The sequence below is a fragment of the Carettochelys insculpta genome, chromosome 4 (genome assembly GCF_033958435.1).
Source record: "Carettochelys insculpta isolate YL-2023 chromosome 4, ASM3395843v1, whole genome shotgun sequence".
Lineage (NCBI taxonomy): Eukaryota > Metazoa > Chordata > Testudines > Carettochelyidae > Carettochelys > Carettochelys insculpta.
The window spans coordinates 97,584,717-97,873,074 of NC_134140.1; the positions used below are offsets into that span (position 1 = coordinate 97,584,717).

At 42.2% G+C, this 288,358-nt stretch overlaps 3 protein-coding genes and 1 long non-coding RNA gene across 8 annotated transcripts; 1 reads left to right on the forward strand and 3 right to left on the reverse strand.

Annotated features, from left to right (window-relative positions):
* Positions 1-2,097: 2,097 nt before the first annotated feature.
* HSPA4L (heat shock protein family A (Hsp70) member 4 like) lies at positions 2,098-80,109 on the reverse strand. 2 transcript variants are annotated; one of them, XM_074993327.1, is made up of 19 exons: positions 79,934-80,109; positions 68,236-68,293; positions 66,255-66,395; positions 63,061-63,183; positions 57,602-57,701; positions 51,275-51,408; positions 49,620-49,864; positions 49,463-49,539; positions 39,940-40,091; positions 39,279-39,385; positions 38,690-38,823; positions 28,845-29,047; positions 23,161-23,262; positions 21,485-21,625; positions 10,008-10,133; positions 8,483-8,590; positions 6,992-7,111; positions 6,377-6,538; positions 2,098-3,893 (listed from the first exon to the last, which is right to left on the reverse strand). In XM_074993327.1, exons 1-19 carry the CDS (start codon positions 80,038-80,040, stop codon positions 3,699-3,701), a joined length of 2,535 nt encoding a protein of 844 aa, XP_074849428.1. In that variant the 5' UTR covers positions 80,041-80,109; the 3' UTR covers positions 2,098-3,698. The 2 variants fall into 2 exon arrangements, with proteins under 2 accessions (XP_074849428.1, XP_074849429.1); XM_074993328.1 differs by lacking the exon at positions 79,934-80,109 and adding an exon at positions 79,814-79,819.
* LOC142012674 (uncharacterized) lies at positions 46,543-49,446 on the forward strand. Its single transcript, XR_012645420.1, has 3 exons — positions 46,543-46,826; positions 47,412-47,564; positions 48,721-49,446. It is a non-coding gene; the product is annotated as an uncharacterized LOC142012674 (long non-coding RNA).
* A 10,583-nt stretch (positions 80,110-90,692) lies between the features above and the next one.
* Positions 90,693-103,319, reverse strand: SLC25A31 (solute carrier family 25 member 31). The gene is made up of 6 exons (XM_074991943.1): positions 103,103-103,319; positions 100,003-100,130; positions 98,513-98,630; positions 95,551-95,705; positions 95,158-95,283; positions 90,693-91,022 (listed from the first exon to the last, which is right to left on the reverse strand). Exons 1-6 carry the CDS (start codon positions 103,317-103,319, stop codon positions 90,822-90,824), a joined length of 945 nt encoding a protein of 314 aa, XP_074848044.1. The 3' UTR covers positions 90,693-90,821.
* Positions 103,320-108,069: 4,750 nt separating this feature from the next.
* On the reverse strand, positions 108,070-180,574 carry INTU (inturned planar cell polarity protein). 4 transcript variants are annotated; one of them, XM_074993332.1, is made up of 16 exons: positions 180,451-180,574; positions 177,554-178,137; positions 165,607-165,692; positions 152,548-152,751; positions 147,440-147,558; positions 141,398-141,487; positions 138,948-139,025; positions 137,395-137,584; positions 133,031-133,084; positions 130,848-130,910; positions 129,391-129,612; positions 128,391-128,876; positions 127,326-127,423; positions 116,801-116,990; positions 111,846-112,003; positions 108,070-109,000 (listed from the first exon to the last, which is right to left on the reverse strand). In XM_074993332.1, exons 1-16 carry the CDS (start codon positions 180,552-180,554, stop codon positions 108,889-108,891), a joined length of 2,838 nt encoding a protein of 945 aa, XP_074849433.1. In that variant the 5' UTR covers positions 180,555-180,574; the 3' UTR covers positions 108,070-108,888. The 4 variants fall into 4 exon arrangements, with proteins under 4 accessions (XP_074849433.1, XP_074849432.1, XP_074849435.1 ...); XM_074993331.1 differs by having other exon boundaries at positions 147,437-147,558; XM_074993333.1 differs by lacking the exon at positions 108,070-109,000 and adding an exon at positions 110,439-110,599 and having other exon boundaries at positions 147,437-147,558.
* Between the last annotated feature and the right edge of the window lie 107,784 nt (positions 180,575-288,358).

The window sequence follows — 288,358 nt, forward strand, 5'->3', positions numbered from 1 at the left end:
TTTTCATGACTCTATAATAAACTGTCAGCCAAAGCTCTGATTTGTTTGATCAAACTAGTAAAGAATCAAATTCTATTAACCAATATGTTTAAAGTTTTTCCACTAAGTTACTATCAAACCTTAATCAAGATCATTCTTGGAAGTGATTCTCCGTCCATTTAAAAAAAATACTTTCCTCACCCATGAAACTTGGGCTTCCACTGGATCTAGAAAGTCCGTGCCCTTTTTAAAGGTACTCTTGCACCTTCGTTTCCCTTGCAGGAAAAACAAACAAGCCAAAAAAAAAAAAAACCCAAACTGATGTGGTCTTTCAGCAACAGATCAGATGTGTGGATTACTATAAAAATATCAAGGTTAGCATTTGTAACATTCTAGCTATCTTCTGTTTTCATTGAATAAACACAAACTAAGGGTAGGAGAATCCAAATGCTTTACTACTGGTATTCTAAGGCATGTAGTATTATGTACCCATTATGTGCTTCACGCTAATCACACTAAGATGAGAGCTTTGTTCTTCTCAAGACTGGCAAGTGTGCCAATATATCAGTATAAAAGCTATTCTGAATAATAGCCTCATTACAAAACAGTTTGTGGAATTTCAGATGCTGTTCAAAATTTATGCTAGTGTAAGACTGCCTGTTAGTATGTGAAACAAGGATAGCTTAATATCCGAAATGCACTTTTGAATGTTTCAAAATTGGAGACAGCAAGTTTTAACCCGATTGCCCAGTAAAAGTAACTCCTGGTAACCCAACTACTACTCATTGAATAAATCTAGGAATTGAACTGGTGTTAAATAATCTGTCCAAGAACATCCTAAATTTTTTTTTTTTTTTTTTTGCAGACTGTTACCATTATCAACTTAAAGATTGAGAGAGAGCACAAGTTAGTAGGAGAAAGTGTTTGGAATACTCTACAAAGTTTTGCAATACACAGGAACTTTGAAAGTTTAAGATCATATTTGCACAACCCTTCAAGTATTTTCCTTATATTCATACTTAATATATTAAGATCATCCTTCTTTCACACTTTCATGTTTAAAAGCAGTTAACAGTCAATATGAAAACTACAAATATTTCAAAAATTTTATGGCATCTTTTTAGAAAAAGGCCTTTGTTCTTAAGGCCTCTCCTAAACAGGTATTTTTCCCTTGATGAACTGTTACCTTCCAGCTTATTTTCTTATATTCAGAAGATAATCTATTATGGCAGCTTGTTACGCATTATTGGCTTTTGGGGTGACATCTGGGTATACGTTTTGTTTAAACCTACTCGGCAACAGTTTGGAATACTAGTCAGTATTGCTGAAGAAAAACCCGCCAGATACTAGTGGACTGTAATACTGGACTATACAGTCATTTAATTTAGGAAAAGGAAATACTGTATATATAGGGGAAATGTTAACACCAGCAAGAGTTAAATACATTTTTCCACACTATTTCATAATGACCACAAATTTAAATAGGGTCAATTTTTCATTTCTGGGAATAAAACTTACAATCAAGATTTTAGTGTATATAGTCTTCAACACAAAAGTGGTAAAGTTTACTCCCTTTTCTCAAAATGATGGAAAGTTTCATGTTACATTTTTGAGCATGATTCAGGTTCCCAGACTGCTTCTGAACACATTTTAGTGCAGGAAACCTACCGGTATCTAAGAACAAAAAGATAACTTACTAGCTTCAGATTTTTGTGTTACGTCACTATTGCTGTTGCTGCTGTGATTTATTTACCAGTACATCTTTATATAATTGATCATTCTCGTTTTTCGAGTAAAGACAATATTGTGTCTTCTGTTCTGTAGTTTGTCAAGACCACTTCAACCCTCCAATTCAATTTATATTGATAGTTACTCTGGAAGAACTACAGGACAGTCTGGGATAGAGTTTCTACCTTGTATGGGTCTGTTAGTGATGGAATGTAAGCACTTGCACTAAAAGAGGAACTGAATGCATAATTGCCTATTCAATCTATGGCAGTAACAAGCTCAAGTAAAACAGAATAAAGACACCAAACAATCTTACTTTTGGAGCATGAGATGAACAACGGGGAGAAGGTGGCAAAATGGCTGAATGCACTCTTTGGAGCCAAGTCTGATCACAAGCTGGTAATGTTTTATGGTCTCATCTCAGTTCCCAGTAGGAATGCTATTTAAAAAATGTATTCTAGAAAGTAGTACAATACCTCCACTTCCCTGAGTGTGGACACTATATAACACCATCATGCACAATAGTGCCCATAATAATCTAATAGTGCCAGAATTTACCTTAAGTTTATGGGAATGGTTCACCAAAGGTTAATTCAAAACCTATAATTTGTTTCAAATTAAACTGTTTCCTAGATTTACAAAAGTGAAAGATTAGAGTTTTCCCATTAGCTGGCTAACTTTATAAAGCATCTGAAAGCAACAATCATCCGACTGTCCTTTACACAGCTTCCTCATTATATTTTGATAGTGATGCCATATAATTCCCTCCTCTTAAAATTATCAGATAAGGCTGCTTTTTATGTTATGCTTTTTATTATGTTAAATCTGCATAACTTGATGTCAAATTTGTCATATATCTGTATCTATCAAGATAGATATAATATGAGAAATAAACCTTGGTTTATTTCATAACACTGCTTGGATTTGGCAGGAAGTTTTCCTGTGCATAATTTGTGTACACATTGTCTCTTAACATGTTAAAATCCCTAATCATAAGGATCATTTGCCAATTAGTGTACATAATCCTTCTTTCATTATTAGCAAAGGACTTACACCCACACCTTAGAATTAAATCCTAAAATCCAGTTTTTGAAGTGGTTTTTTAAAAACTATTTCTCCTGTAACATGTACAAGATGTTTTGTTTGGGAGAACACGTATGGGTTAACTGATCAGAAATTAGCCAATAAAACAAGAAGTAACAAGTGCATAAAAATAATCAAATGTCTTTTGAAAGTGATAGTCCTTGTATACTATAGTAACTCTAATATCACTCTACTGTAAGCACAGGTACATTAGGTAAGTGTGTGCAAAGAGGTCAAGAGTTAGTTATTCTCAACAAATGACAAAGCCAATTTACCAGTAGTTTATAATTATGTTAATTCATGGTATGATTCTTAAAGTAAGAAAATTCTTTTCTAAACTTGTATGTTTTATATGAAAAAAATATAAAGAATGGACAATTTTCATCAAACAAGATGGACTAATATACCAGCTAACCTCTACTTTAATATTTAAATAACAGTACAATAACTAGAAAATAGGTCAGTGCTTCAAGTGGCCATATTTACAACACCACTTCAATTCCAATATTTTTCCAAAATAAAGATGCAATTAAATCTACACTTCAGCATCAGTAGTGCAATACAGTGTCCTCTTCTGAGTAAAGGAACTGAGGTTTATCAACAATGAAAGCTTTAAAGAAGGTAGATTGTTGCCATTTATATATCAATTCTGTATGTTTGATATAAAATATACTGGGAAAGCGTAAACTGACTTTAACAATCTATGTTCATCTAAAGCTCCACATAAGCAGCATGAATGGAAATGAACATTGGAGGGCACTCAATATAAAACACGTTGAAAACTACTGCAAAGAACAAAAGAGAAAATTGGCTAAGAATAATAGAACAGCTGAAGTGGTGCCAGACATAAAAGAAGAATGGACCCTGTAGTTACTTGCACCGTTTTAATTAAGTGAAAGATGGGAAACTTAGTCCACTTCCATTTCTCCAGATGGTTTGGTCTGCTGAGAATTGTCCTTTGCTGGATCTGGGTTTGTTTCAGCACCACTCTGTCCATTCACTGGTCCATTGTGCTTGCCATTGGCTTTTGTCTGAACTTCACTTGAGGGCTCCATCCTTGGTTTAGGCTTATAAATCACAGGGTTACAGAAACTATCCAGTTCCTAATATATTAGGATTGGAAACAAAAGAAGTGTGTTCTTTTAGGTGGTAAAAAAAAAAAAAAAGCATTTAAAAACTTGTTCTAAGGAAGACACGTGAGGAATTTATCTGGAACAACAACATTGAGACTCCAATTTCAAATTTTCCACAGAATTCAGGTTGCAGATTCTGATTTTAGTATAGTGTAAGAAGTCTGCATGATAGGTGTTTTCTGCCTAATTCTAGTTAGCTGAATCATAGAAGAGTAAGACTGGAAGGGACCTCGAGAGGCCATCGAGTCCAGCCCCCTGCCCTCATGGCAGGGCCTAGCATTTTCTAGACCATCCCTGAAAGCCATCTATCTAACCTCTTCTTAAATAGCTCCAGTGATGGAGATTCTACCACCTCCCTTGGCAATTTGTTCCAGTGTTTGATCACCCTGACAGTTAGGAACTTTTTCCTAATGTCCAACCTGAACCTCCCCTGCTGCAATTTCAGTCCATTGCCTCTTGTTCTATCCTCAGAGGCAAGGAAGAACAAGTTCCCTCCCTCTGCCTTATGACACCCTTTTAAATACTTGAAAACTGCTATCATATTCCCCCTCAATCTTCTCTTTTCCAAACTAAACAAACCCAATTCTTTCAGCCTCTCTTCATAGGTCATGTTCTCTAGATCTTTGATCATTCTCGTTGCTCTCCTCTGGACCCTCGCCAATTTCTCCACATCCTTCCTGAACTGTGGTGCCCAGAACTGGACACAATACTCCAGCTGAGGCCTAACCAGCGCAGAGTAGAGCGGGAGAATGACTTCTCGTGTCTTGTTCACGATACACCTGTTAATGCATCCTAGAATCATGTTTGCCTTTTTCGCAACAGCATCACACTGCTGACTCATATTTAGCTTGTGGTCCACTATAACCCCCAGATCCCTTTCCGCTGTACTCATTCCTAGGCAGTCCTTTCCCATTCTGTATGTGTGACACTGATTGTTTCTTCGTAAGTGGAGCACTTTGCATTTGTCCTTATTAAACTTCATCCTGTTTACCTCAGACCATTCCTCCAGTTTATCCAGATCCTTTTGAATTATGACCCTGTCCTCCAAAGAAGTTGCAACCCCTCCCACCTTGGTATCATCTGCAAACTTAGTGTACTTTCTATGTCAATATCTAAATCGTTAATGAAGATATTGAACAGAACCGGTCCTAAAACAGACCCCTGCGGAACCCCACTAGTTATACTTTTCCAGCCGGATTGAAAACCATTAATAACTACTCTCTGGGTATGGTTATCCAGCCAGTTGTTCACCCACCTTATAGTAGCCCCATCTAAGTTGTATTTGCATAACTTATCGATAAGTATATTATGTGAGACCGTGTCAAATGCTTTACTGAAGTCTAGGTATACCACATCCACCGCTTCTCCCTTATCCACAAGGCTCGTTATTCTATCAAAGAAAGCTAATAGATTGGTTTGACATGATCTGTTTTTAAACAAAGCCATGCTGGCTGTTCCCTAGCACCTTACCACCTTCCAAATGCTTGCAGATGATTTCTTTAATTACCTGCTCCATTATCTTTCCTGGCACAGTAGTTAAGCTGACTGGCCTGTAGTTTCCCGGGTTATTCCTGTTTCCCTTTTTATAAATGGGTACTATATCTGCCCTTTTCCAGTCTTCTGGAATCTCTCCCGTCTCCCACGATTTACCAAAAATGATTGCTAAAGGCTCAGATACCTCTTCTATCAGCTCCTTGAGGATTCTAGGATGCATTTCATCAGGCCCTGGTGATTTGCAGACATCTAATTTTTTTAAGTAAATTTTAATTTGTTCTTTTCTTATTTCAACTTCTAAGCCTACCCCTTTTCACTAGCATTCTCTAGCTTTGATATTTCCAACTGAGTTTTAATTTTCTATAAAGCTGGATATATAGTAAATAATACCAATCACTTAAGCAAACAGGATCATTGAGAAATATTTAATTCCCCATCACTAAGAATAAGAATGATTAAGACACTTGGGCTACTTCTATAATACAGTGATCTGTCAGATCACATCCAGACTGTGAAGTGGATAGCTCTTTCAATCTGCTCTGTCAACAGAGAGTGGGTCAGGACCTCCCAGCTGCACTTTTGACAAAACAGCCAACCAGAAGCACAACTGACAGGGCTGCCCAGTGTCCCAAAAGCCCTGTCTGTCAGAGGTACTATGCCTTGAGGGGAGCCAGGGTACAGCTGTCGACAAAAGTGCTGCATTCTGGTGATTTACTGTGAACAGAACTCCTTGGGAATCTGGACACTCCCAGGGTTTTGTCGGCAAAACTGGGTGTTTTGTTGGTAAAACCCTCTAGTGTAGACGCAGCCTTAATAAAAAGGTGCCACTCCACTCACTCATGTCTGTGGTGAAAAATCCATGCAGACTTACTATTCTAGGTCAAGACAGGGAGAAAGCTGATTTGCTGTAGTACAGGAACATCCTAATTTCTGTCGTAGGTACAGAAATGCTCCTTTACCTTAGATTTTGCTAGTATTTCTGCCACTTTCACAACTGGATCCTGAGTCAGACTTAGTTTATTCTGGGCATTCATTTTGGCATTCAACCAATTCATGGCTTCACTGATACATTTTTCAACTTTTTCCATTTCAGCAGGATCCAGATGATCATATTTTTCATCCTAAGAAGAAAAGCATTTTGTTTTCAAACACAATGAATTTATGAGGTTCACTCTGATAAAACAAGTCTGTAGTATCTAAAAAGGATTGCACTGCAGCAAGTTCTGTGATAAATCCACGTATCAACTGAAGTTTACAGGGAAGAACAGGTTTGGATCTAAAAAATCCTTACAGGGGGGTTTCATCTTCCTTCACGTTTAAGTGCTTCAAAGTGTCACACTTATAACTGACAAAACTCTCATTACAGACAACAGCATGTCAGCAGGAGGGCTTCTGCCATTGACACTGCAGCTGCCTTTCAGGCGGTGGACTTCCTTGGCCCAGTGGAGATGCCACTCTTGGCATAGGTGGTGTCTTCAGTGAAGCACTGTGCAAATGCACCTTGGGGTTTTCTTTCTTAAGTTTATTAACTAACCTAGATAACCCTCCATTCCCATCTGCATTAAAATGTTTACCTTATTTTTGAATGCTTCTACTGCTTTCATTAGAAGTTGGACCTTCTTTCCCAGGTCATTTAATGCTTTTGGTCTTTCTTCATGTTCTATGTACCTTTCCTGAATAGGCTGACCAATTTTCTGTAAGTATAAAACAAAACACCATGACTCATTGTATAACTACCTCCATAATAAAACTAAATGAAATTCTGATGGTTCCAAAACTGCACTCCTCTGCAAACACATTTAGCTAACTCAGTGACTGAATATGACAGAAAAGTCAATATAGCTTGTCCCTAGTGCACAATATTCAACCACACAGATAACCTCTCAGAACACATTTTGGAATCAGAATATTGTGAGACCATTAAATAATACACAAGAGAAACAGCTAAGAAATAAATAGGACTTGAAAACCATAAAAGTTGCCCAGGGTAATATACTGACTTACTTTTTCAAATACTTTTGAAGTCTATTAGATTTCAAGTTAATATCCCTGCAAGAAACTTTTGGCTTGTGTCAGCTCATACTTTGACTGCAATCGTTCAGCTGATATTAAGCCAAATATCTCCAAGAAACAAGCATTTCCCTCTTGACACCTCTCCCATTTGCCAAAAAGTGCTTAATTTCTTGCAGGACAATCAGTCTGAATCTCATCTATCTAGCTCCCCCAAGTTGGCTTATTTCAAATCAGCAAAAGCTCAGTGCACCAGCCATGTTTTTTCAGAACTCACCAGCTCCTCGTAAGATTTTTGTAAAATTGTTTTGTCATTCTAGGATTTTTGTTTAGATTTGTTTTCGGGGGGGGGGGGGGGGGGAGGGGGAGAAAATGGGAGGAAAGAGACTAAACAGATACCAGAGCTAAAATCAGCTTCACTATGCTATTTAAGAATTAAGCATGTTTAAACGTAAAGGTTAAAACTGCCCAAGATTTTAATTATCAAAGGTAGACAATGCCCATGGTATTATTAGGGCTTATTACTGAGGCACCCATCTCACTGTCAAAGATTTCAGTTACGAAGACAATAAAAAAAACTTGGAAGTCTGACATCTTGTCACATAGAAAGTGTTTTTAACAAGACTTAAAAATTTGGATTTAACATTTACCCAGCAGTTTCTGGAAATAAGAGCTATAGAAAAACCTAGTGCCATGTGGTCAGATGGCATGCATTGGTGTCATTCAAAAGGTGGCAAAAATAAACAAACTAACAAGTCAAAGTGTAAAGCAATCTTCAAATACAGCCACAATATTAGGCAAATGTGAAATGAAACTTGTTATTCTATTAGATGCACAGAACTGTGTAAGACATTTTCAGATACAAATGTGGGTGTTTAGGATTTCATTATCTGCTCGCTGATATCAGCGTTTGTGAACATTCTTGAAGGGCTTTAATGGACAAACATACTCAAACACAGAGATCACAGTATGCTGCATCATCATCAGTGGAGCTTTTTTTTTTTTTTTTTTTAAATAAACATGTTCTGTAAAAAGCAAAAAAAAAAAAAGCTTACTTTTAATTCCTGAAGTTTATCCACATATACTTGCTTGGGCTGGTCCTCCCCATCTTCATAAAGCCAGTTTTCTGTATCTTCCAACATTAAAGTCAATTTACTTGACTCCTAAAAGAGCAAATAAAGGTTTTTATTGTAAACAAGGTCATCCAGAAGAGCTCTAAGATTAAATGGTAGCAGGACAAATATGGGAATGTCCTAATTCAAATATCTACTGAATATGAAAAAGAATTCCGGATTCACTTGCCAGTTCATGGTTAGCTGGAAAACCAAGAGTCGGAAATCGAAGACTAATGAAGGATTTCAAGTCTAGGCTATACATAGTGGTGCAGTCAGAGTACTGCATCTCTGCTAATTAGCTACGTAATTTACTGTAAACAAGATTTTGCATATTCCCTTTTGAAATCTCGTACAAAATTGTGGATTTCTCTAATGGTGATTTCTATTCACAAAGTACCCTAAGCTTCTGATTGTCTTATTTTGGTAGCATATTTGTACACAAGAAGATTATGCGGCACTGGTTACAGTTTAAGCAGCAGGACTTCAATAAATTAAATGTAACGTCAGCTTCAAGTGTAACTTACGTAATGTGGTTTTGCCAATTACAGCCACTCTTATTTATACATAAAAGCGAGTATTGATAACATTTGGTTCAGTATTTCCACCAAACACTGCAGATGGTTCTTATGGCTTTGGTAGAAAACTGGGGTCTCATTTGCCCTTTGAGGAGTAATTTTAAGGTCTTTGCATCACATTTATTTTTGGTTTAGTACAAATTCATCAGTTATGCTCGCAAATAAACCACTGGAGCAAGCTCTGGTATCAATATTTTCAATAAGTTTAGTATTGCTGTTAGCCAAAGTGGCTGCCTGCTGTAGCTGACTTCTACCTAGTAGCTACTAGACACAGGGACACCACAATAGGGACAATCAAGGAATACTTGACATTGCCTCTGAACACGTGGTAAGACACAGAAGAGCTTAAAGTGGTCTTCTGTATGGCACTTATGTTTGGGTTTGCAAGACACAGCAACCAACAGCAGCTTTTTCAAAATGAAATACACCTTTGTAGGCTAAGGAGAAAGCAAGATTAAAGATATCAAGAGTGCCAAGCTTTATTTGTGCCACTTCTCATTTTATTCCTCACATTTGCTTACTCCTTTTGAGACTGAATACTAAACAGATCTCTCATTCTTTCCTGGATTTTCGTGGAAATAAGCGACACTTGAGCTTCACTATAGCTGGACCCCAGGATGATATACCACCATACGTGACAAATCTTTACTATCTAGAGAATTCTGTTTCTCATAAAGAATTAGGGCCAATAAATCTTTCATTTTTAAAGTGGAACAAAACTTGAATGGAGTTGGATAGTTAATGTTTTAAGGCTAATGCACTTCTCCAAGGAATTGGAACCCTTCTTCCCACCCCCAAAAAGCAGTACTTAATTAATGTAGCTCCTGCCCGCCCAAACTCAAAATTAAGTTCAATATCAGAACAGTTAAAATTTTAATCTGGCTTCTTACGTCCTCAGTGACGAATTTTTCAAAGACACCACACAACTTGTCTCTGAAATCATACACATATTCTTCAACAGCATTCTTAGAATCATTTCTCTCTTTCTCTAGTTTGTCTTGCATCATCATTTTCCCCTATGCAAGGGTAGAAAAAAAGTTCAAAATCAGTTAAGTGTAACACAGAAAAACATCAAAGGTGCCATATTAAAAATTTAAGTCTATCTGTGCAGATTTTCAGGTTTTTAAACTAGTGACTTCTGTTACAATTCAAGTCCTAGTCAGAGCTTTGTTAGTACCAGCACAGGAATAAAAATTCTGAAATGCAACAAGTTTTATGCCACTTTGCTATTTGATCACCCATAGAGAGCAATTACCAAAATGATCATCTGAAACAGCTAATACACTTGTTAATAATGATCTAAACTGGGGATGACCAGAATTTCAGTAATACACTCCCTATAAGCATGAGGGCTTTGACTATTTGAGGTAGCACTGGTTTAAGCAACTAGGCTTTTTGAAGCACTTTAGACTGAGTTGTGCTGTAGAGTTTGCTACAGATAAATAATCTCTGCTCTTTTTTTGTGACCAAGTTATAGCTGTGAGATGATTTTTGCTCCTTCCAACAAAGGAGTATGGAGGTTAATAGTTTTCTATTCGTGCAAATGCCATCATCTGGGCTCTGCTTCCTCTCTTCCTCTACTTACAAGCTTCCAAACTTCTCAATTGTATTTTCTACTTGAAGTTAACAGCCTAAAGGAACTTGTATCTTTACTGGAAGGCAAGAACTTTGTGCTATCGGCAGATCAGAGAAGAGGAATTCTCATTGGGGAACTGAATGGCATCACCAGAGCTGGCCCTGCAAGGACCCGCTAGTGGGGAAGGCAGCGACACACAGAGTAGGGCCAGCCCATGGATGCATGAGCCCTGAAAGCAAGCTTTGTTTCTAGAGGTGAAGAAGTTACTCACTTTCTGCAGTAATGATGGTTCTTTGACGTGTCTCCCCTTCAGTGCTCCACTCTGGGTGTCGGTGCGTCCTCATGCTAGTGCTCAGAGATTCTTCTATAGCTGTGCATGTGCAGTGCCGCCTCCTCCTCATGCTATCTGGCGCATGCACAGTGCAGAACCCTTCTGTCCTTCTCTACTGCACAAATAGAGTGGAACACTTCCAAAGCAGGGGGAGGAGGAAGGGCAGTGAAGCACCCATGGGGACACATCCTGAAGAACCATTGTTACTGCAGAAAGTAACTTCCTCTTCTTCGAGTAGTGTCCCCATGGGTGGTCCACTCTAGGTGGCTATAAAGCAGTAGTCGCAGAATGGAAGCAGGTTTGGAACTCAGGAACTACCACAGTAGATAACATTGCATGCCCACCTGGCTGGTGAAAGAAATGGAAGATGTGAGAGCATAGTGTTCTAGCACAGTGCAAACATATTGCTAGAAGACCACATCACTGCCTTGCATATATGTCTGGAAGGTGTACGTTCTTGAGAAAGGCGGTCTTGGAGGACACAGCCTGGGTTGAATGGGCAGTGACAGCACTCAGGAGCTCCCGTCAATGAAGTGCATAAAGAGAAGTTACTCACTTGTGTAGTAACGATGGTTCTTCAAGATGTGTCCCCATGGAAGCTCCACAGTAGGCGTCGGGCTCGCCCTGGTGCTGCAGATTAGGGATTTCCAAGCTGTATCTTGTCAAATCAGGCATGTGTAGAAACGGGCTGGCCCTTCACGCACTTTTGGTCATGTGCGCAATCTGGTCCATGCCAGTTCCCCGAAATGAGCGCCCCGGGTGCCTCTGAAAAACAAAGCAGAACTCCGAAGCAGGGAGGAATGGGTGGGGAGCGGAGCACCCAGGAGGACACATCTTGGAGAACCATCGTTACTGCATAAGTGAGTAACTTCTTTCTTTGAGTGGTCCCCATGGGCGCTTCACAGTAGATGACTACCTAGCAGTGACCCAAAAAAAATGCAGGTGGGCACCAGATTATGTACGGCTTGCTTCTGAGAGGACTGCTGTTGGTAGGTGTGCATCCTCCTCCAGTAGCCGATGAAGCGCGTAGTGATTGACGAACGTGTCACAGGATGACCACGTTGCTGCTCTGCAGGTGTCCTTCAAGGGGACTCCTCTGAAGAAGGCTGTTGTAGCCGCCATTGCTCTAGTGGAGTGAGCCTTGGGTGGAATTGGTAAAGACGTCTTACGTAACGAGTAGCACATCTTTATTCAGGATGTGAAAACATTTGAAATTCTTTGCGAGGATAATCCTTCTCCTTTTGATCTGTGTGCAAGTGACACCAGCAGTCTATCAGTCTTTTGGAAGGGTTTGGTTCTGTCTATATAGGCCAGTGCCCTTCTCACATCATGTGAATGAAGCCATACCCCCCTATTTGAGGTATCCTGTGGCACCTTATAGACTAACAGAAAAGTTTAGAGCATGAGCTTTCGTGAGTTAACTCACTTCTTCAGAAAGCTCATGCTCTAAACTTTTCTGTTAGTCTATAAGGTGCCACAGGACCCTTCGTTGCTGCTACAGATCCAGACTAACATGGCTACCCCTCTGATATTTGAGGTATGTAGCTTAGGATACAAGGATGGTAGAATTATCAGCTCATTAATATGGAACTCCAAGGAGATCTTTGGGAAGAATGCGGGATGTAAATGTAGTATTATTGCATCTTTGGAGAAAGTTGTATAGGGCAGGGTTGCCATTACCGCAGCCAGCTCGCTTACTCTACGGGCAGATGTGATAGCGAGAAGAAGTGTTTTTACGGTAAGTAGGCAAAGCAAAACAGTGCCTAGGGGTTCGAAGGGTGGCCTAGACAGCGTGTCCAGAACCAGATCTAAGCTCCATGAGGGTGCTATTGGCTTGCGAGGAAGGTATAAATTCGTGAGGCTCTTCAGGAACCGTGCCGTAATAGGATGGGCAAAGACAGCTGATCCGTCTACTGTGTGCCGGAAGGCCAATATAGCTGCCAGGTGGACCTTTAGTGACAGCAGGGAGAGCTCCCCTTGTTTTAGATCCTGTAGATAATCCAACATCATGGGAACCGGGACCTCTAGAGGGTTCAACTGCTTGGATAAGCACCAGGAAATAAGGCATTTCCACTTGTACACGAGTCTTCTGGGTGGACCACCGGTCGGCTGCATTCTAGGAACTCTAACCCCTTCTGAGCATAAAGGCTCTACAGTGCTGCGCCAAGGATTAGCCATGCCTTGAGGTGTAATGTGTGAAGTTGAGGGTGCCTCAGGGCTCCCCAGTTCTGTGTAAGAAGGTCAAGAACAAAAGGGAGGGGGAGTGGTTGGCAGCATGACATACGTTGTAGCAGGGGAAACCAGTGTTGACGGTCCCATGCTGTGGCTGTAAGTATCAAGCGTGCCCTCTCCATCCTTGCCTTTTCCAGGACCTTGTGGATGAGTACTGGAGGAGGGAATACATAAAGGGGCCTTTCCATGACAGAAGGAAAGCATCCCCCAACGAGCCCGGACCGATGCCCACTCTGGAACAAAACTGAGGACATTTCTTGTTGCTGGAGGTTGCAAACAGGTCTATTTGAGGAAACCCCTATGTGTTGAAGATACATCAAAGCACATCAGGACGGATCTCCCATTCGTGATCAAGAGCAAAGTGCCTGCTCAGCCAGTCGACCTGCATGTTGCTGGTGCCTGGTAAGTATGAGGCTCTCAGGATTATGTCGTTTGCAATTCACCAGTTCCACAGGTGGACAGCCTCCGCACACAATGCGCAAGATCTGGCTCTGCCCTGTCGATTGACAGAATGCATCATGGAAATGTTGTCAGTATTGACACCGACTACTTTGTGTCATAGGTATTATAGGAAGTACTTGCATGCATTGAACACTACCCTTAGTTCCAGCATATTTATGTGCATTGCCTTCTCTCTGCTGGACCATCTCCCTTGCACTGATCTGTTTACCATATATGCTCCCCGTCCTATGTGGGAAGCATCTGTTGTAAGAAAAAACGTGGTTTGCAGTTGGTGAAAAGGGACCCCGCTAGCAGATTCTTGGGGTCCGCCCACCATCTCAGCGACTTTTGCACCACTGTTGTGGGTGACACATTCTGTGAGTGGTATGTTTCGTTGGTACAGACATGGTCACTAGGTACACACACAGTTGCCAGTGCTGGAGGCAACGAAAGTGCAGCCTGGCATTCTGTACCACAGATGTGGTGGTAGCCAGTGTCCCAGAAGCTGCAGGCAAGTTAATACTTGTACTGTGGGGCTGCCTACCAGCACCTGAATCAGAGACTGGACAGCATGAAAAATGTACAGTAGGTAGATACACTCTCGCCGTGATGGAATATAATATATCATAGCTCCTATGAACTATGTCCAGCACAGGTTCCATCGTCGACTTCTGGAAGTTGATAATGAGGCCCAAAGAGTGGAACGTCTTTACGGTAATATCTATCATGAGTAAGACATCTACTCATGAGGCGCCTTTTAAAGAGGCAGTTGTTTATGTATGGGAAGATGAAGACATCTTGATGATGCAGGTAAGCTGACATTACTGAGAGTGTCTTTGTAAAGACTCTAGGCACTGAAAACAGGCCGAAGGGCAGAACTTTGTACTGGAAATGTTCTGTGCCCATGGTGAAATGGAGAAAATGCCTGTGTGCAGGATCAATGATTATGTGGAAGTATGCATGTTGTAAGTCAAGGGCTGCAAACCAATCCCCATCGTCCAGTGCTCTGACTATAGAAGTAACCATCTTGAAACGCTGCTTACGGAGGTAATGATTGAGAGCCCATAAGTATAGTATAGGTCTCCAGCCCAGTCTTCTTTTCCGTGAGGAAGTAATGTGAATAGAAATCCTTCCCCTGGAACTCGTCCGGGACTCTCTCCACCGCTCCTATGGAGATAAGCTGATCGACCTCTTGTTTTAACAAGGTCTTGTGAGAGGGGTCCCTGAGGAGGGACTGAGTAGGGGGTTTTGCTAGTGGAACTGTGCAGAATGGGATAGTGTATCCCACAGCAATAATTTCCGGTACCCATTTGTCTGTGGTGATGTTTTCCCACTGCTGGTAGAATGGTCTGAGGCGATGTGAAACGGGATGAGGCGACTGTTGGCACTGAGTGATGGGTGTGGTGTCACAGTCCTTGATGTAGCAGTCAAACCTGCTGCCTGTGGTGCAGGGTTACAGCCTTGCTGGGTATATTGCCTAAACGGTCTGATGTTGTTGGTGCACCGGGTCATAACCCCACTGGCACTGTAGGCACCGAGGTTGGAAGGCGCAGCATTGCTGGTACAGGTAATACCTCTTACTCCTGTAAGGAGGGGTTTACATACCCAGTGTTCTTAACATGGTTCTCAAGTCCTTGCTGGAGTGGAGGACTGCGTCTGTGGTTTCAGCGAACAGTTTTAATCCATCAAAAGGAAGGTCCTCAACTTCTGTTTGTAATTCCTTAGGGATGCCAGATGTCTGCAGCCAGGATACTCGTCGCATCACCACTGCAGTGGCAGTGGAACGTGCTGCTGTGTCCACCATGTCCAGTGCGATTTGGACTCCTGTATGTGAGGCCGTGTACCCTTCCTGGACTATAGCCTTTAGCACTGGCTTATTGTCTGGGAGGTAATTATACAAAACTGATATCACTCATGGGTGACGTCTACACTAGCCAAAAACTTCGAAATAGCCATTTCGAAGTTTACTAATAAAGTGCTGAAATACATATTCAGCACCTCATTAGCATGCGGGTGACCACGGCACTTGGAAATTGACGCGGCTCGCCACCGTGCGGCTCGTCCAGATGGGGCTCCTTTTCGAAAGGACCCCAGCTACTTTGAAGTCCCCTTATTCCTATGAGCAGATGGGAATAAGGGGACTTCGAAGTAGCCGAGGTCCTTTTGAAAAGGAGCCCCATCTGGATGAGCCACGCAGTGGCGAACCACATCAATTTCGAAGTGCCACAGCCACCTGCATGCTAATGAGGCGCTGAATATGTATTTCAGCACTTCATTAGTAAACTTCAAAATGGCCATTTGCATGGCAATTTTGAAGTTTTTCGCTAGTGTAGACATGGCCATGAACTATCAAAATTATGGTTAGAGGGGTGTGCGGCATATACTTAGCCATACGTAGCAGTAAGGTGGAGGATGAGTATACCTTCTGCCCAAATAGATCTAGTCTCTTTGCAGCCTTATCTGACACTGTAGATTTGTACTGTGGTGCCTTTGACCTCTGCTGGGAGGATTCCACGACAAGGGAATTTGGTTGGGGGTGGTTAAATAGAAACGCCATTCCTTTTGACGGCACAAAGTACTTTTTGTACACCCTCTTACTGGTTAGCAGAATAGAAGCTGGAGTTTGCCAGATGTTTCCAGCAGCCTCTGTGATGACCTCATCCAATGGGATGGCTATCTTTGATGACGTAGGAGGTCTCAGATTTTTGAGGAGTTTGTGCTGCCTCTCTTGTACCTCTGCCACCTGTATATCCTGAGACTGGGCAACCCTTCTGAACAGTATCTGAATCTGTCTATGGTCATCCAGGGGATACGTCTCCTGGGATGACCGCCTCATCCAGAGAGAACGAAGAGACATCCGTCTGATATGCCTCTGTCTGTTCCCGTGATACTTCCTGTGTTAGCTCCCGTAGGTGTTCCAATGGGGAATCAACAGCTGGTTCTGGATCCTCTCTTGGAGGGGACAGATAATGCCTCCTTGGAAGAGGAGATGAGGACTGTCTATATGAGGGGCATGGATGCAGGGATCTATCCCTGGACCGTGAGTAACTTCAGTGCAGGTGGTAGTCCTCCCGATAGAGGTGTACGTAGTGGCAGGGACATGAGCCTGGTGATGAGGATCTGGAATGTGAGTGTTGCCTGTAACTATGATGGTGGAAGAATTGAGACTATCTAGATGATATAGACGGGGGTGGGGATACCCTGTAGGGCTATCCTTGTAGTTGACACAATTGTCAAATGTCAGGTGAAGGGTGCCTGAGCCAGGAAGAGGAGGGCTGCAGAAATGGAGACAGTGGCCTAAGGAAAGGCAATGGTGGCGTCAAGGGTCTTTCTGGCATGTATGATTCTGGAGGAGAGCTCAGAAACAGAGGGAATGGTATAATGAAAAGGTCCGGGGAGGGGCTTCAGTGCTGTGTCTTAGAACGTGCTTTCCCAGGTGCCAATACGGATGGTGCCATGCCCGGTGGCAAAGTTTTCGGCATGGGTATTGGTGCCGCCAGTTCCACACTCGGTGCCGTGGCCTGTGCTTCCGCCCAACCAGAGGTCTTTGGCACTGCAAGTCCCTGTTCCGGGGCCACTGGTTCCGATGCTCTCGGTGCCAGGGTTATTTGTCTGGTGCTGTAGTCTCCGGCACCTGCCACTTAGACACCTGCAGGATCTTCAGTGCCACGTCTTTGGAAGTCTGAGACCCTGGCAATATCTTTTGTTCCCTGGGCCTAGCATCTCGTTTAGATATAGATGTGTCCCGGCTCTGTGTCTCACTCATCCTGCTCATGGATAGTACAGGCAAGGATCAAGTAGGAGATGTTTTCTTTCTCTTATGATCCATGGAGGTCAGAGAAGTCACCTTTTGCTTTTGAGGAGCTGCCTGGCCTTCCGAGGAGTCAGCTCAGTTGTTTCAGGCTGAAGAGAGTCTTTTCAAATAAAATCATTTTCACACTCATTTCTCTGTCCTTCCTCGCTCTAGCAGTGAGTTCAGAGCAATGAGGACACTCTTGAGGCACATGGGCCTCGCCCAAACAGCGAATACACTTGTTGTGGCGGTCAGAGGCTGACATAGCCTCGCTGCATGACTCTCACTTCTCAAAGCCTGCCAGAGACTTTTTTCCCCCCTCTCTTGAATAACTCAAGGTAGCTTAACTTTAATTAGGGTACTTAACAGGTACTAAGAACAACAAAACAGTCTGTAGATAAGTGTTAACAGGGCTATGCTAAAGACAAGAAAACTTATCTAATCATTTTAGCTTCCCCCCTTCTTACTACTTCTCTTTTTAAGTAAAAACTATATACAGTAAAAGATTTTAAGGAACAGTTAGTAAAAACTAGCAACTAGTAAAACAAATAAAGGGTTTTATCTTTTCAGACGTTGGAGCTGAAGCAAAGTCTGCAGCCGCTGGTAGTTGAAAGGAACTGGCACGGACCGGATCGCGCACATGACCAAAAACATGCAAAGGGACAACGTGTTTCTACGCATGCGTGAGCCAATGAGATACAGCTTGGAAATCTCCAATCTGCAGCACCGGGGTGAGCACCGGAGCAGCCACAGGGACCGCTTGAAGAAGAACGTGTTAATACAGGTGGAGAGCCACTTAGACTGTTGTTGGGACAAGACGGGTAGGCCTTTGGACCATTTTGCGGAGGACAGGAAAAGCCTTAGGGACTTATGCCAAAGTTTCGTGCAGTTGATGTAAAAGGCCAATGCTCGACGGACATCCAGGGTGTGCCACGCCACATACCCATATTTTTCCCGAAGCCGCATTCTGATTGTGTAAGTGAATGGGTTCGTTAATGTGAAATGGAGAGAGAACCTTCAAAATTAACTCGGGATGAGGGCAAAGGGTGTCCCTATTCTTCGTAAACACAGCCTAGGGAGATTCAGCCATGAGGGTGTCAAGATTCCCAACTCTTCTGGCTGATGTGATGGCAGCTAGGAACGAGACCTTCATCAACAGATGAAATCAGGAACACGTCGATAGGGGTTCAAATGGCAGTTTGACGAGGCCCTTGAGTATGTGGTTAAGGTCACAGATTGTGTGTCCTCCGGTCCCTGACAGGGAGGTGTTTTACAAACCCATCAAAACATTTGGGTGATGGGATCTCCTTCCTTGCCCATCCTATCATCTGCCTCGTGGAAAGCTGCCCAATCCACGGCATGCACCCAGATAGTGCTGAGGGCCAAGCCTGACTCATGCAGATGCAGCAGGTAGTTAAGGAAAACAGGAAGAATCATGGTACAAAGCAGCATAGGATAGTTGGCACCCAACCAGAGAGAGAGAGAGACCGCTTCCACTTGTAGAGGGAGAACTTGTCCACGGACTCCCGTCTGCTGTTAACCAGGAACCTTTTTACCCTTCCAGAGCATGCAATTTCAGCACTCTGGAACCATGAAGGAGCCACGCATGTAGACATAACTTGAGCATATCAGTGTGAAGAGTGCAGCCAAAGTCCTGAGGCAGAATGTCACAATGAGGAAAGGAATAAGGAGCCACTGCTGACATCCAATACAGGTAAGGATACCAAGTTTGTCTTGGTCATGCTAGGGCTATCAAGATGAGATAGGCCCAGTCCAGTCTGACCTTCATCATAAGTTTTTGAATCAAGTGGAGGAAATACGTAGAGATGTCCCACTTGGTGAAGAAGGCATCCCTGAGGAAACATCTCCCCAGACTGGCTCTGGAGCAATACTGGTGACACTTCCTGTTGACTCAGGTAGCAAACAGATCTATGCATGGCTGGCCCCGAAGTTGAAATGTTGAGGGCTGCCACATTGATCTCCCACTTGTGTTGGTCGCTGAACAGACAGAGCATCTGCCCTGACACTGAGCACCTGGGGGAGATATGTGGCAGTAGAAGTGACATGATGCCAGAAGCATCAAGTCCACATATTTATGGTCCCTCATTTCTAGGACAGGACCAAACCCTGCTCTGAGAGTTGATATAGTACATGCAGGTGGTGTTGTCCATAAGGATGGATGACCAACCTGTTTGCCAGGTGCCTTTGGAAGTGCTCTCAACCACAGCAGCCCACCTGGAGTACCAAAAGGTTGATGTGGAGTGCCTGTTCGGTGAAAGACCACTTGCCCTGAACCATACGAGAGCCCAGATGGGCCCCCCATCCCATACGGGAGGCATTCATAGTAAGGGTGACCAACAGAAGCAGCTGGTAGAATGGCACCCTAATGAGAATGTTGCCTGGACATGTCCATCACTGGAGAAAGGCAAGAACACATCATGGGATGGCCAGTTTTAGATAGTGGGTCCCTGCCCAGAGAACAGCATGTGGCCAGCCACGACTGAAGACCGAGCATGCAAAATCTGGCCAGTTTGACCATGTACGTGGTCTCAGCCATATGCCCCAGCATCTTGAGGCAGACAGGCACCATGACAATAGAGACTGACGTACCACCAGAATGAGATTGTGCAGGGCCTGAAACTTTTGCAGAAGCAGATGGTGTTTATGTGAACCCTGATGAAGTCTAAGGATTACATGGGCTGAAGCATGGACTTCTCATAGTTTATGTGGAAGCCAAGGCTCAACAATAGGTCTATGGCGACTCACACCATGTGACAGGCCTCGCTGAACAACAGTCCTTTTATGAAGCATTGGTGATGTTGATCGTGCAGGGAAAACCATGGTAGATTTTCCCACTGGCATGGCCATGCAGCTGGTGCTGAAGGACAGGAGCGTGCCAGAGATAGGTCCAACAATGTGGGAGGGGCATCAAGCTAGGCAGAGGGGTGTGCTAAATCAATATCTTCGGCGTTCCATGCCAAAGTCTTTGGAGATGGCTGCTCTGGGGCCAGGGATTGGAGGGACTTTCCATAAACGTACGTTCTAGGCCTGTTGGCTCGGTCCCTCCTGGCCCTCACCATAAAGCTGGAGCAGTGGGTGCAGGCTTGCATCTGGTGGCCCTCACCCAAACACCTAATACAGGAAGCATGGCCGTCACAGACCAGCATGGCTTCTTTGCACGTGGCACATTGCTTAAAGCCCAGGAAGCCCAACATGGTGATGACAGCAGAAAAATCCTATACTAAAACTTTTGTTTTTGTAAAGCTGTCTAACGCTAACAGGAAAGACAACTTGGATGGGCTACAAAAAGACTAACTACCAACAAACAATTCTTTTGCAGAGAAGAGGATGAAGCTCTGTCTATGGCCAAGGACAGCAGAGAAAGAACTGATGGTGCACCACATGTGCACCAGATAGCATGAGGAGGCGATACTGCGCATCACAGCAAACCACAGCTATAAATGGATCTCCAAGCATCAGTGCGAGGATGCACCAACACCCAAAGTGGAGCACCCCTGGGGACGCTACTCGAAGAACAAAATATGCTCCATTTCTAGACTACTTTTTACCCCCAGCTCCAAGACAAATAGGATAGCTGGAGATAGAACCTCTCTTAAAACACAGACTGAAAAAAGTTGCATCCTGGTCAATTCTATTTTTGCTCCAAGGAGAGCTAGCCCTTCTCAGCCAGCTTTCTCTAACATACTATAAAAGTATTTCTTCCTGGAATTTCTTAGATTCATTGCAAGCCCCACACAAAAAGACTTGTACTGAAGTTAGTGGTTATGGTGGTTTAGCCTGAATTACACCGACTTTTAGAGACACAAAACAAGAAAAAAAAAACTGGTATGACCAATAATAGTGATATTAGTGGAATTTAAAGTGAAGATGGTAGTTTAAACTCAAATGAACTCTGCAACAAGTAAGTGTACACAACCAACTGTTTCTTGGACAAGAATAATTCTTTGCATTCTTTATGGAACTATGCACTTACCTCATTTTCTATGTAGCTATTGATAAGATCCTGCCCCAGTTGTTTATACAGGTTAGCCTGGATAGGTAGTTCAATACTTTTGATCTTTGCTTTAGCTTTCACAGGCTGAGACAGATGATCTGGCTTGTCTCCTGACGCAGTCTATGGAAAAATTATATTCTGAGTATTACCTGACAATAACATGTATCAGAGGGGTAGCCATGTTAGTCTGTATCCACAAAAACAATGAGAAGTCCTATGGAACAGGGTCTTTGCCCACAAAAGCTTATGCTCCAAAAAGCTGTTTGTCTGCAAGGTGCCACAGGATGTCTCGTTTGCGTGTGTAACATTTCTCTTGTAGTCCAAGGCTATGCGATTAAAAAGGAAGCATAACAAACAGCCAAAGAGAACTACAAAAATTTACATTGCTGCACTATCCCAGAGACACTACTATCTTAAGACATTTACTTACCTCTGCAACTTGTGTTCTTTGAGAGGTGTTGTTCATATCCATTCACATGTAGGTGTGTGTGAGAGCTCAGTTGCCATAAACTTTTTCCCCTAGTCAGTAGTTGACAGGGTTTTTTTGGGCTGAAGACATGCCTCCATCAATAGCACTTTGAGGTGTTCAGCCCGTCCTTTGAGGTCCTTGGCTTGGAGGTTTTATAGAATGGGCACTGGTCCCGCTGGTGACTCTCACCCAGACACTTTAAGCAGGCTGAATGAGGATCACTTTTCAGCATGCGCTTACCACAGTCACCATAGACTTTGAAGCCTAGGGACCTTGGCATGCCCCAGCACCAAGGCCTTGAGGAGAGGGAACCACCTCCATACTCAGGGCCCAATGATCAACACTAATAACAACCGAACCATTAACTATTTAAACTATTAACACCTAACAGAACTATTTACAGCTACCAGCTAAAAAGATTGCTCCCGTGAGTGTTGGGGAGTTCCAACAACTAACACAGCAAGAAGGAACTGAGAAGGGGACAGGATAGGCAGTGCCTATATTGGCGCCACTCCATGGGGCACCACACTGAACAGATGGCTACCGGTTAGGGGAAAAAAATTCCAGCAACTGAGCATACCCACACACACACAAATACCTACACTGGAATGCACATGGACAATCACTTGAACTGTGTATCACGTTTATCTTCCATATCTAACTCTTTCTGAAAGGCAGCAGGAGTGTGAGACTCTAGTAAATTTAAAAATAAGACATTACAAAATTATTGAAGCACTAGCAACTCCTTATATTGAATGTGATTAAGATGAGAAATCACTACATTAAACCCTAGCCAAAAAGAAAATCAGTTCAAGTGCTCTTTTAGTTGCAACAAAATCACTGGTGCTTGCACTTCCATTATCTCAGAAAATTTCGTCTTATGTCATAACATCACTATGAATCCCATTATTTCTTTTATGTCAACTTTAAGAAAATATTCTATTAAGTCATACGAACATCACAAAAGAAAAACACTGGAAATCATCCTTTTAATTGTACCACTGCACTACTATTAATTGTAGTTTTGATACTCCTCGAATAATCCCCCGTACTTCAGTTATGAGCTGCACATTGGGGGACGGACGGACACATGCACACAATACCAAGCAAAAAAATGAACATATGAGGGGAAAAAAAAATGAGGGCAAATAGATAACAGTTTCCCTTATCAATATTTGATATAAACCTTTGTTTCAGTTCCTAGTTGTTCACTTTCTTCATCTGCTTGGGTTGGCTGTTCTACCTGACTTTTGTTATTGCCTTCCTCTTGGTCAACCTGCATTTTATCCTAGGAAGAGAAAGAAATATATGTAAAATCCACCCTTGCTCAAAGATGTTCTTTTGATCTGAGTCAGCCACAAGTCAGCATTATAAAGCACAGTTAAATCTTAATTTAAACTAAGAACAAAATCCTCGTCTGTATTCTAATGAAAGTCACATGTCTGATGCAGTGTTAATCTATGTACTTAATTCATAAAAAGACAGACTTTTACAGTTTAAAAAATCAGAAGTGGTCCCTTTGAATTTGTCTCTTGACAAAGTTACATGAAGCTGACAATACTTACACATTTAATTGACCATAAATTGTGGGCAAGGAATAGAAAAGACATTTTAAGATCACAACACTGACATGGGTAGGAGAGGAAAAGACTTTCTATGGAACAGTCAGAACTTCAGATATATTGCATCATCACAAATGCACACTTTGTGATAGCCAATCTGAAAAAAATTTCATTGGCTTAATTTTTACTTACATATATAGTCACAGTAGGACAATGAAACTACTATCCAGCCTTAGCCTGTTTCTACCCATGCCACTTTTCCCAAAAACTGGCATGCTAATAACGGCCTGAAAAATGCTAATGAGGCACGGATGTATACTTTCAGCACCTCAGGAGCATACAGATAAATTTTCATTTTCATTTAATCTATCATTAGCATAAATTTTCAGGAAGAAAGGGCTTCTGGAAGGGGGATTTCCTTCCGGGAGATCCCCCAGGTGCTGCACCTCTACACACTGTTCTGGAGTCCGGAAGAGCTTCTTCCGGACTCCAAATCACAAAATGTTAGGACTGTGAGGAACCTTGAGAGGTCATTAAGTCCAGCCCCCTGCCCTCATGGCAGGACCAAGTACTGTCTACACCACCCCGATAGACATTTATCTAACCTGTTCTTAACTATCTCCAGAGATGGAAATTCCACAGCAAATGAGAGTCAGAGTGATGCTGTTGCAACAAAAAACAACCATGATTCTGGGATGCATTAACACGTGTGTTGCAAACAAGACACAAGAAGTCATTCTTCTGCTCTACTCTGCACTGGTTAGGCCTCAGCTGGAGTAGTGTGTCCAGTTCTGGGCACCACATTTCAAGGAAGACGTGGAGAAATTGGAAAGGGTCCAGAAAAGAGCAACAAGAATGATCAAAGGTCCAGAGAACATGGACCTGTGGAAGAACGGCTGAAAGAACTGGGCTTGTTTAGTTTGGAAAAAAGATTATGGGAGGACCTGAAAAACGCTATCATATATCTCAAAGGGTGTCTTGAGGGGAAAAAAAAACTTGTTCTTCTTGGTCTGAGGATAGAGCAAGAAGCAGTGGGCTTAAACTGCAGCAAGGGCGGTTTAGATCATGTGCCCATATGCTAATGAGGCATCGGAAATTTACATCCACACCTCATTAGCATTTTTGGGCTGGCTGTTAGCATACCACTGTCGGAAAGAGTGGCGTGTCTAAGTATTACTGCAATACTTATTGGGCACACTACTGTCATTCTGTATACAGAATCTGTTGCTCCAGCGAAGGGGAAGATGCCAAGAGCTTCTGACACTGGTCATTCTTGGGCAGGTACCAAGTCAGCACCTATTCAAAAACCAGTTTTGTGAAAAGACAGGGTACATCATCCCAGTTTAGGTTTCATTTTTTCCTGAAAGACTAAAAGGAGGGTAACTACACATAATGCCCCGCTTAGAAAGATTTAACTGGGAGCTCAACTACCTAATTCCTATACAGTGGAAACTGACACTTCTCAGATGCATGAAAAAAGCAAAAGCAGAGCAGGCCCAAAAAATTAGCACTTTTTTCTCCGTAAAAGTCAAAGTACAGCGCATGTAGCATACTGGAACTATTTTTAGACAACACTAAGTAGTTGCTGGTGTTTCTTCTGGATTTAAACAGAAAACAGCGATTCCCCGCCCCTTTTCCCCCTCTAAGTAACAGCCCTAAGATTAGTTCACCCATTCCTGACTTCTAGTTTCAAGTTTTAATGATGACATCAGTATCACTGTGAACAGTTACTGAACATATTAAGTCAATTCAACTAACAGCTGAACTATTTAGGAACAAAGATTTTGTCATGTAAACATCTTAAATAATAACAACAGCATTCTCCATTTTAACACAGCAGAAATCTCTCCTATTAAATTGTTACATAGGCTCAACTATATCAATATCAATTAAAACAAGGGCAATAATGTTCAGAGTTCAAACTGAAGCTTGGAGTCTCGAGTATGTTAAAACCTCAAAACAGCGTAAGAGACAAGTCCGCATGATTTAAAAACATGGACTTTGATTTATGATTCTAATGTATTACATATATTGAAGACTTATTTCAGTTATTATTAGGAAAGCAACAGTCCTGCAAAGCAAAGCCATACAGCATCGATATCAAAAAATGACATGCTGTTTCTCGAATTCAAAACATGTATTTACTTGGTAGTCACATTTACTCAGCTTGCTTACAGTGAATCCTTAAAATGTTGAGTAGTAAGTTCAGTATCATTAGATTGCTAAATTTTCCTTCTGTACTCAAAGGAAAATTACCATTTGTCATAATAGGAATAGAAGTGATTTAGAAAGAGTCAAGTTTCTGGATTTGTCACAGAAAACAGGAGTGCAAAGTCAATTACTTTTAAATTTCTCCTTTATAACTGACAGCAACACAAAAATGCACATGAACATTTATTTCCTTATAAATTATTTTGCTAGTCTTTCAAGTGCTACTTGACTGCTTTTTGTTTTGATTTATTTCCTTGTATGTCAATAAAATTTGCTGTGAAACTGTAGGCATCAGCATGTATGCCGCACCCACTGCTAGCATGACATAATTTAGTTTGCTGAACTATTGTTTAATAAGGTACTTCACAGTATAAGTCTACTTCTGCCAAGTTCTTAGACTTGCCTTTTCAGAAAGGACACCAAGTTTTCAACTTACTGTTCTTACTGTTCACACAGACTACCACAGGCAACAGATGGAAAATGTTCTCTACATTTAAAGAGAAATAGTTAAGCATACTAGATATATGAATCACAAACCTTATTGTCAGAGTCAAAGGTATCATCCTCAATTATGAAAGAGGATTGCTGACCAGAGTGAAAACAGAAGACAGGTTAGGAAGAACAGAAAAAAGGAAAAAGCCTAGGGATTAAAGTGGTTACTTTTGTACTGAGCACACTATTATTAGTCTGAATATTTTCCATTTATAGTACACTGCATAGAAATTTTAGCCAGGTCTTTTTCCATTACTTTTTATTTTTATTGATTAATGTGTGTCTTCAGAGGTACTTTTTGAACTCGAGAAGTTTAAAATATCTAACCCATTCAAGTTATCAGAGCACAAAATGTCCTTATGCTCATGTAATGCTAACTGCTCTACCACTTGTTCTACTCTTCAGAAAAAACACTGAATTCACCAAGAAAAACTGGAAAAATATTACTGTGGGAGGAAATGTACATGTTTGGAAGAGAATGCTTCTTCTAAGCAAGTGTGAGTCCCTGTCTTGAAGAGCTTACAACCGAAAGCAGGCGAGTTTAAGTGTAAGAGAACGAGAAAAATGAAATTAGCACAGATCTCCTAGAAAACAAAAAATTAGTTTCAAGAATGGATTTAAAGGACTGGCTAGGCAAGGTACTTCACTTACACAGGCTATTTCAATTGGAGCAGCAATGTTTTGGAAATAGTGGGGAAGATGACAAATACCGAGAAAAGAAGTTTAAGTAATGTCCAAGGGGAAATGAACCAAAGAGACCAGATCGAGAGCAGAACAAGCCCAGTTACAGAAGCCAAAGGATAAATTTCAAAATGAGCACCAGCAAAAGCAGCACACAGCTTGTGCCAAGTACAAAGAAGTCAGACTTTATTACCCAAGTGTTCACTTTTCACCTCAAGCAGTTTCTCAACTGCACTGGAAGTCAAGGCAGTGAGAATACAGTATGCTCACGTGTCTTCCGTATTAATTAGTGGTAAGACATGAGTGGATGATGAATTTAAGTTAGGACATAAGGGCATGTCTGAAGGCAGAGGGCAAGGAGCACTGCTGAAGGGAATGATCAAAGATGCGTAAAAGGGGCACTTCATTCAGAAACAAAGACAGGAACAGAGAAAGGAGGATTGACTGACTGGGTCAATATGGTAAGAGACATCTGCAGTCACTAAGAGTTGGAGGTATCACAGTCACAGAACACAGGAACTGTTTATCAAGACCTCAGGCAGAACTGAAGAAATATCTAGAATGGGCAGCGGAAAAAAACAACGTGTAATTGAATAGCAGGAAGTTGATTCATTATTTTCACGTGAAGTATAAATATAAAAGTAGTGAACACAAAGTGAGAGCCAGGATAGCCTAAGATGAGAATAAAAAAAAGTGTGGGTGGACTTGAAGTGTCAGTGGAGTTGATGACAGATGCTAGAGACTGGCAAAGCAGCAAGTGTTGGAAGGAAGAACAGATGTTACAGGTTAAGGTTAGAGGTAGCAAAAATTAAATGAGCAACAGCACGAAGGAGGAGTGAGAGCTCTTCCTGTTGCCAGAAGGCTGCATGCTACTCTGACATTCTTTAGGGTCTCCCGTGGAATTAGGGCCTACTCTGAGCCAAGCACATCACAAAATAAAGGCAAAAATGAACTTAGCGCAGACAGTAAACTTGTCTGGTTCATGCGGCTCTCTCCAAAAGAGCACAGCAAGAACAGGAAAGTAAGCTTGCCAATTGCTTTACCGACAGCTTCATGTCTACAGTTGCGCACTACAGACTAACGTACAACTGTCTTTCTCCCCAAAAGAGCAATCTGGCGCCCCCCATGACTTGCAAGCTTCCAAAGTTAGGACATGCTGGGGTAATGGAACTGAAATGAAGATATGAATTTATGCCCAAGTTTTATGGGGATTATGTCACTGACCAGAGTATCATCCAGTTGACAATCTGTGATTTAAGTATGGCATCACGTTAAAATACTGTAACATTTCTCCCTCCTCTTTCAGTCATGCAAGCAAGTATGCACTTAAAGCTTTTCAGCATTAAACTATATAAAATGAAAAAATGCAAACAAATGAAAGCAAGTTGACTTGCACTGAAGCAATGTAGCAATTTTTCATAGGATGCACAGAACATGGAACTGTTTTCATTGGTAGGCTTCCTTCGACGAATTTATTTTATGAAGCGTTTTATACAAAAACCCTCAAAAAAAAAAAAGCCACAAACCCACACACGCTTATTTACCTGGAGATTAGATACACATCTTTCCTTCAAAAGCAACATTGTTGCCCTTCAATGCAATTATTAAAAAATGCAGAAAACTGTTAGAGAAACTGAGGAAACTTAACACTTTCCTGTGGGTATCTATGTGAATATTATTTGCATGCATCTTTTAGACACTCTAAGATCCTTGGAGTGAAAGCTATCTGTGTCTTATGTAGCCCTGAACATAATCATGAGCATGACTATAAGTTCAAAGATGCATACAAATAAGATTAAATGATAATGCAGGCCAGTTTTGTAACAAATAGTAATGGAAGTGGGAAATAAGTCACTCAAAAACAGATTAGAATTAACCTTTGATTTTGTTCCTTTGTTGCCATTACAAGAGAAATTTTACTTACCAGCTCATCATCTTTGCCTTGATTCTTACATGATGATTCTGCATCCATAGGTACATCATTGTGATCTCCTTCCACATTTTGCTTTTCTATTACTGATGCATTAGCCACACTGAAGATTCCATGACCATTAACACGTACTTTAACCTTCACTTTGGAATTGTCACCATCATACTGGGGACCAACATTCTGAATAGTGAAACGTCCTAAACAAACAAGCAGCATATGAGGTTTTCCAGAATGTCTAGAATGTCAATCATTCCTCAAAAATACTCCAATTTTAATCTTGGTTCAGCCACTGACTGCAACACCATGGAAAGTCACTTCAAAAATCTGCCTCAACTACAACTGTAAAATAGAGAGAGGTTTTGCAAAAGTTTGTACAGAGAGAATAAAACACAGAAACACCTTTCATTAAATAGCCCAAACTGGCAGAACTCGGCTCATCAGTAAATGGGGATTTTATTGATAAAACACTGCTATCCTGGAAGACTATACTTTGTACTTCATTCTGTTAGCCCTTCCTTCAGGCTTTTCTTCAGCTTGTCATCTCCAAAACAGTAGTACGACTTAACTACTGACAATTTTACAATTCCATTCCTCTTTCAAGAAATCACTCTGCTTGCATGTCTTTCTGCAAATTATTCATTCAGCTTTCATTGCAATCATTCTGCTTTTACATGAATCTTAGATCAGACTACAGTACTGCACTTTGAGAGCACAAAATAGGCCACAATTGAAGCTTCAGCTAGTACAAAATCTGGTTCAGTTACAGGTATGTTTCCCAGGGGCACAACGCCTTCTATTCACCTGTACAGGCTGCCGACTAGCTTAAAGGTGCAAGTTGAAGCATTTGAGAGCCCTTATTTGTTTGGATTTTGCCTTCCTCAAAACCTAAGCCCAATGTAAGTTCTCAGAACTGACCCTGTAAATCGAGAAAGGTTTGGAATACTACTTGGCTCTACTAACAAGGTACTATCTTGTTAAGTAGCCTTATCCAAAAGGAAAAAGTGTCAGATCCACAAGAGCACACACTAAGTTTTTGAAGATGTTGAATCCAAAATGATCTTGCAAGGTTTCCAGTATTACCTCACAGTGTCCAGAAAAGCACATTGTGGGAACAAGGGAGTACAAATACTCTACAACCAACACTACTGTGAGAAAGTCCCATCATCAGAGCTGCACTGCTAGCACATCCTCAGCATGAATGTGCAAAATCCATTCTGAAGGACTAAAGTTTTTTACATATGTCAAACACAACAGTTTGACAGTCCACAACTGGATTTAAGTGGTATGGTGGATAAACAAGAATAGCTCCAAGTATCAATATGTAATCTAACTTAAGATGTTGTTAGCATCACAGTGACTTGGTGGAATAAGCCTCATAACTAGATTATTGGTATAAAGAGGTCTAGTTTGTTCAGGAAAAAGAAACAAGTTGAAAACGGAGGTGGTGTTACACCATGTTCCAAGAACATACAGACTTGCTCAGTGGTCCAGAAGAAAGCGTCAGACCATTTGAGTGTCTTTGGGTAAAGAAAAGCAATGTTAAATAGAAGACTTCATGGTATGGCACCTACAGTGAACCACCAAATCATAAAAAGTTAGAGTAAGAGATGTTTTCAGGGATAGGAATAGCTTAGTGGTTTAAACACCAGCCTGCTAAACCCAGTGTTGCGAGTTCAATCCTTGAGGGGGCCATTTAGGGATCTAGGGCCAATATATTTAAAAAAAAAAAAAAGTAGGGGGATGGTGCCTGGTCCTGCCAAAAGGGCAGCGACTAGACTCACCCTCCCAAGGCCCCTTCCAGCTCAATGAGATGAGTATCGCCTTTTTTTTTATTATTATTATTTAGAACAAATAGTCAAAATACAAAGGTCTGTTTAGTAACAGACAGACAGACCAATAAAACAGCAAAAGACAAAATTTACAGTAAGTTCATGGAGTGACAAACTTTCTGTTCCAAAAAGTGAGGGAAGTAACCAACTGGAGAAACATCTGAGACAATTTCTAAAAATGAAAATAAATCAAACTCAGAAAATTATAGACCAAACAAACAATCGAACTTCAAAACATGTAAAGATACCAGGAGTTATTAATCAACTTTTAAGCGATTGTTATGCATGAATGTCATCAAGAATAACCTGCATGGGTTTGTCAAGAAACTTGATGCCTAACCAAAGAGAAGTTACTCACCATAGTAACGGCGGTTCTTCGAGATGTGTCCCCATGGGTGCTCCACAATAGGTGTCAGGCTCGCCCAGCACCGCAGATCAGAATTCTTCCAGCAGTTTCTCCTGGATCATGCATGCGCCGGCGCACGCCGCTCCCCTGCGCGCCCCCGGCCACGTGCGCGATCCGGTCCCCGCCAGTTCCTTGACCAACCGCCTCGAATGCTCCTGAAAGACGCTAGACAGAGATCTGAAGCAGGGAGGATGGGTGGGTGGTGGAGCACCCACAGGGACACATCTCGAAGAACCACCGTTACTACTGTGAGTAACTTTTCTTTCTTCATTGAGTGTCCCCGTGGGTGCTCCACAATAGGTGGCTACCCAGCAGTAACCCAAGAAAGGAGGTGGGTAATCGGTTTATGTGGAGCTTGCCCCCACAAGGACTGCTGTCGACAGACGGGTATCTTTTTGGAATACCCGACGTAGGGCATAATGCTTGGCGAAGGTGTCGTAGGATGGACCAGGTTGCCGCTCTACAGATGTCTTTCAAGGCGATGTCCTTGAAGAAGGCTGTTGATGCCGCCACCGCCCTGGTGGCGTGAGCCCTAGGCAGGGCCAGCAAAGGAGTCTTTCGAAGCTCGTAGCACATTTTTATACAGGACACAATGTGCTTTGAAATTCTCTGTGAAGAGAGGCCTTCCCCTTTTGACCTGGGAGCGAGAGACACTAGAAGCCTGTCCATTTTCCGGAAGGATTTAGTTCTGTCTATGTAGAAGGCCAAAGTCCTCCTCACGGCCAGGAGCTGTAGGCGTGCCTCTTTGCTGGACCTGTGAGGCTTCGCTTCGGGTAAAACGAGGGTAAAACTATTGGTTCGTTAAGATGGAACCCTGAAGAAACTTTTGGAACAAAGGCTGGGTGCAGCCGTAAGGTTACCGCCTCCTTTGAGAATACTGTGCAGTGCAGCGTTGCCATAACTGCTGTGAGCTCACTGACCCTGCGAGCTGACGTAATTGCAAGGAGGAAGGTTGTTTTTATCCTAAGGAGATGTAGGGGAACTGTGGCTAATGGTTCAAAAGGTGGACCCGTTAGCGTGCTGAGCACCAAGTCCAAGTTCCACGATGGTGGAAGCGGTTTCCGAGGGGGGTACAGGTTTACCAACCCCTTCAAGAACCTGGTAACTATAGGATGGGCGAATACCGTGGGCCCCTCCTCTGTATGCCGAAAGGCTGATATAGCGGCGAGGTGGACTTTTAGCAAGGATAAGGAAAGCCCGCCCCTCTTGAGGTCCAATAAGTATTCTAGTATTATCGGTATAGGAACATCAAGGGGAGCTAACTGCTTGGCAGAACACCAGGCTGTGAATCGAATCCATTTCTGCTTGTAAGTCTTCCCGGTGGATGTCCTTAGGCTACTTCCAGGACTTGTTGTACTCCCTCCATACATGTGCCTTCTAAGGAGCTGAGCCATGGATTAGCCATGCTTGTAGGCGCAGGCCCTGAGGGTGCGGGTGCACTATGGACCCCTGAGCCTGCGTGAGTACGTCTGGAGCCACCAGTAGAGGGAGCAGTGGGCGGTCCGACATGCGCAGAAGCAAGGGAAACCATTGCTGCCGATCCCACGTTGGGACTACTAGTATCATGCGAGCTCTCTCCCTTCTGGCTTTCTGCAAGGCCTTGTGGATAAGCGCTGTGGGGGGGAACGCGTAAAGTAGGGGGTCCTTCCATGAAATCATGAATGCGTCCCCCAGGCACCCCCACCCCACTCCTGCCCTGGAGCAGCACTGGGGACACTTCTTGTTGTGCTGGGTGGCAAACAGATTGATCTGGGGAAACCCACATGTATGGGAGATCGGTCGTAGCAGATCGGAGCAGATCTGCCACTCGTGCATGAGTGCAAAGCGCCTGCTCAGCTGATCTGCTTTCGCGTTGTGAGCGCCCAGCAAGTACGAGGCTTTCAACGTTATGTTGTTGGCGATGCACCAGTTCCACAGTCGGACTGCTTCCACACATAGGGCACGGGATCGGGCTCCTCCTTGTCAATTTATGTAAAACATAGGAGGTATTGTCTGTATTGATCCCGACTACTTTGCCATATATGCGGTCTCGAAAATGTTTGCAGGTGTTGAACACTGCTCTGAGCTCCAGTATGTTTATGTGCAGTGTCTGTTCCGCAGGGGACCATAGCCCTTGCGTCACCTTGTCGCCGATGTGCGCTCCCCATCCTATGTGGGAGGTGTCGGTAGTAAGAAAAATAGAAATTTGTGGTTGGTGAAAAGGTACCCCTGCTAGCAGGTTCTTGGGGTTTACCCACCACTGCAGGGATTTGCACACCTCTGTCGTGGGCGATACCACCCTGCGGACAGTGTGGGATGCCGGTTTGTGGACGCTCGCCAGCCAATGCTGCAGGCTTCGCATGTGCAATCTGGCATTTTGTACCACAAACGTCGCTGCCGCCATGTGGCCCAGCAGCTGTAAGCACGTTAAGACCGGCACCGTGGGGCTCTATGTGATGACTTGCACCAGCGAACTGATGGCGCGGAAGCGGGCGTCGGGTAGGTACACCCTTGCTGTGATAGAGTTTATGCGTGCCTCTATGAACTCTGTCTTGTGTGGGGTCGGTCTTTGACTTCGCGAGGTTGATGACTAGGCCCAGCGAAGAAAACGTGTCCACTGTGACGCGGATCATGCGTAGGACCTCTGCCTTCGAGGCCCCTTTCAGTAGGTAGTCGTCCAGGTATGGGAATATAAACACCCCGTCTGTGCGGGTAGGCTAACGCCACTGCCAGGGTTTTGGTAAAGACTCTGGGGGCCGAGGAGAGGCCGAACAGAAGAACCCTGTACTGGAAGTGTTCCTTGCCGACCATGAAGCGGAGGAAGCGCCTGTATGCTGGGTGGATCGTTATATGAAAGTAAGCATCTTGTAGTCGAGGGCTGCGAACCAATCTCCATCGTCCAGTGCCGTGAGTATGGAGGCGACTGTGATCATCTGAAAACGTTGCTTGTGCAAGCAGCGGTTGAGGCCCCGAAGATCTAAGATGGGCCTCCAGCCTCCTGTTTTCTTCTCTGTGAGGAAGTAGCATGAATAAAAACCTTTCCCCTGGAATTGTTCCGGCACTCTTTCCACCGCCCCTATGAACATAAGGTGGTCCACCTCCTGCTTGAGCCTCGCCTCGTGGGTCATGTCCTGGAGGTGAGGCCTGGAAGGAGGCTTCGTCGGTGGGAGCGACTGGAAGGGGATCGCGTAACCCGTGGCTATGATCTCCAGCACCCATTTGTCTGTGGTGATCTTTTGCCATTGGGAGTGAAACGGTCTGAGGCGATGATGGAACATGAGATGAGAGTGGCATTGTGCGATGGCAGCCCTCGACATGCCCGTCAAACTTGTTGCCTTTGGGCCTGTCCCGACGGTGTACGGCTTTGTTGAGAACGTCATCTGGGAGTTCTGTACTGTTGCTGTTGTTGATGTCGCCCTTGGTCGTAGCCCTGTTGATACTGTGCACGCTGTGGTTGGTACAGGTAATATTTTTTCTTCCTATATGGAGGAGTATAAATACCCAGGGTTCTAAGTGTAGCTCTCGAGTCCTTAGAGTGGAGGACTGAGTCGGTTGAGTCTGCAAACAACTTGTGTGTGTCAAAGGGAAGATCGACGGTCTTCGCCTGTAGGTCCCTTGGGATACCCGATGTCCGGAGCCAAGATTCTCTACACATGACTACTGCTGTAGCCGTTGAGCGCGCCGCCGTATCTGCCACATCCAGGGCGATCTGGACTCCCGTTCTCGAAGCTGCGTAGCCCTCTTTCACAATTGCCTTTAACACCGGCTTCTTATCTTCCGGAAGTGAATCCATGAGAGAAGTAAGCCTGGAGTAATTATCAAAATTATGGTTCGCTAGGTGTGCTGCATAATTTGCCACTCTCAGTAGCAGGGTAGAAGAGGAATATACCTTCCTGCCAAACAGCTCTACCTTCTTGGCGTCTTTGTCTGATACCCCCGATTTGTACTGAGAAGTCTTTGACCTCTGCTGGGACGACTCGACCACCGAAGACTTTGGTTGTGGGTGACTGAAGAGGAACTCCATGCCCTTTGCCGAGACGAAGTACTTCTTATCCGCTCTCTTGTTCATAGGCGGAGCGGTGGCCAGAGTCTGCCATATGGTGGTGGCTGACTCCATAATGGCTTCGTCCAGTGGGATGGCAATTTTGGATGAAGCCGGGGGTCTCAAATTTTTCACGAGTTTGTGATGTTTCTCCTGCACTTCTGCCGTTTGAATGCCTTGCGTGAAAGGCACCCTTTTAAACAGCTCCTGGAACTGTTTGAGGTCATCCGGGGGAGCGACATCCCCGGGGACCATGGCCTCATCTGGGGAGGATGAGGAGGAACCACTCGCATAAACCTCCCTCGAACTCTCAGGTTCCTGCGGCTGATGATACACCTGCTCGCTGGAGGATTGCGAAGGAAAGTCTCGGGGTTCTAAAATTAACTCCCCTTGAGATAACCGTGTTTCCATCCCCAATCGAGAGTGTCCACGGGGTATTGGACGGCCGGGGGGAACTTGCCCCTGGGCATAGGCCTGGGGTGTCTGTGTCCAGCATGATAAGAACGACCGTGGCAGCACAGGCACGGGTCCGGGGATGGAGACCTGGACCACTGTTGGGGTGTGTACCCCCGATGTCTGGGAGAGCAAGACCTCCGCGATGACACAGATAGTGGTGAAACCGGTTTGTGGCAGTACTCTAGAGGATCCAATCCCAGAAAGGGTGAAGGTGACCCAAGCCATGGCGACGCTGGTTGGAGGAACAGAGGAGGAGGTTCTGGACAGGCCGGTGGAGGCCCAGGCCTTCTGGGTGGTGTGTGTAGCACAGGGGGAGGGCTTGTTGTCAGTAGCAGCGCAGCCCTGTCTGGAGAACAGCTGCGGTGCCGGGTTTTTGTTCTTGCCTTTCCCCTCCCCTGCGGGGCTGGCACCGCCCCCTCCCGCACCGGAGATCTCAGCCCCGCTGTCGGCGCCGCACTCGGCCCGCTCAGCTGCGGTGCCGCGCAGGTAACGTCCTCCGGTGCCTGCAGGCTCCATGCCTGTTGGCCCTGCACCGTTGGTGCCGCGGGGGTCGGTGCCGCCGGTTCCGGCGCTAGCCTGGCTGACGCTCTAGGCGCCGTGCGTGCTGGCTGTTTTGTAACCGGAGGCTCAGCCTCTGCCACGTGCGCTGCCGCTTGCCCGAGTATGCGGCTGGGGGCTGTGTGCTCCGCCCGTCCCGCTCGCTGAAACCGCCGGCAAGGATCGAGCTGGGGAGAGCTTCCTCCGTTTCTGCACCGAGGGGGTCAAAGAAGCTGCCTTCCTCTTGGAAGGAACCCAGAGGGCCCTTCTGGTTGAGGCCTCTCCAGCAAGTCCGGCTGGAGGGCCTTGTCAAACAAGAGCATTTTAAGATGCATTTCTCTGTCTTTCCTGGCCCTGGCTATGAGCTTAGCACAGTGGGAACACTTCTGGGTAACATGTGATTCCCCCAGGCATCGGATACATTCACTGTGCCCATCGGAGGCCGGCATGGCTTCACGGCAAGACTCACACGTTTTAAAGCCTGAAGAGGCCATCGCGGTGAGTCTTTTACTGTTAATAGGGTACTTAGCACTTAATCTGTGCCTGTTTACCCGAATCGTGGACACTGGCCTGCAGGGCAGCGGGCGGCCTACTGGCCTTACGTCCACTCTTCTTCTCCGCTCCTCTCTCTCTTTTTATTATATATATACTTTTTTTTTTTTTGATATTCTCTTTGTCCTCTTTTTTTTTCCCCCCCCCCGGAAAAAAAACAACAATTTACACGTAGAAACACTATCTAATCTGACTCTGGCCGTAGCCTGAGCGGATTCCGTCTGCAGCTGATGGCGGTTGAGAAGGAACTGGCGGGGACTGATTTGTGCACGTGGCCGGGGGGCGCGCAGGGGAGGGGCGCGCGCCGGCGCATGCGCAATCCAGGAGAAACTGCTGGAAGAATTCCGATCTGCGGCGCCGGGCGAGCCCGACACCTATTGTGGAGCACCCACGGGGACACTCGATGAAGAACCTCACTTTCTTCTGTGACAGTATTACTGGCTTAGTGGTTGTGGAGAAGCATTAGCAGGGATATATATTCATTTCAGTAAGGCTTGACGGCCCCACAGGACACTCCAACTAAGAAAATACTGTGCGCACAAATATAAAGTGGGGGCAAAACTTACTGAAAGTCTGTACTCATTTGTTCACATTCAGACTGGGACAATATACCTCGTGGGGTCTTGCAGGAGGTCACTCCTGATTCTGACACCATTCAATATGTTCATTAATTACTTCAGTAAAACTGTACAGGCTGAATGGCTCTTATCCCATATTTTCTGATCCAACAATATCTGTAGTCTCAGCCAGACTGGCAAGCAGCCCAAAAGGCTACGAGTGGAGCTGCCACTGGCCCTGGGCAGGGAGCCCCTGCGGCTGGCCCTGGGCAGGGGCACTGCAGGCCATGGACAGGGAGCCCTGGTGGCCAGGAGCGCAGAGTTGCTGTCAGCCCCAAGCAGGAACACAATGCGCACTGGGGGAGGTGGTAGTAACAATGTGGGGAGATAAATGCCTCCCACTTCACCCAACCACCTCCTGCCCGTTCCTCTTGTCAAGAACACCCCACCCTGCTCCTACATCCCCTTCCTGCCAAGACCCTCTTTCCCCCACCATGCTCCTGCACAGACCCCCACGCTCAGCCTGTTCCTGTACCCTCACTCCCACCCAGACACCTCACCTATAGCTTGCTCCTGACCCCCACCCCCCCAACCCCTGCTGCACCTTACCTCCCACCCAAACCCCAGCTCATTCCTGCACCCTCCCTCCCAGCCAGACCCCAACCACCACCACCCCATCTTACTCCTGCACCCTCCCTTCTGGCCAGAACCCACACTCCCACCTCATCCCAGGGGGGACGGAAAAAAAACTGACAGGTTCTGCACAGCTCCATGACAGGAGCTCTGGCCCCAGCCCCACAGCGGGGGCCTGTGCAGCACGGGCTGCTGTGATAGAGCTCCAGCCCCAGCCCAGTGCCATGGTGGAGGGTCTAGGGGTGGGGGGCCTCCTGCACCAGCCCTGTGCTAACAAGGCGGCCTTCACAGCAGGAGCCCTAGCCCTGTCCAACCCCCTCCTGTACTGCATGGGTGGAAGAGGGGCGGCGTGGAGCTCCATCCATGGGCCATCTAAAATTGGCTTGCGTACCATCAGTGGCACATGTGCTGGGAGTTGCCAACCCCGATCTAGGTTTTAGCAAGTGACAAACTGAATCTGAATCAACAAAATGATGCAATTGCAAAAAAAGACTAATATTCTGAAGCATATTAACCAAAATGCTGTATTGAAGATATGAGAGGAAACTTCTCATCCTACTAACTATAAGGGTAGTTAACTTCCGGAACAGGCTTCCATGACAGGCATGGAATCCTGATTGCTGACCATTTAAATTCAGAGTTGGCAAATATCTATTATCTCAGATAATCTAGGTTTACTTGGTCCTTTCACAGACACTTTGGAGTTGACATTCAGGCCCCTTCTAGCTTTTCATTTCTGTGATTTTTATGCCAAGAAATTTGGCTCAATTTACATGAACCATCTGAAATGAACGAACTGGTTTAAAGATGCATATAAAAATGTTAAATATTTGATGATCTGTTCTCACCTATTCTGGGTTCAGGATAAGGTATTTCATTTGGGTGGGTATAATATGCTTCCAGATCAAAAGGTTCCTTCTTGTGGAAAGTAATAACCTTTGAAAATGGAGCAGCATGGTTCTTACTGAAGACTTCACACTCCCTGGAAAAAAAATTCAAGTAAATACAAGCAACATTTTATAGAATTGATCAAGTTATATTAGACCCTATTATGTTAGCTGTGAACTTCCATGCAAACTTAGTAACCAAGTGAAACAAGTATTTGGTTTAGCTCTGGAAAACCATTCTGAATTCCAACTTAACTGAATTTTGAAGGCAGAATGAGAGCTACAAGCTCAATCACCAACTTTACACTATGTTTTACAAAAAGCCTAATAAGGTATACAAAGTTAATTGTGACTAGGTTATGATAAACAAAATCAGAACTATGTTACATTTGATGACTGGTAGCAAAACAACAAGACTTCAACTTCCAGAAGCAAAATAATTACAATACTGTATGAGATATAAACTAGATGAGATATTTTATGGTGTTCCCAGGTTTGATGTTCCCACACCATAAAGTCTTTTTACACATTTTACTTTCAAAAAACTCACCCTGTTCCTTCCTCACAAGAGGACTTCCATCTTAAAGTTATTGAATAGGGAACAACATCGGTGATGGAAAATTCACGCACCTTAAATGCTGGGGAAAGAATTGCACCCTGGGAAAAAAGAGACCAAATTTTGACTATAGTTCAGCGAAGGAACATGTTTACTTGAATTTAGCATAGTCACTGTTCTATAAATCTAGTACACTGGCTGTAATTCTCTCACTGTAAAATATGTTTAAATTAACTACACAAAATAATAATGGGACAATTTTAAGGCACTTTCATTGAGAATGTAACTAAACTGATGGAGAGGTTCACAGACAAAAGTAAAAGGCAAAAATACCCTAATTTTGCAGATGAAGGAAGTGACTTACCCTACTTAATGCAAACCCTTGGTAGGACTAGGGAGAAAACCCAGACACTGACTTTCAGTCCTGTACTTTAACCACAACACCATCCTTCCCATCATTACTCCCATAATTGTTACCAAATGTGATTACAATACCATACAATAGTAAACACAACTGTGCAAGAACAAATGGTATGAAGACCTGATAATAGGGATGTTTTGTTTAAGCTGCAATATTCTTTGACTTTTGATTAGTGAACAATTTCACACAACGTACGCTGTAAAATGATAAAAGCTAGAATTTTAGTAACCATACCTGTAATGCGCAACCTCTTGCAACAGCTTCATCAGCATTCAGGGTAGTGCTTATATCTTTACAGAAGAACTTAGATATTTGTTCCTTCACTGCTGGGATTCTAGTGGCTCCACCCACAATTTCTATGCTGCTTATGTCTTCACGCTGCAGCTCTACCAAAGAAACCAGTTCAGGCTATAAGTTAAGTTTTTCATTTCTAGTTACCCAAAACTGATTTCTTAGGGTTGGGGGTAGTTTTCATGTAATCTTGCATTCTCGCTCTTGACTGAAAAGCTCAAAGAATTCTTATAATATAACTAAATACCCCAACACTACAAGAACTAGTGAAAACAGGTCAATGGCTAGTGTTGTGCAATACGAATTTTTATGATAAATTGCAATGACCTATACTGATAAACATATAGCTGCTTCTCTGATCTATGTGAGTTTCAGACAGTGCAAAAGCCAAGAGTTCAAAAGTTACTCATCTTAGTAACTGTGGTTCAGGTGGCTATCCACATGGATTCCACTTCTATTGTGTACGAGTCTTCACACACAGGAAAATCAGATTTTGATCAGCTGTGTCCATTGGGGCTGTGCCTGTGGGTGGCTACCCTCTCACCTGCTTCCCTCTCCTCCCCAGAGGGCAAAGAAAATGGGGGACCTAACTGTCTGTCATTCTCTCATTAATACAGAAATCAGAAGATTCCACAGCAATAGGGAAATAGGAGGGCCATTGATTCCACGAGCACAGCATCTTCAAGAACCATAGTTATTCAAGCAGTGCTGTATTACCTTAAAGACTAATTTATTGGGTAATGAGCTTCTGTGATTAAGACCACATCATCAGAAATGCGAATTCATCAGTCCTGCAAATGTCTTAGATGCTTAAGCTTTAGTTAAGTGAGCCTTCACTTCAGGCAGCGGGTCAGCCTGACCAAGCTTGTAAAAACCTCTGGATGCAGATGGTGATCCAATCAGAGATCCTTTGCTAAGACAGTGGAAAGCTTTCACCCTGTCTGCTGTCATTAACAATGAGCTGGTTCAATTTGCAGAAAAGCTTAGTGTGCTCTAAGGAAAATACTAAAGCACTTGCTAGACATCAAGGGTATGCAGCAATTTCTTCTCCTTGATCAAATGTAGCTTGGTGCAAAATATTGAAAATATCCTGGTGGAAATGAAAGTGAGATCCACCTTAGGCAGGAAAGCAGAATGAGGTTGAAGCTGGACCATGTCCTTGTAGAAAACAGTGTATGTCAGCTCCAGTGTGAAGGCTTTTATCTCAGATACTCTCCTTGTCAAAGTAATGGCTAAAAGGAAACAACTTTCCATCGCAGACGGAACAAAAAGCAATAGGCTTAAAAAGGTGGGATCACAACCTTAGAGAAGTCTAGGATAAGGTCCCACGGGGAAACCAGGTCCTAAACCAGTGGGAAGAACGCTTCAAGGCCTACTAGGAACTGGACAGACATATTGGAGACCACCGATTTAAACTGGACACACGGATGGAAAGGCAATATAGCTGCCAAACACACTGATGGAAGAAAGCATGAGCTTTTGGTGATTTAGGTGGAGCAGCTAATGCAGTCAATCCTGGAGAGAACTGATCAGCAAGAGGCTACGTTCTGATGCCCAGCATGGGAACTGCTGCCACTATGCCAGGTATAGTGGAGGGCTTTCAGATTTCTGAGAGAATGTGTTTTGCCTGACTAGAGCAGGCTGCAGTAAGATGAGGGCCTGAAACATAAGCCTATCTGCACAGGCCTGGCATAAGGCCTAAATGATAATAATCAAGACTTTAAAAAGCAATACTGAGCCATGAGCATGAGGCAGGCCCTTGCTCACTGACCTTGGATGTAAGAGGGCTGGTAAAACACTAATTGATAATAGGCTCAGGTACAGAACAGTAGTTGGAACGAGGTACCAGTTGTCACATGGTAATTGGTACTAGTTATAAGTTGAAAGCACTTTCAAAAGAACAACTCATTAAAAAGGACCTTGATAGCCAGACTCCCCACAGATACCGACCCAGTTACAGGAAAAAGGTCTAAAATGACAGTATGATGAATAGAGACGGATGGTATCTAAGTGATGTCAGAGGGTGGCACCCTGATAAGTCAGAAGTGATGTGTAACTTGTTTGTACCTGTATATAAGGTGGCAGGGCACTATCTTTAGCTGACCTAGGGAGCAGTAGGGTTGGAGAAATAGCCCAATGATTGGTCAGTCCACTGCAGGGAGTAAATGTATGTACTAGTCTGCCAGAGTGTGTCTACTGACAACTATAACTCATAATAATCCTGACCTGGTGCTTCAATCCTAATCTGATTCTATGGTCTTTGGGGGCTCTCTTGAAGTCTATTTTAACTACCTGTGCAAGCCAACACAGCACACAAGATTTAGCATACATACATTCATGCAGTCAAAAGATTTATCACTGACAGATTAGACCTGTCGGGACAGCACAACAGTAAAACCTGACCGATGACACAGGCTTGTTCCTCTGAATTGAAAAGAGAAGGTATGAGTGCAAGAGTGGACCCAGGCAGTGACCATGGAGCAGCCATGGGCTAAGCAAGGCCATAGTGTGTAATAATGACTCGCCCTCCTCTCATTTGATAGGGCACTGATGATCAACAAAAATCGCTGAGTACATTAGATCTCCTGCATGGGCTTGGAGAAAGGCACTGGAGATAGCAGAACTTCTGACACTTCCTGCTCCATCTGGTGATGGCCAGGTCCACTTGGGGAATCTTCCACTTCTGAAGGGAACCTCGATAACCTCAGAGTCCAGCAACTACTTGTGATGAAATAAAAAGGACTTGTTGAAGCCATCTTCCAGCATATTCTGGATGCCGGGGGATGCAAAGATTCCATCCTGCCCTGGATGCAAAAGTCTGACAAGCAGACTCCTCCCTGACAGAAAGCCAATGGGTGCATTCTGCCTATTTTGGTCATATCAGTGTTGACACCAAAGCTCACTTAGGGATCAGCATAATGGTGCTAAGGAGGACTGAGGATGGAGGGGAGCCAACAAAGAGAAGTTACTCACCTGTGTAGTAACAATGGTTCTTCAAGATGTCCCCCCATGGGTGCTCCACAGTAGGTGTTGGGCTCGCCCTGGCGCCGCAGATTGGAAATTTCCAGCAGTCTGTCGGGTTGCGCATGCGCCGATGCGTGTCGGTCCTTCGCACACTTTCAGTCACGTGCATGATCCGCTCCCCGCCAGTTCCTTGACCAACTGCCCCGGATGCTTCTGAAAACACGAAACAGAGCTCCAAAGTGGGGAGGAACAGGTGGGTAGTGGAGCACCCGCAGGGACACATCTCGAAGAACCATCGTTACTACACAGGTGAGTAACTTCTTTCTTCGAGTGGTCCCCATGGGTGCTCCACAGTAGGTGACTACCCAGCAGTGACCCCAAAAAAAGGAGGTGGGTACCCGATTTATGTGCAGCTTGCCCTTGAAAGGACTGCTGTCAACAGGCGTGTATCCTCAAACACCCGGTACATGGCATAATGCTTGGCAAAGGTGTCGTAAGATGACCAAGTCACCGCTCTGCAGATGTCTCTTAGCGCGATTCCCTTGAAGGAGGCTGTTGATGCCGCCATCACTCTGGTGGAGTGAGCCCTGGGCAGAACTAGCAGAGGGGTCTTAGGAAGCTCATAAAGCAGTCTTATGCAGGATACGATGTGATTTGAAATCCTTTGCGAGGATAGGCCTTCCCCTTTCGACCTGGGTGTGAGGGACACCAGGAGTCTGTCCATGTAAAAGGCCAACGCCCGCCTCACATCTAGTAGGTGCAGCCGCGCCTCCTTGCTGGGGTTGAGAGACTTAGGATAAAATGAGGACAATACTACTGGTTTGTTAATGTGGAACTCTGAGGAAACCTTTGGAACGAAGGCTGGGTGTAATCGTAAGATCACCGCTTCCTTTGAGAATACTGTGCAGGGCAGCATTGCCATTATTGCTGCAAGTTCGCTCATCCCACGGGCTGATGTAATCGCGAGAAGGAAGGCTGTCTTCATGGTAAGTAACCGGAGGGATACCCGTGACCAGTGGTTCAAAGGGTGGTCCCGACAGCATGTGGAGGACCAAGTCCAAGCTCCATGACGGTGGTAGCAGTTTCCGAGGAGGGTACAGGTTTGCCAGCCCCTTTAGGAACCAAGTGACAATAGGATGGGTGAATATGGTTGGCCCTTCCTGTTTGTGTGGAAACACTGATATAGCTGCGAGATGGACCTTTAGTGAGGATAGGAAGAGCCCGTCTCGTTTTAGCTGCAGCAGGTATTCTAGAATTACAGTTATAGAGACGTCCAAAGGAGCCAACTGCTTAGAAGAGCACCAGGAGATAAATCGTTTCCACTTCTGCGCGTAAGTCCTTCTAGTGAAATTCCTTCGACTCAACTCCAAAACTTGTTTCACTCCCTCCGAACATGTGCTCTCTAAGGCGCCAAGCCATGGATGAGCCACGCCTGTAGGTGGAGTCCTTGAGGATGTGGGTGCACTTTGGACCCCTGAGCCTGCGTGAGAAGGCCCAGCACTACCAGAAGGAGGAGTGGCGGGCGGCATGACATGCGCAGAAGCAGAGGGAACCACTGCTGTCAGTCCCAGGTTGGGACTATGAGTATCATATGTGCTCTCTCCCTTTCGGCTTTCTCTAAAACCTTGTGGGTGAGTGTTGTGGGAGGGAACGCGTAGAACAGAGGGCCTTTCCATGGCACCATGAAGGCGTCCCCCAAGGATCCCTGTCCTATGCCTGCTCTAGAGCAGTACTGAGGGCTTTCTTCTTGTTGTTGTTGTTGTTGTTGTTGTTGTGAGTGGCAAACAAATCGATTTGGGGAAACCCCCATTTGTGAAACGCTTGTCGGAGGAGATCGGAACGGATCTGCCACTCATGCGTGAGCGCAAAGCGTCTGCTGAGTTGGTCTGCCTTCACGTTGTGGACACCCGGTAAGTATGAGGCTTTTAGGGTTATATTGTTGACAATGCACCAGTTCCACAACCGGACCGCCTCAGCGCAGAGCGTGCGAGATCTGGTCCCTCCTTGTCGGTCGATATAAAACATGATGGAGGTGTTGTCAGTATTTACCCCGATTACTTTGCCGTGCAGGTATTTTCAAAAACGTCTGCACGCATTGAATACTGCTCTGAGCTCTAGTATGTTTACATGCAGTGTCTTTTCCATGGGGGACCATAGCCCTTGGAGTTACTTTGTTGCTGATGTGCACTCCCCATCCTATGTGGGATGCGTCTGTCGTAAGAAAAATCGTAATTTGTGGTTGGCAGAAGGGCACCCCTACTAGCAAGTTCTTGGGATCTGCCCACCATGCCAGTGACCTTTGTACCCCCGTTGTGGGCGATACTGCCCTGTGGATGGTATGGACTATTGGTTTGTAGACGCTTGCCAACCAATGCTGCAGGCCTCGCATATGCAGCCTGGCATTCTGTACCACAAATGTGGTGGTCACCATGTGTCCCAACAGCTGTAGACATGTTAGGATTGGCACTGTGGGGCTGTATGTCATTATTTGTACCAGGGATTTGATACCGTGGAAACGGGCATCGGACAGGTACACTCTTGATGTAATAGGAGTCTATGCGTGCCCCTATAAACTCTATTTTGCGTGGGCTCGGTCTTTGATTTTGAAAGGTTGATAACTAGGCCCAACAGGGCGAATGTGTTTGTAATGATGTGTATCATGCGTAGGACCTCTGCCTTCGAAGCCCCTTTCAGTAGGCAGTCGTCTAGGTATGGAAAAATGAAGACAACCTGCCTGTGTAGGTAAGCTGATACTACCGCCAGCGTTTTGGTAAAAACTCTGGGAGCCGAAGAGAGACTGAACGGAAGAACTCTGTATTGGAAATGCTCCCTGCCTACTGTGAATTGGAGAAAACGTCTGTGTGCCGGGTGAATTGTTATATGAAAATACACATCCTGTAAGTCGAGGGCTGCAAACCAGTCTCCATCATCCAATGCCATGATTATGGAGGCAATTGTAGCCATCCTGAAATGTTGTTTGCGCAAATGCCAGTTGAGGGCCCGTAAATCCAGGATTGGCCTCCAGCCTCCTGTCTTTGCTGTTAGGAAGTATCGTGAGTAGAAGCCTTTTCCTTGGAATTGTTCCGGTACTCTCTCCGCCGCCCCTATAAACATGAGATGGTCTACCTCCTGTTTTAACCTTGTCTCTTGAGGGGGTCCTTGAAAAAGGACCTGGTGGGAGGTTTCGGTGGGGGTAGTGATCGGAAGGGGATCGTGTATCCCGCGGCTATAATCTCCAGTACCCATTTGTCTGTGGTGATGTTTCGCCATTGAGAATAGAACGGTTTGAGCCAATGGTGAAACGTGCTGAGATTGGCATTGAGAGATGGTCTTGATCTTGCAGTCCTCGACATACCCGTCAAACTTGCTGTCTCAGGGCTTGCCCCGAGGGTGCACAACCCTGCTGGGGGCAACGTCTGGGGGCATTATACTGCTGCTGCTGTTGGTGGCGCCCCAGTCATAACCCTGTTGATATTGTGTGCGCTGTGGTTGATAAGCGTAATGCCTTTGCTGTGGGTAAAACTTCCTCCTCCTGTACGGGGGGTGGGGGGGGCAGGGGGTATATATACCCAGGGTCCTAAGTGTGGCTCTCGAGTCCTTGCTGGGAGTATAGGACCAAGTTGGTTGAATCTGCAAATAACCTTTGTCTATCCATTGGAAGACCTACGATTTTTGTTTGCAGATCTCTGGGAATACTGGACGTCTGGAGCCACAATTCCCTACGCATTACCACTGCTGTGGAACGTGCTCCCGTGTCCGCCACATCCAGGGCAATCTGAACTCCTGCTTGTGAGGCCGCGTAGCCCTCCTGGACAATCGCTTTCAGAACCGGTTTCTTGTCCTCTGGAAGGAAATCCATGAGGGAGGTAAGTCTGGAATTGTCGAAGTTGTGGTTTGACAAGTGTGCGCCATAATTTGCCATTCACAGTAGTAAGGTAGAGGAGGAACAGACCTTCCTGCTGAATAGGTCTAATTTCCTCGCATCTTTATCTGACCCTCCTGACTTATACTGGGGTGTCTTGGCTCTATGCTGTGATGATTCAACCACCAGGGAATTCGGCTGGGGATGGCTAAACAGGAACTCCATGCCTTTAACTGGAACAAAGTATTTCTTATCTGCCCTCTTATTCGTGGATGGGATGGAGACCGGAGTCTGCCATGTGTTGGTGGCGGATTCCATAATCGCTTCATCTAGTGGGATGGCGATCTTGGATGAAGCCAAGGGTCTCAAATTTTTCAGGAGTTTATGATGTTTTTCCTGCACCTCTGCTATTTGAATGTCCTGTGTTTGTGCTACCCTCTTGAACAGTTCTTCGAATTGCTTAAGGTCATCCAGGGGAGAGATATCTCCGGGGACAACCGCTTCATCTGGGGAGGATGAGGAGGCATTGCGATGATATACCTCTAATTCCTCAGGTTCCTGACTCTGTTCATATACTTGCTCTTTCAAGGGTTCAGGAGGGGGGTCCAGGGCCTTTGGACCAATTTCCGGCTGGGAAAGCTGTGATCTTCCCACAGAGTGACACTGTGTGACGGGGGTGTTGGCAAGGTGTGGATGGGGATCTACCCCCGGATCTGGACCCGTTGTGCCGATGTTCAGTATGGTAAGGATGGCCATAACAACAGGGGCAAGGGCCCGGGGATGGAGATGTGGACCATGACCGGAACGTGTACATATGGTGCCTAGAAGGGCGTGACCTCTGAGATGACACTGACAATGGCGGAGATGCTCTGTGATAGTATTCATAGGGATCCCTGCTGGAGGTTGGTGAAAGTTGTCTGAGCCAGGGGGATGGTGGTCTGAAGCAGGCTGCTGGAGTTGCTGCCTGGTGTATCTCCGGGGGGGCGGGGCGCTAGGCTATAACAGCAATGCAATGACATCCGGAGATGGGCTGCGGTGCCGGGTTTTGGCCTTTGCTTTTCCCCATTCCTGAATAGCAGGTGCCGGGGACCTCAGCACTGTAGTCGGTGCCGGGCTCGGTGCCGCGCGGGTAGTTTCCTCCAGCACCGTTGGGCCCCGTGCCGCGTACCCTCATTCCGGTGCCATCGGTGCCGCGGGAGCCGGTGCCACCAATTCCGGCGCTTGCAGGGCCCTTGGTGCCGACTGCTTAACGGTTGGAGGCCCTTGCGCAGCTGCATGCGCTGTGGTCTTCCCGCTATGAGTGGCCAACGGGTCAGGGCCCTGTGCTCCACTCGCAGATGTCACCTGCAGGGATCAAGCTGGGGAGACCTGCTTCTTCTTTTGCACAGAGGTGGTCAGGGAAGTCACCTTCCTCTTGTGCGACCCTGAGGGCCCCTCTTTGTGGGGCTTCTCTGATGGTCCAGGTTGGAGGGCCTTATCAAACAGAATCATCTTCAGCCTCATTTCCCTGTCCTTTTGGGCTCTAGCTGTAAGCTTAGAGCAATGAGGACACTTTTGTGGAACGTGGGTCTCCCCAAGGCAACAAATATACTTGCTATGCCCATCTGAGGCAGGCATGGGCTCACGGCATGACTCACATTTCTTAAACCCCGGAGAAGACATTGCCCGGGCGTTTAAGTTGTTGAATGTTAATAGAGCACTTAACAGCTAATCAGTCCTGGAACAGATAACATTCATGGCCTTAAGATAGCAGACCGCCTGAGGCGGCTGCCTCTGTTTTTTTTTTTTTTAAACTACACACATCTCTAACACAAACAAATTCAACAGTAATAACTAAACTATCCACTAATAACAGTAATAACTAATTAACAGTAAGAAAACAGTTTTATCCTTCTCAGGCATTGGAGCCAGAGCGGATTCCGTCTGCAGCCGTTGGCGGTTGAGAGCGAACTGGCGGGGACCGGATCGCACGCGTGACCAAAAGCGCGCGAAGGACCGATGCACATCGGTGCATGCGCGACCCGATGGAGACTGCTGAAAATGTCCGATCTGCGGCGCCAGGGCGAGCCTGACACCTACTGTGGAGCACCCACGGGGACCCTCGAAGAAGAATGTCCCTTATAGCACAACCCATGCATGTCTCTCTGGAGGAGGCTTGAGCCAGTCCCTTCTGGATACCACGGAGGGAAAACTTCAAGCATTGTTGTGTCTGGGAACTGTACCCATTGAATGGATGCGAGTAAGCACTTGAAGAACTGACTCATTTTATTGGGGAAGGTGAACTAGGCTGGCACTCTCTGAGGTCCCATCCATGAGTGCCTGTTCTAGCTTAGTAGGCTGTGTCGTCCGTGCCCCCGCCCCGCCCCCGTTTGGTTCTGAGGAGACTTTCAAACTCTTCAGGAGCACAGACTATCTAAAACTCTCCCTCTCTCTCCCCTGCTGCATCTTTGAGAAGGACATGTCCATTAAAGCACCTATAAGTGATATACCTCAGACAAAAAAGTACATAAAATGGCCAACATTGATCAGAATAGCTACATGCTTAGCTTTACAGCTTAAGTTCTTCATATACTAAAATAACTGGCAACTTTTCTTTTGAGCTTGATAACAAAAGACTATCCTGAATTAACATCTACTTACTAGCTTGATCCATTACTGTTCTTAAAGGAGGTTCCACTTTAGCTAGGAGAGGAGCACACAACTGCTCGAACTGTGCTCTGCAGAAAGAGAAATAAATGTGTTATATGCAGAACTAAAACCACCACATTTTGGTTGGCGTAAACGTAATTTGCCATACCTGTTCATCTTACTGGAGACATCAAGGTCTTCCATGAAGCACTCAATGCTGAGGGGGAGATCAGAAGCATTTGCACTCATAAGTTTCTTCAGTTTTTCACATTCCTGATACAAGCGCAGCAGTGCCCGAGCATTCTCTTTCACATTCAACTTATATTTTGTCCTGAATTCTCCACAGAAATAATCTACTAAGGCCTCGTCAAAGTTTCTGCCACCCAAGAAAGGGTCAAAAGCAGTAGCCAAGACCTGCATAAAAGTGAAATGTGACATGTATACGCTGATCCTTTAAGTCCTGCCAAATCAGCATGTTCCACAACTTTCCCCTCCACTCCAGGAACCTTACATGCACACAGAACTGAGCACTTCTGGACATACAGCAGGAAGAACTGGGATCTTCATCTTACCATTTGGCATAGGAAGGCTGCAGGCATGTGTCATTCCACTGAGAAAGTAAAATATGCTACTACTCAGTCTTGCTTTAGTGTTCCACTGGGTATGCATATCCCTTCTAAAAAGATGTTTCAGAACATGGCATGCCTAGGACATTTATCTTAAAAGAAATAAAAGGGCACTAATTTTTAAAAAAAAGAAAACTTTTGCTGCTGTTGTATTCTATTACTAGAAACAAACACGGTCTAGGGCAGGGTTGAGCAACCAAAAGAGTCCTTTTTCCAAATTTGGTAAAAAACTCAGTAATTCAAGAGCTGCAATGCATGTGAATATGAAATGGTCCTTAATAAAAAAGGTCAAACCATACTTTTTGTAACTCCTGTTTTACAAACAGCACACACATATCCTACAACACTGCGCATATTAAAAGGCAGAGTTATTCAATGTTTTGGGATCACATATCATTTGCTATAATTGTTGAGCTTTAAGATATTCATTGAAATATCTAAAATAATCTGCAGATGGTTTTTACACTTTGCAATTATAACACTGGGAGCCACACAGAAGTTCTTAAGAGCTGCATGTAGCTCTGGAGCTGCAGGTTGCAGACCCCTGGCTAGGGTGAAAAAGAATTAAGCCATTATTGTGCCAGTCTTGAAAGGAGGAAAATCTCAAATACAAGATTAAAATTGTTCACTTAAGCAAATATGAGATATCCTCAAGTTACAGTTTGAAGCAGTAACACTTGGGGGGAGAGGAGGATAGAGGGAAAAAACACCTATGACTCAGAAACCTGCTGGGGGGCTGGACTGTACGTTCACCGTGCCGGGGGTGGGAACAAAGTCTCACTTCAGGCCAAGTCAGGCAAGCAAGTTAGGGTCTGGATGCAGCCCAAAGGTAATAGGCACCCCCCATCTCTTCTATAAAATCTATTTATATCTTTGTTATAAAAAGACAGTATAGCACCCCCACCACACTCTTCATTTCTAACTCCTAATCAGAGGTTCCTTGGTTGTGTGGGTAAACCTTTTCCTGCTACAATGAACTGCTGAAGGAAAGTAACAAAGAACAGTATTCTGAGAGGGGGAAAAGGCTTAGTTACAACTGTTTTATACACATTTACTACAAATACGTTTGGCAAAATCAGGCACAACATTCAGCCACTCAAATGAACTCCACCAAACAATTTCCGGGGCACTTTCCCAGTTAAGCAAGGCTAATTGTTATCAGTCCGTGGTGCAACAATATAGTAAAAATAAAACTTACCTTCAGTTTTCCTTTGTTAAAAGCACAAACTGAAACTTGGAATGCAGAATGTCCCATATCTACAAAGACTATATTTCTTGGTTTCTCCTCCAAAGCTGGTAGATCTTGCTTATAAATGCCATAAGCTAGTGCAACTGTAAAAACAAAGTCAGATGTCTCAAGCAACTTTCAATAATTCAATGCTTTTTTATTTAAAAAAAGTCTAAATTTAAGACTTAAAAACTGGGCCTATTTACAAAAATTCCCAGTAACCTGAGCTAATAGTGGTAGTGTATTAAACTTTCCACATTAGAACAAAATCATTCATTGTGAAAAGCAATGAAAATAAGAAGTTAATCAGGTGAAATAGTTATTTCAAGATGTGTCACTGTGGATGCTCCATTTCAGGTGTTCATGTGCCCCCACACTGCTTCTAACAATTTCAACAATGGTAATCTAAGTCACATATAACCCAGCCCCATCTCTTGGAGCCACTTGCACTTTGTCTGGCATGCGTGGCCTGACTCCTTAGCTCCTTATTTACTGTAGATTCCACAGAGCAAACTCCCAAGTGGAAGGGAAGAGGTTGGGTAGTGCAATGGCCAGAGGGATGCACATCTTGAAGAAACTCAGTTACTCCATCAACTATGTAACCTTTTCTTCTTGACATGATGTCCCTTTGGGTGTTCCATTCCAGGTGACTATTGTGGAAGCCATCTTGTATAGAAGCCATTTCATGTCCCTTACTTCTGCACGCACACAAGAGCCTGTCCTTTCCTTGACCTATTTGGGAATGGCTGGAGGGCGGGGCGGGGGGGGGAGATGAGCTCTATTGTGTGTTAGTGAACTGTTTGGAGTTGGGAATCCAGCTCCCTTGTACCTGTTTTTCCTTGCTGATAACAGTTTCTTTTGAAAAAGTGATTTACAATTCTCTAATTGCCTCTGACACTGGGCTTGTTTGTGTAAAGGGTATAAAATACCAGAGTTAGCTGCATTAAGCAACCTTGCCGGACCTGGTTTTACTCATGTCCAGTTTGGCTCATCTGTTGCCTTACTGAATTCAATAAAGCTGAATGTTAGCCACCTAAACTCAGAAGTCTTGTGCTTCAATGCTATAGACCAGTGCCCCCCTAGGGACACAAGAAGCTTCACAGTTGTCTGAATGTTTTAAGATACCCTGCTAACAATGCTATCAGAGCCTCAGGTCTCGTCAACTGCATAATGCTTTCTGAACGTACATTCAGAGGCCCAGGTGGCTGCTCTGCATGTGTCTATCAGTGATACGTTCAAAGACTAGTGAAGTTGCCATAGATCTGGTAGAATAAGTTCTGATCCCTGCTGGGTTTTCTAAATTTTATTTGGCAGCTGAGACGTATGCATCCCAAGATCCAGTTTGAGAAGGAACCGAGGGAGCTAGATTGTTTGCACTGGATTCAGCAGCATCAACAGCATCACAAAACAAGGACGATGCATGCCCAACCCAGACAGGCACTGCTGTTGACATTCTCTGCTTAGTCTCATAGGGACACACTGACTCCTGAAGGGGAAAACCGACAGGGACATCACCTAAGACTATGTCTACACTATGAAATAAAATTGAATTTAAAGGAGTTAGCTCAAAATTAAAAACTTCACTGTCTTCACTGTGACTACAATTAGCTTGATTTATGAGCCCTAATACCGATAACATGTAGATATTACAGGATGGGTATACCGTCAATTTTGAACTTAAAATTTTGAATAAAGACTGGTGTGGAATCGCCCTGTCCTTAATTTGAATTTATTAGTCTCCAGAAGTGTCCCATATGCATCCCACAAAGCTACACGTTGGCCCTCCATGTATGGCCACTTCTTTCTATGCTGCTCTCCATCCATGTGCACAGAAAGGTCACAAAAAGCTTGCAAAGTTTTGACTGAACTAGAATTTGAATTCAGCAGTGCCCATGCCTGTAAATATAGAGGGCACCCACAAGGAAAAAATCCTGTGTCCATCGCATCGTACCCCATCAGTAGCCATTGCATTGTATCGGTAGCAATCGCATCTGTACCCATCTACTGCAATCATGAGCACTCAAGGCAGGGATCTGCCTAGTACTTCTCAGGCTCACAAGAAAGCCCCTGCATGGGCCCCTCAGGAGATTCAGGATCTTACTGCCATTTGAGAAGACCAATCAGTGGCAAAGAGACCTTGGGTCGCCAAGAGAAATGCAGCAACCTATGATCAGATGTCATGCAAGATGACTGTCCAAGGTTACTCCCAGGATTCTATGCAATGCCAGGTGAAGGTGAAAACTCCAGCAGGCCTATCAAAAAGTCTGGGAAGCCAACCAGCAGCCAGGGGCAGCTCCAGAGACCTGTCACTATTATGAACAGCTGCACATGTTTATGGGCAGCAACCCCACCACAGAATCCTGTCTTAATTATGACACCTGTGGAGCCCCTGGTATGGAAGTCGGGGTGAGCTGAGAGGAGCTGGGTACCCCGGAGGCAGAGGACAATGAGCAGAGGACCACGGAAGTTGTTCCCGACAGCCTGGAACTCTTCACCATAGCCCTGGAACAGGTCCCCACCATGCTAGTCCCCGAGTCCCCTGGACCAAGCTGTTTGGCTGAATATTTATTCTGCATACTAGAAGCAGACTGTGGGTGGGTACAGGTCTAGAGCTGGGTATGAATACAGGTTTGCTATGGTTCTGTGCCCTTCAGAACAGCATGATAATGTTCCTTTTTGGAGATCTCCTCCAAGGCCTCATCCACACACTTGTATTTTTTTCCATAAGGTTCTTGGGCAGGCTGGACTTCTTGCAGCTTCCACGGTAGCACACCTTGCCATGCCAGGCAACCAGATAGCAATCTGGTATCATGGTGCCACACTGCATTTTGGCAAATTTTCCAGGCTCATGGTCAAACAGCATGAACAGGTGTTTTGTATCTGTTAGTTTTAGGAGGGTGATATCTTATTGGACAATTCACAGAAGCACAGGAATTTGCATTGGATTTTTTTTAAACCATGCTTCCCGCCCTTTTACATTTCCCTGCAGCAGGTGGCAGGTGTTCTGCTCCCCAACCCCAATGCAGTTTGTAGGCTCTGTGGGGCTTCTCAGCTCTCATATTCCTTTCCACTTGTATAGAAGGTTGAGTAAACCCCACCTGTGGCCTCCACTTTGGAATTCCAGATGGATGGGAAAATCTCCCACCTGGATTCACAAATGTTGTGCAAAATAGTGCCTGCTGTAATCACTGTGGGGACATTAGTTTCAGAAAGGTCCAGAAAGATCAATAAGTACCTGAACATTGCTTTTAAATGACCAAAGGTGCATTTAACCACCATTCTGTACCTGCTGAGTCTGTGACTGAAGTTTTCCTTGTTGGGGTCCCGGACTTCTGTGCAAGGGAGCACAGGGTAAGCAGGGTCACCCAATACAACAAACAGGCATCTCCACATTGCCAATCGATCTTTTTTCCCCCAATCAGGGGAAAAAAGTCCCATCCAGGAGCTTTCTGTACAGCCCAGAATTTGTGAAGATGTGCGCGTCACTGAGTTTCCCTGACCATCCAACATTCATGTCGATGAAAAACAAAAAAAAACTACCAAACCCTGCAACACTATAGAGAATTAACACTTTTGGTTTATATATTCAGAGGCCAGGTGGGCTGGGGCCATAATGGGGATGTGCATGCCATTTATTGCCCCAGCACAGCAAACTCCTGGGCAGCAAAGCCATCCACTATAGCCTCTCTCCCCCCCAGGGTCATGATTGTCCTGATGAAACATCGACAGATTGCACTAGCCACATGCATCACCACAGACCCCGCTGTAGATCTGCCCACCCCAAATTGATTTGCCACTGACCGGTAACTGTCAGGCATTGCAAACTTCCAATGTGTGATTGCCACTTGCTTATGAGCTGCTAAAGCTTGCCTCATTCTTGTGTTGCTGTGCTTCAGGGTGGGGAGCCAGCACACCAAAGTTCCATAGAAATGGACTTACACATGCAAAAGCTTTGTACCCACTGCTGGTCATCCCAGGACTACAAAACAATGTGGTCTCACCAGTCCAAAACCACCACTCCACTGTCACCAATGTTTCCAGGGCAGCGAGCAGTTGAGAGTTCTTGGACCGCAGTTGTGAGATTTGCTCTTCAAAACCATTGTCGTTGTCATAATGATGATCATTGTGATGCTGAACCATCACTGAGCTTTGTAATTGAAGGAAAAATTGCATGGTAGTGTGCTTGCTGAAATAATGTGCTACAAGTTGAAGCATTAGGGATCCATGCTTGTGTTGGCAGAGAAAATGACAGCAGAAATGGCACCATTTCCAGTTAGTTGTCGCATGGCTACTGGGAATTCTGGGACAGTACTTTGCATTCTGGGACTCAAACATGAAACACTCAAGCAACCCACAATCCACTGCTCATGCTGTCGAACTTGCATAGGGCAATGGGGACATGGAAACTTACACAGAAAAAAATGGTGGCTAAATTTGAAGAAGCTTTGTGGACACAGAGTGCTTAAGAACAGGGTTAAAAAATTAAATTTGTTAAAAATCAAAATTTCTCATTGTGTAAATGCAGACTGATGAAAACCAAGCAACAGAGTGGTCCCCAAACTGTGGGTGCACCTCCCTAGCAGAGAGCTGACAAATGTTTAGGAAGGTGCAGTGGGGTCTGGGTCATTCTTCACAAGGAGGCAGGGAAAGAATACCACTTAGGCTTGTTCTTGTTTCCGGCTCTGCTCCAGACCCATTCCCAACTCCCAGCACTTCTCAGAACAATTTAAATCAGTGGGTTTTTTTTCCAACCTTGGTTCCACACAATTTAAATCTACTTTTAGTCTCATACAATGTAAGCATCTCACCACAAACCACCCTACTTTTCACAAATGAGAATTTTATCTATCTTCTACTGTAATCAACCAGGGCTCTCAGATTGTCCAAAGAGTTTGTAATACAGCAATGGACACTGGAAATGAGCAAATAACTCACTCACACAAATGGTGTTTGTGCCAATGCTGCAATTATGTAACCAGAAAAAATTAGAGCATTTAGCCTGAGATGGGCTAGATAAGAAGCAGAGAATGAAATGAACCAAAATTTGAAGTGGAGGAAAAACCAAAACAAAATGTGATCTGGATGGAGACTTTATAATCACTATGAATTAAGCATTGTGTCAGATTGACAAGATGTCTTGGTTGTGCTGTAGACATCCACATATCATTGACCCTATTAAGCAAAAACTGATCCAGTTGCCAGGAGAGGCAAGTACTTCAAAACCACAGGAATAAATTTTGCAGTGACCCTGGCTTTGGAGGGTTGAGGTAGATGCTACATCATTGTCAATAATAAAAAGATCTGAATACAGGTTGAACCTCTTTAACGCAGAACTCATCTCTTTTCACCCCCTTCCTCCCAAAAAAAAAAAAAAAACCAACCAACCACTGAAGGGGCTAAAGTGAAAACAGTTTCCCAGAATTCTTTTTTAACTAAATAAGGGAAAGTAATCTGGCACAATGAAATTTTAACAGTAGCAGTCCATTAAAGTCACGGGGAGTCAGAACTTCTGTACGCAGCATTTCAATAGTTTACACTAGTCTTGTTTTCAAATATGAATAAAAAATATGACTCCCTATTGAAATATGTATCTAAGCCATACTTCAATAGGACTTAACCAAAAGCAGATAGTATGAAACATAGTATAGTCATATTCTTGCATACATGCTAGTACTCTTGGCTGGACTTGGGAATTGCAGGAAGTTACAGAAATGGATTTGATTGTAAGTATCTGCAGTAATAATCTTTCACTTGAAGTCCAATTTCACTAAACATTTGCCTGCAGAACTGAGGTCCCAAAGAATAGAAATTATGGCTTCTACACACAGTTTCTGTGTTTTAACTTGCAGGAACTATTTGCTTTCAAATTAAACCATTGCTCAGTTTAAACATTGCCTTGTGGCAAAATAGTAAGCTGACTGATACATGTGTGAGAGCAGCTCTTTTTTGTAGCAACCCATCTCTCTGAAACCAAATACCACCAAGAGCTATGTAGTCTGAAACCACAGACCAAGCATGCTGTAATTCAGTGCTTGGAAGGTACCAGTCTTGGTTTTATTACATTGAAAACAAAAAAACAAAAACAAAAACACACACACCTCTGACTTTCTGAAAATTTTCAGTAGAGAACACCATTCCAAGTGTTATTTTAACCAGACATTCTAATAACAGACAGCTGAATTATCAATATTTGTTACTTTAGCTACTCCTATCATATAAAGTTATTTAGAATCCAATATTCTAAGTTTAAGAGTTAGACTGTTAAAATCTGGTTCTTCTACAAAGTATCAACTTTACCTGCTGTAGTTTCATTCATCAGCCTCAGACAGTTTAAACCTGCAACCTGCGCAGATGCCATTACAGACCTTCTTTCAGCATCAGTGAAGAAACTAGGGACCTATTTTCAAACAAAGATTTTACAACATTATACAAATCTCATGACACCCAAAATTCTATGCTTAAGCTTAAAAAAAACAAAAAAATTCGACAAAATTGACCAATACTGACGTTTAAACTGCCAATTATGTTAAACAGATGGATTAAAAACATCTTTTAAAAAGCTATTTTATTACAACTTCCAATTGCCCAAACTGGTATTAAGATTAACACACATCCTGCATTACCAAGATTTGCGGTGTCCAGTATAGTCTCCTCTTGTCACATGCGGTGAATAGGAGTTCACGTTGTGGTGAATGGGGCTCTTAGAGTGAGGCGCCAGGCAGGACCCTGAGCCCCTGCTACAGAGCCCCCACTGGAGCACAGTGCTGGAGCCCAAGACCCTGCCAGACTGCAGTGCCAGGGTGGGACCCCCTCTGGAGCATGGGGCCAGAACCTGAGCCCTTGCAATGGGGCCCCACTGGAGAACCAGGCCAGGGGCAGAGCTCCCTAACAGTGGGGGACCCACTAGTAATGGGGGGATGCAGAGCAGAGGCACCTAGGCAGGCACTCCACCTAAGAAAAAAGATGCTGACACTTCAGTTAGGGGGTGCTGGACATGAGTGGGGTGGGGGGAGAAGGATATGTAGCACATAGGGAAAGACACCCTCAAGTGTGCCAATCTTTGAACTCCTATTGGATACCAATGATCAAGATATACAGAATACAGGAAACACCAGCTGTAAGATCTGTGTTTCTAGATAAACCATATTTAACACCAGATGGCATACAATAAGAAACAAAGGTTTTAGAGCTTAGTAATGTAGCCTATAAGGTTATGTTAGCCCATACTTTATATCTTATTCTTGTCCCCTAAGCCTTTGTCATATGCTACTCTTTGCCATTTCATTTTAACTTTCACTGTTTTATTCCATTTTAGCAGTAATGCAAAAGGCCTACCAGGATCATACTAGCTGGGTAGGTGTGGGCACCTGCAAATTTCCAGACAAATACAGATAAGGGGGAAGTGCATTTGTGTTCCCAGACTTTAGAGTTTAGCTAGTAGATGACTTTTTATTCTGTGTGGTGTCTGAAGGGGCGCCAAGATGTTATGGCCCCATCGGATCAACCTTACTGTTTATTGTAAAGGGAAGGCCAAGGTCACAAAGGGATGTTAGGTGTTCTTTTGGTATCTTACCGCAAACACCCATTTTTGAAGGTTGTTAATGAGGCACCATGCTCTTATGTATATTCAAATGGCAGTGTTAATTCCATTCCCCAATCACGTGGGTGTACCTAAGGTGCAGAAGTCTAGTTTGGGCTGAAGTAACGTAAGGAGAGACAGATGGTATCCCATGACCAGCAGTGGGTCTGCTGCTGATGGTGGTCTATGCTGTTCTTCTAAGACATCTGTAACTTCTAATAGTACTCTAGTCTCTCTCTCTAAATTGTTAGTTTCCTCTGCTATAACACTAGCTCACCAATTGCCACCATCAGAGTGACACCGATGCACAGTGGCATGGTAGAGGAAAAGGACAGAGCAACGCAATGGGCAATAGAGGAGCAAGAGAATGGAATGGGCATCAGATGCAGAATAAAGGCCATTTTACAGAGGGCGCAGGAGATGCTCTGAGAGCGGAAGTCGGGAGGAAACTCAGTATGACCTGGGACCCAAAGTAGAGATGGGATGGGAATCCCACAAGTAAGTTATTGCAGAGGGCTGCCCATTTAGGGGCAAGAGGAACTGACCAATGCAACTCCTGTAAATCCCATAACAGACTCCAAACCATCAGTACCACACCGATAGGGGTGCCCACTTCCCCAGACTCTCCCTGAAGTTGTGGCTAAAGCGCAGTATAACATATGGTGGCATCCCTCTGTAGGGGCAATAATGGAGAACAAACATACCCCACTGTGCCAACTGAAAATGGAGCAGCAGTTTGTGTGCTGGGAGAGCAATGGCTTTCCAGGAATGCTGTAGCAACAGGAAATTCAGCACAGCTAGTATAATATACAGAGAAGAAAACTAAAGCACAGATCACAAGACCAATCCTGACCCAGGTAGGGAATCAGGAATCATGGATCAACTACTGCATTCAGGAACAGGACCAAACTGCTAGTGCGAGTAAGGAGGGTGGAATATTGGGAATGCCTTACATTAGTCAGGTGAGAGTAATAGCAGATTTAGTCAACAGGATGCTATGGGGAAATAGTGAAGAGCCAGCAGGAACATAGAGCCCTGCACTAATGCCATACATAGATGTGTGGTTGTAGAGGCTCCAGAAGGAGGGCAAGCAGAAAAAAAGGGACCCATGGGTAGAAAACTTTCCTGAGGTATGGGCGAAAAATAAATTGGAAGGTGGGAAAATTGATGCTCAGGTTTTAATTTGAGGGTATGACCCTCCTCCACATCAATACAAATATCCCCAGGAAGCAGAGGAAGGACTAGAACCTACCCCGGAAAGTTTGTTATTGTACAAATGGCCAGCACTAATAATGCCCCAATTTGGTCTGGACTGAAAGAGGATGGGAAAACCAGGCGAATGAGTGTGAATTTTAGAGCAATAGGTGCAATAAACGTTGCCACTGTTCCAGTAGCTAAGTACCAAAAAGTAGTTGCTGCAGTAAGAGCAGGAGCACAGTGGTTCTTAGTAACAGATTTAGCAAATGCCTTCTTTGCCATTTCCTTGCATCCTGAGGCTTGATACAAATTTGGGTTCTCTTGGGGGGGAACAGCAGTTCCGTTTAACAGTCCTGCAGCGTTTTCCTAATGCCCCTGCAACGTGTTATTCTCATGTGGCTAAAGTGAGGAAGAAATTGACACATACAGTGAATTTCCTATGCTGCTGATATACTGGTGCATGGAGACAGTAAGGAAGAAGTTGTTAGGATGTCATCCAGGACACTGATTCAAGTTTAGCTGAGCGAAGGCACAGCTGGGACTGCAAAACAAAGTACTGAGGGCTCATATGGGAAAAGAGGGATGAGCCCCAGAGGCACAATGAGTCAGACTGACTGGAAAAATTCCCACCCCTGCTGATGTGGCATCGTTAAGAGCCCTCTTGGGGACCCTGAATTTCTTGAGAGATTTTACTGAAATGTATTCTGACAAGAGTCACCCACTGTATTTTCTCCTAAAGAAAGGGCAGCAATGGGAATGGGGGACCTGATCAAACAAAGGTCTTACAGAGCCTGAAACAGGATCCAGCCCAGGCCCCAGCCTTAGCATTTCTAAATCTGGGAGAGCCATTTAACCTGCAGTTGGCTAGCACTGACCTAGCACTGGGAACAGTGCTGCTACAGAAGCAAAGCACAGAGAAACTAAGGATTATAGCCTATGGGTCCAAAACATTGAGTTACACTGAACAGAATCACACAAGCTGTGATAATCAGTGCTTGACCTTAGTGTTAGACTTGCAGCATTAGGAGTACATCATTGAAGGGTCCAGAATCATGGTACAGACCACATATTCCCCACTGAAATACATCTCATGAGTGGTACAAGAAGGGCAGGCATTTAATGCCAGGTTGGCACAATGGACTCTGGCTCTTGTAAATCAAGGAGTTAACTGTAGAGAAGGGAAAGGTTCTCCCCTGCGCCATATGGCCTTGTAGTGCAAGGGCAGGAACATCCCCTGCCAGAGTACAAGGAGGTGAACTGGACAGTAAAATGAGGACTTAGGTTACAAAAAGCTGGCAAGAAACTACTGAACAACTGAGGTTGTGGAATCCCTGTTCTATGATTATTGTCTTCACTTTTCTACATGATATCTGTCTGGTTTGTACTTGTTCGGGTCTTCTGTATAATTACTTTTGCTAAGTGTAACTCAATTAAGGTGGTGGGATGCAATTGGATAGATAGTTCTGTTACAACAGGCTATGATTGGTTAGTAAAATTATACTAAAATAATTGGTCAAGGTACAGCTAAGCAGGACTCAAGTTTCACTACTTAAACTGGAGTCCAAGAAGGAAAACAGGGTGAAGAAGAAAGGAAAAAGAAGGAAAAACCTGGGAGAACTCACTCCCCAGACCAGAACTGCCAGACCCTGAAGAGAAGCAACAAGCATCCCAACAGACTGATTTTGTCTGTCTGCCTTATCAAGATTGGTGAGCATAATATGAGTGCTTATCGTGTATTCTCCTTTTCTGGTAACTGTTAGTAGAGAATAAGAATATTACTGTGTAAGGCTTTTTCAGTGACACAAACTCTGCATACCTGCAGGGAATGCTGCTCTGAGCCCTTGGAATTGGTTATGGGTGGGGATTTAAATTAGCAGGGTCATGCCTTGAGCCCTCGGGATTGGGTAAAGGTGTGTGTATATCCCTGAAGAGTGCAAGGGCTAAAGAAATGCGTGGGTAACGAGAAGAGAGTGAGAGTATGGTGTTGTTATAAGGTATAACTAATCGTATACTGCATTTTTGTAACTAAACAAGATGAATTAATCTGCATGTAATCACCACCTCAGATATTTAATTGTTAAACCCATTAGATACAATGAATTCTGTGCTGCCATTGCCTTGTTTGCAGTGTTCACGCAATTCCTGCAAGTCCTGTGATCTACCTCCTGATAAGAGTTGATACGGCTCCTCAGGGCTGTGGTCCAAGTTGGAGGGTGAATCTAGAGATTTAGGTCAGATTGGTGAGCTGTTACCTACCCAAATTCCCAACTCCTGGTCAACAGTAACTGAACTAAGTTTTTGGTCACAGATGTTTATAAACAATAAAATTTCAGCTCATTTTCTGAAAAAAGCCAAATCATTTCTAACCCAAAAAGCATAAACCATCTAGATGTTGAAAAAAATTCAAGAGTGTCTTATTATGGCACACTACTGTTCAAACTTAAAGTGTGTTGGGGGAAGGGCTGCTGTAGCGTGTACCAGAATGAAGCTAAGACTTAAAAAACAGCCACTGGCATCCAAAATGTGCTATGAAAATATGGTTCTAGAAGCAAAAACATCTGAACAATTTTGTAGACACATGCAAGTTAAAGTTTAGTCCTCACATTTCCAGAAATCTTCCTGTAGGGCACTCCATCCCACAGTTTCAGCACCTTTGGTCTATACTTCTTGTACAGTGGCTTTAAGACCTAGCTACAGGAAGGGAGAAAATTCTAGAGCATGTCAGGAAGTCTCCCGCTGTACCAAAGCCTGTTTTCATTGGAGGAATACTACAAAGTCATCAAGTATATTTTGGTTCTTAACCCACCTTCTCCACAAGATCAGTCTACAACATTTTCTGGTGAATGGGTATCAGATATTAAAGATATATTGTGCTTTTCAGCGGTGATTTCTGGCAGCACATCAATTAACACACTATTATAAAGGTACTCGTTATGTAAAGTTACCTATTAGCAGAACTCTGGTAAATATTACAACTTACAGAAATAACACAGTCTGCCACTGGTTTTTTTAGTGCACTCTCTGAAGTCTCTTTAAGCTTGGCCAACAGCATTCCTGTAACCTGTTCAATTGTAAATGGTCTCTCTTCATCTAGGTAGCGCACCTGAAACACAAGATCAGACAATTGCAAAAAAGTAGTATTTCACAGTACAAATCAATGTCTTTATCGATGGTTTCAGCCCAGCATTTCCTAGATCTTTAAGTCTTAAGTGCAGACACTTTGTAGGTGTCATTTCATGATAACAAGATAAGCAGCTGATTACTTTAAACAAAAGGTTTTCTAAATCTTCTCAACTTTCAAACAAGAGCAGAAAACTTAGGTGCAAACAAATGACATACCTCACATCAGAAAAATAATGTCCTCCCTGAGATAAATCCTAGAAGAGAAACTGAAACTGATCTTTTTATCTAATTCAGATCTCAAGCCCTTTTGGGTAGTGCTACAGCTTTCTCTAAGTTATCACTATACCAGACAGCACTTACATCAACTGATATTATAACTACACGTTGCTTACTCCACTCAAAAGGATTTGAATTGTCTGGGCATTTGTGCAGAAATCCTTCACTTACATGTATTAACTTGGGAGACAAAGTGCTGAAGTGTCTGTTAAAGCAGCTCACACATGAATATAACCAGTTAATACAGTAAACTTTTTCATACCTGGCACCTCCAGGACCAGGTGGTCACTGAATATTCACATATTGAGATACTTAGCATAAACTCTAAAAGATATCAAGAAACAAAAATGCATGCAGAGTACTTTATTTACCAATAAAGTAGTAGTGTACACTATTAACTTATAGGCCACAGTTACGCCACAGAACTCTGTCAACAGAAGTCACTGTTGGAATAGATTTCCAGACAAAACTTGTGTCAGAGTGCAGCCACACACAAAAGTTAGATCAGAAGATGCCCTGGCTGTTGAGAGAAGCGCACCCCTCCCCCCCCGCTTTCCCAGAGTCCACACTGCTTTTTTGTCGACAGAATGTGTCAACATCAGTGTAATGCTTCATGGCTAAGAGACAAAACACTGTCAGTGAAAGTGTGCGCACGTTCCACCAGTTTTGAAGACAAAACCAGGGTTTTGTTAGCAAAACAAGCTAGTGTAACCGTAGCCATGCTGTATATGCTATGTTTATTTTGTATTTACTTTTAACTATACTGTATTTACAGAAAACATAACTGATATTTACGTACATTTAAGCTGCCAGTTATCTGACAGTTCCAAATAATAGAATGCTGGATATGAAAGAGTTAACTGTAATGCCATGCAACTCAAAACTGCACCACTTAACACCAATAACTAAAGTAGTTTTATCAAAGGATGGGGTTTCATAAAGGCTAAAGAGAAATGACTGAGATATGATGTGTATATATGCACAGGTTGATATAGGGAAAGCTAATCTGGTGTTACTACTATTCAAAATTCTGTATGACATTCAGACTTGTCTATACAGTTTGTTAATGCTTCAAAGGAGCAGTGTGTCCTAGATCTTTCAACACAATGTAGTTGGGGCAATACAGCAGACTAAAGCACCATACATTTAAACCTCCTACTTGCCACACACTGTGTGGACATGCACAATTTTGAATAAAATACTTTTATCCTGCTGAACTTCTGCATTCACAGTTTAAACCATGAAGCAAGTTTTCCCTCAAACTTGACTTCTGTAAATCCACGTTAAAGGTCATGTCCTGTATTTTTACTGCATTTGAAGGTAAAAAACTAAATTTGTGTTACAGTGAGTATAACACACAAAAGACATCAACAGAATCAATGAACGGTCAATGTCATCCGGGGTGGGTTTTTTTGTTTTTGTTTTTGTTTTTTTTTTTTTTTAAAAACAGAGGAAGAAGTAGTGTATGAAGTCAGTCCGGGAAAAGAATGCTTTTCATTTTCCTCCAGGAACCTTAAGGGTAGAACTCTGCAAACCCACAAATGTGGATGCAGGTTACTGCAGGATCATTTTTGCAGATACAGATACCAATTTTGCATCCTCGCAGGGCTCTACTTATGCATTTCATTCGCTCATTTTCCTAGTAAGTAGCCATCTGTGTGGAAGGCCTGAAATACTCCAGCATTTCTAACTGCTTCTGCTTCATTAAGTTAACAGAATTTTCTTGATCAAATCAGAGAAAGCCAGAATTGAGACCACATAAAGAAAGAAACTGACGATGTCAAATCTCTCCGCCTACATAGAAGCTCTGAATATCCAGAGATCCATTATGCACCTGCATAAACTCAACAGTTCAACGCTAATGCCAAACTATGGCCATACACTACAGGCACAAAGTATACAGATATGAACAAATCACTTGTACACTCTCGTCTACAATGGCTTATGTCCCTGTATAGTAAGCTCTCCAGGAAACAAAGATCTCAATTAATTACCAGAGAGCTCCTCTGCCAGAAAGCATATTTTAGTCCTGTGGCTATGCTGCTTAGACAGAAATGCATTTTGGATATCAGTGATGCCATTTTGGTCTTCAGTAATCTATGACATTGCACATGCCAACTCTTACACCAACTCAGAGGTAGACCTTATTCCCTCATATGTTATACTGAAAGCTAATATACCAGAATGTCTGTGTTGCCCCAATAAAGTATGAAGAAAAAGCACCCAAAGCTTTTAACGTTGTTCAACACTGGAAATATCTTGATAATTTGTCCGTGCACTGCAGCAAGAATGCCAAGTACATAAGGCTCACTTCAGCTCTTATTGTTGACTGATGCTCACTCAAGAAAATAGAGAGCAAGTATCTCATGTTAGTAGGATTACAAAATAATTTTATATCTCCATCTTTTTCAGTTCAATTTTCCTTAGAGGTTGCCAGGTTAATGTTCTTTGAAAGTCACCATTTAGCATTTGCTACTCATCTTGCCTCATGAGAATTTTGATTTTGTCACCAATCAAGCAGAATGAAAAGACTTCTTGCCCTCTGTTTTAAAGGAGATTTTCTGGAAAACAACTTCCTTTTCTTCCCTCAGTTTTGGATGTATATACTTATATCCAGTGCCTTCATTATAGAATTTAAGAAAAAAATTAAGATAGAATACTCACTGAAGCACTTTCAGTTGACAGGACAGTATAACCAGGCAGAAACTCTATTTGCTTGTCAAAATGATGCAGATTGCGACAGCTGCAGGTACACATACAAACTGCTAAACTCACCTTTAGTCCTACACTCCCATTAGGCACCTTTTGAAGCTCATATGGAAGTTTAGCCTTTTCAGCTTGTATGTAAGGATCATCAAATACTCTTCCATGCATTTTTTTGAAGCCATGTAACGTATTCTTTACATTTGTAACAATCTGTGGAAGATAAATGCATTGCTATAAGAGGCATACCAGAAAACTGGGGCTTCTGTTTATCGCAGCATGTGTTTAAGTTCTACGTAGGAACATGTGGCCTATTATGTACATGAACTTCCAGAACTTGAGCTATGTACCTTTATCCTCACTTCCTACTGAATACAACTCTTAAGCACATCACTTCGTTTTATTTATAAGACCCGTTAGTACATTCAACCCTACTTTCATTTCTATGTCAGTATCCATTTCATTATTTTTTTCCCCTTTTTATCTTGAGGGGCTTCCTGTTATACCCAATTTGGACAGTGAATTATGTAATAGTGTAATGACTGAACATACAAGTATCTTAACAAGATATTAACACTAATTAAATATCTAGTAATTTAAATGGCTTAAAGCACCCTAATTTTTAATTCAGAAACCGATTCAAGATGAGCCCTCTTACTCTCTCCATATTTGAGACTAATTATTTAAAACTGACTTTTTGACACATCATATATTGGAATAACTTGCTCATTTTTAATGAGCACAGGATTTTAAAGTCAATTACAAACGTACTCCATCTTTGAAAGTGTACCTGGTATTCACCAGCCTGAGAATTAAACTTATCCGTTGGAAGCTAACATAAAGGCTTCCATCTACAGCAATGCCAAGTAGCTGTGTTCTGATGAGCTGTGTGTGACTGCCAAAAAATGAGGGGCCACCTGCCTCTGTGACATACCTAAATACTCCACTCTTTTCACTAATAGGTAGTTATGTTTCAGACAGTATTATACCTTTCTTTTTACTCCACAAATAACTGACAAAAGGTGAACATTCATTTAAAGAGCAAGGGTATCCTGTTACTTCCACTCCCTAGGTTTTGCTCCAAAACACATCTCTTCTGTTCAATTCTCATTTTAAGGTATTTCCCCCAAGAGATTATCTTCAGTCCCAAATTTTCCTCCTGTTTTTAGGCGATGAGCCAGCCGCGGGGGATATGAACCGGAGCCAGACGCAAGAGGTGGTGTGGTGAGTCAGGCCGCCGGGGGGGGGGGGGGGGGGGGGGGGGGGGGAGGGATTGGGCCAAAGCTGTGCCCAAAGGGTGTGAACTGGCACAGGGAAGGGGGTCATGAGTCACCCATGCGTGGGGGGTGATGAGCTGGGCCGCAGGGAATTTGAACCGGGCCGGGGGAGCAGGATTTTGAGTTTCACTTAACTTGCATTAATACGGATTAAGCGCAACTCAAAATTTTACATTGAGGGTTTACTATACTCACTCACTTCCCTCGGCTCCCCACAAGCAAAGTTCCTTATTCTTTACTTGCGAATAGATCATTTCCTACATGATTCCCATCTTTTCTCTAAATGAAAGCATATCAAGAAATAGTGACAGACATAGCTATGTTAGCCTGTATACTATCAAAACAAAAAAGCAGTCACTGTAGCACTTGAAAGACTAAAATTTATTAAATTTAAATTTAATAAACATAAAATTCAATGTTAAATAACACACTTTAAAATACTTCCTGTGTCTGTTTCTTGATACAAAACAAAAAAGCAGTCATTGTAGCACTTGAAAGACTAACATTTATTAAATTATTTATTAAATTTAAGTGTGTTATTTAACATTTAATTTTACGTTTATTAAATTTAAATTTAATAAATTTTAATTAGTTTTAACAGAAAAGAGTTCAGCCTAATGACTTCATCATAACTAGTAACAGCAGCAAGGACATTTTAAGCATATATTTCAAGTTAAAACATGAAATATAGGATTTCTTCACCCTTGCACTGCAACAGATGAGTAATTTCAAGTGTGTGTCAATTCCTATTAAGTAATATGTTTAGATATATTTACCTGACTTTTTGCAGCATTTCCGATGGCCCGGGTTTTGGATCCTAGAGATATACAAGCTCTAAATAAATGACATAAAAGACAAATATTCAGTTTTGAGAGAAAACAATGTCACAGAAAAAAAAATTGGCTTTTCCTGAGAGTAAAACCACAAAACTACTTCAAAAAGTACTTTTTAGGAGACCATCAACTGCTCCTTATTACTTTTGGAACTTTTAAAAAAGTTAATTATTTCCTTTCCCTAATGGTAGGTTTAGAGCAATTACATATTGTGCTAGCTTGGTAACGAAAGGTTCCAAGAAGCATAATATCAAAACCTACAGCATAACTGGCAAAGGTGTTTTCAAATTTATAAAAGCCTCGACGTTTAACAACATCCTCTCTTTCATTTAATAGGAATAACAACAAAATGCTGTTAATGAAGTTCCTCATACTACGGCAGGGGTCTGCAACCTCCAGCACAGGTGCCAAGAGTGGCATGTGAGCTGCTTTTCAGTGGCACACTGCAGAAGCTCAGCACCGCCCCACCCCACCTCCCCCACGTAGCAGGTGAAGCAGAGATTGAGCCAGGCAAATCCCACTGTGAACTGGCCAGTGGCGGGGGCAAGCAACTGAGCTGTGTGCCTGTGCTACTGCCCCTCCTCCTGCCTTGCTCCCTCCCTGGGGGGCAATCTGGCTATCTGGCCCCCCACCAGTCCCCCCCCCGGGTCAGGGAATGCAATACAAATCTGGTTAAGTCTCTACACAGGGCACAGAAGGACCGTGGTGGAGGAGCATGTGCAGTATCACTGGGACTCAGACCTTACGCAGAGGTCAAAAGGTCTGAAAGGCTGCCAACCCTTGTACTACAGTAAAGCAAACCCCAGGCCTCTCTACCAACTAATATCAAAAGAACACTTGGAATTATGTCATAAAGACATCCATGTCACAGAACATATGGGGACTCCTTATGCAGTGATCCACATGAAATTATGATCACGCACACACTGCTTCACTAATGTGCTGGCAGATGTTGCCCCAATACCTAAGAAGTTTATGCACCAGTAATAAAAACTGATTATCTGTTCACCACATCTTTTAATGTGCATTTTCTAATACCTGGTTCCTACAGCGCTTGTCATAGATCTCAAAGTGCTTTGCACATCAGATCTCCATTTTGCAGGGGGGAAACTGAGGCAATTTGCCCAAGGTCACCCAACAGACCAGTAACAGTACTAAAGCATCACTGAAGTTTGTAAGAATTAATAGAGGACAATTTTCTAACCAAGGAAATGCCTTGCTGGACCTTGTTCTTACAAAGAGGAACTGATCATAAAATTAAAGTGAATAGTAGCTTAGGTACAAAAGATAATGACTTCTTCATGTACATACTGCGCAAGCAGTATGAAATCCAGACCAATAATAGGTCTATACATCTGGCATAGTAATAGGGATACATTTCCCAAAGTTGAAAATGAGAATCTAACTAAGGAAGAATTTAATCAAAAAATTTAAGTAAGTGGAAATCACTAAACACTCCTTCCAGAAGTTCAAAAAAGCCACAAATCCAAATGAAAAAGGCAGCGGTAAAAAAAAATATTTAGAGGAAAAATGAAGGCACAGCTACACATATATACACAAATCTAACCACAAGTGGCTGAAACCGAATTTAAATCACAAGTTAGGAACTGCACAAAACTGACATGGGAAGCAAAGATACACAAAAAAGCATATGGTCAGCAAAATTAAGGGCAATAAGTAATTTTTAAAATATATAAGAATCAAAAAGCCTTCTGGAAATGGTACCAACCCATTACTAGATAGAAGTGGTAGAGTTTCTAATAATTCCCTGGACTGGTGGACCTCACAGGAGATGGTGTCTGGGAGTTCTGTTCTCCAGGCTGCTGCCAATCCTCCAGCTCGTGACCGATTTGTTGGATACCTGGTGGGGTGCCCATCTTGCAAGGTACTTGGTCAAAGGATGATCTCTTGCTGCACATCAATGGCAGGGAGCTGAGGGCAGTCAGCCTTGCCTGCATGGCTTTTCTTCCCCATCTTTGAGGCAGATCAGTCATGATCCTATCCAATAATATGTCAACAATCTCCTACATCAGGCAGGTTGGAGCCCATTCCCACCACCTGTGCCAGGAGACCATTCGCCTGTGAGACGTCTGCATCAGGGCAGAAATTCACCCGATTGCTTCCTACCACCTCAGTGCCCAGAATGTGCTGGGCAACCACTTGAGCAGGTGTTTCTCAGTCCACATGTGGACCCTCAAGGGGGATGTGGCCTTGTACGTCTTCCACAGGTGGGGGATTTCCCCTTCTTGACCTGTCCGCCACGTGCCAGAATGGGAAGTGCATAAGGTTTTGCTCCCTCATTGGCATAAGCAGGGACTCTATACGGAGCATGCTGCTTATTTCCCTGGCCAGGGGGCCTGCTGTACACGTTTCTGTCCTTCCAGATGGTGTGCTGGGTACTCCTGAAGGTGCAGGAGTTCAGGGCATTGCTTGATTCTCAGACCCATGTGACCCAGGCAGCACTGGTTCTCCATTCTCCTGAGCCCATCACATGACAGACCAGTAATGCTCCTCTAGTCCTTGACCAGATTACTTGGTGCTTCACCAGGTTCCACCATCCGGGCCTGTAGTCCTTGCACTTAACAGTGCCCATGGTTGACAGAAGACCATCTTCAGTGCACCAGTTTCATAATAGCAGAATCAATCTCAGTGGTGCAGGTCATCACCGAGAAGCAGCCCTCCTTCCCCCCCGCCCAGTTCAACACTTCACTCACCTCCACCCTTATTTAGGACTTGGAGCACAGCTTATTTGCTCCTCAGTTCTATGTCCTGTGTTACACGAGTCGGAATAGATCAGGGTGTGCAAAGATCGGGGGCAGGCCCCCGCAGGGAGAGGTGTGAAATTTCATAAAGGGGGAAAGCTGCTGGGTCTCAGGCTCATCCACCTCATTAAAAATGTTGAAAAGTTACTGTTACGTATGTAACAGAGAGGAAGCCGTGCTAGTCTATACACGAACAAAAAGCAGTCAAGTAGCACTTTAAAGACTAGCAAAATAGTTTATTAGGTGAGCTTTCATGGGACAGACCCACTTCTTCACACCACAGCCAGACCAGAACAGACTCAATATTTAAGGCACAGAGAACCAAAAACAGTAAGCAAGGAGGACAAATCAGAAAAAGGTAATCAAGGTGAGCAAATCAGAGAGTGGAGGGGTGGGGGGGGGGGGGAAGGTCAAGAATTAGATGGGGCTCTCAATCTAATTCTTGACCTTCCCCCCCACCCCGACCCCTCCACTCTCTGATTTGCTCACCTTGATTACCTTTTTCTGATTTGTCCTCCTTGCTTACTGTTTTTGGTTCTCTGTGCCTTAAATATTGAGTCTGTTCTGGTCTGGCTGTGGTGTGAAGAAGTGGGTCTGTCCCACGAAAGCTCACCTAATAAACTATTTTGCTAGTCTTTAAAGTGCTACTTGAATGCCTTTTGTTTTGTTATGTATGTGTCTTCACATTTATATACCAATTAAACTGCCAGTTTAGATTACATTGGACAAATTGGGAGGTGGAGGGGGGAGAGCTGTTAACTGCAGGGATGAAAAGTGGGGCCCAACATAAAAAGTTTGCTTACCCATGGCCTAGCTGACCACAGTGGTCCTTTCTAACTTTGAAATCTATGAACACCTAAATTTCAGAGGCCTCATCTAATCCTTTTACATGCATGTGTCAATTTTATAGTCTCCCTCAAGACACCACTATTCGCTCACAAAGTGAAGAAATGTTATTTGGTGACTAAATCTAGCATTTGCTCTGACAGAAGACTATATTAAAGTATGCAACACATAAGCCCAGACAAAAAACCTAGATTATGGCATTCGGCACTACTTTTGATAATTTATAAAATCAGCAGTAATTGGATCTTTCAGAAAAAGTACTCAAAATACTTCCTTCATGAAAGCTGATTTTAGACTGTTCAATAGTTGTCATTAGGATACATGTCTGACATTTATATAGTATGACAAACCTATCTAAATACAAGCATTACTGTAGATGACCATACTGATATGCTATAAATTTTAGAAAAAACTTTTTTCTACACTGGTTAGACCATTAATTAATAGTCCTCTATATGTAACTCGAAAAGGAGCATTCAATGGCTATAATGACAGCCACAACTCTCTTCTCAGTGCTGAGCAAGATCTTCACTAAGATCATTATTCAGCAGATCTCAGACACTGTTGACAAATCATTGTAGAAAGAACAAGCTGGCTTCCACAAAGGAAGGGAGCATGCAGATCAATTTTTGTACCACATTACATCATTGGGCAATGCACTGAATGGCAGAGGCAGTTATTCATCAATTTTATTGATTTGAAAAAGCTTTCCACAGCATTTATGTGGATAGTCAGGTGTAGCCTGAGAGCAGTACAGCTCATCGAGAGTTTTATAACAATTTCATGTATAAGGTGGGAAACAATAACCTGTGCTTCAAAGTTAAGATTGGAATAAGGCAGGGATGCATCACATATCCAATGCTCTTTAACTTACAGACTGCATTATGCCGTGTACGAAAGAAGATGAGCCAAGAGGTATCAGATGGATAGTCTTCTCCATGCTAAAGGATCTTGATCACCTTGGGCTGTTCTCCCATACACAATGTTACATGCGAGAGAAGACAAACTGACCCTGCATCTTCAGAAAGGGGGCAGACTAATAGTTAGCAGGGGAAATCAGAAGTCGTTACCCTAAACACTGAAGCATCAGCTAAGATCAATGGCCATGACTTACCACAAGGAGCTTTACACATTTTCATGAGAGTGAATGCTGTATGAAAGTCACAGTACAGCATCCACACTAAACTGAAGTTTTACCAGAGCTGTGTTTATCAACATTATTGTATGGATCAGAATGCGAGCGGATGACAGTACAACCCTGATAAATTGCTGACTTATCACATCAGAAGCCTTCAGAGGATCCTCAATATTTTTTGGCCAGGAATAATTTCAAATCAAGACCTGCTTGCACGGTGCAAGCAAGATGATTTGGCTACCATCATTATGAAGAGACACTGAAAATGGATTGTGCATGTGCTCAGGAAAGATGGAAGCTCCATCAAAAAGACTGCTGTGCACCAATCCCTGAAGGAAAGTGGAAACTAGGACGACCCAAGACAACATGTTGCCGAACTGCTGAAGCAGAAATGAGGAGCATGAATCACACTTGGGGCACTTCTGTCTGTTACTGGCCGTCCTCTCAGAAGCGGAGGACCTTGGTTGCTGCCCCACACGCTAGTAGGCAGAAAGGGCAATGAATCAATATGGAACCTGAAGGCAAGGCATGATCGGTCCATGCTGTCTGAAGGAGTCCGATCATGGCAACTTCTCCCTCAAATTATTTGGACTAGCATAATGTTGGCTTTCACAGGTGTGGGCAGTGAGGAGAAATGAGGTCACAAAGTAAACAAAACTTGTTCCTTTTGGCTGTGAATTAGAGGCTGTCCAGAGAAACAGCAGCACATCTGAAATGAAAAGGGATTAATGCAGAGGGAAGCGAGAAAGAGAACGCTTCCACCTCCTCCATGCTGTTTATTAGTATCGTTTTAAAGCAACCAAGGGAGTTGCAACAGCAGTAATTTCCACAGGAAATGCATTTATCTGTATACTTTATCTATACCTTGCCAGAATTTTTCACGTATCGATGGTTAGTTGCTGATCTTAGATTTCAAGCTTTACCACATAAGCATTTGGTCAAAGATGCCTTCTTACCACATCAGACTTTTAGCTTTAAAGGATCGTGCAAAATTAACTTTCACTGTGCAAGTTCATTAAGGAGTTCATAATAGTTAATATTAAGGTTACTGGTTCTCAACATAAGAGGGAATATAAATATATGTTTGGGTGGAAATCAATATGGTTTTATCTGAGAAACTAAGAATGGAAGTGTACATGCAAAACTTTGACACTTTGTAGATGGAGCTATCTGACAGATCCAGATCCTGGGGACTGACAGCAAGCAATATAGGATAGAAAGTGACAAAAATCAGAGGGATAAATACCACCAACTTCCCTCACATTTTCCTTACATGAGTGCTGTTCATGGATCCTGCCCAGGCACTATGTATTGTAAGTGGAAAATCTGAAGCTCCCCTTCCAGGAGCCAGTGGATGTTCCATGCTGTTATGCAGCCTTTTCAAATGACTGTTACCTCCACAATTCTAACCCCATCAGTTCTCAGATCCCCTCCACCATAAAACACGCCAGCACTTCTTTCCAATATTGCTCATAGTTTCCTTGCCAAAACAGCTAAGTGAAATGGCCTCCTGACCAGCAACAACAGAATTAGCTGTAGACTCATCCCTTGCTATATGAGCACAATTGGCTCCCAAATTAGTGCTCGTAGGCAAGACTCGTAAGAGGGACACTAAATTACCATTAAATACACATTAAAGTCTGATTGGTTCCTAGTGCTCCTCACTCTGCGAAGGAGTGGCAGCATGTGGTGCTACTTTTGAAAGTTGAGTGAATCTTGGGTTGGGGGGGGTTAAAGGCTGGGGGTAGTTTGGGGCTATGAGCTGGAGAGAGGGTTAAAACCTGGCCACGGCTCCAGTGGAGGAGGGGGTGGCTCGTTCCTCCAGGCTGCACTTTGGAGGGTGGCAGGCCAGGAGTTCGGGGACCAGGCCAGGTGTTGACAGCGGACCAGAGGGTGCGAAGGGAGCTGCCGCCTAGGGGAGGGTTGGGAGCAAGCCGGGGGGGCGGCGCTTGGGGAACAGGCTGGTCCAGGGCATGCTCTGGGCTGGGGGAGTGTTGCGAACAGGCCAGGCCGGCTGAGCTGCAAGCCTGGGGAAAGGCATTGGGAGCAGGCTGAGCCAGGCCAGAGGGTGCAGGGGGAGCAGGCTGGGCCAGGTGGGCTGAGCTCCAAGCCAGGGGTAAGGGTATTGAGAGTGGGCTGAGCTGGGCCAGAAGGTGCAGGGGGTGGGGAGCTGTGAGCTGGTGGGGGAGCACTGGGAGTGGGCCAAGCTGGGCCAGAGAGTGGGGGGGCACTGGGAGAGGGCCAAGCCAGGCTGGAAGGTGCAGGGGAAGCTGCAAGGGGGGGGGGGGGGAGGAAGAGAATGGGAGGAAGCATTAGGAGCAGATAGAGCCAGGCCAGAGAGAGCTGCAAGACAGAGGGGAGAGTGTTGACAGTGGACTGAGCTGGGCCAGAGGGTGCGGGGAGAGCTGCGAAGCATGCCTAGAGGCACCAGAGCACGTCTTTGGGCACCCCGCTGCACGGCTGGAGCCGCTTTGCAGTATGCAGCCGCCCTTCCATGTGGCAGGAGCCGCTTTGATGTGCGGAATTGGAGGTACCAGCGCCTTCTTTGGGGCTGCACCAGTAGCAAGTCCTTAACTTGCTGGGGGAGGGGGTTACAGGACCAGGCCAGGTGGTGGGGTGGGCTGCAGGCCAGTGGTGGGGTTCAGGCTGTGACTGGCTGGGGCCGTAGAGCTGGCAGGTGGGGGTAAGGCTCGTATTAGTGGCAGGAGTTCACTCATCTAGTGAGCAAAGGTAAGTATGTGTCTCTCATTTAAGTGAGTACTCATAAGTGAAGTATCGGAGGGGTAGCCGTGTTAGTCTGGATCTGTAACAGCAACAAAGGGTCCTGTGGCACCTTATAGACTAACAGAAAAGTTTTGAGCATGAGCTTTTTTGAGCATGAGCTTTCGTGAGCACAGACTCACTTCATCTGATGAAGTGAGTCTGTGCTCACGAAAGCTCATGCTCAAAACTTTTCTTTTCGTCTATAAGGTGCCACAGGACCCTTCGTTGCTGTTACATAAGTAAAGTACCCGTTCAACAAGGAATGAGTATTAATTTTATCAATTTCATATTCTATTTGTCAGGAAAGCCATAAGCAGCAGCACACACCAGCACTCTTGAGCAGTGTAACAAACCCATAACATCGTTTGTAAGGATATATTTATAATTGAGAGCTACAGACTTATAATTAAAGTCAGATTGGAAGAAGGTCTCAAGCAGGGTTCTACACGCATCTGCTCTGGGCTCAGTGTTTAACATCTCTATTAATGACTAGAATGGATGTATTTAGAGTACACTGAACAGATCCGCACATAAAACAAAACATGGGGGTGGGGGGCTGGGATACTCCTGAAGGAGAGAAATAAAATTCAGAGAGATTTTGAAAACTTGGAGAACAGGGTTACAGACAACCACACAAAATTCCAAACAGACAAACTTAAGGTGCTATTCTTAGCGAAGAAAAGCCCAAAAAGCACAAATACGGTTTGGGGGGGGGAAAACTGGTGTGGCAGCAGCACTGCTGAGAAGAATCTGGGCATTGTGGTGGATCATAACCTCATTGAATTAATAATGTAATGATGTTGAAAAACCCACAAATACAATTTAGGCTGCATTAACAGAGGCACAGCATGTAAATCATGGGAATGAATAGTACTACTCAGTACTGGTTAGGCCTCAGCTAGAGTATTTATGTCCAATTTTGGTCACCAATGCATAGAACACAGAGAAACCATACTGGAATTCTGAACTGCTGCTCAGTGCAAAACTTGCATATTATTTCTGAACAAAGCTGCTCGCCACTACTCTCTCTCAGCAATCACTGGAAAATGAGTGGGACATCTTCATGTCACCCTCCTATTTTTGAGTCCATTGATGGCTGCCCAACCCAATTCTGGAGCTGCAGGTCTTACCACAAAAGGGCTCAGTCAGGGGGTTGCTCCAACCCCACTGGGATGCTACAGGTGGGGGCGATCCATTATGTCTGGAATAGCCCCTGTCTGTGAGCCACAGACCAGAGCTGCTCCAGTCCAGCTGTAGCAGCCCTGCCTGTAGTATGCCTAGGGACCAGGCTGCTCTGGCAGCACCCTGGGCAGCAACGCTCCAGCTGGACCAGAGTAGCCTAGGTCCCCAGCAAACCGTAGCCTCTCTTAATTGATTAAATGGGATTTTACATTCCTAGCACTGAGTTATCAAGTTATGGCCTTGCTCAGACTGGGACACAGAAAGGTACACCTACTTTAATAAGGCCTCTGTGAGCTCCAGGAATCTCTACAAATATCTATGTTTTGCTTAGATCAGATGTTAAAGTAGGAATGGGGAACCCCTGGCTGTAGTTCAGTTAGGGCCTGTGTCTGGCCCAATGCTTGGGGCTCCCCTTCCTAGCATCCAGTTTGTTTCTCAGCAGACTAAAAATTGCATGTGCAAAGAGACACGGGCTAGATAGGACTGCTGTTCTGTGTTTGTGGTGGTGGAAATGGGCCAAACCAGGCAGAGGAGTAAGATGCTATGTCCAGTCTAATTGTATACACTAAAATGATGGAGGCATAGTAAAAAGGAAAGGTGAGTTGATTGGAAAGTACGAGATGTTATTCAGGACATAGACAGGTTCCTAACTTGCAAGGATTCTCAACCCTAGTTAGAAAAGTAGATGCCTAACTTCTGAAGATGCTGCTGCCATGGCATAAGCATTTCAAAATCATTCCTCAGTTATGCCAATTAAAGTAAGTTTCAGGGCTAGAGTGAAACCATTATTAGCAGTACAAGTTCACTGATGATATTATGAAGTCACTCCTGAAGGAGTCGAAGTCATTAGCCAGGCACCTTGAAACATTTGTTAAGCCTTTTTTTTTTTTTTTTTTTTTTTTTTTACAGCAGTTGCTTCCTCTAAAGGCACAGATAATATATTCATCATTTGATATCATCCACTCAATGCTAGGAGCTGAAAAAGCAGGGAAAAAATACATTTCTATTTCAATCTACCAGTTTAAAAAAAAAAAAAAGACACCACACAACAGGAATAAGAAAGATGCCCACTAGTTGTGGAAACCAAATATTTAGTGTTGTGATGACCTGTGTGTCAGCTACGAAAATCTGAAAAATAAAAAAAAAGTCTAACGACAGGCACCACTTAGCAATTTACCAAAAAAAATTCAAACAATGTATACCCTTGCAGATGTTGCAAAATATTGTATTGAGTTTTAAGTTAACATGCTTCAGTGCCCAGATTTGAAACATTAAGAACTATGTGAAGTGGTATTTGTGAAAAAAATTAATTTAAATCAATGATTTTCTCTTGGTGACATAAATTGTGATTTAAATAAATACATCCTAAACCTAAGCAAAATGAGGGGCAGTTTAATGATTTTCACAAAACCTGTTGAGCCCAAGTATCAATACATACACTGCTTCCTCTAGTTAGGTCACCTTTCTTGTCTCAGCTTGATAAACAAAAAGATGTTAGGCTCCCCTTTTGATACACTGAAGGTTAACAATACACTGAAATACCTGAAGGGCATATACAAAGCATACATCCAAAACACACTTGTTAAGAAAAAGTGGTATTTTAAAATAGATCTGAACTGAATGTGATATTTGGGAATTCTTTTTGAGGGTAATCTCAAGATAGAATTGTGTATTAAGAATGGTCTTTTGCACAAGTTTCAAAACATGTTTCAAAATTTTGGTGCTCAAAAACAACCCCCCCCCCCAAAACTAGTTCCTTACTGACTTTTTTTTTTTAAACTTAACACTATTTTTTTAAATCAACTAATACACCGTTATATGCTTCACACTGAAAGTCTCAGACACATTTATCAATGTGTTTCACTATTCAAAAATCAAAATGCCAAATAAACTAAAAGGCTTTTTGTGCTTAAATGGATATTAGACACAATAAAATACATTTAACTCCAAGGGATGGAATAGTAAAATACTGTACAGTATTAACTACAGACTTCTCTGGGAGAAGCAATAGTTACTTTAGTTATCATTTATAAGTCTTCTCAAACCTTTTAATGAATGGAGCATACATTACTCAAGAACTCTAATTTGAGTCTTTTACGTGAATTTCTTATTTCTAGTAAAGTATTACACACAGCTGAAGCTCAGTTCGTGTCCTAGTTGTATCCCATAGAAACAGAATGCAAATCTCCACCTACTCTTGCACCTCCTGTGGTCATGAACACAGTTCACCCTCCTCCCTCCCCGCCTTGCTAGAAAACTCGATGTTCACAGACCGGAAAGGAAGCGGCGGAACAAGTAGTGCGGGGGTGGGGGGACGGACGACTCCTCACACCAGCCTTTTATCCTCCTTCAGACAATGTCATCTTTCGTCTCCTGCAGTCCCGCATAACCACTCCAACATTTATCCTTAGAGGACTAGTCTCCGAGTACTACAGACCACTGTAAGGCGAACTGTGCACAAACCCATCTGTTTCAACGGGATCTTCACTAACCGATCCCGAAGTATCAGAGGACAGAGAAATCCCGCTGGACCTCAGAAAAGGCCTCCCTCCGCAGCCTGTAAAACGGGTACCTGTCACCTCCGGGCACCGGAGAGAACCAAGTAACAACCCTCCACAGATCCCCACCCACCCACAAGCCTGCCCCAGAGGCGAGAGCAGGGGAGAGAGTATGAGCAGGAGGCCGGGAAAATGAAATAAGAGAGATGAATGAGTAGAACCTAATCCTGCCACTAATACCGGACAGCTCCGGCTCAGACACTCTCCGGCAGCTGCCACTACCCGCCTCCAGGAACGTGGTGGGAGGGGGAGCAATACCCGGGGACGCTACCCACGGGGTGCAGCGAAAGGGGGGGGGGAGGGGCGGGAGGTCCCGGTACTCCAGGGGTGCAGCGGGCGGAGGGGTCCGGTACTCACGGGGCGCAGCGGGCGGAGGGGGGGGGGCCGGTACTCACGGGGTGCAGCGGTCGCTGTACTCATTGGCGATGGTCTCGATGCCGCCGCTCCGCGCTACCGCGACGTAACAGTTGAGAAAGCCCAAGTCGATGCCGACCACGGACATGACTGCGCCCGGTGCCTTCCGCTCGCTGTGCTCCCGGCTGCCCACACCGGCTCCTAGTCCCTGGCTGCCGCGCTCCCCACTGCAGAGCACCAGCCACCAACCGGCAGTTACTCCCCTACGCGCAAGCGCGCTGCGCCTTCTAGCGGGGAGTGCGCGAGCCCCCGGCGACCCTTCGGCAGTTTCCGGAAGGACTCGGGCTAAGACGGCGCCGGCCGATAGGAGTTCGAGAAAGATCTGGAAAGGGGAAAGGGGACCGTTTGTCTACGGCGACATCTACTGGCGATGACTACGTACTGCTGCTGCTCGCCCACCGCCCCCCTGCTTAAAGGGCCAGCAACCAAAATCCAGGGCAGTTCTGGCAGCGGTGCTGGGGGTGTGGAGGAGCTCGTGCTAATGGGCAGGGGGGAGGGTTGGGGTGCAGGAGTCAAGGCAGGGTGGGAAAGGTGTGAGTCCAGTCAGTGCTGCCCATTGGACAGTGACCCAAGGCTAGCTGGGGTACAGGGGCTGCACTGTGTTCCCCTTAATTCTTTCCATCTGCAGGCAGAATAAATGTTATTATGTGCACCATGGCCTGTGTGCATGTGCACTGCCAGTAAGAACGGCCATAGTGAGTCAGACCATAGGTGCATCAAGCTCAGTATCCTGTCTGCCGACAATGGCCAATGCTGGGTGCCCCAGAGAGGATGAACAGAACAGATGCTCATCAAGTGATCCATTCCGTGTTGCCCATTTCCAGCAGCTTGGAAACACAGGCTAGGGATACCCTCCATGCCCATCCTGGCTAATAGCCACTGATGGACCTATCCTCCGTGAATTTATCTAGTTCTTTTTTGACCTTTACTATAGTCTTGAAATGAGGGAGCTGTGCCCATAGCCCTGCATGGGGGTGCACAGGGGCCAAACACACACATCCCCAGGATCACCGCCCTCTCCCACACTCATCATCAGCACCACCCTGTGCCACTTCCAATGCGTGCAGGGGTCTGTCCCATAGCAGCACAATGTGAGAGCAACATGAGCTTCCTAGCTGGTGTTACTCTGGGGCTGCACCAGTTCCAGGGAGGTCCAAGGGGGGAAATGGGGACTGCCCAGCTCACACTAGAAGCAGTGCTTGAGGGCAAAGCAGGAGCTGGGGGAGGATGCGGTAAGGGTGGGAGCAGAGGGGCATGGGCAGGGAAGGAATGGGACGTGAGAGGTGCACGGCAGGGGCACTTGGCTGGTGCTCCACCCACCCTGAGCAATCAGCTAGTTAACTGGGTGGCACCTGAATCTCTCGTGGGTGGCCATTCAAGACTTCAGCTCACAGGAAATGCTGCTGGCTACCCAGTACCCAGGCTGGGCAGACCAGGGCCGTGCTTGCAAGCAGACAGTTTCTTAACAGTGCGCGTGTTAGGGCTCACTGGCTTACTTTTCACGTTCAGCTGGTGTCACAGCTAGGGCTCCCTTGCAGAAGTTACAGATTCCATGAGTCTCAGTGACCTTTGTAACTTATGCAGTAGCCAGTGTGACTGGCCTCAAGTAGCCAGCCTTCAGTGTTACCGCAGGGTGTGCTGCACCCACCCCATGTCCCATCCCACCCCATCTTAGTGCCAGTTGGAACACACCACCCAAGACTATGGTGGTGATTAAAAGAACCTGCGACTCCAGCCACCTCAGCTGCTGCTACAGCAGTGGCAGCTGCTGGGAGCCATGAGCCATTCTGAATTGCTGTGTCCCAGGGCAGCTATCACTTTTGGCCCACTCCTCATGAACAGGCATATACAGCAGCTCTGCAGCCAGCTGCTGCTCCAGCCGCCTCAGATCCTCCAACTCCCAGCAGCATCCCCACCAGGTTACAACCACAAACAACAGGATCCCTGGCTCATTCCCACAGTAGAGGTCTTCCCAAGATTTAGAGTATTTGTAAGTCATGGTCAGGAACCCTGAATTTTTATTGCTTCTGACCTTTCCATTACTTTTAATAAAAGCACTTGTGACTATTTTACAACCAAGTCATAGCATAAAGTACTGTGGTGGCAGTTGCCAGCTGCTGACACTTTATTGGTAAGTGATGCTATATGGTGTATGTATTAAAGCCCCAGTCAGATTATGAGAGATGCTCAGATCCCTTTGCTTTGTAAGTACACTATTAGCCCCATGTTTGCTGAAGAGAAACTGAAAATATGACATCCCAAATCTCATACTCCAGGCAGGAAATGTTAAAAACCCAACATTTATCTCTTTTTAAAAATTTCAGGATTATCTTTTTAGTTGATTCATGATTTTTGGAACACTTGGGGCTGGCAAGTGGAACACTCCAAGGATCAGTTCCAGGGGCCAGTACTCTTAAACATCTTTATTAATGACCTAGATGAGGGGATGGATTGCACCCTCGCACATTTGCAGATGACACTAAACTAGGGGGTCAGGTAGATTCATTGGAGGGTAGGGATCGGGTCCAGAGTGACCTCGACAAATTGAAGGATTGAGTCAAAAGAAATTTGATGAGGTTCAACAAGGAAAAGTGCGGAGTCCTGCACTTGAGATGGAAGAATCCCAAGCATTGTTACAGGCTGGGGACCGACTGTCTACGTAGCAGTGCAGCAGACAAGGACCTGGAGATTATAGTGCATTGTAGCCAAAAAAAGCTAATAGCATATTGGTGTACATTAGGAGAAGCATTTCCAGCAGATCTAGAGAAGTTAGTATTCCCCTCTACTTGGCACTAGTCATGCCACATCTGGAATATTGTGTCCAGTTCTGGGCCCTCCAGTATAGAAAGGTTGTGGACGCATTGGAGTGGATTCAGAGGAGGGCAACAAAAAGGACTGAGGGGCTAGAACACCTGACCTATGAGGAGATGCTGAGAGATTTGGGCATATTTAGCTTGCAGAAGAGAAGACTGAGGGGCGATTTGATAACAGCCTTCACCTTTCTGAATGGGAGCTCTAAAGAGGATGGAGAGAGACTCTTCTCAGTGGTGACAGATGGCAGAACAAGGAGCAGTGGCCTGAAGTTACAGAGGAAGAGGTGTAAGTTGGACATTAGGAAAAACTATTTCACAAGGAGGGCCATGAAACACTGATATGCATTACCAAGACGGTGGAATTTCCATCCCTAGAGGTTTTTAAGTCCCATCTTGACATGGTCCTGGCTGGGATGATTTAGTTGGGGTTGATCCTGTGTTAGGCAAGGGGCTGAACTCAATGACTTCCTGAGGTCCCTTCCAGCCCTGGGATTCTCTGATTCTATGATGTTTTAATTGTTTAACATTATAATTGCATATACATTCTAGTGTAGGTTATTCTGTTATTATGTCTACTTTTATGGTCACAATCCTCCACCTGACTGTGTAGGAGCAGGGAAGAGGGATGTTAATCTGCCAAGTTGCAGAATTTATGTTAATATGTATGCTAGAATGCAAAACAGATGTAAATGTAAGTATAAACTGTTGTTAATAAAATACTTATTACACCATAATATAATTTAATTATAACAATCCAGTGTAATTGTGATTTTCTGTGTCGTAATTATGTTTAAAATGTAGGTTCACACTATATAGGGACCTTTCATCTAAAGTTCTCTAAGTATCCATTGTCTGTTCAGATTCACATCTTTGCAATAGGTAAGTATGTAGTCTCTACTTTACCAGTGAGACACAGGGAAGTTATGTGCTCAAACCTGTAAGGTACTAAGTACTGCTGTAAAATTTAGACCTTTCTCATCTCCAACCAATGAGACTTTAGAAATCTTAGCCCATTTCACCATAGGGTGTTTCAGGCTACAGCTCCAACTGAGAAAAGCACTGAAGCATGTCTGTAAATGCTTTGCTGAATCTGAGTCTAATTCCTATTCACCTTACTCACAGAAGTGACTCACTTCAGTTCATGTTTGTGAGAGAAAAGCAGAGAAGCAGAATTTAGCTTTTACAGAGAGGTATAAAAATAAAACAATGTGAGTGCCATCCAGTCAGCAACTGGAACCAATTTAAATTATATAAGCAATGGTTCATACACTGTATAGACTACCATTTCAGACAGCACCATAAAGAAGCCCATCATATATAAGTGTATAAGCATCATCACTGTATAGATATATATGTCCACTAATGTGCCTAGTGCTGTCTGCAGGAATCCTCATCCTCTAAAGAGGAGTGTGTTTCCATAAATATTTGGTTGTCTGTTTTGTTGAGAGTTCAAACAATTCACTTTGTAGTCATGATGGTTTTGTAATGTTGACATCTGTGCCGCTACATTCATATCACATTTGAATATTAAATTTACTTGGCCATTAAATTTGGTCATAAAAAAACTCATTCTGGTCACTGTGCCTGAAAATTATGGAAAACTATTTGCAGTCTGGCTGCATATCATTGCCAAAACTGTTCCCTCTTCCTTTTGTTATTTGAATTCCAGCCAATCAGAGCACTTGGGGGACTTAGGGGCATTACTGCCTGAAAAGTAATGCCACTGGGTAGCTGGGGTATGAATACCCAAAGACTTAAGGGTGGCCTGGGTATCTTTAAGACTGTGAAGATATTGATCTGTCTGCTCAGAAAAGAGGGAAGGGTCCTCAAAGGGGAGGTCCTGAATGGTGGTCTGCAGGTGATCCTGAATGTTGGTCCCTGAGGAGGACCATTGCAACCAGGAGCTGCATCGTGTAACCAACCCCATGACCATGGTACGTGCCACTGCATCTGCTGCATCAAGGGCAGCCTGAAGCATAGCCTTAGCGATAGCCCTGCTTTGCTCCGAGAGGGCTCTAAACTTGGGCTTTGAGTCCCTGGGGAGTAGCTCAGAGAACTTATCCATGGAGGCGCAGGTGTTATAGGCACAGAGTGACAGCAGAACCTGGTGGTTCACAATGTGAAATTGCAGATCTCCAAAAGCAAGTGCCTTTCTGCCTAACAGGTCCATTTTCTTAGGGTCCCTATTCTTAGGGGCACACCCAGTTGCCTCTGCTTCTCATTGTGGCTCACTACCTCGATGACCAGGGACCCTGGAGACGAGGGGGAAAAGAAATACTCATTCCCCCTCCTAGGGCACAAAGTGCTGATGCTCAACCCTCTTGTCCATTAGCGGGATAGAGGCCAGGGTTCACCTAAGGGACTTAGAGATTTTGGCCACCATCTCATTAATGGGGAGGGCCACTCTAGTAGGAGCATCTGACTGGAGGATGACAACAGTTGGGTCAGAGTCCTCAGACACCCTCTCGACCTGGAACCCCCAACTCTGGGCCAGGCAATGGAGAAGGTCCTGGTGTGCCCTCGAGTCCATAGAGGGCATGGGTGGAAGGGTGTCACCCAGGGCCTCATCAGGGTAGGAGGACAAGGACCTCTTCAGCCCCATTTCTATGAGGGCCTCAGCCAGTGAAAGGACCTGCAAGGTTGTCAGAGAAGAACCTGCAGGTGGATGGACCACCTGACTCTCAGTCTCCGAGGGATGTGGGGAGAGTTGGCCTGAGGAAAGCGAGTGCCTCAACATGGGTGAACAGGTTAGAGGGGTTACCAATGGGCTGGGGTGGAGGCTGCAGTTCTAGGTATCTGATTTATCAGTTTTTATTTAATTGTTTTTGGACGTTTGTGTTATATAACTGTCGGTCTGTACTGGAAATGCTATATCTCCAGATCTCAAAAAGTGGGTCTGCCCCACAAAAGCTCATCACCTAATAAATTATTTTGTTAGTCTTTAAAGTGCTACACGACTGCTGGTTTGTTTTGTTAGAATATAGAAAAACACGGCTATGTCTCTGTTACTAATGGTACTTAACAACCACTTACTTAAAAACTGACAACCATAACTATTGAAACTGGAACCAAGAACCAAAACAAAAAGCAGTCAAGTAGCACTTTAAAGACTAGCAAAATAATTTATTAGGTGAGCTTTCGTGGGACAGACCCACTTCTTCAGACCATAGCCAGACCAGAACAGACTCAATATTTAAGGCACAGAGAACTAAAAACAGTAATCAAGGAGGACAAATCAGAAAAAAATGATCAAGGTGAGCAAATCAGAGAGTGGAGGAGTTGGGGTGGGGGGGGAAGTTAAGAATTAGATTCAGCCATGTATGCTGATGAACCCCTATAGTGACTCAGAAAATTCCCATCCCGGTTCAAATCGTGTTAATGTGCCAAATTTGAATATAAAAGACAGCTTGGCTGTTTCCCTTTAAATAATGGTGCGAAAATTTTTTTGTCAGTAACACGCATACTCTTAAGTCATTAACAGAATGGTCCACTCCGTTAAACTGGTGACTAACCGGTTTGTGGATCTGGAGTGTTTTGATGTCTGTTTTGTGCCCATTAACCCTTTGTCTAAGGGAGTTAGAAGTCTGTCCAATATACAAAGCATCTGGGCATTGTTGGCACATGATGGCATACATGGGCTATGTCTACACTAGCCCCAAACTTCGAAATGGCCATGTAAATGGCCATTTTGAAGTTACTAATGAAGCGCTGAAATACATATTCAGCGCCTCATTAGCATGTGGGTGGCTGCAGCACTTCGAAATCGACGCTGCTCACCGCCACACGACTCGTCCAGACGGGGCTCCTTTTCGAAAGGACCCCGCCTACTTCGAAGTCCCCTTATTCCTGTGAGCATATAGGAATAAGGGGACTTTGAAGTAGGTGGGGTCCTTTAGAAAAGGAGCCCCATCGGGATGAGCTGCGCGGTGGCGAGCCGCGTCAATTTCGAAGTGGCACAGCCGCCTGCATGCTAATGAGGTGCTGAATATGTATTTCAGCGCTTCATTAGTAAACTTCGAAATGGCCATTTACATGGCCATTTCGAAGTTTGAGGCTAGTGTAGACACGGCCATGATGTTAGTTGAGGAGCATGAGAAAGTGCCCGTGATTCTGTGAATAACTGGTTCTTGGCTTTTTTGGGCCAATCTTGGAGTAGCTGGTCTCTGGGTATTCGTCTGGCCCTGTCGATTTGTTTTTTTTACTTCTCCTGGTGGGTAATTCAGGTTTATGAATATTTGGTAAAGATATTGTAGTTTTTGGCCTCTGTCAGTTGGATCAGAGCAAATGCAATTGTACCTAAGAGCTTGTCTGTAAACAATGGATCTAGTTATGTGTGCAGGATGGAAGCGAGAAGCTAGAAGGGTGTAGGTAAGTATAGCACTCAAGAACAGAACACCACTGGTCATCACCTACAGCTCCCAACTCAAACCACTGCAACAAATTATTAAAGATCTACAACCTATCCTTAATCAGGCTGCCGCACTCCAGAAGGCCCTGAGTGACATGCCTGTTCTCTCCTACAGACAACCTCCCAACCTTATGAGGATCCTCACCAACAGCCACAGTCTATACCCCAGGAATACCAGTCCTGGAACCTTTCCTTGCTGCAAAGCCCGCTGCCTGCTTTGTCTACATATCTTCTCTGGCAATACCATCACTGGACCTAACCAGGTTATTCACAGAATCATGGGCACTTTCTCATGCTCCTTAACTAACATCATATATGCCATCATGTGCCAACAATGCCCAGATGCTTTGTATATTGGACAGACTTCTAGCTCCCTTAGACAAAGGGTTAATGGGCACAAAACAGACATCAAAACACTCCAGATCCACAAACCGGTTCGTCAACATTTTAATGGAGTAGACCATTCTGTAAATGACTTGAGAGTATGTGTGTTACTGAAAAAAAATTTTCACACCACTATTCAAAGGGAAAGAGCTGAGTTGTCTTTTACATTCAAATTCAGCACATTAACACATGGTTTGAACCGGGATGGGAATTTTCTGACTCACTATAGGGGCTCATCTGCATACTTGGCTTAATCTAATTCTTGACCTCCCCCCACACCCCTCCACTGTCTGATTTGCTCACCTAGATCATTTTTTTCTGATTTGTCCTCCTTGCTTACTGTTTTTGGTTCTGTGTGCCTTAAATATTGAGTCTGTTCTGGTCTGGCTATGGTCTGAAGGAGTGGGTCTGTCCCACAAAAGCTCACCTAATAAATTATTTTGCTAGTCTGTGAGGTGCTACTTGACTGCTTTTTGTTTTGATAGTATATGGACTAGCACGGCTCCCTCTCTGTTACTGGAACCAAAAATGAGTGACTGATTAAGGGCACTTGCTAGCAAGAGCAAGAACATGTTCCAGACTGTAAGAAGGAACTGAACTGGGTGAAGGTCAGCAGGGGTATATATATTGGCCAGTATACCGGCACCACTCCAGGGGTTTTCCCTGCTAGCCTGACAGATACTGCTACGGGAAAATTTTCTGATAATATGTGCACGCTGCATGCACACACCTACATGGAATGGACATAAGCAAGCACTCGAAGAATAGATTCTATGTCACAATTTTTCAAATTTCAGCATAAAGAAAGAGTACTTCCTAAAACTGTTGCTTTTCTCTTTTAGAAATGACATACATAATTTCAGCAGGCTACAAGATTTGATAAGACCAATGACTCCTTTGAAATTTAGGAGATGATTTCACATTGCATTGTAGTCTTAGAAAGGACTTTTGGCTAAGTCCTTTTCCTTGCATTTTCATACTACGAAGGGCTCCACCCTTCTTATGTTTGCATGTGTATGTAATATGCTACAACAGCAGGATTTCAGCAGACTCATAGCTTGGTGTGAGATTATCATTATGACAATCTGGTTTATCTGATTTTGCCATTCCCAGTCAGCAGCTTTCTCTACTTACTACAACAGTTATTTCACCATTCCTGGGTCAGTTTTCTTTGCCTGTACATCCACTGGCAAGACCCTTGTAATTCACAGCCATGTAATTCATAGTATCATTTTACGCATATTCTATTGTTTAAAAATCCAGTTGCAATTGGAACTTGTCACAACTATATTGCATCAAAAACAAATCAACTGACTGATTCACCTGTCTATGGATCTGAAAAGATAGAGGCAATGCACAGAAGAAAAATGATATGCTTATGACTACATTTGTCTAGGAGACAGCCACGTTTTTCCAAAGACACTGATGCAATTATCAGAGAAAGTTGAATACTGCTAGATTATTTACAAGCAACTGGAGTTTTCTGAATATATTATTCTCACTAACCTCACTTTTGGTCACATACTGGATCATGTATCAGAACCACACAAATTCGTAAAATTTGTTACTGGATCAGATGCAGTGCTACAGATGTTTCCTTTAAAGAAAAAATGGAATTCAGTATAAAATGTTGTCCTGTTAATGCAGCGGGTGACATTTATCTCTATGGGTTAGAAAGGTGGAATTCATCCACAGTAGAGAACTTACAGTATTTCCAATCGGCAAACTGAAGTCAAAGAGACTGTCCATATGCTTGAAGTTAAGCGTGCACTAAAGTGCTTTGTGGCTCCAGGCCATACAATCAGACATTAATTATAATGTCACATTCAGGATACACAATAAAACCATGTGTCAGAGGGAGTCACACGTGCAGAAATAATCATAACTTTCAACTTCTAGATTTCCTTGCATTTAAATTATAATGGTGTGTTAATATATTTTGTATTGACTCAGTTGTATTTGGATGTTGCTGTTATCTGCTGCTGAAGAAAGCCTAACAGCTACATGGATAGAAGTACAGGTTGAACCTCTCTAGTCTGGCATTCTCTCAACTGGCAACATCCATAAAATCCAGATGGGTAGTCCATCCCTGACCCTTCACAGACGCACGATCCCCTGAAGCTCTTGGGATTTCTGGGATGTGAGGGACTGGAGCAAGAGGGGAGGAGCTCTCCGTAGCAAGCTTCTCTCTGCTCAGATTACCATCTGGAAGTCACAATCAGAACATGTATGAGCTGAACCCCTTTCTCATTTTTCCTACATGCTGCTTCTTTTCAGCAGCAGTTGGATCTAAATCAACTGGACAGCTAGGCAAAGGCAGAGTGGCTTCTGTTGGAAAAAGGAGCCAATAGAGAAGCAACCATTCCAGCAGGATTTTTCCTGGCTCAGAGGAGAAAAGGCTTTCTAATAGACACATGACAGATGCTCCTCTATGTGGGGAGCAGGTAGGGGTGTGAATGCATCCCTCCATAGGCTGTCCTACCCCTTACCTGCTTTGCCCCCACCCTGACCCCTGGCCTCCTCCCCTACCTCCCTCTCTGTGGATTACTGGTGCAGGTGGTGGACAGCAGCAGCAGCCACAGGGGATCATTTCACTGCAGCCTCTCTCCCCGCCTACATTCACTGTGCATTGCTTCACCACTGCCTCCCAGCCCATGGGCCATACATAGAACCCTAAGAGTTTGCATATGGGCCACATGTTGCCCTTCCTGATGTACAGAAAGGTGCTACAGACTTCCCAGTAGAATGAACAGCCAAGATATCTTTCCACAACCCATCCCAGGCTGCCCTGCTCACTTTGTTAGCTGTGCCATCCAGCTCTGACACATGAGAATATCAGATGTAGAGCTATTTGCACTGCTGCAAACCACTCCTCCCTTGGCAATCTTTCTTTCACTGGGGTGGGAGGCGCAGCCTATGAGCAGAGATCTGCTGGTGAAACTCAGGGAGGCAACAAAGCTCATTAAATGTAGCATTTAATCTCATCAATTATTCTTTGATGACAGAGGGGCATCTTGAAATATCTATGTCTCATAATCATCTGGTTGTGCATCATACATGTTTTATTTCTCATTATAAATATTGAAAGTTCAGTATTTTAACCAAAAGAGCACAATATGCCCAACAAGTTGGAGAAAAACAAATAACTCACGTTTATAATTAAAGCATTAACAGCACAATAGTGAAATGACTAACATGGCATCCAAATTACAAGACTTGTGTCATTATACATTGTATAGGCAAAATAAATTCTTATGCACTATTTTAGTCAGATGATGAACTCTTTGAAACATCCAAATTTAAAAGTTCCTTAATTTTGTCATAAAGCACCAGCACTAATGCACCTCCGGTTCCACGAAGAACATTGGAGAATGCTCCCCGAAAGAAAGCATTCAGTCCCTCCTGCTTGTATATCTTGAAAAAGCAGTCAACAGTTCCTTTATATTGACGTTCAGCCTCTCCACTCTATATACAAACAACAACAACAAAATATTCATTCAGTACTGTGAGAAAACGTATGCGCTTATTATATTGCAAATTTGTTTTTTAATTTCCTGGCTAGTAATGACAGTGTGGTAACAGCTTTTCCTCAGTTTGTCTCCTGTCAAATGTGAAAACTCGAATTTCTAGATATTTATTTGATTTAATGCTTATTTAGCTAGTTTTCCACACTTACATTTAGAAAGGCTGATGTCCTTCCCGTGATGCTTCATTTCATGTTTAGAAGGCAAGTGGCTTAGTAACTTAGTAGTTAAATGAAGTCTCTTTTATTCAAAGGGTGCCTCAAACCGACACTAACAAAATTTCTGCAGTACAGTAATTCTTTGATTTACGCTGAGGTTGTGTCCTGGGCAACCTCCACATAAATTGAATTTCACATAAATTGGGGGGGTGTTGGCTGGGGAAGCTGGGAGAAGTGGGGGAGGAGCAGCCACACTGCCCCCCAGCTTCTCCCAGCTGGGGGGCACACAGTTGCTTGTGCTGCCGTTTCTCCCAGCTGGGAGAAACCACACCACAAGCAGCTGTGTGCCCACTGGGCTCACCCAGCTGGGGGACCTGAGGGCTGGAAGGTGGGGCAGTTTGCATTTGCGCTTAACTCACATTAATGTGAGTCAAGCACAAATGGAAATTTCACTTCTCGAGGGTTTGTTGTACATGTTTTTTCCTACTTTAGTGCCACTGAATTAATGTAGAGCAAGAGGACATCAAGCCTCTTCTAAGTAACAGAGTTCATCTGCTGTATATATAGTCAAACAAAATTCCTTTAAAAGAGTGTTGAGCTTCTGACTTTCACAAAAACTCAGAACCACAGGGAGGATGATGAGGGATGGAAGCTCTAGTCCAGCATCTCAGTCTGTCAAAGTGTGGAGGATTGAATCAGTGTACTCAGATCCTACAAAAATCCTTCTACATAAAGTCAGTATGATCAAGCTGCCACATGTTTCAAGGGATGAGGGCATGGGTGTTGGAGACAGAAAAGAGCTGTTTGAATATCCCCTGAAAGGATCCAGGGATTTACTGGACTAAGGGATAGACCCTCTTGGGGGACACTATTGAAAAAATGTAGTCCAAACATGAATCATGAAAAAACAATGAGGAGTCTTGTGGCACGTTATAGACTGACTTATTTTTTGGAGCATAAGCTTTCGTGGGCAAAGACCCACTTCTTCAGATGCATTGGAATGGAGGTTCCAGCACAGTTCTAATTAATTTGGCAACTACAAAAGTAGTTTCTCCTCTCTTCATGTTCACATCTCCACATCAGCTGGAAGAGGGCCACATCCTCTCTGACTGAATTGACTTAGTCAGCTCTAGCCTTCCTCTTGATTAGTATTCCCTTCTTTTAATGAGCTCATATAATTAGACCTGCCCTGGAACCTCCATTCCCCTGCATCTGACATAGTGGGTCTTTGCCCACGAAAGCTTATGCTCCAAAAAATCTGAGTCTATAAGGTGCCACAGAACTTCTTGTTGTTTTTGTGGCTATGGACTAACACAGTTACCCACTCTGATCTGAATCATGAAGTACAAGTTGTTTCTGTCCATGAAAGTACTGTAACATATGAAAGTGAAGCAAAAAGATTTGTTAAAGTTTTGCAGAGGTCCCAGTGCAACATTCATTGGGGTTGGCTACAATGTTTACAACCAAAGGAATAAAAGCCTCTGAGAAGTGAGAGCTCATATAAATTTGTCCAATTGCTTGTCCAGATGTCAGTAGCGACATGCTATGTCTTACCTACGTGTCATCATAACAACAAATCATAGACATTTTCTGATTAAGAAAGCATACTATGCAGATGTTGTGTCTCTCCATTAGATGGGACCATAAATATAAGGTGTGGACTGGCTGCTACTATAGACATATATTGCAGTATAAATATAATAGGTCAGGTGTAGCAGGAGATAAAATAGAGTAGTAAACTCTTCTTATATCTGTACAGGATCTAAATCTACTGCAACACATTCAAATAATGTTGGTGGTGGATACTGGTATTTGTGTGAGAATTGTTTTAATTTTTAATAAAAGAACAAACTCGCATTCAAAGCAGTAATGGTACTGTCCCCTAGCTACTCCAGAAAGTTGCCTTCAGAGCCCAGTTTATTATTGGCTGGAGGACATATTATATCAGATGCTTGACTTCCTCCAAGATGAGCATGATTGTCTCAATGAGGATTGATTCTGTATCTATGTTGTTAATTTCAATATCAAATAAATCATCCATAGTTGTTATTGTATTTATAGCTGTATCTGCAGAGCCACATTGACTTTTTTCTAAAATAATAAAAGAACAAAAACAACAATAAAAACCAATAAAAGCCCAGCAGCAGAAGCGTGCTGGGCCCATAACCCAGAGGTTGATGGATCGAAACCATTCTGGGCTAGCTGTGTGCAATAAAAACCAAGGACACCATATGTAGACCATCTTCTAGTCCTGTAGTTTTATGCACCAGCAAATGCTCAGATCTTAATAATTGCATTACTTGCTCTCTTTCTATTTCTTCTGTGTCAGTAAGATCAGTGGATGATTCTTCTCCTCGCCCTCTATAGCAGTGTGCATTTCCTCATGGGTGTCATCACCATTCCCACCATTGTACTAATCATCTTTGAAACTGCCTATATTCTCTTGAATATTTCTACATCTACTAAGAATCAGTTGGCCACTATCTTTTGCCCTAATGGTAGGAGTCACTGAATTACAACCAATAATTGCAGTTCTGGGTGAGAACAAACTCAACAAGCACAAGTGCATATTAGCAATGGCAGCATAAATAATAGGGTTATATGCCAATCAGACAGACAAACCAAGATCTGAAGACATGACAAGCACCGGAGAGGGAGAAGTTAACGCTGATAATCAACTGCATGCATACCTCAGGGATTTTTGATGACTGAGACTAGACTTTCAGAGATGCAAAGAAGTTATCAGTGGGGTATTCTAATGTGCCTAAGCAAGTTAGGTGCCTAACTCCCATTGACTTTTGAGGCATCAGAATTGTGATTTGATGCTATGAGAAGAACAAGTGTTCTTCCAATGAAAGGCATGGAAACCTTTGAACTGCCATCCTCTGTCATTTTGTCACCTCCCCTAAAGATCTAGGGGAGGGCTTCCTGTTTTGTCAGAAGCATATTTAAGGTTTTTACTTCTTGGTTGAGGATAATTCCTGAAAGTGAGGATTTATTCTCTGAAATATCCCTCAGAATTTACTTCAGTGTCTTAAAATACCCATGCTTCAAGGAGGAAACAGAACCAAGTTTATTAGAAAAAGATTTGACTGCACCAAATGATCTTGAATTATATTTTTTCCCTGGATAATCATATGTACTTATAAGACATCAACTGCTATATCTCAGGTTAGTTATGTCAGTAAGAGGGATTCATTTAAGAATTTCCAGATCTGAAGAAGTGGGTCTGCCCCATGAAAGCTTATCACCTAATAAATCATTTTGTTAGTCTTTAAAGTGCTGCAAAACTGCTTTTTTGTTTTGTGATGATACAGATTAACATGGCTATCCCTCTGTGACTATTCAGTAAGAGGGAGTAAGTAGTTAAATTTTTCTTTATTTCTCTGGGAGCCGTCTCATTGATTGCAGCTGACGAGAGATTTTTTTTTTACCTCAGATGAGGAGTGCGATAAGGCAGTGGTTTCCAACCTTTTCAGTAACATGGCACACTTCAGTGAGACAAACAGTTCCATGGCATACTTACATTTTTTCAGTTGAATCTATTGCTCGTCACATTTACTATGGTTATGGTCTTACTATACAAGTTTGTAATGTAGTAGTGCATGCAACAAGCTAAATAAGGATCAAATGTATTAAAGTTTCAGATCCATCACAGAATACACCATCTTTGACAGGTCAAAAAAGGTGAGCAAATGAACATGTGCCATGCTAATGATGTTGAATAACCTAGTAACTCAATTGCTTGCAAGTGGGAGGGCGCTCCAGAGAGTAGTAGATCCTCTGCAAAGAGCCATAGCAAGGGGAAATTGCACAGCACACCAGTTGAAAACCACTGCAGTAAGGTCATGTAATAATGATGAAATTCTTTTAATGCAACATGATTTTGAAAAAATAATTACAAATTATACTGCTTACCTGCATCATCATACGTCTTCTGACAGTGTCAAAGGGATAAGACAGTATCCCAGAGAATGTAGTCACAGCTTGGGCAATGAGAAAGGACAAAATGAACGGTGTTTGTTTTGGATTTGGCAATAGCCCCTACAAAGAAAACCAATAGATGACAATGTAATTTCTGATCAGCTAAATTCAGTGTCGAAACTGGTAGGTGCAAAGTGTCATTTTCCTAGATTTCTTATGTACCTACTGGAGACAGATTGCTTGAAATTTTATACCTCCTTTGTAATTAACACAATTCAATATACTTTTGAGTATTTAAAATTAAAGACAAAGAAAAAACATTTTTATTAATTCATGATGAATTCTTAAAATATATTTTAAGCATGTGCTTTTATCCACAAGAGTTACCTTAATGGTGTCATAACATCCAAAATAGGAAGCTCGGTACACAATGATTCCCTGTACTGAAACACCAAACCCCTGGTACAAGCCAACAAGTCCGTCTGACTTTGCGATTTTAATAATACAGTCACCAAGGCCCTTGAACTGTCGCTCAGCAATACCTAGTATAAAAGAAGCTTTCTATTAAAAACATGCATATTTGTACCTTTGTCAAAAGGCCATTGTTTTAAAAGAATAAAATTTTGCATAATTTTGGGCCAAGACCCTGCTAGACAGGAGAAGGCATTACCTTTTTTTTTACATGCAGTAGAAGAACAGAGATCTGACAGGAAAGGAAAAAATGTTCTTCCTCTCCGTTCTCCCTAAGGTATGTACCTGTGCTGCTACTTCGGAAGCCACCAAGGGTTATACTCTTAACTCTAAATCATCTTACCATATCCCCTCTAGTGGGGCAAAGAAGGGGTACTTGCAGGGTACCTCAGCCTGCAAAAACACAAGCTTTCCATTCTCCCTTCAGGCTAAAAGGACACATCAGTTATCTCCCGGTATTCATATATACCCTGGGAGCTGATCCCTTTCAGATTTTAGCCTGCACTGGGCTATTGACTGTAAGCAATGACAAAATGATAAAGTCTTCTTTTTAGATCCTTTCTTACTCCTAAAACCAGGGCCCCTGAATTCTGTGAGGAAGGTGAAAAATCCACCGGACAAGCTCACCATTCTCCCCATAAGGCGGAAACTTCTTCCTGATGCCCAGAAACTGTCAATGTGGTCAGCCCAACACCTTCCTGATAACACATATCTCAAACAAGGGCAGGGAGGTCACGGAAGCAATAGGGGCAAGATGGCCCCTGCATGTCTGTGAGAACCTTGCGTACAACACAGAGGTCAGGGAAGGCACAAGACCCCAGGATCCTCTGTCCTCCCCACAGCTTGGCTAATGAACAGCAGAGAAATGTCTTCTCCTCATACGCCTCCAAAACTAAATGCAATTTCCATGTATGTTATGAACTGGGAGAGTCTCTCAGAACGGGTAAGTCTGCCCCTTCCTCCCCTGGACACCAGACAGCCTACTCTGTCACAAGCCAGTAAAAAATTCCTATTGCTCATCCCACTGAGACATGGAGGGGCATGTTCAACAAGTATAGAAATATTAAGCTATTGTACAACATAGTGTGAATAGGCCTTTTTTAAACATAATACTATTTTGTTTGCCAGTCATTTTCCAGTCTTCAGAATACTGAATCCTCAGATAATTACAAATAGCAATTTAGACATTATGTATGTTTATTCTCAGAAAAGTTGATTCTTTTTCCAATTTAAATTGAAGCCGCAACCATTTGCTCTCTACCAAGTTGTAACCTTTCACTCAGGCTGTATAGTACAGTGTATATGCTGCTTGCCCTCTTGTGGATGCTGAAGGCATGAATTAGAAGGTTAATTGTTCGCATTAAGCTAATGCTTTGATGAGGGTTACTTGAATAAGAACGATGAATCTTCTAGTTCAAGCCCATAGAGTCCACACAGAGGAGTTATAGCCATGCATACTGCTACTTACACTCCTGTAGTTGTAACTATTGGGTATGATAGATGAGCCCATAGTCACAACACCACTGAAATCAATAAAGTGATGCTTATTTATATAAACTGTGAATCTGACCCACTGATTCTAAGGGAATTTTCTTGGCATTCAGCTAAAAGTAGTCACATTACTGAAGAAAAGTAGCAGTATGGGACATTGCGGCATAGTGCACTGGTATCAGTTATCTGCTTTTCATCAGGGCTATGCCTACACTGCATTCTGCGTTCAGAAGTGGAATGCAAATGAGGCAGAGATTTACATATTTCATGCCTCATTTGCATATTATCATAGGATCTCATTTCTGGAAGAGGCTTTTCTGGAACCAAAAACAGCTGTGTAGATGGGGTTGCTTCAAAAACAAACCCTGTTTTCGAAAGAACCCTTCTATTTTGTTTCAGAAAGAAGGTATTTTTTGAAAATGGGGTTTATTTTCCAAAGAACCCTATCTACACATCTGATTTTGCTTTCTGAAAAGCCAATTCTGGAAGCGAGGTCGCATGACAATATGGAAATGAAGAACAAGATATGTAACTCTGCACATCATTTACATTTTTACTCATTTGTATTCCACTTCCTAAAGCAGAATGCAGTGTAGATGTAGACCTGGAAAATAAAACCTAAAGGGAATGTGAGCATACACCAGAGCAGAGCTTAAAAATACTAATCAAGTCTTTTAAGAGATTTCTAAAACTCTAGGGCAAAGACGGGTGTTAAGCAGTCCATAGGCCAGATAGAGTTTGGCAGGATTAGCCTCTTGGGGGCCACCAGATGCTTCATTAACTTGTGCGTCCACAGGTATGGCTACTTGTAGCTCCCATTGGCCATGGAGGCTTAGGCGAATTAAATATCTGGCAGCCTGCCAGACACTAACCCTGCAAACCACATCTGGCCTATAGGCTGCTTATTGCCCACTCCTGCTCTAGGGACATACTCCCCATAATGTTTATACAACATTCCCATTGACATTTTTGGTATGGAACAGAGGTTCCTGCTGCCTTGTGGAATCTATGCCATTAGAGTCATATGATTACGAAAATGAGATCCTACAATTCTTGGTATTTATATCTGGCAAAATCCAGTGGAGTAGTTTAATATAAATCTGGAAAATTAACCTCTATTTAGAGTCAAAACTATTGAAATTTAAGACTTATGTTGTCTAGTTGCCTCCAAAAATTCTCTTCACACACTTTCACTCTCTCATTTGTGTTAAAAAAATCACATAACCCTTAAATAGATTTTCTGATTGTTTAACTGCGTGGGGCATTTTTTTTTAAATAATGCAAAGAGCTCTAATGCACACAGCTGTATATTGATTTGGTTGTAGCAAAAAGATGTATATAAATAAAATGGGAAAAACAAGAAGGGTAATTTAAGTGAATTCACTACCTTTTCCAATATCAGCAGCTAATCGAGTTCGTGCAAAGTCTAGTGGATATACAACACACAAAGATGTGGCTCCAGCTGCTCCACCCGAAGCTAGGTTTGCAAAAAACCATTTCCAGAACTGAAACACAAAATTAACTTCATACAGTTATGACAATATAGAATTATAATCCCATCGGACCGATCTCCTCTATTTAAAGAATTAATGAAAATTATCAAAAGAATCAGATAATGTTACAAATGAACACATAGTAAATGCTTATGCAGGAGTCAGCAAGTAAGTGCAAGAATATTTCATCCATATCAATTTGACAAAACCCCTCTTCTGTTCTCCCATTCAATATAAAATATTAAGGTCTCCCTCTGTTCTATTTTTAAATTATGAAATGTTTCGGTAATTCCCGAGAAGAAGCAAAACCACTTTATAATACATTAGATATGATTCTGGTTAATTATTATCCAAACCCACATTATTGCTGGCATCAAAAACCATGCTGATGTTACAACTGTGCTCCAAATCTAGCAGTAGTAAGTTGGTACTATAATAGAAAAAATAGTCTCTATGTCTCATGGCCCAAACTGAAGTCAATGGATTTACATCAATGATGGATTTGCCTCAAAGTTTAAAGTGTGCAAGGAAAAAGTGAACCAGAGGGCAACAAACATTTTGTGCCAGATTCCCAGCTGGTGAAAATTGTCTTAATTTCTATAGGGCTTTAGCTAATGATCTCACATATTACTTCCCACAACCTCTTCTATTGCTTTTAATTGATATATTCATATTTTTAACAAATTTAGCTAACAAGGGAATTATAACCTTCCTCCACTCTAGGCTTTCCCACAACACAAAGCACAAACAGGGGCATCACAATGGCCTGAGCTTCAAAAAAGGGGTGCACTGATTGATTTAAAACGTCCTCATTTTTACATAACAGAATCGTGAGCATTTTTTTCATTCATAGCATTTTTGTCAAATTTGAGTCCCAAAAACATGTACATGCATCCCAGAATAGTACATTTTTATGAGAAGGAAAAGAGATTTGAAGAGCTATGAATTCGATATTATTTATATGAAGCATAATGTAAAAATGGGTACTTGCAAATCAAGACTTATAACGCACTACAAAGAGCTGAATCAGAGAACAGTAAATGTCAGGGTTCCTTCAGGTCAGTACTAACAGGAAAGCCTGATGCAGGAATTGTTGCTGGCACTGTACAAAAAGCTGTCAAGAAGAGAAGCTGAGAACATCGTATTTTTTGAAATTACAGAAACACACAACCGAATTCCTACAAAGCTAATGTAAGACATATACAAAAAAAAGGGATGTTTTAACTATCCATTTTCACATGAAACCAACTGGGTGAATAATTTATTGACAAACATTTTGATTTAATGAAATCAGCATGTTCCACTGGAAAATTTCCAATCTGCTTTAGGCCAGACCAAAAAACGTTACTTATTAAAATGATCAAATCTGCTAGAGCACATTCACCTGTTTATCTTTATCCACTCCAGACATGAAAAACTGTTTGTATTTATCCTTAAAAGCAAAGTTTAGAGCCTGCGTTGGAAAATATCGGATAACATTTGCCAAATTGCCCCGCCAGAAGCTTAAAAATCCTGTAAGAGAACACAGATCATTAAATTACATTTGTAAAATTTGTATTACATTACACAGAATAGTTTATATTACATTATTGTTGTTTCTAGTTTATGATGAGTTGGAGAAGTGTTCAAAAATTCCTATGACCCTGGAAATCTGTATTTTTTTCTAACACTAACCAACAGATGTCTATATTATTAGCCAACAATGAGAAGTATCAGCTCTTGAGACCATAAGAAAAATGAAAATGCTCAGCAATGTTGAAAGTTCTTAACTTCCTTACCTCATAAATAAGATATGGGATACATATCTTGAATATATGTGAAGAAATCTCTTCATCACTGGGATATTTTTACAAATCATATTCTTTATCTTGCTCATGTGCAGCATGTGTATTTTAATCACTACAGAAGGTGCTGAAGTTCCATATAAATGGAATGGTGAAATATTTATGAAATATAGTGGGAACTCAGCATGGACTCAGTATGGGCTTTGATCATTAGATTCCCCGTATATATTTGAAAAATGATTCCTTTGGACTATATAAATACACTGTTAAGTAGATAGGTGAGCGTGTCAACCTACAGGTCAGTTGTAAATCCTGACTGGGTGTGTGGATTTCTATTTGATACGGGGAGAAGTCTGATTAAAGTCTATTTGTCCTATAGCTAGTTCTAAATAGTGGTATTAATTTTCTCAGGGTAATGCTGCCAAAGTGACCCTCACAACATAAAAATAGGGACCAGCACAGTGAAGCTACAATACTACAATATTGATTGGGGTTCCTGAGACCTATTGTCATGCAAACAAAATAATGTTAACAACAGCAATAAAGTAGGTAAAAAGGCATGGAAATAACCCACTTGTTTTTTGCAGTAGCAGGATTACTTTGGGTGAACATGATAACCAAATCTTCTGTAACACCAAAATCTTCTCTGGGAATGCTGTTTGTGGAGCCCACCCCAAAGCAAGAATATATACCTGCAATTCCACTCACAGAAGAACCTACCTAACCCATAGACACAAAATCCACCCACTTACTTAAGACTGATGAATGGCAAACTGTCTGTGGTAAGGCAGGGACCCAATCCTCCACTTCTTCAGCCTTGCAACTGTGAACTAAATGCCATTATTGTCTTGTTGATAACCTGCCTTACTCCTGACTGTTGCAACTCCTCATAACACTTTAGGATGGGAAGCAACAAGTCCATTCCCAGCTTCAAGCTTTCAACTATCATGAGACAGGCCCCTAAATTTCATGAGATTGGTTTTAAAATAATGAGAATTTTAATTATTTTTATTTGCCTTTTCAGATCTTTATATTTTATGCTTTTGTGCTTATTTCTCCAAAAAGCAAACCTAGAGACTTTCTTTTCAAAGGAGAGTTGAGAGTCTCACAAAACTGGGCTTCAAAACAAAGTTAAACCAAACCAGACTTGACAACGATGCATCAGTTGAGCAGCATATGAAGCCAAAGGGACTGCCTATATATTTAAAAATTAACTATGTTCTGAAGTACTTTGTTGGACTGAAGCAAGAGTTCTCAGCACATAAATGAGCCATTAAATTGCAAGCACTTTGGATACAGAGCCAGACAAGTTTATCAGAAATCTGCCTGTTAGACTCTGATAGACAGTACAAGGAGGTTGTGAATGGCCTTTAACAAGAATCAGGTCAAAACCTCCAGTGCTTTAGCTGTCGTTCCCAGCTTTCTGAACCAACAATGGAACAGTGTAACTGAGGCTATGTTTACACCTTGTTATCCCCACCCTTGCTCTGGCTTATTTATACCTGGCCCTGCAGATTTCCAAGATCAGCATCTGATGAAGTGAGTCTGTGCTCACAAAAGCTCATGCTCAAAACTTTTCTGTTAGTCTATAAGGTGCCACAGGACCCTTTGTTGCTGTTACAGATCCAGACTAACACGGCTACCCCTCTGATACTTGACACATAAATGATGTGACTGTGCTGCTGCAACCATGCCTCTGTAAGGCGCACAATGTACTTGCTCTTTCTCAACAGGAGAGAGGCCTCTTGGCAACAAAAAAACCACCAACCCTAGCAAGGAACAGTAGTTCAGCAGGCGAGTAGTACCTGCTGATGAAGCACTGGATGCACCGGCACTTTTTGTCATTAAAACTTTTGTCATACACGGGTGTGTTTCACACTCCTGAATGACTGACAGTTTTAACAATGAAAGTGCAGGGCGGAGGAGGCCTGGCATTCACCAATTTAAAGTTGCCACATTCATCTGAGTCATTTTAGGATGGGTATGAAAGTCCATCCACAAAGGAAAACCTGCAAAGTTGAGGGCTTCCAAATGCTCTTGTTTTAAACAGTTTTTAGGGGTATTAAGATAAGCATGCCAAGCAGTTGTGTCTATAGCCAAGGGAAGACTATTATAAAACCCCATCTAACTGTAAAATGTCTCATGCAACCTTAGTAAGTGAAAACCCTTTTGTTATTACAGCCTATGAAGATGTGTCTAGATTAAAGGGTCATTTCTGACTTATCTTTTAATTACTTTTTGATTTATAAAATACTCAACATTGCTGCACATATGTGCATGTTATCAAAACCCAACTCTCAGAAAAATGACTGTCAGTGCTCTTTCCTTACTTTGTATTTTGGTCGCTGCCTGCAAGCCAGCAGGGGAACAGAGGGAGAGGAGGCAGCCTAAACAGCAGGCACCACATCATCATCTAGTGTCAGGAGGCTGAGCTGCAGGGGAAACCCTGCCACATGTCTTCAAATATGCTGGATACATGAAATACCAGTGGAGCTAGAGGCATGACATGGGTGATAAATGCAGGAGTGCTATGTGACATGCATGAGTCCCAGCAACTACAGAATTAAAGGCACCTACAGACAGAACAAGATTATGTGTGGGGAAGCTACAAGCTGTGTGTAGGTGGGTGGGGTGGGGGCATATGCCCTGCTCCTTGGGGACGCACACAAATCAGAGGACAGGGGATGCTGGGGTCCGTACCCTGCTCCTTGGGGATGCGCACGAAACAGTCTATCATGCCCTTGTACTGCTGGTCAGCCCGGATCTGCTTGGATGAGGCCTGCACCTGCAGCAGCAGCTTCACCCGCTCGATAGGCGCGACCGTAGTCTTGGAGATGGCAGCTGAGATGCCCCCTACCAACAGGTCTGTCCCAAAGGAGATGGGGTTGAAGAGCTCCTCGTCCTCTGAGGCCTGCATGGTGCAGCAAGGCGAGGGTAGAGCAGTGGCACTAGCTGGGACAGGGCAGGAGCTCCAGGCAGCAGGCTCTTCCCAGCAGGCCAAGACCAACTGCCACACTCAGAACCCGCCCCTTCAGGTCACATGAGCGAATCACACTGCAACCCTCGGGCCTAAAGGCACAAAGGGAGCCAGGAGAGGGGCTGGAGCTAGATGGGCAGGGCTCAGAGCTGCAGCTCTGCAGTGAGAAATTAGAGCTGGGTTGGCTGTAGGCTGGTGCTTGGTTACAAGGACTGGCTGACGAACCAGGGAGGGGGGGTTCCTCAAATGATCACAATTGTGCTGGGAGAACCTTTTCCTGCCAGCACAGAAAACTTCAACCAAAGTGCAAAGATTCCCTGGACAGCACAGAGTCTCTCATGTCACACTGCAGGAGCCAGGCATCATGTTAACTTGGAAATTTGCAAAGATCCAGCACCAAACTAGCCTCAACTTTGCTCCTCAATCTGTGCTCCTGTTTTAGTGCCTAATCCAATTCCCATTAAAATTGGTGATGCTGACTTTACACAACAGTGATGGAACCGGCTGTAACAGTACAATGAGCTCAGCAGCACCTGAATTAGTAGAAAAACACAGAGAAATGTGGGGAAAATGTCACAGTTTCTAAAAAATTCTTGAATGTAGCAGAAAAGGAATGTGAAGCCGATTAAACAGCAGTTTCAAAATTTTGGCCAGGAACCAACTCCAATTTTGGTGCCACTCTATGCCAAGTGTGTGGGGATAGCTCAGTAGTTTGAGCAGTGGTCTACAAAACCCAGATTTATGAGCTCAATCCTTGAGAGGGGCATTTAGGGGTCTGGGGCAAATAGATTTAAAACAAAAAAAAATCTATAAGGGATGATGCTTGATCCTGGCAAGAGACTGGACTTGATGACCTCTTGAGGTCCCTTCCAGCTCTGTGAGATGTATATCTCCAGATGCCAGTGGAAATAGATGCATGACCTGGGTGTAGGGTGACCGTCCATCTCATATTTGGGATGCCAAAAAGGCATCTCAACTTATTTTTTAAAAGGGACAGATTGTCCTGTATTTGGGCCCTCCCCCACTGACCTTTTCTGGAGCATCCTGTGCAGCTGCTGGTGGGAGCCACTTCCTCGAGCTTTAGGGAAGCTGGGGGGCATGGACTGCTACCATAGCCCTGCAGCTTCTGCTCCCTGGAGCTCCTGGGGTGGGCCGGTGGCTGCCACTTCCCCAGGGAAGGCCAGTGGCTGCTGCTTTCCCAGGGCTCCCAGTGAAGGCCAGCAGCTGCCACTTACCTGGAGCTCCTGGGGAAGGCTGGCAGCTGCTGCCTCCTCCCTCTCTGCACCTATGCCCTTGTGCTCACTAGCATTTTCAAAAGCACCTCTGCAAATTTTCTGGATAGTCTAAGATGAAGAGCAATGTCAGGTGTATTTTATGTAGGTAAAACAGTACATTTCATACGCTAATCAGATTTGGGTGCCCCATAATGAAAGTGTCAGGGATTTTTCCATCTATCCCTTAGGCATTATCGCCTCCGTGGGTCAGGGGAGGCAAGCCTTTGGCCATTAAACATCAATGCAGGCACATGAAAAATCTAAATTCACATAGGCTGCCATTCAGCAGCCCCCTGCAACGGTCACTCTGTGTCAGTTGGTTTCCCCGGTAACCTGAATCATGAATTATTCATAATGGTAGGTTCAAAAACCAGGCCTCTGATTGGGAGCAGGTGGGAGTTTCTAGTAACTTCCACAGCCCCGAGGACCTGGTTGAGAACCACAGGTACAGAATTCTCATATGATAATCATGTCATACATATTCATAAGACTGTTCTATAAATTCAGGGGCCACCTACCATTCTGTGGCCCTGGGAGCTAGCTGTCATAACAGCTGCTGCCGCATAGGGGAGCGTCGGTTGCTACGGCAACGTCCGCTGACCCTTAGGCCAGCTCATAGAGCAGAAGGCTTTGTGAAGAGCTCCTGAGGGAATGCCGGTGGCGCCCACCAGCCGCCACAGTACCATCGCCGCCCACAGCCTGTGACAGCGCAGCGTCTGCGTCGAGGGAGCAGCAAGCGGACCCTGTGCTGGAGCAGCCAGGTGGCAAACTGGCCCCGCCCTAGTGGCGGGGTACTGTGTACCTGGCTGCAAGGCCCAAGGTCCGCTGCTAAGCGGCACGAGCACTCCCGCAGCCTCCGCCTGCTATACCCACCTGGACCATCTCTTCAGCGGTAACACCACCTCCGCCATTCTAACTAACCTGTCTGACCACTGGCCACTTCTTCCCTAATTATTCCAAACACCGGACTAGACCATTTACCTTAAATTGATTACTGGCCTTGACCACCAACTCTAAATAAAGACTACCGGACGTGTCACCTTTAATTTAACTGTGTATAGGTCGGGCCTAAAGGCCCAGGCCAGACTTTCCCATGTAACATAAATGTAAATACTAATGTGATGTTAAGTAAGTTAGTATTGTTAGTATTAGGATAGATAATTAGTATAGCCAATTAATATATAGATAAGTAAGATATTGATTACCCTATCCTACCCCTATTGTTTAAATTCGCAAGCTATTGCAGTACCGGGTGGGGAGTAGCGCCCTCACCCGGACTCTCTTCGGAGATAGGCTGGTGACCACCGGGAACTCCGGGCACCAGCTGTGGTAGCCTGAGAATCTAAACATCCATTTCCATTTACCCACTCTCTTTAATTAATGTATATTTGTATATAGGGGTATAGTATAATAGGTTAAAGTCTAGTTAATATAGTATAGTATAATACAATATAGATAAACATATAAGTTTCATTAATAGTTATACTTCATAAACATAGTAAGTTTGTTTGCCCTAACATCCCGTCTCAGATTCTTCCATTCACATTTGCTCTCTCCATCTCCGTCGGTTCCTTCCCCCTGGGTGGCCCTTGGGTGGGGTCCGATGCATCCTCCCGGGACGGCGCTCTCACCTAACATCGCACGTGGGGTCGCAGCAGGTTCTGACTGGGTCCTTGGGATACCCCAGGAGGGCCCCACCGGCCCTCCTCATCAGCGACGCACCCATTCGACCACCTATCCTCGTTTGGTCCTACCATCACCATCCAAACGCTATCGCGTCGCGACAGAAAGGTGTAAAAGTAGGCTATATTCAGACACTATTGGAGTGTAAGCAAACTGTTACCATGTGAATAGTGATCATATTAATTAATGGATTAATTAGCTGGCTGCTAAAGTCAGGATTCCAGACAAGCCCGTCAGAATCCACTGCATTTGTATCACATGCTATTCTGAAAGCTCAAGATCACTTTCTTAATGAGCTCTAGAGTTGAGTAATTTCATGCCTATGTGAAATCAGTCTTTGCAATATGACAGTTTTACTCCTGAAAGGGCATTTGCTTGTGCCCTCATTTAATGAGTACTTTACTTACGAGTATTTGCTAAAACGAGGGACACGTATACCGACCTATGTTCACTAAATGCATGAACTTCCCCTGCTAATATGAGCAAGCCCTGGGGTCCCTGACTGGGGAGCAGGAAGACCTCCACATGGCTCTGCTCCAGCGGTAGGGTCCTCGGCCCCAGCCTTAGACACTACTCCTCCTCCTCCCACAGCCTCTTCACTGGGGCTGCTAGGCTGGGTGGCTCCCCCAGCCCTCCTGCTCCCAGCAGGTAACAGTCATTAAAACCAATTAACTCAGCGTTAAGTTTTCAGCATCTACGCATAAGGTAATTGCTGTCTTTAATGACAGATATCTGCCTGAGGCAGCGGTGTTAAGAAACTGTAAACAATTTCTGTAAACTTTAACAGCCACACGCAGCTTGGAACTGCCTAGCTGGCGAACCTTAACAAATCTAATGGTGACCCATATTTGGGTCCCAACCCATAGGCTGAGAATCCCTGCTCTACATACATATATTATATCCTATTTCTGGTGCCAAACTATTCAAACACATCAGAAAACTACCTAAACTCAACTGGTTTGTGTCAAGTTACAAGCACTTGGAACAAATCGGAGACTTTTCCATGTATTTTAATGGGAATTTAAAGTTGCTCTCATGAGTTTTCGCCTACAAGCAGAAATTTGGGAACCAATTGTGCTCGTACTGTGAGGGATGAGTGTACTTTCAAGATGGCTACATTCACAAGTGTCACTTGAATCTAGCAAAGACAAGCTTCTGTTTGTATCCCCCTTTTACTTCTGCATACAAGTGCATTATCTTGTCTTCACATGAACTGATTTAGTTACACCAGTACAATTTGCTCACACAGAAGACTAAAATAAGACTAAAGTAATATTTGATTTGTTAGTGATAGCCTACTGCAATTATCTTTAATTTTGTCAACATTTTTCTTCAGTTTGAGTTATCAAACCATACTGCAAATTTAAGCTCAATCATGCACTTCAATAGCTTACATTCTTTTGCTGAGCATCTATGAAAAGCAACCTGCGATGACAGAATCAGAAAGAAAAAGTTCAACTGCTGACATGGACTGTGAAGAGTTGCTCCCCAGGAAGCCAGCACCAAGAGTTAGGGTTTTTTTTTTTTGGAGGGGGGAAGGGGGGAGACAGGGAAGAGAAATGTACTTCCTAAATAAAACTATCCTGTAAAAAAACTGCTGAAAACAGCAGGCCTGGCCAAAAGGTATAGGAAAAAAATTCCTTCTGTAAACCATAACAAGACTAACCAATATTGGCTAATGTGACAAGTCAGAAAATGGACGTGTACAAAAACACAGATGAGACAGTTTCCCCCTACAAATATACAAAAAAACTTTATTATAAAAGTATCAATATCTTATAAAAGGTATATTCATACATAGATTTTTGAAACAAAACTGCCAATTAAAAACTTTTTATACCTTTTTGTACCTATTATACTTTAAGATCAAAATTACTTTATAACAAATGTAGTATTTGGTTAGTTGGAATGCCATTCACAAAATGTACTAAAATATCAACATAATTATAGCCCTTAGCTGTAAGAAGGCTCACAAAAGAGAAAAAAGATAACCTGCTAATTTCGTGTGTTTTGTATCCTCTAATCTGGATGCTGTTGGTTTTCCTTCCATTTTGATTAACAGAAGTGTCCTAAAACCATACAACTGTTCGTGCACTCAGACTTCATGTGATTTAATTGCAAGGGCAAGTTATGTTTTTTTTTCCCCCCACTGCTGATTGCCAAATATCTAGACAGTATTTCAAGTGTAACATCTTGCAGTTGATATTAAACATTGGACATAAGCATAACATTCCAGTAATGTTTTATGTAGAAAAGTTACACTCAGGATAAATAATTTTTATTCATCATGATCCATTTGACTTTATCTAAAATTAATGCTTTTTTGCTTCTCCCAAAAACATCATCTCCCATAGGTAATTGATAATGTAGTAAATCACCACTAACATGTTACTTCAGTATTTAGCAGAGATAGTCCACAAGGCAGTTTTTTTTTACAGCACTGCAAAGAACACTCAGGAGGGCATCATAATTTACTCAATTTCTGCTTATATTTAAGTGCTTGAGATGGATTCCAGCATTGTTCAGAACTGCTGCTTAGTCAGGAATCAAATTTATGTAGCTAAGCCAAAGGATAATTTAAAAGCCAGTTCAACAGCAACTTCTGTGACTGAATCATGAAAACAGACATAAAACTCCCGAGGTTTTGGATGCAAGAAGAGTCTCCTGGAAAAACAAAATAAAAATCTGGTGTTAGAGGGAGGGGTTCACTGTTCTAGAACTTTTATGTGTGTTTTATAAGGTATCAGTAGCAAATTAAAAGTAATTGCATATTGAGGTGAATAGTTCTCCTGAAAATCTTTTAATTTCCATTTTTTGGATATTTAAAACAATTTAAATTTCACCTCTGCTGTTTTCTTCACGATTGTGTAGTGAAAAAGTTCTTAATGTTCTCAATAGTCATTCCCATGATACTGGTTCTCTAACAGTGTTTCAAAGCGCAGTGCTCTCAAGCTACATTCACTAGAGTGCTTGACAGGAAAACTATGATATTCACATCCTTTTAAACTTAATATTGTTTTTTTTTTTCTGCAAGTACATTCCTAAATGTCAGCTCTCTGGTTGCGTACAACGTGGGAACCAAACCACAAAGTTACTACTATGCTGAATAGTAACAGAGAGAGAGCCGTGCTAGTCTATATATTATCAAAACAAAAAGCAGTCAAGTAGTATTTTAAAGACTAGCAAAATAATTTATTAGGTACAGTAGTTTTCTCCACAAGGGGTAAATGTGCTATACTTAATGTAATTAATTGTTTTAGCACACAGACTGGAAGACTGAAGCTTTTCTTAATAGAGCCAGCAACATTTTAAACTGTACCCAGGATTTTATCCTTTCTTAACAGAAGCATTATCGATGCTTATATACCATAGGCTACGTCTACACGTGCCCCAAACTTTGAAATGGCCATGCAAATGGCCATTTCGAAGTTTACTAATGAAGCGCTGAAATGCATATTCAGCGCTTCATTAGCATGCGGGCGGCAGCGGCGCTTCGAAATTGACGAGCCTTGCCGCCGCGCGGCGCGTCCAGACGGGGCTCCTTTTCGAAAGGACGCCACCTTCTTCGAAGTCCCCTTATTCCCATGAGCTCACGGGAATAAGGGGACTTCGAAGTAGGTGGCATGCTTTCGAAAAGGAGCCCCGTCTGGACGCGCCGCGCGGTGGCAAGGCTCGTCAATTTCGAAGCGCCGCTGCCGCCCGCATGCTAATGAAGCGCTGAATATGCATTTCAGCGCTTCATTAGTAAACTTCGAAATGGCTATTTGCATGGCCATTTCAAAGTTTGGGGCACGTGTAGACACAGCCATAGTTACATATACTTACCTGTCTTCGGTAGTATATAGGAGTCTATTTTTTAAAATATTTGAGCTGAAGGGAAATTGGCACTACTATAAATTGACCTACTTTGTAATAGAGATGAGAGTGGTTCAGGAGATCATAAAATTATGCTTCCAGCCACATTATTTATTTATTATTATCACGAATTATTATTATGTGACATTCACCCTCAGTGCTTTAGAAACAAGAGTTTATGCCATATACTGAAATGTAGTGTTTGGAAGATTATTCAATGATAAGCTGATTCACAAACTACCTGAGCAAAAAGCCTTTTCTACTGGCTTTACAGCTCCACCTTCCACTAGTCAAACAACGACAGAAAAACTCCAACTCAGTGCCTTGCCTTAATAATTTGCTGTTGGCATACAGAAGGTATGGCTCAATGGGCACCTCAGTCTTCCTTCTTTTCTTTTTTTAATCCTTCTAACAAGGACACCAAAAAGATAGAATTAGAGAGACAAAAAAGGAAAAGTACTGTTGTTGACTAACTGATCGTGATCATACTTTCAAATTACTGACAGTCAAGGCCTGTTAAGGTGAGAGAAGAAGGCTGTAGACAAGCGGTGGCTATAGAATATGGTCTAATGCCAAGGACCTAAACAGTTATAGGGTTTGCTACAGCCCTAACAGTTCAAGTAACACTATAATTATCTTTCCATTATCTAGTAGGTTTAAAGTTTAATATTTATTTCACCAATTCTAGCACAAGGTACTGCCAGTCTATCCAAATAAGGAGGAGACAGTTGTGAAATAAAGGTTATACCCACCAGAACTCAACTGGAGAGCAATTTGAAAAAAATCACTTAAGAAAAAAAATAACATTTCACTATAACCAAAATAGAAAAGTAATCCATTTACACTGATAATGGCAGAGTTTAATTTCACTGGTTAGTATTTGAAAGCATATGGAAATTTCCAAAATGCTGCAAGTGGATTGGTAGTTTAATATCTCAGATATGTTCTCCCAAATAAAGTTACATTTGTTCAATTTCACTTTTCACTCCCTCTGAATTTTGTGCCTTTTCACAATTCTTCCTCCATATACCACTGAATAAAAGCTGTGTGCTGGAACAGCAGCACAGCTGTTTCACAAGCAAAGCGGGGAAAGTGAATACTTCTGAGTGGGTTAGGAAGAGAATAAAGACAACACAAAATATTAAAGCATGATACGAGAATATCAGCATATAGCAACAATAGTGGATGGTAGGTCTACACTGCACAGCTATTTTTAAATAATAGCCATTATTTCAAAATAACTAATTTGGCGTTTAAACAATGCCACTTTTATTCTGAAATAATTCTGAAATAGCAGTTGTCTTATTTTGAAATTGTTAAACCTCATTCTACGAGGAATAGTTCCTATTTTGAAATAGCTACTTCGAAATAGGTGCTGTTAAGACAGGGAATGGAACCTATTTCAAAATGAGCCATAGAGCGTCCAATGGCTCTGTTTCAAAATAGGCTCTACACATGTAGACACTGTATTTTGAAATAGCTAAGTGCTATTTTCAAATGCATTTTGTGCAGAGTAGCAGTGTTATTTAGAAATAAACTATTCTGAAATAGCTTATTTCAAAATAAGGCTGCTGTGTAGATATATGCCTACAGAAAACTCTAAGATAGATAGATACTTCTGAATTTAAATCTTAATAATTTTTTTTCTACTTACCCTACAACCCAGTAAGCCATTGTTGGTGGTGTTTTTTTCTGATCAATCCAGTTATCAGGGGAACACTCAAACAAAACCCCATGTTCTCTCACTAGATTGAAGTCAGAACTTGCCTTTCTGGATTCTGAATTGCTCCCACTGTCTGAATTTTTCTTCTTCTGAAAAATTAAATGTTAAGATAATGTGAAATCCTTTTTTCCTGCATAAATGTAAGGATTCTACATAAACAGAACTGCAGTGCAATTCATTTGGGCAGTAACTGGTCAGTTGCTAATTTTGTGTGGGATGATGTTGATATCATAATTACTATGTCCTGAAAAACAAGATTTGGAAGGTAAAATTAATTTTCTAATGTATAATTTGATTTTCTCCAAGTGACTACAAACAGTTCTCTTAATTTGATAGTGATGGTCTCTCAGACTTTGTTCTACATATTGGAGGTTTCTTTTGTGACTGTTTTTCCTCTCCAACCTTCAATCTCACTGCTAGTGCAAACGTGGTGGTAAAGCCAGACTGAGAAACGAGCCATGCTGCCATTGCTGAAGAGAAGCAACAATAAAAATGTGACAAAAATAATAAAATGAAACACTGTACTACAAAAGGACATTTGACTGACCTTGCCTAGATAGAAGTTTTTTTTTGTTTTTTAAATAAACAATTGATATACTTTGCTCAAAGCACTCTCTCTCACTAGTTCGAACATACTATCAAAAAAGGTTATTCCTGAGCTCTCCTAAATGAGTAAGGATAAAAAAAAATTGTAGAAGGGCAGGGTGTTTTCTGATTGATCAGCTCATACCACATGGAGAAAATAAATTCATAAGCACAAAAACTATTTTCTCTTTCTCCTGAGAGAAAGCACCCTTCTCTTTTACTTAAGAATTGATGTTGGCTTTCCTCTCAGATAGACTAAGTCAGGATAAAACATACAGGGTCAGTTTTGAAAGTGCTTACCATGGCCTAACTCTGCTCCTACTGAACATACCAGGAGGTTTTTTTATAAGTAAAACTAATGCATAATAAAGGAATGCCCAAGGAGTGACTGACAACCAAGTTGCTGCATGGCAGAGCTCACTATCAGATGCTCTGAGCTGCAGTGCCCAAGAGGTAGACTTATGGGCTACGTCTACACGTGCACGCTACATCGAAATAAGCTGTTTCGATGAATAACGTCTACACGTCCTCCAGGGCTGGCAACATCGACGTTCAACTTCGACGTTGGGCAGCACCACATCGAAATAGGCGCTGCGAGGGAATGTCTACACACCAAAGTAGCACACATCAAAATAAGGGTGCCAGGAACAGCTGCAGATAGGGTCACAGGGCGGACTCAACAGCAAGCCGCTCCCTTAAAGGGCCCCTCTCAGACACAGTTGCACTAAACAACACAAGGTCCACAGAGCCGACAAGTGGTTGCAGACCCTGTGCATGCAGCATGGATCCCCAGCTGCCGCAGCAGCAGCCAGAAGCCCTGGGCTAAGGGCTGCTGCACACAGTGACCATAGAGCCCCGCAGGGGCTGGAGAGAAAGTGTCTCTCAACCCCTCAGCTGGACCCCGCTATTTTGATGTTGCAGGATGCGGATCGGCTACACGTGCCCTACTTCGACGTTCAACTTCGAAGTAGGGCGCTATTCCCATCCCCTCATGGGGTTAGCGACTTCGATGTCTCGCTGCCTAACGCCAATTTCAACTTCGAAATAGCGCCCAACACGTGTAGCCGTGACGGGCGCTATTTCGAAGTTGGCGCCGCTACTTCGAAGTAGCGTGCACATGTAGACACGGCCATGGTGAGTGAGCCCTTACTGCTGTGCACATTTCAACCAGAAAATCTGTAGTTCTTAAAAATCAGATGACATGAGGAGAAACTGAAGTGCGTACACCTCTGATCTGAGTCCTGCTTCCACCACCAAGTAGTGTAGAGAAAGTGTCAACCTAGAGGAATTCCTTAGATACTCCAAAATCCTGACTAAGACCTTTTCTGTTCCAGAGCTGCTTCTAGACTGAAGGGAGATAAAAAGAGGCCTCCTTGGAAAGGAGAATATATGGAGAAAGCCCTGAGAGACTTCTGTTGTCTTAGGCAAAAACAGATGACAGGACCTTCCACCTCGTTGTAGTGCTGCAAGTTTGCCAACATAGGTAGAAGACATTTAAGCTTGGTGGGTTGGGGGACTGGTGGGTGGGGGAGGACTGATGATAAAAAATATCAGAAGAGGATGAAGAATCAGCTATCGCTGGCCAGACACGTATTAACGGCCCATCAGGAGAATCCATTCTCCACGAGGCTCCTTCGAGAAGGCACATATGTAATAGAAACTGCCTGATTAATGTGAACTGCCAGATCCTCACACCAGAGCAAGAATCTTTCTAGCAACTGGAAGAAGGTATAAAAGAGACACAGCGACATCATCGCTTGGATTCTCTCCCCTCCCATCACAACACCTGGAAGACCGTTTAGAAGACCAAGATTTTGAGCTAGGGAGATTGGTCCAAGGGTAGAAGGGAGTTCAGTCTATGTACTGAGAAACAGTGAGCTGCCTATAATGTATCTGTTTGGGTGAGGGACTGATTGATTCAAATCTTATTTAGGACACATCTACACTGTAGTCTAAGTTGGTATAACTTATGTTGATCAAGGGAGTTAAAAAGCTCTCCCAGGTGATGCAAATTTTGCACTGGCCACACTGGCACTATGTCAGCAGGAGATGCTCACCCGACAACATAGCTTCTGCTTCTCCCCAAGGTGGAGTAATTATGCTGATGGGCAAGCACTCTCCCACTGGCATAGCACACCTTCGCCAGGCACGCAACCACAGCACAGCTGTGCTGTTGTAGTGTAGACTTACCCTAAGCCTGTTAAAGGTAGAATGTAGACTGCACTTCTATTTTTACTTCCTAGGAAACGAGCTCTGAACTCTATATCTGCTACTTTTAAACACTTCAAATCTATCTATCTTCCTCTAGTTAATAAATCTGTTTCATGTTTTACCTAATATGGGGTGTTTTTAGTTGAAATCTTGGGGAATCGCAGGTTAACTAGGTAGTTGTATGTCCAATACCCTTTTGTCAGAGAGCCAAAACAGTTAACCACCTTGCACTGATGAAGGCAGTCTTGAGCATCGTAGGCTGGTATATTTCTGGGTGTAAGGCTGGGATGATTGACTGGTGCCTATCTCCACATGATTAACGAATGGCTCAGAAAGTATTCATGCAATTTAGTTGGGTGTGAGATAGCCCAGGCTGGAGAGTTAAGGGAGCACAATGGTTCCCTAGATCCATATTGTACCCCAAAGATTCCAACCCATTTCAGATGCTGAAGAAAAACATCAGAATCTATGTTGCCTATCACTTACTGTACAACATGTAGGGGTTCTGCATTTTAGTGGTTATTATCCCCCATTCCAGTGTTTATTTTGAATTTTTGTGTACATTTAAAACAGTAAAAATCAGGGACTTTTCAGTGTTTAGAAAATGGTCCTAAATTCATTAATCAATTTTATTGAAATCATTATGGCCCAATAGTGTACACCTCTATAAAATTCCAAACCCCAGCAGATCTAAAAACAATGGAATGTGAATACAGGCTGAAACTCTCTTGTCTGGCAAACTCCATAATCCAGCATGATTTTAGTTAGCTGGATGATCACATATCATGGGTGTGGCTAAGTTTCCTGTGGTCACATAAAGTTAGTTTACAGCCACCAGTCCTGGCTCTCAGCGTCCTGTGCTGTTATTTAGCTGTAATCTACTCCTAAATATCTTCTAAGAGCCCAGCAAGCAGTGCAAGTGTTGGTAACGTGCTAGACAATACTGACCTCCCTTCGTCTAAAAATTCTCTTGTCCTGCACCGGTCAGGTGCTGAGGATGCCAGGTGAGAGATGTTAAACCTGTACATATTTCTGTGTATCTATGGCTGCACCTACACTTATCTGGAAGGTTGACAGCTACTACACAATTTTTGGTACGCCAACTGTGTACCAAAAAATCGACTTTGCAGCCGTTGACTTCCGTGCCTGTCTTCATGGAAGAAGGTCGACGGAAGTGCTCCTCTTGTTGACCTTTTTTAACACCATGCCACTCAAAAGAAGTTCCAAGGTCAACACTGACACTGGAATGCACTGCTTCACGCAAAAAGGCACCCCAGAAGATTGAACATAAGCATTTGATCTTCTGTGGTGAGTGTAGACCCAGCCTTAGGTATCCATTCACCATGTATTGGGAACTACACAGTCCAAGATTGTCTTCTTGATCCATAGCTTTCCAAATGCCAAGAAAGAAATATGTTGTTGGACCAAATGCACAAAAACTATCTGTAAAGTTTCTCACAGAAATAGTCTGGTTACCTAGTTCCAAAATGTTATAAAACCAGTTTACACATGTGTGCCTGATTCTCCTCAACAAGAAAATCTTTGTTCTCCATAACGTATCCATCAGTTCTTGTTGACCTACAGGGCATTGTGAGCTCAGCTGGTGTCCACTATAATGGCATACAGTTGAGATGGGCAGGAAGGGTGCATAAGCTGATGTGGCTGTGGCCATGGCCATAACAGATGTTTTCACTTTCAGACATATGTATCCAGTTTTTATTGGTTGCACCTGGAAATGTCTACACATGTGTCACTGACTTCTTTATCCAGGCATTTTGTTGTAAACCAAAAATTGGAAAACCCCATGTACTTGTTAGTTGTAACCAACGGCAATCTGAACTTTGAGAAACAGTTTTTAAACGTGTGATTTTCACTGCTCATCTCCAAAACCAACATTCTCCTTTTTTATCTACATTTTTCTGCTTGCTTTTGTTATTTCTATGCACCTCTGAAGAAATGCCAAAGATATAAACTAATCTGTGACCCAGACTTATATGCTGAAGAGGTAGTAGTCTCAAAAACACCCTAAGAAGTAGATTTCAGTAAAGAAAAGTACAAGAAAATCTTTTTAGAATGACAAAGTTTCTTACTTCTTTCATTATGGTCTGCTGGAAAATGGAGCGAATTGAAAGACAGCAACGATGAAAATTCTTGATTAGTTGAGGATGGATGGAGCCACTGAGTTGTTGTACTTCTTTGTGTGTTGGAGTAATAAAGATTCCCTGCATTGTTTCTAAAGAAATATAGTGGAAGAGGGTGTTCTCAGGACCAGATGTCAACCTTCAAAAATTAGAGAATAAATAATTTTGAATGAAAACTTGCCTAGATAACATTCTCTTTTTTTAACACCTGATTGTTTTCTGCTGGTGGTAACATGGCATGAGAATGGAAACAGACATGTCAATATTTTCCTATTTCTACACAAGATACATTTCTTTCTAATTAAAATTAACATTATTTAAAAAAAGAAAACAACAACAGTGGTTATAGAGATAACTGGAGGTTACTCCCCTGTGCCCAATATATTACCCAAAACAAAAAAGAAAGCCTAACTAACTCGTTCAAAATAGAAAAGATGTATAAGAGCGACATTTTAGTCACTGAGTCACCTATGTGCTCACACAGAACAAAGCTGTTCTTTAAACCAAACTACTGATCTTGTTTTCATAGCATGAAGACAGCTGCACTTCTAATGCTACTTTCTAAGATAACTTCTACTATTATTGTCTATTAAGGATTTTCTCCAGTAATACTCTGGATTAGCACCCATTTTATTTGCAAATATAAATTTCAGTTTTGGCTAGTGAGACCATCAGGACTAGACTAGCTCACATTTTTCTTGTCATCCTTTGTTGAATGAAAAGTTTCCTCAGCTCCTGTCCCCTATTACTCCTTCTTTACTTACATTACATAGATGTTATCATTATCATTTGGACCCATGGTAAAGAGACCCTTGAAGAATTCCACAAAGATTTCAACAACTTGCAACCCAACATCAATTCCAACTTTGATAATTCCACACAAGAGATACACTTCCTGGATACCACAGTACAAATCACTGATGGTCAAATCAATACCACTCTATACCAGAAACCCACTGACAGCTACTCCTACCTACATGACTCCAGCTTCCATCCAGGACACATTATACGATCCTTTGTTTATAGTCAAGCCCTAAGATACAACTGCATCTGCTCCAATCCTACCGAAAGAGACCAAAAACTTCAGGATCTCTGCCAGGCATTCATACAACTTAAATTACCCACAGGGAGAAGTAAAAAAACAGATTGACAGGGCTAGATGAATACCTACAATCCAGCTACTTCTAGACAGGCCCAAGAAGGTTAATAATGGAATGCTGCTTGTCATCACCTATAGCCCCCAACTCAAACCCCTCCAGCACATTCTCAACAATCTACAGCCTATACCAGAACACAATGCTGCACTCTCACAGACCCTAGGTGACAGACCTGTTCATTCATACAGGCAGCCACCCAACCTCAGGAAAATTATCACTAGCAACCACATGACATACCACAGAAATACTAATCCTGGAACTTTACCTTGCAACAAAGCCCACTGCCAACTCTGTCTACAGATTTACACTGGAGACACCAACACTGGACGTACCCACGTCAGTTACACAAACAGGGACTCATGCCAGCAATGCCCCTCTGCCATGTATATTGGACAAACTGGACAATCACTTTCCCAATGAATGAATGGACACAAATCAGACACTAGAATCTGAATACACATAAGGCAGTAAGTGACCATTTCAAATTAGCAAGTCATACTATCCAACACTTAATGGTGTACATTTTAAAACAAAAAAACTTGAAGAACAGATGACCATAAGACACATCTGAACTGGAAGTTATTTTAAAGTTTGATACTTACCATCTTGGACTCAAGAAAGATATCAATAACCTTATGCAATACATATATTTCTTTTAAATTCTTTTTGTCTCAGTTATCACTTGTTCTCCAGATCTGAACAAGGGGGTTTGTCCCATGAAAGCTCATCACCTAATAAATTATATTGTTAGTCTTTAAGGTGCCACAGGACTGCTTTTTTGTTTTGTGAAGATACAGACTTCCACAGCCACACCACAGACTGAAAACAGTGTTATAAGTATATATCCAATCCTCTTAGTGAAAGGAAACAATGTAATATTTTATATGATATAATATTGATATAGAAATGAGTATATCTGATATTACATTGTGGGATTTTTTGGTAGTGTGAAATAAAGGAGATTAACAGAATGTTGCAAACAGTCAGAAGGTAGCATGGGGGCTAACAGAATAGGAGTTAAGAGACAAGGCAGAGGTTACAAAAGAAAAATTCAGTGGTCCCTCTGTTAGCCAGAACCTTTGACTCCTCAAAGCAGTCATTAGGATGTGCTTGAATGGAAAAATAAATCCCCCCCGCAAAAATAATAATAATAACAACAACCATAGGAGGATGAGGCTGGATTTCCAGACAGAAGGACAGATCTTCAGTTGTCACAAACTGAAGTATCTCCACTAATATGGATAGAGCTACATTGATTTGTGCCAGTAGGGAATATGACCCAGAGCTTCAGATAGAATTATTCTGTTAATTAGTAGGAGTACACACGCCATTTAAATTATTAAATACACTTGGTCAAATTCTTTAAGCACATATACAAAACTGAAAATATGTAAAGCATACTGTTTCATATTTATATTAAAAACAGAAAAGTTTGCTTTAAATGCAAACTACATTTTCCTGATCTCTCCCTTTCACCATGCCACCCCTATGATCAAAATCATCATGGCATGGAGTTTAAAAAAAAAAAAAAGGGCAACAGAAGATGAGTAAAAGGAATGTACACACTTACACACTTACTTGCAATTTTACATTTTACTTCTGGGCCATTTTAACTAAAGTGCCAGAAGAGAGAAGCTACTTGATGTTTGGAATTTGGAGTCAGCTATGGAACGGAAAGATCATCATAGGTGAAATCAGTCTGTATGGAGAAGGCCAGCACAAACGCAATGCAGTGGCACCCGCACGGAGTCCACTAACTTGTGTTCAAGTGAACTCAGGCTTGATTGTGCCACAGGCTTGATTTTTGAGAGAGAAAAACTGCAAAATAACTGCATACTGTAAGTAGCCCGCTATTAATTCTGAAACATTCCTCTAGTGTGACAACTTAGTTGATTACAAATCCCTCACAACAATGCCCACCTCACTTCCACAGCTTTAGAGGTGGGGAAAATTTAAGCAAGTGGGGAATCTTTGTCTGGGCAAGCAGGGAAAAGAAAAAGAAAGGTTACTCACCGTAGTAACGGTGGTTCTTCGAGATGTGTCCCCGTGGGTGCTCCACATTAGGTGTCGGGCTCGCCCGGCGCTGCAGATCGGATCTTCCAAGCAGTTTCTGCCGGACCGCGCATGCGCCGGTGCGCGCCGCTCCCCCGCGCGCTCCCGGCCATGTGCGCGATCCGGTCCCCGCCAGTTCCTTGACCAACCGCCTCGGATGCTCCTGCAAAACACTAAACAGAGATCCGGAGCGGGGAGGATGGGCGGGTAGTGGAGCACCCACGGGGACACATCTCGAAGAACCACCGTTACTACGGTGAGTAACCTTTCTTTCTTCTTCGAGTGTCCCCGTGGGTGCTCCACATTAGGTGACTACCCAGCAGTAACCCAAGATAGGAGGTGGGTAATCGGATTATGTGCAGCTTGTCCCCGAGAGGACCGCTGCCAAGAGACGGGTATCCTCTTGGAATACCCTGTGAAGGGCGTAATGTTTGGCGAAGGTGTCACAGGATGACCAGGTCGCCACTCTGCAAATGTCTTTTAGCGCAACGCCCTTGAAAAAGACTGTTGATGCTGCCACCGCCCTAGTGGAATGAGCCCTGGGCGTGGCCAGTAAAGAAGTCTTTTTGAGTTTGTAGCACATTTTTATGCAAGATACGATGTGCTTAGAGATTCTCTGCGAAGAGAGACATTCTCCTTTTGATTTGGGAGCGATAGAGACTAGGAGCCTATCCGTTCTCCGGAAGGACTTGGTCCTGTCCCTATAGAAAGTTAGCGCCTGCTCACGTCCAGGAGGTTTAGGCGCACCTCTTTGTTAGAGTTATGAGGCTTTGGATAAACAAGGGTAAACAATAGGTTCGTTAGTATGAAACTCAGAAAGAAACTTTAGGAACAAAGGCTGGATGCAGCCGTATGGTTACCGCCTCCTTGGAAAAACAGCGCAGGGCGGCGTTGCCATAACTGCCCCAAGCTCGCTCACCCTGCGAGCTGACGTGATTGCGAGAAGAAAGGTCGTCTTCATCATAAGGAGGCGGAGGGAAACCGTGGCCAAAGGCTCAAACGGTGGTCCCCTTTTCGCATTAAGCACCAGGTCCTAGTTCCACAGAGGTGGAAGCGGTTTCTGAGGGGGGTATAGGCTTACCAGCCCTTTGAAGAACCTGGTAACCATGGGATGGGCGAACACCGTGTGCCCTTCCTCTTCGTGTCTGAACACCAAAATGGCGGCCAGGTGGACCTGAAACGAGGATAGCGAGAGTCCTCCTCTCTTGAGGTCCAGTAAATACTCTAATATCACAGCCATAGGCACCGAAAGGGGGCTAGCTGTTTGGTAGAACACCATGCCGTAAAGCGAGTCCATTTCTGCTTGAAGGTCTTCCTGGTGGAAGTCCTCCTGCTACTTTCTAGGACTTGCTGCACTTCCTCCGTACATGTGCTCTCTAGGGAGCTGAGCCATGGATTAACCACGTTTGTAGTCGCAGGCTTTGGGGGTGCGGATGCACTATGGACCCCTGGGCTTGCGTGAGCAGATCCCGCGCCACCGGAGGGGACCTCAGTGGCCGGTCCGACATGCGCAGGAATAGGGGGAACCATTGCTGTCGATCCCACGTTGGGACTATCGGGATCATTCAGGTTCCTTCCCTCCTGGCTTTCTGCAACACTTTGTGGATGAGCACTGTGGGAGGGAAAGCGTAAAGCAGGGGGCCCCTCCATGAGATCGCGAAGGCATCCCTCAGGGACCCCCGTCCCAGTCCTGCCCTGGAGCAGAATTGTGGGCACTTCTTGTTGTGCTGAGTAGCAAACAGGGTCTATCTGGGGAAAAACCCCATGCGTGGAAAAATCGGTTGCAGCAGATCGGGACGGATCTGCCACTCGTGCGTGAGTGCGAAACGCCTGCTCAGCTGGTCTGCCTTCACATTGCGAGCGCCTGGTAAGTACGAGGCTTTCAAGGTTACATTGTTGGCGATGCAGCAGTTCCACAACCGGACTGCTTTTACACATAAGGCACGGGACCGAGCTCCTCCTTGCCGATTTATATAAAACATGGTGGAGGTATCGTCTGTACTGATCCCGACTACCTTGCCTTTCAGTTGGTCTCGAAAGTGTCTGCAGGCGTTGAACACTGCTTTGAGCTCCAGTATATTTGTGTGCAGTGACTGCTCCATAGAGGACCACAGCCCTTGCGTCACCTCTTCGCCCATGTGTGCTCCCCACCCTATGAGGGGGGCATCTGTAGTAAGAAAAACCAATACGTGTGGTTGGTGGAAGGGTACCCTTGTTAGCAGGTTCTCTGGGTTTACCCACCATTGCAGGGATTTGCGCACCTCCGTTGTGGGCGACGCCATCCTGTGAACAGTGTGTGCTGCCGGTTTGTATACGCTCGCCAGCCAATGCTGCATGCTGCGCATGTGTAACCTGGCGTTCTGATGTACGAAACGTTGCTGCTGCCATGTGGCCCAGCGGCTGTAAGCACGTCAGAACCGGCACCATAGGGCTGAAGGTGAAGCCTTGCGCGAGGGAGCCGATGGCCCGAAAGCGAGTCTCTGGTAGATACGCCCTAGCTGTAATAGAATTTATGCGTGCCCCTACGAACTCTATGTTCTGTGTGGGGTCTGTCTTTGATTTTGTCAGATTGATAAGCAGGCCGAGCGAAGAGAACGTGCCTGCTGTGACACATATTATGCGTAGTACCTCCTCCTTTGAGGCCCCTTTGAGTAGGCAGTCATTCAGATACTGGAATATAAATACCCCCTGTCTGTGCAGGTAGGCTGACACCACTGCCAAGGTCTTGGTGGAGACTCTGGGGGCTGAGGAGAGCCCAAACGGTAGGACCTTGTAAGTCGAGGGCTGCGAACCAATCTCCATCGTCTAGTGCCGTAAGGATGGAGGCGTTTGTGATCATCCGAAAACGTTGCTTGCGCAGGTACCGGTGAGGCCTCGAAAATCTCAGATGGACCTCCCCGTGAGGAAGTACCTCGAGTAGAACCCTCTCCCTTGCAGTTGCTCCGGCACTCTTTCCACTGCCCCTACGAGCATGAGATGGTCTACCTCCTGCTTGAGCCTCGCTACATGGGAGGTCTCCTGGAGGTGGGGCCCCGGGTGGAGGTCATGGCGGTGGGAGCAACTGGGAGGGGATGGCGTACCCCGTGGCTATGATCTCCAGCACCCATGTGTCTGTGGTGATCCTTTGCCACTGGTTATAAAATGGTCGGATGATGGCCTTGAGCACTGGTTTCGTGCCCTCTGGAAGCGAGTCCATGAGGGAGGTCAACCTAATGTGGTTGTTGAAATTATGGTTCGCTAGATGCGCTGCGTAATTTGCCATTGGCAACAGTAGCGTGGAGGAGGAGTAGACCTTTCTGCCCAACAGCTCTAGCTTTTTGGCATGTTTGTTTATTCCCCCACGTTGCGACGACTCCGCCACCAAAGAATTTGGTTGTGGGTGGCTGAACAGGAACTCCATGCCCTTCGTGGGCACGAAGTATTTTTTTTTTTTTTTTTTTTTTTTCGCTCTTTTGTGGACAGGCGGAATAGTCGCAGGAGTCTGCCATATCATAGTGGCAGGCTCCAAGATTGCGTCATCAGCGGTATTGCTATTTTGGAGGAGGCCGGAGGTCTCAGATTTTTGAGGAGCTTATGGTGTTGCTCTTGCACCTTTGCTGTCTGGAAGCCTTGCGTGAAGGCCACCCTCGTAAAACAGCTCTTGGAACTGTTTGAGATCGTCCGGAGGATGGACGCCCCCCGGGGCCGTAGCCTCATCCGGGGAGGAAAGCGAGGAACCGCTGGGGTACGTCTTTCTGGACCCTTCCGGTTCCTGCTGATGATGGTACACCCTCTCACTAGAGGTGTGCGAGGAAACATCTCGGGGTTCCATAACCAGTCCCCCCTGAGATGCTTAAGTCTCTGTCCCCGGTCACAATTGCCCTTGGGGGTACGAGATCGTTCGTAGGGATCTTTCCCTAGTAGATTGCCGATGGTGTCTATGCCCTGCGTGGTAGGGGCGACCACGGCAGTATAAGCACTGGTCTTGGGAAGGTGACCTAGACCACTCCCTTGGTGCATACCCTTTGCGTCTGGGGGAGGGAGACCGTCGAGACCCTGGAGAGAGCGACTTTGCCTAATAGTCCAGCGGTTCAAATCCCAGGAAGGGTGGAGGTGGTCCCAGCCAGGGTGAGGCTGGTTGCAGAAATGGAGAAGGGGGCTCTGGGTAGGCCAAGGAGGGGGGGGACCCCTGCCTTCTAGTTGGAGTCTGCAACATAGCGGAGGGCTGTGAGAAAGCAACTACACAGCCCTGTGCGGAGAGGGGCTGCAATGCCTCCTCTTGTGTGCAGTCTTCCCCCTCCCTTGAGGAGGTAACTCCGCCCCTGACATACAGGGGATCCCGGCCACGTCCGCACCGAGCTCGGCACACTCGAAGTCGGTGCCGCATGTGCGGTGTCCTTCGGTGCCGGCAGGCTGCGTGCCTGCGCGCTCTGCACCGCCGGTTTTCCAGGGGTCGGTGGTACCGGCGCTTGTTTAGCCGCCGCCCTGCCTGCGGTGCGGGTCGGCTGGCTGATTATCGAAGGGTGAGCCGCTTGCACGTGGCTCTCCGTGCCGCCGCCGATCAGCTGTTGCTGCGGCTGGGGGCTGCTCGCTCCTCCCGTCCCGCTCGTTGTTGCTGCCGGCAGGGATCGGGCTGGGGGGCATACAGGGCATTCCGGCGTCCGCACCGAGCTCGGCACGCTCAAGGGCGGTGCTGCACGTGTGGTGTCCTCCCGTGCCGGCAGGCTACGTGCCTGCGCGCTCTGCACCGCCGGTTCCCCAGGGGTCGGTGCCGCTGCCTGCGGTGCCGCTGGTACCAGCGCTTGTTTAGCCGCCGCCCTGCCTGCGGTGCGGGGCGGCTGGCTGATTATCGGAGGCTGAGCTGCTTCCACGTGGCTCTCCGTGCCGCCGCTGATCAGCTGTTGCTGCGGCTGGGGGCTGCTCGCTCCTCCCGTCCCGCTCGCTGTTGCTGCCGGCAGGGATCGGGCTGGGGAGCATACAGGGGATTCCGGCCCCGTCTGCACCGAGCTCGGCACGCTCGAGGGCGATGCCGCATGTGCGGTGTCCTCCGGTGCCGGCAGGCTGCGTGCCTGCGCGCTCTGCACCGCCGGTTCCCCGGGGGTCGGTGCCGCTGCCTGCGGTGCCGCCAGTACCGGCGTTTGCTTAGCCGCCGCCCTGCCTGCGGTGCGGGGCGGCTGGCTGAGTATTGGAGGCTGAGCCGCTTCCACATGGCTCTCCGTGCCGCCGCCGATCAGCTGTTGCTGCGGCTGGGGGCTGCTTGCTCCTCCCGTCCCGCTCGCTGTTGCTGCCGGCAGGGATCGGGCTGGAGATACTTTCCTCCGTTTCTGCGCTGATGGGGTGAGGGAGGCAGCTTTCCTTTTAAGGGCCCCGGAGGGTCCCTCCTGCTGCGGCCGCTCCGGCACTTCTGGCTGGAGGGCCTTGTCAAGAAGCAGCATTTTTTTTTTTTTTTTTTTTTTAAGGCCTGAAGAGGACATTGTTGGTGAGTCTTTGTGTTTTTAAGTGGGTACTTAGCACCTTCTTTGTGCCGTTTTCCCCGTCCGATGGTCTGCCTTAGCCGGAGGGCTGATAGCCCTAGCTCCTGGCCTCCGGCGCTTGTTACTGGGACTGGCTGAGCTGTCCCTCTCCTAGCTTGTTCGTTGTTGTTTTTTTTTTTTTTTTTTTTTTTTTACAAAATAACAAACGGCTAGCTTATAGTAGCCTAAGTGCCTGAAAAAACTTTAAGAAAAAACAGATAAAGCCATTGAATACACTACTTGACCTTAGCCTAGTTGGATTCCGTCTGCAGCCGACGGCGGTTAAGAGGAACTGGCGGGGACCGGATCGCGCACATGGCCGGGAGCGCGCGGGGGAGCGGCGCGCACCGGCGCATGCGCGGTCCGGCAGAAACTGCTTGGAAGATCCGATCTGCGGCGCCGGGCGAGCCCGACACCTAATGTGGAGCACCCACGGGGACACTCGAAGAAGAACTTTGAGATCTCTTTAAGGAGTGTGCCCCCTGGCCCCAGTCAGAGCTCAGTTTACTTGTTGGCTTGAGGAGCAAGACGGTAGAGGGAGAAGGAGAACTTCCTAGCACACTGGCTGGATCAAAGGGTGCAGCAGGATTACGGGAGGATGGGAGGGTATCACTTAAAGAAGTTGGGGCGCTGTATTGCAGTGCCTTATGACTGGCGGAGGCCAATATCTCTACTTCCATAACCTTATGAGAAGAGGGCAGCAGTCACAACAATGGTATTGGGACCAATTCAATGGTATGGAAGGAAGTGGCTAGGTCAGCCCTCCCTCAGATGGCACACATTACAGAAGGAAGAACAACACTTGAAAAGTTGTTGTCAGGTAGTCTCTCAGATGTGTAAATAAAGTTGCAGCCTAGTCAAAGCAACGAGAAGTCCTGTGGTAGGTTCTAGACCAATAGCTATTTTGGAGCATAAGCTTTCGTGGGCAAAGACTCGCTTTGCCAGATGCAGTGAGCCTAGTTAAAATACATTCCTAGTGTCTTCTCTATGTGTGGTGTTCAGAATAATGCATTCTGGAAGTGGGACTATTCATCACTAAGAATATTTAGATATATTGTATGGAAAACTGGTTATGAAATAATAAAAAGAATCTTCCCACAACTGTCGTCCTCCTTGACCACAGTTGTAGAAGCCTTCTGGTTGCTGTTACTAACTCAAATTAAGTCAGCTACACCGAACTAAGGTTACAAGTATATCTTGGAGGCTGCAGGAAGTCAATCATTTTGTGACTTTCTGCAGACTCTGTGACATTGGAACCCTGCAGCAGCCTAGCCACTGCATCAGTGGGGCACGCTTCTCCCCCCATGCAGCTCCCAAGCCCTACAGGGCAGCAACGAATCCCCCAAAGTTCCCCACTTGCTGATGGTGGCAGGTGACCTGCCATTCCCAGTTATTACAGACAATAGGTGACTCTCCCCTGACCTCTCAGCTCTGCAGGGCAACAATGGATTCCGCCCCCTCCTCACCCTCTCCCCCATCCCAGGCTCCTAGCCTTGTGGCCAGGGGCCCCTCCTAATTCCCTGCTGCTGCATGCAGTGGGATAGGGCGCTGGACCTCCTCCCTCTTCATTTTGTCAGGGAGGTTTTTCGGAAAATCAGGGACAGGTCACGGCTTCTGTGAAATGTTGGTCATTGCACGTGACCTGTCCCTGACTTTTACTAAAAATAGCTATTACAAAATCATAACCTTACACAGAGTCTCTGACAATTTGCATAAGTCTTTGGTGACTGTGACTTCAAAAACAAATATTTAACAAAACCAACAATTTCTTACTTGATAGCATTACAGAGTTCCATATCTTTCTCAGAAAGACTCTTTTTCAAATTTCCTAAATGAAAAGGATTTGGAAGGATCTGTTTCTTTTTATTGACCTAAAAAACAAACGACACAGTAAACTAACAGAATCATCACAGACCAAAATCCTTCTGACATTTATTTACAATGGAAGTGTTAAAAATATTGAATAGTTTTAGCAATTTTTAGAAAGTATTTTATAGTGTACTGTCTATTTCAGCCTAAAATAGATAAGTAGCATTTGTTCAATGTCTAGCAAGTTTATTTAGTCAATACCAATTATTCTTTTATAACCTTTGGAAAAAAAATCTCCAATTACATTTGTAATTTTCAACACAGTAATGCCCATTTTAGTCACTAGAAGGCCAAATATTTAGAACGGATGATGATCCAAATGAAATAAACATGTACTAACTGTGGTCCTGATCCAGTGCTCACTGACGTCAAGGAGAGTCTTTAGGCCTTAAAACGTCAGTTCAGCAAGGTGCTTAAGCAGCTGCCTAACTTTAAACGTATGATAGTCTCACTGACAGTTTTAGTTCTAGTTTTAATTAAGAACTGAAAATATCTTAATAAAACTCAGAAAAACCAGGAAAATGTCTTACATACCAGGAATTGCATTGTATAAACCCCATGTAGATAGACAGACAGATAGATAAATAAATAAATCCTTATAGCCCTTAGCTGTCTTTAAAACAATCAACCATAATTCATAAAAAAGTAAAGAATTATTCAAATTATCCTGTTTCTATTTATATAGAAAAATAATTCCCAATGATTGAGTAAAATGTGTCTGATTTGTTAATTTTTTCATAGCTTTCTCCACAGTCACAGAATACAGGTGGAATCCATAACTGCACTGCATATTTCTTATTAATAACTTCAGCAACACTAGCCTCCCACTTCTGCTTCATATTTATTAAAATATTTACCACAAGAAAAGAAGCAAGTATCTATAACAGTAAGGATTAATTTCTGAAGATTCCCTTTGCTGTACCTATCTTTAAAAGTTTAATAAACAATAACCTGTAGTAACAGTAATACCTTGAACAAACTACCACTTCCCTCAGATCCACGAGAGCCTTGAGATTCTTTTCGTTCATGCTTTTGGACCTGATCTAGTGTAGCAAGTGGGTTAAGGCCTCCACCTTCTTCAGGACCTTCACTGCCATTGTCAGATCCTCCACTGTTCCTTGAGGGACTGGGCTTACGTGTCCTTAAGGAGGAGTCACTGAAGAGGGTTCTCTTGCTTGTTGGAGAGGTTGCTATTTTGTTTTGCAGTTTGCTGAGGATGGGGGGAGCTGTAAAGCTTTCCAATTTATCACGTGATGCAGGAAGGAACCAGTCAGCACAAGATAAACAAGGAACGGAGGGAGATTCTAATCTTTCCTCTATGCTGGACTCTACTCCTTCCAAATGAAGTATAGTTGCTTTGACTTGATCAACGTATATACAATCTGGTCCTGGATTCCCAATGGCTTTGGAAGTGCAGCCCCCTGCTTCCAGCAAAACACAAAGCATAAAGTGTCTCTGTAAAGCAAATGAGCAGGAAAGAATAATCATTGATTTAAAATACTGAGTACTGTAGAATCCATTCTATATTGCACTCCTTATAAAACCTAATATAGTAGCTCATCAAATTACGAACATTTACAACACTTGCCAGATCCCCTGCCCTCCTACAGGAGCCACTTTCTGTCCAAATCATGTCTTTTGCCCTGTTACAATCCTCAAGCAAAAGAACGTTTGTTTAATCACAAATTATGAAAACTAAGTTATTGTCCATATGAGAAACTGATTTGTAAATTGTTATTTGCTGGTTTTTTTTTTTAAAAAAAAATCCATTCAGGATGGATGAAGTGTCATAATTAAATTTCTCAGCTGAAAAATTCTACACCATGTAACATCTACATTAAGTATATTTTTTAAAATTATGAAATTAGCATATGCTTAAAACTGGAAATATGCAATAATATTTAACAACGTACAGGCAACAGCAAAAGAGAAAATCAGATCACTGGGTGCCTGGGAAATTGTAACTTACCAAGCCAACTATTAGTAAAAAGTATCTTGCTTCAGGCTCCCTGTACACTGTAACATCTGAAGCTTCACTTGGTTCGAGGTGATGGTGTGGAAATACTTCTCGCCATATCACTAACTGACCAATCCTCTGTTCTGCTGCCAATGGTAATAGGCAATAGTGTCGACTGTATAAAGCTATATCTATAAGATCCTCCTTTGGTAAGTGATTGCCAATCAAATAGCCCTTAATTAAAGCACAAAAAAGAAAGCACATTTAATAAAATCAAAACCACTTTTCACTATATAGACGATCTCAGTGTTTTACATATGAAGATCATAAGCCATTTGGGGCAGGCAGCGAGGACTATTTTTTTGCACTGTATGTGTACAGTACCTAGCACAATGGGATCCCAGTCCAAGACTGGGGATTGGTGCCAAGAGTTGACAGTCCCAGGCTCCACCCCTTCCAGCCTTGTCCCTGCCCCTTCCATAGATATGGAGCTGGGCCCCCATCCCACCTTGCCCCTGGGGCCCATAGTGGCTGTAGGTCCCACTGGTTGGCAGACAAATTCTTCTGCTACCACTCCCCTTTCTGCACCTCTTTTGAGGTTCCACAGTACATTAAAAATGCACACAGACAGGAGATCAGCTGCATGAGTTTTCATCTAGTGTAGGTCTAGATGACATGATGATAAAAATGCCTGTGGATGGTCTACTGTGGAGTTTCATTATTGTTAGCATTGATGGCATTGTACTGTTACACCAACCTCAGTATAGACAGGCCTTATCCCTTGCTACCTTAGTCATGTGAGTAGACTTAATGCACGAGACTGCTGCATAAATTAGCACTAGATAACTGAAGCCGTAGAACATAAGATCTGTAGACTGAGTTGTATATTATTCTTTGTTTTATACAGTGCTGAATATACTGACAAGGCTCAATGAATAAAATGTTTACAAATACCAAAGAGATCAAGCTGAAAGAAAGTGATTGATTCAGTTTCTTAATTCTGATGTAACTATGATGAACAGTTACTTTGCAATCAGAAGCCTTCAGTTAACAAGAGGGCTGGGCAAAGAACAATGGTATTAGAATACTTCAAATTAATTTACTTTTCAATTTGTTGAGTGTTAAGTCATGAATTACCAAAGTAATTCATTATTGACTACTTCACCTCTTCACTCATCTCTTCATACACACATTTTGTAAGATTATTGTTGTTACTGGTATCAAAGATATTTTGGTGTTACCTATCATACATTATGCATTGTTTTAAGACTATTTTTTTTTACTTTCATCTGTTAAATAAATGTTTTTGTTCTAGTCTGTGAGTACAGTTATGTCTGTAACAATTGTTAAACAGCCAAAATGAGCACACGTTTATATTTTTAAAGCTCAGATAGGGGTCAGTTCATCTTGGCTAAACTTTCTCTTTGGTGCACTTTTCAAAACTCCATGCTTTACTTGAACAGTCTCACCTTATAGAAGAGACAGGAGCCCAGAATGATATACAACCGTCGCATGTCATAGTAATCTTCAGACTGCAAACAAAAATATGTTATATTTGCAACTCCTGACTGATACATCAATGAATGAATGCAACTGAAACTAATTCAAAAAATGACAATTTTATTTTAATATTCAATTTTTCAGAGTGCCTTCTTTAAATATTAATTTATTAGCAGCTGTGCATCAGAGAGGTAAAGTCAGAAAAAACAGCTAAATAAAATATGATATTTAGACTTCACTGTTGATTTTCAAGTCACTGTAGGGTCATATTTATAGCTATTTCCAGCACAGCATAACAGGTACTCAGATTTCCTACTCAGTTCTAATCTATCTGTAAAGCAGATGGCTTTTTTATAGGGTTCTCTAAATTTCACAGGTCATAACAGATGTCTAGCTGTAATACAGTACTTGCCACCAGAGGGACCTCATAAAGCAAAGCTAGCAAAACACATCTAGGAAGACCCTTTTCACAGTATCCGGAAATATGTTACCCAACATTAACACATTCATTCACTTTTCAATTTGGTTGGCAAATGCTCTCACAATCATGACACCAATCTCAACTAGGCAGCTTTAATTTTAAATGTAATGGATACGGATAGGTCTGCTCAATAACAGTATTTATAAATATAATTTCCAATAACGATTCATCCAGTTTATTCAGGGAACAAATGGTTTATTTCCTATTAGACACATAAGAAAGTTTAACAAGAAGTGGGAATACAGACATCAATCTGGCTTGTGTTTACAGTTCCAGACATTTTATTCATTAAAAAAGACAAAAACCCAAAAATGCTCCGTACTACACATATTATATATATTTTCACATTTGGGAACCACAAATCCATCCATAGATTGACTTTTAAAAATTATTCTTCTGCAGCAAAAATTTAGAGAGAGACTTTCAAACCGAGGAGGAATCTTCCATAAATATAAACATATCTACCACTCACCATTTGATATGTAGTAAGGGAAATATACATAAAAATTTGCTTAAATGACTTGATTCTTTCAAATTTGTTCCAAGATAAAAAAAAAAAAACTTGAAATCTGTGAATATGTATAATTGTGCTGTGTCAAGAAAAGCAGCCAGTTCTGTGTGCAGGAACACACACGCGCGCACACACGCACACAAACACTTTTACGTCATTGATATTTATCTCATCATTCTGAACCTCTATCATTTGGTGTTAACATAAAATGCGTTAAGAACGTCTTCAGTTTCACTGAATGGCCTTTTAGGCACTCTGCTATACAGACTTTTAGTTGCTTTCTTAACAATGGAAGGTTCTGTGATTAACTGTACACAGACATGTTGAATTCAAAGCCTACTGAGGGCTGCACAAACGAAAACTAATAGCTTTCAGGGACACAAAAAAAAATGCATTTCTATCAGAAAGTTGTAATTATTTATTATAGATTATGTTTCAGGCATATTTTATTGTATTTTCCAGGTCTCATTTAAATATAATTCAATAATTTAAATTCAGAATTTAATAATTAATATGTATTTTATAGTTTTATAATTGTATTAATAGTTCATAAAATTTGATGTGTAAAATTATTTGCTCATATATAGTAATTATTAATTCCCCCAACCCTGGATGGGTCTCTGGGGCTGGGGCAGCCAGCGGGGCTCCACACCCTGGCCAGCTCCCAGCCATGGGGCTGCAAAAAAATTCAGTGGGGCTGCATGCAGCGGCTGACTGCATGTTTGACATGCTTGCTGCACAGCAATTTTAAAGACTCTTTAATCACTTGAAAGGAAAAATTTGATTTTTGCTTATGAGTAATTGAAAAGGAAAATAGACATATTAAAGCAAATAGTGGTTGTTTACCTGACCTAAGCATAAGTCAACATTGCAATTATATAAAACTTAGTTTCCACTCAGTGTCTCTGTAGTTACTGGTGTAAATGCATAGAAAAATTCAGGACACACAATACAGATATGATTGATATAAAGTGTAAAAAAGGAAAGTTCATTAAAAACTTGTACTCCAAATCAAGAAAACAATATGAATGACTGTTATACCATTGTGACATAGATCACTTATTTGGTTAAGAAAACTAATGGGCTTTGATCCAACATTTCTTGGAACTACTGCATGTGAATAACACAAATCGCTTGCCCTATAAAAACATGCTCCTTACCAGCTCTGCAAAATCAACTGCCTCCAAATCACTCAGTGCTGTGTCAATTTCCATCTGAAATATTGAAATAGTAAATAACATATTTCCAGCAACTATTCTGATAATTATAGAAACAATGGACTGCATATGACATAGTTCTGCTAGCCTTACAAGTTTGAGCATCGTCATTCATTAATTCATAGGGAAACAGCAAAAAAGTACATATATTTTGCATTAATAAACATCAAACATCAAGAACACCTGAATTCTTCAAAAGATTAAAGAAACATATTTTCCAATTTCTGCATACTTCCCTCTTCTTAGACTGACGGAAAATATCACTCTGCTTGTCTGTCTCCTGAACCTACTGTTTTATATAAAGGAGATGTCAATCTTACTTACTTCATGGACTAAAACTTGAAGGCAGGAGCTCTCCTGAAAGCTGGCAAAGCTTTAGTGTCCAACAGAGTTATTAGAAAAATCTTTTTCACTTTGGATTTAGTTTTTGTCTCTATGGAAATTTCTGAAACTTTCTCACACATTACCTTTGTTCTACTCAAACAGCAATAAGCTTGCATTTTTCCTTAGCTTCAGGAGTTGTTGATTAATATAAGTTTTACTAAAAATCCTTTCATTTGAAGTACACAATAGCAGTCACCCAGGTTCATGACAAATACACTACTTAATTAAAATAATTTTTAAAAGGCCATGACACCCATTTTGGGCTCTGTAAACAAGCTGTCTCTTACTGAGACAGTAAAGTTTTCAGCTTTACAGAAATATCAACTAAGCTGTTGGCAGTCAACAAATAATCCTGCCTCTAAACTCTTCCCTTGGTTTAGAAAGAAATCGTCCATCTATTCCACACGGAACTAACACTTTTATTTTGAAGATTGCCAGTCCTTCCTTATTTAAGGCTGAAACTACCTTCCAAATATAAACCCAATTTTTAATCTACTCCTAACTTCACCAAAACTAAATCCCCCCAGAAATTTCAACTTCTTACAAAGTTTAACTTTTCTGAAACACGTGGGCACAAAGAATTTAAGAACCATATCCTTATATACTTTTCAAAGTAACGGAGAGATAGCTGTGTTAATCTACATACTATCAAAACAAAAAAGCAGTCCAGTAGCACTTTAAAGACTAGCAAAATAATTTATTAGGTGATGAGCTTTCGTGGGATAGACCCACTTCTTCAGATGCTATTACTTTGGTTTTCTCTCTCTAAAATGGAATCACATAGAAAGTTCAAATTTCACTGCCCCACACGTGTGAAACTCACAGAAATGTCTTTGATAGATCTTCATGGGAAGAGATGTCAGAATTAGAGATTAACATGAGAATTAACTCCCCTCCTCGCCCCCACCAAAAAGGCACAAACAAAAAAATCCCCCACAACTATATATACAGTGCTTGAAAAGTCTGAGGAAAGTAGCAGGCTTTCCCAGGTAAATACGTTAATTTCTGCAGACTCCAAGCTTTTATTTAAAAAAGCAATAGGAAGTAAAACAAAATAAAAACCCAAGAAACTTAAATTTCTAATCTTAATGGTAGAGAATATAACCTTCCAACTATGAACTGAACATAAGACCTGATGTCTTCTTACTTTTTCAGAGAATTACAGTATGTCTGCTGCTAGGCAGAAGTTTGACAAAATTGCAGCAGGAAGAAAACCCATCAGTGTTTTGTCAGTTTACACTAATGCTAACAGTAACCCAACCCCCCTAGCAGTGAAATTAAGAATCAGGTCAGGTCAATTTCATTCCATTACTGCAGATGCAGGCACAGAGCTTTTCACAGTGGAGGAGTATAAAGAGAGAGGCTGGGAGTGAAGTTGAATACTGGAGACACCACTTCCAGGAAGCAGGAGAAAAGCAAGAGAAATGCTCCCCCCCTCACCTTCCCGACCCCCTCAACTGCAGCAGTAAGGACTAGAAGAAAAATCCCATATTGTCTGCAGCCACAAGGCTCTTGTGTGGGAACTCAGAAGATAGAGACTTCTTCCTTTCAGAACTCAGGGAGCCTTGGGTATGAATTCCAGCAACTGGGAAGTGGTGATAGTGGTGGAGATTGGCTTTTCAGTTAAATGCTACTCCTGTATAGCAGATCCCCCATCTCTTTTGACGGTCTTAACTACTAAATTTAGTCCTCTGAGTTTTGAGCTTCTGATAAATTTCTGAGAGGCGGTTGAGTGACTTGATGTATGTGTGTGTACAGGTGATGAGGAAGAAAGAGAGTGTGTGTGTGCTGGGAGACATGAGGAAAAAAAGGTGAAGAGATTTTTGGCAAGAAGGAGATAGAATATAAAGGGATGCAGAGAACACAAAGAAAAAGATCAGTAATATAGTGGAGGGAGAAATTAAAAAGAGTGATCAGGCACTGAAAACACAGAAAAAAAACCACACCATTATTTGAGAGACAGAGAGGGTGAGGTCATATTTTTAGGCTAGGTCTGTATTAGGTGACCTTATAGAAGCACAACCGTACCAATGTACCTGTGCTACTACAAGGTCTCCCTTCTCACTGCTCGACACTTAAAGGAGAGAGCTCTCCTGTATGCGTAATTAAACGATGTACGACAAGCAGCGTTAGCTACATCAGCAGGAGAGCATCTCCGACCAATATGGTGCTGTCCTAGTTGGCACTTCTGCTGGTGTAACATATGTCAGTCAAGTGGTGTTTTTTCACACTCTTGGCTGACAAAAGTTTTACCCACAAAAGTACTAGGGCAGACGTGGCCTTATTGACTAAGCTGTAAGTGAAAGTAACAAGTTTTCCAGTTACAAAGAACTCTTCTGAGGGTCTGGGAAGTGTACTAAGAGTGTCATAGCTAAACAGAAGCGTAGAACAGTTAAGGCCATTCAAGGCAAGTGGGCCGTGTACACTTATATAGTTATGGATCACCACACTTACTTCCCAGAGAACCATCCAAAACACAATCAAGAAATCTGTGATCTACAGCCCGGCACTCAGATGCCAGAGAACACCCTGTGAGGGACAATGTGGGTTACACCCCTTAACACAAAAGCTGTCTTCACCAGACAAAGGCCTGGTCTACACTAGGTAACAAAGTCCATCCCAGATATGCTCTGCCATTAGTGTAGCTAGAATCAATGTATCAGAATCAGCTTTCTGCCCTTGTGTAGATCAGAGCTCCTCAGGCTCGCACTGATGTCCCTTACTCCATGTGATAGGAGTAAGGGAAATCGACAGGAGAAATGATCTCATTGTCTACCTGCTGTATGGATGGTAGCAAAAATCAATTTTAGATCAGTTGACTCTCGCTTACTTAATTCTCGTAGCTGAATTTGCATATCTAAAATTGATTTTTGCCTCCAAATGTAGACCTGACCTCACATGTGAAAAAAGTTTTGTGTAAGCTTACATTCTTATCTCTTTCACCACCAAAAGTGGGGTATAATAAAAAGACATCACCTCATCCATCTTGTCTCTCCAGTATCCTGGGACCAACAACAATAATACGGCAAATAATCATTATTTATTACTGAACAGAAAAAATGGTGTGAAGCCTAGAAAGGAAAAGATATAAAAACAAACAAACAAAAAAGAGAGATCCACTAAATTACTTTTGAAAAAGTGTATTAAGTCACTGGTTGACCATTTGCTATAAACTGTGCTTTTTATCTGCTGTCATGGACCTGTGCGCTGTACCAGCACCTCAGCAGCCCCAGCCAGGATCCTGGCACCTCGGCAGCCCCAAATGAAAGCCAGCTGTGGCAAGGATGCCTGCTGGCAGCTCCAGGCCCAGGGACCCAGCTGGGGATGGGGGAGTAAATTCTGCCGTGTATACAGTGTATATCTGCATTGAAGATGCATTAGTATGTTGCCACAGAAACGTCACTTAGCCTTTCTCTTCAAATTCTACAGCAGCTGGCTGCAACCCTGCAGCAACATAAGCTGCACAAATAAAAACATGACATTAAAGATTAGAAGACTGCCTACAGGAAAGAAGTTTAAATGGTGAGAACGAAGCAAATGCACATACTTATCAATTGTTTTCCTATTACATTTGCTATACATCGAAGATGTTTACGTTAAATAAGCCCTTAACACCTTTTCAGGTCATCTTCCTATCTAATTCTTGAGTGAAGATGCCAAGCTATATCGACAGCAACATGCTGTTCCTTACATAAATGCATGCCGGGTTCATAACTCAGTATTACTGCTCCACATAAGGTTCTGGTAGGGAGAAAGGTGGCCTGCCACAGGAGAAGCCTTTGTTTAAATTACACCTCAGAACTATCAGCAAAAGCTACTTTGGAAGAAAACACACCACCATTTTCTGTAAGTAAATTCTTTTTGTCAAGTGTTTACTCTGCCATGTTAAAGTCCTTCTTAAAGAGATTTATAAATGAGATTACCTTGATTTCTTCTGGCAGCGTTAGCCAGCGTACAGCTGGGAGGTTATCTAAAAGCAATGCACTGCAATTATCATATTGCTGTACACTGGGGCTGGCATTAGAGTTGAGTCTGGCAGGCTGAATTGCTCGCTGGAAGAAGAGGTTGAAAAAATGATCCAAGCAGGAAATGTTTTCCACCTGGCAAAAAGCACTGCACAGACATGAACTGGAAGTTAGAATAACACCAAGAGACTGGCATCTTGTTTGTATAAATCTTTATGACCATGGTGAGCAACCTGCAGCCCATGTGGGCCCAAGACATTTTGCTGACATTGACTGTCCCCAAGCACCACCCCCCTGCAGCTTCAAGTGGCTGCTATTCATTCCTGACCAATGGGACCTATGGGATGCAGCAGCCCGCACATCCCTGCAGCCTCTTTACCTGCAGGTAGCATCTTCCCAACCAGGAATGGAGAACCATGTCAGCTAGGAGCTGCAGGGGCCGTGCCTGCAGATGCTCAACATCAGCAAAATGTCTTTTGGCCTGGAATTAGATAACCCTGTGTATCAAGGCAGGATACTCTATTTGAATTAAAACAAAAACAAAGAACGCCACCAAGTGTTAAACAACTAAAACAGAAGATTGCTACCCAAAATAAAAATAGGTTTGCTAGGAAAACAACTGTTACTTCTTAAAAGTAACAGTTCTGCAATTTACATCTTTAAATCAAAATTGCAAATTTTGAAATGAGGCTCTAAAAGACACTCATCTCTTTGTTGACCTGGATGACTCTGTCTATCTGTTCCTTTTCTTTAGTCATTTAATTATTTTTAGTGTACCTGCCATTACTGACTATTGTTTAAGTAATGCCAGCAAAAACCATTTTAAATAAAAATACATGACACTATAGTATGTTCTTTATATTATCTTCAGAAAATTAGAAAAATATCTACTCTTCCAAATGTCTACTAAAGCTGTACCAAAATACACCACTATAGCCATCATATTCAGTGTTTGATTCTTTTCTGAGATATATGCAAATAGCTGCCAGTAAAACTTTGAAAATTGCACTTTCGTAAGAATTGGCGCATGTATGCTTATTAGAGTAAATGTGCAATCCATTGTTCTGTCAAATTATTCTGCTAGGGACATAAATTTTTAGCTTCTTTAACACAGGAATAGAAATAAGCATTATGCTTTAATGGCATTCAAAATGTGCTAGATGATTTCTGAAGAGAGTCCCTGTCTCAAAGCTAAAAATTATCACCTGTACATTTTAGTAAAAATCTGCCTATGACAACAGGTCACCCTGACTTCAGTAAACCTTCTGATATGCCTAAAATTAAGCATGTGTATAAGTAGCCGCATGATCAGGACAAAAATATTGCTTACCAAAGATTAATAAACAATTTTATTAGTGTGAAGTTAGAACAACAATATAGGAACATCAGACTTCCAGTGCTATAGAATCTAGTGAAAAGCCACATAAATACAAAAAGTAAAACATTTAGCACAGAAGCTTGCTCTCAGAGTTAAAATTAATTATTAAAACAAATCCTTTGGAAGCACTTACCTGTCCAAAGACCCATACATAAATCTTAAAGTTCTGACAACATCTGTAATCATGTTCCTCAGCTGAGAAAGAGGCACACTAACAAAATGAAAAAATAAAACACTTTTCTAGACTGTGTTTATAGTATGATGACATAAATCATGGATAAAGAGAGGGCTTTATTGCTGCTAGCCTCACTGGTTCACAATTTCTAATCCACAAAAAAAAAAAAAAAAAGAACAGCAGCATGCCTCCACGTCACAGAAACTAAAAATGGAGGAGTTCTATTAGGTCACTCAACAGATCTCTTGACAATACATTTTCTAGTGTCTTGCCTAGTTTCGTTTTTAAAATCCCAAGAAACTGAGCATCCATCATTTCCCTTTGTAAAATACTCTAACACTTCACAACAACACAAACACCAAAAAGCTGTACTGACGTCCCTTATTGTTTGACAATATTTTTTTTTTTAGAAAATACACCACTGACCATTTTACTAGTATATTCTGATGTGTTATAACAAGTAACAAATAATGCAACTGGCAAAAGAAAAGGCATATTTTAATCAAGTTTATTTGCTTACTAATTTGCGAAGTTCAGTCCTTTGTAATAAGTCTCAAGATGAGTAGTGTTGCTAAGCAGGGTCCTACAGTCATATTAATACTTAGCATTCCATTGAGCATGTAAAACATTACTTGTGCCTCAGAACCTTCCTGCCAGATGGGACTTCCTCTTCTGCTAGAGGACCTGCTCTGGGAGCAGGGCCAGACCCACCTACTAGTACCACTTCCGACTGCAGAAAGCTCCAAGGCTGCTGGCTAGGAGAGACCCCAACCCATGCCCCAGTTGTTACCCCCTCCCCAGCACACAGAGACTGCAGCCCCAGCAGTCACCCAAACCCCAGCACACAGAGAGGCTTTGGCACCAGCTGTCAGCCCCTTACCTCGGCGGAAAGGCTGTGGCCCAAGAAGTCACACATCTCTCAGACCATGCGGAAAGGCTCCAGCCCCAGCTATCAGCCACCAACCAGGGTGAAGAGGCTGAAGCCCCCTCCAACTGTCACCCTGTTCCCCTGAACAGAGAGGCTGCAGCTGTAGCTGTCACTTCCTGTCCCCCAGTGCAGCATGGATAAAACTTGAGTAATTATCCCCTCTCGCAAACAGAGAAGCTATTAGCCCCATGCAGACTGGAAACCTGGATGTTTGGTAACCAAACCTTGCAACTTCTCTTCTGAACAGCTGCTGGCAGTGAGGCTGACTTTGAAGCAAGAGTCTCAAACCCCCAGTCCATTGGCTCCCCCCCCACCAGAACAGTTGCACAGTCCAACCCAGAAGAACCTGGGGGAAGCGGGGGCAGGGGGAGATGTCCCTTACTGTCCTACCAAGCCCCACTTCTTTCTGCCACTGCCATAGCTCCTCCACGGTGGGCAGGGCAACCACTGCTGTCATCCCTTGCCAGATTGACCGCAACCTCTGAGGCCACAGCCTTGAGGGATGGGGTACTGTGGGGAAAGGGGACAGGATAGAAGCAGGAAGGGGCCTGGCTTGAGAGATGGGAACAGACAGCAGCGTGTCCCCCTCCAGCCTGCCAGTACTCCCCAGGCCAGATTGTGCAACTGCTCCCTCCAGGGATGGCTCATGGAGGAGAATTTGAGACCTCTGCTTTACAGCTTAGAGCCTGGCCAAGAATGCAGTTCTCTGGCTGCCCAGCTCTGAAGGAAGCAGCCACGCCTGCAGTAGTGCAGAAGTAAATGTGCCAATCCCATATTCCCCTTACAATAACCTTGTAACCACCCACTCTCTCCTTTCTGGGTTGGGACCCCCATAGCTAGAACACTACAAAATTTCAGATGTAAACATCTGAAACCATGATATTGACTATTTTAAAAATCCTGTGCTGAAATTGACCAAAATGGACCATGAGTTTAGTAGTGCCCTATACATACACCACACACTCGGATAGTAATATACACTAGCTTTCTTTTAAGTGACTTACTCCTGGTCACCTGGAGATCAAGTGGTAGAGCTAAGAAAAAGAACTTGGGAGTTCCTGACCTCCAGATCCTGTGCTATCTTCCACTTTTATTGTTATTTGTATAGCAATAGCACCTATGGATCTCAGTCAGGAAGGATGTGGCCTCATTGTGCTAAATTCTGTGTATTTGGATAAAGAATAGAGACCTTGCTGCAAAAAGATTACAATCTAAATAACTACATCACACTAATTATAATTTTTTCCATACAACTAACAGTTTTTGTTCAGGGGATTTCAAGTATTCATGAAAGTCAGTATTTCATTAGTGATTTAAGCCAGTTTTGTAAATTTCTTGGCAATGATTTTCTTACTGAGGTACAGAGTTACCAGCCATACAACTGAAAACACAGCTCTGTAAACATATTAAAGTTACCATTCCCAGGTCTTTGCATATGACACCATCATCTAAAAATAAACATGCTAAGATTAAAACTCACCTTTCTGCAGGAAGGCCAATCACAAGTAACTTGTCAGATTCTTTACAGTAAACCACCTGTACCAGTTTCCCACATAAAAAAAGGGATGAGCTAGAAAAATTAAGCAGAAAGAAAATGTTTACTTATTTTTATGAACAATAATTTATTCTGAACATCAATATATAAAGTTTCAAGGTCACTTAAATACAGGAGTATTCAGCTGAGTCATACAATTGCATTTATAATTACGGAATTTGAAGTGCATCCTCTACAAGTTATCGGTAACACTCATCTACTGTACAATTGATTTAAAAAAAAAAAATGATAGGAATAAAGTTAAACACAAGAATAAAGGTTACATCTATTTCTTAACATCTCCACAAATGGTTACCAAAAGCCTGCTGGACATCTTTCCTTTATTTCTTAATACAGCAGTATACTGGAACACACTACAGAAAAGGCAAAGAAAAAAAATTGGAGATTGAGAACAAATGAGAAATATCATCCAATTTTAAATTCAGATGTATTTATACCAATGATTTTTCTTTTGGCACAACAAAACCATGTTTCAAATGTTCTGTGTCCTCCTAGGCTAGAAAAAACATATTCAAGAGCTACAAGGAGGGCATCTAGTGAACCACTCTTTAATAGCTCTCCTCTGGTCCTTGCCTCCTCATTGCCTCTTTCTGATCTCTTTAGTGTGGCTAGCTTTGCACTGCCAAACTGGGTCAGGAATAGGCCGTAAGATGTTGTGGCAAGAGTACAAATATCTGTAGAAAATGTGTCACTGCAATGTGACATTCTGAACATGCTGTTAATAGGAATGAGCTTATAGACAGCACCACTTTCATATCCAATACCTTACAAACTGCCATATGAACTATAAATTTGAGCGAGCTGTATGTACAGGGATTAGCTCTTCAAATGACCAAAATTCAATCATTTGTATTTAATGGTACAAAGCATCACTACTGTACATAAAACAGTTTCCAACATGAAAAGCACAGTATTTTTTCCAGTTGGAACTACAGCGAGAATTTTGCCAGGCCAACTATAATGACCTGTTTATGAATGTTTGTAACTTATGATTTGAAGACTTTTTAGTACACCAGGCCTCACATCCACACAAGAGCACACACTTCATATTTGTGTTGAAGAGCTACAGTTTCATTTTTGCAAATATTATCTGTGAACTCCATATGGGACAGAGAGTCTTGAATACAGCTGTTGCTTTCCATATCCTGGCAATTACGTACTTATCTGTTCCTTCATCTATGCCCATAATACTCCCCAAGTAGGTAAACTGCTCCACATCCTCCAGGTCATCCCCTCCCAGCATGGTGGTGGTGGTGTTGGACTGGCTGATCCTCATAGTCTTGGTCCTTCCCTTGTTAATGCTCAGTCCAGCCACTGAGGCAGTTTTGTCTAGTGTTGCGATCTTTTCTTTCATGCTTTCCAACATACTCTGTGAAGTGCTCACATGGAACCCGCAAGGAAAACGCAAAAGAGGAAGACCTCAGACAAGTGGGGAAGGTCTACTGAGACTGAAGGACAACAACTGGGGTACTCCTGGAGCCAGCTATAAGTTTTGTCCCAAGACAGCGTGGAGACTTGTGGGTTACCTATGCTCCATGCAGAGTACAACTGTTAAGTAGTAGTAGTAACTATAATGACTAAGAGAACAGGGTTAAAGCCCCTATTGTTACAAATATCAGCCATGAGACAAACTGACACAAATGGAAAGGATTTGCTTTATGTTCCAACCAGAAGACTCCTGTAGTAACTCCATGTCCTGTGTGTGAATCAAGTACTGTGTCAGAGAGATGAATGGCATCATCTCTTTCTGAGCCATTAATATTTTCTTTTGAAGTTTTCAACTTAGCTTACAAAATTAACAGGATTTCAGCAAAAAGTGGTAGGGCAACAGATTTAGGGCAAAATTTTCAGTGATCAAAACCTTAGTTATACAAGTTGAACCTTTCTCATCCAGCACCCTCAAGATCTGGTCGGTGCAAGACAAGAGAATTTGTCTGACGATGGGAGGTCAGTATTTTCTAACACATTACCAACATTTCCACTGCTTACTGGGCTCTTAGAAGACATTTAGGGGTAAACTACAGCTAAGTAACAGCACAGAACACTGAGAGCTAGGACTGGTGGCTGTAAACAAACTTTATGGGACCACAGGAGACTTGGTCACAGCCATGATAAAGCGGTTGTCCAGCTAACTAAAATCATGCCAGATTATGGAGTTTGCCAGACCAGAGAGTTCCGGATTAGAGAGATTCAACCTATAGTCTCATGTGAGAGACCCACAAGTTACTTTCGCATCTCAGTCTCTTTTGAAAATAGGGCTTCAGTGCTTTCAAAATTTTCACCTGAAATAATGAGAAAGGTAAGCCTGAATTGTTACAGTATCAGTACATTAATCATAGAAATATATGGAGAACGTACATATTTTAAATGGAGAGTGAAGTGGGTCAAGAAAAAGAAAGTTGGAATCCAATAATTTAGTGACAAGACTCTTACAGATTGTATATAAAACCAACAGGTTGAGTTTGTTGGCTGCTACTAAACATCACAATATTTTAGAAGATTGTAAATACCTCTCTTCATAAATCAAAGAGACCAAGAAAGGAGGTTTTTGTGATTACTGCAATGTATCGAGACTCAAGAGATCTGGACTCAATTTCTGGCTCTGCCACAGACTTGCTGTGCAACTTAGCCTACATCTAGACTGCTGCGGAAGATCGATCTGCTCAACGTTGATCTTCCGGGTTTTGTTTCACACATAAGGGAAATGGCGCTTTCTGTGGTCAAAGTCAACCCTGGAACGCCTCACGAGCAGCAAGGATTAAAGAAGGTCAACAGGAGAAATGCTCCTATCTACCTTCTTCCATATAGACAGCCACTGAAGTGGACCACTGATAAAATAACTTACTCAATTGGGTAGCTAAAATTGATTTATCTCCCTCTGCTGCAGTTCCCAGTCTGTAAAATTTGTGTAACAATACGTTCTAAATCACACAACTGCTGTGATAATTAACTCACTAATGCTTATGAGATGCTGAAATACTACCCTGATGGGACACACAGGCATAACAGACACAGTGACATCCCACAGTCATAACAGTATCAAAATTTTTACACCACAAGATTTCCAGGAAGTGTTATTTTCCTCTCATTCCTATTACAGCCTTAGATATTTTAAATAGTAACTTAAGATATCACTGTATCCAAGTGAAATAACATCGTAAAGAGTTGAGTTTAAAATGAAAAAGGGCAAATAACTTCAGTCTCCCAGGTTCTCTCTCGATTAAATCTCTTTTGAGTCAACACTGTATTTATATTGTGTAACATTTAGTAGTGAATTATTACAGAATTAGAGATCATTGCCATTCACCAGTCCAAGAGTGCCAGCCTTAGTCTCTTCCAGATTAATATATTCTAATGCTCTTTACGAAGAAAAAGTTAAATACTAGTAGTCCAGTAAACATGTATAGAAAAATACAGCAATTCATTATGTACTCAGCCACAGCACCTACGGGAACAGACGTCAATCTCAGAAGCTACTTTTCTGATTTTTCTGCACGTCCCTTAATCAGGGCTCTCTGGTCTGGCAACAGATCACATACGTTTCCAGGCCAGAGAGCCCTGGTGGCCAGGAGTCAGGCAGCAGGAAGGCTGGCAGCTCAGAGACTGGGAGGGTTGGGAACTGGGGCTGCCTGGTAGGGGAGCTGGAGACAGGGCTGCAGCTAGGGTTGCAATAGTCCAGCAGCCAGCTGAGCCAGTACCAGAAGCAGGCAGCTGGCGGCAGGGTGGTCGGGGTCAGAAGTGGAGCTGGAGGCTAGCTAAGTGGCCAATGACAGGGGACCTTACCTAGTCCAGCAGGTGTGACATGAGACCAACAACCCACTGCTCTCTGTGCTGGGAGAGCTGCAGTCTGTATTGATCAAACAGGGCAAGGGGATATATGCTGGATAGACTGAAATAATTTATTTCCAGACACTTCCTCCTCCTTAAAAACAAAAATAATCCTTTGCTTAGATCAAGCACAGAACATTTCAAGGAGAGGTTTTCAGAATGTAGAGTGGCCCACTGTCACAGAGGATGTTCCCTCATCATGGATTTCTCTTGGCAAGTAAACGTCACAACCTCTTACAGAAGTTTACCAAAGCGTACTTTGTTTGCAAAGACATATGCAGCCTCATGTCCCATCACCATTAGGCATTCCCCAAACTTCAGTGGATCTCTAGGCACAAGAGGACAGGGTGGAGAGAGAGAGATCCCAACTTCCCTGAAAACCAGATGTCTTTGTCTTTCATTCCAGCCTTCCCTTCTCCCATCCTATCTTCCTTCTAACAGTTCCCAGCTGATGAGCTAAATGTCTTTGTTGATGATCCAGCCTTAATTATTTCTCAGTTTGACCCATGTGGGGATACCTACAAAGTGGGAGGGAGTTGGGGTGCAGTGACAGAGGCAGGGTCTGGCTGGGAAGCTGTGATGTAGTGGGGGATACGTGTGTGTACATGAGTGGCTTACAGAGGGTGTGTGGTTTCTGCTGAGAGTAACTGAGGTGACCAGGTGACACCTGTGGACTGCAGACAAAGGAAGAGGTGGAGCCTGAGGGGTTTGAATTGGAACTGGGAGTTGGAAAGCAGTTAGTCTGGGCTGAGAGAGAGAGAGAGAGAGAGAGAGAGAGAGAGAGAGAGAGACAAAGGAGGAGGCAAGGCTCTGGGGGCCCCTCAGAGCCTCCTCTTCCCAACATGGATTGGACTGGCTGTGTCTGCCTGCTGGACTGACCCCTCTGTATGATGCTGTGTCCTGTTGGCTAACAAACCCGCTGTTCTTCTGCTGAGTGAGAGTCATGCCTGACTGCAGAAGGGGGGCAGAGCCTGGGGACCCCTGAACCCCATCACGGAAGCATTTAACTATGCAGCTCCCAGCCACAACACTCTCAGGCAGGCTTCCCTGCCTGCCAGCTGCCCCAGCCCACTGGCTGATCCATGTGACCCTCTGAACTGGGAGTGGAGGGCTTCCTGCTGCTCCTGCTCCCAGCAAAATTTCTCAGTTCCTATTAGGCAGAAACCAGCCAATGGAAAATAAGAAATTGCACTGCACTGACCACACCCACAGCAAACTCTCTCAGCTCCCACTGGCTTGTTTCGCACTGCCCACAGCAAAATCTCACCTCCTGTTGGCTGGCTTCTGGGCAACAGTCACTTAGAGATTTTGCTGGGGGTGGTGACAGCACCAAAGCTCCCCCTTCTCAGCTTTAGGGGCTGAATGAGGACTGGAACACAAGGCGTGGCAGGAGAGAGTAAAAGACTTGGAGGGTGAGATCCCTGGGCCATATCTTGCCCTCCCTGTCGTGGACTTTATGGCTCAGAAGAAAATCTTGAACTTGAAATGTGAACTAAGTTTAAAAGTCTTGCAAAGTCACCTTCTTGTGTCTGCAAACAATCTTAAAATAATGGGTGAGAGTCTGTGCTACACCTCTGATATGCAATTATATGTTGAGAATAAACAAAAAAGTTGACATATCAAAAACAAAAACTTGTGAAATAAAATTAATTATCAAAATTAATAAATAGTTACTGTACCCAAGTATCACTCATTTTCATATGTGACTGAGTTAAGGTCTTATTTTTTTAATTTAAATTAAGCTTCTACAGAATGTCCAATCCACCTTTCTAAAATGACACAGAATCCAGGAATCTTGTTAAAGAATTCAGATCAAGCTAAACTGGGAGTTCATAATGTCAGATCCACAAACAAATCACCTGTGACATGTCACACAGTATACTAGATTTCTAAAAACATTGAAACCTAAAGGAAAGAAACAATCCAACAACACATAACAATCCACTGTATAGCCACATTTGCCAGACCAACTTTAAACAGACTGTCAAATAAAACATTACTGAAGAGAAGGTAAATTCATTCTTGTTTTGACTAGACAACTGCAAAGCCTGATGTACAGGTGTTTTCTTCTGTATAAAAGAAGAGAAAGGGAAGTTAAAAAATAAATAAAGTTTTGTATTCAGTTGCAAATACTACTACCTGATAATGTGGGCTCCAGTCACATTTTCCAGCATGTCGCAGAGAGTGAGAAATATTCCTCTCACACTTTTCAGCTTTTGGGATGCTTCTGATATGGGGTAGTGGTAAAGAATTTCTTGCTGTCAGGATATCAAATTTTTAGATAGATAAGCAAATGAAAATATTGCTAAGGGAAAAGTATATTCACAACACCAGCTATTTTCAACTTGAAAATGTTTATCATGTACCTTCCCAGTATGTCAGTGGTAGGCAACCTGTGGTCCATCAGGGTAATCTGATTGCAGGCAATAAGACATGTTAACCAACTACAGACACTGCTGCCTGCAGCTCCCATCGGCTGGGAACAGCAAAAAAATGGATACTGGGAGCTGTGGGGAGCAGCCCCTGCAGACAGTCAAGGTGACCCACAGTCAGAATACCCAGGCTGCCCTCCACTGCAGTATGTTATCCAGCACCAGTTTGTGCATTTCCAGACCTGCTAAAAACTTGCAAAGTTCTTAAGCAAGTTCTTTTTGTAAACCTTAACTATGAAGGCAAAATATAGACAAAAATTAAAATTAACATACTACAGAATTTCACATCTTAAAAATATGTTTGTCATTTTAGAAAAACAGCATTCATGTGAAATCACATCGCTTCATTTCTGTTCAGTTCTCTGAACATATAATCTGATCCTTACTGTAAACGGGAATTTGTGAATCCCTTTTTCTCAATGGTAAATATTTATTCACACTAGTAGAACTACGGCTTCCTTCATTTTTCAATTATGAACTATGGCTTCACAGATCCTCTAAAGATCAGGTACTAAACTACAACATAAATCCGTGACCCTTCTGCATATAATCACTTATTATATATTTACATATAAAGACATTAAGTTCAAACCAAAAAAAAAAAAAAATCACAGAGCACCAACAAATAGGTCACTGAGCATGTGGGTGCACAGGAACAGAAGCCTGCCTGAGAGCAAGAATTTGCAGGATTGGTAATTGTAGGGGTAAAAAAAAATCTTTAGATAAATGATTTCATCTGATTCTTTCCAGTCTTTTACATTTCTTTAAGAGAAATGCTGTAGTTACCTATTTTACATATGGTTATATTAATTACTTCAGCAATCTTTAACTTAAAGCACTTTTTGTGGGAATAATAAATGAAAGGATAACACCCCATACTTGATGCAGTTTGCCCATAAAATGTAAAGCATTAATAACCGATACCTACAGAGATATTGCATGCTATACAGTGTTTTCAATCTTTACTAGATGGCCTAGAAATAATATAATTGAAATAACAATATACCCAAAGATAAGGACACCAGAATATACTACTAAAATTAAATTATGTTTCTTAACAAATAAAAGCAACACTGAAGTAATTAACATTCTTATTTCATATGACAAAGCACATCCAGACAGTGCCAAAAATTTTGTTGAGAAATTGTCTTTTCAATCCGATTATAAGGATGTCAAGTCTCACTACTGATAGAACTGGCAAGCTCTGCCATTTTCATCCAATTTAATTAGCTCTGTTTTTAAAGACTTGTGAGCAACAAGGATTTTCTTCATCAGTCTCTCAACAAGGAAAAAAAAAAGCTCTTTCTAATTACAGCGTTGCAAAGGGTTGTACAAAAAAAAAATCTTTTCTTTCCCTATGAACAGGAACCTTTACTCTGTTCATCTGAGAAATAACTATACACTTTCCCAGGGAAAGAAAAGACAAACATAACAAAAGATCCTAGTGGCACCACGTATACATTAATGAGTTAGTAAGGTTTAGTAACTATCACCGCACAAGCAGATCAGTTGTCTTCCATGCAAGTTGAAGAGTGTCATTCTGTGTACTGAATTAATACATGGCAAATATATATAGTATTTTCTGAAGAGAACTCTAAGTTATCATATGGAAATATTCTTCATCAGTAAACCCAACCTCTTCTACTTCCATTATCCTCACATCTCAAAATAATGAACTGCGAAGAAACAGTTTGCTTTAATCAGAACAGTCTTGGCAACAAGAATGATGTCTGAAAGGACTCCTGTCAAAATAGAGCTGACCAGCTAAAGCCTCCCACAATCTTCAAAAACAAGACACTGACAAAGGATGTTTCAAGTTGTCCTTATACCACAGTGAAAGGAGACAATAGTCTGCTGCCCTGCTGTACACAGGAAGACTGTGAGCTCTGCATGATTGAGTCAAAAGCTATTAGAATAGGAACTATTACTGCAGAATTTACAGGGTAGGTATTTGTAAAAGCCAACAAGGTCTCATCAGTTGCTCAATAATGTTTGCTTTACATAAAAACTAAACAAATTCTTCCAATCAATTAGAAAAGAAATGAATAACAGTATTCTCTTTAAACATGAAATCACTGGAAGGCTGTCCAAGTACAGAAAGCTGTTACAGTGGAATGACATATTTACTGTGTTCTAAAAGAACCTGAGATCCAACTTATCAGCTGAACCCATAAGTACATGGAAGACTAATTTCCTTCTAAGCAGATGACTTTTACATTACGATACAACAGTCAAAGCTTTCTGTGAAGCTTATGATTCTTTAATTCTGCTTTTGAATGCCCAGAACCAATACATGGGAGAAACTATTATAAACTGCCATTATTTATGACTAAAGCTAAGATGTGATCTGCACACCAAACCAGTCACAAGATAGAGATAAAAAGCTCAGCAAAGGATCGTTTGTAGACGATGACCCAGAAACATAAATGTCTGCAGTTCTAATCAAAAATACTGGAGTCTGGAACAGCATATTATTCAACCATCATTAACAGGATTAAAATTAAGGACAAATTCCTCCAAAAGGTACAGAAGCCTTTTGGTAAAGTGTATGTTTTTAGGTGCTCAACTGTGCCACTTGGGCACAGGTCAAAATTAGTGGCAGTTTAAGATTACACCACCTTTGGGACTGGTCAGAGAATTCATCCCAAGAATGTACATGGAGCTGACAAGCTGCAAAGTTTCTTTCAAGAGCACAGAATACTACTCTTCTGATGTGGTGCCAGGCCTGCACCACAGAAAAGTGTGGAGAAGGTCCAGGACAATGGCGCCATGTGGAGTAGCAAGGGAGTGCCCCACACACATATTGAAGGGCAGAGATTGTAACTGTTCCACATTCACTTCTCAGTGAGGAAGTTGGCAGCTCTGAAACCAGCTAAGCCCTGGTTATCCTTGTATTTTTCGCTACTTTCGTAATATTAAGTTTACATGTTTCATCAAAACAATGCCTCTTTCTTTATAAGGCAGCTGTCTCTAGCTTTACCCTCTGGTCTGAACTGAATAACTTTAGACAAGGAGCAGCAGCATAACATTTCATACTTTTCATTAAAACTGAAGAAAAAATAATCAATTGCAACATATTGCAAGTGAACATTGATCAAGCTTTTTATTTTTGTTCCTTTGCCAGGTGACAGAATCTTAAACATTTTTTATCGTGGGAAAATACCAAAGTGAGAAATGTGCTGAGATTTTCTGAACACTAATGGGAGAAGTCTCAGGTTACAAAAAAATAGCAGAAGGTGAACCAGAGTAGTCCCGAGGATGAAAAATTTAGAAAAGATGTTTGTATAAGCTTCTTTGTGCTACAGCCACCTCTGACAGAGAAAGTGTAGTCTCCTAAATAGTATGAGAGAGGTCTGAAAAGCAAAATATAAAAACGTAGCCTTTATCCTCAGAGCAGGGACGGAGGAGTAGGGAAGAGTGTGTATGTTTTCAAAGAACATATAACTAGGGTTGTGAAGTTAGGAAATGCTAGATTTACAGTTGCCTGTGCAGCATTAATTCTGCCCCCCTGCCATCATGAGCACTAAAAGCAGGAGTTCTACAAACAACTGATAGGTGGCAGTATCATAATACATACACACAAGGGGCTGAATTAAGAAGCTGTAAATCTTGCATATGCTAACATTCAAGAGCTCGATTTTGCAAACTAAACAATATTCCTTAATGTTGGTGGAAGGAGCAGGGGTTAAGGTAATTTCCTAGGTTATCCTTTTTGTCACAAATGAAAAGGAATTGTTAAACACATATACAAGACATAAGCATGAATCCTTTAAAATGGAAAGTGTTAAGCAACTTAAATACAGGGGTTGCTTGCTACTAGGTTTTCCCATTAAAATAATTCTGAGTTGCGTTGCTTTGCATTTGTATAGTGATTTATATTTATAGAGCAATGTTCAAAGCAGCATGAAAAGAATATGGCAGGTAACTGCTAAATCCTGAAGGTGTTCCTTCTCACTTTATTTCTAAGGACCTATGGTATTGTTCTTTATCAAGGGACTCTCAGAACTACTGCAATGATTCAAAATGCAGTTAGAGATTGTAAGATGGACTCCTAACTTTCCCCTTTCTCTTTAAAAGGTATTCATAAACATGAGGAACCTTTATTTAAAATCACAGCAACTGACTGAGCTAGGCTCAGCAGAATCTGAGGCCTTTTTTTTTTTTAAACTATTTTAACTTTTAGTTGCAGGAAATTAAACTGGGGCAGAGACTAGGGGAGCACAGATAGCGAGTACGCAGGTCTGCACAGCCGAAGGGTCCAAGATACCTGTGCAGAAGGTCTAGGGAAGGCTGCTGTCCTGGCAGGGCAATGCAGAGACCCTTGAACTGGGCTACCAGCAGGAAGAGCCTTCACTGAGGGAGGCCACCTCATTACTGAATAGTTCCTGTCCTGGACAGACCCATTCAGAAGTGGGGTGGCCTCCCCTCTGGCACAAAACTTGTACTCTTCCTCCTTCTCTTCCTTACAGTCCTGGCCATAGGTATCTGCTTTGACCTACAAAAATGGCAGACTTCCCAGAACCTTGCTTCCCAGCATCTTTGACTGTAAGCTTGCACCTGGAGCCCTTCACAGCTCCACTATCATGTCCCTGCTCTCTCACTCCCACAACAGCAGGACTGCAAAGGGCTTTCTGGACTGCTATCGGCTGGTGACATGGCATACCTACATGGGCAAGGTGTAAGGGGAGGTTGCACTGACTTATTGATGGATTTTTAATCAATTTCAGTGTGTCAGCTGCAATCAATATTTACTGACATCTATATATTTAAAATTTAATTCTGCCAGTCTTTTGCTTCATTTGGTCAATCACATACCTCATCCTTAGATGTTTCAGAGTCCAATTTGAGTGTGAGGTACATAACAATGTGAGGCATTCCTTGGATAGCCAGCTGAAGGTCCATATTATCTTCTCCCCACAGAAGCTTGACCAGATTGTTCATAATTGACTGTGCCTGTTTATACCTTTGTTGGGATGTTCCTTCATGTTCAAAGACTGATGTTTCAAATGTAAGTGTCACCTATTAAAATAATTAAATATATCATATAAATGGGGCTGTACTTAAAGTCATGTTCAATGTCAAATAAATAAAAATATATTTTGGCCATAAGAACAGCTATAATCTCTCCAGTCCCTTTTTATAGCATACGGAGTTCTCCACAAAGGAACTATTAAACACATATACAAGACGTAAGCATTCAATTTAATATAACCATGAAATATCAAATGACAGAGCTGGCTATTAAACCTTTTATCCACCATGTGAACTAGGCACGTGGCCTGGTATGTTTCCATATTTAATTTTTATGGTTTTAAAAATAGAAAATATACTTCCTGCTCTATTCACTTGAACACATAAATCTAGCACTATCATTTTAAAACTTTATTACATATCGTTTTTCGAAATGGCAGCATTTATACGTTCAAATGTTCTTAGGATTGTTTTCAAAAGTATTCTCGTAACATTTCAAACTCATCAGGTTAGAAAGGTACATTATTGCAATGTAACCCGCTGAGTTGGACCATACACCACCATCAACTTTTTAATATATTTTTAAAACTCAGTGGCCATGATTTTTTTAACCACAAACTAACTTCCCAGTACATTTTTATATTTCCTTGCAACATCAATTTTTAAATCAATTAAGTAGGAAAAGAAGTGTTGTACTGGTTTATGACTGGAAGTTAACAACTACTTATTATGGCCATCCATAAAGAGCACAAACATTTGTTGCGTTACCTGCTGTCCCAATTCTTCTAGCACTGAGAGCACTACACAGAAGTTCTCCTTGAGACTATGACACTTTTGTTTATAAAATGACAAAATGATTAAATTAATTTTACAAAATTTGTACAGTAGATAATTAAAATTAAGCTTTGAGTACATACATTGGAATTTTAATCAACATAAAAGCCAAGTATAAATCTGGTTTGGAATTGGAATATTCACTTTTCAAAATTTGTGTTTTAATTTGCATCTTTACATACATAAGCTCACGAAAGTAATCTTTATGATTTCAAAAAAGTGATGACATTAAAAATAAGCATCTTATTTGTTAATGAAAACTACACACTAAGTATGGGAAAGGGAAAACAAAGGAAATTTTTTTTTTTCTTTACTGAGGCTGTTGACAGAAGTTTTGGTTGACAGAGCTCATGTGCAGACCGCAGATCTGGCGGTAGAGATCTGCCGGTTGGCAGAATTCTGTCAACATTCCTGTACTCCTTGTTCCATGAGGAAGAAGGTATATCTCGACAGAGGGATTTTTTCCAACATTCGGCCGTCCACATGAAGTATGTGGTAAGTGAGGCAGATTACTGAAGCAAGGGGAGAAAGGATGGTCCCATGCTCAAGGCAGTTGAATGCTGTCCTTGAGAAGAGATTCTACCCCTACCACTATGAAGCCAGGCAACTCATTTAAACTACAATCTTCAGAGGTGGTCACTAATTGCGTGCTCCTCATCTTCCGGGTTCCTAACTAGAGACATCAGGGGACAGATTTGCACAAATGTTGAGTACTCACAACTGTACAGCAAGTAAACAGGAGCTGTGCTTTGAACATATAAAGTGCTTAAAAACAGACAGGAATCTAAATTACATTCAAAATTACATATACTTTTGACAATTTTAGTCAATTTTCATGTCTTAATTTCCCATCTGTAAAATGGAGATATTAATATCACCTCAGCCAGAAAAGAAATATATTAATGTTTGTATCACCTCTGCTGTGAAAAGAAATATATTAATGTTTGTAAAGCATTCAGGAACGATAGGGAAAGTGCTGCAAAAAGACCCAAGAAGAATGTAATAGTTTTGTGTTCAGAGCAGAGTTTGAATGGTGTGTATTAAATAAGAGCTGCGGCCACAGAGTAAATGAGGAGGTTACAAGGTACTGTAATATGAATTCATCCAACTCATTCAGTGAGCACCATTCATCCCAAGCAGTGAATGAAGGAAGAGCCTGTGAGAAAATAGCATGGTGATCAATTACAGCCTGTAACAAAATGCAGAAGGGACTACATTAAAGTTACACAGGCAAACTACACTCTCACCTTTCCTTTATTTGGAGCACTCCACAACCTAAATTGCATTATTTTCACATAGTTTATATGTAGGTATTGTCATACGGTGATGATCATTCACTTTAAAATCATTTATATATACACACACTACTGTAAACAGCTGGTAGTATCATGCACTCAAAATTGTGCTTCAATTCTGTATATGAGTTACAAGGCCAAATTCATTGTTGGCATACACAGTTGTGTTGTATTCCTTTGAGAACATGGCTGTAAGCCTCAGAGTCATTGGTAAATGCTCACACACTATTTAAGAATTTTCTATAATTTCAAATATTTAAAAATATTAACAGCCCCTCCCCACTACTGAGTGGAGGAAAGCTGCCACATTTTACCAAAATGGTTACATTTCAGTGATACATGACATGATCACTAGCAGCGGTCAAATGACTGCTAGACCCCTACCACTACAAGCACAACTTCAAACTGGCTGTCCACTACACAAGTTGGAAGTGATCTTCGTCCTATGTCTTGAACCACCTGTCAGCCACAACTGCTTTTATCTTCAATCATTTGCTTCCCTTTTGTCGGGGCTCTTTTCTGCCAGAACGCTGTGGAACGGCGTTCCTGCACCTTTTCTACCTAGATGAGGCAGGGCGCTGTGCCAGGAGCTGCTCTGGGCAGCCTGTGCGTGGCTGTGCTAGAAGCTGTTCTGGGTGAGCTCTCTGTTCTGGGAGAGCTGAGGAGCCACGGGCTGCTCCTGTGGGAGTGAGGTGGGGAGCAGTTTGGAGCTGCAGGGGCGGAGCAGTGTTTAAGCCTGGGGATGGAGGAATGGTTTGAGATTGTGGGGAGGGGATTTAAGGCTGGCAGCGGGTTGGGACCATTGGGGGGGAAGGGGGTAAAGGGGCAGGAGAGAGGCACAGGGTGACCCAGGGACTCCTGGCTGTGGCAGGAGCCAGGGAACGACTTGCCTAGGGCAGCGGGAAAGGCACAGCTGCCCCTTGGGAAGGCTGGGGACTGCCATCTGTATCCTACGTCTGTGAAGCACCTGTGCCTAGCGGGGATGGCTGCACCCCCTTTGCACCCTGCAGTGCCCGGACTATCCCCAGACCCTGGCCACAGCTCCCTACCTGGCCCTGGTGCTGCCCGTCTCCAGCCCCGTTTGGTGCCCTCCACCCTGTTCCCTGAGCTAGCAGCCCGCCTTGCCCCGTTCTCCTCGCTCACAGCCCACTCTGTCCCCCACCCACTCCATGCCTTACCCCTAGCCCCTCCATCCATTTCCCAGCCCTTGTCCCCCATTTGGTGCCTACAGCCCGCCCTGCCCCCTGCCCTATGCCTGGTTCTCCCTGTTCACAGCCCACTCTGTCCCCCCTGTCCCATGCCTTAACCCCAGCCCCCACCTTTGGTACCACAGCCTGCGCTGCCCTACCTGCTTCCCCTCTGCCCTGTGCCCACAGCCCACCCTGCCGGCTCCCCAACCATCTCTCCCATGCCTGGTGCACCTGTCTTCTGCTCCTGGGGCTCACCTCCCCCATTACGGGAGCAGGTCCCTGGCCAGGTAGCTGCCCTTCTCTAGCACACCTGGCTGCTGCAGGGAGTCGCTGTCCAGCTGCCCCATGGGGCTGTAGGTGGCGGAGACCTGGCATGGTGTTGCGGGCGGTGTGGGGTAGGGATGCTAGTCTGGGGCTGAGGTTTTGTGCCCGTGCGGGGCTGGAGACGTGTATTTGTATTCCAGGGTGTACTTGGGGGTGTGCTGTGTGTGGTTGGATTGAAGGAGTGTGTGTTTTGTGTAAGGCTTGTGGGTATTTTGTGTGTGTTGTGTTGGGCATTATGGCTATTTTGTGAATTGGGGTTTTGCCTGCATGTGGGTTGGGTTGGGTTGGGTTGGGTTGTGCTCTCTCTCTCTCTCTCTCTCTCTCTCTGTGTATGTAGCCTGGCAGCAGTTTGGGGCTGTGGGGGGGACTGCGGGGGAGGGGAAGGGGCTTGAGTTCCAGCACCCTTTCCTAGAAAAAAAGCACTGCCTTCTGTGTCATCGAGGAGTGGGAAACAGACTGGAAATTTAGCTGCTTTCGTGTCTCCACTTTAAGGATTGAGATAATCGAAACTCAGAGCTGGAAGACACAGGATTACAACAGTGCTGGAGAGGTAGCCGTGTTAGTCTGTATCTTCACAAAACAAGCAGTCATATGGCACTTTCAAGACTAACAAAATAATTTATTAAGCGATGAGTTTGCAGGGGATAGGGCTACAGCAACCTCAGGGAATAACCTATTTAAAAAAAAAGTCATTTAACGTTCATCCATTTACCAAAACAAAAACATTTCACTTTTTACTTATTTACCCCACTTAAAATAAATCAGGATGAAGGAAGCCCACAGTCTGTATATTTAGTCTGTAAACTTTGCCAAGTGCTTTGGGATCTTTGGCAGGAATATAATCGAGCAATGTCAGTTACATTTTCATAACTGACTGTTTTCAAAGTATTTGGTTAAAATATATGCTGGCAAACGCCAGAAATTTTTTCTTATTGTTACCTTGATTATGTGGGTATGCTAAAGGACTGAGTGCCTTGCAATAATTTCATGGGACATGCAGAAACACAGCCAGCCAATCTGAATTCAATTAAGTAAATCACTGTATTTACTTAAGCCTATTCTAATATAGGCCCTGGTTTTCTTTCCTGAACTGCAGTAAAAGAAAAATCTTTGGTCCAGACTCATCAATATTCTTATGAGCAAAGCTAAGCAGATGTGGGCCAGCAGGGATCTGTGTCAAATTAAGTAGCAGCTGGTTTGGTTACAGCCATTTAAAATGTAGGTACTGCATGGAACAAAAACTTTAAATGGTCAGGATGTTCCCAAATCTTTCTGAGGGAAGGGTACTTTGTAGTTTGTAGCTCATGTTCAGATACAGCAGTGAAAGCTTCAGATATTCAATGATAATCTGCTTTGTTAAAATAAGGATATTTTTACTTTTTATATTTTTACTCTTACTATTTTTTCTTTTTACATACTACTGTACCTCTCTATCTATTGTATTATTTGTACTGAAGTAGCAACCAAATGCCTCAAAGTAAGGGCATGACAGTGCTAGGTGCTGTGGAAGCCCAAAGGTAGATGTAGTTTTTGCCTTGAAATAAATAAAGCCTGATGTAGCTACTGTTTGTGCTGCTGGCCAAGCCTTTGGCCCATGACTGTTCTACATGCATGCTAAACTGACTATTATTGATTTAAAAATTGATAGTTGCATAAGACAAGCACAATCCTAGAAGTACTGCTCATGGGCAAGAGGAACAATATTCACATTCACTGTTAAGAGAAATTAGAGAATTTTTTTTTCCTGAAAATGCAGCTAGCAAAAGTATATATAATTTTTCCTGATATACTCACAAAAGAGCAATGATCACTTGTTATGGAAAAAACTGACTTACAAGATTACAACCATCTTATATCGACTGTGTTTGCAATGCTTAGTGAATGATAGTACGCTTGGTTTGTGAATATGCATCTCTTTATTACTGAATCTTGCAAACAACAAAACTTCTTTTCTGCTGCAACATGAACAGAATGATTTGATAGAGGGAGAAAAAAAAACCAAACAAAAAAAAAACCCACACCACACAAAAACACACCAAACCCAGAACTATATATTTAAATTCTCCAGCAGTCTATTTAGGCAATCACCCTTCTGGCTTGACTTAAGCTGGTTCAATTACTAGGGAATAAATGCACTTTAATAAAAGGTTTGGAAAGCCAATATGAGAAACAGTTGTACATTTCAAGCAATCGCTGTCTGCTTTGCAGATTTACTTACAATAGTAAACTTAAGGCTGCATTAACATTAAGTACTATAAAAAGTTCATGTGAGATATTTAAGCAAAAACAATACATGTGCTCTAGTTTAACAAGGATGCCGTTTTTTAAACAATTTCTGCTTTTCACATTCAGTAAATAATAGCAGCAAATAAGTATTTAGTCAAAGGCAGGATGTGACAGAGGTCTTGTGCAGTGGAGTTTTGCCAAAACTTGACCACAACTTCACTGGTTTAGTCAACTCCATCGTGTCAGATATCTTGGAAATCTTCCTACACTGACACACTAGCACTTAGCCTTACTGCAACTGCAGATGTACAAGCTACCAACACTAGCACCAAATTTGCTGTAAATGCCGTGTCATCACCTGAATGTAATGACCTAGAAATCAAAAATTCTAGTTGCTGTTCACTATGACTTCTTTGGTAAGCCATTAGAAGAAAAAAGTCAGGTTCCCAATACCATAGACAAGTTTATTTCATAAGGAGTTTTTATCTGTAGGGTTGGATTATGCCTTGAACTTTCTGATCAGATTTTTACTGTAAGTTCTACTTGTAGAGTCCGGAAGGAACATTAAGAATACTGAAAATACACTCAGCTGTACAGTAGTTCTTCACGTCAAGCCATTCCAATTAACACAGTTTCCTTTTCAGCTTGTTGATATATGAGACAGCATATTCATTTAAAGTTGTGCAATATTCCATTCTAATTTTTTTTGGCTCACCCCACTCCACCCGCCCAATGTACCATGGCGGGGGTCAGTAACCTCCAGAATGGGTGCCAAGACTGTTACGTGAGCAGATTTTCATTGGCACACGAGGCAGGAGCTCAGCCCTGCCCCTCCTCCCCAAGCAGCTAGGAGCTTCCTCAAAGCCATGCCACCTGTAGATTAACAAAAGACCAGCTAATGCTACCAACTACTACCTAAGCAGTAAAGCTCAGCATCTTAATTTATTCATGAAACTGTTGTAAATAGAACTATGAGTGACTTTAAAAAGTATCACCAACACTCGGACCATACATAGAGTCAAAAGGTCAAATTACGGCATTCTGCCTCAGAAAGGTTGCTGACTGCTGATCTATGACGAACTCCCACCCCACCAACTCTAGTCTCTGGCTGGAATACAGAGCTGGTGAAGCATGACAAGACCCTGGCCCTAACTCAGCTGTTCTCCAGCCTCAACCAAGTTTCATAATCATCTCTGGTGAGTATGGAAATATATTGTTAGTTTAAAATTATATCAAACTCTTAGGCTGTGGCTAAACTACCCTTCCCTTCTGGAAGGGGGATGTAAATTGCAGCTGTTTAAAATGCAAATGAGGTGCTAATTGCATAATGGCAGCCACCAGGCCTGTCAAAAGTGCAAATAGATACTGAAATAAAAATACAGTCATACCCCAAGATACGCCCATTTGGGCTATGAGAATTCAAGTTTACAAGCAGCTTGATTAAGGACCACTACTTCGCCTGACGAGGCATTTACTCGCATTTACAAGCGCCTCAGCGGGACACGGACACCCTGAAGCTGGAGAAAGTCAGCCCATCCTGGCCCCGCCCCTGCCGCTCGCTCCTCGGGTTGGGGCCGCCTCTGCCTGCCCTGCACAGCTGTGCCGTGGGTGCCGCTCACCACCTGGCGGTGGTTTCCTGGAGCCCCCAGCCCAGCCTTTACCTGGGGCTGGTCTGGTGTCCGCCTTGGTGCTGCAGCAGCCAGCTGCTGCTCGTGGCTGCTGGGTGCACAGTCGCTCCCCAGGCGGCTAGGGGGCCGTCACCACCTGCTCTACACAGCTGTGCCCTCAGCCAGGTGAGCATAAGTGGGTGTAAATTTTGGGGCTCAGGAATGCATAAAATTTTTTCCCCATTGAAATTTATGGTAATTACATTTTTGACTTACAAGAATTTGCCCTAAGAGAAGTTTTTCAGGAACGAATTACCCTCGTAAGGCGGAGGAAGACAGTAGCCATGTAAGTGGGGTTCCTTTGAAAGAGTGCTTTCAAAATCAGGGCACCCTTTTGAAGGAACCCAGGCTAGGTGGGTATTTTTACTTCAAAACCAGTACATTCGCAGGGCCTGGTGGTTGCCATTATGCAAACGAGACACTGAGTATTCATATCAGCACTTCATTTGCATTTTTAAACTGCCAATTTACATCTGCCTTCTGAAAGAGAGAGGTAGTGTAGCCACGGCCAATGTATATAGTGTCTTTTGTCTGGTAAAAAAAAAAAAAAAGCATTGAAGTTAGCCCTCATACAAATTTATATTATTTCTCTGGGGGGAAATTGGATTCACTTAACATTGTTTTACTTCAAGTAGTATTTTTCAGGAACATAACTGCAATGTTAAGCAAGGAGTTACCTTATTCTCTGATGAGAAAAAAGTTTCTAGTTTTTAATTTCCATCTCTCAGTTCACATTGTAAATCTGTACAAAGCCTCTGGGAAGGTAGATTTAAAGTAACTTGAAACACTTCATTACCTGGGACGTGGGTAACATGAAAACTAAAACAATTTCTAAGATAAAATAATTGTTTTAGTAGTATATATGTTTGTACCAGCACAGTGGCACAAAGAAATACAGTAAATTTCAAGAGTCTCAGAAGTAATGTGTATGACTTGCTATTGTGGGGAAGGCTATGCTTGTCATAACAGCATGCAGGAGTTCATCACACAGAGAATTAAAGTGTGCACATGTAACAGAGGTGTTATTCAGCTCATACAAAAACCCTAATTAGCTATAATGTGTCAGGCAAGACTTACAGTTTACAACATGAACCCAAATGCTAATAAAATCAAAAAGGAGTGGCATCTTAAAAACCAACAATTGTATTAAGGCATAAGCTTTCATGAGTTACAACTTACTTCCTCAGATGAATGAAAGGAAGGAAAGAAAATCAGATAGTACAGCTACAGAGATGGGAGTTATATCCGAGCTAATTCAATCAGGGTGGATGTGGGTGAGAAGTTGAAAATACCTAAAGTGGTAATGTTATGAATTTTGTTATGCACACCAAGATGGAGATGATGTGCAGAACATCACCTCCATGTTGGTGCACATGACCAAATTCCATTCTGCACATGGACGATCTGTGATGGGGTGGGGCAAAGGGTTCCTCATGTGGGAAGAGGCTCACCGATGGGGAGGGGGACAACTCTGGATGGGATTCTGCCTTCTGGGGTGGGGCTGAGGTATTTGGAGAGTGGATTCAAGCTGGAGACAAGGAGTTTGGAGCGTGGGAGCAGGCTCCATGCAGGAGGTCGGGAGGGTGTGTGGGTGGGTATGGGCAGGATTTAGGGTGCAGAAGGGGGCTCAGGACTGGAGTATGGAATCTAGTAGGGAGCTAGGGTAGTGGAGGGAGTTCAGGATTGGGATAAGAGCGTGGGGCGTTTACGTGGGACAAATCCCATTTGGCAGGAGGGAGAACAGGTGGGCTCCATGATTCTCTGCACCCACCGGCAGGCCCCGCCCATGCACCTCCTATTGGCTGCAATTCCTGGTCAATAGGAGTTGTGGGGAAGAAATGGCAATGTGCAGAATAGCCTCTTCGCAACAGGAAGGACTTGCTCAAAACAAGGGGTGGGCTTTACAGGTTGCAGACAAGGGCAATAGGCTAAGGGGGCTCCCTTCTTAATCTAGCCCTGCTTTTGGGGCTGGAGGAACACACCTCTTCCTCGAACACTGAAGCTCCCTTCTGGTGATGGAAGAGTGTGCCTTTCCTCTGGTCATGGCAGGAACAAAAGATCTGGGGTGCAGGACTGCATTCTGACCTGAGGCAGAGTGTTGGGATGTAGAGGGTGTAATAAGTGCTGGTTCTGGACAGCACTTACCTCCAGTAGCTCCTGGAAGCAGCCAGCACATCTCGCTCCTAGGTGGAGAGGTGGCCGGGGGCTGCACACACAGCCTGTGCCCACAGGTGCCGCCCCTTGCAGCTCCCTCTTGCTGCAGCTACCAGCTAATGGGAGCTGTGGAGCCAATGCTTGGGGTGGGGCAGCATGCAGAACCCACATAGCAACTCCTGTGCCCAGGAGCTGGACATGTTAGCTGCTACCAGCAGTTGCGTGAAGCCAGAGCAGGGAGGGAGCTTTCCTTAGCCCCCTTGCACAGACAACTGGACATTTAGGGTATGTCTCCATAGCAATGTTATTTCGGAATAACAGCTGCTATTTCAAAATAACTTTGCAAATGTTTACAAAATGCAATTGCTATTTCCAAATAGCAAGTGTGTTATTCTGCATTCGGTAAACCTCATTCCAGGAGGAATAATACCTATTTTGAAATAGGGGCTGGGTAGGAAAGGAACAGGGCTATTATGAATTAAGCTATAATGTGTCCAAGGTCTATTTTGAAATAGAGCATCTATGCACAACGAAGCCTATTTTGAAACAGCTAAACGCCATTTCTAAATGCATGTTGTGTGTACCTGCGCTATTTCAGAATAATAACAAAGAAGAAGCCGTGCTAGTCTATACGCTATCAAAACAAAAAGCAGTCAAGTAGCACTTTAAAGACTAGCAAAATGGTTTATTAGGTGAGCTTTCGTGGGACAGACCCACTTCTTCAGACCATAGCCAGACCAGATCCACAAACCAGTTAGTCAACATTTTAATGGAATGGGGCATTCTGTCAATGACCTAAAGGTATGTGTGTTACTGAAAAGGAATTATCACACCGTTTTGGAAAGAGAAACAGCCGAGCTGGCTTTTATTGGCACATTAACACATGGTTTAAATCGTGATGGAAACTTTCTGAGTCACTATAGGGGCTTGTCTGCATACTTGGCTCAATCTAATTCTTGACCTTCCCCCCCGCCCGTACACTCTCTGATTTGCTCAGCTTGATTATCTTTCTGATTTGTCCTCCTTGCTTACTGTTTTTGGTTCTCTGTGCCTTAAATATTGAGTCTGTTCTGGTCTGGCTATGGTCTGAAGAAGTGGGTCTGTCCCACGAAAGCTCACCTAATAAACCATTTTGCTAGTCTTTAAAGTGGTACTTGACTGCTTTTTATTTCAGAATAAGCTATTCTGGAATACCTCCTCCAGAATAGCTTATTCAGAAATAACACTGCTGAGTAGACACAGCCGTAGCAGCGTGGTCAGCCATGCTCACTGGAGCTGTCAAGGTCCCTTTTTGATTGGGTATTCCAGTTGAAAACTGGACACCTGGAAATCCTAGTGGCCTTCAGACCCTAAGCTCCAGCCTGAGCCAGAAGTCTACCCAGCTATTTTTAATGCTGCAGTGAGAGCTTCACATGCCCAAAATTGTAGCTCTAGGCTCAGACTCACTGCCGTAAGCTTGTTTGTTCTGCAGTGTAGATATATCTTTGGCCTCAAAACATAAGGTCAGGTTCTCTGTGTTCTGTTCCACAACAACAGTCGAGCCTAAATCTGACATAAGCAGCCCAAGAAAGATTGCCACGTACAAAGCTGATCCATGATGACATACAGCTGATATAAGAACTCTTACACCATGTTCTCTCCCAGTTGCTGGTATAGTAGGGGAAAAAGTATGGCTGCGGTGCCCCTAAATCATGCTGGTTCTTAGCTGTATCATCAACCACTTCATGGGGGAGGGGGAAGATCTGCACAAAATATTAATTAAAGTAATTCTTGAAATGCTCTAATTAAGTACAAAAAAGGTGGCTCTGGGATCACAGAAATGGATATGTAAACTTTAAGCCAACTTTTTACCATTCTTGAATGTGCTGGTCAGTCATAACTCAGAAACCGGTCACAAGTCTGCATGAGGCCACTAACTTAAACCGCTAATTTAAAAATACAGCTACAGAGCACATGGAATCAAAAGTTTGTATCAACATTTTCCAGCACCACAAGGGAATACAAATAATCCATAATAGACCACATATGTAACATTACAGTATATAAGTATACATTACAGCATATAAACTACAGAAATTTAACAGATATACAATAAATAACATTGGTACAGGAAAGGAATATCAGCTAAGTCTTAGAGGTTTTCCAGAGCTCTCACTCCCTCAATCTTGTCTAATTACTTACAGCCACAGAAATTTCTATTTTACTTAAACCTTAACTTCACTGAGTACATGAAGAAGCTGTCAGATTTTTAGCTACAAACTCATTTTTAGTGAAAACAGAATGCATCCTAGAGGAAAATAGGTTCAGATTGTGAAAGAATTAAATTGTTATATCTAGATCTCTCTATTGTAAGCAGCACAGAGGTTGTATATCAGGAGGTCAAAAATCTATTTGCTTCTTTTTTCTAGTACCAGAATCTATAAACTTGTTATCTTGACTTCAGGATACTTACCCAACTAAAAGAGCAGGTATGGGGAGGAAGGATGATATACTTCATTTTAATCAGAGCAATCTCTTTACAATATATTTAAACAAAATGTTGTTCCATTTGTGCCTTCTGGGAGTCCAAGATCTCCTTTTGATTTTGCAGAAATCTCAACAGCATTCCCTCTACATACTCTTATGGTTAACAGGAAAATTATTTTTCCCCGATGTGATTTTGTGGCCATCATTTATACTGATAAAATTATTTTAAGTTATCCATCCAGATATTTACATGATTCCCATGATCACAATCAAGAGGAGCTTGTCAAGACTCAGCCCATAATTCAAAAAAATCTTCTTTCACTCACATTTCATTATATGAGTGCCTAATGTGCCTAATACCCATGAACACAACTCCCCATTATTTGCCAACCACTTCTGACCAACAGACTGTTCTCCAGTTTATTTGCCCATTATTATAAGCAAGACACCCACATCATTTATAGACCAGACATGCAAGCTTCCCCATCACAATTATCTGACATAATAGAGGATAAGATATTAAATGTGTTGATGTCTATTTACACAGATAATAGTGTTAAAAATTGCAGTTTTTACAGCAACCGTAACTTGGTTCTTTGTATACAGGTCATATTCATTGCAGTCATATTAATGTTTAAAAGCTAATGTGTTCCAAAGATGAGTTATGGTCTGTTAGCAGCAGGGATAATAAAGTTAATATAGGTGGGCAGTGGTAAATATATAAAATACACAGCAAAACTACTATACCTGCATAGGGCCTGGAATGCAAGACAAAACCCGCTCTATATTCTCTGCATTCACATCAACATCATTTACAGCAATGAGGGCATCTCCTGAAGACAAAAAGAGGACCAAATTAATAGAAGATATGCAAACTTCAACCATATGTTCTCTTCAAATTTAAGATACCATACAGTACTCCTGAACGATTTTTTTAAAAGAAAGAAAGATCTTCTTAAATACATTATTTATACAAGCCTAAGAAAAGCTGAAGATTAATACAGTAAAATTTCTTAAATCTGGCCTCTGATGGTCCAGAAGTTCTGATGGCTTGGCATCCCCCAAGATACATGTACATCAAAATTTGCAGGGCTTGGGTGGTGGGTTAAGACTGCACAGGGCTGGGGGGTGGAGTTGAGCTGGGGTGTGTGGGGGTTGGAGGCAGGGCCTGAGGGGGAGGTCAAGCAGGAGATGTGCAGGAGTGGTGAAAAAGCTGCAGGAGCTGTGAAGAAGTTGCAGGAGCCCGGGGGTAATGAAAAAGCTGCAGGGGCGCAGGGGTGAAGAAACTGAAAAGCCCTGGGGTTGCAAAGAAGCTGCAGGAGCACAGGGTAAAGAAGCTAGAAATGGGCAGAAATAGTGAGCCGCAGCTGGATGCAGGGATGGGGAGCCACTGCAGGGGGTTTGGTGATATCCAATAGTCTGGAAGATTTGGTAACCTGGCACCTGCCTGGTCCCAGACATGCTGGATTAAAGGAATTTTACTGTAGTCCGTTTCTCCAAGCCTTTACTACTAAAGCTAGGGTTTACTACTGCATGCTGCAGTCACTTTTCAAAGACAAAACTCCAAGTTCTCTCTAATATAATATATTGAGATACACATCTCATAGAACTGGAGAGGACCTTGGGAGGTTATTGAGTCCAGTCCCCTGCCCTGTTGGCAGGACCAAGCACCATCATCTTTTTTTTTTTTTTTTTTTTAAATCTATTTGCCCCCGCTTGCTAAATGGCCCTCTCAAGGATTGAACTCACAACCCTAGGTTTAGCAGGCTCTCTTAATCCAGACTTACTTTATTGCTTGCCTTTTAATGTCTCATCATGGATGGCTCACAATTTCTTCAAATTAAACACACCCAAAAACTGAACTACTTATTTTTTTCCTGAACCACCTCTACTCACTCTCTAACCTCCTTCCACTGACAAACGCACAGGACTCCTCTCTGCTGCCCTCTTAGGGTACGTCTACACTAATAAAGGCTAAGGCACAAAATGGGTTAAAATGCCATTAGAGGCAGCTTTTCAAATAAATTAGGGAAAATAAAAAGAAAGGATCTGTGCTTTCCTACATTAAGCATGAAAGGAGATCTATAACTGGTGTAGAAACCAAGGCTGAGATATTTAATATTAATTTTACTTCAAATGTCTTTAAAAAGCTTAATAGTGATATTCCATACAGTTAATATAAATAAGAAGCAGGAAAGAGAACAAGCAGAAATGCAGAAAGAGCAAGTTAAAGGATATTTAGGTAAATTTAATCAGATCCTGCTTATCTGAATACATTCAACTTCTCTTAAAATACTTAAGGAACTAGTCCAGGCAATCTTGCAACTGTTAACTCTTATCTTCAAGAGCTCATGGGGGATGGGTAACATTCCAGCAGACATGATAGGGCAAAACATAGGACTGAGAGAATGTCTATCATTGATCAGAATTTTTAATATCTTCCTCCAAGACAGTAAGTTGCCTAGCAAGAGGTAATTAGATCTAAACAGAGACGAGGAACAGGTTTACAAATATGCATGTTTTAAACTAAGCATTTTCTTCTGAGCACATTTGAGGTGGATCAGTTCATGCTTAATAGGTCAAACCTCATTAGCACTCTCAATTTTTGCTCTTTTATATATTTCTGAGTAGAGTTAAGCCATGCCAATCACAGTGACAACTTCTGTTTTTGATATGCTATCTTAAACTCTGATTTTCTAGGGTAGATGAATTCTTTATTTTTGGAAGGACATGGGCAAATGAAATTTCCACATGAATTACTTCTTCGGTTTGTAATTGGGTTCAGGCTTCACAGTTCACCTATGAAATGCATATGTAAACTGTTGAGGGGAAGTGTGAGATGCTTTGAGCTAAGAAACTCTTCAAAATACTAACAATACTCAACTTTTTATTTCACCTTTTGACACGACACAGATTCTGCACTGTCTTGTTCTCTAAATAAACAACAGACACCATTTTTCCCCCAAGAAGCTGTGTTCATATCAATCCAAAGAAGGCTGAAATAGTTTTGGTAGACAGTGGAATACACTTGTGGAAGATGATGCATGTTCTCACAGTGAATGTTATTTTTCCTCTGTTCTCAGTTCCATGGTTTAAATATTTTGGACTCCGGTTGAAACCTTTCCCCTTTGAAAGTGGCAGCCTTAAGTATATCTTTTATAGTTTTTGGCTAGATGTTTATTTAAAATAAGTGAGAAGGGAATGAAGGGTGGGTATTAAAAACTGTCTTTATTCAATAAAACAAGGACCTGAAACTTATTTATGTAACACTTGACAGATTTTGTAGCACAATCTCCTCTAATTATTAATACCCAAAACAAAGGAAATTTTATAAACGCCATTTGTAATGCCCCCCCCTTTTTAAAAAAAAAAAAAGCTAACCATCATGGCTTTCCTTAAGACAACATCCCACAGAATCTTTCCTTTCAAAGAACAGCTCTCTCTACCCAGTCAGTGTGTCTTCTGATTTATACCACAAGACAGTCTTTGGCCTGTGCAGTTCTTGACATGGAAATAACTTCTTCCCTATAGACAAAAAAAACAAATCATTCCCACCTATTCAGACTAGAGCATACAGTGCCTTATTTTTGTCCCCTTCTAACTGCCCAGGTTCATCTCACCTATTTAATGCAATGAACACATGGACTTTTCTGTTGCAGGCTTTAGTGATTATACCAGCTGTTCACTATTGGGCTCTGGTATGCAGAGCTGGGTTTTAGCCAATCACAGCTTAATTTTCCAGAGGTGTTGTGCTCTTGCAGCCGTCCCTGAAGTCAGTAGAACCTGTGGGTAATCAGCAGCTCCCTAAAATCCACCCAACAGTTTCTTACAGCAGAAGTAATTATTTATTTTATTTCACGTTTTGAATGTTTTAAAAATATATAAAAGGTGTCCTCATCAGCATCATAGATACTATCCCACTTTTAAAGATGCAGAAACAGAGGCTTAGTTAACTGAATTGCCCAAAGCCACCAAGGTAATCCATACCAGCACAGCAGGAATCACAGGTTTTGGATTCTGTGTGGTGTCTACACGACAATACAGGTTTGGCCTCCCTCATCTGGCATCCTTGGGACCTTAGCGGTTCCAGACCAGGGATTTTGCCAAACTGGGGTGGTCAATTCTGCCCCTGCTCACGGCCTCAGATCCTGGTCCTGGGCTCCCCTCCCTGCTGTTGCTGCTGCTTCCTGACCCCCTTTCCTCCCCCTTCCACCCCAGCAGATTCCCCAGTCACCATCTCTCAGCCCCAGCCACCCCAGGTCACAGTTTCCTGTCCGGCCCCAGATGCAGCTTCTGGGGGCCGCGGCTTCCTGCCCAGCCCTGGGGATGAGCTGCTGTGAACTGATGCTCCCCAACCAGGGGCTTTGTGAGCAGCCCCAGCTGCAGTTTCCTGTGGCCGAGGCTTCCCACAGAGCCTCTGCGATGAGCCACTGTGAACATGGGCTGTCAGATTACCAGCCTGGGCCACTCCTCCCTGCTGCTGGCTCCTGGCCCAGTTCCCTAGCTGCTGCCCCCTCCCCACCACTCTGCTGCTTGCAGCCATACCAGCTGTGGCTGCCCCTCCCTGGGCTCCTGCTGTTGTTGGTCTGGCTGGCTCCTCATCCTCCCAGCCCCACTTCTCTCTGATTGGGCAAGATCTGTGGTCATGCTGGATGACAAAGGTTGCCAGATGAAAGGATGGGAGTTTTAACCTGTAGTACAGGCAGCGCTCACAAAATGTTGAGGCTATGTTGTCAAGAAATGTTTTTTTGTATGATCGTAGTTGGCAGAATACAATTAGTGAAGCACCATATTATGGAATACTTTAATACTGGATGTTCAAAGCTATTATTTACAGGCATTAGAGAAAACAAAGTTCTAATTTACTGGTATTACTTAATAAAAACAAATTTGTTTACCAAAGAGGTCAAAAATTTCAGACCACTGTCTGCACAACATTAATTATTTAATCCTGTCCTGAGTGAGAAAGTTCAAACAACCTGCATACATTTTAGTGGGACCATAGTAAATACTTTAATATTTCTAAGTGAAAGGAAGCCTGGCCTACTTCCCACGTGGAGTTTAAATTTCCTTCAGTGGAAAATTTTCAACTGCAATTTTAAAAGCAGTATTTACACTTTGAGTACATGAAGTGTTTTGCTTTGATACCTAAGTTGATGTATTTAAAATCTCCATTCTTGCAATAAATATTTATTCTATTCAATTTGTAAAAATGTAATCATATGCTACAAATCAGCTTTTCAGCTATTCCAAGCAGTTCTAGAGAAGGTTTCCATTTTGCAAAAATCCCTTATCTTTTATAGATCACCTATAATGCTGTCTGAGAAAAGCTAAATCAGTGTGTTTCTCCAAGGGTAAATATGGTGACCATTTCTTAAAAAGACAATATCACTTTGAAATCCAGCCCATTTTAAAAATGAATTAAGAATAGTGGATCTGCAAAAGTTCTCCTTCCAGATTTTGTAGGCCTTCAACCATATTTGCCTATTTAAACGTAACAGTCCCTGCAAAACACTCAAATCAACAGCAAAAAGCTAACTAACTAGCAAGAATATGAAAGATAAAGTGGGCTCTTTGTGGCTTGCGCATTTCATACAGTAATAGAGGCCTGGTCTACATATAAGCTTGTACTGGTATCACTCCTTTGTATCCATTTACTGCTGTTTAAGAGTGGCTGACTGATGTTCAGTTCAGACATGTGCCTAACCAAATTAAGCAAACCCAAAATAAATACACTGCTATGGCCTTCTGTGTGTGTGTGTGTTTTTTTTTAAAGTCACATGTTAAAGTGGTGCAGATATATAAGCCACAGCTTCTGTATGCCAAATGCTGCCCTCATTATTCAAATAATAGCCTCATATCCAAAAATGGCCTTGCAAAGAGGCCAGCTCCAGGTTTCATGACCGCAGGATCTTGATGGGAGGGTAGCAGGGCGTCAAAAGATAAATAACTTCCACTGAGGGGAAAACAATCATCAATGGCAGTTCAGAGCCTAAATAACTTCACAGATCTAGGCTGTAGTGCCCATTTCCTTACATGTACAGCTTTTTCTTTACTAATCTAGGGTTCAGGTCAGAGATAAGTAGAGATATCATGGCCGAGATGAACTCTAGATATCACCTTAAACAAGGAGATTGATCTACTTCATCACCATGTTGTCTTGATGTGAGAGCACAGCAGTAACTTTTGCATGAATTCTGACATTCACCAGCCTTCACTAATAAGTCACTCTGAGGCCTGGTCTACACTAGGGAACAAAGTCAATCCCAGATGTGCAATTCTAGCTACACCATTAGTGTAGATAGAATCGACATATCATGATCGAATTTGTTCCCTAGTGAAGATGGGGGCTCTTTGACCTTATGCTGACATCCCTTATGCCAAGGCTGAACCCAGAGAGATCATTTTTATGAGGCAGCAAAATCTCTCTCTGGGATAATCGATCACAGCCCATTAAGCCCTCCGCCCCGGGAAGTATAGACATACCCTCAAAACCACCCAAGTCTTTAAAAAAAAAGACATTCCACTTATGAAAGATCAGCTAATCACTTTTATCTCTGACTAAAAGGCACGTTTACCTCCAACTAAAGCTGCCATGTTTTCAAGAGTAGACTAATAACATAAGCTGCACCTCAAACTCTGTAATGAAATCTGGAGATATGGCAATGTTACGCAAATACCACATCGCTAGCTCTGGCTCCTTCTTTCTAGTTTTCATAACCCTTTGCCTGAATGCAAGGTGTCTCTCTCTCTCTCTCATGCAAAAGAAGTCAGATGCCTTTAAGTACTTTGGATCTCTCAAAGGAACTCTCATTGATAGAATTCCTAGCTGTGTGTTTGTTTCATTATGACAGACACAGATCTGCCTTGCAGGTATATGTACAAGTCACCAATCTTTATGGAATGGTTACTGTCTGAAACTAGTGAAAGCTATACCAATTCCATATTGGTCTTGCCCATGGCCTTGGATTAAGACTGCTTATTTATTTTAAAAATATTACACAAAACCTGGCAGGAAGGCCTCTGAAAAATTTGCTTTTACTACTGCTGTCAAATGCTTAAACACATTTTTTCTACACTTTCAGATATATTTATTTCAATTGCAAAAGTGTACACTCACGTTATAGTATTAACTTTTGTACTGTAAAAATAGTATTTTTCAGTTTACTTCATACCAGTATTGTGAAAAGAAAGAACTAAATGTAGATTTTTTTAAACATAATTGCACTCAAAACCAACTTTTGAGTGGACTTGTAGGCTCTCTCTCACTACTTACTACAGCCCATTGCTAAGACAAACACATACAAGAAAATGCTGCCTGACTGTAATTTTAATGTCACCTGCAAGTGAGAACACGCATTCCCATAGCACTGAAAGTTACTTGTGTGTCAGATACGCTAAATATCTGTACAGCCCTTTGGTGACCATTCCACCATACACTTTGTATTTTGTGTTGTAATTGCAATATATTTGAAAAAGAAACCTCTAAAATATGTAGTTATTCTAATCAACAGTCCAATTAAAACAAGAGTAATTTTTAAAATCGTTAATTTGATGAGCATTGTGTGTGATTGACAGCCCTAGTTTGTACTGGTTATGTGCAGGGGGAAACAATTTGCTTTTTTAAGCAATATGGACCACATTTTCTCTACATGATAACCACTCTCTTGTTTTTTGACGAACAAAAATTGAAAATAAGATGAAGTTTCCCTTTCACAGAGGACAAAACTTTAAAAAAATCAATTTGCCATTAAATGATGTAGCACTGTCCTCCAGCTGTTCCTTCTACTGTTCATTTAGGCTTGAATACTGTCTGCAACATCACATACAACAGACAAGAATGACCCAGCTTTGCTCTTTTTACAATTACAGTAATCCTGAATGTACTTAGTCTTGAGTTCCTACAGCATGTTAGGAGACAAGAGTACCTTTGTGTTCTCTGAAGAAAGGCAGCAACGAAGGGCAAGCAGATACCATGGTGATGAGTGCAGTAACAGAATGAATGGAAGTCAATAGGTGCATGAGTATGGGAACGACTGTATAGCTATTGCACAGAAGGCACTGTGAAGTACAAAAATAGGATACCACCATGTTAACCTTTCAGTCTCTGCAAGCATTTTCCTCCCCATACTTGCTGCTTCTAACTTTTGGGCTTTTGCGAGACTTCCAGTAGCATCACTGAGTAACATCCTTCTCATAAGATAGGGACACAGTTCTCCATCCTCTCTAACAAAGAGAAGAAACCAACCGTACTGGAATTGCTTATCACAAGCCTTTTCTGCCTTTAGAATCCACTTTTTTCCTAGAACTTGTTCTGGTGGGCTTTTTTATCTTTATTAGCTCTTCCCCTAGAACAGAAAACTAAGAAGGAAAAACAGCACTAGAGAATGACATACAGTTTTATAAAGTTAAATGAGTAATTAGACCATTCATTGGAAGATCTTATAAAATACTAAGCAGGTTCCAAGTTTTGACCACCCTTTCTACAGGTTGCACCTCCCTGGTTGGGCACCCTTGAAACCTCAGTGGTCCTGAAACAGTGATTTTGCCGATCCAGGGGAGGTTAATGCCCCCAGATCCTGGCCACCTCTGCTGACCCTCTGGACGCAGCTCACTACTACAACCAGCTCCTGGGCCCCGATGCCCTGCCCTTTGTGAGGCTTCCAGGGCAGCAGACTTGACTTGCCCTCCTGCCCTAGCTCTCTAGTCTTGCCAAACAAAGGATGTTGCTGGACCAAAGTGCTGGTTTTATGAGGTGCAACCTGTAGAATTTTTGCATGATTGCCTTAAGGTATAAAGTCTACTTTAAAATAAGCTTTGCTTTGAAAGTTCAGATTTACACCTCTGTACCCCACCAACCTGATGAAAACAAAAAGCTGAATGTATGAGGTTTCCTTTTGTGACCTTTTGCATCTTGAGAGAAGTGAAAGATTGAGACTCAAACTGAGAAATTTCAGCCAACATCTCCAGTACAAAGGAAGACTTCCCTTATATTTTTTTCTTGGTGCACATTTAACACCATCAATCAAGGACTGAACAAAGAGTGGGAATGGCTGGCCAACTGCAAAAGCAGTTTCTCTGCTCTGGGTGTTCACACCTCCACATCAGCTGCTGGCAGCAGGCCACATTCTCCCTGACTGAACTGACCTCGTCATCTCTGGCCTTCTTTGTTTGGTCCTCCTGTCTTTACACGAGCCTGTATATTTAGACCTGCCTCTGGAACCTTCACTATAAACATGTGAAGAAGTGGGTCTTTGCCCATAAAAGTTTATGCTCCAAAAAATCTGTTACTCTATATGATGCCACAGGACCTCTAGTTGTTTTTTCTTTAACCATACAACCAACAGGCATCCTACACATAAAAATTAAGAAATAAGTCAGGCAGCAACTAAGCGTGTACAAAGGTTGGCTTCAAATTCACTGACATCATTACCCCATCTAATGGTACGTAAGAACTAGATTTGTTAGTCTCAAATAGTATAACAAAGAATAAGGAAATGTCAGCCAAAGACTGACACCGAACGGTTAGTGAAAGGAGAATGGGTCACTGAGGATGTATCACTTGATTATTAGCTGTTCAGTTCATTCAGTCTCGGGTGCCTGACAATCAGAAGACAGGATATTGGGCTAGATGGACCTTTCATCTGACCAATGCAGAGGTTAATATTTTCTTGGAATGACTGAGAAAGCAGCAAAAGTAAAACAAGATTATACACTCTGCAGGTAGCTTTAAGGGTTTCATTTCCGTGAGGGAGTAAGAGAAAGAAACAGTGCCTTGGAAATGTGCCACACAGGACACAAGGGAAGTAACAGTGCTGCAGCCTGCTAAGACCCAGAGAGGCTTAAAACACTTGGGGATCTAGATGCGTGTGCCAGAGACCTCTCAACAGGAGTGGTCACAGTATACAAAAAAGATTTCATTTTAGAACAGCTCTGTAGTAAACAATTTAACAGACCTGCATAAAGTGTTTGTTTTATAAACACACAGGGCTATTAAACAACTTTTGGTAACATAACTGGTGTATTTTCCTCAACATAAATGTGGCCACAGTTCTGAACATCTATGTGGTTACATATTGCAAGAAAACATGACTTCCATATATAACTTTTGATATTTTTAAAATATTTGGTGCTCACTGAGACAGCTGTTCAATCTGAAGTGTTAAATAATAGAGCTACAAACCTAAAATTAACTGCTGGAGATAACAATGTACTATTTTAAGGAATTATGAAATATTTTCCATTACAAATGTTAATAGCTTTGTCCATCTTTCTTGTGACTCTGATTTATTATAAGCAAAGTGAGTAATCTGCAATATTACTAAACTTTGACTCTGACAGGATCAGAGAACCCCAGCAGCCGAGAATGGGACCCAGCTGAGAGTCCAGCAGATGGGACCTGCGGAGTGGTGGCCAGGAAGCCGCAGATGGGGTTAGGCCAGCAACACGGAAGTCAGCAGTGACGGGGTGGGAACAGGAGGGGAGAAACAGCAGTGGCCAGTGAGTCTTGGCTGGGCCAGCAGTAGCCAGGAAACTGGCAGTGGCTGGGGAGGTGCAGCCAGAAGCCACTGCTGGACCTGGGCCAGTGGCCATGGTTCCAGTGGCTGGGAGCCCTGCCAGACCAGGAGCGCACCTCAGTGGCTGGGGCTGGTGATCAGGAGAGGGCAGATAGCCCAGAGGGAAGGGGGAAGATGGAGGCCAGCAGGGGAACACTGACCTCCCATTTTCAGCAAACTTTCTGGTTTGGGACCACTCAGTTCCCGAGGGTGCTGGACCAGAAAGGTCCAACCTGTACTTATATAGCCAAGGAATAGCTCTTCAAAATGTTCATGCTCAGAGGGAAAAGTTGTTTAATGCCTGGTTCTCAACATTAAGATGACTGGTAAGATCACACATTGTAATACAGAGTGACAACTGCTGAGAGGCAAAGTAGTGTATTGTTCTACAGGCCCTTACTGGTAAGAGATGAGCAAAGTAGCATCTAGCAACGTTGATCAAAATTTTAAAGTTCAGGCTTTAATCAGTTTAACTAGTAACTCTCAAAAGTTTTTAGATTAACTTAAACTTCTTTAAGATGTACTTCAAATTAAACAACAGCTAGGATTATTTTTAAGTTTTTCTTTTAACTGATATTTTAGAACGTAAACTAGTATTTTTCTGTTCTCTCCATCTTAGTACCATGTGTGTATCTAAAATTAAACAAAAGGGTCAGCCCGCAGAACTGCATTTCTGGTTTTAACCAGAGTTTGGATGTATAGTCCCAAAGCTTGGCTACTTTGCCTTCGGATATACAAATTCTAAACCAGAGCAGATTCTGAGTAGAACAAGCTAAACTGAAAGTGGTTTATAAAAGTGTTTGGTTTTTAATTGTACATCTCTTATGCCAAATGCACTAAAATCCAAACATTTAGTTCATACAAAATATCCCTGTGCTACACACCACATAGAGAGTTCAGAGTACCCAATGTTCACTGCACATATATAATTTGGAGTATTTTTATGTGGAAATTATACTTTTCATGCCACTTGGCACAGGAAGTAGTACATTTTCCCTGTTTAAATCTGAATTATCGCAGTATGCTTTAAAGTATTTTGTTTCCAACATGTAAAAATAAGTTTACATTGGTTGATGGTTGCTCAGGACATATAATAAACTTCAGAGGTCGATAGTTTATGTAACTGTCCCTAATGAAATCTAATTTCCATCTCTACACTCTCTTAACATGCTATTGCCTCCCTAGTTCTGTTAAAAATACATTACAATACTGCCATATCTGCCACAGAAACAATTGAGGACTTAATTTCATCCCATAGGCCTGCCTATAGCAATCGACCTCTTTCCTGATTCCTGTAGGCAGCCAAAGTCAGGAAAATAGAGAAAGAATACTAGTTTAACCCAGGACTAGGATGACCAGATATCCTGGTATTTGGGTTTCTCTCTCATAAATGTGTCTTCTACTCCCAAGCGCCTGCCCCAATTTTTCATACTTATTGACTGATCACCTTAAGTGTGACCCAAGCAGGGTGGCCAACAAACTCCTAGGCTTCTGGGCAAGGGAGGCTGAATTTTCTCTCTCAGAACGGTCAGGGCCTCAAGCAAAAGGGGTGGGGCTGGGGAACCAGCCCTCAGTGCTCCCTGGCCTAGATGACGCTGCCCCACCATCCTCACCTTGGCCAGCCCTTAGCATGACCTGAACTGCACAGCCTGGAGCTCCAGTCGCTATTCAAGGTTCTGGAGCTCTGGCCTCTGCCACGGCTGCAGTAGCAGGAGCCCTAAGCCTGTTTGAAACACCAGGCCCCAGCTATCACTTATGTTTCTTAATTTCAATTAGTGTTTTTCTTTCAGAACATAAACCTGTTTAAAATGAACTCCAAGTTTAATATAAAATAGGTTGAGGCCTAAACTTTATTATAATAGCCATAAATGTCAATCACATTTTGATAAAAGTTTGCATCCAAAATGTAAGCTTATTTTGTTTAATAAAAAATAAGTTATATGCACTGTTTTGTGTTCATTTGTCAAACTTCAGTTATAAACTGACAAGATCAAATATATTTATGATTTCAGAAATATTTAAGCTATCGTTCAGGTCTACTGATAACGCTTGCTAGTGTAGGTTTTGCAGTAGTTAGAATTAGTGCCTGCATTGGTTTTAATGGGCAAGCACACATCACTGTTCACTGGATTACTTACCAATCAAGATTTGACCTGTTTTTATGGCTGAGCTTCCTGGGACCAAACCATGAACAACAAGCTTCTCTTCATTGTTTCCTTTATTGTTTCTGTTTTGGTCTCCAGCTTTCCTGCTGCTCCATGAAGACTGATGAACAATCCCTACCAATGCTTCCAGAAGCTTGACTTTTTCCCCTGCTCCAGCGTTGGGTAGTCTTTTTGGATTTACATAAACACATACATCTTTGTACCGTTGCTGGATTGTGACTCCCCCTTTCTGAGTGGATTGGTGTTTGAGTATGGAGGTTGGGCCAGAAGAATGTCCATTACCACCACCAGTTCCTTTCTTACCAGACTGCTTTGGTAAAAGGTTTTTCTTTTTAAAAATTTTGGTGAATTTTTTCAGTCTGGGTTCATACTTCCTTTCTTTCTGTGATCCCTCTTGAATAACCTCAGCTTCATTTTCGCGAAACCTGACATGATTCACTGCAGACACCTCTGAAGAGCTGTCTTGAAGAAGTGTTTCTCCTTCATCTTCACTCAACTCTAGATAAAACAATTCCCCATTTTTCTGCACACTGTTCAACCATTCAGGCTCAAGTTCACTAGGTGACAAAGAGAGAAAGGTAAGTGCTAATGCAGACAAGGAAGATAGAAATGCCAACTACATTTCTTTATTTTGGGGAGCAGGGTGAGAGTCTGCCTCTTGAAATTCTATGGTCTTAGTTTTCCCTTGCTTACATTACCTGCTGCCCATGGGTAGGCCACAAAATGTCTACACCAGTAGTGGGCAACCTGTGGCCTCCTGAGGTTCCACCTAGGGACTGTACATCCCTCATCCACCCCCCACCCCCCCTGTACTTCTTGTATGCAGCTGTTTAAGTGCTGGGGGCAATGGGCACAAACCAGTGACTCCAAGACACTCAAAGTGCTATGAGGGAGGAAAAGGAAGGGTGGCATTCCAGTGCCCCAGCATGCAAAAAGCATGGAAGAAGGGGGCAGAGAGGCTCACAGGTGGAACCCCAGTGGGCCACAAGCTTTAGGTTGCCCGCTACTGCCAATCATGTGGTCCACTGAGACAAATGAGAGGCACCCATGCAACCTACTTACTAGTCTTGGTTGCCCATGGCTGGCCTACATTGACATTCCCTTGACATAATTACATTGGCCATGATTGTACTGCACTTCGGAAGGTGATGTTACCAAATCAGCAGGAAGAGGCACTTACATCACCAGGAACCAGATTTAACTGAAGACACTTTCACAGCTAGGTTGATGCAAGGCAGTTTAAGTTGACCCAACCCTGTAATATAGGCCAGGCCATAGCCTGGAGCAGGGATGGGCAACATCAGCCCTTGGGACCAGATCCAGCCAACCAAACATATCTCTTTGGCCCACCCAGCTGATTAGTAGAACCTACTTACTTACAGCCAGTAACATGTGTTCAGCTGCCTCTCCCCCACCTTGTTCTCTCTGCAGCTCAGCTGCTCCTAGAATTCTCCTGTTGGCTGTGCAGAGGGGGTGGGGATGGAGGGAGAGGTTATTTCTCATCAGTGTGTTCCCCTGCAGAGCAGGGAAAGGGAGATACATAGCAGAGCTGCTCCAGTCTGATGCATGGCTGGTAAGTGACTCACTTAGGAGTGCAGAGCAGGGGTGGGGGGAGACATAGCAAAACAGATTTCCCTTAGAGACAGAAACTTACTCAGCAGCAAACAACACATACACTCTGAGTCATTGCCACACATACCCAGTCTGTTCCACAAACACAGTCACGCATACATTGTAGCGCACAATCTTTACCACAAAGTCTCTCTCTTTAATGCTTACCCAGTCTTTTTGCAGCCTTGAGCCCTATGTCTTCTAGCCAACGCCCAGACCCTTCCAGGGGGCACAGAGCCAGCCCACAGCTAGAGCTAAAATTTGTGGAGTGGGCTCTTCTGAAAAAAATTATTGCCCACCCTGGTTTAGACTAAACTGCAGCAGTTAAGTCCACAGAACCTTTTTTCAATTTAGCTGCCACCTACAGTTTAGGCCTGTGGATTTTTCACATATCTGTGATGTAGCTACATTAAATCTAAATTGTAAGTGTAGATTAGCCTACAATCAGCACAAAATGAGCAATGTCTTGAGAACAGAGTTAAAACCCAGTTTTGTTACCAGAACTTTGGGGGTGGGGAAATCAATATGTTTTAACCATGTAGCCCTAAAATAACAAAAGCTGCAGCCATCTGAAATCAATAGAAGCTGCTGGAAGCAAACCATAACACCTACCTAGTTATCTAGCTATGGACTTAGCCTAACTGCTGGAAACCAGGTCCAATAATCTTGCCCATGGTTTTCTGATTCCAACTGTCACACTCTGCAGAAATGCAGAATACTTGGGGACTTGCATGTTTATGCACGAACAGTTTCTTAATTGCAATAAGTCATCACAAGTATTACTTTTAAAGTGTTAAGTCCTCTTCTGGGAACTATTTAGGCTGTACTAATGAGCATAACAAATGGGCTCACTGAATCGCCTTCTATAGACGCAAGGATAAGGGCTGAAAACAATGAAACCACTTCTCCTTCACGCACCTTCCGGCCCCCCTCCCATCTCAAAGCACTTTCCAACATGACACCAGAGCAGGGGGCCTCTCGGACCCCTTTCCTGCCGTGGGAAGCAGGGGCATAGAGTGAAGCTGTATGCCTGACTGCCTCCCACCAATGAGGAGTGGAAAGGGGGGCATGACACTCAGGCTCTCCCCTAAAGGGAGCGGGTAGGAGAAGCCCCAAGCTGCCGTGGGGCGTTGCCTCCCAGCTAGTGCCTCGGTGCGAAGGCTGCTGCTGCTGCAGCGCCTAACCCCTCTGGGCAGAACCGAGTCCTTCCCTCGCGCCAACGGGGCGGAAAACACGGCCTCCCCCGGCCCCGCCCTTACTCAGAGTCCCCGGAGCAGGAAGCGGAGCAGGAGCCGCTCTCGCTGCTGCTATCGCCGCCTCCCGCAACTTCGCCCTCCTGCCGCGCCGCGGGCTCCCGGGCCATCTCAAGCGACCGTGACGCCTCCATACGCCTCACTATTCCCCAGCCGCCATGATAACACGCGGGACCACGATGGGGGACACGTGATGCCCGTCACGCCCTCCTATTGGTGCCGCCGGCCGGGTGCTATGGGGACGGGAGAAGCAAGAGAGGCTGGCGGGCAGCAGGGACCACGTAGCGTTGCCCGCTCCCCCTACCTCCACGCGGCGCAGGCCGGTTCCGGCTGGGCGTGCGGGACAGTCCCGCACCCCCACGTGGTCCGCGGGGAGCAGGACTTGTCATGGAAACTCCCTGCTCACAATCATACTGTCTGCACATCCAACACCTACATTAAAACAAAAAAGCAGTTCAGTAGCACTTCAAAGACTAACAAAATAATTCATTAGGCGATGAGCTTTCATGGGACCGACCCACTTCTGTCCCACGAAAGCTCACCACCTAATAAATTATTTTGTTAGTCTTTGAAGTGCTACTGAACTGCTTTTTTGTTTTGATAGTATATAGACTAGGGCAACTATCTCTCTGTTACCACCTAAATTAAGTATCTTTCCACTCTGTGTTTCCTCTCTGCTGGAGTACCTATCCAAATTAGCCTACAGGCTCCATACAGCTGATGCACCAGACCTACAGGGATCGTAAAGTGGTGTGACATGCCCTGTGATTCTACATTAGTAATGAAGAGCCAGAACATGAGCACTTACCATGAGTCAGAGTGAGGCTACTGGTTCAGAACTTCTCTCAAAATTTGGGTGGGTTAAAAAACTTTCCCCTTCACAGTGCTTCTCCCAATTCAGGCTCACCTCAGACTGAGATGTCTTTGTCCACATATCTTCTCTGGAAATACCATCACTGGACCTAACCAGGTTACCCACAGAATCACGGGCACCTTCTCATGCTCCTCTACTAACATCCTATATGCCATCATGCGTCAACAATGCCCAGATGCTTTGTATATTGGACAGACTTCTAGCTCCCTTAAACAAAGGGTCAACGGGCACAAAACAGACATTAAAACACTCCAGATCCACAAACCAGTTAGTCAACATTTTAATGGAATGGGGCATTCTGTCAATGACCTCAAGGTATGTGTGTTACTGAAAAGAAATTATTGCTCCTTTGTAGAAAGGGAAACGGACGAATTGACATTTATATTCAAATTCGGAACATTAACACATGGTTTAAATCGGGATGTGAACTTTCTGAGTCACTATAGGGGCTTGTCTGCATACTTAACTCAATCTAATTCTTGATCTTCCCCCCCACCCCTCCACTCTCTGATTTGCTCACCTTGATTATCTTTTTCTGATTTGTCCTCCTTGCTTACTGTTTTTGGTTCTCTGTGTCTTAAATATGGAGTCTGTTCTGGTCTGGCTATTGTCTGAAGAAGTGGGTCTGTCCCACGAAAGCTCACCTAATAAACTATTTTGCTAGTCTTTAAAGTGCTACTTGACTGCTTTTTGTTTTGATAGTGTATAGACTAGCATGACTTACTCTCTGTTACTACTCAGACTGAGAGCAACTGTTCTGGAGGAAATTTTCAAATGACTTTCAGCCAACCCCTAAAGTTGTATTAATTCGGTTTCACATTTGTGTGTGTGTGTGTGTGTGGGTGTGGGTGTGTCCCCCCACAAAATGCATTCAAACATGAAAAAAATCAAACAGTTTGATGGGAGTGCCTAACAGTTGACATTTTTTCAGCAGCTTTCCAGTTGATAATGTTTGAAGAGTGCATTGAGATTACGTCAAGTCTCTTGATTGCCCCATGAGGCCAGTCAGTGTTATACCCATTTTACAGTAGGCAAAATGAAGCCCTGAGAAGCAATGGGTCAAATCCTGTGGGACTGCACCTCTTCTTGACTTCAATGTGAATTCAAGGTATTCAGCAGTTTAAGATGTGATCTCAAGTGGCTCCCTCAATGTCACATACAAAGTCTACCACAGATCAGTAGCACATAGCTCAATTGTCTTGTGTGCCAATCATGTGCTTCAGCTATAAGGTCTTCTCTTCTGTAGTCCAGTTTGAGTGCAAAAATACTAGGGCCACCCCCCCAGCTGGTTTAAAGTGTTCAAATTCAGCTGTGATGGCTACAGTTCTCTGCCTAGCTGACTGCCAGCAGGTGAGCCTTTTTCCAGGGAGAGGGAGCTGGGCTCGGGACACAGCCAGTTTCTCGTCCGGCTGCAGGAAGATAGCTTGGGCACATAAGTGGCTTCGTGGCTGTATACAGAAGGCTGTGGGGAGGGAGGGGTGGGAAGCTAAGCATATTCAGTGTCTGGCACTTATCTTTGGTCAAAATCCCAACTTCCCTCTAACCTGAAACTGGTTCTAAACCTCAGAAGCGATCTCAGTAGCTTATGCACTTTCCCAAAGTCTATTTCCACAGGCATGTTGGATTATAGTTAAACTATTTGGGAATCATATGGCATTCAAGCAAAGTAACAAGTTCCTTTCCAAAGCACCTGCCCCCTTGCCCACACTTTACCCAGATAGCACAAGAGGTAGAAATAGGCAAAATAAATCTGAACACAATCCCCCATGCACACTCCACACACCCCAAGCTCCTGCTTTGAGCCCCCCCAACTACCTGCAATGAGCTCCCCCACATCATCACATGCCCCAACTCCTTACCCTGGGCCCCCTGCAGTCCTCACCACTCTTACATTTTTACAGGCACTTTCATATTCCAGCTCCCCACCAGCCCCATGTCATGAGTACCCTCTCCTTGAAGGGGGAGGGGCTGTGACATGACAGTACCTGTAAGAAATTTAAGTTACTTTCACCCCTTCTGAATATATTGACATTACATTGCTGGGGCTTGTTGCAGTAGGTGTAAGACTCTTATGTGAAACTTACACACTTAAAACATCTGACTGGGTTTTTTTACCCACAAAAGCTGATGCCTAAATAAATCTGTTAGTCTTCAAGGTGCCATAAGACTCCTTGTTGTTTTTGCAGATGCAGATTAACATGGCTATCCCTCTGTTACTTAAAACAGTCTCAGAAAATGTCAACTAGTGAACAGAGGATTCCAAATGAATTAACAGAGAAAACTACTTTGGACACACCTCTCTTATCTACACAAACAATTTTCAACTGGAACAGTTACAGAAATCTGACTAGAATTCTGTGTTCCCTTTGCAGTAAGCTCTAGGCAAGATTTGTGCTGTTGCTTCTAAAAGCAGAAAAGTCTTTTATCTACTGAACTTGAGTACATGGATTTTGCAATACAAATTCATCCACACTCAAGGAAGGATATACATGCTTCTTATTAAAGAAGAAGAGAAAAATATAAGAAAATGTGTAGTAGCACAAAAAAAAATTAACAGTTCTGTTCAGCTTCAGGATAGGATGTCATAGGCACAGTTTAAGGTTTTCCTAGCTCACCTGTCAAACATTTCACTCAAAGTATACCAATCAAACAAATTCAGACATATGGCTTCTATTTTAGACTAGCAATTGGTAATTTTAAGTCATGGCAAAAGGCAAAACATACTCTGACTTGCTCTCATTTATTGCTTCCAGAGAAGCGGGGGGCAGGGGGATATTAAATTTTTCAAGCAATTCACCTCCTCAAAACAAAATAGATTGGATAAACAGGCAACACATAAACTCTTCCAGATTACCCAGCATTTGGTGATTTTCTAAATGGAATATAAGACAAGAATCAGGATTTTAATAAAAGGGATGGAAGTGAGACATTCAATTCCTCTCCACTTAATTCCATTTATATTTGTTATCACCTTTAATGCTGCAAACAGCACACAAAAGTGTCTTTTAAGAATGATAGTCTATGCCAGATGGTCCTGTTATGTTAAATGTCCTAAGGTTGGTTAACTGTTTCCAGTTGTTCAATAAGTGAGAAGTACAGGCTCTCCTCTACTTCCCAAAAGAGTGAAGGCAACAGCCCACATACTGATGTTTTACAGCGATAACAATATGAGGGAGCAAAGCACCAATGAAAATCGGTCTACTGAAAACAGTAGTGGCAAGTCTCCCCAGTATGTTTTCTGAAACACTTTAGAGTTTTGCTGCTGTGGAAGCAATTAACCATGGAAAGGCACTGTCTCTCTCACAGTGGGATGTTATTTAAATAAAAGACAATTTCCCACAAGATCTCTGTGGAAGAGAAAACCTGGCCAGCACTCCCCATACAGAAACAATATAAGCAGATTCAAACAATCATTCATATGGAAGAGCCTTTATATTTAATGTGATTAGCTGGAATGATACTCTTGACTTAGAAGTCTAGTGAGCTTTCTTCCCAATGCTTCTGGCATTAACAAAGAGATAGCCTGTGGCAGAACTTTGCTATCATTGGCTCTGATATGTGTATGATTATTAGACCAGAATGGGCAAAGTGAAGGGTGGGTGTGAAATTTAGTAAGTGGAGTGCAGCACAATTGACTGCTAGGTCTCATGCACATCCATTTCGGGCTCATCCATCTCATTAAAAATATTGAAATATGTTACTATTTTATGTAGAGGTACTCATATTTATACACCCATTAATAAAGGTTTAATGCTTCATACTTATATTCTTACATGTGCCAAAGGGGATTTTTTTCCACATGAACATAAATTTCCATCGGTTTGGATTACATTAGACAGGTTTTTGCAGGGGTCTGCTAATTGTAGGAATGAAAAGTGGAGCCTGATGTGAAAAGTTTGCTCACCCCTATATTTGACACCTGAGTAATGCATTATTTTATGTAAGTGAAAAGTGAAAATTAAACTACTGCTTTTGAGTATTATTTTCCCCCACTGTTATTCTCTAGTAATTGGCTGTTCCAATGGAAAGTTGCAAAGGAAAGTGTCGTTTGCAGAAAATGTATTCTCTTTTTGTGGCAGGGGGATAAATAGTTGTTTTGCTTTTATAAATATAGAAGTGCCCTCACTCCCTTATAGCACAGTCTGGTCTTGTAATGAGGTAGGGCCCAATTTAACTCCTTACTTGGAATCATGATTAAACATAACTTGTGAGAAAAATGCCAGCATGATTTCTCTGCTCACGTGGCTAAGACATGGGTAGTGGTGTGGTTGACTTCCTCTCCACGTAGAACTGAAAGTGAGGGCAAGGTGGCTGCATACTACCTTAGTACCTCCTGTATTCTGGGGCCAGCTAGAGTTGCTTCAACCCTGGGTACAGGTTAGACCAGATTCAGGCATGCATAACTTGTGTGTGTGTTATATATTACCATAAGGACCACTGCAGTAGTCTGGAGTAGCTAAATCTCTGTGATTTTTAAGCTATGCCCTTTCCCCTCTATCTACATTCCTGCTGTCAGAGGCTCTAAGGGAAGAGGGGAGAAGAAAGAAGGGATGTCCTAGATCTTGCTGGTTTGTCACCATGTAGAGATCTAACAAGTCATGAGGGTTTCCCAGTGGATAGGTTTTTCCAGGTTTATGGCCTTTTTGCAGAATAGAGCCAGCATAAATAGATCATATCAGGGCAATTAATCAGACCTAATGAATGTGCTTGGACTACAGCAGAGTGTTTTTTTTAACTGCCAATGCTTAACAGCATTTTAAATGGGCCCAGCTTTCTTCCTCCCCCACATTTCCACTGTATTTCAAAGTTAGAGGTTGTGTTTCTTAAAACATAATAGAGAAGTACAGCAAAAACCCTTTTATGTCTTATCAGAAATTCAGGTCTGGGTTGCTTGTTTTTCTCCTGGATGACTGTATGGAGAAGTGGAGAATTAGAAGGAATAGGATATAAAATACCAATCAAGTAAAACCACAGTGGAGCAGGGAAGTAATTTTGATTTTAAGATTTGGTTTGTTTTTGTTAATGCCTACTTTGCCCAATAGCTGAAAAAGTTGGAAGAAACACCCCTCTCCCCATCTTTTATTAGAGATTCACTACCCTGCCTCGTTCATTGCAGGACTACAAGTGTTTTAACCCACATTCTCTTTCTCCAAGGGACACCTTCAGCAAAACTGGCAGAGAAGATATACAGATATGAAAAAATGTAAGGTTTAAATAACCAAAAATACAACCTTTGTTTTTGGAGAGGGTAGTGTCTTTCAGTTTTTTAATACTTTATGAAAGCAAACAAGCACCATAAAAACCTTTTATTCACAGCTTTGCTGCTATTATTGTGTGGAAATAATTTACTGCAATGTTAGGTGAATTTAATAGGCAAGTTGTGTTCATTTAAATTTAAATTAAGATAAAAGTCACAGTGAAGACTACCTTTGTGACAAAAAAAATAGAAACCTTGAGAAAACAGCCTCCAGATATACAAATACCACACAGAAAATAAATAAATGCAGATTTGACTTCCCCCCCCCCCCTTACCATTTCCTCTCTCTTTGGTGTCCTCAGTGCAGTAAGAGCAACAAAATGTTGGAAGGAGAGATAAAGAACTCAAGAAGACCACACCACTCTATGTGGCTCCTTTGAGAGAGTATTTTATAGGGTCACTAAGTACTTTAAATTTCCAACTACTATTGTCCATTAGCATTTGTAGTGGAAATCATCTGAAGTCAGATTTTTCCACAACTTAGGGGGGGGAAGTGAGTTGTTGAATTTTACAGCCTTTATTGGGGTCTCTTAGCTATGGCATATAGGTTAAGCACAAAATATATTGAGTCTTTGCAGTCAGTCCAAATGCAATGTAAGCACAAGTAGTATTTGGCTCATGGAAAGTAAACTAAAATAAGAAATACTAGTGTGCAGCATTTCACTACTGCAGCTTAAAAAACCTGTAATGCCCACTCAGCTTTACAGTCACTGATAAATACATTCATACTGTTTCAGATTTCAGAGGGTCCAGTCGCATATGGGAGCATTTATGTGTAATTCAGATAAAGTTGCTTCCCAATGCAATATGAGGGCAGGTCCATTCCAGAACACTCATCTACTTATTTCTAGAATGGTATTAATCTCCATTTTCATAGCTACAGCTGTGTAGAGCCCGAGTTTAAGCTTTTTTTACAGTTGCATAGATTTGTCTTTTAAACCTACAGAGCTGTTGTGTTACTAATTAGGTTTCAGTACCTATATCTATTTGTAGCTGGCACAGACATGACATTGCAGCATTTCATTTGCAATACCAGATAAAGTCATTTAGTAGAAAGTATGTTTGGAGAAACAGACCTTATATTAGACCCACAGGCTTAAGGCAATTGCATTAAATACTGCTCAATGGAATCATTTTTGTACTGTAAGTTTGTTCTTGAGCCCTTTCTTGTTACAGATGGGAAACTGTCTTTGGGATTTCTTTTAGCCTCTTTTCTTTACTAGCCCCTTTGATGAGGGTTTTTTTGAGCACTTCGTCGGCAGAAAACTGTGGAAAATTGCATGTTATGGATGGTGAGAGCAGAGGTGGGGGAGAGGCACTTTATTTTCAGAGTTTCTCTTTGCATTTTCACTTAAAAGCAGCAGAGGATTTCCCACTTGGCATAGCTTTGTGTCACCCCCCCCCCTTTTTTTTTTGTTTTTTTAAAAGCAGAACATTTCAAGATGATCATACATAATGCCTCTTGTCCCTGTTCCCCACAAAGTTTCTATTACATGTAAGCCTCTGTTTTGAGACCCTCAACCTGTATTGCTTAGAATGTTTTTTGTAGCATCCTTACTAAGTGTATCAATAACACCTTCAGTTCCTCTGTAAGTGGCAACTTCAGGCAACCCTCAAACCAAGAGAAGTATTAATTCTTCTAAAACCAGCAACCCCTTTTATTTAGTCTTCACGTTTGAAGTTAGGCAAAAATTCTTCTCACTGGCTTGATTTCCAAACACAAACAGGACAATACTGAACAGAGGACCATATCCTCTGCCATTCTCATTTCCTGCTAATAAATTACAGTCTTTTATATGGCGAAAGACAAGTTTTGTTTTGTTTTTTTCCTTTTTCTGCTGAATGCTTTGTGAAATGCCTTCAGGCGGTCAGGAGTCAACACGCTCTCCATCCAATTTTACTCACATGCCTCCGAATCGCAAAGCTCCTCTAGGACACTGAAAGTTTGGGTTTCTCAGCGATTAGGTTTCTTTTGCGGGGTCAGACACGAAACATTGTCCCACCACCGACTGAATAACAGAAACAGGGGGGAAAACAGCGCGCCCTCATTTCCTGGCTGAGCAACAAAAGGCTCTCTGCCCACTAGTCACCCTCCCGGAGGGAAGGAGAAAGTTAATAACTACGCCTCCCAGCTTTGCCGCCCGCTTTACTGCACTGAGCGGCTGCCCCTTGCCAGTACCGTGCGCCAGTTACAGCCCAGCCGCGGGGTGTCAGCCACAGCAGCAGGGCCTGTACACTAAGCAAGGGGCACCGGGAGAGGGGCGCTCTCCATTTGCCGGGCTCTGCAAAGGAGGGGGCCAGGCACTGACCTGAGCGCTGCTTTAAAAAACGAGCGGGGCCATGCAGCCCGCTCCGCGGTGCCCAGAGAGATCAGCCCGGCTGCCCTGCCCCAGAGTGGCGCCAAACAGGCATCGCTAACGACTGTCCGTTACATTAACCCCCCACCCCCACCCCCGCGCACTCACCTGTGGAGGAGGATACTTTGCACCGAGTCCAGATCCTCTAGGTTCCCGGGGCCGGGTCTGGGGAGGCTGTACCTGCCCGCTCTGAACATACTGCCCGGGGGAGGCGCTTCATGGCGCAGAGCGGCTCGCCCGGTCTCAGGGGAGCTCTTCTCCCCGAGGGCTGGGGACGCTCGGCATGGCGGGGCAAGCTAAGCGCTGAAGGGTCTCTTCTGGCAGCCGCAGCAAACAGACACGGACCAGCCTCTGTCGCCGCAGGGTCGGGGGATCACCTCTCTCCTGCCACGCCGCGCCGCTGCCTGCAGCTCCCGGCGCTCACTCCAGCACTGCCAGGGAGGGGCTGGCGGCTACCTGGAGGAGGGAGCCGCTTGCTGCTGGGGCTGAGCCTTTGAGGGCCGTTCAGACAGAGCAGGTGGGAGTTGTTCGAGCCTCTTGCTTCCTCCCGGCCCTTTCCTGGTCCTAAAGTCCTCCCTCCTCGCCTGCCGCAACGCTGGGGGCCTTTTTTTGGGGGGGGGGGAGGAGAGGTGCGAGGCCCAAAGGGTTGGAAATGGGGATCTACTCTTTGGTCCCGGAAACAAGCGGTGCAGTAAGCCCGGGATGTAACGGACTGGTGGAGGGAGGGGCGTCCCTTACTGCCGGAAGGCCCTTCAATCCCCGCCTGCAGGACTGGAGGCACCTTGCAAGGCGCACTAGGGACGCTGCCTCTGAGACCTGGGAGGAGCGCGGCGGGCTCGGGGCGGGCGGGGGAGAGAGCTGGGCAGCGGGCCCTTTGTGCTATTTGCAGAGCAGAGCAGAGTCTCTGGGCTGGCCTGCCCCCAGCCACTCATCGCCCACCCAAGGCTCGCCACTCCCGCGGGAACTGATTTCCTTGGAGCAGGCGTGGCAGGATGCCCACCTGATGTCCAGTCCGGGCACCCACCCTACTGGGAGGAGGTGGATCCTGCGTCCCCAGCCGCTCTGGCAGCACCGCTAGCTGCGGTGGCCCCAGTGGTGGCAGCAGCTCCGGTGGCCCTGGTGTACTAACTTCTTCGGCTTCTGAGGACGGGATAATCTCTTATCCTCTGAAGCTTGTGGATGTAAAAGGAACTGAAATGGTGAACAGCTTCACCAACTGTTGTCGACAATAGCAATAGACTCTGCCTTAATAAAGTAGCTAAGAAAGGAAAATGCTGTTAATATGGTATGATGTTGCTGTCAGTCTATTCCTCTTGCAAAAAAAAAAGCCCTCAAGTTTGTATAAATAAAGTAAAACAATACTTTACTGGCAACTCTCAGTCTTTCAGGTAACAACTTTTTCCACTCATACAGGGATCCTGCAATGTCAAAAAATCTTTCTTTGATGTATTTTACTATCAGTTGCAATAGTGAATACCCTTGCATCCACCAGTTTTATTCTTCCTCTGTATAAATGTGTATGAAAAAAATAGGTGATCTATCTAGGGTGGTGTTGGGAACACAAAAACAAAATCAAAAATACTGCACATGCTTCATCAAAGAATCTAGTTGTTTTTATGTGGCTATTGAATCACATGATGCAAAACTTCCTTCAGATCAATTACAGTCCATTTAAGTAAATGGTATTTCACTGGTGTTAATCTGGTATGAAGACCATACCCTTTGCCATACTTATTTCCTACTTACAAATAATAACCTTTTATATGATGGAACACATGTTTTTTTTCTGCTTAATTCTCTGTGAAATGCCTTCATGAGGAAATGACTTTTGCATGATTTCCAGTGACTGATAGCCCTACAGTTTGGGATCATGAGCTGATAAGATCCTTGGTATTGTTCTTGGAGTCTCTCTTAGCCATAGTATACAAGATAATCATAACAAATACAGCACAGCCCTGAAAGACTAGTGGTTCCTAAAGACAGTCCACAAAAGTCCTTAAAGTTCAGGACTACTCCCATGGAACAGATCTGATAATGAACAGGAACTTAGTGAAAGTATTGGGAAGCAGCTGTTAGCTGCTCTACACTCTTCAGCATGACCTCCTGAGAGGTAGGACACGTGTACTGGAAAAGCTGCACCTCTCCCAGAATCTTGCCTTCAGCACCAGACTGATTAAACAGTAATAATCAAGCCTGGAGGTGATGAATGCAGAAACACTGTTGCTAGGTGAATAGTGACAGAGGAAGAGAGCTGTGTTAGTCTGTATTCTATCAAAACAAAAAAGCAGTCAACTAGTACTTTAAAGACTAACAAAATAATTTATTAGGTGATGAGCTTTCTTTGGTAAGGGTCAGAAATTCTGATAGTCCTCTCACAATTCTATGATTACAATGTATGTAGTTTGAATTTTTGTGCATATCTTTCACCCTCATGGCCATAATGGGTTTACTGTCATCTTTAAAGCCAGGTTTGCATTGTGAGGGAGGTGGAGGGTTATTCAGAAACTTGGTGTCCGAGTAGCAGTTGCTGGAGTCATTATAAATGTATGGTAATAACTTCCAGAGACATTAGATTTACATGCTTAGAAGAAGCTCTTGTACTACTGCTGACTGATCTTGGAAGGTGTGCAGGATAGTGCATGGGTCATATCCCCATCTTACCACGACACACCCACTGTAGCATACCAGGTTGCACTGTGGTGCCTCCTGCACTAGCAGAGCATCAGAGAGGAAAGGAAAAGTGATGAGCTTTGTTACCCTCTTTCATGTAACTGCTTCAGGCTCTTCACAGAACATTTGCCGTCACTCAGGGGCTGTCGAGAAAAAGAGAATAAGGACGAATTTGGAAATAACTGTTCTGAATAGTACTTTCCATCTCCTGCATGGCTTACCAGGGACAGAAGAACAAGAGATTAGTTAATATTGCTCAGAGTAGCTTCAGCTAATTCTAAAACATTTTGTTGCTCTCTTGGAAGAGACACAGAGCACAGCTAGAAACTTAGCTGCTAGTGGCAGCATGAGCAGTAGCCAGATGTACTATCGTTGTATGCAGGGCCACCAACACGTAGGCGTGAGAGGGGCAGCTGTCTCAGGGTTCATCAGTTTAAAAGGGTCTGGGGCTCTTGGCTGCTCCTGCTGCCAGAGTAGTAGTAACAGCAATAGTATCTGGATCCTCAGGCCTTTTAAATCGCTGCTGAAACCCCATGTAGTGTGTCCAGGTGGTGCTGAGGGCTGGGGCGGGGGCAATGTGTGGCACAATCTGGGTGATGCTGAGGGCTGGCTGCCCTCTAGCCCCACCCCTTCTGCCTGAGGCCCTGCCTCTCCCTGGGATTCCAGAGCCAAGCCCTTTCCCCCCACATTACCTAGGGTGCAGCAAAATCTGTCACCAGCCCTGATTGTAGGTATGAACTCTAAGGACAGCAGAGGTAACCGTCTGTTCACAAGCAAGCTAGGATCTGAAAAGTTTAGGATAGGATATCTTGCAAATGCTTGGCTTCAACAGTTTATCGGGCATTGCCTTCAGTCTGTGCTCCCTACATTCATGCTGGCCTTGCAGAGCAGAAGTGTGGGAATAATATTACATAAGAGTAACACACAAAATGTTTCAGAAGTTTTGTTTTGTTTTGTTCCCTTCTATTTGTTATGCCTCAAGGAAACAGGGGTGCTTCAGTCATTTTTGACTCAGAAGGCTGTGTGTTTTCCCAGCTTGCTTAGGACTGTGTAAAACCTAGTTTTGGTACTAGTATTTGCTTGCAAAGCCTAACAGCAGAATGACACGTTGAACATCAAAATCACTCTGTTGCCAGTAGACTTTCCATGCAACCCATTAACTTTTCTTTATTCTTCAGTTACTTCTTGCAAGAGACCATTTATTGCTTTTCCTGTAGCTATACAGCTAATTCTATTCTTAATGATATCATCTGCTGTGAGCAGTATTACATTTTGAACACACTCATAACAAAATGTGTGTGGAAATCTTTATTAGAATATTTATGCCTCAATAAAAAAAGAGATTGTAAAATAAATTTTAAAATGTGAAAGCCCTGAAGTTTGCCAAAATATGAAAATGTAAAATAATTAGTTTTGAATTACTTTGGCTTATTAGGTACAATAACTAGAGGTTCAATAGAGCCGTGCTGCTGACAAATCGTTAAAATCACAACGTTTAAAAGAGAATAAAATGTATTGCTACATAATAATGTGTATATTTTCCCAGGTCACTGCACCTCATTTCAACACATCCAGATAACAGAAACAGAAAAAAGAAACAAGAGGAACAATCCAAAAGTGATGCAGTGAATACATTCAAGAAAGTAAGTTTTCTTTCCTGAATCTATTTATATTCCTACAGCTAAAGAGAAAGCTCCAAGCAAGCAGGAATAATCTTTGAGCATGATTCCTGCAAATCCTTAATCTCTGACATTTACAAGAATTATTTTGGTTAGTCTTGAATATGTATTTTGAGATCACTAAGCTACAGAGAGCTATTTTATTGTAAATGTTTTCCGAATTTTATAGACTACCCCAGAAGTAGCTATTTATACGTGTTATGAAGGAAAGGCTGTTAGGGATCACTATACAGTATTTGAAATCTGTCTACTTTCACTACTCAGCTATTATTATAAGAAACCATTTTTGAGGGATGGGGAGAAGAATTCAGGATATATCTTTAACCTGTTGAAATACATTGGGCCAGAGAGAGTTTATGGAAGGTCAGAAAGGGAACATTAAAAAATTAAGGAGATGAGAACAAAGAAACAAATGCTTTAAAGTGGTACCTGCCTGTTAAAGAAATTTCAGTGCATCTGGTCCCAATTTTCACCTAAACACCATTACTCTTAGATCCCTTTAAAGGGCTTCCTACTTTTGACTGCATTGAATATTGTTTATAACGTCGGAGAGTTTGGGAAGGATTGTTATGTTTATGAAAGAGATTTTTGCCTAAGACTTACACTGTGTAAAGTTATTACTTGTTTTTGGTTTAACTTGCTATCCTGCCCTCAGGGGTATTATCCAGTTGGCCCTCTGAAGTGTGCGATCCAGTGGAGCTAGGGAGTAATATCACGAAGAGATTTTCAATCTCCACCCTTTGAAAGAAATGTTGACTTCTTTTAAAGACATGGTTTCCATGTTTGTTCAGTTCACTGTCAGTAATTGTTGGGTGGACATCTGTTCCACAAGAACTGGACAGACTATCAAACAGTTAAAACAAGGTACAGGTTGAACCTCTCTCATCCAGCACCCTCGGGACCTGACCTGACTAGCACTTTCACTGCTTACTGAAATCTTAGAATACAGTTAGCTTAAACTAGAGCTAAGTAACAGCACAGAACACTGAGGGACAGGACAGGTGGCTACAAACAAACTTTATAGGACCATGGGAAACTTGGCCACACCCAGGATAAATGGTTGTGTGGCAAATTAAAATCATGCCAGATTATGGAGTTTGCCAGATGAGAGAATTCCAGATTACAGAGGTTCAACCTGTAATAACTGGACTAAATTTGAACATGCAGTTTACTGATAAAAGGTTTAGTACCTCCTTAACAAACCAGTTCTCAACTAGTTGTTCTCAACCAGGGTACACATACTCCTGGAGGTACTTAGAGATCTTCCAGGGGCTACATCAACTCATCTAGATAGTTGCCTATTTTTATAACAGGCTACATAAAAAGTACTAGCATGTAAGTTCAACATCTACATTAGAATCGACTTATTTTATATGGTGAAAATGAGAAGCAAATTTTTAGTCATAGTGTGCTATGACACTTTTATAGTTTTATGTCTGATTTTGTAAGCAAGTATTTTTATGTGAGGTGAAACGTGGGGGTATGCAAAACAGACTCCTGAAAGGGGCACAGTGGTCTGAAAGCATTGAAAGCTACTGCTCTGAACCATTCTGTCAGTTTATCCACTCTCCTATATCCCAGGGGCATAGTATCCAGGCTCACTCCCTTCCCCAGCACTGGCTCTGCTCCTACCAGGGTACAAGGGCTTGCCCATGTCCTCCTGATGCTCCAGCTGGGCCTGTGAAGTAGGACTGGTGGGGGGGTTGCTCAGTTCTGCTCACCTATGACTGGGTTTGGAGGCTGCAAGCAACTGTGCCCCAACCCTACTCTGGAGTACCTGATGGGGACGGGTAGCAGAGCAAGCCACCAATCCCATTCCATGGCTGGAGCACTGGAGCAGGGCAAGCACCCGCACCCTGGTCCCACACTTTGCTGGAGCACTGGGTGGGCAGAGCATGGCAAATCCTGCACCCTGCTCCCTGGCAGGAACCCACAGCAGACAGAAAAGGGCAAGCCCCCCCATTCTGGCTGTGGGGAATGGGGCAGATGGGAGCATGGAGTGCACATTTTATGGGTGCCCCATCTATATGGGAGCATGTATCCTCTTCACCATAAGCTGACTGGATTTGGGGTGTGTGGGGGGGGTGAGAGGCAGCCTTATCAGTCTTACTCCTGTCCTCCAACCCCTGGCATCATTGAGGGGAGGGATAGCTCAGTAGCTTGAGCATTAGCCTGCTAAACTGAGGGTCATGAGGTCAATCTTTGAGGAGGCTATTCAGGGATTGGGGCAAATAGGTGCCGGGGTGGTGTTTGGGGTCCCCCCCACAAGAGGGCAGGAGACTGGACTAGATGACCTCCTGAGGTCCCTTCCAGGTTTAGGACACATGCATCTCCAATTATATATATTATTGCCCACCCACCTTAAGTAAGGTCCTCAGATCTATCCTACCCAGGCTATACCACTGTTATATTCTGTGCAACTCCTCTAAATCATTACCCTTATTTTGTCTGTTTTTGAGATTCTGATTAATGATCTCAGTGGCTCCCCACTCCCCACTGGAGGAGGGTGTACTCTAAAAATGCAGAGCCTGCAATTTCCTTCCCTCAAGAGAATTAGGGACATGCACCTCAGGAGCTACGTCTACACGTGAAGCCTACATCAAAGTAGCTTATTTTGATGTAGCGACATCGAAATAGGCTATTTCGATGAATAACGTCTACACGTCCTCCAGGGCTGGCAACGTCGACGTTCAACATTGACGTTGCGCAGCACCACATCGAAATAGGCGCTGTGAGGGAACGTCTACACGCCAAAGTAGCACACATCGAAATAAGGGTGCCAGGCACAGCTGCAGACAGGGTCACAGGGCGGACTCAACAGCAAGCCGCTCCCTTAAAGGGCCCCTCCCAGACACAATTGCACTAAACAACACAAGATCCACAGAGCCGACAACTGGTTGCAGACCCCGTGCATGCAGCATGGATCCCCAGCTGCCGCAGCAGCAGCCAGAAGCCCTGGGCTAAGGGCTGCTGCACACGGTGACCATAGAGCCCCGCAGGGGCTGGAGAGAGCTCGTCTCTCAACCCCTCAGCTGATGGCCACCATGGCGGACCCCGCTATTTCGATGTTGCGGGACGCGGATCGTCTACACGTGCCCTACTTCGACGTTCAACTTTGAAGTAGGGCACTATTCCCATCCCCTCATGGGGTCAGTGGCTTCGACGTCTCGCCGCCTAACGTCGATGTTAACATCGAAATAGCGCCCAACACGTGTAGCCGTGACGGGCGCTATTTCGAAGTTACTGCCGCTACTTCGAAGTAGCGTGCATGTGTAGACACGGCTAGGAGCAGCTAGGATTCTCTTTAGCTCTAGTGAGGAAACCAGGGGTGGCTGACCCCTGCAGGTATATCTGCAGGGGACAGGTTGGGTCAGGATCATTGCTCTCTTTTCCTCTTGCTACATAGAGAGTTCTCTGCTCATTTGGTGTTGGTAGGGCCCCCCAGAGTAACATTACTATCCCACTGAAATTTACGAGACAGTTCACTGTTAATGTCAGACTCCCTACAGACTCAGGCAGATATCGCTGCAGTGGTCATGACGAGTTCAAAGTTTATTTGCAGCCATTAAGGTTTGAGATTTATTGATTTAAAAAAAAAGATTGTTGACATTTTGATGTCATCACATGACTCTAGGAACTGTGCTAGTATTACCTATGCCTTAATCTAGCTCTGATTAATTCATACTAATGAGAATCTTCAAAGGAAGAGCACAGAGTGAAGAAAAATAGAAAGAAGAAGTGGGAGAAGTAGAGTGAGAACAGGAGAAGATAAGAGAAGTGTTATTTCTATTCCTTTTTTAAGTGTCCCTTGTCTCTCCCTCCTTCTTTCTTTCTGTCCCATCTCTAATTACATTTATTTTATATTTGTGTATCTTCATCATTTCTTCCTTCTCTTTCATGCATCTCTGATCTCCAGTTCCGCCATCAGTTTCCCACATACACAGAGAAAGCTCTGTCTACTCTGAACTAAAATAAAAATGCAGACACCCATTCACATAAAGCTTGTTTCTGACTGAAGTATATGCAATGATGAAAAATATACTGGGCCAAATTATTCCTTGGTGTAGTATGACTGAAATCAATGTTATTGCATTATGGATTAATGTGACCCATTATTTGATTCAGAGACTGATTGTGTGCCTCCCCCACTCAGGGGAACAAAGGGTCAACTGGAGTTTGAGACCTCAGTTACCTCACCTTGTTGCACCTGGAGAGTGTGTCAGGATTGGTTTGTTATTAGACCCAGGTGTTGAGGAGTTGTTTTTTTAAATAAAAGAAGGAAGTGACAGCCCTAAGGGAGGGTTAGGAAACAGACTTAAAATAGAAACAGCTGAGAGTGTGGTACGTGTCCCTTGTATAGGGGAAAAGATAGCTAGCAAAAGCTATAGGGATGAAATTCTTGTGGTAGGCCTTAGGAAGGGAGCAGTGAGGTAGTTCGAAGGGAACAGTGAGAAGCCAAGGAATTGAGAGTGGGAAGAGAGCTTGTGTCAAAGGCTAACTACAGAGAGATAGGAAGTGGCTATAGGAAATGAGTAAATCTAACTGTTAAAATTGAGGTCCCTAGGATTCCCCTACTAGCCTTGAGGCAAGGGTGTACACATGCGATGTAAGGAGTATTGGTCCCAATGTGGGGTGGAAGCCTGAGCCTGACAGGCTGATGAAAAGCCTTCTACCACCTTGGGGGCTATCTTGTGTTCATTTGAGAAGAGTAGAGTTAAATTGTGACCCAGCTAGAGGGCTGTCACAAGAAGGGGTAGACTGCTTTGGGACTGGTGAGACTTCTGGTGAGACGTTGTAGAGGGGAGATGGCCTCCTCTACTGTACCTGGACACAAGACAGCATTTCAGTGGTGAGTCCACAGAAAGCAACAATCAGTACAGTTACTCAGGCTTTTATAGTTCCTCTACTCTTTTGTGTCAGTCCTCCCTCAGCTAGGCCAAAATGATGGGATAGGTTGATCAGGGTAGTGGTTAGGGTTTAGAAACCTAAAAGAATAGTAGAAAATTTTAATGCTTCTCTAGGACCTTCATTTTTACTCTAGCACCTTATGATAACTAGAAAATTATAGCTGTTTTTCAGTTGCCCAGGTACTAGCAAACTACCTGGTATAGATAGGACTCAGTTTTCAGCAGTGTCACTGGTCTGACCATCTGAGAGATTACAGATACTTTCCCTGTTGAGTTTTTTTGCTATTTGGTCATGTCTGTGTTTTACCATTCACTCAGTGAAAGAGTATCCTTGAAATATACTCCTATAAAGTCAGCCCTAGCTTGTAAATCTTCAAGTTGCATTTAGCTGAATAACTGTTTTATGCAGAATTACTTCTGCAGCTTATGGTGTCTAGAGCATAAAACTGGGGTCAAGATTTCTTTGGGCTGCTCTGATTTACCCAGAGGCTGAACTGGTTTCTGGCTGGTCCATGGATCCAGGAGTGCCAAAGGTGGTTTAAAGGCACCTTTGCTTCTTGTGTGGCTGAATGCTGAGAGCAGTTTTGACAGATCAAAAGAACATGATTCAGTAATCCCCAGTGTTCACAGATCACTACTTAGAACCCCTAAAATAATGATTTTAAAAACTAAAATTCTTTTAAAAATGTTTTTGATCTATTGTGGTTTTTGAACTTTTGGAGGTGTGTGTGTGAGTGAGAGAGACAATTACAGACTCAAATTCAAATTTGTACACAGAGCTGTAGGCACACAAATGGAAAGTTTCCCACAGTTGCTTCTGAACTCTCCAGTTCCTAGAGAGGATCCTGCAGTCCCTGTCACAGTGAAGTTCCCAGATTCCAGTTGCTGTCTAGTGTTTCTAGCCTGCAGGATGTGGGGTTGCCCTAGTGTGTTAGCTCCATTAACTCTCTCTCCCATGCTAAAGTGAGAGTGAGGATGTTGTTGGTAATCCTGGGGAGGCTCCAGCTCTGCTCAGCTCAGAGTACACACAGGGTATGACTACACTAGAATAAGACCTGCAGCACACATGTGGCTGGCCTGAAGTGGCTGACTTAAGTTCAGGCTAAAAACTGTACTGTAGGTGTTCAAACTTGAGCAATTGAGCTTGGTTCTGAACATATAGTCTGTGTTGCAGTTAGACACTCATGGATGGTTCATACTATCTGAATCTGACTCAGGCTAGGAGCTGTTTGTGTTTTATGATGTGATCCCCACAAAAGTAGCGCTTCATGTTCTCAAACCTGGTATACAAAATGGTTATACCAATAATTCTCAAAACAATATTATGCTAATGTAATTATAGCAATTGAGGCAATGTACTATAGATGCTAGCCCTGGTGGATCTCAATAACCAGACACAACTAAATAAAAAGGCATTTTGCTGGGGGCTTGCAGGAAAAACAGGCTTTGCAGATCTTACGGACACAGGCTTAACAATTACTTTGAAGTGTGCAGTAGTGGTTCTGGTTTTGGACCTTAGGGCATGTGAATTGAGAGTCAGGGTTCTTCAGCCCCACTGCCTGCAGTGGTCTCTCTAGCCTCTATTCCAGCAAATATTAGCTTGCAGTTTTTCAGGATAGTCTCAGTTATTCTTACTGAGGTTTCTCTGCACTTGCTTCCTGTCCAGCTGCTGCTGCTGCTTCCCTATAAAGCCTGCACAGACCTGCACGCAGTTGCAATGTCCAGCAGTCACAGCCTGTTATGCTCATGGTGTCTGTGGGTTCTTTCCTGCACCTAGTTCTCTGTGTATTGTATATCTTATGCCTCCTTACACACCCCAGCCAGTTGCCTGTATCTTGACATAGATAAGGGACATACACTGGGGGCTGATGGGAGTTGTAGTCAGTTTAGCAGCTCTGTCACTCTTTTAATGACAAGTATCAGAGAGGTAGCCGTATTAGTTGGTATCTTCAAGAACAAAAAGAAGTCCTGTGGCACCTTAATAACAATAATTGCTGATGGGGAGTGACAAACTGATAGTGGGAGAGCTCAGGGAAAGCTAGCTTTTAAACTGTTTAGAGAGTAACATAAGTTTGATTGTTTGATACTCCAGGTTGAACCTGCCTGGTCTGGTACATTCGGGACCTGATTGGTCCCAAACCAGGGAATTTGCTGGACCAGGGGAGGTCAATGTCTGCCCCTCTGCTTCTGCTAGCGTCTAGGACTCCACTTTGGTGGCAGCAGAGGGTTTGGTATGGATGGAGTGGGGAGGATGATGCCAAGGGGGTTCATTAGTGTTTTTAAGAAGCTGAGGAACCTAATTTGTGCCCTGCAGATTTTCCCACGGAAGTGAGAGGTGTAATCTTAAGACATGTAGTTGTTGGCTCAAGTGTTGTTACATCTTTTCCCCTCCTTTGTCCCTTGTCTATTTCATGAGCGCATCTATTCTGCTCAAAATGCGTGGTGGCTTGGTACAAGGTGTGGCACCACTATTGTCCTGCACACAATCCACCCAATTTGTTGAGCTGATGTCTCCGTTTTTAAGGTGTACTTTCGGTGTGTCTTTGAAACATGTCCACTGTCCTCTGCAAACCCTATTTCTCTGACTCAACTGAGAGAAGAGTATGTGCTTCAGGAGGTAAGCTTAAGACTTACGTATATAGTGGCCAGTACAGCAAAGGTGGTATTTCATGACCTGTTCTTTTCTGCTGCTGATGTTGGATGCAGAGAGAATGCTGAGGTTAGTGAGTTAGTCTTCCCAACCAGTCCTGAGAATCCTCCTGAGGCAGCACTACTAGAACTACTCTAACCACTTGTGATATTGTCTGTAGCTTAATTAGTTTTATGCCCACAGAGAGAGGTGGGGATGACAGCCACCCTGCAAACAGATCTTGTTGTCTGTTTATAGATTCCTGTAAAAGAAGACTCATTTGAGTTGTCTTCCAGAAGGTGTGCTGGCTCAACGGACCCTGTGTTCAATATCTGTGTCAATGCCAGTTGCCTGGGAAGGTATAGAAAATGGTCCACATTTTCCAAGAGTACTCCACTGATATTGATTTTTGAAGAGTTTGTACAGGTGAAGAAGGCTGGTAGACTGCCCAGGGATTTTCCAATGTTGAGAGAAAAACTCAGATTGTGACAAGCATCTGCCAAAAAATTCAGGGTGCTTGCAGATCAGTCTCTGTGTGTGTGCACGAATGATGCAGTCATCTGATCACTGCAGGTCAATGATACCAATTCTCATGATCTTAGATTTTGTTTGGAAACACTGGAGATGGAGGAGTTTGCTACTCCATACAATACTCAATCCCAGTTCTGTTAGGAAGGTGGTTATGAATTAGAATCAGGATTGTGACAAGACAAATGAAGAAATATTGGAGCAGTGACACAGTTCTGGTCAGCACTGGTACAAATGATGAATGGTTCAGCTTCTGAACTGCATGGACTGGTGGCAGTCATCCTATCAAAGTGTAGTCTGCTGATGGAAATGAATTTCTGTGGACAGCCAAACCTACACAGAGCCATCTATAGGCCATCATGAATGATGGAGTCAAAAACAAAGATTGAGTCAATGAATGCCACAAATGGTTCCTGAGGTTGCTCTCTTCTCTCTTTTCCTGAATTTTTTGTGCCACAAAGATCACATTGTTTGGGCCTTGGAATGGTCTGAAGTCACCACATCATTTGGGGAGAAGTTTCTCAGCAAAGGGGAGGAGCTGGTTTAATAGGATCCAGGAAAAAGTCTTCCCCGAGATAGAAAGGAGGGCAGTATTTCTAGTGCCTGCTCAAAGAACTGTGCCCTTTCTTGAACATTATAACAATTCACGTGACATTTCTTGGCGGTCCAGATTTTGTTCAGGAGTTGGAAAAGTCTGTCTTGGAGTATTGCTCCACCAGCTTTAATACACTCAAATGGAGCCTTGTAATTTTTGTTAGTCTGACTGATGGTATTCCAATTTCCTCAGAAGATGGATCTACATGCTCTTTCATTGCTGAGTGTTGTGGAATAAACTCAGTCTTCAAAGATCATGGATCTGTGGTTTAGTAGGCTCTCAAAAGTGCTCTTTCCAGCATTGTTTAATGGATGCATTGTCCTTGAGGGGGGTGAAGCCATCCTGAGAATGTAGGTGGGTTGAGCCTTTGAAGCTTTGTGAAACCCTGGATGTCAGAGGCCTTTGTCACTTGTTTTTGATGTCACGTAGTCACATTTGGACTTTGGCTGTAAGTAGCTTTCATGTTTTTGTTTGTCAGAGGAATCATTTTCCCAAATAGAAAATGCATCTCTTTTATGATGAACAAATGCTAGGATTTTCTGGTTGTTTCCATCAAACCCGTCTTAGAGCCGATGAGTGGGGTATCCTGTGGTATCAGGCATTGCGAATGACATATTTGACTTGACCACAGTGCTCTTGAATGTCAATGATGTTGTCAGGCAGGTTAGAGAGTTTCTCAAGCAGATGTTGCTGAAGTCTCACAGCTGGCTTGATCCTGAAGTGCTTTAATATATATCACTTTCACCTTGTCTTAGTGTATTTGCATTGTGGTGGCACAAACTGCAGGTGCATGGCTGATCTTATTAATTGATGGTCTGTCTAACAGTGACTGGCACCTCTCATAGCTTGTGTTTATATGGGCATTGGTATAGTCTTCGAGTCTGACTATAAAACAGGCAAGAAGGTGCCAGTGTTTGGGCTGAGGATGTTTTCAGCTGGTCTTAAATTTCTTGGTCTGCTTAAAGATGGTATTTGTGATGAACAGATCACACGCCATACAGTTGCTGAGGAGGCCAGTATCATTGGGGTTTATATTTCACACCCCTTCCTTGCATATTGGGTCTCTTCAGAGTTGGGAATCCTGTCCAATGGTGGCACTGAAATCTCTAGAATGGTGAGTTTTGTCTGCCTTAGGTGTGGTTGGGAGGACTGCACCAAGAATTCCACTAAATTGCTCCTTGTTGTTTTCTTCATCAAGTGTTGGGGCATATGTGCAGATGATCATGGCATATTGGTTGTTGCTAAGGTTGAGTCAAAGAATCATGAAACCCTTGTCGAACTCCACAACAAGATTAATTTCTCAAAATCTGCTTTGAGATATTAATATTAATGGAAAAACCAGTCCTGTGAATGTCTCTCTCTCATGGTTTTCCTTTCCAAAGTAAGTGTTGCCTCTTCCATCCTCTGTTAACTGTTCTTCATTGGCCTGGTGGGTCTCACTAAGACTTGCAATGTCTATTTGAGTCTTGTCACTTCTCTGGCAGTTATGGCAGTTGTTTCTGGGCATGCACTGTGCAAAGGGTCCAGGTAATGAAGTTTATTGTCTTATCTCTTGTTTTGGTTGTAGATTTGAGTGATCCCACTGGAGATAGCCATCCAGGAAGATCATGACAGCCTATATTTGGGGCATGTTTTCTAGCCCCCTCCCATTTGAGGTGACCAGAAGGGATTCTGAAAAGGCCAGCAGAGTCACAGCTGTTGCTGACAAAATACACTTCTCTCTCAACCAAGCACAGACTAACCACCATACAGCTGCTGCCTGTGTGCATATTTGTGACAAAAACCTCAGAGATCACTCCTCCTGTCATCCCCACCACTCGTCTGTTGCTGCAGAATGTTTTGTGGGTGTGAACCCTTTTTCAGAGGCCTGCTTGTGAAACCTCTTACCATGGGGAAACTGGTGTCTGGTTGGAAACCATACAAAACTTGACAGGAGGAATACCCTGACCTGTGGCAAAGAGATCCAAGACAACTAGAGGCCTACCTCCAGCTGCAGCCTTCATCTGTTATCACAGCTGCACACAGAGCTGTGCTGTCCATAGGACGAGGTGGGGCAGCCGCCTCTGCACTTTTGGGGACCCTGTGGTAGCCACCCTGCCCATCCTATGGCTGAGAAGGGGGACTACCTGGGGCAGGTCATGGGCCCTGGGGGCAACCAGAGGCAGCAGCAGCCACAGGGGATTGCCTCCCCCTGACCCCACTCTGTGGAGCGAGAGGCAGCCTGATCTGCTCTGCCGCTGCCTCCTGACCAGTTGAACTTTGCTTTCCTGTGGGCAGCTGGGAGGTCGCAGCTTGCAGTCACCTGCAGAGAAGTGGGGCTTATCTGGCTGGGAGGGACCAGTGGAGCATCATGTGGTGAGGGAGGCTGGGGGAGGCAACGTCCTGTGGCTACTGCTGCCCTCTGCCCTAGGTAATCCCTGGTCAGGGTGGGGATGGAGCAGGGATGGGGCAGGGCATGCTGCTGGGGACAGGAGGGTGGGGATGGATGTCCCTGGATGCAGAGTATTAGAAGGTCCTCTATATGTGCCCAATCCACCATTGTGGTCCTCTGATATTTGGACCATGGCTAGTCAGCGGCCTCACTTCAAACGTTTTCACCGAGGTGTATATAAGCTCTGGATGATATAGCTTTGAGGGTCTTTAGCCCATGCAAGCCACTCCACCATGACAAGTTTGCAGACTATCAGACAGGGTTACCAATTAGAAATGTCTGAATGGTTGCTCAGTAGGCAGCGGCCCAACCAAATTATTTTTTCTAACAGGTGGTCCAGGTTACCTGCCAAGTAGCAAAGGTCATTACATTCCCAATTTCCTTGTTGGTAGGATGGTTTATGCATGCTTTGTGCATGTGTTGTGCTCTGAGAGTGAATTTTTAATGCTTTTGGAGCTAGAAATACTGAATATAACTCAAATTATTCAGAAGAAGTGGAGAGAAGGAACAACTCTAACTTACATAAAAAAAGGAAACGAAAAGTTATGGCCAATTATCCAGGTGGTTCAGCCTTATTTCACAAACCCACTCTGTCTGCCCCTCTTGTCCACTTTATAGACTGTGTATGGTGCTTGTTTTAACCGAAATTACACTTTTCTGAGTTTAAACTGGACTGTTAAGCAAATGGAGCATTTTGTGGATTAATCATTTTATGTAACTCTTTTGAACATGGGTTAATTGGGATTATTTGCAAAATGTTAAGATATTTATTTTTATTTTTCATATTATGAAAGGGAAATCCATAGTTTCTTAATATGCTGAATACATGATCATTACAGTAGTCAGATAATGACCTATAGCTTGATGAAACAGATACTTTTCTTTCCAGTTTCCTTTTTTTGGGGGCAAAATATACCCTCTTAATATCTTAACAGTTCACATGCTTTTTAAAAATAGCAAAATAGCACCATCTGGTGTCAGTTTTTATGTTCAAGTTTTGTATATTTGTCAGGGATTCTTACTTTATTATCCAGGGAATTGTGGAAAAATGCAGCAAGTGGCAAAAGCTAAATGTGGAGTTTGGGTTTTTGAAAGGTTCCTGTACATTGGGCTCCTATGCATCTTGTAAAGTAAAAGAGAAACATTTATTCTTTCATGTGAACAGAAAAAATGGTGTTAAAGAATGAAACACAGAGTTCTTTCGGGAAAAGTAAAAGAGGAGAGGGAATAAAGCAGGCAGATTTTCAAAAGCAAAAAGGGGAGTTGGTTGTGTGTGATTTTTGAAAATTTCCTCCTTGGTGAAGACAGGTAATTACAATTAAACTTTTGTTTTATTGCTCCATGGCTCCTTCATCATGCACTTGACAAGGTCTCATCCCCAGTCAGACCTACTAAGGTTTTTTTCTCAGTAATTCTCCAGATCTGAAGAAACCTCAATACCTAACAAATAATCTTGTTAATCGTAAATGTGCTACAGGAATGCTTGCTTTGCTTTGTGAAGATACAGACTAACACGACTACCCCTCATCATCCCGGCCATATACCCATAGACCTCTCCTGCACCCACTTCTACCCAGACGCCCCATCCCACTCCTGCCCATATCATCCACCCCCACTCTGCTCCTGCACCCTCCTTCCTGCCCAGACCCCACACCCAAAACTTGCTTTCTGGCAGCCCTTTCCCACACTGAACCCCGCATTTTTGGCCCTACCCAAAGCTTTGTGAGAGAGGCCCACAAAATCTACCCCCCGACCCTTCAAGCTCTGGGGTTTGTGTGCAAGGGAAATTAGGGGAATGAGGATCTTTTTTTTCAGTTGAGGGCTATGGCAGTGAGTTGTGGGGGCATTTTTGCTTCTCACTTAAGTGGCCTCCAACTGGACAGGATTTGTTCTTGATAAATTCAAATGAACTGTTATCTTCTAGATGCTTGCAAACTGATGATTAGCTCCATTTTCTTTTTTGTACCAAAGTTAAATTGGCTGATCTACAGTTCCATGGATTGTCCTGGTTCCTCTGTTTGTAGATAATATGACCAGTGATATACCTATCTTTCCCTTTATTCTGTGGTCTCTTTTTTAAAAATGACCTGTAAATCATTCTTGTAAAATGGTAACTTGTTTTTCTAAAGCAAGAAGTTGCCCACACTTATACAATAATCGTTCCACTAAACGATCAGCACACAGTTTGAAGAAGTCATTACACGGCAGTTCCATGTCAGCCAGAATGTAACTTTGAACGATTTAATATCCAAAAATGTATAAAACAGTTTTTAAATGGTAGTCAACATACTGAGGTGGAACTAAACAGCCCTTCTCGCCCTGATCATGAAATGCTGATTAGATTGGTATTATAAGGGATAAAAGAATATTGATAGTGAGTGACGCTAGAGGAAATTCAAATACAGAGCCTGCGTTGGTACTCCAGAAATACTGTTTTTGTAAAAAATAACTTTTTTAGTAATTGGATATTGACAAATCTATTATCTCTGTGAAAATAGGCTATGCATGATGAGTTCAAGTAGCTAAATATTATATACATCTTCCCAGTGTGCAGCAAAAGTGAAATTCATCCTTGTTGATTGCTAACACAAGCTAGCAACTGGTGCTGGCCTGTTGCACTGTGATGATCTCCTCCTGAATGAGGCTGGGTTCTGTATGAGTCAGTGCTGGGTTTTGGTTGCTTTCAGTTTCACTTTTTAATAATCTAATTTGTCCCAGTCATCAGAAATGTTAAAGCTGTCTGACATTCTATTCCATATCTTTGTGAAAATATGCTTATGCTAGGACTATTCCAAGCTCTTAAGCCTCCTCCAGCAAAGCACAGAGGCACAGGGCCAAACCCATATGCAGAGGTAGACAGTGAGATCAGCTCTGGGAAGGATTCTGGAGGACAAGCCAGACAGGGCTGATGGCCCATCAGCAGGGACAGTGGACTGTGAAAAGGCATGCCCTTCCTGTGGATGTTCCATACTGCTACTGACTCGGGGGCTAGAATGCTACAGTCAGCTGACCAAATCACTTGCTACTAACCATCAACTTGGACTACTGTAATTTTCCATTGGGGCGGTGCTGACTAGACCAAAGGATTCCTGCCTTATGGAAATTCCATATAAGGTGCGGGACGGAAAGCAATGACTATCTTCAGCTGGCTTCTCCTTTGCCTCCCCCACCCCAAAGAGATGCTTGTAAACACCTTGGAATAAAAGGACTGTGACTGAAGGTAGGGGGTGGGGGTGAAGAACTGCTGGACCCACGCTAAAAGGAACCTAACCCATGAAGGATTCTACCCAAAAACATCTGGTGTGAGTAACTATTTGTAACAATTTCTTCAGTAATTCTAGCTTAGTTTGAATGTTTATATTATTTTCTTAGTGATCTGCTTTGTTCAGTTTACTGTCTCTTTGAACACTTAAAATACAGATGTTTAAAGTTAAACATATTTCTTGTTTATAATATAACCCAGTTCATGTAGTTTCCTACTGGAGGGAGTGGAAAATTAAAGGCAAAATGCATGAATGGAAATAGGCTTATATTTATTTTTGGCAGATAAAAATTTCACATAAAAGCCTATGTTGTGTATTATATCCAGAGCCCATGTGTTTTACAATTGTCTATCTGCAATACACCCTAATGCCACAGAATAGTACTCTGGATTCAAGCTTTTATTTAAAAATAAAATGATGGCCATGTTGTTACATCATTAAATGCCTGATCCACTACTTAAGGCTGTGAAAGTAATGGTCAAGATCTGAACAAGTTTTAAACAGTCTCAGTATTGCCTCCTTGAGTTTTCAGGAGGCCTGAAACAATGTCATCTGCTTCTCAATGAGCTACGAAGGCTGAAATTTAGTGACAATTTCAAAGTCAACATTAGCTATTTAACTGAAGAACATTTGAAGCGAAACATCCAGCTATTGTGTTTCTCAGTCTTAAACGTCTCTTCTGGGTCCTGAGGTCTCAAAAATTACAACTGTTAAAACCTTCACCTGAACAAGTCTTACGATGCAGCTCTCAGCTGTCAATCCACAAATCTGTGGCATATCAAAAACTGAAATACGGGAACTATATAAAACTGACTTCAATCTGAAATGAATGACAGGCTAGTATAAAGTTTGTACTTAGTCTTCAAAATTAATTCATTAAGGACAAGAGGATTCCTGTTAAATTAATAGGGTTTGGGTCAGTCAACAAAAACCTTGATTTTTAATTTAACTGAAGCTGCCACAGAAATTCAAGTTTATAAAAGAGTGATACAGAATCCAGTTATTTTGCGCAGAATTAAAATCTGGGTTGTCATGAAGAACATAAGTAAAGTCTTAATTATATAGACTATTGGGGCAGCACATTATAAGTCAAAATGTTTGTTACCTTTGACTTGTCTCAGCACTTTAATTCTAAACACTGAAAATACTTCTTAGCTTGTATAAATCCAGTGCAATTTTGCTAAATCCCCTACCTTTTATGCGATGGCTACATATACAACAGGCTTACCTTCCATATACACAGAGGAACTTGACAATCCAAATAACCAACCATGATATTTTTTATTGATTATAAATTCTTATTTGCAAGTGAGAAACACTAGAGGGCATTAAAAGTTTTAGTCAGCTACATCTATTAATTCCATGGTGTTCTCAACAGCTGCTCTGTGTGTGGTTGACGAAAAATTATCTATATGACAGAAAAGCAGTGAAGGTCACTAAGCATTGATGTGTCTGTGGAAATTCTGGCACTTAAATGATAAATACAATGATTATTTCAGGGATTGAGCACGTGCATTACATACGAGAAACAAAAATCTAAATATAATGCACGTTTTCTCAGAATTTAAATGAAACAGGATTAAATAGACACAATTTCTGAGGTTCCATTATCTGCGGTGGTTAAGCAGCTGGTGCCATTAAATCTTGTCTATTCTAAAAAATAGAATAAATCTTTTATTTTGCCAGCAGTTGTCGAACTGCCCTTCAAAATATTTTTGAAATAGTTCTGCTGAGCTTCCATGAGCAACTAGCTTTGCTTCCAGTGAATTCCAAGCTTTATATAGAAATGTGAGAAAGTTAAAGAGGAAACAATTAATAGTTTGAACAGTAGAAGTCAGTTAACAAAAATGAGATGTAATTAGCAGAACAGCTCTTTGCTTTCCCAGTAAATATTTGGGATTGGCATACAGCTCTCTGCTCTGTGATGCATATGACTTACCTTTTTTCCTCTTGGAAAGGTAATGCAGTAGAAACTCAAAAGGCACAAAAACATGAAAGGGACTTTCCCTGGCCATTATTACATCTGTGTCATTAATTTTGATGATTTGTCAAAGTTAATGTTGTTGACTTTGAAATTGCCACTAAGGCTACGTCTACACTGGGTGAAAACTTCAAAATGGCTATGCTAATGGCCAAGTTGGAGGATACTAATGAGGTGCTGAAATGAATATTCAGCGCCTCATTAGCATGCTGCTGGCTGAGGCACTTGGAAAGTGCTGCGTTTCTCTCGCGTGCGGCTGATCTACACAGGGTCCTTTCTGAAAGGACTCTACAAACATCAAAATCCCCTTATTCCTATCGGCTGGGTCTACACGTGCCCCTTCCTTTTGAAAGGGACAGGTTAATGAGCAGGTTCAAAATATGCTAATGAGGTGCTGCAATGATCTGTGATCGGAAGAAGGGCTTTCAAAAACTGGGAGGGGTCCTTTCGGAAGGTCCTGACTCCACGGGCAGCGCGCGATTCGAAAAGCCGCACTTTTGAATCACTGCGGCCACCATTATGCTAACTAGGCACTGCATATTCATTGTGGCGTCTCATTAGTATATTTCGAACCTGCTCATTAACATGCCCCTTTTGAAAGGAAGGGGCACGTGTAGACCCAGCCATCAGCTGAGGAACTGGGACTAAAAAGTTTTGCATTATGTTCTGGAATTTTATAACTTCCAGATGCTGAAGATTTTCCTCATGACGAAAAATAACGTGTAATGTTTATTAGCTGCCAGGTGATAAAACCCCATTGTAAAAAGACAGATGTATTTTTTATATATGTTGACTGGTCCAGTTAAAAACTTAGCCCACTCCTAGGACAGTTCTAAAGGCAGGTTAGCTATTTGCTCGAATGTGTGAATGAGCTGTTTGCCCTTCACTGGGTCAAAGTATCTGTCTGCTGACCTGATCATTAGAGCTTTCATGATGAATACTAAGACAAACCACATCAGTGCACTGCCCTGTAGGAAAGCAGTATGAAAATTCCGCAGTATCTTAAAGGAGATGAACATGATCTGTGCAGTGAAGAAGAGAAATATATGCCTAGCCACATGGTATGCACTGAACTTTTAAAAGTGTGCTTAACAAATGGTATGTCCCATCCATTACAGATATCTTTACAGTTCTCTTTTTCTAGAGCTTGTACACAAATGGTGTCAGGGAAGCTAACTTCAATTATATTACAGTGGCATATACTTTTAATGTAAAACAGCAATACGGCAGCATATGGGTGAATTCAAGTCATTTCTGTGAAGGTCAGGATTCGATTTCTGTCAGTTTCCAGATACTTCAGGACATGAACTTTGGCAAGATGTAATAATAATAGTAAAGCAAAGATCAGGCATGCAAGAAAAATAATAAGGCTTTGAGCTGAATTTTCTGAAAGGAGCCATCCACTTGGAGGGTAAATGATGAAGTCACATCCTTCCAGTAATTGCCAGACAGAATATGGTCTCTTTTGGACCTCTGTCAAAATATTGGCAGGGTTTTGCATACTTCTATTTTTCATCTGGCCAGCGGAGAGGGCAGCAATACCATTTTGAAAGCTGGCTGTGGCATGAGTGGTCAGCAACCTGTGGCTCTGAAGCTGCATGTGACTCTTTCAGGAGCCATTTGCAGCTCAGGATGCTGCTGCCGCTGACTACTCCTCCAGCTCCTTGCCACACTGAAATAATGGAACTCAATTTTATGGGTTTAATGGCCAGCAGGAAGGATCTGTCCATTAAACCAGTTAAATTGAGTGCAGTTATTTCAGCACAGTATGGGAGGGAGATGCCTGTTCTGTAGGTGGGAGAAGGGCATAGGAGGGCTGGGGGGAGCCATGCAGCTGCACTGAGGAGGTGGCAGCCATATGAAGGTGCAGTGGGGGGCAGCAGCCGTAGCATGTGGAGCTCCTGTGTGAGGTAGGTCGGGGGGGAGTGGTTTGCAGGTGAGAGGAGTTAAGCCTGGGAGTGGGGGTGTGTGATTTGAAATACTTGTGTTACTTTTTACAATATGATATTAATTGAACAATGATGCTTGAAAAATGTGCAAGTGGAGAAAATTAGATCCACTCATGTTATTGCAAAGTTACTTGTTTGATGGTTTGTGTAGTTAAACCTGGGGCTGAAGAGTGGTTTGGGCCTGAGAGGGATTAAGCCTGGGGGGTGGTTGGGGGGCTGAGAGGGGTTAAACCTGGGGATAAGGGGCGGGGGCTGGTTTGGGGCTATTTTGTGGCCAGCCCCTGGAACATGTAAAAAATTGCCTTTGGCCCCCTGTGAAAAAAGATTGGCCACCCCTGTGGTAGATGATTCTTGGTCCTGCCTTGAGGCCTGGACTTGATGACCTCTTGAGGTTCCTTCTACTACTGCGAGTCTGTTTTTCTGTGCAAAAATATGATACAGGAAACATTAACCAAATGTGTCTAAGAATCCTTTTGAGAAGCATTCCTGTCAGAGCTCCCTCACGATGCTGGAGACAGCTCTTGGCCAGGGGTTGGTGGCCAAATAGCAAGAAGAACCATTTTTTTCCAGTATGGTAAAAAAAAATTAATTCGAGAGCCACAATCCATGTGAATACGAGATGGTCCTTAATAAATAACATCAAACCATACATTTTGTAACCCATATTTTAAAAACAGCATGCACACAATGATTTGTAATGTGATACATATTATTGCAGGACATTCACAAACTTTTTACCTATTCTACTTTCTCACACTTTGTGTGTATTTTACAACTGTCTTACATTCTTGAAACTTCTCTCTCTCATTCCCCCTAGCAGGATGCTAGGGGGAATTATCCAAAGTTTCCCCATCACATATCGTTTGTTATTTAGATATATATTGTTCATTTTGGGGCTTTTAGATGTTCACAGTTTATCAAAAATAATCAGATTTTTTTTTAACTTTGCAATTATAGCATTGGGAGCAACAAAAGACCTTAAAAGCCAGAGCCACAGGTTGCAGACCCCTGCTCTAGGCAGTGCCTCACCTTCATTTGGTAACCTTTCCTCCAGCTGGTTAAGGATTTATGGATTGAAAAGTCAAGTCTTGAATAAAAATAAAAAGTAGTCTTGATTGAGAGTCCCAGCCTCATCCCTCCAGAAAGATAATAATGAACTAAGGATTGGAGAGTTTTTAAAGCTGGGCCAATAAAGGCGATGCTATTTTTCAAGGGAAAAGTGTGTATATTATACAGAATGAAAAGGTATTAGAATAAGCTTATTTTAAAAAGTTTAGAATTGATTTAATGTTCTATTTTAAATTACAGTCTGAACCAATTACAACCTTGGTCAGAACAACTGTATTTTTACGAAAAAATTTATAGTGAGTGTTTATATCCCATGTGATCACAAAATAATACTTTTAACTTTTCTAGTTTAAAAAGCCTTTTGTTTTTAAATAAAAATGAAAATTCACCTTTATTGTTATTTGATAACAGGGATGTGTTGTCAAATGCAGAGATATCATGGAGTAAGAGCCACAAAACTCGAACAGTCCTCCTTTTGAAAATTTACCCATTCGATCCCATTATTGGATTTATTACCCAGGCAGAATTCAAGGGAGCTTTGCTTGAGCAATGGATCTGGGATTGAGGCTAAATAAATATTGACTGCAAAATGGTGTATATGTGATTATTCAGCAAGGATTGTCTTGAATCAATGAAGTGTAGAATAACAGAACTATTTTTTGTAATACTCTGCACAAGTAGCAACAAGTAGAACTGATTGTTGGCCTAAAACATTTTTGGGCAAAAAGTGGATATTCAGGTGAACTAAAACACTTTAGAAACTTATGATCATTTCATCTAATTGTTTTGGTCAGTAGATGAGGGAAAACATAAAAATAAAAAATAATCTGTCATTTTAATGTATTGGAACATCTACTTCAATTACTTTTTAAAAAAGAGTTTAAAAGAATGAAACCTTTGGAAACAAAACATTTAATTCAAGGTCCACAGATGTCTTCTGTTTGGATAAATCGATTTTAAAATTGTTTGCTGCAACTTTATGCTTGTAATATGTATGCATACCAACAGAGTTGGAATTAAAACTTTGAGGCAAGCTGGGAGATGAATACACTTAAGTGGTTAAAAGCATACCACTTTCGGTATTAATCCTTATAAAATCATGCAGCTCTTTTAAATACTATTGCCTAATATTATGTAAAGTATGTAAATATTGTGTATTTTATTGTAAATTGCTAGAAAAAAGAATGCACTGAGCCCAGTCCTGCTCCGATTGAAGTTAGTAGCAAAATTCTTCAGTGAGAATAATATTAGGTCTTTAATAATAGCCCCTAACAGTGGCATTAGAAATACATATGCTGTGGTGGGTCACCTGGAAATACTCACTCTAGCACACATGTGCAAGAAGCAAAAAATCAAAATGCATAGCAGTGAAATAGCTCCTTTTATTAAGGTTCTGCATGTGATTTATAGCATCTGATTAATCTTCACAACTCGTAGATGTGTAAACAAAGTTACAGGAAAACATAGTTATCCGATGCCTAACCTCCTAAGGTATGTGTTGCAGAGCACTGCAAAACCTAGGAGCCCTGATTCTCCTTCTGTTGCTCGGAGCACTAGGTCATCCAATGCTTGATTAAGGGTGTTGCAAACCAGATACAATTCAATGTGAGCTTGAGATTCTTCCTCATGATTCACATCTGGTGTCCACAAGAAAACAACCAGCTAATGAGGGCTTATGCTGAATAGCAAAAAGGGGTTGACAACTGTATTTGTTTGGAATAATCAAGTTAGGCGCAAGCTGATTACTTATATTCTTCCCTTTCCCTCTTGTTCTTTATTTTACATTCCACTTGTTTGTTTTGCCTTATATTGCATTCAATACCTATAAGGATTTATCTGACTGCTTAACTTGCTCCACTGAAGTCAGTGGAACTATTTATAATGTGACAAATTAAGCATATGCCATAAATCTCTGTAGGAGTGGAACCTCTTCAGTACAGTTGTGGTACACCTATATGCTTCCACAGCATTTAGTATGATCTTTCTGAACAGTTATACTGTGAAGCAGAGGTTCTCAACCTTTTTTAAATAAAATACCCTTTTTAAAAAAAAACCCTGGTATCTACAATTTTCAGATGCACAATTTCTTTTTCTACAATTTGTTTAAACGCATTTGTTTATACAACATAATCGTGACTGGTTGGTTGGAAGAAATTGCCTATAGAAAATAAACTTGCCATTGTACTTATGATTGTACAAAAAGGATAAATAAAAATTAGATGAACACAAAATAAGTCCAATTTTTTTATTCATGAAAAAGGTTGAGAAACACTGAGTTAAACCGTCTGGAAGAGCTCTGTGTGCTGCTATTGGATAATTAAATGTAACTGAATAAAATATCACCTATCATGTTTTTTAAAAAGTAGTATAATGGTTATAATGTAATCTGAGACTGTTAGGATATAAAAGTGTTTCCCATCAATCAAATGATGCATTCAGGCTTCTTGTTTGCAGTATTGACTTTTGTAGGTGTGCGAAAGTGTAAGTATAAAAAGGTGTCCCAGATTTAGTTTCAGTCGTGTGCTTCCATTTTTGTCATCAGACTTTAGATGTTCTCCATCCTGCATCGTAAAAGACTCAACATACTAATGTCTTCACTGGCAGGCAGCTAAATTTTAACAAATAAATAAAGGCAGTGTGGTCATGTTGATGCTTAAAGAAAAAGTGATACAACACTAGTTCACTCATTCAAAAAATATGGACTACAGTGAGTAAAAGATTCCTGCCACATTTTACTGCTCATCTAAGAGCTGGTCCCACTTGCTGTTAGTTTAGGGAAGACTGAACTGAAAGGTTTCCTACGTGAAATGTGATGCTTCGAAGTGTGCAGGCTATTTTTAGACTGTGGTTGCTATTTTGGGATACATTTGCAGCACTATTTTGAGCATGATATTCCGGTTCTGCTTCCCCTCGCTGTGAGAGGGGTAATGGAACCTTCGGAATAGGCCTTTATTTCAAATTTTGGTGCCATTTGGACATCACCAAGTTTGGAATAAGGTAGCTTGAAATAACTTGTGCTATTTGCGTAACACAACTTGTGTAAATAATTTTGAACTATAAAGGCAGTCTAAAGGTAGCTGTGGAGAGTAAAGCAAATAGAAGGAGAGCTCTGCCTCCCTGAACCTAAAACTATGATTTTAACTGTTTTGAATGTTTATCTTGCTGCTCTTAACACAATAAATCCTGTTCAGCAAATGCATTTAAGATACATTAACTATAGTGAAAATATTCAGGAGGAGTGTTTAGTGTTACCTTATTTTATACTAAAGGCCACCCCAGGGTTGCACTTATGTATTTTATTAAATGCCATTGTTGGATTAAAGGAAAAATAACTAGCGTTCAAGCCCCCACTCACACACACTCATACCCTCCTGCATTCATACACTTACTGGCACAGGTGAACTCATGCTGGTGAAGAATTGCATAGGGACGGCAGAGGAAACCAAGGCATAGTGGGCCCAGTGTGACTGGCTGCAGCTGTGAATCCAGGGTGGCGAGCTGGTTGTAAGATCCTCTTGTCAGCTGTAGTACTCAGGAGCAGTCAATACCATCCATGCTCGGGAGAAGGGCCCAGGGCCAGTGCCCTGGGCCTCTTCCTGCTTCCCCAGACTAACTCCTGTGGAGTGATGATACCAAGAAGAACTCCTATAGCTTTTGCACCCTTTTTATTATATGTTTCAGTCCATAGATCTTGTCCTGTTCCACTGCCCCAGCACTTTGTATGACCATGAGTCATCAGCTAACAGCAGATGGGACTTGGTTCTTCTCTTGATTGGACCTCTTTCTTGGATGTGTTCTTTTGCAGGGCTCAGCTTCTATTATTCTCTGGCCATCAGATGCCGCTGGCAGCTGGTCATCCAGACAGGATGGCTTCGGGGACCAATTACTTTGCATACCCACATTCACACTTTCCTCTCTCACACAAAGTCCACTTCAGAGAACGCAATTTCTTCTACAAAGGAACAGCCATGATTTCTTACAGACTTACAGTATCTATGAATAATTTCTGACATAATAGTTAATATAGATCTAGCAACTGCTACAAAACAAAGCTTACAGAAAGTTACAGGACTTACATCTGCAATGTACTAGACTGAGCAGAGGCTTTATACAACATGTAGGCGCTAATGGATTTTAGTTCCACTTCAGCTGCAAATCTCAACATAACCTTAACAATGGATTTGCAACTGCTATCTCCTTGTATATTTTTTCAATTTTATTTCACTTGTTTTTCAACTAATGTTTGCTTTATTTTAAAGTATTCGTTTTAACACAGTAATTTAAATGCTGTTTGTTTAAACTGAGAGGTAGACAGAAACTCAAGCAATTGATCATGAAGTTACAGATCTTATCAGCAAAGACTGTTTACTCAGTGTCTGCCTGGAAGTTGAGAATTTGGCTTCCTCAGTCTTTAGTCAGGCAACTCACCCTCTGAACTCAATGAGAGTCTTGCCTGAGGAAAGATTTGCTCAAGTGCTATTGCTACCAAAGGATAGACACCAGCAATGGTAAATTTGTGCAAAACAAAACAAAACAAAACTCTCCACTCACTTTAAATAAAGCCAAATTCTGTTTTCGGGTGCATTTCATAGGCTAGTTGTTCACAGTGGGAGTAGTCAGCAGATCTGCAGGGGGTATTTGACCTTTACTAGCCAACTGCAATTTTCAGTTTATACAAGTCAGAGAATGGTCAGATATGAATTTTCAGCCTGCTGTTAAAACAGTATAGATGCACTTAACAATATCTTCCAAATGTTTTGTTACATGTGAAAAGCTGTCAGCAAAAATTACCTTGCATTTCTTCAGCATTGCATCGTCAAAAACTACAAGCACCAGAGCTCTTTGTAATGCATTCTGATTATTTGAAAGGGCTTAGAATAGTTCTTTTCAAAAGTTGCAATGATATAGTCCAACTCTATTCTTTAGGGATCTAGAGCAAGAATTTCCGATGTTAGCTTGTGTGTTGTATTTTCCAGATGGTTCATGTGTTTGTTGCATTTTAACCATTCTGCCATTATGTTCTTTAGATTTTACATTGAAACCAAAATCTATAGATGTTTTGTGTTTGTTTGTTGCTACAGTATAACTGAGTGTTCAGTTCTTCAGGTTCCTCAATTGTTTAAACTTTGTGACATCTCAGCTTAGAAGAGATGCCAGAAGGTAATAGCCAATGAAATTTTCCATTCCCACTAGTTGCAAGGGAGCTATTTTTGAAACCATATGTATTCTAAAAGAATTAAGAAAATTCTAAGATGGAAAAACATCATTGGAATTCTATAGGATAACGTGGCACATTCATTGATTCCACAATAGAAAACTTCTTGATTCTCCTTTGAGAGGCCTCCAACTTCATGCATTGCCTCTGGGGTGTACCCAATATAGAATAAAAAAGTTTCATATGAATTACCAGGCTATAATTCTATCAAGAAAATGCTGGGGTGGGTGGGAGGTTAAGTATAAGAGTGAATTTCAAATCACTGAACCCCTGAGGTGGAGTTACAGGACACAGTGTACGATTTTATACTCAGATTTTCGTCCCTGAGCTTGAACTCCTCCTTCCCCCGTAACACACTTTCTTGTATGTGCCATGTGGTGCTCTGACTCTTTTCCCACCTTTTCTGTGCTTCCACTCCTTCCCTGGCCACAGTCCTCTTCCTCTCTCTGCCTAATTCTACTGAATCTTATTTTCCTGTCTTCTCCTCTTCCCCTGCAGGCCCATTCTACACCAGTCCATGTATGGAAGCTGATATGGGGTCCTTTATGCTATGCTGCTTCAGGAGGAGTGATACTTGCTTCTCCAGTGTGAGCTCTTTTAGGTGTATATTGCCACATGAGCTAATGTGGCTACTAATAGGCTATGCTATAGACTTGTGTAACTAAAATGATATGGTAAATGATCGTGCCTATGTTTTGGGAATGGTGGAAGTTTGCAATCACAATACCAGGAAGGCCCAAATAGATTACAATATGAATTTTGAGCAATCAGTGTATCAGGAAAAGCCACTATTAGGTCATCGTTCTATTCCTTTTCCAATGCAAAGTTGTTCCCTGCCACATGTTTGCTAGTTTCATCCTGTTTTAAATGATCAAAACAACAGAGCTTCCATTGGGTGTTCCGTCCTGGAATAGATTTCATTCTTAGGAAATAATTCCACTGTTTGGCTTCTATTTCTCTTGTTGAATTCCAAAGCTATTGAGGCCAGGGAGGATTGCTGATATCTATATTTTATGAAAATAGGCTGAAATATGGACTCTCTTTGAGGTCAATAGCCAAATTCCCATTAACTTCAAGAGACCCACGTTTTCACCCCTACCCTCTCCATACACCATCATGGTGTGCTTCTAGTTAGCCCTGTGTAAGTAAATGATCTGAGTTCTGTTATCCTCATCTTACCTCTGATCTCCCTTTCCCTTCTATGTATGTTATACTCACTTGTCTCTCTTCTCTTGAATTAGATTGAAATCTTACAAGACAGATCATGTATTTTTATATTTTTATATAGCACCTAACAATGAGAATCTGATATGGTGTGAGCCCTTTGCATGCTGTTGCTATATAAATAAAAGTTTAATAATCCCATTACTCCTATTTATAACAACACCCCAAATGTAGGGTAGGGCCCCCTGTGCACATGGGCGTGTCTGCTGGCAGATGGGATGCTGGAGGAGAGGGGAAGGGCCAGCTGAAGGTGGGTGGAGAGAGAAGGGTAGAGCCTGCTCTGGTGGGTAGTGATTCACATTTACACACACAAAGGCACCCCCTTCCAGAAATTCCTGTGCATGGGCCTGCTTTGTGACTGTTTTGTAAGATAAATCTAGTATTTGTCTGTTTTCTCAAGAATTCAAGTATTTTCTTTTGTTTCCATTTACCACTTTTGGTGGAGTAACTCAGCCTCCTCTGGGATCACATATCTTAACTCTTTATGCAGATAAAAGATTAATTATCTCTCCATTTAAGCTATATTTAATACGATTCATTTCCTGGCAAAATGGAATTAAAAACACACTGCTTGTTATAAAACTCAAGGCTCTCAAATTATTTTGGTTGGACAACTTTCTCAAACGGACCTGAGAGAGCTGTTTTTTTAATATACAGAGTAATAAAGGCTTATGAATAATAAGTCTTTAAATCACTTTAAAGTACAAGTTAATCCTAAATGGAATGGCTGTATTTTACAACTCTTGGTAAGTTAGAAGAGGACTATGAACATGATCTTAAAAGGTGACCTATTTGCTTTTTAAATGAATGAATTCTAGAGTTATGTATTTCAATTCCTCAGCTACCAAGAGTAAGAGGTGTTAGCTGATGTGGAGGTGAGTGGGGTCAAGGCGTCAGGCTGTGTATTTTCATAAACATCAGACATAAGCTGGTGCACTAGTAGTCATATTGAATTAATTTTCAGAAATTCATCTTCTTCTTTTCACATTATTTTGTCTCTGTCTTCCTTTCATCAATTTCAGTCTAGGAATTTTTCTAGGGGATGGGAGAATATCCTTGTAGGAAGCTTGGACAGCTTCTCAGAGCAGCAGAAATAATCAGTTGAGACCCAATAGTGCCACACACTTGAGGAAAGTCCATCCTGGAGCTGACCCCATGATGTCAACAAGAACTCCATATGTTTTGGGGTACTGTAGTCTAACATTGTTATTTGATCACAGGCCAGCCCTGCTGATTACTGAGAGTCAAGGAAAACAAGAAAAACAAAGTAGATAATACAAATTTGTGCAGAGGAGTGTTTGTTGTTGAGAAAGATCAAAAAGGAATATTTTGGATGTATATCAAGAAAAAGTTGAGATTATTTGGAGAAGAGGATAAGGCAAAGGAGTATGCCAGAGGAAAGGTCAAAAGGAAGTTAAAAGAAAAGGTGACTTGTTACAGATTTCTGAAAGCCTGGAATTAGCATACTGAAAGTCAGTATTAATGTGAAAAACCAGCAGCTTTGATAATTATGAACAATCAGGCTATATGTTCACATTTAATGTAACTAATGACTTCCAAAAGTCCTGTCTCAAATGCACTGAATCTTGTATAAAACCTGGGATGGAACCAACAAAAGGTAGGTGTATTTTTCTTCAGTTCTTCCAAAGACTTGCGTAGGAATATTATCATAATTAGACAAAGGTATGTGACCTGAACATATTTTTGTCAGTCACACTGTAATATTAATTGGTTATACTAAATTATTATTTTATTGATTACATGCATATTTAAAATTATTTTATAGGGCAGTAATTCCTTCTAAGGACCCTACTTTAAAATATTGAAGTCTTTCTTCTGAAGCAAAGACTTGTAATATTTCTAGCAATCTCTGTAATGGTGGGGCAGCAGAGGATGCTGGTTAACACAAAGTAAACACCACCTTCCCCTAGAAATTTATCTTAATTCATCCTGTAAGAAAAAGTTAGCTAGTGCAAATATACAGGAACGGTTATTTCCACGTAGGCTACATCTACACTAGATATATATCTTGAAATAATTTATACAATTTGCACCACACAAATTGGGTAAGTTATTTTGAGATAACTTATTTCAAACTTGGTGCTGTCCAGAAGGCACCAAAATTCAAATTAAGGGCCTATTTTGAAGGTTCCATTACTCCTTATGATGAGGGGTAGTGGAACCAGAATCCCGTGTTCAAAGTAGTACTGCTATTTTGAGTGAGGGGGAAAAGCCGTGAGTTACTATTTTGGGATATGTTTGCATCCCAAAATAGTAACTGCAGTCTAGACATAGCCTTTGTGTAGCATATTCATATTTTTAAAGTTTTCATGTTGATTCTAGATGGTTAGAAAACTACTTGACATGGGTTTCTGTTGGACAATGCCAATTCAGTGAAATAATCTTTTTTTTTTTTTTGGTCTGTGTGCATTTAGTCATACAGACTAAATTTTGTTTAGGATTTTTTTTTTAAATATCAAGGTATGCTGAAGTGTTTTTTAAAGCCATGAAATTATTTTATTTAAAAATTAATTTACAAAAAGTTTCAATTTTGGCTTTTTGTCCCAACTTGGGGTAATTATTTTTGATAAATCTTAATTTTTTCATGAGATGGAAAATCTCTCCTCTGATTTGTTTTATCATGAGACGCATATGTTTTTATGTAATGGTGGCTTGAGGAGTCAGACTGGAAAAGTTTACAATGTAAACTTTACATTGTATGTTTTCAACTAAGAGTTATGCATAAGACACACATCTTTTTTTACAGTGCTTTTTTTGTACAAAAAAGAGGAGCCTGTACTCAGCCAGTTCCTGACCCCTCCCCACAGCCAATCTTGGGGCTGGGGCTGCCAGGGTGCCAGTACTCATTACTGGTAAATACCGGCCTAAAAAAGGCACTGGTTTTATGTGTCAGTAGTCATAGAACTTAAAACCAGAAAGAACCACCTTATCATCTAGTTTGACCTCCTGCACATTACCAACAAATCCAGCCTAGATGCACTAAACTGAACAACCAAAATGAGACCAAAGTATTGCAAGTTAAAAGAGCCTGGACTGTTATGTGCTACAGGGAAATAGGAGTGATCAAGGTACATCAATGGTCCCCTCAATGGCAGGAGAATGATGGAGATATGCTTGGGTAAGGCTGATGAGACACCTGTGCCGCATGTGTTTCCCGGGTTTAAATTCTGGTTCTGTCTGATTTGTCTCATGTTTTAGTCTGTCCAACACTTGATCTGTGTGGTGGACCCTCTTAGGGCTGCCCATTCCACAAGTGAGTGATTTTTCTTATAATGGCGCTCTGAAAACAGAAGTTTCTTCATTTTTGATGGTTTGGTTATACTTCAGCAAGTTTTGGGGGAGGGAAAAAAGGATTTGCAGAAAGATATTGCTTATTAACAATAATCTGATGCTGTTGTGGACTCACTCTTTTGCATTCGCTATTAATCATTCAAGACTAGCGTTGAGTGAAATTATACTAAGCTGAAAATTTCTGCTGAAAAACATGCAGATTTAAATCACCAGGGATGTCAGAAGTTTGTGATGAAATCCAAACCCCACTGAAGTCAGTCCGAGTCTTGCCTTTGTTTTAGTATATATGTTTGTAAAGAACAACATAGTAAGCTGCATAATTAACTGTGTAATGACAGTTATTGATATTGATATTGATACCTTTAACTATGATAAAGAGATTATACCATTTTTTCCTCTGTGGATCTCTTTGTGACCAAGGTATGGGTGCTTCTTTAGTGGTTGCATAAAATACTCATAAGTCTCAACCAAAACTATCTATTCATTTTTAAAAATGGTATAAAATCCTAGAACTTTTAATATTTCTGCTAGTTATTTTTAAAATAACTTAAAAGTTGTGTTTCTACCATACCTTTCCCAACACAAAAGGAACAAGGAGTATATGCTCTTCCACCCGAGTGCCCACAAGTGAATTTTGCTGCTAGGTCAGTCACCAATGCTCCATAGACAATTCACCAAAACCTTTGCTATGCTCCAGTAGAAGTGCTGCCAACACTCCTTCAAACCTTCTCTTTGCTCTTCCTCCCCCAAATACACCAGAGACTCCACAGCAATGAAGAATCCAACTTATTCATGATTGGAGAAGACATGGGTGTCCAACCTTTTGGCTTGCCTGGGCCACATTAAGTGAAGAGGATTTGTCTTGGGCCGCATATAAAATATATAACATAGTTAATGTATATAAATCACATAATAATGTTAAAAGTTTACAATCTTGTGGGGCCGCATTACTAGCTGTCCAGGGCCGCATGCGGCCCGCGGGCTGCAGGTCGGACACGCCTGATTTAAACAGTCTCTTTACATGCTATTAGGAATGGACAGACTGGGCCTTGATGATACATGTTAATTAGGAAAAATTAGGTGTTCTGATTAAATGAAACTTAAACTAACAACATCAAATGCAAAGTCAGAATGGTATTTAAAATGTTTGTACTGAGTTCTGTACAAACACCATTTCATTGTTTTAAGAGTCACGAGTTTGAGATTTAATTCTAACATATCCTTGGTTCTGGCAACATCATAGTATTCTGAGTTGAGTGTTATAGGTAGAATTAAAACCTGTTGAGTGTGTTAGGTGTGAATTTACTCTTCAGTTTATGTTACTTAAGCATAAGGCCCTCTTTGTCCAACAAAAATAAAAAGTGCACCTTAATCTGCCCAAGAACCTTTGGCTGAATAGTGTGTGTGTGTGTGTGTGTGTGTGTGTGTGTGTGTGTGAGAGAGAGAGAGAGAGAGAGAGAGAGAGAAAGAAAGAGCTTGAAGACATTGTGGTAAGATAAGAACAGCACCAAATCTTTGCAAACAGTGCTTGATGTACATGCTTTTTAAGGCACAAAAGGACTATATGGGCATTTGGTAAGGCACCAGGAGATCATTATCATTTGGTACATAATTTAAAATAAATACTTTAAAGAGAGCACTAACAGCCACAGTCTATACCCCAGGAACACCAGTCCTGGAACCTTTCCCTGCAACAAAGCCCGCTGCCAGCTTTGTCCACATATCTTCTCTGGAAATACCATCACTGGACCTAACCAGGTTACTCTCAGAATCACGGGCACTTTCTCATGCTCCTCTACTAACATCATATATGCCATCATGTGCCAACAATGCCCAGATGCTTTGTATATTGGACAGACTTCTAACTCTCTTAGACAAAGGGTCAATGGGCACAAAACAGACATCACAACACTCCAGATCCACAAACCAGTTAGTCAACATTTTAATGGAATGGGGCATTCTGTCAATGACCTCAAGGTATGTGAGTTACTGAAGAAGAATTATCGCACCGTTGTGGAAAGGGAAACAGCCGAGCTGGCTTTTATATTCAAATTCGGCACATTGACACATGGTTTAAATCGTGATGGGAACTTTGAGTCATTGTAGGGGCTCATCTGCATACTTGGCTCAGTCTAATTCTTGACCTTCCCCCCCACCCCTCCACTCTCTGATTTGCTCACCTTGATTATCTTTTTCTGATTTGTCCTCCTTGCTTACTGTTTTTGGTTCTCTGTGCCTTAAATATTGAGTCTGTTCTGGTGTGGCTATGGTCTGAATAAGTGGGTCTGTTCCATGAAAGCTCACCTAATAAACATTTTGCTAGTCTTTAAAGTGCTACTTGACTGCTTTTTGTTTTGATAGTGTATAGACTAGCACGGCTTCCTCTCTGTTACTTTAAAGCGGGGAGTCAACAGGTGGTATTGTTATACAAGAACTCACAAGTTCTTTTTCTTAGTAAGCATGCTCTGTTCAGTCTTTGAAGAAGAAAGGCATTTAATGCTTTTAGTTTTTGTTATGCAGTTCTTTAAAGCTCTGTCAAGAAGCAAAAGTGTAGGTTTTGCCTTATCTCTAATTAGTGTCAGTTCTTAAGGCTGAATTTTTCACTGGGAACTGGATGTTGGTAACTGAGCTGAGATAGGGTGATCATCAGTCCTGTTCTTCCTGGGACAGTTCCTTGTTTAAGCTGTCTCAAAGGCATCCCGACTTTTTTAAGAAAATGGGCTAATTGTTCCATATTTTGTGGGGATCCCCTTCCCTGGCACCCAGTTTGTCAAGGTGGCAGCCCCCCCTGCCAGAGAACTCCTCCCTGGGCAGCTACCCCATTCCCTGGCACCCCACGGAGGCAGCCCCCACTGCTGGTGAGCTCTGTCATGGGGGGGGGCTCTTCATTCCTTGGCTCCCCCCTGCTGGGAGGTTTTGAAGCCCCCGTCCCTGGTGCCTAACTGTGAGACAGCTTCCCCCATCACTGAGGAGCTCTGACATGGAACAACAAGCCCCCATCCTTGGAGGCTGGTGTCCTGTATTTGCCTTAGGGAAATGTGGTCACTCTAAGCTGAGATCTTTCAAAGAGGGGATTTGCCCATGTGCTGTTTTTGACCACCTGTGGTTAAGGACTGGTACATACAGTGAAAAAGAAACAAGTTGCAAACACAAAAATGTACCAAGACTTCATGTCATTGGTTTCTTCTCCATAGGAAACCAGCCTTCAAGGCCTAGACATCTGTTACCATTCAGCACAAGGACAACAATATAATTGAAAACGAGCCCATAAAATAACAGAGAGCCAAAAAATGGAGCTTGCCTTCACCTTTGGGGGTTCTGAAAAACACTGAAGTCCTTAAATTACATTTTCTTCCTCGTCTATGTCTTATTGTATCTGTACTCAGGAGCTACAGAGCTGCAGTAAGTAGACCTGACAAGAATACCACCCACTATGGGAAGATTGCATTCTGGTATGCTCCAAGATATTGACGTCCATGCATGCAGCCACATCTGTAGTAAGAGAGACTCTTTGGAAATCCATATTAATTACTGGAGGGACTCTTAATTTGGACACGTGAGAAGCAAAGCCCAAGTAGTTACATATAGGTTATGTTCTCCTATATGCTTTGCTGACCAGAATGGCCACTCTTAAGGGATGGACTGGGCAAGAAACTAAAATAAATAATGCATATTACACCTCACTCTGCCCAAGTGACCATTAGCATTTAGTTTTGTGTGTAGCTCATTAGTGTCAACACGTGATCATAATTGTTTCATTGGAAAAAATTATGTTGAACAATACAGGGGTATTCCACAGTCAAAGGGCTTTGGAGTGGGGAGAGAGTTGCCTCTGAGGAAGGCCCAGGACCATTTAAGTATGTCTCCTCACTCATTCAATTTCTTGGGCAGGTCTTACTTTGACAATTGAGGGTATCAAATGGTATAGAAAGGTCCAGCAGGGTGAGTCTGGACTTACTTCCCTTATTTATTATCAAGAAACTATTGGCACAGGCTGGCTCAAAATAGTGTATCTAACAGAAGCCTGACTGTGTGGAGGTCAGGACGCTGGCTGATGGTATTGGAGAGTGTTTTTTTTGGTTAGTTGCTTAATTAGCTAATCTGGAAATGGGAGGTCAGATGCTGGGTAGTAGTTTTTTGAGGTCTCTAATGTTGATAAATAATTGGATTAGCCATTGATTAAAACTACTGTCCAGTTTTTAGAGTGGTAATACTTTCTCCTAAGCAAAGAGGGTGTTCAAAATCTGTGTTTGGGTCTGTGGAAGAGAGGTGCTAGCAACCAGGCTGTCTGGCCTGGTATTTAGAGCCCATGGATCAACTGACAAGTCAAAACTTAGAACTGGGGCAAGTCAGGAAATATCACCCAAAGCTGAATTAGTGTTGGTTTGGAAGCTGCAAAGCCAGAGCAATCAGAAACTAGGACAGTGGGTTCCAGGGGCTGGAATGAGTCTGAAGGCAAAAGCTGGGAACAGGGTGCAGTCAATGTCAGGAACTGAGGATGAGGTCAGCAGTCAGGTAGCAGCCAGCAGGGTCTACAACAGCAGCAAGCCAAGATCCACCTGGTATAACAGACAACTTCCTCTTTCTTTATCTGGCTTAAATAGTGTATTGACCCAATCAGGTCCCTGTGGGTAGCATGTGTAGTGGAGTTAAAGGCCTTAGGCCTTCCAAATCTCCAGTCACTAGTAGAACCATTAGGGAGTAGTGTGGATAGGTTCAGGTTCAGGAGCCGCAGACTCCCCTGCTTTGTTATTAGAGGTCAGGTGAACCCTGTTCCTCTTTATTTGCCAGGAAGGGCAGAAGTTAAGATTCACAGGCAGCAACCCTGACTGTCATCAGTGCTTCAAGGGCTACATTTTGTGTGAATGGGCTCCTATTGTAATCCCACTGAGTTAAGTAACAAAACAAAAAGCAGTCAAGTAGCACTTTAAAGACTAGCAAAATAGTTTATTAGGTGAGCTTTCGTGGAACAGACCCACTTATTCAGACCATAGCCACACCAGAACAGACTCAATATTTAAGGCACAGAGAACCAAAAACAGTAAGCAAAGAGGACAAATCAGAAAAAGATAATCAAGGTGAGCAAATCAGAGAGTGGAGGGGTGGAGGGGAAGGTCAAGAATTAGATTGAACCAAGTATGCAGACAAGCCCCTATAGTGACTCAGAAAGTTCCCATCACGATTTAAACCATGTGTCAATGTGCCGAATTTGAATATAAAAGCCAGCTCGGCTGTTTCCCTTTCCACAACGGTGCGATAATTCTTCTTCAGTAACTCACATACCTTGAGGTCATTGACAGAATGCCCCATTCCATTAAAATGTTGACTAACTGGTTTGTGGATCTGGAGTGTTGTGATGTCTGTTTTGTGCCCATTGACCCTTTGTCTAAGAGAGTTAGAAGTCTGTCCAATATACAAAGCATCTGGGCATTGTTGGCACATGATGGCATATATGATGTTAGTAGAGGAGCATGAGGAAGTGCCTGTGATTCTGTGAGTAACCTGGTTAGGTCCAGTGATGGTATTTCCAGAGAAGATATGTGGACAAAGCTGGCAGCGGGCTTTGTTGCAGGGAAAGGTTCCAGGACTGGTGTTCCTGGGGTATAGACTGTGGCTCTTAGTGAGGATCCTCATGAGGTTGGGAGGTTGTCTGTAGGAGAGAACAGGCTTGTCACCCAGGGCCTTTTGGAGTGTGGAATCCTGATTCAGGATAGGTTGTAGGTCTTTAATAATTCGTTGCAGTGGTCTGAGTTGGGGGCTGTAGGTGATGACCAGTGGTGTTCTGTTGTTGGCTTTTTTGGGACGATCTTGGAGTAGCTGGTCTCTGGGTATTCGTCTGGCCCTGTCGATTTGTTTTTTTACTTCTCCTGGTGGGTAATTCAGGTTTATGAATATTTCGTAAAGTTCTTGTAGTTTTTGGTCTCTGTCAGTTGGATCAGAGCAAATGCAATTGTACCTAAGAGCTTGACTGTAAACAATGGATCTAGTCATGTGTGCAGGATGGAAACTAGAAGGGTGTAGATAAGTATAGTGATCAGCAGGTTTTCGGTACAGTGTGGTACTGATCAGGCCATCCTTGATTAGTAGTGTAGTGTCCAGGAAATGTGTCTCTTGCATGTTGTAATCGAGGCATAAGTTGATGGTGGGAGTTAAAGTAAGGATGTGCTGACTGGGCTCTTCTTTAAGAGCCAAGATTTCTCTGGCTGAAGAAAATGGTATTTTACTGTCTGTGCCTCCGACTTTGATTGGAAAGCTTAATTCCCTGTACAGTATGGTTGGCTTTACAGATATATCTTGCCAATAGCCAAAAGCTTTTCAGCTATATCATTCCTGTACATGTTGTAAAGCTGTCTCCTTGGCACAGTTTAAATAAACTGAAAAATATTTAAGGAACACAGTTGTGTAACACCTTAACTTAAAGTTCCATTATTAAAGCCATGTCTACATGTGCACGCTACTTCGAAGTAGCGGCACTAACTTCGAAATAGCGCCCATCACGGCTACACGTGTTGGGAGCTATTTCAACGTTAACATCGACGTTAGGCGGCGAGACGTCGAAGCCGCTAACCCCATGAGGGGATGGGAATAGTGCCCTACTTCGAAGTTGAACGTCGAAGTAGGGCACGTGTAGACGATCCGCGTCCCACAACATCGAAATAGCGGGGTCTGCCATGGTGGCCATCAGCTGAGGGGTTGAGAGATGCTCTCTCTCCAGCCCTGGCGGGGCTCTATGGTCACTGTGTGCAGCAGCCCTTAGCCCAGGGCTTCTGGCTGCTGCTGCTGCAGCTGGGGATCCATGCTGCATGCACAGGGTCTGCAACCACTTGTCGGCTCTGTGGATCTTGTGTTGTTTAGTGCAACTGTGTCTGGGAGGGGCCCTTTAAGGGAGCGGCTTGCTGTGGAGTCCGCCCTGTGACCCTGTCTGCAGCTGTGCCTGGCACCCTTATTTCGATGTGTGCTACTTTGGCGTGTAGACGTTCCCTCGCAGCGCCTATTTCAATGTGGTGCTGCGCAACGTCGATGTTGAACGTCGACGTTGCCAGCCCTGGAGGATGTGTAGATGTTGTTCATCGAAATAGCCTATTTTGATGTCTCCACATCGAAATAGGCTACTTCAAAGTAGGCTTCACGTGTAGACGTAGCTTAAATGACCAATTAATTTCTGTTAAATGATTACCAGATGGCACCAAGCTCTATCATAACTTATTACATATCCTCTTATAGCCATACCCATTATTAATACATTAAATTCTGAACAAATAATACTATTACAAGCTGTTACAAATAGCATGTAATCCCAGCAAATAGCATTAAAACACATAAATGCTGGTTTCATATATGATTTTAGTATATTCAAAAGCATGTTATAAAATGCCAGGCAGGTTGAAAAGTAAATCAGTAAATTGTTGTTATAAATGTTTATTTAAATGGATCTTAATCCATGTTGTTTTGTGCTGCTCCCAAATGTGGCAGGCAATATCTTTTGTACTATCCTGGAAATGGTGCTTGTCATAATCCTTAATATTGCTTCTTTAATTAAACAGATGTTGGTTCCAATTTGTAACTTCATTCTACAAGAGAAAAGCCCCAAAGTGCATATTAAGTTATGAGCCCGATTTTTTATTAGAAATGAGACAAGACATAAAGGCGCCCAGCATGAAAAAGGCTATCACATGGCTGATCTGGGTCTGGTTACAAAGTTAAGGGGAAGCTGGTGTAGAGGAGGTTAATGTAGGGGGAGAGAGTATGTGTGCTCTACTCCTAACTGGATGAAGCTGGAAAGGCATTTCTGTTTGAATTGCTTTGTTCTGATTTGGAATTTGTATTTTTGGAAATAAAGCAAGACCCAAGGAAGAGAATTTGAAGAGACCTTGATGCTTGGACTCAATTTTGTCTTCCCTGGTTGGTGAGTGTCCACTCTCTCTTGAAAGGAAAATTTAAATGTTTTTGACTGAGATGGGTTGGTTTCACATTCAGTGGAAGGTTTGTATATCATTCTTTAATCTTCTGTGTAAAATTACTGAACTGAACCAGCTTATTGAGGAGGTTGTTTTGCCATTACATATTACTGAATCCAGAAGGTTTAAAATGAGTAACTTTTGAGTAACTTTTATGTCAAATCTTCTACATGCCCACTGAAAATAGGTGCTTTTTGAAAAGTGTTTTTTGTTGTTGAAATGAAAGGGTGGATACAGTTGGGCCATAAAATTGGGAATGCACTGCAACTGATTATGCCGTCATGCTGAAAGATGACAGCCAAATTATTTCATTATTGACTTAGTTCTCTCAGTGCTTCATACTGTGCTTTTTGCATATAAAGTTAATTAATTGGGGTGGATAGTCTGACCTTCTGAAACATGTTTCTGCTCTTCTAAATACAACTGCTGTGCTCCTTAGGCCCTAGGGAAATTGATGCAATATGTGGCGTGTTTGGCAAGAGTCAGAGTTAAAGTTCAAGGCTTGGTTCTGATCCCATGTACGCTCATGTACCTTGACTGCAGTGGAGTGATTGTTTGTACTAGTGTAACTTGAATTGAGCACTTTGGGTGAGATTTTCAGGAGTACTCTGCATAGGTTTCACTCTCTCTCAGATAAGTCAAGGGAACAGCATCAACACTGAGCATTTCTGAAAAATCCCACCCTGCATTTGCCATCCTAAATAGTAACCTCCTTTGACCCCCACAACCTCACTGAAGTCAAAAGAATGGGAAGCGGATATCAGAAATAGCTGTATATCAGCGGATATCAGAAATGGGAAGAACTGTAAAATTTATTAAGGTAATGATTCTTAACTCATTTCATTAGCACTCCATTTGAAGTGGATTGATGGAAGGATGCTGTCCCTTCCCCGTCTTGTTTCTTTTATGCCCTATACCTGGACATTCTTACATTTTCTTGTTTCCTTTCGTCAGTCATTTGCTTTTGTCTTTTTTCTTTTTCCTTTTCTTTTTTTCTCATCTTTTGCTTTCCCTCATATATTTCCCTTGTCTTGATGGCTCCTCTGTGCCAGTTTCGAGAAAGATGTAAGTGAGTCCAGACGGGCAGGGAGCATCTATTAGTGGCATGCACTCTTGAAATGTGTGTCGGGGAGGGTGGCGGTAGTGTAAAGAGAAAATAATTAGAGGCATGGGCTAGAGGTCTTCCTTTAGAGCCTCAGCCTTGTACACATGAGTTGTTCCTGCTGTATTAGAAGCAGCCACAAATATGGGGTAGGAAGGGAGGGTGGTTTTCAGAGATCTAGCTAACATTTGTACACTTTCCTTAGGGAATGAGAGGGATATGAAGTAGTGTGACTTTCTCTACATCCACAATTCCTCTCTATCATTGGGCTAATCTGCTGCCATTCAAGGACAGTCAGCCCAACAAGTTGGGTAACATTGTTTCAGGAGCTTTCCTCTTCCTGTGGATCTGTATGGACCTAGTTTCAGTCCTCTTAAATTAAAGAAAAACCTTTTACAATCCCTTTGGCTATGTTTACACTAAAGGGATCCTTCAAAAGAAGTAGTTCTGGAAAATATCTTCCAAAAACATTCCTTTAGAAAGTGTGTGTCCACACGCAAAAGAATGGATCGAAGGCTCGATCCAGTCTTTCAATAGAGAGTATCCATTCAGCCCTGTTCTTTCGAAAGAATGGGCCAGGGATCGAAAAATCTGGCACCATGAAGACTGCTTTTGTGAAAGAAGGGCCCTGCAGAGCATCTACAGATGCTTTCTTTTGAAAGAAGCTTTCGAAAGAAGGAGTTCTTTCTGAAACAGGAGGGGAAGAGTGCTTTCGAAAGGAGCACTTCATCCTTTCAATTTGCTTTTGAAAGAATGCTTTTTGTGTGCAGACACTCTGCTGGAACTTTTGAAAGAGCCCCTTCTTTCGAAAAAATCTTTCAAAAGAAGTTGATAGTATAGACATGGTTTTTCAGATTTCTTCTGAATTAATTGGCCACATATAGAACTGCCTCCTATAAACTACCTGAAAAGGCATCACAAATCTTTGCTCTTTGAGAGGGGCAAATTCATGGCATATCACTGACAACATTTCAGTGTTATGGCTGAATGTTTGTAGTTAGATAAATGATACACGTTGAGGTTTGTCTTGAAATATCCATTCTGAATGCAGGTGTCGTCAGACGAAAGATGAGATATTTCTTATGTGGTTGTGGAAACGTACACCAACAAACCTGGGTTTTAAATCAGGCTTTGACAAAAGTTGGGTGTTTTACACAGAATCTGAAGATTATTAGTTTACTTAATCCTAGAACAAATATGATGTAAATACAGACCCTCTTATTAAGAATTTATGAGGCATATGCCTTCTATATTTGGAGACCTCTTTTTTTCGCAGAAGATGTCATGCTTTGGAACATATGTGCAGTGTAATTGCTAATATTTACAAGAGTGGTTACAGATGTATGTATTAAAGTAGAAGTCTTGAAAATGCAAGACATACTAAGGACTAGCTTGTGTCATAAGACCCAGCTTGAAGTAGGGGGTCTTGCAATAATTCTGAAGGAACCACAGTTCCCTCCCTTGCACTAGGAGAGTAGTGATTTATTATTTGGCCTATAGCTTCTGCAAACTGATAATACCTATGCTGCCCCCTCTAGGGGTTCAGCAACACTGGCCAGTGTGTTAGAAGGCAGAGCTGAGGCCCCACCCGTTCCCTGCCTCCCACCTGCTCCAACGGGGAATAACTAATTACTTCTGTTTGTCCAGACTATACAAAAGATTATTCGTTTATGTCTTGGTGAAATTTTTAGTATTAACTTCAAAGGTGCTTAGGACACCAGTTTAATGCCAAGAGAAGGCATCAGATAGGAATCAGAGAGATAGATAAACCAGATTTTTTCTTTAATATACAGTATAAAGTTAGCTTGGTGAATTAAGTATGTTGTCCTTAATCTGAAACCAGAAAGGGAGTGGACTAGTTCTAATGGCAAAGCATAAGAGTTTTAAAACTTGTCCCAGTAAAATAGAGCTTTTATTTTAGATTGTCTTATTTATAAACCAAGCTTGTGTAAGAAGTATAAAGTTCTTTGTATTAGAAACATTACCAAACTCTGTATGGTTATACATATAAGTTCAGTTGGTAGCAGTCTTTTTATAAAAAAAAAAATGTTCTAATAATACCTCAAGCAAATGTGTTCATTGTGAACCTTAATAAAACATAGCAGGAGGCAGAAAACTATGTCTTCCTTTGAGAAAACTACAGCATTTTTTCATCCTGAAATAATTTCATTACCTTTTTCCATGGAAATCTTGAAGAAAAAGAATGAGATTCTGACTCAAAGCTGCAGAAGAGGTTGAAAGTTTGCGTGATTCTACTTCCCATGATAATTTTTAAAACAAAGGTTCTGCTTTCCATTTTAGGATAGCTGATTACTAGATGTGCTGTAGAGTCTAGCTGAGAGCACTTGGCTTTGCTTTGGCCTGATGGCATGCAGCCTGTTTCAATGATGAATGTGCAGAACATTCAGCTCCGTAAAACTCCAGTCTCCAAGGAGCAGTCTTTCCATATTTGACATTTATAAAGGACACCTGTGCAGTGTCTGACTGTTACACAAACCTCCACATTTATCATCTCTATCTGCATCTAGCTGTGCAACACAATTATAGCAATAAAAAAGCAGTTCTCTCATTAAAAATACAAGAGTTTCAAGGTTTTGGCTTTTAGTCCCTGGAACATCTGTTGCACAGCATGAGCTTTTGGTCGATGTCTAAATATCTTCATTTAATTTCCTGAAATAGACTGTCCCAAAGTTAAGGTTTTTTGCCCACACCGTTAGTGAAAGGTAAAAATAAGTGATGCAAAAATGTCACAAACTAAAACTGGAAAAATAAAATAAATTTCTCTGATTTTCAAATTTTGTTGTGTAGAAAAAGCAGTTTTATTTGTATTTATTCATTTAACCAACTCAACACGGAGGGTCTCTAACGTGGGGGTTCTGTGTCTTGATAAGAGAGTAGTGGATCAAAGATTAAAGCTAACTCACAGAACCCTAGCGTTCCTCTGATGCTTAGGAAGACATGGAGTATTAGATATACACATTTTATAAAGTATGCACCAAGGATAAGTCTGTAGGCAGTTATCCTAAATTTTGTATCTCAGATGACTTTTTAAACTATGCCAAAAAAACTGCAAGACTTATCTTTTTCCTGACAATTTCTACAGCTACCTATGGTCTACTCCGCCTACTCCACTGATGTAAGTAGTAAAACAAACACTACTTCAGTGTCAAGACTGTGTGCTTAAAATCACAAAATTGAAGAAATTATAAAAAAAATAAGGCTTTAACAGCAACATCACATCACCCACGTCACGTGGCCAGTGTTATTTTATAGTATAATTCTTAGCTGTGCAGTAATCCATAAAGCTACAAATTTAAAGCTGCTTTATGGCTTAGTGGATGCACAACAGTGGGCAAAAGGTTGAAAATTGTTCTCTCCCCATTTGCGTCCCCACAGGGCCATCCTTAGGTTTTATGATGCCCTATGCAGAACTATTAAATGGGTGCTGAATAGCTGACTTGCTCTTAGCAACACAAACATAAGTTTACAATATTGGAAAATTTGCCACATTAAATAGCTCTAATCTGATGATAATGTTCTCTTACTAACAACATATTCATGCTAAGAGCTGACCAATGGCAACACATGTCTGCTGATATGTTTGGCTCATCCCTGGCCTGCTGGTCCAGCTGCAGTTGAGTAGGTAGGTGGAGAAGTGTGGAAACCCAAAATTCACTTCTTTGGGCGCAGAGTGGCAAAAGCAGCAGCAAAGTCTCAGGTCAGGTCACACCAATTGGCACTGCTGTCAGCACCACAGTGAAGGGCAGCTACCCCTCCTTCCCATTGCAGTGAGTGGGAAACTGGCCAGTACGGAGGCAGTGAGGGGTGATCAGTTTTGTGAGATCTTTTGAAGTTCTTCACAGTCTGCTTTGGTCTTAACTATCCTGAGCAGTTTAGAATCATCAGCAAACTTTGCCACCTCACAGTTTACCCCTTTCTCCAGATCGTTTCTGAATAAGTTGAATGGGATTTGTCCTTGGAGTGAACCTCGGGGAATGTCAGTAGTTACCCCTTTCCATTCTGAAAATTTACCATTTATTCCTACCCTTTGTTTCCTATCTTTTAACAATTCTCAGTCCATGAAAAGATCTTCCCTCTTATACCATGACAACTTACTTTACATAAGAGCCTTTGGTGAGGGACCTTGTGAAAGGCTTGTCGGAAATCTAAATATACTATATCTATTGGATTCTGCTAGTGCACGTGTTTGTTGACCCCTTCAGAGAACTCAAATAGATTAGTAAGACAGGATTTCTCTTTACAGAAACCATGTTAACTTTTGCTCCAAAATGTATGTTCTTCTATGTATCTGACACTGTTAGTCTTTACTATGGTTTCAACTAATTTCCCCAGTACCAACGTTCGACTTACTGGTCTGTAATTGCAGGGATCACCTTTAGAACCCTTTTTACATGTTGGTGTTATGTTAGCTATCTTCCAGTCATTGGGTACAGAAGCTGATTTAAAGGGTAGTTTACAAACCACAGTTAATTATTCTGCAATTTTGTATTTGAATTCTTTCAGAAATCTTGGGTGAATGTCATCTGGTCCTGGTGACTTGTTCCTGTTAAGTTTGTCAGTTAGTTCCAAAATCTTCTCTAATGACACGTCAATCTTGAACAATTCTTCAGAGTTGTCACCTACATAGGACAGCTCAGGTTTGGGAATATCCCTAACATACTCAGCCGTGAAGACTGAAGCAAAGAATTCATTTAGTTTGTCTGCAATGACTTTATCTTCTTTGAATGCTCCTTTTTTATCTCGATCATCTAGGAGGCTCACTGGTCATTTAGGAGGCTTGCTGCTTTGATGTACTTAAAAACCATTTTGTTATTGCTTTTTGAGTTTTTTGCTAGCTGTTCTTCAAACTCCTTTTTGGCTTTTCTTATTACATTTTTGCACTTAATTTGGCAGTGTTTGTGCTCATTTCTATTTTCCTCACTTGGATCTGACTTCCACTTATTAAGAGATGCCTTTTTATCTCTGACTGCTTCTTTTACATAGTTGCTAAGTCACGGTGACTCTTTTGGGTCTCTTACTGTGTTTTTTAATTTGGGGTATACATTTAAATTGGGCCTCTATTATGGTGTCTTTGAAAAGTTTTCATGTGGCTTGCTGGGATTTTACTGTAGTCACTGTACCTTTCAATTTCTGCTTAGCTAACCTCCTCTTTTTTTGCATAGTTCTCCTTTCTGAAATGAAATGCCACAGTGTTGGACATTACAAATTAGGGACGATATTCTTCTCTGACTTCCACTGGTGTAAATAAAAAATAATTGTATTGGCTTCAGTAGAGTCACTAAGGAATCCTACTGGTGTGAGAGAAGAATTTGACTTTAAAAAGCTAATGCAAACGATACTGGGATAACTAATTTTAATCCTACTCAGAAGCACAGGAGCTCAGATGGTCACCTACTAGCATTCATATGGTTTTGGCCTTTTCCTGCAGATTAAAAGCTTCACTGGGTACTATAACATTTTAAATTGTGCTGCTTCTAAATTATGCTTGGGTCATTATTGTTTCCATTGCCATTTGTCAGCACTCATTTCATTGCTTTCCTGGTCAGGCTCATGATGTGGCAGTAAACGTGTTTTAATTCTTCATGGTTCTTTGCACTAACCTCACTGAAACAGGCTTGGAAGGAGAACCTGGAGCATTGTCAGAATGAAGGAATAAAACTGGTTTCTTACCTTGGCCAACATTTGTGGTGAAAGCATATGAGTGTCTGTGGAAGGTTCCATGTGGCAACATAGGAGCTGGCTGTAGTTTGCATGAAATATTAAGCTCTTGTTTGCCTTTTTCTTACTACTACTTCAGGTTAATGGAATGAGCTGCCACACTTTTGTCTCATGCTGGTCCATCATATTTCATTCACTGAAGTAAGTAGGAGCCATGGCGTGCTCTGAAAATTCTATAATTTTCATATGCCCAAATGGAGATGTAGGTGCATAGCTTTCCACATTGAAGTTTGAACGTTTTGCTCCAATTTTTAAGCTACTTGACCCTCTGGCTGTCTCTACACTACAAAAATAACTTCAAAATTGCTTACTTCGAACTAAACAACTTTGAAGTGGGGCATCTACATACACCGTACTTCAAAGTTAAACTTCAAGGTAGGGCACTACTCCATTCCTGGGAATGGAGTAAGGACTTCAAAGTTGGGCTCCCTACTTCGAAGTTAGCTTCGAAGTAGGGAGCCCAACTTTGAAGTTAGGGAAAATGTGTGTAGACTCCCTGCTGGCTACTTCGATGTAGTGCCTAACTTTGAAGTTAGTTCCTAGGGTAGATGCACCCTCTGAAGTGCAGAGCATCATGCACTGTATGCTTAGGTCCTTTCAGAATTGGGCCCTCAGTCTTGTGTAGGATCAATGTATTTAGTAGGATAAGATCAGGAAGGACTCTACAGCATTTGTTGTTTTATTTTCATGCCTGATTTTAACACCTGTTGTCCTCACTTTGCGTAGTATGACATCAAATATTTGTCTCAATCACTATCCGTTCTACTTTTGGAATCTCCCTGTTTCATCTTTTCTATTAAACTGATTATTTAAAATAGAAATTGATACTGCATAATATAGATGGACTTTTTACTAAAAATGGGTTTAGACAGAGAATTACTTTATTAGTTCTATTAAGTTTTAGCAAGCCAGTTTCTCATATATCTATAGGAAAATGGACAACGTTATGTCTGAGATCATTAGCAGTGCTAGCAATTGAATACTTACTTTCCATAATGACACTGCTGCTCTTTACATTCATCTGCTTAGGGCATGTTAGTAACTCAAGAAGTGAAGCGGTTCTGTGCTCTGCAAAGAATCAGAGAAATACATAGCAGAAGGAGACGCTGTTGCCCTATTTGCCCCTCATTAATTTTTGCAGAGGAGACTGTTTTGTTGTATATTCTCCCCGATTCTGCCTTGCTGCCCTTTTAAATTTTGCTTAAATACTTTTTGTCTTACACTAGTTCAGATGATCTCTTGTGCATTCTAGTCATCTTCCTCTCTACAGACATAACTCTGACCATATAATGCTTATTGATCAGCAGTTCTGATGATCCAGAATGAACAGTGATTTGTAGCATTCAGAGATTATTTCATCAACCTCAGAAGTACTCTGCTTGATCCATTCTTGAAATTCAGTATTTCTAAATACCAAATAGTGGTTAGGGATAGTGTGCTCCAGCCACTACGCTTTCATATCTCAATATCTTCCTTTGAACTCAGCACAGTCCTTGTACTAGGAACTGTGGGGAGGAAGACAAGAGACCCAGCTATGCTAACTTTGTTCCTGTTGAACACTCCACACACCAGAGGAATCCTCAGCAGAGTGCTTGAACATGTTTTCTTCTCTTTGCACGGCTTGAGTATCACAAAGGAGTGGAATGGGGCATAAAATTTGACTCAAAGCAATGAATGTAGGCTCTTGATATTAATGTTATTGATCCTTAGGATGAGTAGTTTGGAAATGAGTGATCTACAGAATACAGTGAAGCAGTTGATGGTGTGAAAGTAATTGCATGGGAAATAAAACTAGGGAACCTAAATTAATCTGTGCTCACTTTGCAAGCAGGTGCCAAGTACTGGCCTGCACGCATGTACAATTTATTTAATGTTACACTTAAGTATAGATTCTTTTCTCAGACATATTTCCTTTTTATAGGATAGTTCTTCCTTTTCTTTCTCTAGATACATCTCTCTCAACAAGCCACTGTGAAATCTGTGATGGTGGACTGGAACCTGTAGATATACAATATATGGCTTCAGGCTTGCAGCCAAAGTGGATCACTATTAGTTACTTCCAGTCAGTGGTTCATGTTTCTTCCCTCCAAAGGTCAGCACCGGATGTGTAAATTCCCTGCCATGTGCTACATTAAGATATACAGAGAAACCTACTGTGACAAGTGAGCCAGTAACAAACATTCACTACACTCTAGAGTAATACAGTAGTTTCTATATCCCATGTCTTCCAACCAGCAGGCTAGGTATGGTAACTGTTTTTGATATAAATTTCCTCCTTGGAAACTAAAATTTTTTAACTCTCTTGTGTACTTCACTTCAAAAAGTTTTTTTATTAGGGTAAAGAGAGTGTTGCAAAAGTTTGTGAAAGATGCATGTCTCATCATTTGCTCAGCAGGACTGTTTGTCAACACCCAGCAGGAACTTAAACTGTCCTGAAACTTCACAGTTTTCCTCTTTCCACAGAGATCACTGCTGTCTTCTCTAGGTGAGTCTTCAGCTATCTGTCCTCCACTAGGCAGAGGGATAGCTAAAAGGTGCTGCTGCTTTCATCTGAGGATGAGAGAGAGTTTTCCTGTTGTCGGGAACTGAAAGTTTCATCAAACCGCTTAATTTTGGTGATTTTAAAAAAGACAAGGGAGACACTCGAGATCTGAGCCACAAGGAACTCCATGGATGAATACCTAACAGAACTAGAAATCAATCTATGCCACTATTCACTAACAGAGGATCTTCAGTGGCTTTCAGAGGCAGCCTCATGTTGAAGTGCAGTAAACTCTCAAAGTAATGGACTAACGGGGGGGAAGGGGCGTGTGTTAATGCCAAAAGTCCATGATATCCGAATGGTTATACTGTATGATGATGCACTGACCTTCCCAGCCCATCACTCACTCATGTCCTCTGCCCTCTCTCTTCTCTTCCCCTCTCCTGCCCCATTCTTCCTCTCACACCTCCATCTCCCTCTCCCAATTACCAGGAGAGGAGCTGAATGCCGGCCTGGCTCCTTCCACCTCCTGCACCTCTCAGCACTGCAGCTCCTCCAGGCACCAGCTCAGAGTTGTCCACGCAGTGGTAGAGCGTGGCCACCCCCAGCCTGCCAGTGGGCAGCAGCCTCCCACACCATGGGTGCTGCTCAGCGCCATTGCAATCTTTAACCCATGCTCAGCCTGAAAGACAGACAACCTCAGCATGTTTACAGCTTTCCGATCACCTTCTGCAAAACTGGAAACTAGAGGCATCATTGTAAGAGGATTCCTTGAGTAGAAGTTTGATAGATGCTCATTTGAAGGAAGCCTGCACCCTGTCCTGTTAGCAGATGTTAAACATCTTGTACTAGTTACGGTCCCAGAGCGTGCATGCATCCCTACTTGCATTTTCAGGTGTAAGCCCAGAGGCACTGAGACCATGTACTAGGGAGAACGAGGTCTCTGTTCTACAACCTTGCTGAGACACTGCTGTCCTTTATTTCATGTGGTAGAGCACAGGGCTTTAGCCCGTAGGGTCACAGGTGAATCCCTTCTGCTGACACTCTGGGTCTGTCAGTATTACACAGGCATGAAGGTTGTCAGTCTACCTTAGAGCTGGAGTCCCATATCCTCTAGGACATGAGAAAATGAAACCTGACCACATTAGAGATTGGTTGGTCCTCTTGATATGGTTCTGTTGTCATTGTCAGTCGAACCAGCTAGAAACACTCTCATAACATACATAGCATAGATGAAAAGTCTTTACAACAAAGCAGGTTGGCTTAAGTCCTGAGCAGAGGGAAACTGGAGTTATCACCCCTGTCGAAGTTCAAGTAGTTGGGTATTCAAGGATGTGATGGCGGAGAAACTCCACACTGAAGTAAATGGGAAAACTCTCATGAGAGTAAGGACTACCTGCATGAATAAAGGTTGCCAGTTTGAGCCCCTAATCCTTTCCATGACAATTTGTAAAGGATATTACAACTGTGGAACAGATTTTAAGCAGTTGTATTGCCTATGAATCCCATCTCTCTATCAAGATCCTTAGTTGGTATAAACAAGCAAAGCTCCACTGACATCAGTTGAACATCAGTGGAGCTATGTTTATTTCTCAGGCTGAGGATTTGGCCCTATACATTTTTTCAGCACTCCTAGCTAAACCTATTACTTACTAAAACCACAAAACCCTCCATCCCCCCTGCCAAGGATCCATTTGCTGTAAACAAGAAAGTATAAATCTTCCAACTTGTTTCCTCCTCTCCCCCAGGAAGGAACATGAATAATTTGCTCCTCTGGGCTCCATAAGTAGTGAGATAGTAGTTCGACACATGAAATATGGTAAATGTAGTTATTCATGCTTTCTTTCTCAAACATTATTTTACTTCATTTGTAAAGAGAACTGAACACAGAATCTTAACAAGTAAATTGCTGCTATTTTTTTCCATATATGAATTGTCACTAGATTTTAATGTTTTTGTGGTGTATAACATCTTTATTTGACATCTAAATAGGATATGCTAATTATTAAGCTGACCAGAAGCTAATGGAATGTCAAATTTAAAGCACCTTATACTGACATTTTCTGTAAATTCTTTGGGAACTGTCTGGTTACATTGTAACTAGTCAATGCAAGTTGCCTGGGCATATCTGAGAGCAGAATTTAGTCCTAGAATTTTACCATTTCTCTAGTCTTCTAACACAGTTTACATTCCAGAACAGAACCTTATAGGTATACAAAAGTTACAGAACTCTTATGTTTCCATACTTTATCTTGCTTGACAATATACCTTTTTAATTGATATTCCAATGAATTCAGAATTTCATTTTTGGTGGAAAATATGGAGCTGCAAATGGCTCATGCTAAAGTACATAATTCTTAATAAATAGATCTTGTTCCTCATTATATTGTTTGAATTCAGGGACACATCAGGATATTTTGGAACTTGTTAATTAACTCCTTAAGTAAAAACAATAGGAAATCTTTTTTTTTGATAAATAATATTTTCCAAAAACAAAAGATAAAACTTATTCTATATTCTTTCATTTTGCTATTAATAAGCAGGAAATAGTCAAAATCAAGAAGGAATAAATTCACATTTATTGATTTTAATGGGGAAGAAAACACTATCTCAGTGGTTAGAGCATTGGCCTTGTAAACCCATGGTTGTGAGCCCATAGTTTTTGTAAATAAATTCTTCAAAAGACCACCCTTATGTAAAATACACATTTTTTTAAAATTACTATAGCACAAAATCTTGCTTCCAAAGTCTTCCTGTCTTTTTTTCTGTACATTCCTGTTCTTTTACTCCTCATTGAAGGGAGCTCTTAAAGGGGCAACATTCCTTTTCTTCCAGTTAGCTGGACAAATGAGTTTCCCTTATACTTCCGCCGTTTGATGAACTAGTTTTAAGAGAACCCTCCACCAAAATCAGTACTTTACTAAGATATAAAATCCTTTAATATGTCTAAAGTATTTGAAAACATATTTTTAAGCCAAACATACAGGCCGTGTCTACACTTATGAAAAACTTCGAAATGTCCATGTTAATGGCAAAATTGAAGAATACTAATGAGGCACCATTAGCATGTTGCTGGCCGTGGCACTTCAAAAGTGTCACGTTTCACTCGCCCACAGCTCGTCTACATGGGAGTACTTTTTGAAAGGACCTTGCAAACATTGAAATCCCCTGATTCCAATAAGCTGAATCACACAAAATAAATTAGTGTTTCTTTTATTCTAAAAGGAATGTACTTTGTTATGAACACTCTCAACCACACTATTTTAAAATAATGTCTTTATTTCAGTAAAATTAATCATTCCAGATTACTACATATTTACTTTACAAAGGTTTAAGTGTATATTTAATATATAAAATCAGCTTAGAAATACTGATGAAGAAAATGTAAAGCAGAGAAGGGCTGCATCATTGCATAATATTTAATATCGTATTCTGCTGTAAAACTGACTTGCCCTTACTACTGACTGACATTTTTAATTCCTAATTTAGCGCTTTTAATGAGATACCTTCTGCATGTCCATTCTTCACAATCTGGCATTCAGTGGAAAACATGCTCCATTTTCTTTAGAAAGAAGTTTAGAAGAGTGGGTTTTCCCCTCTGAACCCCAATGTCATTTGCTACATTTAGGTTCAGGGATTTAGCTGGAATAGGATAGCAGAGAGAAAAGGGTGACAATGTGGCAGGCATTGGGCCTGGGCAGAGCAGTGGTGGAGTGTGGAGTGGGCCACAAGATGGGGAGCTTGCCTCCCCAAACAGCAGCTTCACCTGCTGCCCATTCCCACAATCAGGCTCAGACCCGAGCTGAGAGAGTGAAAGTGTGAATCTCTGTGTCAAGGAGCAAATTAACCTACACCTATACTGCCGTGGAAGATCAGTACACTCAATTTTCGATCTTCTGTGGTTTTGTTTTGTGCATCACAAAATGGTGCTTTCTGAGGTCAAGGTCAATCCTGGAACTCCTTGTGAGTGGTGAGGGTTAAGGAAGTTGATGGGAGAAATGCTCCTGTCAACCTTCTTCTGTATAGAAAGCCATAGCAGTCTACCACTGATAATTGGATAATTGGCATAGCTAAAATTGTGTATCAGCGGTTGACTGTTATATCTAGTGTAGACATAGCCTGAGTTTCCAGTTCTCTCTCTAATATGCATATGCATTAACTCTCTTGTAGGTCTGGTTTGAGAGCACTTGGCTGAAGAAGCTGGATATGAAACTGAGATACACGTTACCTCAGAGTTTGGGGGACAAGCTCTGATTTGAAATATGAGTTTCCACAGAGGTCGGTCTTGTCACTGATGTTGTTTATTGTGTGTATGCAGTTATGTGGGAAGATCATGGTGACGCATGAGGTAGAACATTTATCAGTATGCTGATAATACTTAGTTATGTACATCTTGTCTCTCAGACTCTGTGAGCTCAGTTTTGGGTATGGAGGAATGCTTGACTGATGTTGCTAGTTGGATATCAGAGATTTCCTGCCCTCAATCCTGAGAAGACAGAGCTAAACATCTCTTTCTTTGTGTGTCTTCTGATTTGAGGGCCTCATTCAGAGGCTGAGCCTACAGCAATGCTACATTGGAAGACTGACCTGCTCAGGGTCGATCATGTGGGATTTCATTTGACACACATGCAAAATGACACATTCCAGGGTCAGTGTCAACCCCGGAACTCCTCATGAGAGGTAAGGAATAAGAATGGTTAGTAGGAGACACGCTCCTGTCAACTTTCCTCTGTGTAAACAGACATGAAAGTCTACCTTCAATGAGTACATTTTAGCTATGCAATTGGCATAGTTAAAATTGCGTATCAGCAGTCAACTTCTATATCTGGTATAGACATCGCCTGAGAGTCAGAATAACAATTTTGGCATAATTTTTGACCATGCTGTGTCCGCGGAATGCCAGAGGCAGTTTGGAAGTATGTTTTTCAGCTATGCAATTTGCTCATTTATCTTGTGCCAACCTAGCAATGGTAGCCCATGTCCTTGCAATCTTGAGGTTTGATTATTGTAATTCCCTCTTTGCTGGGTTATTGATGAACTGATCTATTGCTCGCAACTTACCAGAATGCGCCAGAATCATTGCTCATGGGATTGTGATCAATTCAGACTGTACTACATTCTTTATTTTGGCTGCCGGTCAAGTGACACATTTAGTTTAAATTAGTGTTACTGGTCTATAAAGCTTTGAATAGGACTCACTCTGGTTATATTCAAGACCTTCTTCTTGACAGATTTGTGCAATCCCTGGTGTTTCAGGGTTCTGTGATTTTTGCTGTTATGAGGGGGGAAATTCTGCGTGATACAGAATGGGTGTAGCCAGTTGTATGTCATCCAAATCTGGCCCCCTACTATAGCAGGTGTATGGGGACATTTTGGCAGCAGGCTGGGGGTATGCCATGGCCCACTAGTTCTAACCTGGCAGAATAGTCCCTACATTAGAGTAGGCTTGTAGCTGCTTTAATTTATTCTGGGAACAAAACAGGCCCTCAACTACTCCTGGGATTGTGGGTCAGATTGGTGGCATAAAGACATCTGTGCTCCCACACTGCTTCTGGTGCATTGAAGAGAGCTAAACATGACTTAAGAATCTTATCCAGTACCTGTAGAAGCCTGACAACTGAATGGGGATGGCTTTCATTTGCTATGTGCATTCATCAGGACGCTTGACAATGTAAGCCTCGGTTGCAGGTGTGCTCTTGGCTCAGGGGCTCTTGCATTCCAGATTGACAGACAATCATCAGGCACAAAACACTCCAGAAGATTTGGAAGCTGGTACAAACAAGGAGCTTTTTAGTGTGCAAATTGTGGGGTGGTGAGTGTATTTCCCTGATGTGCCAATATTTATGGGCCTCAGTGTGAGAAAGGAGATTTGAAACTGTATGCTTCTCTTTATATTTTGCACCCTGGGCTCTCAGTTTTTGCAACAGTGTTGTGACAAACTTAACAGTGAAATAGCAATAATAGCTATCATCAGAAGTTGATGCAGCTGGCATTGCTGAACACATTCATCTGTTATGACTTACCTCTGTATTGCCACAAAAGAATGGATACTGCTTCTTGTTTTTGTGATATCACTATGATTCTGAATGAATTTCCATTTGTTGGAGGCTCAGGAAACTTAATGTACTCTTGACATCCTAGACCGTCCAGGGAGCTACGTAATATGGGGCTTGTGCAATTGAATTAAGAATTAATTAAAATAAAATAAAAATTTTAACACAAAGTAATTAAGCTTCAGCGGAGGGCATATTTTCATTGACTGTCTATCAATCTTCACTGTTCGTGGATGTCAAAATATAAAAGTAATTTTGCTACAGAGAGTGGAAAATTTAAATGCCCTATGCAGCTCAAAGCCTGATACAAAATCCAGTGTAGTCAATGGAGATTTTTCAGTTGACACCAATGGGGTTTGGATCAGGTACTTAGCAGGTTAATCCATCTTCTGGATTTGCAGATGCATAGCCTGGATTACAGAGCAAATAAAAGTGGAATAGCTCAGTAGCTGTGTCCACCAGACTTCCAGCTGCTTTGAGATTTGGATCCATAATTCTATCACCTTGTTTTCTTGTTTAGGACAGAATACTGTATTCTTTTGGTTTTTTCCATTTTTATGTTCTATTAGAGGTGTGTTGCTTTGCTATTGTAAAAGAGGTTGCCTATAAGAGGTAAAAAACAATGAGGTAGTTTTTTTGAGCTAATTAAAATTTTGTTACAAAATAGCATATTCACGTAAGTTGAATATCTTTTGCTATTGCAATATTTAATGATGCTTTGTGAGCCAGTATACAGCTTTTTAGCAGCTGATTTACTGTGTTTGATATCCTGTTAATAAGACTTTCTGAAATTCTTGAGGTTGAGAGCTATTGTTTTTGACATCCATTGAAAATCCATACATTATTCTTTTTAGGCACTACTGTAATTCCATAGACTGTGGCAGAGTTACCCCAGGTTTATGCTAGGCTGGAGAATCAGGCCCTTTGAGTTCCCACTGTTACAGGGAACATTGCAGTTGTCCTTTTCTGCAAAGTCACTTTTTCAAGGATGGCAAGATTTGGGGTTCACTTCTTTATCAGATACTGTTCACTGCACTGTTTCTATGTCCTGTGATGTGCCTCCTTCCATCATTCATCCTGTGGACGTGGCCAAGGCAGCGGTGAGCTAGCCTCTGGCAAAAGACCTCCCGGACGCCCCCAGTTACGCTACAAAGATGTCTGCAAGAGAGACCTCAGAGAGGTAGACATCGAGCTGGACAACTGGGAAGAACTAGCAGACGACCACAGCAGATGGAGGCAGGGGTTACACAAGGGCCTTCAGAAGGGCGAGATGAGGATCAGACAGCGAGCAGAGGAGAAGCGAGCGCACAGGAAGCACACTAAGGACTTGCCAGACACCCGCCACATCTGCGAGAGATGCAGCAAGGACTGTCACTCTCGTGTGGGTCTTCATAGCCACAGTAGACGTTGTAAATGAAGTCCTCAATTGAAACTATAAAGGGCGTGATCCATAGTCTATGCAGACTGAAGGATGCCTGCTGCTGATGTGCCTCTATGATGAGGGCTTACAACTTACTCCAGGCCTTCCACATCACAAATCAAATGTGTCACATGGCACAGAGTGGCCTAAAGTAACAATCTCTTGACATTTCATATCAGTTTACCAGGGACTTGGAAGGACCTTCTCCTAATAGTTGGCTTTGGAAGCGTAGATTGTAACATTTTTCAGTAACGTTGGAACTAGGGAGATTTGAAGTTATCAATCAAGCCTACAATTGGTTTTCATTTAGCTTTTATGATGATGATACAGTCATCAATAGTCAGTCTTTCTGACGGTCATGGTCAAAAATACAGATTTACTTTTTCCATACTTTAGAGAAGAAGTGATTTTAATGGTTACCCACATAAATATTAATGGTGTCTGTGTCATGAAAGTAAAAACCCTGTGTTAAAACCAGACCGTGATTATCCGGCAAGAACTTTTCACATGCCTAATTCCACTTGTGGATATGATTAGAAAGGATTTTTCAAGGAACAAACCAGAAGTCATTCAACAGTTTCAGACTCATCCTATCTTATTTCTGAGAATCATGAAGCACCAGCTCAGATTTCCTTGTTTAACTTGGACAAAACAAAGTACTATAATAAGCCATGAATAAGGTTCTCCCATACGCATATGAAACTTATAATGGTGACACTGAAAAACCTAAAACCATAGTAGTGCTTTGTTAACAAGAATGCTAGTGATTCACAGAGCACATCAGATGTTATTGTTAGATTTACATCACAGTGATGTATCAAAGTTCAAAATGAATATAGAAAAAAGAGAACGCACCATCACACTGTCCCTCCTGTCTATACTTGGCAATAGGGATTTTACACGATCACATAATCTGCAAGCCACATAATTTGCATATCACAGTTTATAGCATCCTGTTCAATGAAAGTGTAAAAAATAGTAAAATAGATCATGGTCAATAAAGTAACCAGATTGACTTAGGCATACAGAAAGCAGTGGAACCACTTTTTTCAGAATCACTTTTTATTTGCTCTCTGTCTAACCAATCAGAACTTTAGTAACCGTAATTCTTAATTTGGTACACAAGACAATCTCAATTACCCAGAAGTTGGGGTGTATTTAATATTAATGCACTAGGTAATTAAGGTGGCAGTGTATTAAATAGAAAATGAATGCAGAAATCACCAAAGGCTTTTTGACAGAGGGGGGAAAAATTGTTTCTTTGTGGTTAAGACACTTGTTTACATATTTTAATAAAGGAGTCCACAACGAGCTATTTCATTTGCACACAAATTGCCCAGAGAAGGTATTCTTACTCTCTTTTGGAAAGCTTTGACAACAAACAATTTATGCAATCAATTTATGCAATCAGTAATTCAAGTGGAAGGGGTCACTTGGGGCTGAACATTTTGAGATTCAGAAAGTGCACTATCTCAACTCAAATAAAACCTTTTGGCTTTTAGAATGAATTACCTTATCTGAAAGACTGGGCTGTCAGTTAGCTTTGAGCGTCCTCAGTTTTGCTGAATTCAGTCACATTATGTAAATTATATGGAATTTTTCCTATAGGTTACCCTAGAGCAAAATAATCTTGTGTCCTAGGAGAAAGCTACAGGTCGATACTCACAGATGTATTTTCTTTCAAAACTGATTTTGGGAATAGGCAACTGGATTAATGCCCTTGATGTGGGAGAAGTCTGTTTATCCTCAAACCAGCAATAGCTGTTGAGATTTTCCCCACACCTCATCATAATGTGTCAGTGATGAACTAAGCTGGGCAACCTCTGCAGGTCCATATGTAACCTTTACACTTATTATATCCTTTGCAGCCCTACCAACAATAGTGCAGTTACACTACAGATATCAGTCCAGTAGGACTTGGCAACTTGCTGGATATAAATCACACTGACTAGCCGTCAGCTTTTGACTGCTTGCAATATGTTCTGGACTGAAATGTGTGTATTGGTCCCTATCCCATTTCCAAGTCTGAATCATCCTCTTTATGATTTCATTCCTGTGCAAAGATGGAGTCAGTCCTTCATAGGTCCAAGAAGGAGGAGAGCCTTGTATTTTTTCTGGGGCTTGTATTTTTTCTGCAACAAGCAATGAATTGCCCAAAAGTTAATGCCTATATTAATTTCTGGGCAGAGCTGCTTTTCCAGGTATGCAGCTCTTCCCTTAAAGATGGTGATTGTGGGGAATTGAAGCTGGTGCTCCTGGTCTGGGAAACAAGGGAGGATATAGCAGTGAGGCCCAGTTTTGCAGAGTGGCACAAAGCTTCAGCATGGCTGGTCCTTATATCAATATCAAAATGTCACAGGGTCTGGGTAGATCTTGAGTTGTGGGAGCAGAACCCCCTAATTGTACCATGTTTGTGGGAAGAAACAGACAGAACATCAGGCAGCAAACTGGACTTGATGATCTCTTGAGGTCCCTGCCAGTTCTAGCATTCTAGTATTCTATGATTCTAATCTCCTTCCCTCAACTCAATGGAAAGATATGAGCAAAACTCTCTTCTCCTCCTCCTCTCTCTCCAGTGTATTTAATACCTGTGAGGTGGGTAGATTCCTCCTTCTCCTACACTTGTTGCTTAGTGCATTAAACAAAGACATCCACACAAGTTTACGTGAGATTTTTCATTTCAAATCACTGTAGCATTCAGAGCTGAGAGAGGTTGAGCATGAACTTGATTTTCTGTGAATAATGAATTCCAGACATATGTCTGCTGGGAAGGACAGTTTATTAAAATTGTATAGTTGCTCCAGTCTCTTTTTTTAAAGAAAATCTCTTTTGTCTGAAGAAGGTTCAGGAACATTCACTAAATGTTTATAAACTTTCTATATGGAGTAAAGAAACAAAATACACCAGAACTGGTTTTGTTCATATGAAAAAAATATTAAATTTCTTAACATTAAATACATTTGATGCTGTATTGTCACTAGAGGGCAATCTGGCTCTTCAGTTTCTCTTTCACAGGTTTTACTTGCAAGGAGCAAAAATTTAGTATTTTTCTTTTTCTCCTGAGGGTTTATTTCAAGTGAAAAAATATTACAAGGTCATAACCAAAACAAATAATTAAAGGTATGTGTTTATCAACAATTATATGCCAACATCTGAGTGCAGCCATGGAGCATATTATGTTACAATATGTAAGGATGGCCACATTGTTTTTGGAGTAAATTTGTGAGCTTTTAAAATGAGAAGATGAATCACTTTTTTGTTTCTTTCCTAGCGCAAGATAGTTTCTTAAAATGGTTTGGTCAGCAAGAGACCTGCTTGGTATGCTTTTTATAGGGTTTTTTAAAGTAACATACTTTCAATTGTTGTAAGCTGGATACATTTATAATGTAAAATATTGTATATAATGAATTACGGGATTTATTTAAAAAACATTCACACTTATTCCACTCACAGTCACTAATCAGGACTTCTGAGATGTCAGAGCATAAAAAAATTGGGAGTTTACCAAGATCAGTTCAATGCAGAAGGTTTGTTTTTGTGATTTCATCAGTTTTACAGTTAGAATGATGCTGCTTTATTCATTGTAGTGGAATTATTGTTAATTTTATTAACTAGTATGAGATTAGTATCGGAGGGGTAGCCGTGTTAGTCTGTATCTGCAAAAACAAGTAGTAGTTCTGTGGCACCTTTTAGAATAGCAGATTTTTTGGAGCACAAGCTTTCTGCACGCATCTGATGAAGTAGCTCTGTGCCCATGAAAGCTTATGCTTCAAAAATTCTGTTAGTCTATAAGGCATGACAGGACTTCCAGTTCTTTTTCAGTATGAGATTAGAATTAGGCTCAGAGGACCTCATGCATTCTTGATGTAATTTCACATCAGTTTCACCACGTATGATTCTGGCCTGGTCAGTCGTGTGCTGGATACTACACATAATTCCTTTCCTTTCTACAAATGAAAATAATTGTTAGCTACATTTTTAAATTTTTGGGGGTTTTCCCCTATTTCTTTCTGCTGGGTGCCTTTTACCTTATTTGGCCTTAATGCAGACTTCATCCAGCCAGACAAACCTAATAATCTGAAGACCTTTCATTTAGGTGAGCAGTAGTTTTAATGTTGTAAACCCTACCGACTTCCCAAATAATAAGAACCTTGTTATAGCTCTTTTCTTCCTGTACTTTTAGAAGTTCACACTCTGGTCTCATTGCCTGTCATGTTTCAGCTTTAAATAAAACCAGCTGTTCATGTTCAGGGTAGGACAAAGGCACCTGGATTTTCTGTGTCTTTAAAACTTCTTTAATTTAAAAAGTGACCTCGACATATTATTTAAAAAATTATGAGCATGTGCGTACATGCCTATATGTGTATATGGTTCTCACATAAATTTGCATGCTAAATTTCACCCTGGAAATATATGTATATTTTACAGCCAAATTACAAGCTCTTTCTCATAAATTGTTGGATGGGGCTGGGGATTGCTTTTCTCTAGTGGGAGGAAGTTAGACCAGCACTTGTCACGTTAAAGAATTAGATGGAAATAGAGTGTCAGTAAAATATTCTGCCCCCCACCCCATGTTCCCACAGCATGGAGTTGAATCATGGAGTGAGGGGCTGTCACTCTGTGTGAAGGGGCTGGAAGTATTTTCATTCACAGATGAACATACTAAATTTGCATAGCTATTCCAGAATTATTCAGTGGAATGGAAAATGTATTGCATCAGCAAAATCCCAAACACTAGAGAGAGATTGGCTTGGGGTGCCACTGTTGTGGAAGTATCCTGTGTGCTCCAAGAACAGATTATGGACTATGATGATTTGATTGGCTGGAAGAGTGTGTGTGTGTGTGTGTGTGTGTGTGAGAGAGAGAGAGAGAGAGAAAGGTCTCCTGAATGTTTTTTGGAACACTGAGGAACATTCAATTCCCCCCCTTTTTACTCTTCCCTTATCAAAACATTGTGTTCCACACAGCTGTGTCCTTTCTTGTTCATGGCCATACACAAATCTGCCAGCAGAAGTTGAGAAGAAGAACCAGGCTCTCTTGTTCCACTTGGGCTGAGCATGCTGCCTTCTTGTTGTCCCCAATCATGGCCATCCAGGAATGAAGGAACCTAATGGGGTTCCACACTCAGAGGTAGACTGTGTCTTTATCTTGCTTTTGGCTCTACAAAGATCTGGTTTTCTAATCTGGAATTAAGGTGCTTAGAAGTCATCATCTAAAGATAATTGTTAGTATTCTGGAAAGTTGCTTTATTTCTTCACCAGAAGGTTGTCTTCCTCTCTGTTTCTTGTCTCTCTCGGTATTTATCTTATTGTTTTTGCCTGTAGTAGTCTCACCTCTTCCATCAAACTATCAGTTCTTATAATAAGTTCTGTGGTTTACTTCCCTAAAGTGGCATTTCCAGATGCAATCTGGACATTAACCTCATGGGCTACGTCTACACTAGCACACTACATCGAAGTAGCCTATTTCGATGTAAGAACATCGAAATAGGCTTCTTCAACACGTATCGCCTACGCATTCTCCAGGGCTGGTGCCATCGACGTTCAACGTTGAAGGAGCGATGGAGACCATCGAAAGGAGCTGCCCCGGAAGGAAATGTGGAGTGTCCCCACACTCAAGCGCCCCCTGTCGAAATAAGGGGCCAGCAAAGCCCCAAGCTGCTTCCTTAAAGGGCCCCTCCCAGACACACTCGCCCTGTGCAGCACGAGATCCACAGAGCTGACAACCAATTGCACACACAAAATATGCTCTTTCAAATTCCCTTTGAAAGAACATCCTGCTTCTTCTGGAAGCACTCTTCCTCTCCCAAATGAGGAAAATCGCCTTTTCCCAAAAGATTCTTTCAGGGAGAAAAAGCATGTGTAAACACTGCAAGCGCCCTTTGTTTGAAAGAGCAGTCCTCTTGGTGCTGGATTTTTCAGTCCCCGGCTTGCTCTTTTGAAAGAGCAGGGCCTGTGTGGACGCTGTCTTTCAAAAGAGCAGATCACTCTTTTGGTCCACTTTTTTGTGTACGAATGTGCTTTTTCGAAAGATCACTCTAGTGATGATGCCGCCTAAGAGGGAAATAGGAGACAAAGAAAATCTGTGTTTCAGGAAACAGAGCTGAGGAGAAACATGAGACACCATGTTGCTTTTTGAATGAACTTTAAATAGGGGTAACCTTTACAAAAATATATTCCAAAGGGTAACTGAACTGCAAAAGGGAGGAGCAAAACAACCCAAGTTCTTTCTCCCTTTCTATTTCTCTTTTCCATCTACAATGACAAAATAAACAGACTTTGGGAGCAAATCCTGACTTGGTATTTGGTCAGCCTGGTTGCTGGAAGCATGTGGTAACAACTTCACCTTGAACCAAATCTAGTTTTCTTAGGTTTAGAAAGCATGTCATCTTTATTTCTTTTGCAAGCATTTCTGACTTTAATGCCTTTATACTTGTAATCACTTAATTTTTATCTCATTCAAGATAAATAACTTGTTTTATTCTTTAAGTAAATGAATCCTGTGTTGTGCCTTGTTTGAATAACTTCATTTAAGGTAGTTGTTGTGCATTGAGCACGTTAGTGGGGCAATGGATCTAATATATCTGGACTGTCTAGGAGAGGGTTGGACAGTGCAAAAGATACATTTTTGTGAGAAAATCTGGGACTGGGAGGTGCTGAGGTCCTTCTCCAGTAGTAACCAAGGCTGCTGAAAGCTGAAATATGGCTGGTGTTTGCTTACAGGCTGTGGGGGTCTGGGTTTGTTGGACCACAACTGTGGCTATACACTGACATGCCAGATGTGAGCTGCATGCTGTTTGTGAGGAGCCCAGATTGGAAGGCTTTAGCATCAAAGCGTTCTGAGATACCCAAGGTTGCAGGGCAAGGCTTGGATTGCACTTCTGAGTGTCATAAATATCTAAGAGCAATTTGTCTCCTAAAGTTCACACTGAAGCACCTAAATAGGTGATCTGATCTTTGAAAGAGCTGAAAGCTCAGCAGCCCCCCATTGACATCTTGTAGCTCACAATTGCCTCATGCTTTGCTGAATTGTTCTGATTTGGTCCACTGGCTCCATTGTGAATACTTCTTGATAAGGATCTGATTTTCAGACATGGTGAGTGACTAGAACTCTGACTTCACATGGAATTCGATATACCTCTCAAGACAAGGACTTAAGCAGATTTTTAAAAAAAAATCCATCCTGAAAATGTGATTGTCTCATGACTGGATTTTAATTGCATTGTCTGTGTGAGAGAGTCTGATTTATTTTATTTATGCCATAACAACTCAGAGTAGGTACCAACAGCTATTTGAAACAAAAGCATGGATGTCTTAACATTCCCAGTGGATTTAGACACATGAATTGTCAGAAGACCATCAGCACAATGGGCATCAATTGCTTACTTTTCATTAGCTGTGCTAAGGCTGTCAGATCCCCTTCACAGGTTGTTTAGACCACCTTAGTTTGCTTCTCAAAACTGTGATGCAGAAAGATAACAGAAGGCAATATAAAGTGGCAAATTGCTTCTTGGAGGAATTTCATGGAATACATTTTATATCTTTAAGGTTTCTCTAATAGAAACATATGTCAGGGAAATGAGAACACAAGAAATCTGAGGTAATTTCCCTCTGGGGTACTGAAAAAGTTATGGGCTATAGTGGCATCTGTGGAACCACTTTTGGTGCTCCCTTGTCAGTTTCAGTCTAGTCTGGCTTGTGTTTTTCCTTGTGGACACACATCTTCTTTTCCATCCTTGGGTGACATAAACTTAAGTAGTATATAATTGATAGAACAATGCCATGTAAAATATTCCAAAGGATTGACCATAGGAAGGCTACCAATAGCTATGCATTTGACACATGGTTGAGTATTTCAGAGATTCTGGTAGCTAGGCCATTTGTGTGTCAGTCTTCTGAAAGTGTGACAGACTCTGAGGCTTCTCAGTTTTTGCTTACTTCACAGTTTATATCCAATGTGTACATGCCAAACAGTGTGGCCTATTATTTCTATTTTATTTTGAAAACCTCCCATTTCTTGTCTTTGATGTGACAGGAAGGAATCTGAGGTTGATGTATTGGACAAGGACTAGCAATAGCACACAAATCTTTATTGCTCTTAGCTGAGGTTCTTAAGCACACAGAGCATAAAGTTAATTCCTCAAAATATCAAAAGGCTTTAATGAAAGATGTGCCTATATCTGAGATGCTGCAATATATATAGAAGGTTAAATCCTGCTTCCTCCCTTGTAGCTGCTGTGGACCATGTTCTTCAGTTAATAGGTTATTGATGCAGAAGACAGAGGTTTTAAACTGAGATCTACATTATAGAGCAGCTGAAAGAGTGTGAAACAATTCTATTAATTCAAAGCGTGTTTTGTCTTGTAAGATTAATTGTGTAGAATGCAATGCTGAAAATAAAACCATCTTTTCCTTGCTCCCCTTGGCTCCCTTTCATTGTTGCAACAGAACAGTGCAGCATTGCTTGTTATCTCATTTTAGAAGCCAGCAAAACAACGTGCAACCCTGTTATCCTGAAAATCCCATGTGTTGGATAGGGCTTGGGAGCCCTTGCAAAGGAGGGTGGAATGATATATTTTTCTAAGGAGAAGAAACGGTGTCAGGAACCATCAGTGAAGTGTACAGATACTTTCTGTTGGATTTTCCAATTTCAGCAGAATTGTTCTACCCTGAATAATGGTAGGTTCAGTCTTTGCCAAAATGCAGCTGGGCAAATCCATTACTTCCCATATGGAAAGCAACTTTCAAGTAAATTATATAATTATATGTTATAACATTGCTTCTGTCCAAAACCTAGGGCTGTTGCAGGACTAAGCCAAGCTTTTTCTTGCAATAACTAGACCTCTTTGCTAGACAATTAAAGCCATAAGTGAGTAAACAGTTTCATTTTCCCCTTTTGATTCCCTCTCTGTTCCCTTCCTTCCCCCTCCCCACCCTTCTCCCCATATTTTATGATACATTTACTCTTCTGCTCCAAGCGTTAGCCCCTTTGGCTTTGCTGTTGGCTATAGGGCTCTGCAACATGGGAGTAGCAAAGTTATAATGATTTTGTGCTGCCGAAATCTTGCATTTTCATTCAGCAAACTCATCGTGGCTTCTACAATGGCAATCTTAAATGACAAGAAAGGGATTAGACTAAAAAGAAAGCTATGAAAAATAAGCAGAGATTGCACTCCATTTGGAACAAATACACTAATCATGTTTAGCCTATAGTGTATTTTTCTAAAGGATATCAAAACCCTTTACCAAGATTGGAGGGGATCCATTGCTACTGAGGAAGAGAAATAAGCATTTTCAAAGTTCACCTCCCTGCACCCAGACCAAAGTTCTGGCTCCCAAGAATGGCCAAGGTTTTTTACCTGTAGTTGTGGCTTCCATGGGCTCCACTGGAAGTGGCAATTGGGAGAAAGTTATGAGCCTCTCAGGCCACAATCCCACCCTGTCACCCCCCGACCCAAAACACATTTCTGTACATCTGTAAGTAGGGTTATCAAAAGAGAGGACACCCCAAGAGAGAAGAATCTTTCAGGTGATTCCCTTTACAGCACACGGCTCTGCTCCTGCTCCATTTGGATTCCCCCAGGATCTGGCTGATCAGCCCTGATAAATGCAGACTGACTGGCTCTGCTTCTCCCTATGTCTGCATCAGCTCATCCAGTACAGATATGGCCAAACATGTTTCTTCATCTTCTGCTCAGTAGACTCGTATTAGTCCAGGTTTGCGGAAGAGTTGATGGGAGGGCATGAGGATAGGTATTCTCTTCCTATGAAGAGATGTGGAAAAACATGGGAGTGTTGGGGCTTTGCGCAAATTCTATTTTTAACTTTTATAGAATGTTTAAACTGCTGTTTTAAAAGGGATAGGGATACAAATTAAAACATTTCTAACTAGCTGGAAGCTAGTACTATGGAAACAAAAAAAGTTATGTTGAAAATGAATGCTTTCCTTGCTTCTAGTATTAGTTGGAAAAAAATTGTAAAAGAAATTGGAGTGACCCTGGATTTCTCCTATTAGGAGAGCAAAAGAGAACTGTAATTATATGGAAGAGATTCAGGGTACAAAAGAGAAACTATGTACTTCTAATGTATTTTGGTATTTGCTTGGGAGAAGTGAAAAAAGCATTGGAAGAGATCATCTAGCCTAGTTGTTAGTCCCAACACAGTTCTAGAAGCAGAGACTGAAGAGTCATGACAATCTTGGTTATGCTTTAGAATGCTTTCCAAGTCATGGAAGTCCAGGGACTGATAAACTGTTGCCCAGTCACACATCACTACTACATACAAGCACTCAAACCTACAATTCTGCAAGCCAACGCTGCAGTATTCTGGGACTATATCTAGATTGCCGAGAACTGTTGGCAAAAGATACGCAAATGCATTGCACACTTTATGTATCTTTTGCCAACAGTTAAGAGCATAACATAAAAATGGCCGTTACTGGGCCAGACCAAAGGTCCATCTAGCCTAGTATCCTGTCTGCTGACAGTGGCCAGTGCCAGGTGCCCCAGAGGGGGTGGACTGAAGACATTGATCAAGCAACTTGTCTCCTGCCACCCGTCTCCAGCCTTTGACAAACAGAGGCCGTAGACACCAGTCTTAGCCCCTGGCTAATAGTCTTTTATGGACCTAACCTCCATGAATTTATCCAGCTCTTCTTTGAACGCTGTGTTATAGTCCTAGCCTTCACAGCACCCTCTGGCAAGGAGTTCCACAGGCTGACTGCTCACTGTGTGAAAAAGAACTTTCTTTTACTAGTTTTAAACCTGCTACCCATTAATTTCACTTGGTGTCCTCTGGTTCTTATATTATGGGAACAAGTAAATAAATTTTCTTTATTCACTTTCTCCATACCGCTCATGATTTCATATATCTCTATCATATCACCCCTCAGTCTCCTCTTTTCTAAACTGAAAAGTCCCAGTCTCTTTAGCCTCTCCTCATATGAGACCTGTTCCAAACCCCCTGTCAGGAGAGACTTTTCCGACATTTGGCCCATCCACATGGGCCCAAATGTTAGGAAAACCCCCTCTATTGAGACTTCCCTTCTTCCTTGTGGAACGAGGATGACTGGAATGTCGGCATAGGGCTCCTGGAGTGGCAAAATTCTGTTGGGAGACCTCTGGACTCCTGACAGAAGCCTCCAATCTAGGCAAGCCTGGGTGAAGTGACTGCAAAAACTCATGTTTCCTGAACTGAGTGTAGCTAGCCAAACTGTCTGGTGGCAAAGTATTAGTAACTGAAGGAAGGCTGATCAGCTTGGCAGAAGGAACCATAATTAAGCCAGCAATCACAGCACAGTCCTTTATTATTCCCACATAATTTAGACCCACAGTCCATGTCTAGTCCACATATAGAATGGTGCCTGAGAAACTGACTTTATATACTACATCAATGGAGTGATTCCAAATTTACAATGGTTTAAATGATCAGAATGAGACCTGAAGTCCTTTAATAGCGAGCTCAAGCATTTATTCAACTTTACTGCTTTAAGTAATCTGCTTGAAGACATGTAATATTTCTTCCTGGGCATCAGTGACTGGTTGGAATGAAATGGACTTTGGAGCTAGAACTGTCAAAGTTGTTAAGCATCCAAAGTCCACTGATGTTCAGTGGGACTTGGGATGCCTATCTCAGTGCCCTTAGGCAACTTGAAAAATTCCGGCCTTATTTTCTTTCTAGTGTTATCTTAATGTTGCTATTGATTTGTGTGTCAATTTGTGTATTCATCTGTATTGGCCCTTTCCTGATAATTAATACCTATCAAATCATATGCCTTATTTTCCAGTGTCTAATTTTATATGCATATATCTATATCAATATAAAACAGGTGACATATGTAGCAATACAAAATAGTTACTGAGAACAGTGAAAACTTAGACCTGATTAAAGGATTTAAAACTAAGGGTTTGAATTTGTGTTCCAGGCCTATGATGACATCCTATAAGGTGTGGAGTGCCCTCAGCTCAATGAGTCTTCAACCCAACACTCTGAAATACATGTCTCTGAGACTCAGTTCTGCAAGGTGTTGAATGTTCCTGAGGCTCTGGAAAGAAGTCATTTCAGCGTAATGGGCATTTCCCAAGAATGCTCAGTACCTGGCAGGACTGAGCTCTTACTGTTTACAGAATTACATATCAAGACATTATTTGGGGAATGGAATTAACCACTTTATGGAATCTTTGAGCTCTGTTAGAATCAGTGAACAGCTTGCCTAACTTTAAAAGCCCTATATTGTTACTTAACCGTGTATATATTTTATCTTGTCTAAACACATAAAGCTATTTAGTGATTTACTGACTTCAGTTATAAAATCATACTTTTAAAATGCAAACTATATGATGTTTAATATTAAATATATAATAAAATAAGTTGCTTTTCCAGATGTTGAGCAGCTCTGAGGGTTAACTACTAAAAATGACTTTACCAGTAGCCAAGTGCACTGAACAGTTTCTTTTCCAGCCTTTAAGCTGCTCTCTAAGCATTAATCATTTTTAATAAAAATAAGTTCCCTCTTTTAATTGTTGGACCTACAATATTTATGTTTTATTCATGCAAGTGGATGGAACACTCCATTGGCTCCAGCCAACTGTTTCTCATTTTTCTTTAAACCTAGTTTTGACACTTAAACTTGCTATTTAATAAATTAGGCTTTTTATTGAATGATTTAACAAAGTATTCAGTTTTCATAATTTTTAAACCTTCTGTCAAAAAAGGGAGGCATTATGGAAAAAGCAGGTTGGCCTAGCAGAGACCACCAACTAATAATTTTTACCCAAATGCCATGGCAACACTAAGCACATATTCACAATTTCAATGTGGAGTATTTGCAGTGTTTTGTGCTTCTGAATGTTGCACTGCATTCAACATCCTGTAAATGTGGATTTCTGATTCATCCCTTCATCATGGATAATGGATTTTCACCATTGTATCACAGGCTGAGCTGGCCTTTAAAGAACTGGGATTTGGTGTAATCTTTTTCTGTGTAATTCTGGGCCTGGTGAATGGCTTGTGCTTGGACAAGTAGTTGGTTCCTGTAACCAGGAATCATGTGAGAGGACCTTTAAAAGTTGACTCCAGCAAAAAGGGAAATCTATGCAGTGGTGGGGTTTGACACGGGATCAGTTAAAAGTCTATTAGACAGTAGAAAATCAAGCCTCTGATATATGCCACAAAAGATATTTTTAATTATTGTGTGAATTCCAATAGCAGTACACGTTAATCTGAATCTGTAGGTGATGGATGCAAATAAATGAAAATGGGAGATAACTAAGTTCACAAAAACAGCATTTGGCTTTTCTTCCTGACTTCCCCTTGAAAAGTCTCTCTTTCCTTTCCCTCCTGTTGAAACCAATCTATCTTTTTACTTAGAGCCATTTTGGTTTATTTTCTGTTTGCAGGGGTCCCATCTGTTTCTTCCATATTCTACTGCTGCCATTTAAGTCAATAGCAAAAATGCCCATTGGCAACGATGAAGGTATGATCAGGCCTCGTGTCCATGCGCCTCTTTCTTTTTCTACCCATTTTCCAGTCTGCTATCTCAGTGTCTTATATTCTTTCTGGGATTTGCTCAAATGCATGTTGCCAGTGCTGTTACTACTCCCACCCTGATAAGATACTCGTGATTTTCCTCATCTTAGGCCACCCTGAAAAATGTTCCAACTGCTGGATCCTTCTGTAATCTGTGTTTTTTCAACATCATCACACAATCTCAAATCCTGGTCCTTCAGGGAGCTATGGCACTGTCTCACATTTTATGCCTCTGCCCTAAAAGTTAAAAAACTTGAACCTTTTCTCAGAAAATTTCCTCCTGAGCACCTGGTTGCTTTTTTCTTTCCGGCTATCTATTCAAATTTTTCTGCAAATTATCTGAGGAGTATTCCAGTGTCTCCAGATGGATCTTCCCATTATTGTTGCTCATGACTTAGCCTTACATTGTACATCTCTGGTGTGATGGCCCAGACACCACACTGGAGAAGGAAGGGAAGATGGTGAAACTTTCAGGTGCACACCAAGGACTGGCTGGAGAGATATCATTAGTCTTGAGTTATCACAGCTGAAAAGTAAAATCAGGATTGCCTTTGAAGAGAAAATTTATTCAACAGTGCATGTTAAGAATGAAAGAGTAGGTGCTGTGAAAGCAGAGAGATGTTGGTACATCATTGGAGATGTAGTCAAGCCTTGCAGCCCATCTTTTGTATGAGGAGGAAGGCCTGAGGCACTGAAACTGTAAGTGCCTCCTAGGAGTCACCATACTGACATTTCCAAATTGAATTTGAGTTTTCACTTTGCCCCGCAAAAATTTAAATGTTCTGTAGGAGAAGCATTGTCTGAACAGGGTTTGTATGTATGTTTCCATTCTTCTCCTATATCTCATCCTCTTCTCTGTCACTTCTGCACTGCAACTGGGTCTTTTGCTGCTTTGACAACCAGCCAGTTCAAAAAACAATCATAAATTTCCTGTTCCCCCCCAAATTATGCAATTATTTGGTCCAGTCATGGGCCAAAACTTCATTGTGCTAAGTACTCTACAAACACTGGACAGAATAGATGGTCCTTGCCCCAAAGACCTTAAAATCTATTGAATTCAATTTATAGACATTTGCTTTCTGAGTCTTTGGGGTGTACTCGGCTCATGTTTTTTGGCCTAAATATCTTTTAACGGTACTTTGTACAAAAATAAAAGTGAAGATTCTCATGTAAACAATTGATTCCAGGAGCTAGGATTTTAAATAAAATGTTATACATTGTTTACTAAATTTGTGGTAAAACTGACAGAGTTGAGAACATTGGTTCTGTGAATAAAAAGTGAAACCTCTTTGCGAGCCAGGGACTTGAAAGACAGAAAGGAGACCTCCTTCTGTTCCCACTGCAATCAATTAAAGTTCTTTTAAATTGATTTCAGGGAGTGGGGAAAGAATCTGGTTCAGAGAGCAACAAAACGTAAAAATCTGGGACTGAGGCAGAAAGAGAGGTGGCATGAGTGAACCTTTCCCCAAGATCAAAGCTCTGACTTCTGCAATGCATGCTTAGCCAGGGAGGCCAATTTTTTTTTTTTTGAAAAAAAACCAAACTGTTTGGCTGCATCTACACTAACAAAATCTTACGAAATATTTTTCGAAAGAAGGGGCTCTTTTGAAATATCCAATGGAGTGTCTACACACAAAAAGTGTTCTTTCAAAATTAAATCAAAAGAGGGGGATGCTCCTTTCAAAAGTGCTGTTCCACTCCCATTTCAGGAAGAGCGCTTTCTTTTGAAAGCAAACGTGTAGATGCACTACAGGCCCTTTTTGTCAAAAAAGCAGTCCTTGTGGGGCCTGATTTTTTTGATCTGTGGCTCATTTTTTCAAAAGAGTAGGGGCTGTGTGGATGCTGTCTTTCGAAATAGCAGATCACTCTTGTGATCTGCTTTTTTGTGTGTGGACACACACTTTCGAAATAAGTTTTGTCCAAAAAGATCTTCCGGAAGGACTTCTTTCAAAAGATCACTGTAGTGTAGACGTAGCCTTTTTGTTTTCTTATGTCACGTGTTAGTTCCAAGGAACTGGTTGTTTAATTTACTGGTTTATACATTGAGCTGTATTTCTCTTTGTAAATACAAAGTTGTTCACTTAAAATTCTAAAATGCCATTCACAACATTTAGGGCACACTCATCCCTGTGAACCAAGGAGTTGCACCAGGAACCTAAAAACCAAAACAGAACATCTTGCTTGATATCTTTTTTTCCCCCTCTCCTGGCTTCATCTCATGGTGCTTGCAGCAGAAGTAATATTGCTATCTTGCAACTTTAATGTCATAACATGCAGCTCTCTGTTCCTCCATTTCACAGAAATAGATTTCCTGAGGCAATTTTATCTTCATAATATGAAATAGGCTGTCAAACATTGTTTGGAAATGTCAAAAGAAACTGTCTCCACAGTCCCATATTGTTTAATTCATCACCACAGTGCACAATAATCAGTGTATAAATAATCTAATTTACTTTTAACATGTTTGATGAACTATATATTAAAGGTTAGAGACAATGACGAGGAGGGGTATATTTATGAAACAAAGTCAGTGAATGTGGGAGAAAAGCTTTGAAATTATTCTTATAGACTCCAGATTTGAGGAAGGAAGGCGAATAGTTTAACAAAGAATCCTGGCCTGAAACTAATGGGCTCCTCCCTTCCCAGGAGGGCTATTCCATTTCTGAAGTAGTGCATATATAGTTAGCCTTTAAAATACATATGCTTGTGTATCTGGTCAGTGTTTCTTCAAACCCTCATCTGAGAGAAATTCCCTTACTTTTTTAGAAGTAAAATATTTTTTCTTTACTGTGTTAACCATCTCAGTGTTTCGTATAAAATAGGCAGATAGTGGCGCATGGTCTGGCTGAATGTAAGGCTTTTTTTTTAATTTACTCAACATCTGTAATCAGGTAAAGAAAAGAGGGTCTAGTGAGCAGTGGGAATTATGGTCCCTCTTTATTGATCTTACCATACTGTTGGTTTTTGGGAAAACCTCCACAGATTATAGGATCAGAGTTATGTGCAACATTGTGGAACTTTCAGGGTAATTTCCATTTCATTGTTGATGGTTGGATCATTGTAGGAGAGTCTGGCTGTCTTAAGAAGTCAGTAGTTAGCATTTACAACAAGTAATAAATGTTTAGCACTAACACCACAACCTTGGGTGGCAGGTACAAGAGGCAGAGGGAGGCCAGGCCTTCTCTAGGTGTTAGTGCTCAGCCTCTCCTCTCTCCCTATCCTGATTTATAACCACTCCTGTAGGCTTCCATAGCAGGCTGTTGATGCGTTCTCATGTTCAAAGTACTTTACAGACTATAATTGTCACACCATCTCTGAAGTAACTGTGTTACCACCATTTTACAGATGAGGAAACTGAGACTGGTGGAGAGGAGTTTTCAGAGGACGTGTGGATATATTGGAGGGAATTTGAGTGCTCAGTTTTGCATGCTCTGGATATCACGGGAACTTTCAGATACTAGGGTGAATTTTAAGAATTCAGGCCCTGCTGTGTAAATTGCTTGGCCATTCAGGTTTCGTCAGCTATCATGTGATGATATGGTACTCAGCCACTGCAGTAACAATTCATTACCAAATGCCACATCATCCCTTGCCTGCTCAGGGCTTCAAATGGGGCCATGCTGTAGACGCTGTTGAGAAATAGAAGAGGCCATGCAGACCCCAGAAACAGGTATCATACTAGAAATGGGAAAAAAAGATGAGATGGGGACAAGGTCATAGGGACGAGAGAGGGAGAAAGACTTGGAAGCAGAAGAACCCTTTTATTGACTGCATAAAAATCAATCAAATGTCAACATGCCAGGTGTTTGCTTTCTTCTGCTTACTGTGTTTTCCTCTCTTTGTATTTTAAGTCAATGTGGCAAGGGATTTGAGGTGTGCTGTGTGGAGAGAACTAATGAATGGCTCACATTTGTGTGACTTAACATTGGTTTGCTGGCTTAATTGTGCTTCTGATACATCCAAGTCAGAAGCACCTGGCTTAATATATGGGAGCCTATATAGCCTTTTGAAACTGCCAACTCTATCTTAACCTTGCTCTCGTGCTATCTTCTTCATAGCATTCAGGACCCAGAGCTCTCAGGAGGTGCAACCTTGGAATCACTATACATCCAAATACACACTTAATCCCAGCACAAGAGGTGACGTGAACAAGGTTTTCCAAATTCCAGAAAAAATAGCTGTTGTAAGGTCACGTAGTGACTCCAAGCTTCTCCATGTAATAGCAGCTGTAAGGTTTTACTGTTCACTGAAGTGCAATTGTGCAGTAGACTAGACTAGATGTCAGAATAAGTTTACTTGTAAATCAGTCTTCATATCACCCATGTCTCTCTGCAGGAACGATCCTTAGACTGTGATACTTGGCCAAGATGTGGAAACACAGTCTTCTAACCTCTTGAAAACCAGAGAAACACTGGCAGTTAAAAATCCTGGGAGGCAATATCCCATCCAGTCCGTGATCAGAATGTAGTCACATATGCTCACAGTTAAGCAAAGACAGCTGTGTGGGTTATGTGATTTCAACGACTGGTTTGTTCACCATTCTAAAGGACCAATTGTTAAGTGCCAGTAATGGACCATGGTTACGGAGGTGATTGCTGTTAAAAACTGCCAACAAGACAGTTTGAAAGGCTTTTTCTCGGTGTGTGCAGTATTTAAGAGGTGTGAGTGCAGCTAGAGTTGAAGCACATCTGCGTCAGGATACTATTTTCACCTTGGCAGCCGAATGCAGATCATCCAACCTGTGCAGCCATTAGAACACTGACCTCTCCGTATTCTACTGGAGCAGATCATTGTATCTCTGGGATCACAGCGCAGCAAAATGGGTCAGTAGTGTTCTCAATGAGTCGGATGCATTCTGTGGTACTGGAACAGACCTGTGAATGAGTGCTGCAAGAAATCCGGGCATCCCTCCCTCTCAAATCTATTTGGCTCAAAGCCCCTGGACGGAAGATAGAAAAAGTCAACATTTTCTTTGTGGGAGGCTAAATTGTTCAATTCAAGGCAGCTCTTGATGATACGAGTCCTTGGATATAACAAAAGGGAAATCTATGAAAACGAGAGAGAAAAACAAAACCTTATTTATCATTTAAAATATTCATAACATGCAAACAATGTGGAGGCTGTATTAAATGGTGGCTGCAGCTCTCGTCTTGATCCTTTGAGAACACTGCTTCCTAAAATACTAACAGGTTAGGGTAGAGTCCTTTGAGTCTTTAGTACATAAACTGTACAGCACAGAATTGCCAGAGGGAGGAAGGCGGGAGGGACATTTTGTCACGGTAGACAGTTTTCTTTGTGGAAGGATCCAGGAATAAGAAAGTTTAGTTTTCTTCTCAAAAACTCTTTTTATTGCTGGTGCAGTATTGACCATTTTCCATCCTTGATGCCAAACCCTATAATTCTACCACATGTGGGTTAGCACTCAGAGGAACCCTATGCAACAAAGAACATGTGGCCAGAGTGTGGATCATTTGACGTTTAGAGCAGAATTCCACTACTGCTGGTTGGGCACTCAGTGTTGCTACGCAAAAGGGAGTTTATGACCATATTCCCATCATGACAAGACTTCTTTTCATTTTGCTGGCAGAACTACTATATTAAAACCTCTTTAGAGTTGTCATTCTGATTACACTATATTTTCATAAAAGAGGCAGAGACACTTTAGATAGCTTTGCTTCTTGCTGTTAATTCCCAAGACTTAACCTATTCTGAGAAATGTCTATGTCTAAGTCCACATTCCTGACCTTCTCTGAAAAGTGTGTGTGTGTTGTGGGAGGCAGAATAAGCATCAGTTACACTCCTTGCAAAAGCTCATTTCCAGTAACCAGTGCCACTATTAACTCTTTGGCATTCAGATAGCACAGATTTTCTGTGCCTTTCCTTTCTAGTTCTGCAAACCCTACTTTTGAGAACAGGCCTGTTGATTTAAAGGGTACTATGTACACAAATAAAGATTAGTGAGGTAAGGCTGTGCAGAGTTTCATCCTTGCATGTTTTTTTAACAAGGTTAACAAGACGTAAGCTGTTGCAGTTTTCCAGAATAGACCATCTCTTGAGAAAAAAAGAGGGGACCAGATCCAGGAATCAGTTATTAGCCTGAATAGTCCAAGAACTAGGCAGCTCCATACTGATTGATTAGATCAGTTTTACTTTGTTAAATAGGTTTGATCTCCAGTCTGTCTAAAAAGAAATACCAGAAGGGAGAATTGCTCTTCATTTTTTTGGCCTTTCTATAAATTAAAGTTCCAATAGAGGTAAATCAGATTTGTACATTTTAGGCCTCATACTTAGCTGCACCTAGGAGACAGTTTGCGCTTCAACCTGTGAGATAAAGGCAAAGGGGCTTAAAAACCATAAATTCACCTTTGGATTGTGGCATGGATATGGGCAGTGCCAGCTCCCAGCATTGCCTAGAACAGCCCAAAGAATTGCTCTACTTTATGCTTAAGCTGTTGTGGTCTTCAAGATCTGTCATCTCCAAGTAACCAAAGTAAAGAATGCTCTAGTCATGCTCTGTTACATGCCCCTCCACGTACCTCCTACCTTTCCATGGGTGTATTCCAGAGAGATTCCTAAGTCAGGAGCTGTGAGAAAAGGTCACATGCAGTCCTTCCACCAAATCTGTTCAGTCCAGGATCCCAGTTCTCAGTGGGGGAATTTTTACTTTCTAAACTCTGAAAGAGCTGGAATGCAGCCCAGGATTGGGGCCAGTGTATCTGTTTAGGCATAAACATTTATATACAAATGAAAAGGCTAAGCTCATTCCTCCTATAATGTAGTTCAAGTCTGTGGAAATACCCAAGATTTAAACAGACCTGGGCAAAAGAATGCACTGATGTTGAAATTAAAAAAAAAAAATCTGTTCAGTTTCCTCTGAAGCTTTACAATACTTCATGATTTCTCAAAACACCTTATGTGTGGATTAATCAGAAGTAACTGTGCTTACCATTATGCCCATCCAGAGCAACTGAGGGAGCTCATTTAACCTCTTTGTCTCTCGAATGGGTTACTCCAGTAATGAAAATATCACACACTTTCCAGATTGGAAACACAGTATGTCACTAAGAAGTCATCAGTGGGTAAATGATTCTATACACTGTGATGCATCATGAAGCACAAGAGAGTAGCAAAAAAAAAAAAAAAAAGGCCTGTGTCTATGTGCAGGCATCTTCACCAAGGGTAGTGGTGGTGAAGAGCATGCATATGTGTCAGTAATGCTTGCAGGTGCACCTAATTACCAGGAAGTAGGCGGGGAGAAGACAAAGTATAGGTTATTAGAGAATCGGGCCACATCACAGCCTTAGTTTTACTATTTGCCTGCTGAGGAAGTGGCTTTACCATAAAATTGCAGCATATACCTTCAGTTTCTTTTGTCTGTCTTCTGATCTATTTGTATTCTTACCTGCATCTGTTCTTCTCCAGTCACTGCAGTATCTTACCTACAGCCAGGAGGACAACTGGGAAACAAATTTTTGTGGAGGGTTCTTCAGACATGCCTGCTGTATTACTATGCTATTGGGAAGACTAAATGACAGTTTCAGCTCCCCATGTATAAATATTGTTTTCAGAAGCTGATGGGGTCTCACTTGGCAGCTAATTATACAGCAAGTAAGAACAGTATAGTAGAAGAAACCAGGGCCCAGATTTGCTTCATGCAGAAAAAAACATGTACGGGGCAGGAAATTATGAGGTTCACCACACGAAATTTCTTCTGACTTGTTTCACTAGAAGAACGTGATTAATCTGCTTTTCTCCAGTGGATCTGATCAGAATTTTGGCATGCAAAATTTGTAGATGTTAGAAGATGGGTTGGTGGCCAAAATGATTTGTCCAGCAGTCCTAGCGTGTTATTTCTCAGAATGCCATAGGACATCTAACAGCATTGCCCTACTTTGGTTAGTTCAGTGGATAACACTATTGATCTGTTACGTACTAGTGCATTATACAAGAGATCTTGATAGAAAATAAGATAGAGATAATCCGGTTTCACTTATAGTAGATTTACGTAGCTCAACACACAACACAAAGTATGATTTATCTTCAGTCTAATTTGGCTTACTGTTTGGAAAATAGGTACTAAGGATTAACAGTGTATACTGTATGTGGTTTCTTCAAAAATCTTTAGATACTTTAGCTAATTGCAGAGTACTCTGTGTGGTAAAGATTTTTGAAGAATATTGGAATGAAGTAATCCATCTGACATTCTATGAGGGGATTTTTTTTAGAAGAACTTACACTAAAATACAAACCACAAACACACTGGAACTCAATAAACTTTGAAGTTAGTTTAACTGAGGTGAACACATTCCCTGCTTCATAGTGAGGTCTATATACTATATATAATTTTTCAAAAATCAAATGTAATATACTGAGGAATAAATTCTGCTCTTCTGTGCTGCATAAGAAAACAGGTGTATGTAATTTGACCCTATCAGTGATATATAATGTTATAATTGGAGATACACATCTCCTAGATCTGGAAGGGACATTGGGAGTTCATCTAGTCCAGTCCCCTGCCCTCTTCACAGGATCAGCCACCATGTCTGGCATCTATTTGCCCTAATGCCTCCTCAAGGATTGAGCTCACAATCCCAGATTTAGTAGACCAGTGCTCAAACCACTGAGCTATCCCTCCATCAGGGATGGCAGAAGTAAATGAATAGCAGGTCTAGCTTTGCATTTTGGATTTAGGCTTCTCTGTAAATAAAGTAACCCTTGATCTGCGTATATTATGACTGTGATTTGTGTTTAAAAACAGAACAGAATTAGTAGAGTGCTTCATGGGTACAAATTTATATCCAGAGATATAAATTTATATTGCTGGGATCTCTCCTGGGAACCTCAGTGACTAAGGAAGAAGAGCATGGATCTGCTGCTCTCAGGAGTCAGCTTCCCGCACCATCATGTCTGCTGGCATGGCTCCACCCATTGTGGTGGGGATCAGTCTTACTGGCAGCTGTGCCTGATTTTGTTCTGGTGTTTAGTGATGCTCATGAGTCAAATGGGCAACAGATAGTTGCATGTATGGGAGAGAGGCAGGACTAGGGGCAGGCTGTGTATGGCACAGCCATGCCAGAGAAGCTGCCTGCACTATCTCCTGGGAGTTGCAGGTCCATGTTCTGCTCCCCTTGCCACTGTTACTCTCAAGAGAGCTCTTTAGCTCTGCAGATACTGATTTATGTCTGCAGTTATCTGCATTTGTAGATGTAAATATGCAACTGTGCAGGGATTCAATGTTAAAATATTCAAGAGTGTAATTCATATTGAATTAATTTTGGGTGCCTCTGCTTTTGTGTGCTCATCTTGAACATCACAGGCTTGCTTCTCAGAGGCCCTGAGCTTCCATTGACTTCAGCTGGAATTGTGAGTATTCAGCATTTCTAAAATCAGGAGTGCATTTGGACACACATCAGTTGGGTCACCAGAAATCAGTGGCTACTTAAGAACTTTTTGGCTCAGGGAAGGTGGTCAGTTTTGATTGATGTATATCTGGAGATTTCACAAAATGATATAATCTTTAATTCAAGATTAATGTTTAAATCCTGGAGACTCCAACCCAATCCCTCAGGGTTAACTACTTTAGGCTCAAGTCTAATGCTTGTTGTTAGTGAAGCATTCTAGTTTCCCTTCAAGTCCAGCTCTATTCAGATAGCTTTTATCACTTGCTTTTAAGACATTGCTATGAACTGAGCTCCTATTAGGGCTCTACCTTTTCCCATTATGCCACTTACAAAACTATATTGACAGCTGTAGGCATAGAATCAGGCCTTCTGTTATTTAATACTACTTTTATATATAGTTGATTGCTTTCCATATATTTTCATTTGTATTTAAATGTAAGAAATTTGATTAAGTTAAATCTGTAGTAAAAATGGTCCTGAACAGCAAAAATTGCCTCTGGATATCGGGACCCCCATAGATCTGAGTTGAAAATTTGATTCAACCCATTATAGAAAGTGGCAAGCATCATCTCTAAATCTTTGGTAATTTTGTCCATATTTTAAACCCCCAACAATATTTCTGCCAAAAAAAAAAAGATTTAAAAAAAATGTAAAGGAAGTGAGATAAGTTCCTGGATTTCAGCTGGGCACATTTCTAATCTACTGTAATGGTTTTAATGCAAATGAATAATAAAAAGTTTTTAGAATCTTTTGTTATGGATATACTCATATGAAATGGAATATAGAGCCAAATTGCTCACAGTCCTCATCACTTCTTACATCATCTCTTTATATAATTAGTACATTTTAGGAAGCAGCAGGAGGTGGAAAGATTTACACAGCTTGTGTAAAACCCCCCACCTGTCCTCAGTCTAGTAGTTTATTTAGACAAGCCCTAAATCGGGGCAGCTGCAGTGACTTCAGTGGAACCCATTAAAGCTTTTTAAACCAGCTGAGGATGTATTCCAAAATGCCTAAAGAGTCCAAGCAAAAATGAACACTGAGATTCTCTAGAAAAAATGGAGTGGAGAAACACAGTTTAATGAATGGGTTTGTGATGGATACAAGACAAAGTTTAATGAATGGGTTTGTGATGGATACAAGACAAAGAAGACCGAAGCAAAAAATGTTGAACATGAGAACATTCTGTTTACATAACCGTTGTGATCCGTGTCTTTCGCAGGACACTGCTCTTTTCTGGGACTCCTGAACAACAGTAGTTCACTGATAGGAGATGGAGAGCAGTTTAGTTTGCATGACCCAGTCCTCTTTTCAGCATGCAACATAAGATGTGAGGATGCAAGCATGTTGGTAGTGGTTGGAATATCACCTACTTTATGATTATGTCTCTCGAGACTGCTTCTCAGTTCTATGCTTTTAAGAGTTGCGTAGGATATACATATAAGGCATGTGTTTGGAAGCTCTGAAGAAGCCTTTGTAATCTTGCTAATCTAGTAAGGTAAATAAAGGTACAGTGCGCTCTTTTTTTTGAAAGAAGTGGTTAAACAATCCTCGAGTCATGATATGAAAGGTATTAATTCTAATTTGGTGTGATCTGCATGGCAGTATTATGGAAACAAAGTTTTCTCATTTCATCCACTAAAAACCAAAACAAGTTGACAATGCAGCCAGATGGAGCCAAAAATATGGAAGTAGTTATGTAGGAAAAAATACATCAAAACTATATGTTTTCTTGCATTTTGGTTTTTAAAGTAAATTGAATTCTTCAGAATTTCCAGTGTAAGGTTCAATGCAAATATATTGACCCCAAAAAAGAGAGAGGTAATGAACAGTTTTAAAGGTGAATTAGTCTGTAATATAAACACATGGGAGTTGTAAGGTGTTATTTTCTATCTTATCACATATCGACTTTCAGTGTTCTAGTGCTGTTAGTTGTGTTGTGCAGTTGAAGTGGTCAAAAATACATATGTTTGTCACTTACATGAAAGAAAGCTGTTTTGAATGTGAGAATGAACATGGCTGATATGATGTAACATTTGGCAGCTATTTTGTGTTTAATACTTTTTATTGAAACAAGGTGATGTCACTGGTAACATGCAAATAGCAGAATGAACATCTTTTTGAATATACCCTAATTTTATTCAAAGTCATGGCAGTTGCCAAGTTTCAGATTTTAAAGCACAATTACTTTTTTAGTTGTGAGCTCAAAAAACCATGTAAAATTATGTTATATTTTGTGTTCTAGTAACCAAACTGTCTGAAACATATCTTGTCATATTTGGCAAAGAAATCTCTCAGAATGAGATCAAACATAGAAAATTTGTGCCTTAAAATAGATTTTGCCAAAATTATGACAGATTGGAAAGAGTTTATATATTTAAAAAACCCTTATTAACCTTAACTACCAGCTTCTCTAGTGTGCCAATAAGGCTTTAGCATTAACCTGGACTTGATTGTTCATGAAAAGGCTGATGTATAACTGCTTATTTAATGTGATTAACTGTAAATGTAAAGTAAAATCAGAACAAAGGTATTTTTCATTTGCCCCCAGAGAATCAAACAGTCTTCAAAGCCACATTTTCTTGTATCTTCTGATTAGTCCAGATTATATCCCAAGTGGTTGCTGAGACTACAATTTTCTCTACCTAGTGTATGGATGATGAGAATTTTTGTGTACATTTTTAATAACTATATCATATTGAAATGCCATAAGTGCAGCATGTTGTTCTTGTGGTGGACAGTAAACGAAAAGAGTGAAGACGGTGTCATATATTAAAGGGACCATTTTGGCTGTGTCTACAATAGCAAGTTATTTCGAAACATTTTTTTGAAAGAAGGGATCTCTTTTGAAAGATCTCTGACTGTCTACACACAAAAAGCTTTTGTTCGAAAGTAAATTGAAAGAACATGGCACTCCTTTTAAAATTGCTCTTGCTATCCCGTCTGAGGGAGTGCACCCTCCTTCAGAAGAGCAGTTCTCATGGAGCCTGATTTTTTTTGATTTCTGGCCTGTTCTTTTGAAAGAGCAGGGGGTGGTGTGGAAGCTCTCTTTCAAAAGAGCAGATTGCTCTTTTGATCCACTTTTTTGTTTGTGGACACACACTTTCGAAAGAAGTTCTTTTGGAAGAGATCTTCCAGAAAGGCTTCTTTTGAAAGATCTCTGTAGTGCAGGCATAGCCTCTTTGTATAAGAATATGACTTCCATTACAATGTGAACGGTTCTGGATCAAAGCCTGGGAGACTACTGACCTTTGTTTATGCATTGTTGTTATAGTATTGTCGATCCCAGTATATGAGAGAGACAAGGTGAGTGAGGTAGTGTCTATGGATGAGAAAAGTCAGTTCAGTAAAAGATATTACCTCACTCACCTTGCCACTCTAAACTTTGGACTCTGTTACAAACAAGGCTGAAAGGGACTGCTGAGATCGTCTTTTCTGACCTTGTGTATAATAAAGACAACTCCATACCTTCTCTTTTAATTAGAGTTCCTTGAGTCCATCAATATAAGTTATGTTTTCTAAACCTTTTAATCGTTCTGGTGGCTCTTCTCTGAACCATCTCTGATTTATAAACATCCTTCTTGAATTTTAGGCATCAGAACAGAATACGTTCAAGTATCAGTTGCATCTGTGCCAAATGCACAGGCAGCAGAAGTACAAACTTCCCAACACTGCCTTGGCTCAACCATATTTAGGAGGGCCAATTGCTAGGTGAGAGGATTGTTCAATCTCCATCATTTTGCTAAATAGACTAATTAGAAAATTTCCAGTTGATGCTAAAGGTCGTGGAAGGTCTTCAACTGGCACATGTGAAGGAGTGTACGCCTTTAAGAACAGGCTGGTGTGTACAACCAGGACAGCCTGCATTTAATCAAGGAAGCCCCTGTCCTGCCCAAGCTCTCTCCTGGTTTTGGAGCCCTTAATGTGCTGCACTAAAGCTACCATTGCCTTTGACATGGCCATCATCTGCAATGTCTTTCAAACATTGGCCTGGGTTGGATTCTAAGTGATGTTGAAGAGGGCAGGTAAAAGCTCTGTAGCATATCACTAATCTTCGAAACAGTGCAGTCTCCTAATAACCAATAACAGCTTTGTAAATTTACACTGCAGAGGAACCCTCTTCTCTCCTCTAAAATATTCTAAAAATTAAGAACATACAATACTTCCCCTGTAATGATCATTGGTACTTGGTATATTTGGCAAGGTGATGCTTTGGATATCAGTTCATGCTGCTGAATATATGGTCCTTGATGCACCATGCTATGAACAGAGATGTTGCCAAAGACTGATATAGGAGAGGTAGAGAGCTGCAGTGAAGGGCATTGAACTCTGGTGGCATTTGATGGGCCTTAGAGTGCCTTCCACAATGCATGGTATATTTGGAAATGGAGCTGTCTAGAATCAATCTCATCTTTCTTGTTAAAAAGATTCTGTTCTTTGTGCATTTTCAGTAAGTTTAATTCCTACACACTCTCGTGACAGTTTAGATTATTTATTTTGTAGGGGACAGCCTTCTGATCCCCTGAACCATAATGTACCTCTAATAATAAATTAATCCTTTGTGTAATAATAATTATTTCAATGCAGTTACACCAGGAACAAATCACTGTGTCTTAGTAGCCATTCTCAGTTTCTAGAGCGTGTGTTTAAGCATGGGTGGAGCTCAGAATTGATTCCAATTCATCTTTTTACTGTCGGGATACAGCTGGAAACCAAAGTTTCTTCTGTGATAATTATACATCTTATTTTCCTCTCTGAAGTATTAACTAGCTAAAATCTACAAGTCACAAGATTTCTTAAATATGGGCTTTCCTTTCTGGCAGACTCGAAGCGTGGGGGAGACCATTTGGCAGAACTAAGTTTTCTTAGGCAATCATTTTCAATGTAATCACTTCTTTGTTATAGTCCTTTGCTGCTAATGGTTTTACATATTGTTACATTACCAACAGTAAATTGTATTTGGATAAGAGCTTGCTTGCCCTCTTCCAGGGCTATTGGAAATCCTGAAGAAGTTTTGATAAATTCTGCATAACTTGTTTCTACATTCTGGAGAAACTGTTGGAAAATCTTCAGGATTCCGAAACAGAGATTTTTCCAAATTCCATGTGAGAGCGTTACATTATTTAGTAAACAATTTTATCTTTACCTGAGGGGATATAAACAAAACTATCTCTTTAATGTCCAGTCTGTTTTTTGTTTCAAACAATCAAAAATCCTTCCTCTTTTGCAAGAGCCCTATCTGGACTCCTTCCAAGTAGGTTAGAGATTCTCAAATTGTTTCCCATTGGTCTGGAGAGAGCAGAGAGTCCAAGAGGTGCTGCTGGCTCTTCCACCTTACTTTCAAATGGAAGCTTGGAGGCCTGTGAAAGTCAAAATTGTGGTTACTAGGAGGCCATTATGGCCAGGTCTACACAACCCTTTAGCACAGAGCTACTGCAGGCACTACTATTCTAGTGACAGTTCTAGAAGTTGCAAATAGAGGCCCATTTGCAAATATGTGAGGCTAATTAGCATAGCCACGTGAGATTTCACTTTTGTCTCGGGGGGGGAAGGGTGTTTGCCAGCAGTACAGAGGTCATGTGGATGTGCCTCTGCTGGCTAAAACCTCCTCTGTCTCCAGTACCTTATCCCTGAATTGTGTAGCTGGCAGAGGTACATCCACAGGGCCTCTGTACTGCCAGCATCCCCCTCTGCTGACAGTGAAATCTCGCACAGCTATGCTAGTGGACGTCCATTTGCAATTTCTAGAACCATCATTAACATAGTGCTGCTGGTAGCAGCTCTGTGCTAAAGGGCCATGTAGATGTGGCCTATAAGAAGCTATTAAAGCACGAACCAGGAATTAGAACCAGCTACCAGAAGACCTTAGAGCTACTTCTGGGACCAACAGTAGGCCATAAGCCAGAAACAGCCACAGCATCAAAGCCTAGTTCCATGAAAAGGGTAATGCAGGAGAAGTGGGGCTCTGCTGCGCGCTCTCTGCCAAGCCCCACACCATGCCTCAGCTTCAAGCATATCCTTGTCATTTATTCTTTATAAAGTTTATTAATATTAAGGAGAAGAACAGGAGAAGAACAATTAGATATACAGGTGTTTACAATACAAACAGAGAATGTGTTCCAGGTCATCCCTGGTTACATTGGACATTTAATTTTTTCTAACCAGGCTATAGCTAACCACACAGCTGGAGAGGCATAGTTTCCAGGATGAAGGTGGGCTAAAGAGGCTTACAAGAGGGTGATTGTTTCCAGCTTTTACAGTGGGGACCCTCATCTGGAGGTTCACTTAATTCCTTTGTCCCCGAGGGAAATTTTGGTTCCAGGTTACATTTATTTAGGACTATTTTAGTGCTCCTTAGAGCTGTTACTAGTGAGCAGGGCCTGATCCCCTAGCCAGGCGAGGTCTTACCTAAGACGAGTCCTCATGGAGCGTAGAAGTACTTAGGCAATCTGGTATATGGACGTTGCGGATGACCCTGTATCTTCTTGTTTGGACTGACAACGGCAGTGCTCAGCCATCCTATTGAGCGTCCCCAAATGGCAAGCTTAACGCCCTTAAGGTATCTTGCCCTCAAACTCGCAATGAGTGACTGGCCGATGAGGCCTTTTATACTCGTGGCTCATAATCATATCTGGGTTTTTCCCCCTCATTATGCCATTTTTTTCTCTCATCATGCTAATCACTTAACTTAATATTCTGTTTTTTTCACTTTCCATGCTAATTACTTAACTTTTTATTCTGTTTTTTTGCTTTCCTTGCTAATTTTTGCTGTGATGGCATTTTTCAATTGGTGGTTTAAAGGGTGGTATGATCACCCAGTTAGGCGTTCTTCTCCCCATTGGCTGGCCTCTGCTTTCTCCCTTACTACGTTCTAATCATTATATAGAATTATAACATCCGCAAGTGTAAAAGCCCAGGGTCAGGGTTAGGGCAATAACATCGGCAAGTATAAAAAGCATTAACTGACAGTCTTATCACAACATAACTTCCTGTGGTTACATATGTGCTTTACCATGCTTCCTGCTTGCCTGCAGCCTAGCTTGTCATTTGAGTTTCTATAGCCTGCGGCCTAGCTTATACACATAAAGCCTTTGGCTAAGTGGCCTAGTTGAGTTCTGGAGCCTTTCTAAATTTACCCTGACAGAGGGGAGAGAAGGAGGTGGAACTGGTGGCTGGGAAGAACACTGGCTTGATTCTTGGAGCTCAGGGTGAGCCCTGGAAGTGGTACCAGCATGAGATGATGGAACCAAACAAGAAGGGTGGGCAGGATGAATGAACCTGTGGCTTGCAACAGGGGAGCACAAAGAGAAGCAGCTGGTAGTTAAGCTGAGACAGAAGTTTGGCAGAAGCTTGAAAAGTGGGCCAGGGAGTTTGAACTGAGCTGAGGCTGGGGAATTCACTAAACCAATCCAATTCAAACCCTTCACTTTCATGTTTCATCCAAGCTGCTCCTTGTCACAATTCTGTTCTCAGTGGCTTGGGAGCAACTCAGCTACCCTCAAAAGTGCTAAGACTGATGGGAGTCAGCTAAATTATCTCACAGCTGGGAGGTGGTCCTGAGCCATGGCAGAGAATTAACCCACCAAATCCTAACTCACTGCCTGATTTCACAGAATCTCCTTTTAGAAGCAACACTGAGCAGAGCACAGCAGCACCCTTGCACCAAAAGTTCATATAACCAGCCACATGGTAGAAGTAGCCAAAGGAAATACTTATCCTTGCAGTTTAGTTGAAATGATTAGTAGGTAGGCTGTGGATTTGTTTGAAAATAACACTGCCAGCTGGCTTTTACTCTCCAGTGGGGTGTGTACTTATGTAGAGTAAAATAAATAAAAGCAACAACAATTGCAGTAATTCACTTCCCCATTTGTTTATAGAAAACATAATTAGAAACTCTTTGGCTTAACAGTATACTTTTCCTAATATGCCAAGGGAGCCATGTGCTCACATATGCAGCCAATAAAGACACTTTTAAAGGAATTGCTGATGACCTAATTATACCTTGTTGGCTTGTGGATATTTAATTCTTAATAGTCTCAACTTCTGCCCTTTTGTCTTTCTCTGAACCTGTGATCCATTTTACGATTCAACCATGTATTTACTATTTGTTTACTTTCATTAATTTCAAGTGATCATAGTGTGCAGTTCAACTTAACTCCTTCAATATAAATATATAATTAGCACCAGAACAGCAAATGTAACAAAAGGAAGCTTCTGTGATGTGACTGTGTGATTCATTGTCCCCTCTTAAGTTGAATTATAGTAAGATTTCTGAGACAATTACTAATAATACTTAGCAGTTATGATGGATGTTAGTTACTGAGCTTTTAAAAAGTAAAATAAAAACAGGATGGACAATAAGAAACAGTATAATGACATTATGTAAATCAAGTGTATTTAAAGGTGAAGGGACTACTATAACCAGTTCTGGGTCACACCCTCTCCAAAAAGGATATTACAGATATAGAAGAGACAGAGAGGCTGACAATAAAAGATTAGGATGGACATTTTATACATAGAAAAGATTGAGACTTCTAATGTAGAAAGAAGATATGATCGAGATATATGAAATAGTTGAAGATAATAGCGAAAGTAAATTGGATGTTTCTATTTACCCATTTCTTACAAAAAGAACAAGAGAGCATTGAGTGAAATTGTAAGGTAATAAATTGAAAACCAAAATAAATCAAATGCCCAATGCATAATTAGTAAGTGCAACTGGAAACAAGAGGTTTTTCATGATTCAATAAATATTACACATTAATATGAATGGGAACATCCACAGCTACAGTGTATATGATAAAATAAGTGTTTTACCCATAGAGCTCATTGCCATGAACTACTGAGGTCAAGAACTTAACGGACTTCTGAAAAATATGAGTCAGATGGTTAATCAGAACATGAATGGATACATTGCACAGGTTGGGTGAACTGTAAGTAGAACATAAACCTTTTTCGCTTCAGAGCACAAGATAAACACTAATTGGTAGGGTTTGGAAGAAACTTCTCCTATAGCTGTATTATTTTATCATTATACAGTATGGGGTTTGTTGTACCTTTCTCTGAAGCATCTGGTACAGGATATTATCAGAAACAGTATTCTGGATTAGAGTGACTACTGCTTTCATTCAGAATGCCAATTTCTGTAATAAGTCCTTGATCTGGATCAGTTAGGGGAGTACAGAGCCTGCCAGTATGCCAACCCCTAACCTAGTAATACAATGTTGGAAAAGAACATCTTGAGGTGAAGAACATTTTGCATAATCACAAAGCCCAGTAGTCATTTGTGAGGAATTGTATGCTGGTTCCTTACTGTGTTCCCTTCAGTGTCACAGGGGGTGGGATAGCCAGTCTGAAAATATGGGCACATTTATTTACCTATAGAAGACAAAGCCTCTAATATTGGGATGTCTGATCACCCTAGTGCAGTAGTTCTTAACCTGGGGGGCATGCACCTCTTAGGGGTGCATGATGCCTTTTCTGGGGGTACGAGACATGCCCGATTTTTTTTAGAAGGTAAATCATCAAAAACAAAAATTAAGCACAGGCACATAAGTGTAACTACTTTGTTTAATCAAACCTATACATTTATTAACATTATATATTTTTATATATTCAAATTATATATAAAAGAGCCACCATGGCTTAACAACCATGTAGAAGAGGCAGTGAGAGATAAAAAGGCATCCTTTAAAAAGTGAAAGTCAGATCCTAGTGAGGAAAATAGAAAGGAGCATAAACACTGCCAAATTAAGTGTAAAAATGTAATAAGAAAAGCCAAAAAAGATTTTGAGGAACACTTAGCCATAAATTCAAAAAACAATAGTAAAATGTTTTTAAGTACATTAGAAGCAGGAAGCCTGCTAAAAAAGCAGTGGGACCCCTGGATGATAGAGATGTAAATGGAGCAATCAAGGAAGATAACGCAATTGCAGACAAACTAAATGATTTCTTTGCTTCAGTCTTCATGGCTGAGGATATTACAGAGGTTCCCAAATCTGAGCCGTCCTTTGTAGGTGACAAATCTGAGGAACTGTCCCAGATTGAAGTGTCAGTAGAAGAGGTTTTGGAACTAATTGATAAGCTAAACAGTAACAAGTCTCCAGGACCAGATGGCATTCACCCAAGGGTTCTAAAAGAACTCAAATGTGAAATTGCAGAGCTATTAATGGTGGTTTGTAACCTATCCTTTAAATCAGCTTTGGTACCCAATGACTGGAAGACAGCTAATATAACTCCAATATTTAAAAAGGGCTCTAGAGGAGACCCTGGCAGTTACAGACCGGTCAGTCTAACATCAGTACCGGGCAAATTAGTAGAAACAATAGTAAAGAATAAAATTGTCAGATGTAGAAGGGCAAAAGTCAGCATGGTTTCTGTAGAGGGAAGTCGTGTCTTACTAATCTATTAGAGTTCTTTGAAGGGGTTAACAAGCATGCAGACAGGAGGATCCAGTGGGCATAATATACTTAGATTTCCAGAAAGCCTTTAACAAGGTCCCACACCAAAGGCTCTTATGTAAATTAGGTGGTCATGGGATAGGAGGAAAGATCCTTTCATGGATTGGAAACTGGTTAAAAGACAGGAAACAAAGGGTTGGAATAAATGGTAAATTTTCACAATGGAGTGGGGTAACTAGTGGTGTTCCCCAAGGGTCAGTCCTGGGACCAATCCTGTTCAACTTGTTCATCAATGATCTAGAGAAAGGGGTAAGCAGTGAGGTGGCAAAGATTGCAGATGATACCAAGCTGTTCAGGGTAGTCAAAACCAAAGTAGATTGTGAAGAACTTCAAAAAGATCTCAGCAAACTGAGTGATTGGGCAGCAAAATGGCAAATGAAATTTAATGTGGGTAAGTGTAAGGTAATGCACATTGGGAAAAATAACCCCTGTTATACATACAATGTGATGGGGGCAAATTTAAATACAACAGATCAGGAAAGGGATCTTGGAATTATAGTGGATAGTTCTCTGAAAACATCCACACAGTGTGCAGTGGCAGTCAGTAAAGCAAATAGGATGTTAGGAATTATTAAAAAAGGGATAGAGAATAAGACAAAGAATATCTTACTTCCCCTATATAAAACTATGGTACGCCCACATCTTGAGTACTGCGTGCAGATGTGGTCTCCTCACCTCAAAAAAGATATACTGGCATTAGCAAAAGTTCAGAAAAGGGCAACTAAAATGATTAAGGGTTTGGAAAGGGTCCCATATGAGGAGAGGCTAGACAGACTGGGACTTTTCAGTCGAGAAAAGAGGAGATTGAGGGGCGATATGATAGAGGTATATAAAATCATGAATGGTGTGGAGAAAGTGAATATTGAAAAGTTATTTATTTGTTCCAATAATATACGAACTAGAGGACACCAAATGAAATTAATGGGTAGTAGGTTCAAAACTAATAAAAGAAAATTTTTCTTCACACAGCGCATAGTAAACCTGTGGAACTCCTTGCTGGAAGAGGGTGTGAAGGCCAGCACTCTACCAGAGTTTAAAAAAGAGCTTGATAAATTTTTGGAGGTTAGGTCCATAAATGGCTATTAGTCAAGGGTAAAGTATGGTGCCCCTAGCCTTTAGTCAAAGGTTGGAGACAGATGACAGGAGACAAATTGCTTGATCATTGTCTTTGGTTCACCTCCTCTGGGGCACCTGGCACCGGCCACTGTCGACAGACAGGATACTGGGCTGGATGGACCTTTGGTCTGACCCAGTATGGCTGTTCTTATGTTATTTTTTAATGATTACTGTGATATACAAACAGAAAAAATTATTTTCAAGTTTTAAGCTAATTGTAGTGAAATTATCTCGCTACAAAATACAGTATACTGCCACATTGCAGGGTATTTCTTGATGCATGTGCAGATGATGATGTGGCTGAGCAGTGGCTTTGTTTGAATTCAGTTAGTCGCTAACTGTTAGCACGTTGGATACAGTTTACTTCCACAGCAAAACTCCACAACATCTCTGGGTAGTACCTGAATATTTTTGCATGCCTACTGTACTATTATTTGTGGTGAATAATAACAAAAAACTATTTTACCTATATTTAATATGCATTTAAAGGTGTATAGGCCCCCCATCTCCATTTTTGATAAGGGGTGGGAGAACGTATTTGATTTTTGATAAGGGATGCAAGAACATATTTTGAGAACCAAAGGGGTGTGAGCTGCAGTAAAGATTAAGAACCACTGCCCTAGTGTTAAGCATTACCAGAAACCTGATCTTTGTTCTCCTTATCTGCCTCTGTATGCTTTTAAAATGTTTATTTTTCAAAGTGGAATAAGATACACATATATGGACTAATTCCATCAAGTGTCTTAAAGGTAGAACATAAATAACACATTAATAACAAATACACATGTCCTTTTTATACTTTGAAGTAAAAGCAATTACAACACTGTAAATGAACAGAAGATTGTAGATCTCCTTAATTTTCTGCTGTTACTCTTTCAAATAAAATGTTGCCATTGCATGGAAAACCAGATCTGCCAAACCAACATACCAGTTGCAAAATCTAGCAGCATGAGCATGAGCCCTATTTCTTACTTCCAGTTTCCATGCTAATGTTTTATCAACCAACCTTTTTTGAAAAAACAATACTCAGCCAATCAACCAACCAACCAAACTCACCCTTCAGCTTCAAAGCAACTTTGAGCTGGATTTTCAATGAAAGCCTTTCAACATCTGATTTTTTTGAGGATTAACTTCCTAACCTTAGTGTCAGGATTGCATATCTACCAAGGCCTTTTTTCCCCTGCTTTATATCAGTTAGATTTCCAGCAAAGAAGATTTCTAGCAAAGAATTTCTCTTTTTTTTTTGTTTTTGGAGAGCACCTCTATAATCCTGGTGGAGCTGGAGTAGAGGAGAAGGCCACAGTGGCTTTGAGCCAGACCCAGTATTGAGAGCTTGGGGAAAACGGGATTATAACACAACTCCTAATGTAACCTTATCTATTGCCCCATTCAGCATATCTTTAAGCATGTGTATAATTTTAAGATAGCCTTTGAGTCTCATTGATTTCAGTGGGAGTACAGCTAGGGCCTAAATACTCTGTCAAAAGCAGTTCTGTAGCAGTTGTTCCTTTCAGTGTGCTGCACTTCGTGTGCATGCAGATTTTTTGTAGTGGGGTGTTCTCAGGAAATTAGAGAGACAAGGTAGTGAGGTAATATCTTTTGTTGTACCAGTTCCTCATTGGTTCAGTAAAAAATGTTACAATAAGAAATTGGTCAAATAAAAGATGGTACCTTGTCCATCTTGTCTCTCTGTTGTAATTTGTGACCTTTACAAATGTTCCTGTGTGATTTATGCTAACACTTAATAATAAGCCAACCAATTAAAATCTTTACTATGACTGTGTACATATCCATTATCTAGTTGTTTCTGGCTTTTCTTAAACTGGTTAACTATTTTGAAGTGTGAGGCTGAGCCTGTTTTTTTCCTCTTGCTTTCTAAGCTGTTTAGTTTCTCCTCTCATGATTGTTGAATTGCGGAGAACTCTGCCCGGAAGGGAATTATTTGGTAGATTTCTGATTCCTACAGTTGGTGGTTTAGTACTTCTGCCACTGTTTTGTATTTTTTAGGGCTGTGACTTGTGGTGGTATAGTGGCATTTGTTTTGCACAGAAGGTTTCTTGTCATGCATGTCTAAAATATTTATTTTGGACTCTTTCTGCTTTTTTGTGTGTTTATGACCCCAGAATAAATAATCTTTCTTTGCTGGGAACAGGCTGTTCTTTTCATAATACCTAATATGGGTTGGTTTATGCTTGATAACTCAATTTGTTCCTACCTCTGTTAAAATCAGAGCCAAAACTTTCATTGACTTAAATGGGAGCTCAGTTGAACTGTAAATGGGAAGCAGCAAAAGTCTGAATCAAGCTCAATGAAAATTTCCATTGACTTTAGTGAGCCTTGGACCATGCCCAGGTGAGGAGGGAGAATTGGGCTGTGTTTACTGACAATAATTATTCTTAATAATAATAAGTTATGGATGTAACATGACATTTGTAAACCAATACTCTGTTCATTTTCTGGCATATGCTAGCTACTATAAATTGTCATAGTATGTCTGTCAACTTAAATGAAGGTGAGGCAATTTACTTCAGCTGAACAGTCACCCTTTATATGTTTATCCCTCTCCCTTGCCATTTGTCTTTCTTGTCCACTTAAATTGTAAGCTCTTAGAAAAAGGGACTGCCTATATTGTGCCTTGCACATTGGCCCTAAATCTGCTTGGTGGTAGAAGCTACTGTAATATAAATAGTTGATAATAATCAATAACAAAGCCATACAAATGTGAAAGAACTAATCATCGCTGACCCCTCTGAGGCAGGTAAAGATTAACACCAGTTTATAGAAACTTAGTCAGAAACTTAGTCAGAAAGGAAATCCAGTCTGTGGTCTTATTGAAACACTTGCATACCCATTCTATTTATTCTAGCAAAAGACAGAAAGACTACAAATGTTGTCTACCAAAAAGCTCTGTGTAATCTTTGAATCATTCTGAGACATTCATTAATATAAACTTCTTTTCCCTCTCCATTTTCCAAAAAATAAAATGATTTCCATCACCCGTATATATTTTCCTTTTTTCCCCAAATAGGAGGAACCCCCCCCGCCGGACCTCACTTAAATACCTGAGCAGCAACAATGGGTCAGTTATCCCATAAATCTTAATGGCAATAAGCCTAGTGTAGATGAAGATGTCCTGGGTGGGTGTTTGGGAGACCAGTTTCTACAAAGCTGTAGAATCACTCTCTTAGGCTAGGTCTAAACTGCTGCAGAAGATTGACCTGCTCAGGGTCAATCTGAAGTTTTGTTTTGCACATGCACAAAATGATGCTTTTCCAGGGTCAAAGTCGACCTGGAACTCCTTGCCAGTGGAGAAGATTAAAAGAAGGTCGATGGGAGAAACACTTGCATTGAACTTCTTCCGTGTAAACACACAGTGAAGTCAATCACTGATAAATTGATTTTAGCTACACAGTTGGCATAACTAAAATTGTGTGTCAGCAGTTGGCTGCTATGTCTAGTATAGACATAGCCTTATTTGTAGGCTCCTTTTTCCAAGACTCAGTGGGATCTTTTGTGCATGAAGAAAATAAAAAATTTTAAAATAAGACATAGGCCTAACCAGAGAGAACTCTTTTAACCTATAGAAAAGTTACCACACATTTTATTGGCCCACCATGAGCCTGAATCCTTTCTCAGCAATAGTACATGGGTAGTTTGATGGCTTCTCCCATTGTGCTGGTTAAAGGCATCGTTTAAAATGATACATTCTTTCTTGATTTAGAGGTTGACTATGACTTCAAAATTAGTCCCATATGTTCTGAAATTTGAGTCTGGAGGCTGCTTGAAAGTCCACGTATGTTTTGTACTTTGTTGTTCACCTTTGGCATAGGGAGGCAACAGAGTGCAGTAAATAGTGCTGAAACATAGATTTGTGCCAGTACTAGTCACTGTGGCATAATTCTAAGTTACAAGACTTGGTGAAAGGCAGTGTTCCCTTTATAGTGTATGCCTGCTTGCACATTTTGGGGGATGTAGTTGATTTTTACACTTACATTACCATTGTCCAAACCTTTACCGTGGAAAAAAATGAGGGAAAGACACGACACATATATACACTACACAATTTGTACAGAATTATCGCTCCTGTTAGTGCCACTGTACCAGTAGTTGCATGCAAGTCTGCTGACAGGAAAGCTCATATGTCAGCTCATATGGAGGTATATAACAGCAATGGATGTTCCGGTCACTGTTTGTACATCTTCCCATTACTGTTACTGTATATGGTATATTTGGACACATCTGTACTTTTCGAAATTTAGAAAAAGCATAAGTTCCTAGTTCTCACGCCTTTAAGAATTGATTGTGTTAGTCTTCATTCACTATAGTATAAAATCAATTGAAAATCTCATAGTTTTTGTTTCCTTTATTAATAAATAACTATTTTATACATTTTCATTAAATTAAGTTTTTATATTTTTAGGTCACCAGGTACTTAGACCACAGGCCAAAATAAATCAAAATAACAGTTGTAAAAAGTTTAACATGCGTTATCTTGGAATTATGAACTGGCTACCTGAGAACTGCACAGTTTTAAAAAAATTGTATGACCAAATTTATTATAAAGTCAATCTGACAGCAAAAATGAAACACGTTTTGGCTGAGTCTAAACTAGCCAAAAACTTTGAAATGGCCATTGTGAGCCGATGCCCAAGTGCCAGCTAAGGGTCTGGTGAGGCAAAAGGGGGTGATGCCACACCAGCAGCTACGCTAAGCAGCCAGGGCAGGCTGGGTTCTCTGGTTTGTGTTTAGTTTGGGTACAGCAGCAAGAGGAAAATTACACTTAGAGAGGCTTTAAAGTTACTTTTTATTTATACAAAGATAGAAACAATTTAACTAAGACAAATGATTAAAGTACAAGTTAGTACTCGCAGTTTTTAAAGGGGAAACAACACAATTTAACTTAAGAAAAGTTTTAGACAAACTAGCTAGCTTAAACTAATACAATTAATGTGTACACAAGAAAGGCAAGTTGCCGGTGTGATTTTTACCCCTGCCTCTTAGACCTGGTGGAACCAGAGTCTTTCCATCAAGTCCTATAGGAAAGAAGTGTAATACAGGTGTAATTCTTACCTCTGCCTCCTAGATGCAGTGTGACCCAAAATCTTTCTCTCAGTCCCTCGGGAAGAAGTAGATACGAACCAGTTGTCCCCAATCTCGGGAGTTAATTCCAGACCTGACCAGCAGGTGTAGGTGATTGAAAACTCAGAGTGGGGGTGGTCTGCCAAGCCCCTTTATGCTGCTTTTGTTATGTACGCTTCTTCCTGGTCTTAAGTGGCCAGTTGGGAGGAATGTGTTTTGAACCCCAGGTTTCCCAGGGAAGGTGCAAGGCTCAATTCGCACCTGTGAATTGTGGACAATTGGGCACCTTTGGAGGTGATGGGCGGGGGTTCCCCATTCTTCCTGGGGAAGTGATCAAGGTGTGTCAATTACCGAGATCAGCCAGAAGGGCGGCCATTAGCTAGCCCATTCACTGGCTACGTCTACACGTGAACACTACATTGAAATAGCTTATTTCGATGTTGTGACATCGAAATAGGCTATTTCGATGAATAACGTCTACACGTCCTCCAGGGCTGGCAATGTCGACGTTCAACATCGACGTTGCACAGCACCACATCGAAATAGGCACTGCGAGGGAACGTCTACGTGCCACAGTAGCACACATCGAAATAAGGGTGTCAGGCACAGCTGCAGACAGGGTCACAGGGCGGACTCAACAGCAAGCCGCTCCCTTAAAGGGCCCCTCCCAGACACAGTTGCACTAAACAACACAAGATCCACAATGCCAACAACTGGTTGCAGACCCTGTGCATGCAGCATGGATCCCCAGCTGCAGCAGCAGCAGCCAGAAGCCCTGGGCTAAGGGCTGCTGCACACGGTGACCATAGAGCCCCACAGGGGCTGGAGAGAGAGTGTCTCTCAACCCCTCAGCTGATGGCCGCCATGGAGGACCCCGCAATTTCGACGTTGCGGGACGCGCAACAACTACAAGGTCCCTACTTCGACGTTGAACTTCGAAGTAGGGCGCTATTCCTATCCCCTCATGGGGTTAGCGGCTTCGATGTCTCGCCGCCTAATGTCGAAGTTAACTTCGAAATAGCGCCTGACATGTGTAGCTGTGACGGGCGCTATTTCGAAGTTAGTGCTGCTACTTCGAAGTAGCGTGCACGTGTAGACACGGCTACTGTCTGTTTTTTGTGTATAGTAGAGAGGCTGGGCGAGACAGCACACCTGCGTTCCCAGGACATCAAAGGCTACCTGTCTCCCCTGCTTATTTCTCTCTCTGTCTCTCCCAGTAGGGGGGAGAGGAAGAAAAGGCCAAGTGGGGGGGTTCATGTCTGGCTACAGCCATGCAAATGGCCATTTCGAAGTTTACTAATGAAGTGCTGAAATACATATTCAGCGCCTCATTAGCATGTGGGCAGCCGCAGCACTTCAAAATTGACGCGGCTCGTCCAGATGGGGCTCCTTATCAAAAGGACCCTGGCTACTTCGAAGTCCCCTTATTCCCAGCTGCTCGTAGCAATAAGGGGACTTCAAAGTAGGTGGGGTCCTTTTGAAAAGGAGCCCCGTCTGGACGAGCCGCGCAGTGGTGAGCCGCGTCAATTTCAAAGTGCTGCGGCTGCCCACATGCTAATAAGGCACTGAATGTGTATTTCAGCGCTTCATTAGTAAACTTCGAAATGGCCATTTGCATGGCCATTTCGAAGTTTTTTGG

Coding starts and splice junctions, on each gene's coding strand:
- HSPA4L (XM_074993327.1), bottom strand. CDS start 80,040: ATGTCCGTGGTCGGCATCGACTTGGGCTTTCTCAACTGTTACGTCGCG. Junction 49,540..49,619: donor GTCTCCAGTAAGATGAACAG/GTATGGCAAATT, acceptor CTCTTTCTGCAG/AGCACAGTTCGAGCAGTTGT. Junction 29,048..38,689: donor TTATCCTGAACCCAGAATAG/GTGAGAACAGAT, acceptor TTGTTTGTTTAG/GACGTTTCACTATTCAGAAT.
- INTU (XM_074993331.1), bottom strand. CDS start 180,554: ATGGCCCGGGAGCCCGCGGCGCGGCAGGAGGGCGAAGTTGCGGGAGGC. Junction 139,026..141,397: donor ATTGGCCTTCCTGCAGAAAG/GTGAGTTTTAAT, acceptor TCATTTTGTTAG/TGTGCCTCTTTCTCAGCTGA. Junction 116,991..127,325: donor GAACTCTGTAATGCTATCAA/GTAAGAAATTGT, acceptor TAATTTTTGAAG/GTTGACATCTGGTCCTGAGA.
- SLC25A31 (XM_074991943.1), bottom strand. CDS start 103,319: ATGCAGGCCTCAGAGGACGAGGAGCTCTTCAACCCCATCTCCTTTGGG. Junction 95,706..98,512: donor AGCTGCTGATATTGGAAAAG/GTAGTGAATTCA, acceptor CTTTTATACTAG/GTATTGCTGAGCGACAGTTC. Junction 95,284..95,550: donor GATGTTATGACACCATTAAG/GTAACTCTTGTG, acceptor TTTTCTTTGTAG/GGGCTATTGCCAAATCCAAA.